The 216,578-nt window shown below is 36.7% G+C and overlaps 30 protein-coding genes, 3 long non-coding RNA genes and 1 pseudogene across 66 annotated transcripts; 20 read left to right on the top strand and 14 right to left on the bottom strand.

Moving 5' to 3' along the window:
• Positions 1–1,911: 1,911 nt before the first annotated feature.
• Positions 1,912–5,220, bottom strand: LOC113724963 (probable serine/threonine-protein kinase At1g01540). The gene is made up of 8 exons (XM_027247888.2): positions 5,113–5,220; positions 3,653–3,956; positions 3,459–3,560; positions 3,250–3,372; positions 2,971–3,141; positions 2,716–2,845; positions 2,428–2,637; positions 1,912–2,343 (listed from the first exon to the last, which is right to left on the bottom strand). Exons 2-8 carry the CDS (start codon positions 3,952–3,954, stop codon positions 2,275–2,277), a joined length of 1,107 nt encoding a protein of 368 aa, XP_027103689.1. The 5' UTR covers positions 3,955–3,956; positions 5,113–5,220; the 3' UTR covers positions 1,912–2,274.
• Positions 5,137–12,223, bottom strand: LOC113724968 (glutaminyl-peptide cyclotransferase-like). Of its 2 annotated transcripts, none has more exons than XM_027247893.2 (11): positions 11,622–12,223; positions 11,069–11,125; positions 10,375–10,410; positions 8,968–9,032; positions 8,480–8,543; positions 7,606–7,723; positions 6,505–6,602; positions 6,141–6,211; positions 5,984–6,024; positions 5,861–5,915; positions 5,137–5,459 (listed from the first exon to the last, which is right to left on the bottom strand). In XM_027247893.2, exons 1-10 carry the CDS (start codon positions 11,901–11,903, stop codon positions 5,908–5,910), a joined length of 840 nt encoding a protein of 279 aa, XP_027103694.2. In that variant the 5' UTR covers positions 11,904–12,223; the 3' UTR covers positions 5,137–5,459; positions 5,861–5,907. The 2 variants fall into 2 exon arrangements, with proteins under 2 accessions (XP_027103694.2, XP_027103693.2); XM_027247892.2 differs by having other exon boundaries at positions 5,997–6,024; positions 11,622–12,222.
• Positions 12,224–16,326: 4,103 nt separating this feature from the next.
• LOC113724957 (heat shock protein 83) lies at positions 16,327–19,441 on the top strand. Its single transcript, XM_027247877.2, has 3 exons — positions 16,327–16,831; positions 17,175–17,455; positions 17,601–19,441. Exons 1-3 carry the CDS (start codon positions 16,552–16,554, stop codon positions 19,155–19,157), a joined length of 2,118 nt encoding a protein of 705 aa, XP_027103678.1. The 5' UTR covers positions 16,327–16,551; the 3' UTR covers positions 19,158–19,441.
• Positions 19,442–22,213: 2,772 nt separating this feature from the next.
• Positions 22,214–24,493, bottom strand: LOC113724970 (small ribosomal subunit protein eS10z-like). The gene is made up of 4 exons (XM_027247895.2): positions 24,353–24,493; positions 23,877–24,205; positions 23,645–23,780; positions 22,214–22,456 (listed from the first exon to the last, which is right to left on the bottom strand). The coding sequence occupies exons 1-4, from the start codon at positions 24,353–24,355 to the stop codon at positions 22,379–22,381; spliced, it is 546 nt and encodes a 181-aa protein (XP_027103696.1). The 5' UTR covers positions 24,356–24,493; the 3' UTR covers positions 22,214–22,378.
• Positions 24,494–27,835: 3,342 nt separating this feature from the next.
• LOC140029730 (uncharacterized) lies at positions 27,836–33,441 on the top strand. The gene is made up of 7 exons (XM_072073375.1): positions 27,836–28,151; positions 28,491–28,595; positions 28,888–29,024; positions 29,781–29,935; positions 30,205–30,600; positions 31,028–32,252; positions 32,807–33,441. The coding sequence occupies exons 1-7, from the start codon at positions 28,078–28,080 to the stop codon at positions 32,947–32,949; spliced, it is 2,235 nt and encodes a 744-aa protein (XP_071929476.1). The 5' UTR covers positions 27,836–28,077; the 3' UTR covers positions 32,950–33,441.
• Positions 33,442–34,083: 642 nt separating this feature from the next.
• Positions 34,084–38,255, bottom strand: LOC113724965 (protein REVEILLE 6-like). The gene is made up of 9 exons (XM_027247890.2): positions 37,872–38,255; positions 37,406–37,463; positions 36,571–36,694; positions 36,286–36,462; positions 36,074–36,202; positions 35,309–35,418; positions 34,996–35,055; positions 34,479–34,618; positions 34,084–34,374 (listed from the first exon to the last, which is right to left on the bottom strand). Exons 1-8 carry the CDS (start codon positions 38,117–38,119, stop codon positions 34,514–34,516), a joined length of 1,011 nt encoding a protein of 336 aa, XP_027103691.1. The 5' UTR covers positions 38,120–38,255; the 3' UTR covers positions 34,084–34,374; positions 34,479–34,513.
• A 2,283-nt stretch (positions 38,256–40,538) lies between these two features.
• Positions 40,539–42,009, top strand: LOC113724971 (uncharacterized). Its single transcript, XM_027247896.2, has 3 exons — positions 40,539–40,753; positions 41,084–41,159; positions 41,315–42,009. The coding sequence occupies exons 1-3, from the start codon at positions 40,748–40,750 to the stop codon at positions 41,743–41,745; spliced, it is 513 nt and encodes a 170-aa protein (XP_027103697.1). The 5' UTR covers positions 40,539–40,747; the 3' UTR covers positions 41,746–42,009.
• Positions 42,010–53,199: 11,190 nt separating this feature from the next.
• On the bottom strand, positions 53,200–57,151 carry LOC113724967 (DUF21 domain-containing protein At5g52790-like). The gene is made up of 11 exons (XM_027247891.2): positions 56,968–57,151; positions 56,804–56,880; positions 56,630–56,713; positions 56,434–56,547; positions 55,966–56,052; positions 55,671–55,810; positions 55,503–55,590; positions 55,105–55,178; positions 54,763–54,947; positions 54,040–54,266; positions 53,200–53,244 (listed from the first exon to the last, which is right to left on the bottom strand). The coding sequence occupies exons 1-11, from the start codon at positions 57,146–57,148 to the stop codon at positions 53,200–53,202; spliced, it is 1,302 nt and encodes a 433-aa protein (XP_027103692.2). The 5' UTR covers positions 57,149–57,151.
• Positions 57,152–59,414: 2,263 nt separating this feature from the next.
• Positions 59,415–67,007, top strand: LOC113724960 (uncharacterized). 2 transcript variants are annotated; one of them, XM_027247880.2, is made up of 14 exons: positions 59,415–59,627; positions 60,240–60,391; positions 60,709–60,872; positions 60,949–61,095; positions 61,204–61,255; positions 61,614–61,788; positions 62,866–62,948; positions 63,357–63,569; positions 64,247–64,363; positions 64,572–64,728; positions 65,271–65,378; positions 65,654–65,719; positions 65,789–66,003; positions 66,482–67,007. In XM_027247880.2, exons 1-14 carry the CDS (start codon positions 59,570–59,572, stop codon positions 66,569–66,571), a joined length of 1,797 nt encoding a protein of 598 aa, XP_027103681.1. In that variant the 5' UTR covers positions 59,415–59,569; the 3' UTR covers positions 66,572–67,007. The 2 variants fall into 2 exon arrangements, with proteins under 2 accessions (XP_027103681.1, XP_071929477.1); XM_072073376.1 differs by having other exon boundaries at positions 66,479–67,007.
• Positions 67,008–67,954: 947 nt separating this feature from the next.
• On the top strand, positions 67,955–74,435 carry LOC113731553 (uncharacterized). Of its 14 annotated transcripts, none has more exons than XM_072073370.1 (8): positions 67,955–68,262; positions 68,379–68,449; positions 68,592–68,783; positions 69,247–69,342; positions 69,764–69,834; positions 69,985–70,057; positions 73,017–73,118; positions 73,936–74,435. In XM_072073370.1, the coding sequence occupies exons 3-7, from the start codon at positions 68,744–68,746 to the stop codon at positions 73,076–73,078; spliced, it is 342 nt and encodes a 113-aa protein (XP_071929471.1). In that variant the 5' UTR covers positions 67,955–68,262; positions 68,379–68,449; positions 68,592–68,743; the 3' UTR covers positions 73,079–73,118; positions 73,936–74,435. The 14 variants fall into 14 exon arrangements, 4 of the variants coding, with proteins under 4 accessions (XP_071929471.1, XP_071929474.1, XP_071929472.1 ...); XR_011833577.1 differs by lacking the exons at positions 67,955–68,262; positions 73,936–74,435 and adding exons at positions 68,900–68,970; positions 71,674–71,797 and having other exon boundaries at positions 68,269–68,449; positions 73,017–73,073; XR_011833589.1 differs by lacking the exons at positions 67,955–68,262; positions 73,936–74,435 and adding exons at positions 68,900–68,970; positions 71,674–71,797 and having other exon boundaries at positions 68,269–68,449; positions 69,959–70,057; positions 73,017–73,073.
• A 912-nt stretch (positions 74,436–75,347) lies between these two features.
• LOC113724964 (protein SAR DEFICIENT 4-like) lies at positions 75,348–76,610 on the top strand. The gene has a single exon (XM_027247889.2). It carries the CDS (start codon positions 75,411–75,413, stop codon positions 76,503–76,505), a length of 1,095 nt encoding a protein of 364 aa, XP_027103690.1. The 5' UTR covers positions 75,348–75,410; the 3' UTR covers positions 76,506–76,610.
• Positions 76,611–76,835: 225 nt separating this feature from the next.
• LOC113724961 (uncharacterized protein At3g49140) lies at positions 76,836–81,267 on the bottom strand. 2 transcript variants are annotated; one of them, XM_027247882.2, is made up of 10 exons: positions 80,894–81,266; positions 80,531–80,783; positions 80,315–80,417; positions 80,123–80,190; positions 79,502–79,663; positions 79,281–79,409; positions 78,841–79,182; positions 78,435–78,587; positions 77,982–78,077; positions 76,836–77,368 (listed from the first exon to the last, which is right to left on the bottom strand). In XM_027247882.2, the coding sequence occupies exons 1-10, from the start codon at positions 80,998–81,000 to the stop codon at positions 77,264–77,266; spliced, it is 1,518 nt and encodes a 505-aa protein (XP_027103683.1). In that variant the 5' UTR covers positions 81,001–81,266; the 3' UTR covers positions 76,836–77,263. The 2 variants fall into 2 exon arrangements, with proteins under 2 accessions (XP_027103683.1, XP_071929470.1); XM_072073369.1 differs by lacking the exons at positions 80,123–80,190; positions 80,315–80,417 and having other exon boundaries at positions 80,894–81,267.
• A 713-nt stretch (positions 81,268–81,980) lies between these two features.
• LOC113724959 (dnaJ protein ERDJ2A-like) lies at positions 81,981–87,446 on the bottom strand. 2 transcript variants are annotated; one of them, XM_027247878.2, is made up of 11 exons: positions 86,885–87,446; positions 86,103–86,307; positions 85,898–85,993; positions 85,601–85,721; positions 85,373–85,479; positions 85,001–85,218; positions 84,354–84,531; positions 84,121–84,240; positions 83,722–83,808; positions 83,472–83,576; positions 81,981–83,075 (listed from the first exon to the last, which is right to left on the bottom strand). In XM_027247878.2, exons 2-11 carry the CDS (start codon positions 86,286–86,288, stop codon positions 82,218–82,220), a joined length of 2,076 nt encoding a protein of 691 aa, XP_027103679.1. In that variant the 5' UTR covers positions 86,289–86,307; positions 86,885–87,446; the 3' UTR covers positions 81,981–82,217. The 2 variants fall into 2 exon arrangements, with proteins under 2 accessions (XP_027103679.1, XP_027103680.1); XM_027247879.2 differs by having other exon boundaries at positions 81,981–83,072.
• On the top strand, positions 83,807–84,342 carry LOC140029704 (uncharacterized). Its single transcript, XR_011833624.1, has 2 exons — positions 83,807–83,996; positions 84,106–84,342. It is a non-coding gene; the product is annotated as an uncharacterized lncRNA (long non-coding RNA).
• Positions 87,447–89,523: 2,077 nt separating the features above from the next.
• LOC113724962 (uncharacterized) lies at positions 89,524–96,811 on the top strand. Of its 5 annotated transcripts, none has more exons than XM_027247887.2 (10): positions 89,929–90,069; positions 90,844–90,938; positions 91,099–91,147; positions 91,305–91,384; positions 94,139–94,180; positions 94,307–94,434; positions 94,798–94,978; positions 95,334–95,512; positions 95,914–96,144; positions 96,233–96,811. In XM_027247887.2, the coding sequence occupies exons 2-10, from the start codon at positions 90,897–90,899 to the stop codon at positions 96,522–96,524; spliced, it is 1,224 nt and encodes a 407-aa protein (XP_027103688.2). In that variant the 5' UTR covers positions 89,929–90,069; positions 90,844–90,896; the 3' UTR covers positions 96,525–96,811. The 5 variants fall into 5 exon arrangements, with proteins under 5 accessions (XP_027103685.2, XP_027103688.2, XP_027103686.2 ...); XM_027247885.2 differs by having other exon boundaries at positions 89,931–90,069; positions 90,190–90,938; XM_027247884.2 differs by lacking the exon at positions 91,099–91,147 and having other exon boundaries at positions 89,524–90,069.
• Positions 92,084–94,086, bottom strand: LOC140035797 (probable leucine-rich repeat receptor-like protein kinase IMK3; annotated as a pseudogene).
• A 3,368-nt stretch (positions 96,812–100,179) lies between the features above and the next one.
• On the bottom strand, positions 100,180–102,169 carry LOC140029922 (uncharacterized). Its single transcript, XR_011833840.1, has 2 exons — positions 102,030–102,169; positions 100,180–101,913 (listed from the first exon to the last, which is right to left on the bottom strand). It is a non-coding gene; the product is annotated as an uncharacterized lncRNA (long non-coding RNA).
• LOC113724956 (WRKY transcription factor 22) lies at positions 100,993–103,122 on the top strand. The gene is made up of 3 exons (XM_027247876.2): positions 100,993–101,492; positions 101,740–101,853; positions 102,009–103,122. The coding sequence occupies exons 1-3, from the start codon at positions 100,993–100,995 to the stop codon at positions 102,571–102,573; spliced, it is 1,179 nt and encodes a 392-aa protein (XP_027103677.1). The 3' UTR covers positions 102,574–103,122.
• Positions 103,123–104,981: 1,859 nt separating this feature from the next.
• LOC113724955 (probable NADH dehydrogenase [ubiquinone] 1 alpha subcomplex subunit 5, mitochondrial) lies at positions 104,982–107,493 on the top strand. Its single transcript, XM_027247875.2, has 2 exons — positions 104,982–105,521; positions 106,862–107,493. Exons 1-2 carry the CDS (start codon positions 105,203–105,205, stop codon positions 107,077–107,079), a joined length of 537 nt encoding a protein of 178 aa, XP_027103676.1. The 5' UTR covers positions 104,982–105,202; the 3' UTR covers positions 107,080–107,493.
• Positions 107,494–108,506: 1,013 nt separating this feature from the next.
• LOC113724954 (pentatricopeptide repeat-containing protein At5g52850, chloroplastic) lies at positions 108,507–112,492 on the bottom strand. Of its 3 annotated transcripts, none has more exons than XM_027247874.2 (3): positions 112,315–112,492; positions 109,588–111,937; positions 108,507–109,497 (listed from the first exon to the last, which is right to left on the bottom strand). In XM_027247874.2, exon 2 carries the CDS (start codon positions 111,826–111,828, stop codon positions 109,708–109,710), a length of 2,121 nt encoding a protein of 706 aa, XP_027103675.1. In that variant the 5' UTR covers positions 111,829–111,937; positions 112,315–112,492; the 3' UTR covers positions 108,507–109,497; positions 109,588–109,707. The 3 variants fall into 3 exon arrangements, with proteins under 3 accessions (XP_027103675.1, XP_071929468.1, XP_071929467.1); XM_072073367.1 differs by lacking the exon at positions 112,315–112,492 and having other exon boundaries at positions 108,507–109,267; positions 109,337–109,497; positions 109,588–112,251; XM_072073366.1 differs by lacking the exon at positions 112,315–112,492 and having other exon boundaries at positions 109,588–112,251.
• Positions 112,493–114,732: 2,240 nt separating this feature from the next.
• On the top strand, positions 114,733–119,465 carry LOC113724953 (protein SGT1 homolog). Of its 2 annotated transcripts, XM_027247873.2 has the most exons (10): positions 114,733–115,104; positions 115,686–115,755; positions 116,091–116,215; positions 117,037–117,178; positions 117,542–117,638; positions 117,747–117,812; positions 118,217–118,355; positions 118,664–118,740; positions 118,852–118,956; positions 119,177–119,465. In XM_027247873.2, exons 1-10 carry the CDS (start codon positions 114,942–114,944, stop codon positions 119,282–119,284), a joined length of 1,092 nt encoding a protein of 363 aa, XP_027103674.1. In that variant the 5' UTR covers positions 114,733–114,941; the 3' UTR covers positions 119,285–119,465. The 2 variants fall into 2 exon arrangements, with proteins under 2 accessions (XP_027103674.1, XP_071929466.1); XM_072073365.1 differs by lacking the exons at positions 117,542–117,638; positions 117,747–117,812 and having other exon boundaries at positions 114,806–115,104; positions 118,237–118,355.
• A 4,503-nt stretch (positions 119,466–123,968) lies between these two features.
• LOC113724951 (uncharacterized) lies at positions 123,969–126,856 on the top strand. 6 transcript variants are annotated; one of them, XM_027247871.2, is made up of 5 exons: positions 123,993–124,397; positions 125,090–125,204; positions 125,403–125,521; positions 126,404–126,492; positions 126,637–126,856. In XM_027247871.2, exons 1-4 carry the CDS (start codon positions 124,174–124,176, stop codon positions 126,450–126,452), a joined length of 507 nt encoding a protein of 168 aa, XP_027103672.1. In that variant the 5' UTR covers positions 123,993–124,173; the 3' UTR covers positions 126,453–126,492; positions 126,637–126,856. The 6 variants fall into 6 exon arrangements, with proteins under 6 accessions (XP_027103671.1, XP_027103672.1, XP_027103673.1 ...); XM_027247872.2 differs by having other exon boundaries at positions 126,621–126,856; XM_027247869.2 differs by having other exon boundaries at positions 126,401–126,492; positions 126,621–126,856.
• Positions 126,857–131,144: 4,288 nt separating this feature from the next.
• LOC113724950 (UDP-glycosyltransferase 88B1-like) lies at positions 131,145–132,981 on the top strand. Its single transcript, XM_027247866.2, has one exon. It carries the CDS (start codon positions 131,365–131,367, stop codon positions 132,814–132,816), a length of 1,452 nt encoding a protein of 483 aa, XP_027103667.2. The 5' UTR covers positions 131,145–131,364; the 3' UTR covers positions 132,817–132,981.
• A 1,910-nt stretch (positions 132,982–134,891) lies between these two features.
• LOC113724949 (uncharacterized) lies at positions 134,892–138,067 on the top strand. The gene is made up of 3 exons (XR_011833287.1): positions 134,892–135,751; positions 136,266–136,997; positions 137,834–138,067. It is a non-coding gene; the product is annotated as an uncharacterized lncRNA (long non-coding RNA).
• An 8,979-nt stretch (positions 138,068–147,046) lies between these two features.
• LOC113724948 (UDP-glycosyltransferase 88B1-like) lies at positions 147,047–148,790 on the top strand. The gene has a single exon (XM_027247865.2). It carries the CDS (start codon positions 147,156–147,158, stop codon positions 148,605–148,607), a length of 1,452 nt encoding a protein of 483 aa, XP_027103666.1. The 5' UTR covers positions 147,047–147,155; the 3' UTR covers positions 148,608–148,790.
• A 6,313-nt stretch (positions 148,791–155,103) lies between these two features.
• On the bottom strand, positions 155,104–157,142 carry LOC113724947 (ABC transporter G family member 8). Its single transcript, XM_027247864.2, has one exon. The coding sequence runs from the start codon at positions 157,012–157,014 to the stop codon at positions 155,233–155,235; it is 1,782 nt and encodes a 593-aa protein (XP_027103665.1). The 5' UTR covers positions 157,015–157,142; the 3' UTR covers positions 155,104–155,232.
• A 2,834-nt stretch (positions 157,143–159,976) lies between these two features.
• LOC113728278 (late embryogenesis abundant protein At1g64065-like) lies at positions 159,977–160,591 on the top strand. The gene has a single exon (XM_027259773.2). It carries the CDS (start codon positions 159,977–159,979, stop codon positions 160,589–160,591), a length of 615 nt encoding a protein of 204 aa, XP_027115574.2.
• A 4,872-nt stretch (positions 160,592–165,463) lies between these two features.
• Positions 165,464–166,114, top strand: LOC113728277 (late embryogenesis abundant protein At1g64065). The gene has a single exon (XM_027252829.1). It carries the CDS (start codon positions 165,464–165,466, stop codon positions 166,112–166,114), a length of 651 nt encoding a protein of 216 aa, XP_027108630.1.
• A 2,409-nt stretch (positions 166,115–168,523) lies between these two features.
• LOC113728276 (late embryogenesis abundant protein At1g64065-like) lies at positions 168,524–169,186 on the top strand. Its single transcript, XM_027252828.1, has one exon. The coding sequence runs from the start codon at positions 168,524–168,526 to the stop codon at positions 169,184–169,186; it is 663 nt and encodes a 220-aa protein (XP_027108629.1).
• A 3,499-nt stretch (positions 169,187–172,685) lies between these two features.
• Positions 172,686–173,336, top strand: LOC113721377 (late embryogenesis abundant protein At1g64065-like). The gene has a single exon (XM_072077340.1). The coding sequence runs from the start codon at positions 172,686–172,688 to the stop codon at positions 173,334–173,336; it is 651 nt and encodes a 216-aa protein (XP_071933441.1).
• A 4,787-nt stretch (positions 173,337–178,123) lies between these two features.
• On the bottom strand, positions 178,124–180,139 carry LOC113724945 (membrane-associated kinase regulator 5-like). The gene is made up of 2 exons (XM_027247863.2): positions 178,917–180,139; positions 178,124–178,809 (listed from the first exon to the last, which is right to left on the bottom strand). Exons 1-2 carry the CDS (start codon positions 179,944–179,946, stop codon positions 178,796–178,798), a joined length of 1,044 nt encoding a protein of 347 aa, XP_027103664.1. The 5' UTR covers positions 179,947–180,139; the 3' UTR covers positions 178,124–178,795.
• An 11,605-nt stretch (positions 180,140–191,744) lies between these two features.
• LOC113724944 (reticulon-like protein B2) lies at positions 191,745–194,751 on the top strand. Its single transcript, XM_027247862.2, has 5 exons — positions 191,745–192,407; positions 193,362–193,542; positions 193,625–193,766; positions 193,969–194,038; positions 194,147–194,751. Exons 1-5 carry the CDS (start codon positions 192,200–192,202, stop codon positions 194,314–194,316), a joined length of 771 nt encoding a protein of 256 aa, XP_027103663.1. The 5' UTR covers positions 191,745–192,199; the 3' UTR covers positions 194,317–194,751.
• A 1,026-nt stretch (positions 194,752–195,777) lies between these two features.
• Positions 195,778–200,008, bottom strand: LOC113724943 (F-box protein At5g52880). 5 transcript variants are annotated; one of them, XM_072073363.1, is made up of 7 exons: positions 199,660–200,008; positions 198,951–199,527; positions 198,042–198,196; positions 197,422–197,509; positions 197,147–197,286; positions 196,628–196,773; positions 195,778–196,058 (listed from the first exon to the last, which is right to left on the bottom strand). In XM_072073363.1, the coding sequence occupies exons 2-7, from the start codon at positions 199,139–199,141 to the stop codon at positions 196,026–196,028; spliced, it is 753 nt and encodes a 250-aa protein (XP_071929464.1). In that variant the 5' UTR covers positions 199,142–199,527; positions 199,660–200,008; the 3' UTR covers positions 195,778–196,025. The 5 variants fall into 5 exon arrangements, with proteins under 5 accessions (XP_071929464.1, XP_071929463.1, XP_027103661.1 ...); XM_072073362.1 differs by having other exon boundaries at positions 195,778–196,095; positions 199,660–200,002; XM_027247860.2 differs by having other exon boundaries at positions 195,778–196,095; positions 198,951–199,516; positions 199,660–200,002.
• Positions 200,009–200,547: 539 nt separating this feature from the next.
• Positions 200,548–208,469, bottom strand: LOC113724942 (uncharacterized). Its single transcript, XM_027247858.2, has 16 exons — positions 207,722–208,469; positions 207,074–207,195; positions 206,873–206,961; positions 206,737–206,772; positions 206,446–206,539; positions 205,611–205,653; positions 205,416–205,516; positions 204,910–204,974; positions 204,228–204,724; positions 204,064–204,148; positions 203,842–203,967; positions 202,935–203,503; positions 202,523–202,658; positions 202,373–202,441; positions 202,132–202,263; positions 200,548–201,314 (listed from the first exon to the last, which is right to left on the bottom strand). Exons 1-16 carry the CDS (start codon positions 207,964–207,966, stop codon positions 201,201–201,203), a joined length of 2,523 nt encoding a protein of 840 aa, XP_027103659.2. The 5' UTR covers positions 207,967–208,469; the 3' UTR covers positions 200,548–201,200.
• Between the last annotated feature and the right edge of the window lie 8,109 nt (positions 208,470–216,578).

Below are 216,578 nucleotides of genomic sequence, written 5' to 3'. Positions count from 1 at the left end.
TTTTAGATTTATCATATTATCATTTTGCCATCCATCACTTTTTTTTTACTAAACATTATTTCATGTAAATTTATTAAAATATGAATATATAATAGTCATTATATAATTAAAATATATAATATATAAACAATATAAATACTTGATTAAACTCGTCCAGTACTCGAATATTTATTTCTGATACTCAAATTCAACTCATTACATGTAACAAGCCGCTCGAATTTGAATTCAAACTTGGTCAAACCGAGTTTGATGCAAACTTTTGATCAAGTCGCTCGCAAGCTACTCTCGAGCATCTTGGCTTGATGGCACCCTAATCCCACCCAGGCAGACATCCATAAAAAAAAAAAAAAAAAAGTTTCACTGTTCCTCACGTATGAGTGCTGTGCATGCTTCTTTCCCTACAAAACTCGTTTTAGCGTTAGTATCCTATTTTCGAAATAGCGGTTCCAACCTTGGCCTTTTAACGTATGAAAACTACAGTCAGCCTCTACTGCTATCATGGTGGGGAGCATGCACATATGAATCTTTCTGTTCAGGGTCGCAAAAAATTATCTTTTTTTGGTGCTCGAAAATGGTGGGTTACTCAACTAAGCAAGTGTTAGTAATAAACATCTTTTTTTTTTTTTTGAGAAAGTTAAGCATGGTTTAATTTGACGAACGATGAGGAATGCACTTCAAGGCCGTACCCCTTGTGTTGGTAGTTGCTTGTCAAGTAGTAGTAAGATCTTGGCTTGTGCAGGAATACATGCATTCACTTATTGGTGACGTATGCATGCTGAATTGAGGGATGGGGGTTGCCAAGACCATGCCTTCCACAGTAAATTATGGTGTCTAATTCCACTATATAGATAGATATGACGATGCATGGAACCTCATTTTCACCAAGTGGCTAGCTTACCATACGGGAAAATATGAGAGCTGCAGCCATGAGTAAAGGTGGAAGGAAGGTACGGGGGTGGACCTGTTTGGCTCTGGAAGCGAGCAGCGCATCGAAGCTTCAACTTCCTCGCCACCTATTACCAGCTTCGTTTAATTTTAAGTCTTCTATGGCTGGTCTTTTCAGGATCGCTAAAAGCTATCAGTGCCTAGCTATACTTTGAGGATCGCTAAGGCATTAGTGCCTTTGTTGTGCAGAATATTTATTTTAACACATGAGATGAGAGTACTTGGTTGGCCACGACCAGCAGAAGGTTGAATAGGGTGCAGTTTACTAAGACGGCTCAGAAGGATATTCTTTTCTGTAAAACATTTTCCTTTCTTATATAAATCTAGATTATTTCATTTGATTTCTGTATATATAGTGGATGACTTATTGCTGTTTACTACGGCTGCGATGGCATATGGAATATCATTTGGAGACAGCAACTGACTATCAGAATTCTTACCCGTTATAGCCTGATAGTGCTGAAGTTATACTTGCCAGGGAGATATCTCATGATATTCTGGACGATGGGCTGAAGAATCAAAGCCATGAAGTCTCATCCTCTCTGTAGGTTGAGTTTTGAGGAGCCGGGGAATAAAAAACCCCCTCCTGGACGAGGCATCACATACAGCTTAATTTGTTGAGCGAATCATCGACCGAAATATAATGTTTGCTTTTAGAATGATTGGTGCTTTGCTGCTTATGTTGAAACCATGGTAATCATATCACTATATGCTGAAACCCTTTCTGAAGTAGAATGCCAAGAATGTTAAGGATGCAGCAAATCAACTATATTCTGAATAAAAGGCGGCGATCCCTCACTCGAACTTTCCAGAAATGAAGTAAGGTGAGGCTGGCCGTTGGCATTGCGAGTGTTCATCCAGATATATGGAACAGAAAGCACATTGAAACAAGAGGGGTACTCTCTGCAATCTTGGATTCGGTAGTAATTGCAATTGGCTTCGGACATAAATAACATGGGAAATCTGTTAAAAAAAGCTGGCTGAGATGAAATATTGAAATTAATCGGATGTGCCAGAGTACACGAGTGGAGCTGAACTGCCTAATTTTACAAGCCGTGTTAGGACTGAGAAATTGGTCTGTAACTGAACAAAATTTGCTGACCATATTTGTCAATTTCAGAAACTATTCCAACTGATTACAAGTTCATCAAAAGACCATATGATGTTTAAACCCTCTACATCTCGCTTCCCCGATGATGATAAAAAAAAAAAAGGAGGAGGAATAGAAACTGGGCATTTTCTCTTTAAATACAAATGCAAACTTTTACTTCACGTCCAGGTAGGAACAGACTTGCCTGTGTTTCTCGTTTGTATCTAGAGATAAATGAACTAAGTTGATGTTTGATGATCTTCTTTGAAAGATCTACGACGAGAACTGACCCTTTTGACCACAAGTTCCTGCATCGACCAAAAAAAATTATATACGAAAGGGGAAGAAGAACACAAAACGATACAAATAATTCTTCACACGCATGCTCTTACATCTGCGAGTAGCAAGTCCCGTGGCTCGAGCATGTGGATCACATTGCCCATATTAGGCCTCTTGTCAGCATCTGGGTCAACACATCGGAGTGCTAGAAGAAGAATGCGTTTCAATTCCTTCACAGAAGGCATTTCAGGCAAACTGGGATCAACAACCCGATCAAACTTTTGTTCTGAAACCATTAGTTTTATCCAGTCGATTAAGCATTCCTGCAAAATGAAAGTCCGCATTAGGACATTCCTGCCTGCACTAAGAAAAATAAGACGAAAAGATTCTTAGAAGAGAACCTCTATTTCAGTAACGCTGTACTGCACTGAAGTTTTCCCTGATACAATCTCCATTACAAGTATCCCAAAGCTGTAAACATCGCTTTTCACGTCCAGAATACAGGTGCTGGCACATTCGGGTGCAATATAACTATATTGAAGCAAGGCATCTAGGTTAGCAAAGCTTTACAAGTATACAGAAATAGCACAAGTCCTTCCGTAATCAGAGTAATTGTCCCCAAATGCAACTAGTGCAGCTTATTAGACATAGCTAACCCGGACATTCCCATCGGGAGAGCAGTGGCATGACTCCACTCCAGACCAAAAAACTTGGAGATTCCAAAATCAGATATCTTAGGATTCCATTGCTTGTCAAGCAATATATTGCTTGATTTTAAGTGTCGATGCGTAATTCCAGGTTCAGAGTCCTCGTGCAGGTAGGCTAACCTGCACAAGTTATTTTAAAAAGAAAAAAAAAATTAGAAGAAAAAAACAATTGATCATGCAGAATAAACTTAAGTATAAGCCTCTCATTTCAGGGGGAAAACAGTGCACCCTTTTGCAATTCCTTCAATGATACTCATTCTGATTTCCCATGTAAGACGGCTAACTTTACTTGTGCTCTCATGAAGCCATTGGTTAAGATTGCCATTGTCCACATACTCGTACACAACCATCCTGATTATTCAAACAAAACAGGCAGAATCACTGTACTTTACAAACTTCTTCGTTTTCCAATAAAGGAATGATAATTAGGCACGCACCTAAACATTCCCTCTGTGCAATATCCCAATAATTTCACCAAGTTCTTGTGTCTGAGACACCACATTGCCTCCACCCCTGCCACAAAATCCTTTAATGCGCCCCTGCTAGCACATTAGCTAATCAAAACAAGTATCAAAGAGCATCGCACTCCCAGTATTTATCTATTCCGTACGAAATACTGCGTGCCTCGTACCTATTGACAAGCAATTTCTTGATTGCGACTCGAGTATGATCAAACAGGACTCCACGATAAACAACTCCGTAGTCTCCACTTCCAACAATATTTTCATCAGCAAAACCATTCGTTGCTGCTTCAATCTCATTGAAGGTATATTCTTTGCCCGGCCTTATATCCAGAGCCATTGACGGGCACTCAGTTTTGTTCCCGTTACTCGTCACTAAAACCCCGCTAGCCACAGTAGAGCAACGTCCGTCGGGGTTGCCAATGCTCATTTCTACATCCCATCCATTACGCGACAAGAGCCTCTTATTCATGGCTGGAGAAGACGTATTTTGAGAAGTTTTAAAATTCTTGGAGATGATAGTCCTTTTAACAATGCATTTATCCCGCCCCCGGCGGCGGAAAATGAAGATCAAGCATATGAAGATGGACAGAGCAAAAAGCATGGCTATAGAGATGCAGATTATAATTGCAACCCATAATTTAACTCCGAAAAACGAAGTTGGCTTGGAGAGTTTGTAATTGACAGACGGGATAATGAAAGACATTATGGTGATTTGATGAAATGTTCAGTTATCCATTATTCCGAAAATTAGGACGTCCACTCTTAGAAGGCTTTTGTTACTGTCACTCTATGGTCAGGGAAGACTCTTAGATAAGGTATGTAAATTCAAATTTAAAGAAACTAACCGAAGCACCTTATAAGGCGGGAATCATCAATCATGAGTTATCCAATTACACAGAAAGTGTTTTAACAGATCGACATCATCAGATAAAGAAGAATGGCAATACTATTTTAAAAAAAAAATTTATTTGCATTGAGGATTTTGTTTTTAAAACCTAAAACTTTTCATCTTTCCTTGGAAAAAGGGGAGTATTAATGTAGATTCTCGGGTACTAATACAGTATATTTCAAAATTTATACTTGCTCTAATATCCTTAACAGCATACTTCAAAAATCTATTAAATGGCTTTTCTCTCATGAATTTATTTTTTAGCGGACACTTCGATTTTAGTTTAATTCTTGAGAAAAGTGGTTACGGGTTTATTACTTTTTATGGACATAAACACGCGAGAATGCTGGGTATCTTATGCCCTCTTAATGAATTCGAGGTTTTTGCTGTAAAACGACTTTACCGACTTACAATTTCAGTGAAAATACCAAAAAAGGATGAAATCTCTGGCCGATTTTGCAGGTTTTATACCCCCCCTTTTTCTAAACGTGTGCGGAAGAGAAGAAATTTTTAAAATTATTTTTTGAAAAATTCTCGAAAGCCCAAAAGAAATATTAAATTAACCTAAAAGGCATTATATTTTTCCTTTTAACTTATTATAGTTTCTTTATTATTTCTTCTGAGTTGGGCCCCGAGTTTGTACAAAATCCAAATATTTTACTTAGCAGCCTTCTTCAGTTCTTCTATATATAGAACATCAAGCTTTACCACCAAAATTAACCAAGTTTATGGAGTTACCAGGATTGTCCACTGACTCCACTCTGAAGAAAGACCTGAATTAGTCGCTTCTCTATGCTTTTGCTGAATAATTGGACAAATAAATTACTGCCAAGTATGGTACAGCAGTATCACCTACAAAATACGCCTCCCATATTCTTTTATACTGCCCACAAAATTCAGGGCCAATTTTTTTTTTTTTTTAGCCGCCACAGAGATGCCTACCTTCAAAGAGGCATATAAGTTCCCAATGCTCGGTCAAAAATGGATTGCCCTTGGTATGCAGATCTTCTCAACGTCTCCATTAAAGGGTGTTTGAATGGGGTGCAGCTTGATCTCATACAGCTTTGGCCACAGCTTTCCAGTCACTGCAAATAACACATTCAGATTCTTTTGGAAGTCCTTGCACTGCTCAATGACAGCCTTAGGAGAAGCACAACGATTCAAGACAGCAAAGAGTGCAACTCTAAAAAAGAAAAAGGGGCAACTCTGCTAAGAATAGTTCAAATCCCAAATGGCAAAAGTATTCACAACTCATGGTGACATCCGTGCATATTTTATAGCACCATCCATTCTTCAAATATTATTGCCAGACTCCACTGTGTAAATTCCCCAGTAACAACAAAGCTGGAAATGGCTGCTAATATCCAAACATCACAGGTTTTACATGCCAGTATTTATTCGCTCGGCTTGGATTAACCTAGACTGAACTAAGCTGCTGCTGTATAACACATCAACGAGTAGTATTGATAAAAATGAAAGGACTCACCAAAAAGACGGTTTTTGTCTTTATCCCAAGCTATGCCGTTTAAAACATCAATTCCCTGCAAGAAGGTGGAAAAGTAAAACTTTACCGTAGGTACAGAAGATGCAATTCATTGAAAGTACGCACATAAAATGCCCACCGTGAACCCAGCAGCTAGTAACCCTTCCCTGCAATCAAAGCAAAAATAAATATCAATCCTCGCACAAGTTTTTGGAGGAAGGACTCATTATCTGAAAAGACAGCATTATTAGGATTTTAAATAGTAAAAGACCAAAATCAGAACCTCAAATTATGGAGAAGGACCCATCCTAGCATAGTACCATCATCATGCGAGATTCTAGCAATACAGTCAGTCTGCAAAGTGCAAAATAAGGTAAGTCTATATACTGTATTAAGAATAAGAATACGCTACAGTATCTCGTGTAGCTGTAATCCATTCAGTTAACAAAGTAAAACAAAGATAGACTTCTAAGTTCTAAAGGTACAACAATTTGACAATGCGCTTCATCATCTATTGACAAAATAAGCAAATTGACCAGCCCAACCTCCCTTGTAAGTGTAAAGTGCTAAAGGTCAGTGGCACCAACATCAAAATAAGTCTCACATACTCAAGCGAAAAATAGCCAAGCAGAAATGGAGGACTTTACCTGCCAAACATTTGCCCAAACTTCACCGTTTACATACTCTAATTCATTGAGATAGCGTACTTCATGTCCTTTATACTTCACAATGTGTTTACTAATAACTGCATATATGAGAAAATTTAAGTCAAGTATGACAAACCAAATCAAACAAATAAAGACCACAATTCAGAAGATAAGTGTTGCAATAGCAACATACCAGATTATGTATGTGGCAAGATATAATACAAGGATCACCAAAAGAAATCTAAGGGTCCGTTTGTTTCGGGTGAAAATGTTTTCCAGGAAAATATTTTCCTAATTTCCCGTGTCTGGTTGCACAAAAGTTACTGAAAACATTTTCGTATGTAAAATATTTTCACTCATCTTATGGAAAACAATTTCCCTTCCAAACTAATTGAAATTGTTTTCCGAAATGCATGCATCCCGCCTGTAGTATATTTCAAACTTACTGAAAACATCTTGTAGTATGTTCTTTTTTTTTTTTAGTGTAAACAGGAGAACTCGAACCCAAGACCTCTTCCTTACACTCCCTCCCCCGTAGCGTCCAACCAAACCCAACCCTCCCCCTAATATATTCAAAATAAAAAAAAAAAAAAAACCTCATCCTGCTCATCCTATGTTAGTAATTAATTATGTATAATAGGGACATTCTTTTTTAGAAAAACTTTCAGCAGTGAGAGTGCAAGATATATGTCACAATAAACATTGCATGTGATTGATGTTTGACACTAAATGGCCAGCAATTTGTTTATTGCTTAAGGAGATATTTTTTATTCATATATACATTTCTCCAAGATTTTTTAAAGTTAAACAATGAGATAAATTTTCTTATTTTGCATGGAAAGAAGTATGTAGTTATAATATGTAGAAAGTAAAGATAGAGATAAAAGTGAAAATATTTCAAAAGTTAAACAAACACCAGAAAAATGAAGTAAGAAAATATTTTCAATAAGCTAACCAAACACCTGAAAATGATGAAAGGGAAATGATTTTCATGGAAAATTACTTCCACGGAAAATTTTTTCCCAAGGAAAACATTTTACTTCCAACCAAACAGACCCTAAAAGAAGATGAAATTTACTTGGACTTTCATATGACAGAGACCTTTCATGGTTTGAGGATCCATCTGATACAAGGTTGATGATCCATCGCTCCCAAACAAAATTTTTCCATCAGTAGCCAATCCCCAACCATCTTGCATTTGATGGGTAAACTCCTCAAACTGTGTAGACCATTTCAGAAGTGAAAAACCACAAAAAAGCTGTCAAATACACAAAGAAGATGCACCAATCTAATGTTTGGCAATTCTAAAGGTTGTATGCAAGAGAGCACATGGATTATCGAACACATAAACAATTATATGCAAGATCACAAAGTTTTCATTTCCACTTGTGTCCAAATCAAAATTAGTTAGCAAGATTTATTTCTTCATCTTGAATTTTTAAAAGGGCCTAAGCAGTATTCATCGATTTGAAAGTCAAGTAAAATCAGACTATGATGTCTGTCCTGTCCGGACAGCATGAAGAAACATGGCAACTGACAGCTGGAAAACAGAAAACTATATACTGAATGTGGACAATTACATTGAGCATGGTTCCATGCCATGAACATGATTACTGTATCAAACAAATTTATCAACATCGATGAGCATAACTATATTGACGATTGAAAACAAGAAAAAGCTGGTTTCTTCATTTCTAAACCACTATTTTTTCTCAGAAGAAACCCTACCAAGAGTCCACACCTCATAACTGTTATGGGCGGCCCTAGTTTCCAGACCACAGAAGTCAATGAAGATCAAATGCCACAAATTTAGCAACTGGAAACCGAAAATTCTCAAAAATACAGCCATCAGTTTTAACACTCAAGGTGAGACTGTCATATAGAAGTTATGAATGCTCTAAAATCTTGCTGCGAATAGATGTGAAACAAATTTCAGTAAAAATGTTACTCAAAAAGAAAAAAGTGAAGTACAAACTTTGCTTAAATCATTCCGGTCATAAATGAAACCAATATTCCGCAACCAAGTAACTTGAAACAACCTACAAAAGTAAGATTACTGCATCAGTACTGAGGACTAGTTTGATTATTCAATTTACTAAAATCAGGGGGGTAAATGTTCAGGAAGAAAAGTAACGAACAAAAGAAAACTTATAGGAACAAGGTTACTAAGTCTGCTGTAAGTTGGAAAAACTATAAGAAAAACCAAACCCTTAAATGCTTAAAAGTTCAAGCAGTAACTTACATTCATTTCAATAAAAGGAGAAGGGAAGAAAGAATTTCAGTTGATCAACTGTGTCAAAATTCTTCAATTAGTGCCACGTATGGAACTATTGCTTTTGCTAGATCAAGTTTTCACAGTTTACCAAGTTTCTAACTATGTAGAAAAATGGAAACTCCTTTTACTATTTACTAATAAATGCAAAGCGCACAGACACTCTGAACAGATTAGATCTTAACCCAAACCTTTCTCCAAGAAGAGTCAAACCTTCTCCAAAATAACTTCTCTTCATTTTCTGAATAGCTTGAACCTGTGAAAACCAGAGATGGTAGCTTATCACTTCAAAACAAAGTATCTGACATATCAATCTGTTTACCAACCTCTGTCTTTACACCTGAAAGCTTACGACATTTTTGTGACCCAAACATACCATACAAGGAGTACATATTGATGGCAAAAACTTGGGTAGCCTCGGTCTATGGGCCCATCCGTAGACTGAGCGGTGTAGAACTCGCCATATCCTCATAGAATATTAAATATAAGAATTACAAATTCTGTTCCTTGTTTTCTCAACTATGGTTAAATTCTTCTGCTGGTTTCCCTTATACCCTTTAGTCAGCTGCTTTCCCCAACCACCTCCCAAGTCCCGATAGAAAACCCTATCATTCCTCCTCACATTCTGCAATGGCAAGGAGGATAACGCCCCACCTTCTCCCCTCAAATGCAGCCAAATCTGGCAGCAGGAAGAAGAAGAAATGGAGCAAGGTAAAGAAAAAAGGAGAACTTGATAATAATCATTTAGTTCCATTTTTACCGACCATCTGAGGATTAGCGGCCCACTTGCAAGGATTAGTGGCTAACTTGCAAAGAAGGCCAATAGGAAATTGAAGGCCAAAGGTACAATGTCTCAACTGATGCAAGCCAGCAGACATACAGAGAGCTACCAACACTTACAAAGTGTTCCTTCACCTTTCTTAAAAGAATTAAATTTTTTTTTCTGTCATAGACTTGTGTGTCTTTGAATTAGTTTTAATTTTGCATTCTATAGCAATGAGGCATTATTGACTACATACTGAAGGATCTGATCGCTTCTCAGATTTTGTCAAGTTCATTGTTCATAAACTGTTTGTCAAAAGTCCCCAAAGAAAAAAAAGAAAAGAAAAGAGAGATATAACAGATGCGAAAAAATTTACTTACAAGCATGGAAGTGGGTTATACTTGAAACATAAGACTTGGAGAAAAAACTGTCTACAGGCTTTGGAGCTTATCCATTCTCGAAAGAGAAAAAGATAGTAATTGATGACTTCATAATTTGAATTTGGAGGATCCAGCTCAAACTTCATTTACCTCCATATGTTCTTTCTTTTCTTTTCGTTCGTTTTTTGTTCAGAGCCCAAACAAAAAGTAGTATAAGGAAAGAAAATCAATAAACCCCAGTTAGAAAGAGTAATGTGGCCACTTAACAGCCAAGTGTCCATATGTGGGTCCGTAGACCGGGTTCACACAAGTTTTTGCCCATATTTATAAGATGATAAACACTAAAACAAAAATAAAGCAAGCTTTTTCCCCCACCCCTGAAATGGATGTTTGTAAAGTACGAAAACATATTTCCACAACCAACCAGATACTGTAAAGCTGAATAAGAGAAATACCTTTCCACTCCGAAGAGCCACTTTCCGCACAGATGACTGTGGAAGAAACAAGAACATTAATATGCATTTGCAATTAATTTACTATTAAAAGACAAATCAAGACGAATAGTCTATACAGCAAGAAATTGAAAAAAGGGAACTAATTTCAGCTGTTTTGACCAATTTTTTTTTTAAAAAAAAAATCTGAAACCATTGTTAATCTTCAGGTTACTCAATGTCAAGATACTGCAAGGTTCAATTGAAATTCCCACTATTGCAGTAGTATTGTGTCTGCAATAGATTTAATCATCCATGTCGCTTGATTTAGCACTCTGGGCACAAAATTTTGAGGCTCTTCTACAAATTCGCAGTCAAAAGAGACAGGAAAAGTATATTTCCAAGATACCATTTCTAAAAATAGTATTATGACAGTTTCAGAACCACTATAACAATATTTCATAAAAATCACAAAAAGAATAAGAATGAATTGCACATTGGTGGTCACCAGACTCAGGTGTGAAGCATCATTTTCACACAAAAGGTCTTTCTCTGGATCAGCAACCCCATTCCTCCTCTATATATGTGCCTCTCTGTGTGTGGGTGCGTTATGTGGAGAGAGAGAGAGGGAGAGGAGAGGAGGGGGACATGAGACTACGATGGCTAATGTTTGTCCAGAATTAACGAGTTGAAAAAACTAATGCAAACAAGAACTCACATTTCCGTAAAGGCCAGTTGATTCAAACAACGTATCATCTTCTGCATACAAAAGGCCCTGAAAGCAACTAAAATAGCATTAATAACAGTAGCACAGTTAATAGCTACTGACAGAAAAACTCTCTTCATTTAGTTGGAAAGAGTTTTCAATCATGTCCAAGATCGTTACTCCAGTCAAAGTTGTAAACAATAAAGCAATGTTGATTCAACAAGCTCAGATTCCAATTAGCAAGCCTAAAACTCGTATGTAGTAATATATTAGCCTAGTGATCCTACCAGTTTTTGCACTATATCTATAGGAACATGGAAGTTGTGCACTAAAAAGAGTTTCGCACTTCATCTTCCTCCATAAATATTTCTATTCACCTAGTGATCCACGTCACCAATTGTCAAAAAGAGTCTATTGAAATAAATTGAACAACGAGTCAAAATTACAGCGAAAATCGTCTAAGTTTTAGATAAAATGATAGCCTACAATTAATTCCATAAAAAAAGATATATAATATAGAGAAGGACGAAATAATTGCGAATCGATAACTGTTGAGAGATTGAACCTGAGTGAAGGCGCCGGGGTCATGAGGAAATTCGTTGACCACTTCGACAGTGTGAAGATGGCTGGATTGAAGTTTTGATTGAAAGGCGGTGGAAGATATCGATGTACGGCTCACCGTTAGTAACACGCCCCAAGCCACAGCAACTGTAGTCAACAGAATGATCTTTCTCCTGTGTTTGAGACGAAAAGACATGGAAGGAGAGGCCACCGACAAGTGCTGCTGGCGCTTCAAATTCGAATTCGATCTCTTGTTAGACTTCTTCCTCGCCGATACATTCGCCATCAACTCCTGTTCATATTTCGACACAGAATTGCCAGATTTCAAATGTTGATTTAGAGATGATCACCGTAGGACTGTTGCCAAGCGATGATGGCATCGATAGAAGATAAAAGAAGTGAGGAAAAAAGGAAACGCAGAGTCCTCCGCAATTGCGACGGCCAATTTCGATTTTGCCAACTGAAGTCTAGTGTGATGGTCTAACGGCTCAACGTGCAATTACGGTTTAACGGAGTTCTAGTGTAAAAACCAGTTGACCATTTGACAGGGAAAGCAGTCTGCCGCTGCGTCTCACTGAAATTTGGATTGTCAATATGGTCCAGCCTGGTCATCTGGGCCTGCTAAAACCTATAGCCCAGCTTTGAGCTTTCTAATTATTGGGTTATTTTGTCCCGCAACGGATCTTCTGTCCCACGCTCTGTGCCACTCTCTGTCCCATTTTTTATTATATTGCTATTTCTCCTGCATAAGCATCATGTTTTAGTTCTTTTTTGTTTCCTTAAGATCCAATAACTATTAATTGAGTAATACATAAAATTTAACAAGCTCAAAAAATCAAAATGCATAAAAAACGAGATTTTTTATGAATTTTCTGCTATATTTTTTAATTTTCTATTATATATTACTTTTTTGAAACTGCTGTATTTATTTTTTACTTAATTAATAGTTATTGGATCTTAAGGAAACAAAAAAGAACTAAAACATGATATTTATGCAGGAGAAATAGTAATATAATAAAAAATGGGACAGAGAGTGGCACAGAGTATGGGACAGAAGATCCGTTGCGATTTTGTCCCCTCAAATTATACAAGAAATTTCACTTCAGTCTTCAAATTTTAGAGTGGGACATTTAAATTCCTCAACTATAAAAACTTAGGCTCCATTTAGATTAGCATTTTTGGGATTTTTTTGAAATATTTTACTAAAATAATGTATACGAAAAAAATGTTCTTTGCAGTATTTTTGGGATATACTTTAGAATTTTTTAAACTTTAAAAATTTTTAGGATAATTTTTAAAAATTAACACTCCACCCACCACCACCACCATCCCCCTTTTGCCTTCTCTTCTTTTCTCCTCCTCTCTCTTTTTCCTCCTTCACTTACTCCCTCCTCCTCCTCCCTCCTTCTTAACCCAACTCCCCTTTCTCACCATGTCCCGCCCCTCCCGATCTAGCCTTGTGAATACCAGATTGCGGCCCTTGATCGCAACCAAATGCCTCAATTTGGTTGAGGCTAGAAGGGAGGAGGTGGGGTATGGCGGAAAATATGAGAGGAAGAGGAAAGAGAGATAGGAGGAAAAGAGAGGGAGAGGAAATAGGAGATAAGAGAGGAAGTAGGAAGATGGTGGGTAGGAGTGATAGTGATAGATGGAAAAAAATATGGTATAGATTTTATTTTTTTAATTTTTTTTGAATATTTAAAGTTATTTTTGATATATTGTATGGATGTAATGTTTTTTAAGTTGTTTTTTGTTTATGTATTATTGTAGTATTATATATGAAAAACTTGTTTTTAAAAAAACGGGGAATGCAAACAGAAAATTAATTTTGGGCAATAAAAGGGATAAATCATAAACGCCAACTAGAGAAAAATGAGCCAGAGCTTAGGTATGCTCCAACTAGCGTACTAGTGTTTTCAGCCCATTTAACAATATTGGGTCTGTTCGCAAGGTGTGTTTCTTGAGTATTTATATAAATTTTTACTCTAGTGTAAAAAATATAAAAAAAAAACTTTTTTGTATTTAAGATTTTAAAAATTTTGAAAAACTTGTTTCCCCTTTTCTTTTTCTTCTTGTTTCTTCTTCCTACTCACACCACATTTGCTCTTTTTCCACTATCTCTCCCCACTGCAGTCTTTCTCTTCCTTTCCCTTTTTTCTTGCAGGAAAGGGAGAAAGAGAGAGCAGTGTGAAAAGAGAGGGGAAGAGAGAGAGCGTGGCAAGGAAAAATGGATGAGAGAGAGAGAGAGAGAAAAAATGGGTAGGAAGATAGCAATGCCACCAACATTTAAGGAGATGTTGATAGAGGTGTCGGCATGGTAAAATGGGAAAAGAGGCAAAAAAAAGGCAAAAAAAAAAAAATTTTTATGAGATATCTATAGACCCTTGAATTTCAGCATGCAGTAGCATATAATCCTCTCTCAGGATGGCAATGAGGGCGGGGGAACGCGGAGGGCTATTGGGGCGAGGATGGGGTGAGGGCGGGGAGAAATTTTCCCCTCCCCCGGTTTAAAAATGGGGCGAGGGCCCCGCCACTCGTTTAAAAAAAATAAAGATATATATATGTACATCATTATATATATAATATTTAATTTAATTAGATATAAATTTATAATAATTATATTATTAGCTATATGTATCATTTAATGTATATTAGTTTATATAATATAATTGATATTATCAATTATATTACTAATTGTACATGTCTATTAAAAAAATTATTAATTATTTATACTAAATTTATTAATACATTTATATTAAATACCTAACCACACTTAATACAATAACGCTTTTTCTGAAAAAAAATACAATAATTATTTAGTGATTGTATTTGTATCAAAAGTAAAATTTTGATTATTTTAGTTATATTTGTTTTATCATATTAGATTGTATTCAAATAACTTTTATTTAATTATTTTATGAGTTTTAATTGTGAAGTTATAATGAATAATAATTTGGTGATATATTGATATTTTAGTACTTGATTATTTGCTAAAAATTAATTATAATGAAATTATATAACAAATTATTTTTAACCCCACAGATATCCCCGCCATGGAAGCCTAGGGCAGGGGATGGGGCGGGAGCGGGGGCGGGGGGAATTAATAGGCAACAGGGCAGGGGGTGGGGGAGAGGTCCCCCGCCCCATTGCCACCCTTAATCCTCTCCTATGATAGGAACACACTAAAAAATTGTTAAAATTCAATTTTGATGTTAAAATGCGGAGTGTGTTCAATTTTTTCAATAATATCCACACATGCATCATACATGATAGATGGGATAAAATTTAGCTATGTTAGATACCCATTATGAGAATCTATTATATAAAAAAAAAAGAATATTGGGTTTGATTGTTTATAGTTTCTTATTGTATATACTACTAGACACACTTCAACGTAGTCAAAAATAGTATGAACATGTTGCGCACTTAAAAAGAAATTTCTCATTAATGCATAAAATGTTTTCTAATGTTTTTCACTTCATAAATTTTCTTCAATATGTCCATTTGAATTAGTTGTTTTTGGGAGTGTTTTTGAAAAATTTTACTGTAGCAGAGTTTTTATAGTATATTTTAGAAAATATTTTGAGATATTTAAAAATAGAAGAGTTTTTAGAATATATTTTGAGATTTTTTTAAACATAAAAAAAAATTTAGACTACTTTTTAAAAATTTTGATAGTATTTGAAAAACTCTTGAATCCAAACAGAGCCATATTGTCTTTTGATTTATTTTTTTAAATTGGGTTGACCTGGACTGAAAATGAGTTCGGCAAGGCTATGCTCAGAAAGCGTGATTGACAAACCTTGTTTTGGTTCTTCACTCAAAAAATAAAAAAAAAAAGAAATAAAACCTTTTTTCCAGAGACTTTTTTTGATAAAAACATATCAAATTTTCATTAATTTTCCAACACTCTAACCCTTTCGTAACTCTCTTGCTGCACTTTGAAAGTTACAAATTAAATAAGACAACCAATCAACCATTTAGCTCACGCTTTAATCCGTCCCACAAATTACAGGCAAACAGAAAACTATATAAAAAAAAAAAAAAATCCCAAATCAAAGGTGTGGCATGGGCCGACCATACCAGAGAATTCCAGAATTCTCCTCCACAGATGGTGGATCCACTTGCCCAAACGTGGAAATTCCTTGCTCCAATCAAAGAAATTCCTTCCTCTGCTCCTGCCCAATAAATAATACTTGTAGTACTCTAATGTAGGCCTTGTTTGACAAGTAAATTTTTGGCTTAATTTATTTGCTATAAATATTTTAAAAACTTTAATCATAGTAATTTAAAAAAAAAAATTACAAAAAGTTTAAACTATACGGTTCACAATATTTAAAAATTTATATATTTAAAAAATTTGTTTTATATTTTTGCAGTAAGTTATAGTAAAATTTTAGACAAATATTTAAAAAACTCGTCAAACAAGGCAAGAAAGAAGGAAAAGAAAAAGGAAAACAAATGGAAAGATACTAAGAAGCAGTCCCTCAAATTTCCAAACAAAAATTTAAAAAAAAAAGGAAATTTCCAAGAAGATAATTTGTTTGTTAATAATTTATTAGTAGTAAAATTCTTTTCTTTTTAAGTAGTAGTTAGTAGCCAGCTGTAATCAAAGAAATCTGGAGGGGCGTAGAAGGGTCGAGAAGCGAAAAACTTGCGCGCATCGCCGTTTGAAACAAAACTTGGCTCGTACTCCATCAGCAATTCTCACAAATAGCAGTAACAGAAGGTCCTAGAAGGCTACAACTTCCTCCCCCATCCCATCCCATCTCTATATAATCTTCCTCCAACCTTCTCTCGGGTCGCTCAGGATTCCTAAAAGTTCTCCGTCTTTCGAAAAAGAGAAAGCAAGAAGCTCTTCTTCTTAGCTCTCCGATTTTCTGTTCAAACTTTCTGATTTTTCGGTAGGCAACGAAGTATTGTTTGAGTAAGCAATGGCGGATGTGCAGATGGGTGAAGCCGAGACTTTTGCATTCCAGGCTGAGATCAACCAGCTTTTGAGCTTGATCATCAATACTTTCTACAGCAACAAGGAGATATTCCTTCGAGAGTTGATCAGCAATGCCTCCGATGCCTTGGACAAGATCCGCTTCGAGAGCTTGACTGACAAGAGCAAGCTTGATGCCCAACCGGAGCTCTTCATCCGGCTGGTGCCAGATAAGGTCAACAAAACTCTCTCCATCATCGACAGCGGCGTTGGCATGACCAAAGCAGGTAATTTATTTTGCATCCCTCTCTCTCTCTCTCTCTCTCAAAAGTATTAGTCGGATTATTTTTCCACAAAATTATCGCTTTTAATTTTGATGATTTTAAATCGAATGCAATATACGTCGGCATTTATTTGGTCGGAACTTGATATTTTGTTTAAACATGCACGAACAGTTGGTCATTGGTCTGGAGTTAGAATCACAGAAAGAACTTCATTTAAAAATTTAGAAAATTGTAATTTTGGGAGTATAAGAGAGAAGAAAATGTGAATGTTGGTAGTGAGATTGACATGCGTGATGTATTTTTCTGGTTTTATCTCTGACTGTGTTTCAATTTTCCCAATGAGCAGATTTGGTGAACAATTTGGGGACAATTGCAAGGTCTGGTACAAAGGAGTTTATGGAGGCGTTGCAGGCAGGGGCTGATGTGAGCATGATTGGACAATTTGGTGTTGGTTTCTATTCTGCATACCTTGTTGCAGAGAAAGTCATTGTTACCACCAAGCACAATGATGACGAGCAGTACATCTGGGAATCACAAGCCGGTGGCTCCTTCACTGTTACGAGGGATACCTCTGGTGAGCAACTTGGCAGAGGAACCAAGATCACCCTCTTCCTCAAGGACGACCAGGTAGCCGGTTCTTTTTCCATAAATTAATTAACGTTATTGAGTTTAATGAACAAATTAGCAAGCGCATTGAGTAGGTAGCCTAACTTGACCGTCCATTTAGTTTATCTCACCCTTAACCCGTAATTTCTGTCCTTGCATCATGCAGTTGGAATACCTAGAGGAAAGGAGAATTAAGGACCTTGTGAAGAAGCACTCAGAATTCATTAGTTATCCAATTTACCTCTGGACTGAGAAAACAATTGAGAAGGAAATCAGTGACGATGAGGAGGATGAGCCCAAGAAAGAAGAGGAAGGCGACGTGGAGGATGTTGACGAGGACAAGGAGGAGACGAAGGATAAGAAGAAGAAGAAGATCAAGGAAGTCTCTCATGAGTGGCAGCTTATCAACAAACAGAAGCCCATCTGGTTGCGCAAGCCAGAGGAGATTACCAAGGATGAATATGCCTCTTTCTACAAGAGCTTGACCAATGATTGGGAGGATCACCTTGCAGTCAAGCACTTCTCTGTGGAAGGCCAGCTTGAATTCAAAGCTATTCTCTTTGTTCCGAAGAGGGCTCCATTTGATCTCTTTGACAGCCGCAAAAAGCCCAACAACATCAAGCTGTATGTGAGAAGGGTATTCATTATGGACAACTGCGAGGAACTCATTCCTGAGTACCTGAGCTTCGTCAAGGGAGTGGTTGATTCTGATGACTTGCCACTTAACATCTCCCGTGAGATGTTGCAGCAGAACAAGATTCTCAAGGTCATTAGGAAGAATCTTGTTAAGAAATGCATTGAGATGTTCAATGAGATTGCTGAGAACAAAGAGGACTACAACAAGTTCTATGAAGCTTTCTCAAAGAACCTTAAATTGGGCATCCACGAGGACAGCCAGAACAGGGCTAAATTGGCTGATCTGCTACGGTACTACTCAACCAAGAGCGGTGACGAGCTGACAAGTCTCAAGGATTACGTGACCAGGATGAAGGAGGGCCAGAAGGATATCTACTACATCACCGGTGAAAGCAAGAAAGCCGTTGAGAATTCTCCCTTCCTGGAACGACTCAAGAAGAAGGGCTATGAGGTGCTGTTCATGGTGGATACAATTGATGAGTATGCTGTCGGACAGTTGAAGGAATATGATGGCAAGAAGCTGGTCTCTGCTACCAAGGAGGGCCTGAAACTAGATGATGACAGTGAAGAGGAGAACAAGAAAAAGGAGGAAAAGAAGAAGTCCTTTGAGGATCTTTGCAAGGTCATCAAGGACATTCTTGGAGACAAGGTTGAGAAGGTGGTGGTGTCGGACAGAATAGTCGACTCTCCATGCTGTTTGGTGACTGGCGAGTATGGATGGACGGCAAACATGGAAAGGATCATGAAGGCCCAGGCCCTGAGAGACACAAGCATGAGCTCCTACATGTCTAGCAAGAAGACCATGGAGATAAACCCTGACAACGGCATTATGGAGGAGCTGAGGAAGAGAGCCGAGGCTGACAAGAATGACAAGTCAGTCAAGGATCTTGTGCTGTTGCTCTTTGAGACAGCTCTTCTGACGTCGGGCTTCAGTTTGGATGATCCCAATACATTTGCCGCAAGAATCCATAGGATGTTAAAATTGGGGCTTAGCATTGAGGAGAGTGATGATGCCGGTGATGATGCTGACATGCCAGCACTGGAGGAAGACGGGGACGAGGAAAGCAAGATGGAGGAGGTTGATTGACTTGGCACAGACGGGGGCACTTCAATTTTTTGTTCAAAGGGAACCATATGGGAAGTTTTTAGTTCACTCCGAGAGGACCCAGTGAAAGCTCGTTTGTCCACTGCCGGTGATTTTTTTTTTTTTTTTTTTTTTTTTTGGGGTAGCAATCTGATCTTGTCTTTTGGGTCTTTTCTTTCTTTCTTTCTTTTTTTTCCCTAAAACAAGGTGTATGGTACAGAACTTAACATTATTACTTTTGTATGTGGTCAGACATTAATGCAGCTTATAGTCTTCTGGGTCCTCAACCTTGGCCTCTTTTTAAGTACTGATGCCAGTTGGTATCAAGATTTTATCTTTCTCGCCTTGTACTAAGATGGCTGGATTTCCGGTGCGCGCTTCCGTTGTACTCCCTCTCTTTTTTTATAACTGACGTTTAAGATTTTACACACTAATTAAGAAAAATTTTTCATTGTTTAAATCTATACACTACTTTCCTTTTGTATCCTCATTAATTATCCAATTCACTTATATTTTCTCTCATTAGAGTATTAAATGGTGCTGTTTTACTAGGCCAAAAGCAAATAGAGAAGTAATAATTACTAGGAGTAGTAATTAAGAGCCCTGTATTGATAAAAAGAGATAAAAGGGTAAAATTATGAAAAAATAATTAATGCTGCATGGGGATAATACAACGACAGATAAAAGTACTTAAGAGCAAATTTCTTAAACGTCAATTATAAAAAAAGGGAGGGAGTACATATAGCGCGCTGGTCGTTCGCCGGAATTTCGTTCGAGTGAGTTAAAAAGAAAGAGAAAAAAAAAAAAAAAAACTGGCAACTAACTTCTACAATTAGGTCTTAAACTGAATCGTAGGCATGTTTGCATGCCCTCATACGACAAACTTGTATCATTTGGTATCCTTAACAGATTTAGTATCTAACGTTATAATATTTAAATACATTTGGTATCCTTAACAGATTTTTTAAAATTCATATGAAAAAAATTACGTGCCATCACGTTTGACAATGAAATTGTAAAGTTGTTTTCATACTAATACCTAATTGAAGGATTTTCAAATTGTTGCTTCAAGCTTTTCATGTGAAAGTAAATTTCACAAAAATTGTTTTTTTTTTTCAATTTCATGGTTGAATCCATAAAGGCTCAATTGAAATAAGTGTCTTAAAGCTTTTTTTTTTTTTTTTTTTAATAAGAGGGCATGGAGAGGAGAGAGGAGTTTTGAGCATTACGCATTTTCTTAGGATACGTTATTTTGCTCTTAAACGAGTGACCCATGTTTCTATTAGTCTTCAAACTAGTCACCAAGATAATAGTTTTTTTTTTTTTTTGAATTTTTAAAAAATTTTCGTTTGTCAATTTTTTTTGTGAGTATTTTAAAATTTCATGTTGAGCATGTGATAGCAAATAAATTTTTTCAATTAAAATTTGCAAAAATCTAAGTGTACCAAAAGTATATCAATATTGTAAGATTGAATACTAAATTTCCTTTAGTCCAAAATTTGGGTACCAAAATCAATCATTTTACCCAAAACGAAAAGTGACATTAAATTTACAAATACATCCTTTAATGGCTTTGCATTGTTTGGTTTGCAATTTATCATCCTAAACAAGTTAAATAATCAAAACTAGCTTTCCGTTCTTCCTCTCAAGGGAACAAATAGGAGGGAAGAAAAACAGCTCCTCGTACCATTTCTTCCACCAACCCGTAAGAAGCTCTCGTCACTTTCATCCTCGTAACACATACTGGCATCGATTTTCATCACGTGCAACACAAAGATTGCTTGTTTATCGGACTGATTTATCCGATAACTCCCGTACTTGTTCTAATTGTGTGAGTGTGTTTGCTTCTTACTGTTTTGGTAAAAAACACAAAGATTGCAAGGTTCATAAGGCGCTCGTGTCAAATACATACTCATAATGTTCACAAATACATACTCCTAATGTTCACATAATGCGTAGGGATGGCAACGGGCCCCCGCCCCCCGCTCCGCCTTGCCCCGCTTCCCCCGCGGGGGCAACCGCGGAGTTAATATAATTTTATTATAATTAAATTTTAATAAATAATCAAGTACTAAAATATCAACACATCACCAAATTATTATTCATTGTAATTTTACAATTAAAACTCATAAAAACAATCAAACAGAAATTATTTGAATACAATCCAATATGATGAAATAAATATAATTAAAATGATCAAATTTTCACTTTTAGTACAAATACAATCACTAATTCATTATTGTGTTTTTGCTTTTTTTTGAAAAAAAAAATGTTATTCTATTAAGCGTAATTAGAAATTTAGTATAAATGTATTAATAAATTTAGTATAACTAATTAATAAATTCTATTAGTAGATATGTATAATTATTCATATAATTGATAATATCAATTATATTACATAAACTAATATATATTATATAATACATCTAACTAATAATATCATTATCATTAACTTATAACTAATTAACTTACATATTATATATAATTATATATATATATATATTTTTTTTTGTTTTGCGGGTGGCGGGGCGGGGCGGGAAATGGAGCGGGGGTATACTCCCCTGCCCCTCGCCCCGTTTCTAAGCGGGGGGAAAAAATTCCCCCACACCCCTGCCCCAACCCCCGCCTTGAGAGCCCCTGATGGAGGCACCCGCCCCCATTGCCATCCCTAATAATGGGCTTCTGTGCCAGTCATCTATGTCCGCTTGTGCGCATACAAGACGATAATTCAAAACAGAATTTTGCATTCATTTCATCCTTTGAAAGTGGTTTACCCACGGGCAGCAGCATAATGGCACCCTGACAATTCCAAAATGGCTCCTTGGGGTGATTTATGGTGCATCAATATGAAAATACATATAAATATGTCAAGCCCCCTTGGTACTTCCCAACCGACACAGATGGAAGATTGAGGTTAAGTAGTTCTCACCGAAACATCTCAAATCCACCAACATCACAATGCTCCCAAACAAGAAAAAACATGTTTATCATCAGTAACAAGAAGCACCAGCGTATAATCCATTAAACCCAGAAAAAGGTGCCACCACAAACGAGACTGATTTAACAGAAATATTTTTAAGAAATTCCTTAGATTGATTTGAAGATCTAGAGCAACCAAAACTGTAGATAGAGTCTCAATCAACTACGTATCTCAACATGCATAACTTTCAACTGCAACATCTGAGAGCCTAAATTGCAAATAGCATAATTAGCAAAACATGAATCTAAGAGAAGCTTGAACTTGGTGGTGCTGAACCATAACCTCCAGATCCACGCCCAAAGCCAGGCCTTCCACCAGAACCCTGCAAATTGGAGCAGTCAATTATATGTGGGAAAATTTCTTCTTCGCCAAACTAGGACATTCGTTTTACATGCATCTCAACAAAAACAAGACCCAGAAAACAATAGAGCCTTATGAATTTCAGAAAAAACCAGAAGCAGAACCAAATTGCACAGCAATTTGCAACAGGGGTGTGGATGGTTGATTCTAAGAAACAGCTTAGAAAACAAACTATTGATTCATTAGTTACAGCACATAGATAGCTTATAGATTTGGTTAAAGTGCTTAATTATGGTTCACATACACACACAGTCACACACCAACTCATTTATAAACTACATACACCAGAAGGTCCACAGTGATAAAATGACGAGAGCCGAACTTAGTTCTGGAGACATTCAGATCGACTGAAGTGGTGAGGTAGCAAAAGATAACAGAACTGACTTGCAGATTAACAACAAACAGAAATCATGTGAAATGTGGATGAAGCAGGGACATATAAATGAAATACCCTGTATAGTTGCAGCAGGGACATATAAATGAAATACCCTGTATAGTTGCAGCAGGGACATATAAATGAAATACCCTTCAACAGAAGTACCAAAGATTTTCCAAACATGGTTGAGATGCATTACAGGAAAAAAAGAATGCAAATAATAGCAAGCAGATGGAAGGCACAGGTAAAAGTACTCCAATCGAATGACTTTACTCTCAACATTGTCATATAAACATTTTTACACGCTAAAGACTTTCAAAAAAGATCCACGTATGCCAAAAAGAAATAAAAGGTTTCAAGTACCTTTACCAAGCCATTAGAAATCAATCATTTGCTAAATAACTCTTAAAGCATGCAAATGCCATGTTTTTGTACGTTCAGGGTTAAACCATAAAGCAAAGAAAGATATGTTTAATCTGTATTGCGCTTACTATAGCTATCAATGACTATAGTTATCAATTCTCATTCAAAAATCCACCTCCAAATACAAATAAAATCCAGTCCACCGACATTAGACTGCAACGTACTTTAAACAAGTATCAATAAACTAATAGGAATTTCGTTTGAAAAAAGGTGATGCATATGGAATTTCCCATTGCGATTTTCATATCTGAGAATTATCAGACCGAACTTAAAATTGCAGAACATAACAGCACCAAAAACACATCCGCAAAATATACTTGTGGAAGAGAACAGCAAGTTAAGTTAACTAACCCTGAAAGCAGGCTGGTAATCGGCAGGAGCTCCACCTTTCTCACCACCAAACTCACCAGGAGGTCCACGGGGACCAGCACGATATCCCTCCCTGTCACCAAATCTGGGCCTATCCCCATCAAACCTTGGTGGTCCGCTGTAAAATCCAACACCAATTCCCAAAACTAACAATTAACAAATAATCCAATCTTCACCAAAATTATTCAACAATAAAAATTTTGTATATCATTACCGAGGGCGGTCGCCAGGAGGTCCACCCATAGGACGACCAAGGGGCTTGGCGGACTTCTTAAGAGTAGCGGGAACAATTTCAGAGGGAAGATTGAGGTAAGTCCTCAGGAACTCGATGCCGTCGTTCGTAAGATACCAGTAGTAATGCATCCAAGCGAAAGTTTCCCGAACGTATTCCTTGGACTTGAAGCTCTGCATCAGCTTAATCACCTGCAAGTTAGGGACATCGATCTCGGGATGCTTCGCCAAATTAAAATCTTTCTTCGCATAGCAAACTCCCTCTTGGAACAGGTACTTGGAGATCTCTCTCCTGTTCTTCTCTGGAATTATCTGTTTTTTTTAACAACCCAAACAAACAAAATACAAAATATTATTCCATAAAAGTACTATTTCTGATTCATGAATAAATTGATACACAAAACGAGAAGCTATGCATCAACACACGAGGTAATTGGGGAGGAGAAGCAAGAAGGTTACCATAGCTGCTGTTGAGAATTGGGAAGATGGAGGAGAAGGAGGACGACAACGACGGAGAGAGAGGCACAGAGAGAGCAAAATGAACACTAGGCGGCCTCCGGTGACCCGATTGTGCAGCAGCTCAATGAGGCCTCAAACCCTAACGATGGAGGGTTTTTATATGGGATAATTTCAGAAACCTCCCTGACGTTTCTGACAATTTCATTTTCCTTCCCTGATGTTTATAATATTTCACTAACTCCCCTGACAGCATTGTGAGACCAATTGCTTACATCATATAGGATGAATTTAATCATATACCCTAGGATATTGTGCTGTATCGAAAATTAACATTTGATAATTAAGTAATTAGGTCACTAAATAATTGTTAGTAACTAATTAATTAAAATAATTGTTAAATTTTTTTTAATGATGAACAGTATTTTGTAATTATAAAATGGTACCAATTGATATACCAAATATTTGTTCACCTTAAGAAAATAATACACCAAATAGTAATTTTTCCCTTTTTTTTTGCTGTAAAAAAATCTTCACAACTGCTTTTCGATTATACTTGCAATATTTGTTCTTGGTGCTAAATGATATGATGAATTTCATAATTTCTCCTCATAGGTTGACAAGGCCATAGTTTTTCCACCTAAGTCACTATTTTTCCCCTTCAAATTTTGCTTCTTCTAGTGAAAATGAGATCTATCTTAATGTTTCTTGTTGTCTTTATATGCAAACCGGCAAAGAGATGAAAAAATTGCTATTGTAATCCAATGCAGTAGCTATTGGTTCAACTTTGTAGAGAAAATCAGTTGCTAGTTATTCCATAATTCTTTGCTGTTTGTATTTACCATCCCTTATTTTTATTAACATGTTTTTTATTTTTTACAATACAACTTGTACACAAGTATAAAGAGCATTTGTGGAATAAAAGTTTATCTCTTTCCTGAAAGTACTTTTTTAATAGCATTTTTTTTTATTTGGACTGATTTTATTATCAAAATCGTAACCTCATGGGAGATTGGTACAATTTTACAAATTTCAGGAGATTAGTGAAATTGTTGAAAACCCCAAGGGAGGTTTTGAAATTGTCCCTTTTTATATTTTAGGTCTTCACGGAATTTGGGCGGGCTTGTTGATGGGGCAGAACCCTGATGACGAGAATCGTTTTGGATTGATGCCAGTTAGTAAGTGGGGAGCTCATATTGGGTTGGGCTGCTCGTTTTAGCAAAAACTGTACTGGCTCATCAATGCGGCTTCTTTTTATTTGGGGCCATGCCATTTGACTTGTGCCTAAGGTTCTAAAATCTAACCCGTTCATTGAGCCCCCAAAAAAAAAAAAAAAAAAAAAAAAAAAAACCAGTCAGGAGTCATTAATTCAATCATTGGATTAAATGAAATTAATTTGTGACATTGCAAATACATCATAAATAATTAACACCTTACTTTATTATTATATAGTCCTCTAAAATGACCTTTATATCTACATATAGAGAGTAAATAAGAAACATGAAATTATATGAGACATATAAAAATGGTTTTGTTTATAAAAATAATGAAATTGAACAAGAAATTTTAAAAAGTTTTGTTACTAAGAAACACGAAACTAAACTTAAAAACGATTTTGTTAATTGGAAACATCAAATTATATAAGAGGTTTGGTATTTCAAAATCATTTAGAGCTAAAAAATAATTCTAGGAAATAAAATATAAAAAATATAGTAATGCATAAAGATGGGATAGATTGAAAACTTAAAAGAATTGAAAAAGTTAAATATTAAAAAAAAAAACCATAGTACTATTTTTTTTCTTTCGAAGCACAAAAAGCTTACGTCAATTTTTACAAACCTAAACCCCGAGTCAATTTTTACAAGCCCAAATGTGTCATTAGATGTTCCTTTCATGAATGCATTAAATGTCCTCACAACTAGACCATGCGACCACTTGACTGCATTGAAGAACCGAACTGGTGTCATATAAACCGAAACTATAGAACGGTTCACTGGTCCGATCTGTCGGATTAATTGGTTCTAAAATTAAAAGCGATCCTTTAACCCTTCCGACTCTGAAGCTCAACTCTGCGTGGAAAAGCAGCCCGATGGACGGTCTAACCCGCTTGACCTGACGCGGAAAAGCAGACCAGCCTACATTTTAAAGCCATGCCTGTACACTTTAAAATAGAGAAATTTTATGTGATCCCAACTACTTCCGTTCCATTGAAAATGCCATATTTTTCATTTTGAAATGTTTCAAAATATTTATCATGTTGAAGAAGCTAAAGCACATTTTAGGCTCTATTTTTAATATAGGTCTTATTTCTAATCATATGCATGTTACCATTCAAATTAAAATTTTAAGTTTATGGGGATAAAATTGGAAAGAGAAATACAAATATCACAATTAAATCACTATTTTTAAAAGGTTGCATTTCCAAAACATTACTAAATAATTGGGACGGAGGGAGTATAAGATAAATATTGTAGTATTAACAATTTTTATTATCTCTAGGACCAGGAAATAGCATACTGTAGGAGCGGTAAAAGTTTTTTTTTTTTGTCGTAACGGTAAAATTTGTATAATCTAATCTAGCTTATTAAAGGGGAAAGGAGAGGGGAACTAGATGTGAATAGAGACTCCATCGAAAAAAATCAATTAAGGCTGTCATATGAAATGGCAAGCCTAATCTATTAGAGAGCGGAGGGGACTTGATGTGAATAGAAATTCCATCGAAAAAAGTCAATTAACCCTGCCACATGAAATGGCAATTGGTGGGAGGTAAGATTGAACCCTTAACCTCCCACCTCACCAAGATTGGTGGTGGCTGATGATTACCAGGCCAAAGGCCTAGTGGCTGTAGGAGCGGTAAAACTTGAAACATGAAATTACCATTTAGTCCAAATTGGAAGTTTTCCGGGGAGGCAAATCTACTGCAAGTAGGAGTTTTGCTTGGTCACCACGAAACCCTGTGGTGAACACAAATTTGGCGCGCTTTCCGTTTCTTCAGTGTAAAAATAAACCACATTAGGACTTAGGTGGAGGTGCAAACCGCAAAGCAAGCAGGAGTCGTAGTTAGTTAATGAATGATGACGATTGACAGGTGGCAGCAGTAGCCCTTGTCGTTTTCTTGGGTGCTTCTTACGCTGCTGCTGCTGCTGGTGCATGCCCCGTGATTAGTTACATAATAATCACGCACTTTTAAATCATAGTGATAGCTCACAACTATTAACCGCCATTTCCTTCTAAATTTCCGGTACCGGTACCGGTACCGGTACCGGACTGACCTATATATGTATATAGATACAACCATGCATTTCTTCCCGATTCCAGATATCTCAGCTCATTATGTCTCTACTGCAACTCGATAAGCACTTTCTCATTCCCAGTTTTTAGCATTAAAAAAAAGAAAAGAAAAGAGATATTAAGAGATTAACATTTTCTTTTGCTAATTTCGAGATTCAATAGCGTGATTCTTGCTGTAAATAAATCTGTACAGTTTGGAATAGACTCCATAGATCACTCATTTGCCAAATCCCAGAGTACGACGATCACCATTGTTGAGCAAAGCTGGCTGGTTTTGGCGTGAAAAATGCAAAAGCTAAAGCTATTAGTTACTGCCTTTGATGAATGAATGATGCTATTCTAGATTACGTGCTGCTGAAGCTTTGGATATCATTCTGAACCAAGTCGTAGTTGCAGACTTGTAAGAAGCTTGAATATTTTCTGCGCATTTTAGGGGAATGAGTGTAGAAATTCACGGCGGAGCCTCAGCGGAGCCGCTCCAGTTTGGGGGCATTACAAAACAGATTTTTGAGTAATGTGCTTCATTTCTTTCTTCTCTCCTCTTTTCGATTTAATCCTTTTTCTCGTGATCCGCGTACAGCATTTTACCGTTTCCCGTAAATAACTCGTCTTTGTAAGCTGTACTAGCATGCCAGTTTATTATCCAGAATATATATATATATATATATATATATATATATATATATATATATATATATATTACAGTAGTCTCTCCCTCTGTCTGCAGGATATTTCTTGTTATCATTGTTAATGGAAACCAGTATAGCAAATCCTTAAGTTTTTCTTATTATGCTAAAGGATGTAATCTCATCTCATGGAGTTATGATTCTTGATGGTTGCCATGGTGCAGACGGTCTAGGACTAAATACACAAGGGCATTTCTTTTATCATTGGCTGAATTGGATGTTTGTAAAGAACTGCCAAGTGGACTTCAACTTGAACCGTTACTTTTACGGTAAGCCTCAACTTTTCTTGCTAGTCTTGGTGACATTACTCCACAATGGCACATTATCCTTTCCCTCTGAAATCCAATTGTATGCCTTCGTTGTTTTTATCAACTGAATTTTACTGTTCAGTAAGGAATTACGCTAATAATTTCTCTTCTGCTTTTCAAGTTTCAACCGAACGTGAAAAGCAATCACTCTTTTCATATTATCTTTTTAATCAATTACAAAGAGTTTCCTAGCTGCTTATATTGATAGATCATTCCGTGAATGTGGATTAATTTTTCTTCTGTGATTGGATAGTCAATTGAAGGATGCACCTAGCAGTACACCTGAATCATGGAGGATACCAGGTGCTCTGTCAATCAATAGTTCCGGCAACAGTAAAGGTGGTTCGCTGCAATCCATCAAACAGGATACCTCTGGCAATAATCTTTCAGGTTTACAGCAATTCTTTTTCCCCTTTTTGTCGAGAACTATGTAATGTAAAGAAAAGAAAAGAAAATGTCCTACTGTTCCTAAGGTGGTGAGTTAGTTTTAGACAGGATTTCTTTTGATGGGCCGTATCCAGCGAGTGTACTGAGTAGACTGATTTTACAGAACAATTTAAAATTATCGACGGAAAATAATAGAATGTTAAACATGAGCCCTAGAGTTAATGACTCACTACTTATTTTAGTGAAACAATAGACATCACAGCATGCATCTCGACCTTTGCTTATCCTTATTGTGCTTTGCACTTTCTGACACTAAAGGTTGGATAGGTTCACCAGCATCCTTGTGGCTGGGAAACGTGAATTTAATATTTTTCTATCATTTTACTAAGACAACGTGCACTTAGAACATTACAACTTTATCCATAAGATAGTCATCAGGAAACTCATTTCCCTTCATTCTATTCCACAAATTGCTTTCAGTAATTTCCATTGTACAGTAAGGCTCATTTGAGGTTGGTTACTTTCTAGCTTCCTGCAAATTAATATATAGCTGTCTCTTGTTTAGTTTGGAACACCAGATATCCTCATTGAGAGAGCATGCTGTGTGTGGCTTCACGCTTTTGAAAAGTCTTTTTATTTTCCATTTTAAGGACAAAAAGAGAACTAGTGTTATGTCGACAACTTCGTGTTTGTATATTAAAGTCTGAACAGGGTGTGGGCATTATAATCTCCTTGCTTAAGCATTATATTGGAATGCAGATTTCAGGAGACAACGTGATCTTCTGCAGTGTCCACCAAAAGCACGTGGATGTGAAGCTGGGATTTTGTCTCAAAATATACAAGAGACCCCAAATGAAGACATTTACCAGCTTCGCAAAAGTGAGAACCCCTACCGCCCACCACACTGTCATAAGGTCAGGTCAATTTCTCTGAAACTTCATTTACAAATTCAGTCATCTCTCATTTACTTACCTTCAAGTCACCCGTTGAACAATTCCCATTTTTGGAAAAGATGAACTGCAATTCTAACAAATGGAACCTTGTTGAAAAGTACATGTTTTCCTTGATTCCTCAGTAAATCTTCATACAATCTTGATGGTTACTATGTTTGAACTGTATGAATCACAATGCACTCATGTTATTGTCTACTCTTATTGACATAAACAGTTACATTTGACTGCAGACAGGTAGTAACAATTTTGAAGCTAAATCTACTTCTCAAGAGATACACTCCACTAGTCAAAACGAAACACTCCCAAAAGTGCGAACAATATCCAGTGATGAAGACCACAATATCAAAATTTTTAGTGCTCCCCTTTCTAGCAGTAACTCTGTGGACCTAAATTTGGCTAAGGACACTTCTAGTGACTCTGTTAATGTTGCTACACCATCACAGAGTTGTAATTCTTTAGAAGCTTTCATTGCTTATGAAGCTGAAAATGGAGAGTTTGATTCTCATAAAAAAATTATCAGTATGAATAGCAGAGAATCTAGTGGGGTGCATTGCAGAATGACCATGAGGGAACATGTTGGAAACTCTTCCAAAGTTGACAACAGCTGCTCATCCAATGTTATTGAGGTATTCATCTTCATTCTGTGGACTGTTGTTCTTGCCCTTTTGTTTTTCTATTTGATTCTTCTGAAGGCAATGCATTGCTTCATGCACAACTTTTCTTACTTTACATGGTGTATTTGTCATTCTTTTTAAACTTCATATATATAGTTTGTTGCTTAAAAGTTGATACCTGCACACTGAAAGTACTTTATGTTAGATCTACAGAAGCTACACAGAAGCGGGGGAGGGATTCGGTTATTCGGGGAAGGGAGTGTAAGTGAGAGAGGCCTCGGGTCTGAGCCATCCCACTTACACTAAAAAAAAATTACTATCACTTTATTTTTTTTAAAAAAGAAAGCTACACAGAAGGTACTCAAATATTACAACTTTCTAGACAAAAATTAAATAGAAAATGATGGTATAACTTAGGTCATTTTCATGCTTATTTCAGAATGCAATGCCGCAACATCCAGCTGCATGTTTGGGTTCTGGAATAAGACACATGGGAAATCTGTGTGCAAGCACAATTGAGAGACTAGGTTGCATGCCTAAGAATGCAAGTGAGAGCAACTCTGTGATATCAGAAATGACAAAGGATCATGAGAGTACTTCTGATTTGGAACCAAATGAGGTGTGTTCAACCAGATTATCAAATTCAGGCCAAATAAGATCAGTTGATTGGGTTACAAGTACAGATTTAACAGAGCCTTGTGAATTATCATTTCTGCATGCTTATGATGTCATCACTTCAAGTTCCAGTGATTCTATTCTCACCAGACCTCACCAGAAAAGCACTGTGGCAGGCGATGTTTTAGAGGAGCCTGAGTTGTATGAAATGGATGCAAATGAATCTAGTTTTGAAGATTTTTGGTCTGAAATATTGGCAACTATTCAGTTTGAACAGGAGATGGATCTCAATACTGTCGCTGAGTATGGTCAAACAGCTGACTCTGAAGTTCAGATGTGTTTGCCTGATGATAGCACTTTGATCTCGATTGCTTACTCATCATGTTGTAAACTCTCAAAGGGAATCAACTCTGAAGATAGTGCAGATTCTGCCGATGACATCCATTTGCCTGATGAGAACAATTTAATTTCAATGGATGATCTGATTGCACCTCATTGTTTGAGGTTGATAGGTGATCAAAACTCAGTCGAAGGCACCATTTTGTGGTCCAATCCAACAGATAAAGTTGCAAAGGAACATGAAGGTCTGGATATTGCTTGCGAAGTAAAGAGTTCTGCTCTCGAAGACTCAACACTCAATCCATTTCAAGATGTAAAAACCTCATTGACACCTCAGGAATTTCCGTCTCAGCAGTCTTACCTGCAGAACCCTTTTAATGGTATTAATGCTGAAATTCCATCTTTGCACCCTTTGGATTCTCAGAAAGCTCAGATGGGATTCCAAATGTCATTGATGAATCCAATGGCGCTGCACCCTTATTCTCCATTGAACTGCCATTCTTGCACTGATATGCATCAGCGGTATTCTGTATTACATCAGCCATCTGTTCTTCCTCAACAATATCACGAGCTACAGATAAATGTGGCACCTATTGATCCACCACCTATTGCAGAAGTAGCTTGTTATAATTGGGGATTGGACAGGATACAGATTTCTCCACTGGCATATCAACAAACTACTTATCCAGACTTCCCACTGCCCGATTTAGGTAAGAAACTTTTCTTTTCTGATCAAAATGCAGTTTTGTGTTGAGTTCGTACTGTGTCTCGGGTTTTTCATTTTTTTGCAGTTTGCGGTTTGTAGATGAGGAACTAATATGGTTTACAGTCTGCAATTAGCTTTTCTTTAGGAATCTTGTATAGTATCAAAAGGTAATACAACCCGAAGATAATTGGATATGTGCTACCCACGTCAAATAGTTTATTCGATATGACTACAATTAGGATTTCGAAATAGCATCTTCCCAATGCATGAAGCTAGTGGATTATTTATGATAGTTGGGAGCACTGTCTGCTTGCTTAATGTTACCATGCTGAAACGGAGCCATGGTCAGTTTTCCTACCATCATATCTGCGTTTTGTGCCGAGACTCGTCTTTGCTGAACATGTAACTGGAAGTCTGTGTTGTGAAATGCTCGGGACAATTGCATGCTTTCTATATTTATCTGACTCTGCAATATGCAAATACTCAAGACAGTAGCGGTTGTATGCTTATAATGCTACTAAAGACTTGTTCCTTCCCTTTTGTTTCCTTTATTCCCAGCGCCGTTTTTAGATCCATCTGGGTTGGGAAGGTTCAATCGTCAATCTGCATTGCACAGGTTCATTGACATGGGAAGAGGATCAAGGCATACGCGTAAGTCTGCTTCAGCCTGGGATATAAAGAAGCCTCCAAGAAAACATTAGACATCAGTTTTTCTTCTTCTCCTTAGTTAATGATCACTTGGTGAGGCTGACCAAGTTTAAGCAGTACCAGCAATCTCATCACCAAGCATGTCTTGTTAGGAGTTGGATCTTTTCATTTTTAGAGACATGTCTCATGTTGCATGGTCTGAAAGCACGCACGTGGTCTGAGTTGAACCATAACTGTTGAAATTCCGAATTGTGGACGTCATTACTGCTTAAGACTTGAGCCACATTTGTGAACAATGGAATTTTGATGACAACGTTTTTATAGTAAATTGAGAAGAGGGAAGAAGTTTGTAGCCTCACCTCTGGGTTTCACTCTTACCCGTGCAATTTGTGATGACAAAAATGCTCTCGAAGGAGAATCTAAATTTCACAGGTGTTTGGCTTCGATTGGGATGACCAAAGATACAGGGTCACCTTACATGCTCTTGCTGAGATTTTGCTTTTCCGTTGCGTTCTTGTTTATTCCCCAATTAAATATAAACTTCAAACGGGACACCAGCGAGCCCAACTGCATTTCTGTTTTATACCATTCCCCCCAGCAAGAAGGCAAATACTACTTTCATACGAGTACAATAGAAAATTAGTGGATACTAGGGATAAATATGTCTACTACTTTGACGTTACTGCCACTACGAGGAAGAAGCAATCTCTCCAAAACAGTAATTGAGGTCTTGAACGCATACATGCCTCCATGTATTATCGAGCAATAGCTTAAGCGGAACGCCACAAAATGGTGAATTCCCCATGTGCTATGAGTTTTAAAAGGTGCGCTTTTTGCCGGGATTAAAACCGAGCAGTAGCTTCAAACGGGATTCCCCAAGGTGCCTCAGTGATGCTGCGAAAAAGCATACTACAGGACAGATCAAGAGAATTTAATGAATTCTGTCTGATAAGATTTGAAAGGAATGGATCCAGTGGAGTCGTTCTTGAAAAGTTCGACCCAACAAGACTTGTTGGGCGGGTGATTTCTCTACCTAAGAAAGATCGCTACTCTCCGCTATAACAAAGTGGCACGAATTTTTTTTTTTTTTTATATTTTATTAATGGCAAATGTACCATACACTTAGTGAGCAAGGGCTCAATATTTGAGCTACATAAAAGTGCACTGAGACCCTTAGGATCTAAGAATTCCTCATCAAAAGCCATATTTTGAGCAATAGATCAAGCATATCAGGAATTTAAACATGTAAGCTGTGGTTAATTTGGACAGCGTATGTGAGAATTTACACTGATGAATTTACAGTCAACAACATATACAGTTCCCGCAACACACTCTCTCTCTCTCTCACATATATTGCTCATTATCTACATAATACATGAAATGCCATAAAAAAGACTTACAACATCAAATATATCCAACAACCGATTGATGTTACCAATCTAAGATTATCCCTGGCCAGAATGAGAAGCTGCAAGTGCCTGGCATTAAACATATTTTAACAATGCTTGCTTCGACGTGACTTAAACAATTGCTAAGCAAAGTCTTTAAAATATAAACAAGAAAGCAAATTTATAAGCCTTACCCAAGTTGAGCAGCAAAATTTCTCTCCAAAACAAGTTACACATATTGACAGGTATCTTCACATTTATCCTGTACAGTGTCATTTTTATCATTCTCGTCCTCGTTCCCTGATTCCAGCTCACAGGATGAAATCAACCTCCTCTGAACCAACATTCAGAGATGAAGTCAGTAGACATAATCTTAAACTTTTCCAATGAGCGTCCACAGGCATTCTATTAGTTCTTCTCAGAGAGGTGCCAAGATATGACAAGTCTCATATTTGGTAGGAATAAAAGGAAATCTGTAAAACTTCCTACAAATACATAAAATGATAAAAATTGGGCACCCAATGGGAAAACAGGTCAAAGTGGAAAGGGGCATTGGAAACTTGTTTGGACATTAAGCCACCAAAGGACTTGATAGTAACAGAAATAGTTCCACAAATTTAAATAATATCCATCACCAATCAGCAGATTTTCAGCATCATTATGAGTAATCAAGATCTTGATTACTACACTCAAAACATAATTAACACTTACATGGTCCTCAAAATCTGGGCTGGTCAAATTGATCGATAAGTTTCTCATCAACAATAAGACCTATACGAGAGACCAGAAAAAGGAAGAGACATAATTTCAGATCCTTAGCTAAAAGCTAATGACGAAACAAGAAAAGCAAACAAATATTGATCTCATTTGCACAAGTTTGCATAGGCCACAGGAAAATAAACCATTTTCAACGTCAATATTGATCTGAAAGAACTATTTTCTACCACATAGTTCTCCAAAGCCCAGGAAAATAAACCAGCGTGTGCGCATGGAGTAAAACAATTGTAGAGATCATAAAGTGTACCGTTTCAACGTCAATAGGATCCATCCTCTTTAGTTTCTGCACGTGACCTGTCACACTTGGGTCAAAGATACTGCCTATGAAGCTGTATACTTCAGTAAAATCTGGTAAAACTGCATCAGAAATGAGAACAAAGGATCATCTTGGTGCAATTTAAAAAATAATTCATCAAGCCATCAAATGTACATGTAATAAGTATTTATTTCTTAATTCAATAAGAACAGGAGCAAGAAAATAACCATTAAAGGAAAGACTTCAGCAAGTTGAAAAAAAAATTCAGAAAATTAGCAAGGGTTACAAGTTTACTCAATAACATTCTTACACAGTATTAAATTACTTTATAGAAGGAAGAGAATTTCCTTAAGAATTCAAAACTTGTTTTAAACATGACTTAACCACCAAAAAAAAAAAAAAAGAGCAGACAAATTATGAGACTTGTTGGCCCAAACCTCAGAGTGATGCACCCTTGAATTAAACTGCCCCAAAACTGCAAAAAGCACCTTAAAAATACATTATTCTTATTTGTGGTTAATTAGTTTTGGGTGAAAAACAATTGCCCTTAAATAACCCCCAATAGATCAAGCAGAATTTGAGAGACATTCTACAAGATCTATTTTCAACCATATTGAAGAGTCAACATACTCGTTAACAACATCAAAGATGGATTTACAGTGATGTTTTATTCCCGTATTATTCACGTATTCAGCTTTCCTCATGGACTTGGCTTAAATGTTAACAAGCTAAATGTATGCAATAAATCACACTTGCCTCTTGGAGGTCCATGATTTCCTTGATTGATCTTTTCACCTGTCGGCTGTGTCTTCGAGTGTGGAGTGCTTTCATCACTGCTATAGCAGTAGTTATTGGCCATAAGCTGATGTCCCCATCTTAGATCGCCTGTAACACAGAAAAGCACCTTCAATGCTCACACAGAAGATATCTGCGCATGACTTCCAATTAGATCTATCAGCATAAGAAACCTTTTTCCCCAGGAGATAAGTTGCCAGCACCAATAGCATTCTCAGTCCAGCATGGCAAAGCTGCACCAGTGACAGTGTTTCCATGGAAATTCGAATAATCGGCTCTTGGCAAAATTCCATGTTCATGTGATGATGGTGAGTCTTGTAAAGAAGCTGAGACTTGAGGAAGAGCAGGAGCTGCCAATATGCAATAAGTGAGGAGCCATAATAGGCTAAAGTTAAGGACCATTATTTGCAGAATGAACTCACAACAAGAGATGACGCGAGAAATCATCCATTGCTTACCACTTTTTGAGGCTTTCTGAGGGTATGGATGAGCAGCTTTCCTTTTTGGTCGAGGTGGAGGCAAATGTTCATTAGCCCCACTTTTTTGAACCTTAAGGAAATACTTTTGAGCATGACTACGTATCTGCACAAGTAAACCTCCACCTTAACCACCCCACTTTTAGGTACACGTCATGCCTAAGATTTGATTACAGAAGATCATAGTGCCAAAAGAAAGCACATTCAATTTCAACATTAAAAAGGTGTTGCGTGCATATAAAGAGACTTTGAATAACTAATTGTGCAGATGAAATCCAGAAATGACCGCTGAGAGGAATACTTATACACTATCAAGAAATACATACAAGAAAAAAGATATTTAACAGCAGAAATGCTGAGTAGAAAATTTTAAACATCAGAGGCAGATACACTTTAACACTACTAAGCTGAATCTAACAAACTGCAACAGCAGATTCAATTATTGGCAGAGTATCAAAATTGAACACATTCTTTAACTTGATAAGAGAACTCAAATTCTTCTTGCAATAGAGATAAATGCATGTGGCAGTGTAATTAAAACTCCTGCAATTGTAACCATGAAAATAAAAGTTCCCAGTATACACAATGGATACTCACTTTTTCAGTATTTTGCAAATAAAATAAACTAAAAGAACTAGCAAAACCAATTTGACGTATTTTCTTTACATGCTGACAAAAAAAATTGTATTGAGGGGAATAGATAGTGAACTGAACAAAGGGCAACATGAGTAAATGAACACAAAAGTATTGAGTAGTGCATTTCAATCATGGAAAGAACATAAGATTTACTGAAGGTTGCTTGATGCAGTAAAATTACCTGAATAACAGTCTTCGATCCAACAAATGCTTCAATCTTTTTCCAATCACGGTCAAACCTACATATCATACAAACAAGTAAACAATTAACAAGTTACACGTATTGAAGCATGTAAGTAATTATTAAATAACGAGGGATGCCCCTAATATCCAGCTAAATTGTGACAAAATTAGCTAATGAAACAAGGACGAACTACAGGCACATAATGAAGTATACGAAGGACCTTCTACTGATTATTATAGAATTAAAGACTGGCAGTCAGCGACTACAATTCAACTTCAAACTAAACAATTATAACCCTAGGGAACTCATTCAAATTTCCGATTCAATCGCCGCAAGACATTACCCATTTGTGAGGGATAGTTTAAAACCTCCAAACAGTCCCGCCAAAACCCTAAATTGAAGAACTCCAAAGGCGCTAATTCAACAAAAGATGCAATATATTTGAAAGCGAAGCGAGACTCACAATTGGAGTGCTTCGAGGAACTTGTCGTGCTCGGGTTCCGTCCAGCTCTCCCTTGACTTGGTAATGGTGTAGGGTTTTCGGACCTTCTTGCTCGGGTCCTCGGAAGACAACGAAGTGGTGCTGGCCGTCGAAGCCGTGGCAACGGCGACAGAGGCGGGTGTGTTGGCGAATGAGCCAAGGTTGGGCAGGGCCATGCCCATAGGATCCAAGTAGAAATCTTCGGGCGGGTTCGGGTTCAAAGACACCATGTACTGTGACCGCGAGCAGTTGCTACCCTTGCGTGTGTAGTCTTTGTTTGGGTTATCATCATGTCCCTTTTTGTGGATGGTTCGGGTTCTGCTTTTCTGTTAAGGTGGTCTGGTCAGCCAGCGTGTACCGTTTTTTCAATTTCCTTTAAATTGTTGTAAATGAGGTCATCCCAAACCAAAAAAAACGAATGTGTTGTTTTCAACGAGGCTAATTACACTTTTCACTTTGCATGAGAAGCACGAGCACAAGGACTGTGAACAAGTCCAATAAAATGAACGCTCTAATGTTCGAGTGAGTTCGTTGATTTTAATAAACTTAATATTATGTTTTAATTTGATTTATTTATTTGTCGAGTGAATTTAAACAGATTCTTTACCGAATCAACCTCAGTTAGCTTGAATTTTTTATGTTTAAATGTTAGTAATGCTACACAAGCTAAATTTGAGTCGGATTTAAAAGTTTGACCGAATTAAAAGATATTTATGCTTGGATTAATTAGTTGACAAAAGTGAACTTGATATAGGTTTCAAAAAAATTAATTTGATTTATCTTTCGACCCCGGACCCATGCAAATATATATATATACCATACCTTATCTCCATTGGCCAATCATCAAATAACGTAAGATAGTCCTCATGGCTTTAAAAATTTACTTTTCGATTGATATATTAATTGATTGACACAGGTTGCTGTTTTATTTTTGAGTGAAAAAAACCAAACTTACGTTAGCACTTCGATCCGTTGTCTTAATAAATAATCAAAAGCAAGATCAGGCCTGAACTGAGTCTATTGGAGTTAAAAGTAGGGCAAAATCGAAAGAACCCCTTAAATTTTGTTCCATCAACACGTTGGTCCCCTCTTATTTGAATTTGATCAGTCTTCCTCTTTTTCTTTCTATTTTTTTCCCCGATGCAATACAAGGGGTCTATTGGCTCTTACAATTTGACTTTTATTGGCTTATTGAAAGCCTTTTAAAACAGCTATTTTGGTCGCTTGCAATCCATCACCTACTCTATATTAGGGAGAGGGGTGATCAAGCCCTTACGATCTATCGCCTCGATAGGAATTGTTACGATTACAGTTCCAAAACTTGCAACTTTTTATTTCGATTGCTCTCAATTATGGTTCCGATCACTTCTCGTTACATTTGATCACTTTTGGTTGCCAAAATTGATTTCAACAAAATGTAGCAATAAATTTAGAATAAGGGAGTGCTAAAAGAATAAATAAATGTAAAAGAAAAATAAGACGCTTATTGTATTAATAGTTGACAAGGTAAAGAAAAGTAATGCAAATCTCATGCAAAAAATACCTTACATTTATTGAACGTTTTAAATAAAATGACATATACATAAATTTCTCGTTGAAATTGGAACGCAAAAGGAGAAATGGCTTAATGTACCAATATAGTTGGATAGGGATGGTTGGAGTCAGTCTAAATGCGTCAAGTCCAATGTCAATTTTAATGAACCTAAACCGAATCTTCAAAATTATCGAAGTTGGTTCTAATTTTGGTTTTGACAAATCGTGGTTCCGGTTCCGGTTCAAACATATCAGCACCAGAAAGATCATCTATTGATGTTAGATCGTCCTCGTGGTTTTAAAAAGTTTACTTTCGGATAGAGATGCCAATTGATTGACACAGCTCGCTGTTTCCTCACCACAAAAAAAGAAAAAAAAAAAAAAAAGCGTTATCACGTAACCCTCGCCGTCCAAAATAGTTTAAAGCAAGAACCGGCCCTATTCTCTTTAGAGTTAAAAAAATATATATTTATTTATATATGTGTGTGTGTGTGTGTGTGTGAGAGGAGGGGCAGCAACCGTCCGAAAGGTTCCTGGCTGATCAAAAATAATTGTATATCGTTTCACGTCGCGGTGGAATTTATAAAATTTTATTCTATAATTATATATTGTTAAAAATAAATTATATCGTGTGCATATAATATTATATTTTGTGCATTTTGCACAAATTTGTTCAGACCGATTTTCGTTGGAGCAGTAGTAACAAAAAATAATCCTAATTAATAACACGACGCGCGGTGGTCCGCCGGTTAGTTCCGGGAAAATGCACCATATGGTGGCAGCCCCGCGAAAAACGATGTCGCTTTTTTCAGCACAATTGGCTTTGTCTGAGGTATGAGACTGTGAGTCGCATGACGTAGTGCTTGAAAAATACGCTCAACTTTACGGCTTTACCCTTCCTCTCTCTCTGTTGGGAGACAATCTTGACTAAGATTAGCAAACAGCAGAGCCACCTTGACTCGTACTTTGACTCGGGGGCCTCGCACTCCTTTATTTTCAGGGCCATTAGCAGCAATCCATCCGCACCCGCGACTTTTCTAGTCGTCGGTTCTACGTTACTCGTGGCAGTGGTCTGGTCTGGTGCTATAAATTGGGTTCAAGACTTGGAAGGCAGCTGAAGCGGGACAAAACACCGCCCAAAATAAACTCGTCTCTCTCTCTCTCTCTCTCTCTCTCTCTTTCCTTTTCCCTTTCTCGTCTTCGTTTCTCTCTTATTTTCCTTGGATTTCTCTATCCACGGGCTACAAAAGCTGAATATTCCCTTCCTCTGTCTCGCTTAATTTAAGCCTCCAACTGCAGCTCTCCCCCAGCTTTGCCCAGAGAAAATGAAGGTTAGGCAGCTCTCTCGTCATAAATCCGTTTCCCGTTGAGCTTGACTACTCGTTCTTAATCATATTTGGGTGCTTACCCGTTTCATAATCGCAATAGTAGTACGGTAGCATATTATTTTCTGGTGCTTCTTTTAGCGGTAATAGTAGTAGTATTAACATGAAAAGATTTTTTCTGATTCTTGAACAAAAACCAGCGTACGCTTAAAAAGTTGTGTACCTTTTTGCAATATATATATTTTTTCTTTTTTGCTTTTAGCCTCACGAGTTGTCTTGAATCCCTCTATAAACTGTTTAAGCTAATTCGTGTTTCTCATCCTGGCTTTATGACAGAAAGTGGTGTTGAAAGTGGAATTTCATGATGACAAAGTGAAACAAAAAGTCATGCAAAAGGTGTCTGGCCTCGTAGGTATGTGTACATATTGTGCAAGCTGTCCTTTGATTCCTTTCATTCTAGTACCACTACTAGATTACAATGAAAGGGTCCATCCATATATCCCCCAAAAAAAACACAAAAGATTTCATCAAAACTGGATTAATTTGGTCCAAACTAATCTTACACAGGGATTGAGTCAGTTGCAATAGAAAGCAAGGACAAGAAACTGACTGTAGTCGGTGACATTGATCCGGTCGGCATAGTTTCCAAATTAAGGAAGCTCTGTCACACTGAAATAGTGTCTGTTGGACCAGCAAAAGAGCCGGAGAAGAAGAAGGACGAGTCACAAAAGAAAGATGACCCCAAAAAGGGAGGGGACGAAAAGAAGGGAGGAGGAGGTGGTGGTGGAGATAACAAGAAGAACGAATCAAAAGGTGATGCCGTGAAAGCCTACCCGGCACTTCCCCCGCCGCCATCTTTTCAGCAACATTACCTACCGGCCTATCACCAAAACTACCAGCCACCGATGCCGTATCAGTACCATCATTACCCGCCAACAGCGCCGGCATACTACGCCAGGAGTGCGGAGGAGGATCCAAATTCTTGCGTCATATGCTAACTTCCAAGGATTAGATGAACTTCTTCGTCTTGAACCATGCAAGTATCTCCCATTAGACGCCGGCAATGCCAGTTTCGTCTTTTATATATATTTTTTTAATTTTTGGGTGTCAATCCTAAGGATAATTATTGTTAGTACGCAGTGGTGTTTGAGAAGTCAAGAAGAGAGGGGGGCTGTTTTGTACAATGTACAGTAGGCGATGCTTTCAATGATGATCTAGTTGTTAATAATTTTTTAGTTGAATGCCGTGTTGGCTTTGGTTTATTTCTTTATTTATTTGTTGTTGGTTTTGGTTGATTGTGGGATATTTTGTATATTCATCTTCCATGGTTCCATATCATCCATGCAAAGGACAATTCTGTCGATTCTCGTACAATGGACAACCATACAAATCGAAATGTTTCGCTATATGCTAGTGCTAGAAGAGTATTCAAATTTGTCCGCCCGTTTGGCAAGTAGGAGTATTATGCACAACTTTTTCAACTACGGACCCCACTCAGGAATTTTAGTCCTACGCGACCAAACAAAGCCGGTGGCACTTCGTTTTCCACGAAATGAACAACCATGGAAAGGTGATATCATCATGAAGAATGAATGACTGCCTCTCGAAACATTCTCTATTCAGTCTAGTGTTGCCGTCAAAGCTTGGGCTACTAGTCTATGGTTACATTTCAAACACGGTTAGGTTGTGTTTGGATTGCATTTTCCATGATTTTTCATGAAAAAATTATTGTAGCGATTTGATGTATGTGAGGAAAAAAGATAATAGAAAAATGTGATCACGGAAAATAACGTAATTTTCCGATGAAAAGTTGCAATCCAAGCAAGGCCTTAATTTACGAATAAATCTCTTCTTTAAACAAAAAAAATCTCTCTTTAGACTGTAAATTTTGAAATTCAATCTAGGACGTCAAGTGGGTCAATGGGTTCCTCTAACCCAGACGGGCTTCCATTTAATTTTTTACACAACTCGATTGAATGTCCCCTTCTTTTTAGGCCTTGTTTGCTGTTGTAGTACTTTTAGTTATTAAAAATACTTTTAAAATGCTTGATAAATATCATTTCATAAAATTAGAGGTAGAGTTTTTTATGTAAAAAATACTTTTAATAAAAACTCAAAATTAGTACTTTTAGAGTAACTTTTGTGATTTAAAAAATAAAATATCAAATTTAATCATTTTATCCTATATTATGCACAAAATAAAGAGATAAACACTTTTAATAAATTTTAAATTACACATTACCTAATACAATAAATACTTATTAAACTATGACCCCGTTTGGCAAGTGAGTTTTTTATGTGTTTGTCTAAAATTTTACTGTAATTTACTGTAGAAGTTGTAGACAAAAATTGTAAGATGAAAATTTTTTTTTCCTTTTCTTTTTCTTTTTTCTTTTCTTTCTTCCCTTCCTCTTCCCTTCCCCATTCCCTCTCCCGAAAAACCTGCCAAATGAAGCAGCAAAAGAGATTTTTTTTTTTTTTTGCTTTTTCTCTCTCCCCCTCTCCTGTCCGCCACCCCTCCCTCTCCCTCCCCCGCCATCCCTCTTCTCCCTCTTCCCTTCTCCCCTCTCCCCTTCCCTCTCTCCCTTTCGTCGCCCACCAACTCTCCGTCCCTCCTGCCAAATGAAGTAGTAACAGAAACTTTTTTTTTCTTTTTTTGGCAATTTTTCCTCTCCCTCTCCTCCCCTCCCATCTCTTTCCCTCGTTGGACAAAGTAGCAACAGATTTTTTTTTTTTTTTTTACAATTTTCCCTCTCCCTCCCCCTTGCCTGGTGCAATCTAGTCTCGCGACCAAATCAACTAGAGAGGAAGAGGGATGGTGATGGGGGAGAAAAGAGGGAAAGAGAGAGGGAAAAAGGAAAAAAAGGGAGGACCAGATTGGGCAAAAGGGGAGGATGGCGGGGGAGAGGGGAAAGGGAAAATTGCAAAAAAGAAAAAAAAACTGGCACTGGAAGAGGTAATCGGCGCCGAAATTGGTGGCGAATGTGGTGGCCAGCAACGAAGGTGATAGTGAGTTGGAGTGGGGGAGGAAGTAGAAGAAAATGGGAAAGGAATTTTTTTTTTGTGTGTGTTTTGGGTATTTTGAAGTGTGTAGGTAAAAAATTTTAAAAAGTTTTTTAGGTTATTATAACTAAAGTTGGTAAAAAGCTGGTAGGAGGCAAATTTGGATAAAAACCTATTTGCCAAACAGGTCATATGTCTCCAAATAATATATTTAAAAGTACTTAAACAGTTAATAAATATTTTTATTAAAATCTCAACTCATAAAGTATTTTTCAATAAACTACTGCAACTCCAAACGGCTCTTAGCATAGAACTACGTAGGTGATTCAAAAACAATGTTGAATTTCAACAAAAATTTTAAATGTTTGGCTCCTTTTTTGCCCTTTATCATTTTTCTTAATCTGTGGCAAAAAAAAAAAAACATTTGAAAGAGGAGCAGTATTAGCAGTGGAACGGGCAAGTTCATGACAAGTATGTACTCAGGGATAAATTCCTGGAAACCCCCCCGCCCCTCTAGCGTTGTGCAAACTCAGGCCCCGGATGCACAGCTCCATGTGCAATCGCTCGTGAATTTAAAACTATTTCAACCATTCAACTGTAGCAGGTCGGAGGAAAAATGGTCCCTATGTAGTTCCGTAACCATTTGTCCGTTCGCAAGACCAGTTACGCTTGCAAGTTAGTGCTGGATTTTACTTTGGGAAAATGAGACAAATCGCCCCTCGCATATTGCGTATGATAAAATTCAGTTCTTCAGAATGAAAATGATCAATTTTAATCCCTAATATGATAAAAAAGTGATCGATTTTGGTCCTTCGACGTATTTTCATGTCATTTTTAATCGGAATGAGTTGGAGATCCACAACGTGTTCCAGATTTTAAGGGTAAAATTGATAAATCAAGTAGTGGGTTGACTGCAAATGTAAAGGACCCACCTCCATATGCTCCCATTAACTTCCAAAAGCACAGCCACCTTCAATTGAATCATCCCACCTCCATCCCCTGCCATAATCCTCCTCCGTGCGTGTAGTCCCATCTTTGCTCCCATAGCTACAAGGATCCTGCAAATCCATCCACCTATATACATCCCCACCACATACATCATCTGGAAGCTTCTCCTGGTCGATCAAACAAGCCGCGCCTCTTCCCCTATAACCCCTACCCACACCATCCACCGGCTAACTCAATAGTATTCACAACCGACCCATTTAAAAAACTACCATTACCGTAGTGGCGCCGAAGGTGAGTAGTCCAGGTGAAACAAGAATAATCGAAGTCGCCGGAATCATCATCTAAGTCAAAATCGGCGTCACCCCCTACTGACCTGGACTAAAGTACCATAACCGTAGCTCGGAATCAAAAGCAAACCTATTGTCAGTATCACTACTCATTGCTCAACAAATTTCAAGAAACAACTTATCTTATAATAGGCGCAGCCAGAGAACCTTTTTCCTACATTGTCAAAGATCCATGAAGTTTTCAGCCTTGTAAGTACACCACAATCACAGTTTGGGGTTGACATGGATTCTCCATATTTGCTCTGTCATTTTGTCGATGAAAGTTGGATTCCTAAAGTGAAGAAGAAGACCTACTTCAGAGAAGAAATTGGTCCTTTACATTAGCAGTCAACGCACCATTTGGGTTGTCAATTTTACCCTTAAAAATTGGAACGCACAGTGGGTCCCTAACTCATTCCGATTAAAAATGGCCTGAAAATGCGTTGGAGGTCCAAAACCGATCACTTTTAATATGTTAGGAACTAAAATCGATCAATTTTATTTTGAGGGACTGAATTTTATCATACGCAATATGTGAGGGACGGTTTGTCTAATTTTCCCAAAACTTATTCAGGAGGCTCTAGCTGGAGAAGCATTCGATTCTTCAAGACAGAGCCGGCGACGGAACGAATTACGGAGTACTACTACTACTACTGCTCGTGCGTCGGAGGCGGCCTTTGTTGTTTTTAACGAACTTCGCTGTTCTTATGCTAGGTAACCAATTTAACACAGAAAGAAAAAAGGAAAGATTGATTAGGATATTTTTTGTAGGTAAGTAGAGTCCAAAGTCCGTGGCGCTCGGGAAAGTCTTACCGTTGGGCAGCCCTTCAAGTCATTAAGATTTGGGTCAAAAGGCTTTTAGATTTGAGACCACTTAATAAAGGGGGCAATTATTTCACAAGTTGAGAGAATTCGTATGAATGAATCCTAGATGTATTAATTAAAGGGATAATATCAGAAACCTCTCTTGAGATTTCTCTTAATATTACTTACCTGCTTTAGTAAATATAAAAAGACTATATTAACTCTCACTCGGCATATAATTCATAACATATCAAATAAATGGAGGTCAAAAATTGAAAAAAAAAAAGAAACTAAAGTAGCTTTCTTCTTTTTCCTTTTCTCCATCATTCTTCCTTACTCATATTTTTTGGACGACTATGTGATATTTTATTTATAAATTATAATAAATTAAATTTTATTTATTTTTTACTTTTTGTGATTGTGATAAAGTGGAGTATGATTTATTTGCTTATTTTGAGTTGATTTTATAATGATTGGTACAGTTAATGGTTTAATCAAGGGTTGAGAAGTTGTTGGAAAAAAAATATAAATTCATAAGAAATCGATTTTGAACATAAAGAATTACATTGATGTAAGTGTATTTCTTTTCAATTATTTTTTTTATTTTTCAAATTTATATTTTATATGGGGTATATTATTGCCATGCGGTAGTACTGCAAGAGATTATTTTTTGTAGGTGATGATTTTCTTGAAATGAATAAAGTGGTTTAGAAATAATTTTACTTAGTAAGTGAAAGGGTAGTTTAGGATTTTTAAAAATTTTGTTACACAAATAACAAAAATAAGAGAGATAAGTGATAGTTTAAAAATTTTAGAATAGGCAAGTGATATTAAGAGAAATCTCTAGGGACGTTTCTGATATTATCCCTTAATTCAAATGCAAAGACAAGTACTCGCGGACAGTAATAGAGAATCTTTCCGTCAGCATTATTGTCAAGAATCAAACGGAGGAATGAAGTCAAAAATTTTATTTACTAGTGGAAAGAATTAAGGGGAAGTGATCATCAAACATTGAAAAAATGTTGCGTCATCGGTCATCGTCCCACAATTCCTCTCGTCAAAATGATGGGACTGGGCGTTTCAGGAAAAAAAAGCATGCCACTAGTACTAGTTGATGGAAATATCAAAGAAGGGGAAAAGGAGTGGTAGGGCACCTGATGGTCAGACGGACCGGAAATGTTGCCGAGAAGAAAAAATGATACTCCGCAAAAGCAATGCTGGGCCTGCATATTTTGATATCTGGACCAAATTATACTCCATGTCCTTTTCAAGTTTTATCTTTTCAATTTGTTCACTCGCTTCTAATAGTTTCGTATGGGGTTTGACGATTGCGCCAGCAAGCAGGAATCGTTTCGCATTTTTTAATACAGCGCCATTCGAGACAGATGGACGATAGTGATAAAAATTAAGCTTCCTTTGGATTTGACGAATTGGAGGGAGGGAGATGCGAACAAACAGATGACTAGTAGAAGGGATATGGTTTTTTTTTTTTTTTGTCATTTTCACTGCTATTAAAATTGATTTTCTAGGAGAGGATTGAAAGGTAAGAGGCTGAATGTCCTGTTCTTTTACCTAACTTTAAGTTTACTGCCTAATTCCTTTGAGACACTTGTTATTATTTCCTTTTTCTTTTCCCCTCAAAGCATTATATATGCAGAGACATACGCACTTCTATTTTCCCAAATGATACAAAAGAAAACCATTTTTCTTTCATTTCTTCTCAATCGGGTTAATATCTTTTCCTTTCTTCTTCTTCTTCGTAAAACCAGGAGAAATTCAGATTCAACAAAAATTAAAGAAGCTACAGGTGTTCCAGGGAGACAGACGCTAAAAGGGATAAGACCATTAGCAATAATATTACCACATGATTGAAATAGTCATTTGATTGAAACTTCTTTGAACCTAGAAAGAAGGATCCAATAATCAGACAAACGAAAAACACAGCTAATAAAAGTTTAAAGTATGATTATCAACAACATCAACACAATCAACTTGAATTTACAGTGACTAACAACCAGAGGTCGACCAAATTTTGGAGGATGGTTTGATTGTTATATGAGAACATAAAGCAAAGAAACAGTTGTGATTACAGCTGCAACCTTGTGGATCATATGGAGGAATTGGAACCAAATATTTTTTGAAGATAAAGCTAGAGAAGTTGGGCAAATTGGGGAACATGCTAGAGTTTTCATGAAGGAGTATTGGAGCATACGCACAAAAGATGGGGCATGTGATGCGACAGCCGAGAGTACGATCCAAACTGAGTAACTGAGTGGCAACGAGCTGAGCGAACTATGGATGAGCGGACTGGTGCTAGCCGGATGGCATGAACTGACCTACAAGAGAGTGAACAGCAGGGCTAGTTCCCCATTGTGACTTCAACGATCAAATCAGTAATAGCTAAGGGTAAAGCAACAGTATTGATTGTTGTAGATGACGTGCCTTTTATTGTTTTGTGATGCTATATTTTTAGGGTTTTAGGTAGTAGTTTCCTTATAAGATTATGAGTCTTATTAGAAACGGATTTTTCTTAGGGTTCCGTCTGCTGGTTCTAAAAGGTTTGGGAGCCGCGACTTGCTAGGCCCATCTAGCTCAGAGGTGGTGACCTTGCCCGAACTGGCACCTCACCTGTCCGAGCTGATCCGGTCGAGCTGACAAGTCATCATGTCCGAACGGACACGTGACTCTGGTGGATTGGTTCCACTACAGCACGCATCTATTAGAATCATGGCAAATGGGTAGCACCAGGAGAAAACTTGTTAAAAAGCAATGTGGATGGAGCCTTCATGGAGGACGGAGCTGGAACGGGACTATTGTTAGCTAGTTTTGAATATGTCAGAATTAGTCACGGGAGTACGGCCAATAATATTCCTGCCCACATTACATTTATTATGTCAAAAATGTCATAGAATTTGGTTTGTGGACTTTCCCAAGACTATCGTTGATGCTGTAACCATAGGTTCATCATGAAAGAAAGTAGGCTTGTCAACGGGTTGGATCTGGGTCGAAATTCATTATTTCAGACCCGGCACACTATATCGGATCCGGACCCGACCCGTTTATCCGACGGATCTTTTACTTTATGTTCCGGATCCGAGTCTACCTGAAAAAAACTAACAAAATTTATAATTCTTAAAAAAATGAGAAAAAAACATATATTTATAAACTAATTTCTAACTAATACAAAAAAAATCAAATAAGAAAAGAAATCAAATTAACCATACTCAAATATATCACTCTAATCAAATTATATTGATTAGGATCCGGGTCCAATTATATTGATTACTCAAATACATCATCTTAATCAAATTATATTAATAAATATATATTTTTTAAATTATTAATCTATTTATATCCGGATTCAGGTCCAATACGGGTCGGAATACTATATTCCATATCCGACCCGTTTTTACTTGACAAAATGGATCCGGATCCGAGTCCGGGTAACGAAACTAAATCCCTACCCATATCCGGATAAATTTTACGGATCCGATTCGGGTCCGGATCCGGAACCGTTTACAGCCCTAAATGAAAGCCTACAAATGTTCTTCCAAAAAAAAAAAAAAAAACAGATGTCGACCAAATCCTCCACGTCACAATCCTAAAGCCTCTTATCAGGCTTCCACGCCAACTTTTCCATGCTTATCAAGAGCTGAAAAACAGTAGGTCGGTTTAAAAACCATCATAATTTGGGGGAAAAATTGTAAATATTTTATTTTGCTTGCATAAAAAATATAATTTTTAATTATCTTATTATTTTAAGTACATTACATCACAAAAAATGTTATAAAATTATTAAAAAAAAATTTCTAAATAATCTGCTATTCAAATAATTTTTATCTCCTATAGTGCTAAGTCTGAACCAAGTTTTGCCTGAGGTAGGCGTAGAGTTGTAAGCTCATCCATGAATCACGTGACATGGTAAGTGCCTGTTTGATAACATAAAAAAGTGTTGAAACTGAATTCATTCAAACATTCAGATGTTGTGGGTGTTTGATAAATTAAAATTCACCTGCTGAACTTATTAAGTGGTGCTGAATTTGTATGTATTTTTTTCAGCACAAGAATCGTAGCTGAATGCTTAATTTGATAAGAATCAAGAGATTTACTTCAACTACTTTATCTTATCTACCAAATATATCCCTATTTGTTAATTACATTCAAAATTATTATCTAATTAAACAACCTAATATTCCCTATTCAAAATCCTTATCTAATTAGTCAAAACGACCTGATATTCTCTATTCAAATTTTTTTTTAACAATAGTATTTTTTTTGCAGTAATTTTCATCCACAAACATTTTTATTTTGATATATATTTTTTTGTGCAGATAAATATTATTTATGTGATGCAGCTTATCCACACACACGTGGGTTTATGACACCATATCGAAATATTAGATATTGGTTGTCTGATTTTCGAAATGCTTCTCGTCCAAGATCAAAAGAAGAACGCTTTAACCAAGCACATGCAAGATTGAGAAATGTAATTGAACGTGCTTTTGGAGTATTAAAAGCTTGTTTTCTCATTCTCAAAATGATGAAACCATACCATTTTCTCACACAAAGAAACATTGTCATTGTATGCATTGTTCTTCACAATCATTGTCATTTTCATACCTAACAATTTTAAGTTAATTAAATCATAAGTTCTATTTTCTTTTTGGATTAAAAGATAGAAGGACAAAATTGTACAATTTAGCTTATTAAGCATTAAGTTATGAATATTTATCAAACACTATAAATAGGTTCAGCATTAAGATTCAGACATTCATATATCTCTTTTCAGTGCTTCAAATTCAGCAAATTAATTATTTTAGTATTCAGCATTCAGAATTCAGAATTCAGTGTTATCAAACGGAGCCTAAGTACCCATATCAGTTATTTTGGATTGGCCTTTCAAACCAAAAAAAAAAAAAAAGGGAAAAAGTTGTTTTTGGACTGGTCAAGTAAGGTCCAGAGTAACTTCCTTAAAATTGACGCTCACAATGTGTCAAACTGCGAAAATAGAGGAGTGATACGCAACTTGTGCTTAAGGCAAACTCGCCCAGTCCATGGCAAAGAAGGAAAAGGCCCAGCCAACAAATGAAAATCGGAGGCCCAGTTAACAGGTTTCCGTGACTTGCCACCCGGTTCTTCGTCTGTCTGCTAGGTTAGGGGAACACATTTAATCTGCATTTCAATTTTCAATGGTGCTTTATTTGTTAAGGGTACACTCATGGCTGCAATTTACTGGGGTAATTTTCACTCGCAAATTCTACACATTCCTGATTTTGCGGGCTCATGTTAAATGGATATGATTTTATATTGCTTAAAGAAATAGTACGGTCAAGGATCAGTTCCTTTTGCCACATATATGGATAATCCAATCTGTTTACTCACATGAAACGATTTTATGTTCTTATAACATTCATTGACGAAGAATACACCAATCAGTAATCCTAGATTGATTAATAGAGATAACAGTGATGTGCAATCCTTTCATGCCGATCACTCCTCTTCTTCTTCTTCTTCTTTCCATATTTCCACCCAATTCTTCTGAGCTTCTTCGAAACCAAGAAACGAGCCCTCTCTCTGTGCATCCCAACTCGTGGACAGAGTCCCGTAAGCTATCCCCAGTGCCGAAGCGCCAAAGGTGAGGAATGTCGTCAAGAAAGGTAACCAAATGGGCACATCCCACAAGTTCTGCTCCTTCATTATGCTGAAAACTTGCAGCAAGGCAACCCCGGTGACCAAAGGAACACCAACATAAAACAAGATTCTGAACATTATCCTCTCCCACACAGCCTCCGGTATCTTGTCATCATCATCATCATCCTCGCCATTTTTTCCTCCGTAGCTTTTTGCTGCAGCATGCTCTCTATCTTTTTGCTGCAGCATATTAGCTGGTGCCCTGTTGAAGCCCTTTGCTTCTGCATGTAGCCTCCAACTTTTTAGCTGAAAAGTTGCGTGGTTCAAAGTTTTGCTGTGGAGGATTGGGTTTCTTTGATTCCATGATGCTGTTCTTGGACAGTGGAGAGGCAGTGGTTCAGCACCAATGAGAATTTTATTCATGACTTCCCAGCTTGCTGGTCGATGTTTCTCACCCACTCTCTTTTATCTTCTCCTTTTTGTCGAGAAACTTGCTTATCCAAACAGATGAAAGGCAAAAATTTTTTTTTTTTGGGGTGTTGGGGGGGGGGGGGGGGTTGGATTTTCGTTTGAGGTCATTAGTATCTGTTATAGGAAGGAAGATATTTTTTGTCCAAATGAATGAGAGGCAATGCTTTTGTCCTAGTCGGCTTGTCGGTAGCGTTTGCCTTAAATATTCTTTTCAGTTTCATATGCAGTCAGTCATTTCACGCTTTCGTTTGAGGTTATTAGTATCTGTAATGGGAAGATATTTTTGTCAAATTTTGTCGGCATTAGCTCAAGGACCATCCCTAATTAGTCTAAACAGAAATACACGAAGGTAGTAAAATTTTAGGTCTCTTTTGATCTCCTGCCTTCAACTCGCAAGCAGCAAAATTAGGGTGTATGGACATAATTAAATAACTTGTAACTGCATGGTCCAATTGGATTCCAATTTTGGCTTAATCTTGAAACATGCTTCCTCCTTCAAAATTATAATATCTGAACCAAGATTTAGATCAGCCGTAGCAATATCTTTCCCCAGAATTAGTAGGCCGTAGGCTGGTAATAACTAACAGTAACTGATGTGCCCGCAGAGACCTGGAGGGTTTATGAAAAATTCCCTGCAGGCCTTAACCTCTCGTACGAGTTTCTTGACACCTGTTAAGACATGAATAAGCCTGTAACAGCAGAATTTTCAAAAATTCCTCCATTTTTTCAGAGAAAGAGAAGGCGGGGGCAAAAAAGCCATCCTAATTTCCTCAATATTGGTTACAAAAACAAGAGAGCTCAAGAGGGAGGATGGAGACAACGGGAAGGATGAAGAGGAGATTATGGATTTATAATGTTGATGTTGCAGGGTAAAATCTTTTTCTACTCAAGAAATAAAGGTAAGCTTTTGAATTTGACATACCTGCTGGGAAGATGGTGAGCTGCGAACGGGGAACAAAGAACCTGATTGTGAAGGAGAACCCAAAATCGATCTTCCCGGAGAAGCATATAGTACAGGTCTTACAACTGGAGATGGAACATATGGTAAGACTGGTGAGCGCAGCATGGGAGTGTTATAATACGAAGAAAAAGGAGATGAAGCTGGAGTTCTCCACTGAATTCGAGTGACTGAAGCTGTTGTAGGAGACGAAGGTGTTCTCTTCCAAGGTAGAGAACTCATTCTGGTTCCGCAGATAAACCTCAAATCATCCGTCTGTGTAATTGTAAAACAGATGACAAAACCTCAAGAACAATCAAAATTAGAATCACTTACTTGTTATGGACATTCAAATCAGTTTCGTCCAAAATTTCTTCCTGGAAAACAGCAAAGTTAAAGATATGTCACTTGTGAAAGCAATGATCCTTCGGAGTCCAAATTTCAGATTCTCAGGATACAAGTTAATGAGCTGAGATACAAAATGACACTGCTACTATGTATTTCCTGATAAAAAAAAAAAACTTCAAATCTCCTAGCAACCTCAAAAATTGCTGATTAGTTTAATCATTCACGTTGAATCAAAAAGTGCGCACCAAAATGTGATTAAACTATATACAAGAATATCAGAAGGAAAAGCAAAAATCGTTTTCTGATGCACAAGATATAAAGAAGGTATTTTTTGTGCGGCAGTTATGGCATATTTCCATAAGCTGATGGAGATGAGCTTTTCTTCCAATAAGGAATGAAACATAGCCAATCTTAAAAAAGGGTCAAACACACAGTTGTTCTGTAGACAAGAATCAACGGAACTTGATCTCTGCTGTCATATGCATAGGTGAGACCGAAGCTGGAAAAGAACCTGATCTGTTCATCAATTTTGTTGAAATCCATACAGCAAGTGGTACTCTATGACATTATACATATGATATTGGTAAGTTCCGCTTATTCAGCAAAACATATCAGTTGAAGGAAGATCTTGAAACATTTCTTCCATTCCACCGATGTTCACTAACAGTTGTATCAAAATGAGACATGCTAGCTTCATATAGAAAGCAGTTGTACGCTCATTAGCGGCATCTGGAATCACATTTATGATGGAAATGCAAGGAAAATTATAGAGGAAATGAGGAGAAAATGAGGAGAAAATATAAAATTTGAATTGAAATAGTTACCTGGAGGAGTTCCTCCATCACATCCCCCATAGTTATAATGCCAATTACTTCCTCATCTAGATATTTAGTTTTGAGGGTTTCCAAACTATCTTCCTCCCATTTATTAGATGCCTGAAACGCATCCTCTTGTTTCCTTGTATTCTCAACAAGAAGAATTCCAGCCTCATTATCACTACAATATGCCGAGGTAATGGAGAGGTCCACTTGACCAAATAAATGATTAGTTCCTAAGAAATAAAGAAAGACGAAGTCGGATTAATACATTGTTCTGAGTCTGGTCAGGAGACTTGAACAAAACCCACGATGGGGATTCCAACCTTAACCAAAGAGTTTTAAGCAAATTAGTCTAGAACCTTCCTCTTTATGTTGACAACAAGTACTACCATGTATTCTGCTGTTTCTAATCAGGGTTTTAGAAAGGCAATTGTAGATTTATAAACATTTCAAGGCATGAAAATATTTCAATGGCTGGATGCTAATTACAGGATTTACTACACAACTCTGGCCAGGAAATAAAAGACTTTAAATGTGCACAAAATTACGGACAAAAGTTTCATGCTATCGCATGTTGAGACTAGGAGAAGACTTGTGACACATTTTCAGGAATGCAACATGATGCGTCAGAATTAGTTCTTCAAGAAGAGTGTACACAAGAGTAAATTTTGTGCAAGCGAACCAAAGTAGACGACAGTCAAGCTATGCCAAGCTGCTTCTATTTTGTACCTTTAACATCTGTTGCCGCAGGTTCCGAGTTTGAATCTATTTGCATTCTCATAAACTTAGGCGACTCTTTGGTCTGTTCTTCTGTTTCTTTTCCATCTCTCGGAGACTTGACAACAACAGCCATGTGGCTGTGACCCTTTTGAAATAATTTCAGCACATCATACAAAGGCCAATCGTCATAAACCCTGACATTGAGCATATATGACTTTTCTAAGAACGTATCAAAGAAAAATATCATAATTAGAAGATCCCAAGACACTGGAAAAGCTAATAAGTAGCCTCTAAAAAGAGCTACTCCCAAACCATTGCGTCAAGATTTTGTTCACCAAAAAATAGTCGTACCTGGGAATTCTGCTTAAATTTATACTTCTCAGTGGAACTTTGTCTTCAGGATTGCAGAATATCAGGTTTTTCACCTAAAAAGAGGAAAATGACGCTAAAACCACAAAGCCTAAATGTAATTTGGATGACACCCTCTGGTGACTTGTTAATCATTAACATGGAAGAAGAGCAAGTATAGAATTCTAATACTAATAAATTCATCGATCAGGGTGGTTCAGAATAAACAGGTAGTAGTTTCTATAAGAAGCCCATAGAAGTAGCAAGAGATGCTAATAATAATGAGCACTCAATGATGCACAGGAAAGCAATGCATATAGGATCACAAGAAAGGCATCAAATGCTGCACTCAAACAATAAATAATCAAGCCAAGAGACAATTACACCTTGAGATTAGTTACCAAAACAAGGCCGATAACATTTTTGGGATCTTCTGAATGAATTGGAATCCGGCTATGTCCCTTGCTCATTATTAGTCTCATTGTATGCCTGAAAAATGAAAACCGACCTTAATACCACGATGGAACATTGACTCATAGGACACTAAAGAGCTGAGAGAGGTTCACTACATGTCAAGGATTGAATTTATATCAAGGGAAAAAGTTTTAGATATGGGTGTCATTGCATCTTTAGCAGTCTTTTCAGTCATGTCCAAAGCGCCATTAATGATAGTAGTTTCGTCATCAGTCAGCTCTCCACCTTTCCCTGCCTGGAAAGTAATGCAAATCTATCAGGACCATTGACACATTTATCCAAAATCAACTCAAGAATTTTCCCAAAATCAACTCAAGAATTTTCCAGCAGAAATGAAGAAAGCCATGCTCCGGTACAATCAAAGAATTGATATTCAGACAAAAGTTTCACCTTCACTGACAGCAAATCCACCAACGTCTTTAGCTGTGCTCGCCTTAGGAGTGCAGCATGGCCCTTCCCAAGGAGCCAATCCAGCAACTGCCAAATTTAAAGTCAAAACACATGATTGGAGTCCCTATCACAGTAGGTTCACTGGGAGTTTAGATAGAATAATGGAGTTCATGCCTAGAACCTCAAGTTTACATTTATTTTCTTTCTTTAGAAGTATGCTACTGTAGAAGAAGCTGTAAATTTCCTGGCAAAATTTTTTCTTTTTGAGGTGACTTTATTGATGGACCTGGTACAGAGTCGTGAACCGATGAGATATGCCGTATTACTAGCTTTTTCACATTCACTTCAAGAGTTTCAGTAACTGATATCAGCAAGCCGATGTCATTAAAATGAGCGGTTAAACGAAGCAAGAAAACTTGAATACTAGATAGTTCTTTCAGAAAAGCATTCCCAAACTTTTACCATTACCTTGCTGACTGGGTATGACACAGGAAATACAACCAGCAAGAGGAACCGGACGAAGAAAACAAATTTTGCACTTAAACTTAATCCATGTCGCGAGCAGACAGCTTGAGGAATAACCTACAAATAAGAGATACACGTGCAACAAACAAAATAATGACAAACTTTGACAACTAGACTGCCATTGAAAAGTATAGTATACCTCAGTGAAGGCTAGTACGAACGTGACGGACACAATAATAGCAGCCCAGAAAGGAAGGATTTGATCCAGGAAAATTGGGAGCGCCTAATTCCGACACAAGGTAATGACATTAGTAGAGAATACAAATGAGCAAAATGAAAAGAGGTGAAAAACGTTGTACGCAATGAAACCTACCTCGAGAGCAAGTGATTTTGCAATGAGAAGGGTACACAAGTGCAAATATTCGTTCTTAACGATAGGCAAAATCCTTGCTGTAGAGAGAAAAAGGAAAGAGGTATAAACGATCAGTAACTAGAAGTTTGGCAATATTTCAGAAGAACATGGAAAATGTGCGTCACCAGCATTTTTTTTCTCATGAGGCAAACCGGCTTTCATGAGGACTTCAAGATCAACTTGATTATATGAGAAGAGACCGAGACTAAGACCAGATGTAAGACCAGCAAATGTGACAAGGACCAAACATAGCGTTAGATACACCCAAAACTTTGGTTCACAACATGGTATGTCATCCTCCCTCATTGTGTTGGATAGCAGGTAATATAGGCTGTAAAAAAATTGCCAATGTTGTTGTAACAATTTAAAAGGACACGAGCCTTCAACAAGCTGGCGGTTGAAGTAACCAGAAGACTTTTCAACTTGAAAGAAAATGAAAATGAGAGCAACTTCAGAAGAAGAAAGGCAGAGAGTGATACACTAGGTTGTGAGGATTATTTCTACTACACCAACCTTCACATAAATGACACCTTTAGATGCCATTGCCAGTGTTGTGGTAACAATATAAAAAGGACATGAGCCTTTCACAAGCTGGCAGTTGAAGTGACCAGGAGACTTTTCAACTTAGAAGAATATAAATGAGAACAACTCTAAAGAGGATATGCAGAGTGATACACTAGGTTGTAAGGATTGTTTGTACTAGACCAACCTTCACATAAATGACACCTTTAGATGCCATTGCCAATGTTGTGGTAACAATATAAAAGGACATGAGCCTTTCACAAGCTGGAAGCTGAAATGACCAACTTTTTATAGACTCCGAAGGAAAAATTAACAGCAACAGCACTTGTAGAAAACTTACGTTAAATGTGGATAGAATTTTCAGTCCTTTACATGTAATGGCTCTAGCATAAAACTTCAGGAACAAACTTCTAGATTATGAAGGACAATTGAACTGCAGGAATTATTTAGGCGAATATCTTTCAGCCGATTTACGTAGCGAATTATGGGGCCAGACATATGGAGATGCTTTCCAGAAGGCAATGCACCATATACGTTATCCCTATATACAACCTGCCCCAGATTATGCGTTGAGAAGGTCACAGCATAACAGGGGACGGCAACCAGTGCAGCTTCTGTTCTGTTCAACTATTATATAGAAACCATTCTAGATTCTGATTCTGAAAACCTAAAAGATACTAATTTATTCCAAAAAGCGATGAATGCATGGAGCAGTTGAGGATGAAAAGTCTACTCGCAGTCCAACGCCCGTGGACTCTCGAAAGTTGGTGCAAGAGCAGCCAAGTAATGTAAGAAAAGAAAAGAAAAAAAAAAGAAGATAAAATGCTTACATATGACATATCATATATATACATATAACTAAATTATGACTCTCCCTTGTATCTATATACTTTACCTATTTTATCTTATCCATCATCTTTTGTATTTATTTACTTTTCTTTAATTAATTTTATATTTTAAAAAATATGACATCTGAAAATATATTTTAATGAGTATCCGTAGAGCACCCGTTAGATAGACCAAAAATTAAAACAAGAACTTGCGGTGACACACCTTAGTCCTGAAAGTTGGACACCCAACAAATCTAGTTATTCAATACTTTCAGCACTTAATTTTTAATTTCAAGATTCAAATTTTAGATTTCAATTTTATCAAAGGAGTTTATTTTTTTAATTTTTGGGTTGAGTAACCACGTCCCCTATTTGTTGTTTTAGGGCTAGTTTGATAATAATGAATTTCAAAATCTGAATTCTGAAATTTGAAATTAAGTGCTGAAAGTATTAAATTACTAAATTGAATAAAATAAGTTTGTTTGATGACTAACTGCATCATAATACTAAATTGAAATATCACATAAATATTATGCTTTTATCTTTAAAAAATTGTCTTTATTTATGTATTTAGAGAGAAATAAGTGTGTGTTTGTGTTAGAGATAGGAAATAAATAAAATAATTTAGACGCGGTGTTTAAATGTACACATCTGGTTGTGACAACGTACATTTGCACGCATGTGTATACCAAAACAAATGTGTACTTTGTGCGGGAGGATGTATAAGAGTATGTGAGAGTTAATAGTATGTATAATCAATCCAAAAAATTTTCACTTGAAAGTTTGTACACAGATTAAAAAGTGTTTAATACATTAGGTGGTAAGGCATTCCTAAATTCAAAATGCTCTGAATGAATAAATCTTCAGCATTAGGTGGAGTTATCAAACAAGCCCTTAGTGAATTATTCCCTCCCCCCCTAACAAAAACCGAAACCGCCATTTTGAGTGGAATTATCAAGTCGTGAGCGTCTGTTAGCCCTAATTGCAAATTACCAAGAAAACCATCACAGCCTTCACTCGTAAATGCGGAAATGCACTAATAATCTGATACTTAAGCCGCTAATGATTGTCACTATTGGGCTCATCCCAGTCAAGCGCGGGCCCAAGTTCTTTGTGTTCTACAGCCCAACCAAGTCCCGTAGTGAACATGGAAGCCCGCTGCTCCAATTATGGCAAATCCTGCTACCGCGACAGCCAGTTCCACTCGCATCGCCATGGAGGAAACGACAGCGTGAGCATCTGCTGTGGAAGTTTGAAAATGCATTCCTCCCGCCAATTCCGGAATCAGAATAGCAAGTCGACCGGCGCTGATACTCGCAGACGTTAATGAGAGTCAAGGGCGGAGGGGAGGATCGAGAACTGGTGTGGTCTATCAATGGAGGATGATGTAGATCGACTCTTCCAATGCTTCAAATGCGGCGTCTCTCCTCCTCGTATGGTCTATGCTCTCGGTCCTCTCCCCCCTTCAATTACACTTTATTTTTAGTAGTAGTGACTCCAACAAGTTGAAATTTTGATTGTACGATTTTGACATTACAGCGATTATTTGGAATTCCTCGTTGATATATTTAGCATGCGTACTTTGCTCAACTTATTCGATTTTCTTGTTCCCATTGGCCTGTGCGGCTTTGGGCTTTGTTTTTTACGGAAAGAGTTGCAGCACTTCAGATTTACCTACTCATTATGATTCTTGCTTTGCCTTGTGCACCTTAGACAGCATCTATAACTGATCTCGTCAGCTAGAATGCTTTGCAACAATGCAAGGGATTTTTTTTTTTTTTTTTTTTTTTGGTTATATGAAAAAAAACTCCTAAAAACCTTCTTTTCCTCGGTTTAGCTAAACCTTAAAATGGAGAAGTACAAAGGAAAAATTGTGAGAAATGAAACGACATTTATGCATTCCAATGTTATCGACTATTTGCGCAGGCTGGCTCTACTGTTATGTCTTTTACAGATTTATTGTAGCTTAACTGAGTTTGGCTAGATTGTACAAAGTGATAACAGGTGAAAACGAATTTCACATCTTTTTACTGTTTATGACTCAGAATCTGCTTTTAGACAAAGGAAGAAACGAAAGCACAGTGTGAAGCCAAATGATTCAGCTCAAGCAGCATCCACCTCCCGTAGCATAACATCTTCCAGCCCAGCAGGGGAAAGTCATCGAGATTCACCGGAAACCCAGCCCTCTATCCAGAATGTACTAGTGATTTTATGCTCCTGTGTTTTTAGCACTATACTTTTTTTTTTCATCATCCACATTGTTCATATTGACCGAACTTTGTTTCATACAACTGGGATGAATGGGTTCAGAAAAAGGCGGGCTCTTACAGATATCTTCTCGTAATTTAGTTGCAAGTGCACTGTCATCCAAACTTGATGAGACACTATCTGGATTAATAGGCTTAAAATAGACAAGCTGTTAAGTACTATGCCTGTTATGCATGCTGCTCATGCTTCCCTGCATTGGATTCCAGTTGCTTAGGCTATTTCTTGATCACTCTATTTCTTCTTCAGCCTTTTCCATCAGCGGCCATTACAACAAACTTGAACACCAAGAAGCAATTTTCCCCAATTGTCTTCTATGGCTCTCCGCATGGGGTTCCTCCAAAGAGACCAGCTCGTTTGCTGCGATTGTTACATGAAATTCGTGTTGATCTCTCTGAAAAGAATAAGTTGAGGTAGCAATTGCAATTTGGAATGCTTTTGCTAATCAAGTTTGAATTTTTGAATGACTTTGGTTTAATATTCATTCAGGGAGGACATCTGGGCTACTTTCCCAAGGCAGGATGAAGCAATTAAATATGCCACAGAGCATCGTAAATCTCATGTTTTTTGTTACCAGGATCATGCGAATGGCCAGAGAAGATATCTTGTTTCAACTTACCAGGAGTTTTGGAAAAGGTGACCTTGTTCACTATTTTCTTTTCTAAACTTTGGCCCAATTATTATAACTGATGATAAATGGAATATTCTTTTTTAATTATTGCTCATATTAATAATTTTTTTCAGGTACAAGCAGATGAACCCAAAGTTTCGCCACCACTATGAAGTGATTCAGGAGGTAAATATCTTTTACCGTTTGCCTTAATTAAAAGCATAGGCAAGTTACGCTTACCCAATTAGTAAACACTTGATGGTTAGCGTGCATGCTTTTATTGAATGTGGCTTATGTGAGTTTGTTGTCTGTTTTTCATAATGTTGAAAATTTTAAAGGTCACTGAATTGTGTGATAAGTTTTTTCGCTTCTTTGATTAAATGTCGTACGTTCTAAATCTATTTGATGTGATGGCAGCAAAGTATTTAGTTGTATCAGGTAACCAGAAGAAATTCCTTTTTTCTATTTTATATCCCTCTCTCCCAAATAAGATGTTTTATCCTTGGGTCGTAAATGACACTTTTCATCTAACAACATCGTACAGGGATTACCATGTCATCTCTATTTTGATTTGGAATTCAGTAAGAGAGAAAATGTGCAAAAGAATGGAGATGAAATGGTCGATCTCCTTCTATCCATTGTATTTGATGCCCTACATGAGAATTACAGTATTGATACAAGCCATGACTGCATTGTAGAACTGGATTCATCCACTGAAGGTAAAGCATTTATTAAATGCCTCACTCGAAATTGGTCAAGAAGCTAAACATTTATTCATTGGCTTCTGATTGTCTGTTTTACATTCGATGGCTCATTATATTTGCATTTTGTGTTTCTCCAAGTTTGAGTGTGACATGTGTCGTTGAGCATTTGTAATCATAACTCTTCCCGTTCAAGTGTGCCTATATTTATTTCCAAATAATCTGGGGAAATGGCTCAGTACCTGGTATTAACTTCAAGTTGCATGGTTACAGGTCGTTGACATGTTTTCTCATTTCTCATATTATCCAAAAGCAAGTTAAAAATTCCTTTGGCAATTTTATGGAAGGAACATCAGACAATATTAGATTTGTGATTCACTGTCATATGGTCCACAATTAACCATATCTTACTCTCAAATATAGCATTTAGCCCATTGTCTTAAAAAGCAATTGAAGACAGCTTTGGGCCCTGGTGGGAGGACAAATTTTGCTTTCTGCTTTTATCAGCTGACACGATGGATGTTATTTAGCATTATTTGATATCTGTATCTCTGTGTTTTATGGTGATACTCGTTCAAAATTTCATATCATCTCCTATTGACTTTGGATGCGTCACAGTCTCTTAAACTTTGTATTCTCACACTGCTTTTTATGTATAACTGAAGTGCGTTAACATTATACATTTGTACATGCTCATATTTGTGCAAACATCAACACTTTATGAGGCAAAAGTACAATGTTTCATTTACTGATTTTGCTGCATAAGAAAGAATCTGTCAAGCAAATAAGAGATTGACTGACTTTACCAAAAAAGTTGGTAACTTAATGGGCAATATGTTTTGGACCTCATTTGGTTATAGTTTTAGGGGATAAGTGTATGTTTTAACAGTTGATATATTTGTAAGTTTGGTAGTGTCTCAGCGAAGGTTACTACATTTATTTATGAATTTGAAGGCACTGAATCGAATAAAATTCCTATGCAGTTTTGTGTATACGTTTAATTATGGAGAGACTGGTAGTTGGGAGATGATATTTGCTAATGCATTGAATTCAGTTTTTTAAGAAGGTTCTTTTGATTATGTTGTTTGCTGGCAGAAAAGTTTTCTCGTCATTTAATTGTCCGACTACCCAAGACTGCTTTTAAGGACAACTCACATGCTGGTGCATTTGTTGCTGAGGTATGTTATATATCAGGAGCAGATTGATGGTTTAACTTTTATACAATTTCTAAGGTGAGTCAGTGACTCATTAAGTATACAGTCAACATTATTGTAACTTGTTTGGGGCAAACGTGGTGAAGAGAAACTTGTTTGGTTGTGCAGTGTTGGGCTTGGTTCACATTAATGTATTGTTATTATATGTTTAAAATTTTTAATCAGATATGGTGCTCGAGTGGGTATGTCATGCAATTTCTGCAGCTCATATTTCATCTTTGTGTCATATTACTTTTCTATTGGGACATTTATTCTATGGTGCTTCATTTGTCAAGTTCAATTGCATTCTCTCCCATGGACTCTTCCTTCCCCTTCCCTGCTAAAAAAAATAAAAACTCTCGTTGTAACTTCTTTTAGATTTCCATGAATTAGGTCTGTTCACATATTCATAAATCAAGGGAGACAGAAGAAAGATTTAAGAATCTGTTTGTGTCAAAAGATTCAAGTGAAACCAATTGTCAGTGCCAGCTTTTTGTGGATAATGCTGTGTATTCAAGAAACCGCTGCTTTCGCCTACCTCTATCATCTAAAGCCGGCAAGAGTTCTGTGCTTCTACCTAGTGGGCGGTTTAAATGTAAGGACATGGTATGGAACTTCTTTATATGAAATTGCAGATAATTTGTTATGTCCTTTGCTTGGATGCTTGGAAGAGCAACTCAGATCTTTCTTTTGGTTTAAATATTTATCTTAAATTGTTTATTGAATTATTGAATTTGGATATGTTTTCATCTTGTGTAAGTGTCTCTAGATGATTTACTATGAAGGCAGAACAGCTTTGTGACCACACTTTTGTGATTTAGTAGATCATGGATGATTCAATGTATGCTTCCCCTCTTGTTATGTATTTTTTGGTTTAACGGATAAAATCAAATGGTTTATATCTTTGTTCAGTTCTGCATATTATTCTTCTCTTAATGCTGGAAAATAGCAGATGCCTCAAATGCATGTGCCAGTGCTACTGTATCTTGCACTCGACAATTCCCAAGTGGTATAGAATGGATTTATGCAAATGTTCAGTAACCATCTTTGATCTATAGTCTATTAGTATTAACTCCATAACAGGCTACTGAAATTTGTAACTGACCATTTGGGATTCATAAGAGATATAATGTTAGTGGCAGGACTTCAGGCCATGACATTTTTATAATTGATTCTGAAAATACACAAATTTATATTAACAGTATTTTTCTCATCCAGTATTGCAAGAAAGATCTGTGAGCATGTCAAAACTACGTGTAATGTGACCTTTCATTCTATGGCAGAGTGAAGAAGAAGTGTTTATGGCATCCTTGATTTGCAGCATGGATGATGATTGTGAGAAGCTTTTGATTTGCAAGATGGACACAGATTGTGTGAAGTCTCTGTGCTTTGATTCAGAGGTAATGTTGAACTACTCTATTTGGGGGAACTTGATCTTGTAGTCTTTGGTTTGTGTTTAGTGATTTATGTGTATGCCTCAGTCAGTTATATTTCTAATGATCGTTTGCAGAATTATAATTTCCAGATTCTTTCCATGTTAATGATGGCTGTCATGATTTGGAGGCTTACTATTGTGTAAATCAGTGATATAGATTCCTTTTATTGCAGACTGCCAATAAGTTTGATAAGCATTCTACTTTAGCTCAAGAGTTTGATTGGAATGCTTGCACAATTGATGCTTCAAGAACCTATATGATGGGGAAATCACCATTCCCATCTTTGGATGTTTTCATTGAAGATGTTGCCTCCATTGGAAATATATCAGGTAATACTGTGTTTAGTTAATTTTTCAATATCATGCTTCCACCCCAATGCGAATGAACTCTTTCAGTCTAAATTTCAAAATGTTCTACAATATATGAACGACCAAGTATTTTCTAGTCGGTAATTCAAAGAAAACTGTAGTTTGGCTGAAACAGCACTGCTTGAAGTATTGTGTTGAATGCCAGGACATTTGATGAGATCTTTATTTATTTATTGAAAATATGCTTTTATTTTTTGTAATCTGTATTTTATAAGTTGAAAAAATGAACCAGCAAATTGGGTATTGACTTTTCTCCTTTCTTGTCCTCTTTGGTCTTGGAATCATCTTGTTTTTTATCTCCAACTTCACACAAGTCAGCGCTCCTTGACAATGTGATTGTGCACTATCCTCTGTGCGTGTATGTTTACATGTGCGGGTGTGCGTCCATAAGCAGATATGTACATTTGGGAACTCATTCGATTGTGTTCGTATCATGGTTCTCTGGATTGCTATACTCTTCATATATTTGTTAAGTTTCCGTTCTTGTTGTTTCCTGTTCCTAGGGAAGATTCGGAGTTGGTACTGGTTTTCAGAATATGGATTGATGATATATAGCATGTCAAGAAATAGATATTGTGAACGGATTGGCAGACAACATAAAAGCAACCATGGTAACGTTTTTTCTTTCTCCATCATTCTTTCCTAATTCTGTTCTGTTGAGCTGGAATTATGACCCTTGGAAGAAATCTGGCAATAGTAGCCGCAACATAGTATCGATTTAGCCTTATTAGTTGGTGGGAAGCCTCTCTAAACCCACTCCTGGTCAAGATAGTCTATCCTGTCTGGCTTTCTTCCATGGTCCTTTTCTTTGTGAGAGTTGAAAGTAAAATGAGACTGTATATGCATTATGAAGTTCTTAATACGATCTTCTCCAACTTGTGTTCAGTAATGTACGTTGTTGATATTAGAAGGGGCAATTATTATCAGAAGTGTCATGATCCTGATTGCAGAGGTAACTGTAACAATCTATTAACTATTGGACATGAAAGGACAAAATTTTCTGAGTTAAATTAGTTTACAGGATATCGATCTCCTCTACGTCCAGTTCCAAATGGTGTTATTCCGGATCCTGCAGTTTTCCTCCACCTGTCAGGACAAACTGAGGTTCCAGTAGATACAGCATCAACAACTGATCAAAGTCTAATGGATAGCTGCAAGAAAGAGTGGTGGACTGAAGCCATAAGACTTGCAGACCAGGTTGAAAGCATACAGAGAACACTGGATCTAACTGGCATGGTTAGGACTTTCAGCTTTCCCAGTGGTGCTTCTTATTTGCCTCCTGCAGAATTCATGTGTTTCTCGCATCTTTTATTTCTTGAATGCTGTTACTATGTTGCATGAGAGTCGGTCATTCCCCTTTTCTCTTCTAGTTTAAGATCTGTTAGCTGTGATTTATCTCATTTAAGAAAGTCATAATGCCAAATATATTTAGTGTGGACTAATCAAATGAGTAAGAACTTTGCCAGCATTTGTGATGCTGAACTTCTGAATTGAGGGTCACAAAACAAATGCTTTTGAGAGCATTTATAAGGAGCCTAGAGACATGTATTCATGAAGGGTATCAACATTTAAAGAATGCCTATGGTTGGGACTGAGTTGCATGCACGCCTAGGACAGGAGACTTTCCTTCTAAAAGTGAGAATATCACAGCGCCTTGTCATTTATCTCTTACCGGACTGACTGGGATCATTATTTTCGCTTGTTAAATTAGCAGGCCGAAAAGTGGGAAGAAGATGATGACTGGTGGAGGGCTGTTGAAAGGACAGCATCCCAGACAGAATCGAAGTACTCTAGCCAAGCATGACTACCATTGCAAAAGTGTTCAGTTCATATTGCCTCGGGCCAAGTTTGACCATCTCCTGAAAGAAAGACGAAAGCCAAAGCAGAAAGACAGATGATTGATTCAAGGGAGTGTCTGACTAAATTAACGTGGTTTCCATCCACAGTGTATGCGATCTTGTTAACAGGATATCAATAGCTTCATGATTCAACCCTTATTACATGATGGCTCATCAACATGATCCCAACGGGACAGGGATGGATGCTCAAGCATTTCTTTTTGCATGTTCCAATCAGTGAAAACTTGTATATATGAGGTAGAAATCTGAATGATATTAATAATTTTAGTAAGCTCAAGAGGCTTATAACCCACCCAGTGTATTATTTGCCACCGCAGTTTTTGTCACATGTATCGTCTTTGCCCTGTTTCAATAAAGCCCTTGATACTCATTCCGGGTAAAGTGGCTATGGTGTTACGGCCTACGACGTCGTACCAATTGGGTTACCACGAATGCCTGGCTTAGTGCTATAAAAGTTCGAAGAAGAAGCTTGGGGGAAAAAAAAATCACTGCGGATTCTTCATGTCCTTTTTCTGGCAACTGCCTCTTGGTTTACCGGGCAATAGGAAAAGTTTAAAGAGTCCTTTCTTGATGACTAATTTAACGCTAGTGGCCTCTTGGTCTTTAATCTTGAAATGTAAAAAGAACGATCTCATAAATCTTCTGCCTAGTAGGAGTGTTAAAACAAACAAAAAAAAAAAAAAAACCGAAGTAGGTAACCAAGAAAACTGAATTTTGTTCAAATTGAAAAATAGTTAGATTACCTTAAACTACTTCAAAAATTAGGTTAGGGTATGATTTTCAATTTTTAAAAGCCACCGTTACTCGAACCTAACTGCATATAACTGGTACCAAATCTCGACCATAATTATTTAGTGATTTGCTAATAATTTAATTTACAATTCCCATGCCATTATATATTTTATTTTTCACGACTTATTAAATTTTTATATTTAATCGTATCTTTCATTTATTTTTTTTGTTTCCTACATTTGTTGTAACTAATTTCATTTATTCTACTACTCTAATTTTTTTTTGTCTTTCTTCAAAATTTCTTTTTTGTATCTCATAAATTCTGTCTACTTCAACAATCTACTTTTTTATTTTTAATTTTTTAGAGTTTACATGTTTAGTTGTGAAGCAGTATGTTATCCTTAATAGAAAATGAATTAATAGTTTTTAAGAAGTAGAGAAAACGGAAAACAAATGTTTGAAATATTCTATATTTTAATTATCTATTATTCTTTGATTTTCTATTTTGCGCCGGTAGTTTTTTAAAGTTATAGGATTAAATACTTTTATTAATTTAGAGCTTACAGGTTGATGAGAGAGAGAGAGAGAAAGAGAGAGAGAGAGGAGAACTGTTCTATATTTTTTTAAGAATATGGGCCAATTACAAATAGAGAAGAAAAGAAAACCAGAAAGAAGATTGACAATGTCAAGGTCAACGGTCAAGTCCATCTTTTTTTCTCATCACTAACCTCTTATCAACATAAGTAGATAAAGTGCGAACGCCCTTCAGCCAGAGTTTCGTCGTCCTCTCACGTGCCGCGCATGTGGATTGAAAACATTGTGTTCTTCGCGCACCGCGCGCCTCTTCTCCTCTGACGGTATCCCATGTGCCTCCTGCTGCGTTGTCTGCCGCGCTGCCTATCTGGTAAATTTGTTTCTCTGTCCGGGACTATCACATGGCTCTTCTTACCGCTACCGTCTCTCTCTCTCTCCTTCTTTTGGACAATGCTGCTTCTAAGCCTGCTTCACTGCCCTGCTCAGATATCCGGTTCTCTTCATTCGTTGCTTAAACTGTGGCTTTGGGGTTTGCTCTTCTCTTCTCTTCTTCCGTGGTGAGCTTTCTTCCTTTTCCTTTTCCTTTTCCTTTTCCTTTTTTCCCTTTTCCCGTTTCCTTTTCCGTTTCGGTGAGATGCAGCTTTGCCGTGAACTTTCTACCTGATCCTGAGCTTGAGTTTTTTTCCCCCCTTCTCGCAGCCGCACAAGGCCCGTGTGGCCATCAACATAAGTAGATAAAGTGCGAACGCCCTTCAGCCAGAGTTTCGTCGTCCTCTCACGTGCCGCGCATGTGGATTGAAAACATTGTGTTCTTCGCGCACTGCGCGCCTCTTCTCCTCTGACGGTATCCCATGTGCCTCCTGCTGCGTTGTCTGCCGCGCTGCCTATCTGGTAAACTTGTTTCTCTGTCCGGGACTATCACATGGCTCTTCTTACCGCTACCGTCTCTCTCTCTCTCCTTCTTTTGGACAATGCTGCTTCTAAGCCTGCTTCACTGCCCTGCTCAGATATCCGGTTCTCTTCATTCGTTGCTTAAACTGTGGCTTTGGGGTTTGCTCTTCTCTTCTCTTCTTCCGTGGTGAGCTTTCTTCCTTTTCCTTTTCCTTTTCCTTTTCCTTTTTTCCCTTTTCCCGTTTCCTTTTCCGTTTCGGTGAGATGCAGCTTTGCCGTGAACTTTCTACCTGATCCTGAGCTTGAGTTTTTTTTCCCCCCTTCTCGCAGCCGCACAAGGCCCGTGTGGCCAGACATTGGCCGTTCATTTCCCACCCTTTGCCGTGAGCTTTCTACTTGGTCCTGAGCTTGAGACTCATGTTTTTTCCTTTTTCTTTTTTTGGTTTTTCTCCCCTTCTTGCAGCCGCACAAGGCCCGTATAGCCAGACATCGGCCAATTCTAGGTTTCAGTGGTCGAGATCAGCTGCCGCCCGTTCGCTTCTCTTCCTCCTCCTCCGTTGTAAGTCTTCTTGATCTTCCTTTACGATTAGTTGCGGTTTTCTGTGCGAGTTTTCTTTTTTTTTTCTTTGATTTTTTTTTTGTCTTCTTTAGTTTTTGGATCCTTTAGGTCCTCTAGATTTACTATTTTGCTCGCCGGAAAGTTGCAAACTTTAGTAAAGCCAGTTATGTGGTTGTGTTTTTTTTTTCCTCATTTTTTCCTTATTTTATCTTATGTTATGTTATGTTATCTTATCTTGTGTTGCTTGATTTGAGAATATTTTCTTGCAAGGTATGCTCCGGCTCCCGGAAAGTTGCAAACTTTAGTAAAGCCAGTTATGTGGTTGTGTGTTTTTTTTTCCTCATTTTTTCCTTATTTTATCTTATGTTATGTTATCTTATCTTATCTTGTGTTGCTTGATTTGAGAATATTTTCTTGCAAGGTATGCTCCGGCTCGTGTATTTGGGAGACTTGGGTTCTGTTCTCTTACTGGTTCTAGCTACGTGTGCATTTGTGAGCATTTTGAATCGTCCTATTGCCTCGTGTCTGAGTGGTTTCGGCAAATGAACTGCCAATGTCTGCTATATAGCTTATGTTCACCACTGATGCGAGCCATCTTCTTATCTTACTCTTTCAGTGATTCTTGGAACTGTTTCCTTACAGGCCAAGGAGTTGCCGTCTTTTACCTTTTTCCCCATCCCGAACGCAGGCCTTCTGTTTTTTCTCTCGAACCAAGGTACGATCTTGCCCCTCCTGGTTGTTCCAGGGTTGTTCCAGTGTCTGGTGCGTTTTGTCATGTGATGCTTTTTGTCTGTGGAGTGTTGCACTTTTTCCCTCCCCTTCTGGTCCCCCACCTTTTGCTATATTGTCTTGTGCTCCAGAAAATAAAAGGGAACTGTCCCTTGACCAAAAAAATAAACCCTTCTGTTTTTTGTTCCTCTTCTCTGTTCTTGGTCTGTTGCTGATGCCTGTCTCTACATAATTTGGTTTTCTTTTCATCATCATTTAGACAAATTTTGAATTTTTGTTGTTGCTTGGTAAAGTTTCTGCCTTTTTGGGATTATTTTTTGAATTGGTGCATTGGAGGGAACCCTTTTTTTTTGGCCCCTTTTGCTATTATGGTCTGTGAAACTTTATTGCCCCTTTTTTGCCCCTCGTTTATTGCAATGTCGCCAACCATTGGATGGTCAAGGCCTATATTTCTGAGATTCTTTGATAATGTGCCTATAACATCGTGATGTTTACATTTTAAAAAAATCCGAATATTTCAATAGTTCATGGTTGATTAACTTGATTAACCAAATTAGTTTGTTTCTATCCGTATTGGAGAACTGCTTTTCTCTTTTAGCTGAAATTAGTTTTAAACTTGCATGTCCTTTTTTCCGGTTCTTCTCTTTTTTGTGTTGCCGTCTGTTCCAATTCTTACACCTAGGGATCTGCTCCTTTACAGTGGTTTTACCTCGTGCATTTAAATTTTTTCCCCTAGCTTTAGATAATTAGGTTTTTTTTCACTTAGAGAAATTTTGTTGTTTTTGGTTGTTGTTTGATCATTTTCTGCCTTTTTGGATTTTGGTTAAATCGATGAATTGGAGGGGAATCTGCTTCCCTTTTGACCTTTTTGCTATCGTGCTCTGTGATACTTTATTGGTTTTTTCTTTTTTGCCTATCTATAGATAATCTGTTTCTTTTTTCATCATCATCGTCATCGTTTGCAGCAAATTTTGATGCTTTTGGTTCCTGTCTACTTGGTCAAGGTTGGGGCTTTTGTCTTTTTAGGATTTTTTGTTTAATTGATGCATTGGAGGGAAATGTGCTTTTCTTTTTGCTTTTTTGCTATCATGGTCTGTCACACTTAACTGGCTTTTTTTCCCCTACCTCTTGATATTTTTTTTCCCTACACTCGGAGAAATTTTGATGCTTTTTTGTTGTTGTTCGATAAAGTTTTTGTCTTTTTTGGATTTCAGTTTAATTGATGAATTAGAGGGAGAACTGCCTTTCTTTTGCCCCTTTAGCTATCATGCTCTCTGATACTTTATTGGTTTTTTTTTAGTTAATAAAAAACTCGCTTACTGCGATGTCGTTGGCCATTGGACGATTATGAGCTGTATTTCTGAGATTGCCTGATGATGTGGCTATAACATCATGCTGTCTTATGCTTCTAATACAGTTATATGAACTTTACATTGGCGCAACTTTATGCATGTTTTTTCCGTTGCTCCTCTTTTGTTCGTTCTAAAGTATTTCCCTTTTCTTTTGGTCATGTTATACATTCGACCTCTGCTGCTCTTAAGCGCGCTTATAGAATTGAATTCTCTCAGGTTCTGAACCTGTTTTCCCTTTTTTTTTTTCTAGCTACCCATGGAGCCTCTGCGTGTGTCTGAGATCCATAGTTCCCTTCCTCGGTGGACCTCTGTGATCCAGGTCATAGAGGCGTCTCATACTAAAACTACCCGTGCAGGCCATCCCAAAAGTTGTGGTATTGTTGCTCCTTTGGCCTTTGAGTAATTATGGTCTTAAATTTTATAACACTGATTTTTCATGGCTCTATTTGAAAGCCGCTTAAAACCCCTTAAAGATGCTGCTTTGCAAACGTTGTTCATTGGACTGGTGTACGTTTGAAGTACTTAGCAAGATGTGAAAGAATCCATCTTTTCTATGAAGTGCGCTTGATTTTCTTTAACTCTGTATGTTTGTGTCTGCCTAAGCACTGAAAAAAGGAAATATATGGTACCTTGGTTTCTTTAAGTATGTCTTCAATTGTGGCAAATTAAATGCTGTAGGTTCTTTGGGCTACAGGCTTGGGTTTTGCAAGTCTCAGAAAGAAGTTTTGTACTTCTACAATTTTGCTTAAAAATTGGAAATTTATGTATTCCATTAATCTTATTTATCTAATTTTGCTTCTATCTTGTTGTCAATATAGAGAACATCAGGTCTTATGAGACAAATAATGACTTTATATTTTCATTCTCTTGGTGGCGGTGGTTTTTTTTTTTTTTTTTGGTTAGATCTGGTTTTACCCTCTTGATCTGTAAAGAAAATTTTTTTTGGTCCGTGTCTCTTGCAATTCCTATATGCTTTTGACTTTTTGATTTGTAAAGTTGTCGAATGCTCACCTGCATTTATAAAGCAGACTCTCCAAAATTTTTCGGTGATTATAGAATGCAGTAAGGGTATTTCTGCATTGGTGATTAATATGCTTGTTTATTATGTAATGTGATGTATTAAGCTTGAGGAGATGACTTGGATCTTTTGGAATAGCAGAGATTTAGAAAGCCGCCTTAGGAATTCTATTGTGATACTTGATAGTGGATTAAATTTCGGTATAATGTTTTTGCATTTTCTAAATTTGACTAAATTCTAGCAAGCAGGGGTTGATTTCTTGTTTATTTTCCTGCATATTTTATTTTTGCCTGTGATGCTTAATGCAAGTAATGCTATTATCCTATGTATAATCAGCTTACAATCCACAAAGAATTGCTTCTGAGTTTCTTATGAATTTATGATGATTAGGACATAGAAATAAATGTTTTTTGCTTCTTATAAGTAAACCTTAAAATGGTGGGATGTGCTTCTAACTAGAGAAGGAAGCCACTAGGTGATGGAGGCAATCTGCGTAACTTTTGTCGTTACCATTGATATGTGTTTCGATTTTTCACGTTGATATATTATTTTATTCTGATATTCCACATGTGCAGGTACAGGTCTAATTTTGATTCAAATGATTGGAGCACACAGTTGGCAAGGACTTAAAATTTAAAACTGGTTATGATTCAGAGGTGCAATTTGGGTGGACATCTCTTTGGGCAAGTGTTCTATTTTTTTTGCATTAATTTCCTTGTCTTCAGCTGCTAAGTGTTATGCATTAACTTAACATGTAACATCTATTCTAATTATCAGAATGTTGACTCGAAGTACAATTACTTATGTAAAACGTCAGGTTAATGTTCAATTTGAACCCAATTAGTTGGCTTACTCAGAACCTCAGAGATAGACTACCGCACAAAACAAATTGTACTTGTGCTTTTTTCCTATCTGGTGAGACTGTGAGCATGGGTTTCATGAAATATTTTCCTATTCCATTCCATTGAGAACAATGTGTTAATCTATTAATCAGTAAGGCATAAGATAGTCATTGGCACTTATCTTCTATTCTAATCTTCTGTATTAGATTTGTGTATAATACTTGTTAGACAGCCCAAAGAACAAATATGAAAAAGCTTAAAAAGAATAAATGAATTCAACTTGAAATAGATGTTCTATTTCAACTGATGAGATCAGTAGCATAATTTTGAGTGTGTTATAAAAATTAGCTCCTGCAGACTGCAAGATGCCATATCATGCCATTACTTTTTCTGTTTTCACTAATAGCCACTGTTCAAGGAGCTGCATGAGTTTCATTTACTAAACTCCCTGTTGCTTTATTGATGTATGAGATACATGATACACCTATTAGGAGCGACCCAAGAATGTTTAGGTTGTCTTCTGCTTCCTTCTGCATCATTGATCAACATCCTGGTTTCTAATAGTGAAATTTTTGTACACATCATCATGACATTGTTACTTTATATCCCATTATCTTGAAAGCAAGCTGATCTTTGCTTCCACGAATTTTACCTGCAGGTTGGTAACAGGATTATCAGGATGAGGATTCATGTTTGCGTAGAGCATGTTTAGCCTTCTCGATGCAACGAGGAAATCAAGTATAGAATCAGGAGAAATGATGAATTGAAGGCTGCAGCAAAGGCAAGAGGTGAGGTCATCAGTACCAAGAGGCAACCTGAAGGCCCCAAACCTGGTTTCGTGGTAGAAGGTGCAACTTTAGAGACTGTAACCCCAATTCCATATGATGTGGTCAATGATCTCAAAGGGGTTACTAAGTTCATACTGTGTTGGAGTTCTCTCCGTTTGTTTATCGCTTAAACAATTAAAGACTTGAAAATCTGTTTTTCCCCTCATAGACTTCAAATTAGTGCAGATTTGGTATTTTTTGCAATATTAGTAGGGCCACTGGCCATTCAGTTTTGTGTTTAGTGAAAGTAATGTTGACAAAATGATGATGTGGTACTTGTTTCCAACAATTTTTGTTTACGTGCAATGTCAATTTTGTTGCCGGACTTGAGTGTGTTTTCTGCACGGGATATGTCGTAGCTTCTGTGGATGAGCAATTTGGAAGTTCTTTGGTATAACAATGTGGTTTACAAGCATTATTTTTGTCTTTATAGAGTATTTTCTGAAACAAAGTACTTTGTACAAATATGGATGGTATATAATCTCCACAAGAATGAGTCAGTTGAAAGGCTGCCTGGGTTTTCTACTGGGAAAGAAGAGAGACCAAAGAAATGGCTATTGTGTCGGACGTAGATACTACAGTTTTGATTAATTCGACCCATAGGCTTGATGAGTACATGTAATTTTAAACAGTACAATAAGTAGAGAGTACTTCCCCTCGTGCTCTCATTTCCTCTGTTGCCACTCCTGTTGCTGGTGATGGTGCAGGTGCAGGTGTTGGCGGTGATTCCGAGTGAATATGATAGCCCATACGCTCGATATGGGTAAGTCCACAATCAGCATAGCATGGAAAAAGCTCTACTCCTTTCAATTTCATAGAAAACGCTCAACTGAACAATTAACCACGCACAATTAAGCACATTTGGTCGAGACATTCCTAATATTTAGTTACATTGTCTGATGAACTATGCTATCTCAAATATGAATTTTAGGTGTTTGGTATCCCATTCTCGTGTATTCACTAACTAGAAGCAACAAACAAATTTGATAGTGAATGTTTGAAGTGTTTCTTGGATAACTTTGATGTCCTTTTTTTTCTTTTTTAATTCCTTTTTTTCTTTTTTAACTAATAATTAATTATTGTGATTTCTTTTGCAAATAGTTTCCATATGCAAAACAAATTATTGAATAGACATAACTCCATAGACTACATGTTTAAAGATCCATTCATTTTAGATTTTACTAATAATCGGTATATTTTTTCTACATAAATTACAATTTCTATACTTGATATATTTTGCTTTTTGCTCTATACAAAACTCGGCAGGGCATTTTACATTTCCATCGCACGAAGTGCGTTTATGCCTCCTAGTATCTTCTCAATTCGCCTGCCACTTCTCAATTCGCCAACCATTTCCATGGCTGCCAAGCAATATCAAGTTGATCTCACCTCAACCATCACGCCGCCGATCTACATCTCGACACAGACCCTTCATTCCCTTCTCACCCACAAATCCCTCATCACCCACCTTCAGTCCGCCCTCCCCACCGTTTCCGCCACCATCCAATCCCCAGTTCGCCAAGCTCACCAAACAAGCCCTTTCTCCTCTCTCCTCCTCATGCCGTCCTGGTCTCTCTCCCCTGCTCTTCCTTACATCGGAGTCAAGCTTGTCACCTTCCACCCCAACAACTCCACCCTCAACTTACGCGGAGTTCACGCAAGTTATGTGCTCTTCCACTCCCTCACCGGCCAAACCTTGGCTTCCATCGATGCCACTGAACTAACCGTTTACCGCACTTCTTGCGTTTCTGCTTTAGCTTCACAATACTTATCCAGAAAAGACTCGGAGACCTTTGTGATGATAGGTGCTGGTTCTTTAGCACCCCATTTGATCAAAGCTCATTTGACTGTAAGGCCAAGTCTTAAGAGAGTGATAATATGGAACAGAAGCTTCGAAAAAGCGAAAACTTTGGTTGAGAAGTTGAACGGTGAAGGTCGACTTGAAGGGGTCTGTCTCGAGGCGAGTAACGCGTCCTTGGAGGAGGTGGTGAGGCTAGGAGATATAGTGAGCTGTGCCACGAGTTCGGAGACGCCATTGGTGAAAGGAGTGGAGTTGAAGGTTGGAGCCCATTTGGATTTGGTGGGATCGTTTCAGCATTCTATGAGGGAGTGCGATGATGAGGCCATAAGGAGGGGGAGAGTGTTCATCGATAATGAGGCAGCCCTGGTGGAGGCTGGGGAGTTGGTGGGTGCATTCCAGAGGGGGGTGATCACAAGGGATGATATTGTGGGGGACTTGGTGGAGTTGATCAACGGAGAGAAGGAAATTGGGAGGAGGGATTCCGAGGAGATTACAGTGTTCAAATCAGTTGGTTCTGCCGTTGTGGATCTTCTCAGTGCACAGCTGGTGTATGAGACTCGCATCAACAATCAAAACTCCTCCCTCCATGTATGATTTTCACCATTCTGCAATGGAGAGTCTTCCGTAGACAAATAATGAGCAATATGTATCCTTACCCAACAATAATAACTATGAAGAAACTGGTGTTAAGAATTGTCATTTCATCTGCAAATTAACATAATCGTATCCTTGCTTACCGAGCAATTGGGCGCATTCTTCAACATTAGCACATACCAAAGAGGCTAAGGCTCTGGCGCTGTTTTCTAACTGCAACTATTAGTATCAGCTTCATTATTGGCTGAGCGTTTCAGGATCTTTTTTCTCTTTCATCCCTTGGTAACTTTCTTCTCAGTTAAGATGTCACGCATTCATTAGACTGGAAACTTTTTGTAAGGCAAAAATTTGGACCCCCTGATTTCATTCATGTAACATGGTACAGAAAATCCTTTCTTACCAGTTGGATCTCATGCCCAGAAAACATGATACCATTCAGTTTTCCAATTGGAATACATCTTCACTACTATTTGCTACATCCAACACTGAGTCCTGCTTTTAGATGTGAAAAAAACTTTTTCCAGCTTCTAACATACATAGATTTCTCTAGAACAGAGCAGAACAATCAGCCTAAACAATACAATCAGGAACAGAAGTTGCAGTACACTCTTCATGTTAGAAGCAAAGCAACAACGGACTGGTTACCATTATTACTAGCACGCGACAAAATAAAATAAGCTGAATCTGAGCAGCAAATCTTCTACGTGTTATATACAATTCCGATCAACAGAGGCACAAGTTAGAATGCAACTGAATCCTTATAATTCAGTCTGGTGAGCTTCTTTCTTCTGTTGGAGCTTGTGGTTGGCCCTCGGAAACAGCAGGTGATTGAGTTGCCTTTCAGCACTATATTCAGAGGAGGCCTGCAAATACCAAGATATTCCAATAGAGAGATTATAATATTTTTAAAGGAAGAATCTTGTCAAGAGGCACCCAGCATTTTGTATTCATTTGAATGGCAATTTGGCGCAAGAATAACTTGATGGTCAAGAACATAAATGTGCTACTTCCAAAAAGGCATGCGAAGAAACTACGTTGGTAGCACGGGAAATAGAAGGTAAAAGAAAGACAATGACCTAAAAAAATGATTCTAACTGTTTTCTTTTTCATACATGTTTCATGAGATTACACTGTAAAATGGTATGCTAAGGAGATCTAACAGAAACATAACAAATTATTAACAACAATCCTATATGCATCCAAATAGCCCAACTGTGACACAAAGAATTTATGATTCTAAATAGTTTTTAATTCTTTTTATCCAAGCAATGGAAGCTGGTAGTATCTCAGTTCTTTATTCTTGCCATAGAGCATCATACAAAAGGGCCAATCACATGTGGGTAACATGACACCCAATTGCCAGAATAAACTTGTACAAAAGGCGCAATCAAGTTTGGACAAGCTAAATTATGTTGAAAGATACGAGGAAAAAAAAAACAAATATCCAAGGTAATTTACCAAAGATTAACATTATACCCTTTTGTTAAATGCAAATCGCAGTGTTTGAACTTGTGTTCCAGAGCAAACTCTCAAGTCAAAACCAATGCTATCTACACCAATGAGAGCAACCTCCTGTACATATTGGATTAAAAACTCTTCTGAGAAGAATTTCAAAGAAAAAGAAACATGACAATGAGATAATTTGTCTTCTTCAAATAAATCTCAACTTCGTGCCATAAGCAATTAAGTTAGTTTGGTAGCTGAGGTGAGAAAATTGATACATGCATCTTTTCTGTTGCATAGAATTCATGACAACTTAAGCGGTCAACCGAGTAATTTATTTCTTTCAGGAAAACCACCAGTTAATTGTAAAATATCCTGGTCTTCCACAACTCTTTTGCTAATTGTGCACATACTTTTTTCTTTTTTTCATTTTATTTTTTGGGTTGGGGTGTTGTGTGGAGATAGCGAAGATGTTTTATCTGTTACCTCCACTTGAATACCCTTGCATCTCCAACAAAGTGATTTAAGAGCTTGTGTAGTCTTTTCTCCACCAGCTTTCAGACGACTGATGATTTTGGCAGCCGAATGTGCAATTGCATCAGGTCTTGCTCTCCTAAAGTCTTCTATTTCAACAAAATTCTGTGAAACAAATGGAAAATTACACATTCTTCTTATCTTAATCAGGAGGATCCTGAAGGCAGTTGACATGGTCTTGAGAAATGTATGTGCATGTCTTTCAAGAGTTAAGGCCAACATTCAAGTTGCCAGATACAAGTTTAATAAACCAAGCCCAGTGATTATTGGCTCCAAGGTAGATTAGACTGTGTCAACACCAAACAGAATACATACAAATCCTTAGTCAAGAAAAAAGAATATAAGAACAAAAACTTACTTGGTTTCCATGCGCTGAAATTAGCTGGATTTTCACCATCTCTAGTTTGTAAAACGAAGTTCCATTTCCTGGAGTTTCATCACTCTCCAATTCCTCAACCCTATTGATCCCTTCCTGAGCTGATCCATGTTCATGTTTGTGACCATTAATTTGAATAATCTCATTTTCTTTATGCCCTTCCATTTTGGTAATCTGATCAGTATTATCCTCAATAATTTGATTGTCAGTAATGTGTTTCTGGATCACAGCATGTTCTTCAACAAATGCAGGTCTTAGAAGGCCTTGAATAGCAAGGCCAGCAGGTGGCTGGTCCATAAAATCTATGGGATCATCTGATGCAGCCTGGCAATGAGAACAGGATGACTTGAAACTACCATTTTATCAAATCAGAAGGAAATGAAATAGCTCATTTTTCAAATCTAATTCGTGAGACAAGTTACCTCAGATAACTTTTTAGCAAAATACATTGGATGAGAAGAGCGCATGGTCTCCAATTTAGCCCAGTCTCCAAGTGATCCATCAGAATCCTCATCCTGATCTTCATCATTGTCAATTATGGCAACCCAGTCCTGCAGACAAGCATTGAAACTAAGAGTAATAGGCAGTCTAGCAACTGGTGACTTTGAAATGGCCAATGATTAAGGAAAGAACAAGTAGCTACCTTCTCATAACCGTTGTCATCCTCACCCTCGTCTTCGCCATCTTCATCATCAACATCACTATCTTCATCGTCAAATTCATCAATGCCAAAGTCAATTTCTGATTGACCAAGTAACTCAATCTCACTGAGCATTTCTGCAGTGTCTAACCCAATAATGACTTGCTGCATCATGTGAAAGATGAATGGTTTCAAGTTTAGAAGCACCAAGGAAATAACGAAAGGACATTGTCATCCATGCATTTTAATGTCAGGGAGTTCCATCCTTCATCTAGATTTTCTTTTGACACAAAGAAAGTATGGTTGCTGGCATAGTAGCTACTGTCAACTTTACGAGATGGATTACAAACTTGGCTTGTATTCTGCAAGACAATCAGTATCCTCTCACTTTCTTAAATGATCTCTATACATCTAACAAATTTGAGTATCGTCTGAGGCATAATTTCAGCTCCACATTAATCTTGCATGATGCACAGGTATAGCCATTTAAATAATCATGATATAGCATACACGCCATCTCCTCCACAAGTATCACTACTGAATAAAAACATACAAGTTGAGCAGAAATTAAATTGCATATCACGTATACTAGAAGAAAGAGGCCTACTTATCTACATTACACACCACGAGGTTGTCATCGCTCGACAGAGTTTGCAGAATGTCTTCATCATGCTTTACTTGAAAGTAAATATCTGGTTAACAGCCAAGAGCGAGCCAACAAAGTTTCAATGAATCGACTAGGCTATCAAAGAAAAAGATAAACAGCTATGCATACTAGAATTGAAGAACAACAAGAGAAGAGATAGACCATCCTACTTCCATGCTCATCAGTCACGTAAGGCATATCCGGCCAGAAAATATTCTCATGGACTTGTTCATTAACTAAACTCGAAAACATAAGGGTGGCTTTGCTGTTTACCTGTGACAAAATTCACCAGCAACATCAGCTGAGAACTTCCGCAAGTCCTCCGCAAGAAAATGCATGTATCTATCGGCGGCACCACTAGAAAGAATAAAGATGAAGGGGTGTACCTCAATCAAGGTCCTAGTGGTTTCAGCAGGGGTAAGCCTAGCCTCCCCATTTGCATTCAGCTCTGACTCCGCAATTTCCTCAAACGGATGATATCTCAGGGGCTTGGCATTCTGTTTCACGGGCCCTGAACCAGAACCAGAACCAGAACAATTGGGCTGCTCTTTTGCGGACGCTCGAATCCCATTTCGTCTGGAGGCGCAGCTGCTTGAGTTTCCCGGGCATGAATGATCCCTCAATTTGCTGTACTTGTTCCTGCAAAACCCAAATTTGCACGGTAGTGCAAGGATAAGATAAGGGGTGAAAAAGATTCGTGAAACTTGGTAGTACATAAATTTAATAAATTCTTTGCTTTCTTATTATACCGGGAGATGAAAAAGGTAGCCGAGTGAGGAAGGCGACGAGGAATGATGGGATCGAAGCTACGGCGGGAGAGAAGGACGGCCGCGGCGGGGGGTTCGAGCATCAGCATGTTTTTCGAGGCGGTAAAGAAAAGAGTCAAAGAATTGGAATTTGCCCAAACCAACCAATGGTATTAGAAAGCAGTCAATTTCAGTCAGTCAGCTAGCCGTAACGTAAATATTGGAGTCAGAGAGCAGAAATGCTACTCAAGAATAAAAGAAAGAAAGAAAGAAGAAAAATGGTGGTTGGGGCAGCGGAAATGCTTCATAGTTTTCTGTAGAGATTGGGCCGCGGGAGTGTGGTTCTCTTTTTTTTCCTCCCTCTTGTTTCTGTTATATGATGATGATGAAGATGATGATGATTGGGCAACGTCCCGAACTTTATTATTATTATTATTTTTTTTCCCTTTCTCATTTAATTTAACCCAAAATAAACCCCAAGTAGCAGTCGCACTGTGGTCTCTGTCCCCGCCAACAAACGGACGCATTCGGACAGTGAATTGCGTCCTTTCATATTTGTCAAAATTTATTTGATTGTTGAATCATTACAATATTTTTTTTAAAAAAATAATTTATCTCAAATAATCTACCATTCATCAATAAACACATCGATTAACTGTTATGAAATTGTCAAAACAGGGTGGGATGCGAAATGATGATGAATGATCTGGACAGATTCGGAACCCATCTGCAAAAAGATCTGGACCGAATAAGAAGAATATTCACAATAGATGCCCAGCCAGCCATTGGAGAATACCCACTCAGTTGGCGGCCAGTTTCATTTTTTAAGTTCAGATTTATCCACCATCGGACATTGCATTCGCTACTATTATTAGTTGCTGCTCCCATTCTGCCAACATAGGCATGCTCCCTCCTCCTTCACTCTTCACCCCCCCCCCCCCACCGACCCAAAAAAAAAACAGAAAACTCTTCTCAGAGCAAGCACGAACACGAGTCCTAAAGAATGCATCAAATGTTGTTGTTGTTCTCCATCTCTCAGCTAAACTCAACTACACCGAAGCTCTCATCAACAGACAACAGACAACATGGATGATTTGGTAAATTACACTAAAAGCAGCAGCAGACAAAGGAGAGAAAGCAAAATCCCACATGCAACTAAATCTATCCAGCAAAAATTTTCAATATCTTCTGTGAGGTTGACAACTAACATAATTCGTCGTTCTAGCATCATACTGTAAAATTAGGGAGGTGCTCCCCTTTGACCACATGCCATCGTATCACCTCAGAGATTGGAACTTCCAACTTTGCACTTTCTCATCTGTCTGTATTACCTGCCCTTCTTGCGAGCAGGGCCTTTATTGGACCACCCCTTCTTTTTATCCTCCCTGCCCTTTCCTACTGCAGGGCCTTTCACAAAGTTTTTTTTACTTGTGTTGGGTTTTTCATCTTCATCTTCACTGTACTCGCTCTCATAATCCTCACCTTTCTCTTCTTCAATCTCCTCTCCGTCTTCACTGAGATCCTCCGGAATGGGTTCTTCCTCCATCACTTGACCCCTTCGAGTCATACTTCTGCTCCGTTTTGAGACTTTCACCTTCAAGCTCGTTGTCTTATCACAACCTATCCAGGAATCACAAAGCAAATAACAAGTCAAGTTGTAATTTCCTTCAGCTGGAGCTAGAAACTTGCCCATGATGACTCGGGAACCACTCCTAACTCTATCAACAGCTTCTATCACTGCGGCACCAGTCTCATCGCCAGCTGCCCCCAGGACTTCCATTTTCTCCCGAACTGCTTGTGAAGCGGCAATTACTGCTGCAGCTTCATCCATAAAATTGACCTTCTGTGAAAACCACACATTCTTGGCATTGGCGTCTGCAAGCAAAAGCCAGAAATTTTCTTCCTTGTGGAATGGATAGGATGGGGCATGTGGGACGGCCTTGATCAAACCATTAGCACCATTAGCACGTTTTAAAGTCACCCAAGCCTGTACCGTCACAATGTCACCTTCTTGTATACACTCCTCACCCTCGGTCTCACAAGTAACTTCAACTGTTGGACAAGGCATCAACCCCAGCACCTTCTCCACATCTTGGATTTCAGCAGCAGAGAAGCCAGCTACCTCAGAAAGCAACTCAAGACGTTCTTTAAGACTCATTCCCTGAAGCTCCTGAAATCCTACCTTCTGCCATTAAATGAAGATCAAGGATCAAACAACATCAACCAATCCAGGAAATGTTGAGTTGCACACCAGAATTCCCAACTAACCCAATAATTGTGATTATATGAGCAAAAGCAAGGATCACCACCACAATTCCCAACTACCCCAATAATTGTAATAATGCGCAAAAGCAAGCAAGGACCATCATTAGGTGCCCCTCGTTGGCACAGAAGTACATGCATGCCCAGTTAGCAAGAAATTCAGATATTCAGTTTCCAGGGAAATTTAGCATTCTCTCTTGAACTCATTTTCAAAGATGAAACCGCCAAAATGACTTGAAGCATCTCAAGAAACTAATTGCTGCAGGTTACCAATGAAACTGGGGAATGGAGTAACTCGGTACGTAAAGGTTCAGCATACCTTGCGAGCTAATTTTTCTGCAACGGCTTCGCTGAAGTGTGGAAGTTGTAGAAAAGAAGCAATACCATCGGTGGATGAGACCCTCCTTGCACTAAGACGAACAGCCTGCATCAGATCCCATTGTATATAAATCAAGTTCACATACTATTCAGACATCTCCCTTCTTGAACTATTTACTATTTGAGAGAGTTGACAAGCTCTTTGATGTTTAAAACATCAAAATTTGATACCACCTGATTAAACACATCACCTGAACAATGCACTGTGAAAGCTCAATAACTCCAGTGGCAGGTCTTAGCCACCCATGCCCCATGGCATTTCGAGGTATAAGAGCCATCTGCACACAGTATGTAAACATTCTATAAGATGTTATAAGCAGAATGGCACCTCATTTAAATGATTATGATGATCTACTTTGAGTATAGATACCTATCAGCAGAAGGAAAGCATAAATTTTGGGTTAAACCTATAAAGCAATGTCTTTCCCTTTGCCAGCCTCGTTGCCCAAAATTTTAAAAAAGCAGGGTCAGTGATTTCATTACAAACATTTTGCAGTTGAAATTAGCATCAAGATATAGACATATGTGGAAGCGAGGTGTCTTTGTTTTTTACATGTATGTTTGTATGAATGCAGAGGCAGAGAATTTACCTTCATCAGCTCTTCAAGAAGGCGAGGTGCCAATTGCAGCACAAAGTTGAGGTCACACTGCAAATCTGGGGTCAACACTGTTTTTTCCCGAGTTAAATGGGCTTGCAACAACAATGCTGTCTGAGACCATAAATAGAGAAAAAAAGGCCCAAAATAAGAAAGTAGAAGTTGCGCATAATTTGAAAAATGACCATAGTAAAAGGGCTATATCATTCACTTCCATCTTTCATTACCTTAATTACTGCTGGGTGCTGCTTCCAAAATTTTGCCTCCTCCTGTTTCCCATTCTTTTGATCCAGGCTCAATTCATTTCTTACTATTGTAAAGAGTTTCTGAATTGGATCTTCGTCAGTCCTTCGGACTGGAAGACTTTTGTACTCCTCAGCCTCAATGAAGATGTCCACAACTTTCCTAAAAAATTTTTGCAGTATAGAAGGTAAGATGTCAGAGAGACCATACGTGTGTGCAAAAATAACAGTATATAAACCAAACAACAGAAACAACATTATCACAAAATGCCGAAGAGGTGGCTAAATTTTGCAATGCATGGTACTGTTTGAAGAAAATATTCAGCAAATGAGATTAACAAGTACCACTCTTCAAAATTTAGGGACTACATCCTTTGCAGAAATTGAAACACTAAAATTCAGATAAAAGTTTTTGCAAAGTCAACTTGTCAAAATGGGCCAGCAACAATAGTTAGAGATAGGTAATCCACTATATGACAGTGAACAAGGATTGCAAAGTATTCAATGGATTGGAACAAAATCCCCTCAAAAGCAATAACGAAGATGAATTGACAGAACAAATACCTGTATTGTTCGTTTATATTTATCTTATTTAGAAACAAAAATTATCCACTCAAAAGCAAAAATTATACCTCAAAGACAGAGACAGTTTCATCGACTGAAAATAGGTGACTAGTGTTTCACGTTTGACATAATTTCCAGTATATTTTGATGATCTTGCTAGATATACAACAGCCATCACCAATGGCAATAGTATTACAACCCCAACAATTGAAAGCAACAAAATCCCACCAGATTCGCCATTGTTATTTAGCAGAAACTGAGGAAGAGCTATCCCAATTTGGAATCCCTACAGCACAAGACCATTGTGTCACAATTCAAAGTGCCAAAAACAGAAGAGTTATAGCATTTTCAACTGTAAGAGGCATTCCTAATTTTCTGATCCCTTCAGAATGCAACCAGATGAACAAGAACAGTAGCTTGTGGAATAAAGTACAACAAACCTGTCTTCCATCTGGATGTCCATATTTCTCAAAATTTTCACGGGAAATAGGATCCGTCAGAGCCTGATAAGCCTTGGATATGTACTCAACAAAATACTTATGAGCATCTGGAAGTAAAAATCATAAAAATGACATATACAATAAGTACGGCTTATAGATGAGAAATGCTCAAATCTTCATCATTCACTAGATAACACACGCAAAGTAAATAGACTGAACACCCTCAACCTGGATCAGGGTTTTTATCCGGGTGATATTGAATTGAAAGCCTACGATAAGCCTTCTTAATCTGTGAGTCAGAAGCTCCGGGCACTAGTCCAAGAATTCCAAATGGCTCAAAAACTTGAATCTGAGAGAGATAGGGCAACAACCAACAAAGATATGACATTTCACTCTGGTACAGGATACAATCACGTAGAGAAAGTATAGAGCTATCATAGAAAGTATTTGCACAACTATTCAGGACAAACTTTTTAGGAAATAGAGTTTGCATATCAACATGACTGAGACCTGATCATTAATTACCTCGCGGCTCATATTCTTGATGTAGAAAACAAGGATTCCCATGAAGAACCAGAGCATAATTATCATCAAGTTATGGCATGTCAAGAAGTTTGATGTCTGCAGGGGAAAAAAATCAAAAGCATTACCAGTACTCAGAACGTGACCATATCCCTGACCAACATATCCATATAATAGCACATAACCAATCAACTGATGACTGGCGTACCTGACTAGAAATTGATTTGCGGTACTTTCCTGACCGGAAGCAGTCTGAACAATCACAATGGATGCTCCTTGTTTTCTTTGAGGCAGGACGGAATAACTTCAGTATTGTATAAGGTACCAAAGGCAGGGCAATCGTGGCCAATATGAAAATCGGAAACAGTGCACCAGTTTCATCAGAGGCTGCCATAGTTAACTTTGTACCGTCTCTACAATGAAAAATAAGCAGTGCAGCTGACTTAAAGTGGCAAAAGTAAGCAAAAATTGAAAACATGCCAGTAAAACCTTGAGAAAAAGACAAAAAGTACAAAATCGCTCAAGGAACCTTTTTTAACACTGGGTCCCCGTAACTAAGAAATGCGAAGTTCTTCCAAATGCAGTCAATTAAATAACAAGGAAAACGGCAAGTACAGTGGTAGACATGGGTGCAATCCTAAATATGACTCAGAATTTACACACCGAATCAAGGAAAGTTACTGCAGTGAACTATGAGAAAGAACTTGCTGAACCCAACAGAAAAAATCAGGGGCGAAATCAATGCAACATAGCAATCATACACTTCTGTAAAACCCATAAAAGAGACAAACTTTACACGTCAATCAGGATCACAGGCATGATTTATTTTGACCTATAGAGATCATTACCAGCCTCGAAAACAATGGGAAAAAGAAGATGAAATGAGAGATGGTCAACGCGATTTGTTTCAGAAGCTAGTCAATTCGATAAGCTGATACAAGAACAGACGCGTATACGAGTTATCAAGAAAACGAGAGCAGGTTGAATTACCAACAACAAACTGGAAGCGGATATGGGAAGATCCGATTTTCTGCACCAATCTGACGTTGCCGTGTGGGCGCTTGCGGGGGTTTTGTCAGTACTCAGTTGTACTCAATGGAGGCAAACGACAATGGTGGTTCTCTTTCGTTTCGCAAGTACTACTGCTCTGCAATTCTGCTTTGCCCCCTTCAATTTTCCTTCGCCATTCTACTCATTGTCAAAGCTGTCAACCCCCTAACGTAATACTACTATCATCTTCGACAGCATTTATTGCTATTTACCACTTATCAGGTAAACGGGAACTAACGTTTATTACCAAATCTCCTCAATTTTTGGTAGGTTAGCCGGTTAGTGTCAGCACTCATCAGCAACTCAGCCGTCGGCTCTAAGAGTTAGGAGCCGTCCTATTTGTCTTGGGTAAATGGCCAATACATTCCTAAACTTTTTACTAATGTCAATGTGGATTTGTTTCCTATTTTTTATTCTTAACCATTTGATATGTCAACTTATTTTCCGAATTTAATTAAGACACTCTGCAGCGACTCCTAATTTAACAATTAAATAGGGATATTTTGGATTCCTCTCTGTATCATTCTTCGCTGCCGCTACCTATCTCCTCCTACTTTCAAAATCAAAGAAGAAGAAGAAGAAGAAGGCGTTAGATGGGGGCCACAGAGATTAATGGTGGACAGAGGAGATAATTTAATGTTCTCAAAATGGCTCTGCTTAATTGTTACATTATGAGTCAAAATACTTTTAGGTGGTGGTGTCACCACAGAAGAAGGTCTTAATTAGATAAAAAAAAAAATTAAGTTCAAGAATTGGTTTGAAAAAAAAGTTACGGACTAAATCAACATTAGTAAAAAAGTTTAGGGATGATTATGACCATTTATCCTATTTGTCTCCTACTAGTGTTTTTTATGCTTCTTTTTGTATTTTGAATTGAAAAACATAAACTAGAAAGGAAATAAAAGAAAAAATATGTAGTAATAATTGTGTCAAAGCACAAATCCTAATAAAGTTGTGAGAATAGGAAGGAAAAGAAGTTATTTAGCATAGAGAACATAATAAAAAAAGACGGCTAAAATTATACATGATTATAGTAACGATTATCATCATAGTTTTCGAACTTTCGATTTTGAAATTATATTTAAACACTTGTTGTTATAAAATTGATTATAAAAAATGATAATAAATATAAAAAAATAAGAATTATATTATCATGCGGAAGAGAAAAAATTAATACAACATTTATGAAAAATACCTAATTGTTAATTAAATTTGATTGGTCTTGGACTTAAATCAATTATTTGATCTAGGTTTACTAATGGAACGGAACAATGAGTTGTGGACCAAAATTGGGGCTACTAGTGTTGAGTGTTTATTGAATTCTAAATTGATCAAATAAATTTAAATAGCAAGTATTTTTTTAAAAATGGTTTGAATTGGTTCTAAACTGTCGACACCTTCGGTTGCAATAGTCATGATTATCATTCTAATTTTGATTTGGATAAAATACAAAAAAATCATCTGTAGTAAGTTTAATACATAGAAAAGCTCTCAATGGTTTCAAATATACAACACGACACCCCCGTACTTTGAATTAAATTGTAAAGGTGACGGAATCTGTTAAACTTAACGGAAATGACTTATTGGAATCTAAAAAAAAATTATACCTAATTTTTAACAAATATACTTGTTTTACCCCTTAACTCTCAATTCTCTCTATCTAGAGATAAAACAAATGTTTTTTTTAAGCTATCTTTTACTTAATTATATCATGTCATTTTTGTCATTTCATCAAATTTCGTTAAATTTAATGGATTCCGTCACATTTACAATTTAGTTTGAAGTACAGGGTGTCATGTTGTATACTTTGAAACAACGGGGAGCTTTTCTATATGTTAGGTTTACCACAAGAGATTTTTTTTTATTTTTTACCCTTTTGATTTTCAAATTTTGGTTTTGATTCCCTTCACAAACAACCCGTCCAATTTACATTCGATTATAGTTCAAACCCAAACCGTGACCACCTTAGTTAAATACTAGCGTGTTAATGTTAGATCTATGTCTTAATTTGAGCACTTTGCACGCCAAAAGGGCTTTTTGGGTTTTTTATTCAAATTTGCAGGACTATTTGAGGTGCAACGGATCTTCTGTGCCACTCTCTGTCTCACTTTTTATTATATTGCTATTTCTCCTTTATAAACATCATATTTTAGTTCTTTTTTATTTCCTTAAGATCCAATAACTATTAATTCAGTAATACACAAAATTTAACAAACTAAAAAAATCAAAATGCATAAAAAATGAGATTTTTTATATATTTTCTACTATATTTTTTAATTTTCTATTATATATATATTTTTGAAACTGTTGTATTTATTTTTTTATTGAATTAATAATTACTGGATCTTAAGGAAACAAAAAAGAAATAAAACATGATATTTATGTAAAAAAAATAATAATATAATAAAGAGTGAGACATAGAGTGACACAGGTTGTGAGACAGAAGATCCGTCGTATATTTGAGGTCTTAATTTTGGTTTTTGAGCGCTTTGCATGCGAAAGGGGTTTTTTGGGCTTTTGCATCAAATTTGCAGGATTATTTGAGGTTTTTTATTTAATTTTATTTTATACAAATATTTTGCCTGGGAATATGGGGAAAAAAGGATGGAACAATCGGAATATGAAATCCTGAGGAGTCTTCTCGACGCTTGATGGCCTCTGCAGCTGCGGTTGCTACTGACCCTCATCCTCACCATCACCCGAATATCTTCAACAACTTGTCTCGATTCCTTGATACCGTCCCCAACAATCTCTCCACTTTCCTCACCCCACAAAGCTCACCGCCTTATTCCTCCCCCTCCAAATTCCTCCTCCCTCTACCCGTCCCCAACTCCAGTCGCCTACCACTGTTATCTCCCGCTCGCTTATAGTGATTTCCCCTTCGACTCGTCGACTACTCAGCGGCCTAATTCGCCGCTATCTTCTCCACCGGCCGTCAAGAACATGTCTTCTAAGTCCGGCGGTCACGGAGGTTTTCCTTCCACCGTGAGAATTTCCGGCCTCACATCTACTAAAGACAGCTCTGGGCCGGCATTTGTGGGCCAAGTCTTCAGCATGTGCGACCTTTCTGGGACAGGTCTGATGGCTGTGTCTACCCATTTTGACGTACCTTTCCTATCCAAAAGGTATCACCTGTTACATAAAAATCCTACTTTGTAATATAACAGCATTCTCATTTGTTCACGGGCCGCAGATGAGTTATATTCTTTGTTTGCTGAGAGAGTCCCTTTTTTTTTTTGCATCAGAGATGATAATTCATCAAGAAGGCTTGCTTTAGGTTTCTCGAAGCTTTTATTGACTTAGGTCTAATGCCTGGAACATCTTTAATTACAGATTCAATTTCCCTCCAGTTGTATTGGTTGTTTGATTTGTGGGGCCTATTTACCAAGGATTTAGAAACATGCTGATTTTGGTTTTGTTTCGGGTTCAAGTTCATTTTGAATCAAGTGTATGTTATCTTAACATCTAGTAGCCGAGGAATCTAGAAAGAAGAAATTAACATGGAATGAATCTAGCGGATTAAAAAGGTACATAGCTATAGTAAGAGTACAAATAAAGCTTGCAGCTTTTGTGTACTATGGCCTTCAAAAATGAGAATATGAACTTTCAGAGTTTCATAAACTGCATATGAAAAAGCTAGTTTTTCAAGCACTTGCCTCCAAAATAGACAAAAATGCAACAAAGACAGCCAGGGACCAGTCCTTTGTGAGATCTTCAGAACCCTTTTGGAACTAGTTACTGATGTGACATTTGAAGAGAAGGTTTGAGGAGAAGGTTGGATCAGTCTAGTCAGGACATGCTGTAATTGATGAGAAGCTATGATCCAAACCATGTAATTTCTGCCTTGCTGAGACATGCCTATGTTGTCCTTGTTTTGAATGACTTTCTGTATTCCATAGGACTCCCCAGTGGCTTAAGAAGATGTTTGCAGCCGTTACCAAGACTGAAAGGAATGGCCCTGTGTTCCGCTTTTTCATGGACCTTGGAGATGCAGGTTAATTTTTACGATTAAAGACATGCATAACTTTCAGTTTTAAACATATTTGAGGTTGTATATAAACTGTATCATTTGAAAGCAAACTGTTAAATATAGGCTAAGAACAGGTATTTGATTGGTAGATGGCTTTTTATGCTCTTTTAGCTTGTTTTTACAGGTCATATCCTCTTTGATTGGTTGGACTTATATCCTTTTCTATCTCAGAGGTTGTTTGATGCTTTTTTTAATATAAAAAATGAATTTCATTGTCCACACACTTTCTTTGTTTTCTTCTTCCACGGCTGCTGTTATTCTAATAAACATCAATTTTAACATACCTTGTTATAGAGAGAATTACTCATATTCTAATTTATTCTGCTTCAGTTTCTTATGTTAAACGGCTGAATATTCCCAGTGGTGTCGTTGGTGCATGTCGCCTTGATATAGCATATGAGCATTTCAAGGTACTGGCTTGCTGATCTTGAGGGACATATCTGAATTTTATTTCTTGCAGCTGATCATTATGCATATGGAGTGGCTGGTTATCTAGAGTGGTAAATATTATGTTTCTTCTGGATGGGCAAAGTTTAGGATGTTCAAGAAGGAAGAGGGACATTGTATATAATTTTTACAATTTGGAAGGTTTTCTTATAAGAAGAAAGTGATAGAAAGTTACTTGGAAAGGGTGTAAGATGTTTTTACGATAATTTTGGTCATAAAAGAGCAATTACAAGTTGCAATATCATGGAACTATGAATACTAGGATTCTGAGTCGTGGATCCTTGTCAACCCTCTGAGGCTTGATTTTGGAGCTTAGAGAAACCTAATTTTCAATGGTAATTCTAAAGGAAGTAAGGATCAGAGCAGAGAATTTCTTCTTCATTTTGTTTCAAGTAATGTTTCAAGTATCATCTTCATATTTTGGCAGCAAAGTATTTTCTAAGACTTGTCTATTACAGATTAATGTTGTAGCTAATTCATTGTTAAAGTTTCTTATGGTGGTAGTAGACAAAAGGGTAAAATACACGGAACCCCCCTATGGTTTCGTGAAAAGACACATTACCCCCCTATCGTTTAGAAACATACACATAAACACCCTAAACTTCATAACTAAAGTGGAAATAGACCTATAACCGGCTGAACGACCTACTGATGATGGGTATGTGAGATTCTTTTGAAAAGATCTTGAGTTTCATTCCCAAGCTACCCTTCAGTTGCTATATTGAAGTGACATATCAGGGGAGAAGAGATTTGAAGCTATCAAAGAGTGAAAGGAAAGAGGGAGAAGATCTAAGGAGAAGCTTTCACCTTTCGGACCTAAATAATAAGCCCTCATCGCTAAAAGGTTTGGATGCCTGATCTTCCCCAGTATATTAACCTCAGTTTCAAATTCCCTTTGTCCTTTTGTAATCTTCTCTCTCAATCTCTTCACTGCAGCAACACTGCCATCCTCCAATGTTGCCTTATATACTGTTCCATAAGTGCTCTTACCCACGATCTCTGCTGTGGCACACAACAGATCATCTGCTGTAAAAACCTTGGGTCCATCAAAGTGGACAATCTTTCCTCCTGCTTCTCCAGCTGCTTCAACTTCACCTGCAGTTGGAGGAGTGCCTTTTTCTCCGGAGATGAGGAGAGCCCCAGCTGCTATGATGTTTCTTTGCCGGAGATTCTGGTGGAGTTGATGGGCCCGGAGAGGGTGGTATTGGACATTGGGTTAATGCACTGTATCCGCATAGCTCAAGATTGCCCACGAAGGCACTTGCATTGAACTTTTGAGCAAGCTTAGTTGGAACAGGACCGGACAGATTGTTGTAAGACACATTAAAGGAACTAAGATTAGGTAAATCACCTATAGATGCTGGAATCTCTCCACTAAACTTGTTTTGAGATAAATCAACTTGTGTCAGGAAAGAAATGTTCCCAACTGTTGCTGGAATAGGACCAGCAAATTTGTTATTTCTCAAGTTGAGAACAGATAGTTTCTGTAGTTTGTTTACAGCTGCAGGAATTTGGTGGTCAAGATGGCTGCTTTCCAAGTTCAAAACTACAAGGTTTGATAAATTGGAAAGAGCGGCAGGTAAGCTCCCATTGAGTGCATTATATGAGAAATCAAGTGTTCTAAGCCTAGATAGTCTTCCAATTTCATTGGGTATCAATCCAGCCATGTTGTTATGACTGAGTGAAATCTCTTGGAGCTCACTTAAGTTGCCAAGAGAAGCTGGAATTGTCCCAGAAACTGATTTGTGACCAAGTGTCAGGGACTGAAGTTGATAGAGGCCTTCACATTTCCACCCCAAGAGTCAGGAATGGAACCAGAGAGATTGTTGTGCTCTAGAACAAGAAAAATCAGCGATTGCAATTGAGTAAGGCTGGTGGGAATTGAACCGGACAAAGAGTTGTAGCTAAAATTAAGTCTAAAGAGCCTGGTTGAATTGGCAAGAGTAGCTGGAATAGTTCCAGAGAGGGAGTTGTTACAGAAATCTAGTGATTGAAGAAGGGGACTCAAACCAAGTGTAGGAGGGATTGAACCAGAAAACCGATTATTGAATAATTGAACACCTCTGAGGTTAGGCAAAAGCCCCAACGAGGAAGGAATTGCACCACCAATTGCATTATCGTGGAGGCTAAGCTTTCTGAGAGCTTGAAGCTGCCCAATTTTTTCAGTTACTCGACCACCTAGACCTTTCCAGGGAAGCTGGATTACAATTACTAGTCGCCAAGCACATTTAATCCCGGCCAGCCACCTGAACAAGCTACAAGACCACTGTCGTTCCAGCTTCTCAGGAACCCTTTAGGATCAACCAATTCATGTCCGAAAGGCAGCCACGCCGTTTTCAACTCAGATTCATGATATTTCAGCAACAATTTAGTATACAAATCCCTTGTTTTAGGGTTTTTTTTTCTTACACAGGATGAACGACAGAGAGTCAGTTCTTGATTCTCTCTCCGTTTCTATTATAAATGAGGGTATTTTGGGTATTCGACCTGCAGCTGGTAACTCAGCTGGTTAAGAAGTCAATTTCCACTTTAGTTATGAAGTTTAGGGTGTTTATGTGTATGTTTCTAAACGATAGGGGGGTAATGTGTCTTTTTGCGAAACGATAGGGGGGTTCCGTGTATTTTACCCTAGACAAAATCGTATGGAGTAATTTACCTTTTTCATGACAAGTGTTTTTTCAAAGAATAACTAAAAGTTCTTTCCATGTGCTATGCAGGAAAGGCCACACTTATTCCAATTTGTCCCAAATGAGAAACAGGTTACATGACACTTTCTGCTCTTCTGCAGAAAAATATACTGCTGCGATAAAAATCAATATGATACAGAAATACCTGAATGATAATAGACATTTTATCCTCTGCTACATCATCTTGCGGTCATGCAGGTCAAGGAAGCAAATAAACTCCTTAAGATGATGCCACAAAATGGGGGAAAGAAAAAGGTTGAAGGAGTGCCTGTTTTCAGTGCTCAAAACTTAGATATTGCTATAGCCACTACTGATGGTATAAAATGGTTAGTTTGACCTCTTGCATGTGTGACTTGGTTCGGGCAATTATTGTTAGCTGGATTGCATCTTCATTGTTCTGATAAAAACATGCTTTGTACCCTAACCTCCTACTAAATATGATTTTTGAATTTAAATTTCTGTTATGAGATGGTTTTTTCTCCCCTTCAATATCTGTTTCAGATGTGGAATTCCTCTTTTGGTATGTCATGTTTGTCAGTCTCCTAGCAGTGGTGTGTGGTCTTGTTATGAGTTCTCCATTTATCATCTAGATATGCTAGCTATCTGGCTCATCATGGATTTCATTGCTATATGTTGGCGTAACTATGTTTTGTACCTGACAGGTTCACTTAATTTTGCCTTTGCACTAGGTACACACCATACTTCTTTGACAAAAGTACACTGGACAACATTCTTGAAGAATCTGTCGATCAGCATTTCCATTCATTGATCCAAACTCGGAACATGCAGCGAAGACGGGAGATTGTTGATGACAACTTGGCGGCAGAAGTAGTTGAAGAGATGGGAGATAGCATGTGGGAACCTCCCGAGGTACAAATTTGTAAACTGATTTTACTCAGTTATTACAATAAAATTGATGGTACCTGAGATGCAAACCATTTGAGGAGGCTATTTTCCCCATTTGTTTTATGTTCAAGGGAGCTTGGCATGATTAAAAAGGAAGCTTTTAACTGTTTGGCTGGAGCGCAAACTTGCTAGGTAGAGAGAGCCACAGATGGGAAGAATTTTTTTTTTTTTTATGCTATGTTTGCAGCAATGGGCATTCACACGATATATCACTTAACTAAGTGCTTGATTGATGAAGCACTTGAAAAAAACATAAAACTTGACTGTGTGAAGAGTACATTTGCTTACACCCAGAAGCCCATGTATTGCTTCTTGACAGGTTCAGGAAGTGATTGACGAAATGGGCAATCCTGGGATTCCTTTCAGTGTCATATCCAAGGCTGCTGAAATTCAGCTTCTTCATGCTGTCGACAAGGTATTTCTTGGAAATAGATGGCTGCGGAAAGCAACTGGAATCCAACCAAAATTTCCTTATATAGTTGACTCATTTGAGAAAAGGTACTGTGATACTGAAAGATTTAATTTCTGACATAAGCTTGTTTCGTCCCTTAAAACAATATTGAGAGAATCTCTGTTCACTATCTTTTTTGAGTTGATCACATTGTGCTGTTTGCTGAAAAAATTGACCATGGACTTGGATGAGTTTAGTTTATGGTTTCAACTTTATTGGAAAATTTGGAGGAAAAAATTTCTCACTGATGTTTTTCCAGTCTACAAAATTGTGCATATCTTAATGTTGGTGTAATGAAGAGCTCATTGTGACAGTGACACGTTCTTATCCTGTTCTTGTAACTTGGATGATCGTTTGCAATCATAACTCTTTTCCTTCCTTTATTGCCTTGTGAGATCAAAATTCCTTGGAATTTCGGCTATCTTTTACACAATCTATTTGATTGCAGGAGTACCGCTTCTTTCTTGAGAGCAAGCAAATATTCCAACCTCATTGAAGACTGTAATTTAGGAAACAGTAGCATGTCGCTTCAGTGCCTTGACAAGTCAGAGGATCATATGAAAGATAACATCTCTGCTGAGCAGGAAAAAAAGCTGGACTCTCAACTTCCATTCCATGATTGGTTGGCTCTTCCATGGTTGAAGGAACGGCAGAAGCTCCCAACATTAGAAGATAAAAAGTGCTGTCCTGTTGATGCTCTTGGAAAAATGTCCAATCCATTTCATAATTAATGCTGTTAAACTAATTAATTTTTTTTGGTCCTGCAGAGAGAAGATTGCTACTGAGTCTAGGAGACAACAACTACAGTCGTCTCCTCTTCTTCCGAAGATTACTATGGTTGGTATCTCAGCAGGAGAGGCAGGGCAGATGAACAAGGCCACATTAAAAAAGACAATGGAGGATCTAACAAAAGAATTAGAAAGGATGGATCCGTCAAATCAGGCAGGAACTGTTAGTAACGAACTTAAAATCGAAGAGAGAGATCCTCTTTTTGTGGCAAATATTGGTGATTATGTAAAAGCAGGTTCAGCTAGATTGATTAGGAGAGAAGCCAACTAGACACATTACCAGTTTTGTATCTTTGTTGCACTTAGCTTGTGTAGTTGTTCCAGGCACCGGGAAGATGTAAATTAGTGGGGCAATTCATGTTTGTATGGTACTAGTGGATGATGTGCTGTGTTTGTGATGGTTAGAACTGGCAGCATTGGGTTATTAGTCTTACAATAAGCGCCAAGAATAGCAGTTTCATACGGGTAGAAAGCACAGTATTTCTGAGCCTTGTGACTTTTTGTTGTAGCTGATGATCTGAAAGTTTTGGCAGCAGTGATGAGAGTTTCTTGTGGGCATTTCTTGGGCATGTGATAATAATACTCTGGATCTGTTACTAGTAGTGTCCTTTTGAAGTCATGTTTACCTCGTTCGTTCGAACAGATGAGAATGGGGAATTTGCATCGACATAAGTTATGTACAATAGATTGAGTTCAATGAAAAAGGAAATCTTTTCAGCAATTTGAGAGGTGTTACTCCGTTGCAAATGGATGATGGACTTCAAAGTTCAAGTCAAGGCTGTCGTCCTCATCAAACTTTCGATGGACTTGGCTTGGCTGAGGAGTCAGACAACGAAATTCGGTAGAATAGAAGATAAGGATTTGGTTTGAGCCATTCACTTGTGTGTGTGCACGAATATTTCCCTATCCGGTAACAGCGACCGTAGAAACAATTGCGTACGAACCAACGCCAGAAAAGTCAGTGATCGGACTTCTTACTATCCATCTATCTATCAGGTTTAGAATTATTGACTATTTAAAATTCTCTTTACTATTTATTATCAAGTTTAGAATTCTAATATGATAATTAAGGATGAAAAGAAAAGGGATGAAAAGAAGGAGCGCGAGTAACAAAAAAAAAAAAAATAGTTCGAAATCTTGATCTAATTCCGTTAAGTGGGAGGAGAAAAGAAAAGAAAAAAAGCGCCAATGTTAACATCAAATCAACTCGTTTTAAACAATCATGAACAAGACAGAAAAAAGAATAGTCGATTCTTCTGGCTTCTGCATCTGCTATAGCTAAGCTGCAAGCTGTGGTGGTTGTTGTACTTGTACCTCAAAATTTTGTCCTATTCACCATTGTAGATTTCCGTGGTGCGTCGCGATTCTCCAAACCATTCTGTGCCACCCACCACCACACAGTGTATCACCAAGTGCTGTGCTGTCAAGCTGGTTGACCAATTCCCCCTCGAATAGATATGGAACAGAAAAAAAGTGAGGAATCACCAAAGAGGAAGTGGCCGTCTTTTCTTTTATTCGGCCAAACCCACCACCAATGGTGACTGACACCAAGTTAAAAACACCCTCCGGCTCCACGAAGGGCACGGCAACTACAACCAAGCCTCTAAAGTCGATGGCCTAACTTTTCTGGGAGATGCATTAATCGGAAATAGCTGATTCACTCTCAAGCACTTTTGCAAGCACTTTTGCTTTTTCCTTCCCTCCCCTTTCTTTGAACCTGGAAAAAGATCCCGTAAAGCAACATGCTGATGTAGACGCTGAACACAGGCACCAAAGAATGCCAGTTAGTTCGACTTAATTTTCTTCGACTTGCTGTTCATTAAAGTATCCCATTCATCAACGACGATACCTGTAGTTATTCATCGTGTCCCTATTACACATGATATCTCTATGATTACATTACACCCAAGTTTCTGTTCAACGTTTGCCAAACTGTAATCATCATTGATCCTGAAACGATCGATCATACCATCTTTTTAAGTGAGTATTTAGTGGAAGAAGGCCAGCAATCCAAATTAAGCATCCTCTTTTTAAGTGAGTATTTGTTTTGAACTGAAGAGAATTTCCATTGAACACTTCTTGACTGATTATATATGGCTGGTACGGCGGTCCAGTAGTTGGATACTTCCTTCCTCGGTTTGATTAAAATTGCAGTTCTTTTGTTGATCCGCATGTACGTCTTGGATTAAGTTATCCTATTCAACCCCAAGTATCCCTCTTTAACTCTCACCCCCCCGCCCCCCCACCCTTAATTCTAAAGAATTTTTTTGTGGTAATAAACACCATCCATCGGTTAACCAAATCTCAGTATCTTATATCCCAATGCATCACCAAAAAAGAGCTGGAGTCCCTCTTTGAACTGTAAGCCAGGGATTCGAACCCTATTTGCAGTGAAAAAAGTCTAAAGAATATGTCAGAACACTCCTTTGATTTACTATGTTCTTATTATGTCTGTTAGCCTCTTATATATAGCTTCTTTAAGCTCCCCTCCCCCTAAATTAGGGTAGATTAGATTATAGAAATGTTATTGTTATTGTGTAAAAAAAGAGAGAGATAGAGATCCCCATGCATGCTTGAATTCCCTTGAAATGGTTTCCACTTTCCCTTTTTCTTGTGTTGAGATAGACTAGATTGCTAGTGTTACTGGCTTGCTTTATTACGTCAACATTCCTATGCCAGGTACCAGCAAAGCCGAATCTGCGAGCCATGCCCTTTCGTTCTTTCTGTAGTAGCTGCTATTTGTTTCCCTTCTGCTAGAAATTGACCCCTCTTAGGATCTACCACCACCGGTTACAAGATTACCATATCTTTGGCTTTAGCATTTGATTTTGGTTGAACCAGGACCATCTGAGATGCGAACCCTCTAACAAAGTAGAGGATCAAAACAGCATCTTTAGAATAGAGTAAGCCTCTGGCAGCTCTATGGGTCTTGACTACATCGAGGGGAACAAGGGCTATGAAAGAAAAACCAACATAATCGATCTTTCAGCATCTTCAAACCGACGTAACGAAAATCAAAAGAGGTCTGTCAAATGCCCCATTTTCTTTTGTTTTGCTTTTGGATTATGTCATATGTTTTTCTTGTTTGCCGTAGGATGCCCATAAATTCTAACTTTTCTCATTAATTTAAACTTTAGTCTGTACAATTAACAAATAATTGTACGTATGCACAGGCCATTACATTGCTTTTCCATCTTAACCAAGGATATTTGCATCGATAGGCCTGCCTGCGCTAAGCAATTCCTAGTCGGAACGAATGGTTATGTGCTTGTGTTTTCAGACTTCGGCTTGCCCTTTTACTATTTTTTTTTTTTTTTTTTGTGTTTTAACCACTCCAAAATTCTTTTGGACGCGGACCATATTCCTTGAGAGCCAGCAAATTCTGGAAGGGATCATGATGGCATGACGCAAGTCATAGAAAATTGGAATCTTTCCTCCACTGTTTCGCGAAAAGTGGCCATCACAGTGGGAGCATTTGCCAACTTGGGGTTGAACTGGGGAGGGTGTAAAAGTTTCTCCAAACATATCATTGGAGGTTTTTGGAGGCTGGAGCTCTATTTTCACAATGATATATATATGGTAGTATAACAAATATACGACTGCAGAAGTTAAGCTCAAAAATTTGGTACACAATTCGGCTAAAAGTTGCATGATGCACAATTCTATTGTTGCACAAGAAAAGTAGATCAATTAATCACTGTGCTTTGCTCAATGGCTACCACCAAAGCCTGTAAGATTTGACGGGGCGGGAGATCAATGACTCAAAATTTGTCCCACCATCTATCACTATATGTGATCTGTCACTTTAAATGATTCCAGACGGACGGTGGTGATGGTTTTTTCTTGGTTTCTTCAGGCCTCCCTTCTCATAGTATAGAATAAATATATGTCTATCGTGTCTCAAAAAAAAAAAAAAGAAAGAAAAGTAGATCAATTGAAATTTTATACCCAGAACGAAATATTCTTACAACAATAAGGTCTATACGTCTCAAACATTATTATTCCCACACAATCGATAAATTTGCACGCTTGGAAGATTAAAAGCGCAAAGTCCTGTGCAGGTTGAAGTTGTACCTGCCTAGGCCAGGAGTATGGCATTAGGACACGCCTTATCAACTCCCAGCCCCCCACTTTGACGTTGCTGCAAAGTCAATCTCAGAAGCTCAAGGCATATCTTATTCCATATCAAAGATGCCAAAGCGCTGACTCCGGAACCACTTTGCTTCTCTCCATCGACAGACAGAGACAATGTGGAAAATCTTTATATTCCTCTTCGGGTATAAATAGACAGAGAGATACCAGTGGCAACAAAAGAATCAAGGTCAGAGCCTGTCTCTGTATCTTTTGCTTCTCTTCACCCCACTCCTCCATTCTAATAGGCTCCCCCTGCATTTGCATTATTGATTATACTACAAGATTAAAAATCTCTTCCAAAAGTCAGCGCCGTCCTCCTCGGGCCCCCTCTGATTTTTCCACCTTTTGTCTCCCATCTCCAATTTGCAAAATGCTACAGTACGCTAGTGGACAGGACAACACTGATGATTTTTAGCATTAAGGAAAAAGGGGAAAAAATAAAGCCTGTGCCCGTGCCCGTGCCCGTGCCCGTGCCTGTGCCCCTTTGTCTGTTTGTAGTTTTTTTTGGACTCTGAAGCCAAGCGTAAGCAGAGTGGTGGGATTGGAGAACTGGAGGTGTGTGCACTAAGTAGTGTATATCCCGGCCCTGATGAATCGTTCAACATATGGCTGATGACTGGGACTTGTATGCGGTGGTGAGGAGCTGCTTCAACGCCGCTGCTACATCAACAGCCTCCTCATCCACTACGACTGACGCCGCCATAGCCCCTGTTGAGAACAGCAGCCTGCCATCGGGGGAGACGTCGTTGTCGGCGTCATTCCTAGCTTCCCCTTCATTTCAAAGTGGCCACACTTCATCTGATTTTCCGGGCTTTGCAAATCACACGAGGGACTCCTTTCGGGGACTCGAAGAAATTTACAAGGAACCGTACGAGGATATAGTACAATCTTTCGTCGACCTTAATTCACACGCTCAGCACATCCAAGCAATCCAAGGCCCTGGATGCACAGCAGATCAGACACCTCAACAGCAACGGATATATGGACAACCACAGCAGCTGATGCAGCAACCGCAAAGATATTCACACCTCAGCCGTGAGATGTTTGTTGGTGCTTCCCTTTCTTTTCCATCTACAAGTCCTCAGCCCGAAAGGCCGCGAAGAAGGTAAGCGAGCATTTACTAGAAAACTCCAGGAATACTCACTATTTTTGGATCTTCCAACCCAGATCGAGTCGAAATAACAACTAAATCAAGTTGTACGTCATAGAATAGAATTAATGTGGCTCAGCTTTTGAATATTATTATACAATTCCAATCAACGATAGAGAAGAATCGAAACTAGCATAGAATCTTGACACCATATTTTTAAGTGTTTCAAGAAATGCAAATTAATAGCATCTTCCTAACACAGGAAAAACCAGCAGGCCAAGAGGATTCAACAAATGACACAAGAAGAATTATCAGCTGATTCATGGGCCTGGAGAAAATACGGTCAAAAGCCAATTAAAGATTCCCCGTATCCAAGGTTTTTTCTCTTTGATCACCCATTCCGGCTATATCCCAATTATTTGGTCATCACATTGAACTGTTGCAAGGAAAAGTTCCGTCACATTAATTTTAACTTTCCGGATAATTGAGCAATGACACTAGATAGTTTTGTTGGAATAAAAAATCAATCAGAAACTACTACAGATGTAGCACCTCGAAAGGATGTACAGCGAGGAAACAAGTGGAGCGATGCCCTGCGGATCCTAGCATGTACGTGGTCTCATACAGCGGGGAACACTCGCACCCCCGTCCTACGCACCGGAGCTCCCTCGCTGGTACTACCCGCAGCAAAGTACCTCCCGCTGCCGCTGCCGCCGCCAGGCCCCCCACCACCACCACCGCTACTACTACTTCCACCACTAATATCCATAACATTGCCTCCTCATCAATAGCTTCTTGTTCTTCATCATCTCCAGCCTCTGCTTCCAGTTTCTCTCCAACCGCCACGCCCATAACAGAAGGCGACAGTGGCGTAGACGAAAATGTGGATCAAGAGACTGCAGATAACGAAAACAACAACAGCTACGGCGCAGAATTATTATTGTCAGGGGAGGAGGAGGTAGAGGGGTGGGCGGATGATGGTGATGACGATGATGAAAATGATGGCGATGGGAACGGGGATGATGATATTCTCATTCCTAACTATGCTCTCGTGAATGATGATCGTTTCTTCAAGGGCTTGCATTTTAAGAACTAAAGTCTGAAGTGGTAGCCTGGTGATAACTCGCAGTCGTACGTGACGTGGTAGTGAAGATTTTGTTCTCATCGCCTGCTGCGACGGCTGCTTAGTAGTTGGCCCGGGAACTTCGAGACATTTGGACTTGGACATCCGCAAGCTGTTGCTTGCTCAGTGGCCGGCTGCCCAATTAATGAGGTGATCCTGAAAGAAATAAAACTGTGTTTATCCTCCACCCAACTTTCTTGTTTTCTTTTAGCCTGTGATTCCTTTGGATTTGTGACTTCAGCTTTGTCAAAGTATTAGCAGCTTATAAAGATCAGTCGGTCGTGTGCTTGTTGGGTGAAGTTTTGTATAGAATAAAAGGTGCCCAGCCACGAGCCAACCATCCCATGGAGTCAAATTTTGAGTCTGTCCTGGAATTCCTAAAAGAGACGATTCTATCTTTCATCATCGTTGAGGAGCTCATGGGACAAACATTCCCCGCAATTTCACCTGGAAAATAGATTTAATTGGTCTTTCTTTCATTTGACTGTTTCGGGACCTTATAAAATGACTGGTTATTTTTCATTTGCGTTACGCATCAAATAGTTGACCACTATTACATAATGCAAGGCCCGCTTGCTTCCGACAGAATTTGTAAGTGAAAGGAGATATCGAATGATAAAAAGGGAAAAAAGAAACTGAAAAGGTCACGAGATTCATTTTGTAAATTTGTGCCGAATATTTTAATCCAACTTCATCTTTAGCCCAATATATTAGCAGATTGGATTGGAAATGAATCTACCATATAATACAATGCAAAGGTTAATGAACAAACATGTCATTCATTTCTTGCTATTAGAGCTTAAAGACGAACAAACTATTCGATCCGATAAAAGCTCGTTAGAACTTGATTTATCAACTAGTCAAATCAAACTTGAATAACGTTTTATGTTTGATAACCTTTAAATTCAATAAAAAAAAAATCGTTTAAACTCGATCTTGTAAAAATAAAATAAAATTTTAAATTCGTTAAAATAATCAAATATGTTTGAATACTGATGTATTCAGTTTTATTAGGAACTGATATATGTTGTTGTTAGCTACACGAGGAAAGTCAAGAAAAAAAGCGGAGATACGGGTGCTTTTAAGATTTAATGGACTCGGCTTAGTCTTGTATGAATGATAGTAGTTTTGTCTTCATTATGAGGTGGAAGAAAGTCAACTTTCGCTCTTTCAGCGCAAACAATACACGTCACTTAGAGACGCGCACGCCTGAAACCGATTCCCACACTCTATTTTCTCATCATCTGTTCTTAGGGACAATTAGAGTCGTTAATCACAATTTAATTATGTTAATTTCTTTAAATCTGTTCATCGATAATTCATCCATTAATTTTGAATTGATCTAAATGAGTATTCAATTAAATTCATTTAATTGGGTGGATAATAGATTGATTCAATCCATCTTTTTGGCATTTCATTCTTCCCCACTAAATAAGGCAACTAGACTTCGTAGGCTATCGACCTCTCGCACATTGAATATGTATAGTTTTGTCTAGTCCTGTTTGCACAAATTAAGTTGGAATCTAGAAAATCTTGGTATTTCCATTGAATATTGCCCTTAAATCTTGGTTTCGACCAAGATGAGGTGTCTGGGAGGTAATGCGTTATGCGTTTTCTGATGAGAAACAGTGGACTCAGTCAAAGGGAAGACGATTGTAAACAGTTCCCAGCTCTACCCAGATGACGTCACTGTCCCTCACGACCCTGAAGAATCTTGCCATGTCCCTCGTGTTGGCCATTTTATTTTTGCTCTTCGAAACGCACCGTATCGATCAATCGAATTTCGAATGCCCCCGCTGCAGTAGGGATGATCGACACGTGTCCCCCGCCAGGTGGGCCCCACACGCGACACGTGACAGAGGGACGGGACGATAAATGCGGAGCATTCCTTGCTCGGCACGCCCATTCCAGTGAGATTGGTCGCCAAAGACACTAAGGGTGAGTATGATAAAACTGAAATATGTAATTCGAATTGTGAATCTATTACGTTATTAAATTGTTAAATATTAAATCTGGTACATTTGAGTATGCGTTAACAAGTGAATAGTTTATTACTTATTATTTTTTATAATAAATTTTGTCTGAAAAATTTAGTATTACTTAATTAATCCAGATGTTCAGTTTTTGTTATCAAACATATCTGAATATGTTAAGATCTGAATCCATTAAATTTAAACGTTGAATTGAATTATCAAATAGGACCAATTAATGAAAGTTAAAAGGGAAAAATTAGCACCGCTCCTTTAAACTTAAAAAATTGATTATCTCGAACAGTGAGCATACACATGGCGAACATCGTGCTAGGACACTTGTTTAAAAACCCCATATGTGCCTTCGAGATATCCCCAAAAGCAGGCCGAACATTGGATGTGAGCCTCTGAATGAATACAGTATCCAGCCTCCTGGGTGCTGGACCATAATCCAAAATGGCCCAATGAGTAACTCGCACCGTTTACTGGAAAAGTAAAGGGAACCCATTCGGAGTGTAGCTTGGTAATCTTCAGACTTCAGCTCTGACTTCCATTCCAATACTGAGTGAGCAAGCGAGCCACAGAACGATCTGCCCATCGAGTCAACTTGTCCAGAGAAAGAGCGAGTCAGAATGTTTCTGCGGAGGGTGGCTCGGCCGTTAATGATGATGGCGAAGGTGAAGGAGACGACGGGGATCGTAGGGCTAGATGTTGTGCCAAATGCTAGGGAGGTTTTAATCAGTCTGTATAGCAAAACCCTAGAGGAGATCAAGGCCGTCCCCGAGGATGAAGGATATCGTAAGGCTGTGGAAAGCTTCACCCGCCACCGGCTCAAGGTGTGCCGGGAGGAAGAGGACTGGGAATCGATCGAGAAGCGTCTGGGTTGCGGCCAGGTCGAAGAGCTTATTGAAGAGGCTAAGGATGAACTCAAGCTCATCGGCCACATGATCGGTATCCGCATTCTACATTTCATTTTTTTTTTCAAATAATTAAGAATGATTTTCTAGTCGCTTCCGTTGTTTATTATTATTATTATTATTTTAAATGCGTGGCATTTTCCCTGCATCTGCCGTGAAATTTTTTTTTTTTTTAAAGTGATCAAATAAAATTTTCTGGTTGGTTTAATTGCTCTTGAGAAAGTTTGTGGACTGCTTGTAGGGGAGGGAGGGGGAAAATGGTGTTGCTTTGGGAAATAGTGGATGTTCTACAGTTAAGTGTATGCTTTCTTACTGCTTGGTCTTCTATCCTTTTTTTTTTTTTTTTGAGGATATAGAACGAGCTTTTGAGAAGATGACATTGTACGGTTTCAAAAAAAGCTTAAGTTTGCATCTTCTTTGCTATAAGTTTTCGAAGACTTGGACTGACATTGGAAGCTTTCATCCTATTCTGTTGTGAATCTATAGACATTTTAGTTTTGGGGATGATGAGGGCAGTGGAGCTAGAGAGAGAGTTGTTAACTATTCTTGTGCACTGACCACTGATTATTATTATTATTATTATTATTTTTTTTTTTTTACTTCTTTGAAAGGACTTGGGAGTTTTCCGGGGAGTGGTCAGAGCATAAAATAGAACTTTGGGTTTTGATAGGTGAATGGTTATCTTAGGAGTAGGGTAGTGGTAATTGTTTGATGAGTTGGTATTAGTAATTTTTTTTAACAATCTGTTTTCTAATTGATTATGAGAATCTGGATTGCAATTTGCTTTCTTATCTGATTTCTCGGCAGCTGTGAAGAACCTCAAGGTTCCTTCATATGGCTAGTTTGAGGTCAGAAGAAACCAAGCACCCTAGTTTAATAGAATTGAGCGAGCAAACTATTAAGTAGTAATGTCTTATTGAGTGAGTCAAGAAGTAAAAGCTCTCGTCATCTCTTCTTCTATTTTGCTCCTTTTCAAATGTTAAACAGTGAAAAATTGACGTGAACTAATTGCAAATTGATCTGTGACTTGGGAGTGCATGATCTAGTCAACAAAAGAAGTATTTTGCTGGTCTTGGTTGATCAGCTTCATGGCTATTGTCTATATTTGTCTTGTTGTATTGGTGGTTATGTATTTAAATTTTCAAACCACATTTGACAAACGTAGATGTTCTAAATGTCGAGAGGATGTAATGCTTTTTCTACTCTGATATTGTCACTCCAGAGTCGTTATCTTTACTAATCTTGATGCCAATTCCAAGTTTATACTGGTTCAAATGGCTTGAAACTGGAGCCATCTAATTTTGGAGGAAGTCTCCAGTTAAATATTGCCAATTTGATGTTTTGGTCACTTGGGTGTCTTTGTTTCAAGTGCAGAGTGGAAACCATGGGGTATCCCAGATGATTATGAATGTGAAGTTATCGAAAATGATGCTCCAGTTCCAAAGCATATACCCTTGCATCGACCTGGTCCTCTTCCTGAAGAGTTTTATAGGACGCTTGAGGCCGTTTCTACCAACACTTTGGAAGATGCTGTTTCACGCTCAAAGAAAGATGAGCCTGCAATTGCATCTGGCGAGCAGCAATCTAAGTAGCACTCCACAGCTTCTTCTTTTGGCTTGTTCTTCTTTTTGCCGAGCCACATCAAGTTTATTACTGATCGGTGCCCTCTTGTTTTTTGTAATTTCACAAAAACAGTTCTGTTCAGATCGGAGTTTATCTGTGGGATTAAAGATTGAACCACTAGTTAATAATCGGAAGTTGAGTGGCTTTTACCAAATTTGACCGCAGCTATCCGCATTCTGGTTTAACTGAACAACTTAGGGTAGTATGCCCATTTCACCCATGTCCCAAGGCGCCATTATTTCTTATTGTTTCTCATTTGAGTTCTTGCTGTTGGTTGGCTATCATGTAGTTAAACTGTTGCTGTCAGCTTAATTGACCCTTCCCTTGAATCACTATGAAGTTGAGGGGGTTCCTTGTTAATATATGTATTATATTTATGTGCTGACCCTGCTCAAGTTTGGGATCCGTTTGACCTTCGTTGCCCCTTCACATGAACAATATCAGAGTTAGAAAGTGGACCATATATATTACCTTTTCAGTTAAACTGGTGGTCATCAAAGTTAGATTGAATGTTGATTGTCCCCAGTTTTCTGTTTAAATCCTTTAAACCGGTGTTTCTGTTTGCTATTACTTCCCTTGCAAAAACTGTTGCAGTATATGGTTGTGTAGCTGATGATCAAGAACAGTTTACTTCTTTCTGTTTGTTCACGTTCTTTTGTAAGTTCTTCGCAGGAATATTCTAAAGCGTAAATAGAACTTGCCGACCGCCTGGGGCTTTCCTACATGACCTACAATCCAACAGATAAACTTGAATGAATTGAATTGGCATGAATGAACTTGGGGGCTGACTACTGAGTACCTTAATAACTTGGGGCCTTTCCAATGGGCGCAAATTTTGGTAGTTGTTCATTACAATGTAAACAAAGAGCTTGAAACTGTGCTTGGATGTGTAGCGTCGCTCAACTCAATTAGCATGTCTATCAATTTGAATGAGTTTATTTAAAAAAAAAAAAAAAAAAACAGCAACTGAGAGTGATAAATACAAATATAGGAATTTCTAAATTCAAAGAGGTGTAACATCGTCAACATGAGAATTTCTAAAATTAAGAAGTTCAATTTAGAAACCTGTTCATGTGTAATGATCAAGCTTCGGTCAACCCTGTTTTAGCAGTCAACTTTCAACCCACTATTTTGTTGTTGTTAACATTTGCAGCTTGGTCAACTCCATCCCCAGGCCTCGGGGTTATGGTCCAAACTAACTACAAAATCCGTCGGCGCTGATGATATCATTCTTGACGATGCCCTCGGAGGATCCAGACCCGAACCAGTGGACAGAGGTTGGATGAACCAATTTGAAGCAAGGATTTTTAGAACATTTTATAAGTAGCTTTGTTGGCCAAGATTCAACAACGCTCCATGGCGTGTAGATGTCACAATGACCGATGTGCTCTTGAAGTGCAAAGGGATGGGATGCCTATGCGGTAAACTTTATTCATTTTGGGACCGTTTGAATTGTGAATTTGGATGTAGGAAAATATTCCAAATTGAATGCATTATTTACAGGAGAATTTAGAATTTACAAAAATATTGGGGTAGGAAATGAACACATTCAGGGGCAAAGAAGCCTTCCACCGTTTCAGCTGCGCTGCTTCAGTCTCTGGCGCTTTTCGCCTTTCCTGCATGGCGATAGCAATAATTGCCAACACAACTTCTGTATCACACACGCATCCACCAAATATTGAGGCACTCAAATTCTAGCCCTTTCCTTAGTCTACACCTAGCTGTTCTGTCGTTGTCAGGCAACAATGGCCGCCGGCCATTTTTTCCCTGATTTGTACATGCTCACAGAACAGTAGGCTACAAGAAAATACATCTTAAACGAGAAAGGTCTAAGATTGAGAATGGTAATGACATCTATATGGAAGAATTTGAAATCGAGAAATTTTAAACTCCCAAAATCCCTCTGAATTTTATGTTGGATTTCAAGTCCAGAATTCCAGATACCTATTGGGAAACCAGATATATAAAGGATTTGGATAAGAATCTCAAACCCAAATCGACCATATCCCTCAATCCAAAGTAAATGAAAAACGAGTTGTTGCCATTGGTCCGAAAGCCGAAATTTCTGCTAGCTAACATTCCTTCACCTCCTCACTGTAGTTGACTAGTTGTCAAAGAATCTCCTCCAGCTAGTACAGTTTTTTAAACAGAGAAACTCTGAAAAATGACAATAGAGACGGTTATATGAACTTGAATCTACAAAAAAAAAGAAAAAAAGTTACTTGCCAGTTAGAATGTATCTTTTCAGCATGGCATGAAGCAAAAACATCTTTCTATCTGAATTCTGAAAGCAGCTCGGTCACAATTGGTTCATTTCCTTATCTTGCTCATACCCCATCCAGTCAGCTTTACGGGGACCTTCACCTCATTAACACTGAAGCTGGTGCCTGTCGAGGAAACTATAATATCAACATGTGTTGCCTTCTTCGCAACAAATCATGATAAGTATAGACATATTGTCTGGGATGCTTACAAACCTGTTGTAAAGAAGACCACATGCCATTTCCAATCCGAGACTCTGAGATTAGGATTCTCATGAGCTTTAGTATGAATACCATTTTAGCTCTACATTCTGTATGCTATGTTCAGGTATCATGTTAAGATGGTACATCTCCAGCAATTAATAGTGGGACCTTGTTGCTTTTCTCCATCCAGCTATTACTATAATCTTTCTGTATTATGCCTCTCTCTTTCATCATGCCGCAGGTTTTCTCTCTTAGGTCAGATTTGCCGGAGTTTTCGTACATGTCTGCAAGAAGCAAATAAAATGCTGGATTACAAGGTTCAAGTTCAAGACCTCGACTTGCCATTTCTTCACCAAGGGGTACATCTGAATGTATTTTGCAGGCATTCAACATTGTTTTGTAGATCAATGCATCAGGCCTGAAAGGCATTGTCTCTATTATAGCCATTGCCTCCTGCATCCTGCCAGCTCTGCCTAGTAGGTCAACTAAACAAACGTAATGCTCTAATTCTGGGACTGCATCATTTGCTTCTCTAGTAGAATGAAAATATTCTAAAGCCATATCAACCAAACCACAACGTCTGCAAGCAGATAGAACCGCCAATATTGTTGTGGAATCAGGTCTAACTCCTGCTAACTTCATGTCTTCAAAAGTGGAGAGAGCAGAGGAGACATGACCGCTAACTGCTAGGCTGAAAATCAAGCTGTTCCATGAGACTACGTCTGGCTGACAAGCTTCATCAAAGGCTCTCTTTACATCATGCATGCACCCACATTTGCCATAAAAAGCAATCAAACCATTTGAGACTGAGGTCCAGCCACTGAAGCCAGATTTAATAGCATAACAATGAAGTTGCTTCCCCTGTGGTATTGCACCTAGGCTGGCTGATGCTGACAAGACAGTGGACAGGGTAAACCCATCCATCTCAATGTTATCTTCTTGCATGTAACTGATCACTTCCAAAGCCATTTCAAAAAGTCCTAATTGGTTAAGTTTGCTCGCTATGCTTGTATATGTGATAACATCTCTATGATGCATTTCACCTATTATACGCCATGCATCATCAACCATATGGAGTCCAGCATAGGCACCAACAAGAGCATTCGCCACAACTATATCATGGCCAATGTTCATTTTGATTATGTATCCATGAAATCTTCTTGTATGATTTGCAGATTTCATCATTCCACAAGCCTGAAGGATACTGGACAAGGTAAAAGAATTTGGCATTATCCCTGCAAACTGCATCTTTTCAAATGCTTGAAAAGCCTCGTATCCAAGACCATGTTCAACAAAGCCAGAAATCAAGGAAGTCCAAGAGATGATGTTTGGTGACCTTATTTGTTCAAATACTTTAAAAGCGTCGATTATTCCACCAGAACATTTCAAATACATATCAATGAGTGCATTTCCAACAGAAACATTATTTTCCAAGCCAATCTCAATAACCCTTGAGTGAAATTGTATCCCCAGTTGCAATGTCAGAGCTAATGAGCAGCCATTCAAGACTACAGCATATGTATAACTATTTGGAGTGATCCCATGGGCCATCATCTGCTCTATTGCATCAACAGCCTCCTTGATCTCCAAGTTATGGCAAAAGCCACTCAATAGTGTCGTGCATAGAACTGTATCTTGCTCAAGAGTTTGCTTTGAGACCTTCATAGCATCTTCCATTCTCTTACATCTTGCATACATGTCAGTAAGAGCTGTCTTCAAAACTAAATTCAGCCGAATGCCCAAGACTAACATCCTGGCGTGGATTAATCTCCCAGAATTTAAACAAGTAAGACCACCACATGCGCTCAAAATTTTTGCATACGTGTATTCATTTGGTTGAATTTCTCGTTTGATCATGCATATGAAAAGTCTCAGCGCAGTAATCCAGCTCCCCTCTTGGACAAATGAAGAGATCATAGTCGTCCAAGAAACAGTGTCACCATTCCGCATATTCATGAATATCTTATGTGCTGCTTCTTTGTTATCACATTTAGAGTACAAATCAATCAAACTGCTAGTTAAAACAGGATTTGAATCAAAACCACTCTTTATTGCACATGCCTGGACTTTAGTTCCTTGGTTACGATCCCGAAGAGCTGAGCAGGCCCTGATCACAATCGAAAGTGTATACTCATTTGGGCATTCCCCAGAAGACTTCATCAAATCATACAGCTCAAGAGCTTCCTCGTAGCAACCATCTTTGACATAAGCAGACAACAATCCAGACCAGGACACAACATCCTTGCATGGCATTTCCTCAAAGAAGTGGCGTGCATGATCAACTCCATGGCATTTTGAATACAGAGCGAGCAAGTTATTGCTGATCCATAAATTATCTTGAAAACCCGCTTTGATAATTGGGCTGTGGACACAAATGCCCTCTTTCAGTAATTGTTTATTGCAATATGATACAATCTTTGAGCAGGTTTCTTCGAAATTGTGTGGTCCTGTCCTGTGTGAAAGCCTCAAGGCATTTCGCCATGACATATTGTAAAACTTTTCAAAACAAATTTGAATGGCTTAAAAAGGAAGTAAATTAATTAAGACCGTTTGAATTACTGATTTTTAAAAATTTTATAAAAAAAAATATATTATAATATATGTAAATTAAAAAAATAATTAAAAAATATATCAAAAAACCCTTTTAAAAAAATTACAATCCAAACGCACACAGCCAGGCGTGTACTATTCACATGCCAAATGAGGAAGCAGCTAAGAAGTCTGAAAGAAGATGCTTACCGGTTGACGCTTCTAGCCTTCAAGTAAACGTGCCTTCTATTTTCCAGAAGATTAATAGTAAAAACTAAAAAGATGCCGTTCCCTTATCACACGATGAACGAGTTGCACATTCGATTGGCAAACGCGGAGCTTGGAAAACTCGTTAGATGGCCACTAATGCCTTGTTTAGACTGCAAGTTTTGGCACAAAAATTTTTTCATATATTTCTTAATTATAATTTTTATCTTATATACACCACGTGATGATTACCACATATCTTTCCTATAAAAATTCTGAGAACTTGCAATCCAAAGGGCCTTAAATTTTCTTTATTTACTAAGGCCTTGTTTGGATTGTTGTTTTCTGTCGAAAATTTATGTTATTTTCCGTAATCACATTTCCCTATTATCTTTTTTTTCTCACATACATCAAATCGCTACAGTATTTTTTCCATGAAAAATACAATCCAAACACAACCTAAAGTTTTCATGTACCATGAAGTGGTTTTGCAAATTACCCTTTTTTTTTTTGGGCAAAGATTATGTGAATGTGACGACCCATTTGTAAAGAATAAAGCAGCTTTTAAATAACTAACGTATTTGAATGTATTAATGTGAAAACGATTATTTCATTCATAGACTAGTACCTCACGATTTTATGTAGGTTATTAATTAGTTTTCATCACAACTAATTACTCGTACACTTTCTTCTTCACTATACTTCATATGTTTTTTACACTTAATGATGATTTACGGATCAAGATAAATCTTTTTTTAATGTGCATATGCATCAAGTGTGTATCAATGATTAGATAGCATTAGGCTTCTTATAAAACCATAAGTTGGGGTGTTCAAGAACAAACTAGAAAAGTGGCTAGCCAAGATTATCGAATTGGTCCAAATTGAAAAACATGCTAACTACCTACAAAATTAATATATATATATATATATATATATATGGTAATTGTCCTCAAATTTGAAAATGATCAGATTTTTCTCCTTTTGATAAGTGGAAGGTTTCAAAACCTCCTACTTATAATCCTTCGCACCTTATCATTCACATCAATCCTCTCCCAAAATGATTAAATTACTTGAACCTATCCTTAAAAAAAAAAAAAAAAAGAAATGTTACGACTATGGTTTATTTTTTTTTAACCGCAATTCCTACATATGTACAGGGTTAGTTAGGGTAACCCGTATGCAAATCTCAGAACTTAACGATCTATTCATTTACAAGTAAATAAATTAAGAGACTCATCATATGTTTATATATATATATTGCAACTTTTTTACTTAACCAGTTAATTCTAACTCGTTCTCACCGTAGAACGAGTTAATAGTTTTCTAAAACGGATGAAGACAAAAAAATAAAATAAATGTTCGAAATATTTAGCATTTTAATTGTCTTTTGATCATGTACTTTGTTGGTGGACTTTTATAACTGTGAGATTGACTGCTCCTTTATACTTTGGATATATATGAGTTGTACAATCGTTTTCTTTATCAGTTGAACAGGTTAGCCCATATTCCATGCCGGGTTAACTTAGTTGAATAGGCGGGTTAGTAAACGAAATGAAATTTTATTGGATCAAAATATGCAACTAGGTCTGTGAAATTACACAATTGTATTGATGTCGATCCCCTAATATTCCAAACGGATCGGGCTTGTCCGTTTATAATAATAATGTTCAACAACTAATGGACAGCCTTTTTCCATAAACAATTGACGTGTCTATCGGAAGATAGAATAAAAATCAAAGGAAAAAGCTATGGGAGTGGGAGGTGCTGCCGAATCCCTCCTGCATGTATACCACTCTTACCACGCAAATTATTGGGGATTCACATTCACAAGAGGGTTCCCCGGTCTTTTCCCACAACCTTCGCAAATAATTGGATTTCACAAGAGGGTATCCCGGTCTTTTCCCACAACGTTCGCAATTTGCAGTGGTATAGTACTAGTAAAAATACTTTTAACAACGTAAATAAAAAAATTTTAAAAAAACCCGTAAAATATTATAGAGTTTTTTTGAAGGAATACTCTGTTACATTCGGTATTCACTTAATTTACTATATACATATACATATATATATATATATATATACTAACAATTATTATGATCAATTGGATTTATATACTGTATTATAGAATTTTTTGAACGGATGTCTTATCACATTTATATACTATATTATAGAATTTTTTGAATGAATGTCCTATCACATTTAGTATTCAGTTAATTTATTTTATATATATAAATATATTAACAATTTTTATGATCAATTGAATTTATATATATATTTTTTATTTAATGTTACTTATGCTTCCTTATATTTATTTAATTTTTTAAATTATGTAATATTTTTAAAAATATCACATCTAAAATATTATGTTAATTAACGAGCTTCCCATATATATATATACCCGTTAAACAAACCGAATACTAGTCTATTAGTCATTGAAATAAAGCATCGGCGGTATCTTGGTAGCGGTAGCATATGTATTTTTATTAGTGATTGAAGTCAAGCATCGGCGGTGTTCCAGTAGAGTGATAAAGCCCTGTGCGCTTTCCCCTTTCTAGAGCCTTCTATTTTTATCTATTTGCGAGACTGTTCCTGTCCTGTCCTGTCCTGCTCTCTTCTGAGAAGCGAACCATGGCATCGTCGGATCTGGAGACCAGGGCTAAAGAAGCCTTCATAGACGACCACTTCGAGCTGGCCGTTGACCTCTATTCTCAAGCCATCTCCGTTAGCCCTACGAACGCTGAGCTCTTTGCTGATCGCGCTCAAGCCAACATCAAACTCAACAACTTCACCGGTATTTTATTCTTCCGATGAAATCCTTTTTTTTTTTTTGGTTGTATATTTTTAGGAGCGACGAAATCCTTATTTAAATTCAACATACAGTATTCCTATTTAGCTTGCTATACAGTATTCCTATTTTTGGGATCTATTCGACGAATCTATTGTTGCTTAACTACATGTTGCATATGTATGAAGGTTGCTTGCTTCAAAAGTTCAACCATCTTTTTTGCACGCTTTTTTTCTTGTTTTAATGTCTAAGATTTAGTTAAATGTCTGACATATAGTTTTGCCTTCTCACTTGACTTTTTTGCGACTTTTCTTGTTGATCGAATATCACTTCATTAAACTGTTCACACCACGGTAGACAGATTTTATTATTTACTTTTATTCGTCTACTCTAGAAAATTTAATTTTTTTTTTCTTGTTTGGAATTATTAATGCTCCTTGAGTTGATAAAGGACGAACCAACTCACTAACATGAAAGGTTTTTGTATTTTGCCTTGTATGGATGTTATGGAGGAGTGCTGGTTCAGATATATTGGTTGAGTTGTATTTTGTGTGCCCTAATACATGAATATTGATTCCCATGAGCAGAAGCTGTTGCCGATGCGAACAAGGCCATTGAATTGGATCCTTCTATGCCCAAAGCATATTTCCGGAAAGGGTGAGTATTTTGGTGCATCCTCTTACTTTACTGATATTCTTGGCATTGTTGCTGTTTGCGCCCAGGACTTGTTTTGTTCTCTCTGTATTTTTTAAAATTTCTTTCTTTTCACTTGAGACTTGCCTCCCTTTTTATGCGGTTATCCATGCTGAAAACTTTGTCCAGCTTCCACACGGAGATTATCTTGTGGCTTCCCTTATCGGGCCATTAGAAAATCAGTTGGCTACACATGTTAATTTATGGCACTGAATGAATTTCAAGTGTATACAACTGTCCAACTGCACTTCATTATGATTATCCTCATGAATGACTAGTAGCATTTATTTTCCTTACAGTCTCGCCTGCATCAAGCTTGAGGAATACCAGACTGCCAAGACAGCTTTGGAAGTGGGTGCTTCTTTAGCACCTGGTGACTCAAGATTCAATAATTTGATTAAAGAATGTGACCAGCGCATTGCAGGTACAACTCTTCCGTTTGGCATAGATTTTAATAGCATAATGGTAATGTCATTGTACATGACTTGTTTTTAAATTATTGGTGCCTTGTGCTCGTAGATCAATTCACATTGTGGGGATACCGGTTTCTCCTTCACAACTATGTAGCTTAATTTGACAGCTTTGCTGTTTGACATGATTGTAGTAGGATAATAGTAATGTCATTGTCCATGACTTGTTTTTAAGATTATGGACGCTTCTTGCTCATAGATCAATTTTGCGGTGGGGAAACTGGTTTCTCCTCCTTGACCACATACCTTTATTTGAAATTTATGGAATATCATGATGGTATATATCTTTTTCAAAAGAGACTTCCCCATGATATGAAGTTGAATGCCAGGGTTAATAAGCTGAGTCATTATAGAATACAAAAAAGGGTTGTCTAGGAGCATGCTTGAAAGAAAAGAATTAAAACTCCCACTATTTGTGCATGTATGTACATCTGCATACGTTGTATCAGCTCAATGACCTCATATGAGTCCATCGGAAGCTGAAAAGGCTGCCAACTGCCAAGCTCTGAAGAGAACCACTGATTTTGTTTGGCTGGGATTTTGATAGTTGGGTGTGAGTTGCACCTTTCATGCAGTCGAATGGAGCTTCTTTTGATGTCTGTCAAATGTTGCCTTTTTTTTTTCCAAAAAAAAAAAAAATTGTATGTATATCTTTATGTGCTTATCTCTGAAATTTTAAAGCTGTGGCTTACATGCAAAATAGCTTCTATTACATTCTAGGTAATCTTTATGTAACTTAATTTGTTTTCTGATTTTGGTTCCTTTTCAATTTAAGAGGAAAATGGAGTGTTGCCAAACAAATCACCAGAGGCCCCAATAGTTGTTGATACAACTGCTGCAATTCCGAAGGTTGCTGAGCCAGCCATCAGTATATCCAACCAGACTACCAGTTTGTCATCTGCCAAGCCAAAATACAGGTTATTGCAACTTATATCTCCCTTTTCTCTTCCATATGACATCCTCTAAGACTCGATACAACCTGTTGCAACATTGGAATGTTTACCATAGCCATGGTTGGTCAGATCTCATAACCTGGCCAATGGTTCCTCTATGAGGCAAGCCAATAAAGTATTAAGAAGTCTGTCATTAGCAGTGTTACTTCGATGTTGATTGACCATTTAGCTAATTGTTGGAAAGTTTTTTATTATACGTGCTGATAGATTCGTAATACCACCTTTTGTCGGCATGCCATTTTCTAGAGCCTTAACAGTTTGAATTGATTAAGATTCAAGTTTCTGATGATTAATTGGATACTTATGCTTAAAAATTATGTGTTGCAGGCATGAATATTATCAAAAACCAGAGCAAGTTGTTGTAACTATATTTGCAAAGGGTATACCAGCAAAAAATGTTTCAGTGGACTTTGGTGAACAAATAGTATGTTCATTCTTTCCGTTGATATCTATAGATTCTTAAACATGGTTCACACCATTTGATGTTCTTAAGATGGTTTGGCTTTCCTTTTTCCTTTTTGTTGCTTTTCAGCTTAGTGTCACTATTGATGTGCCTGGTGAAGATACATATACTTTTCAACCACGATTGTTTGGAAAGGTAAAATGTTAACTTGATATTATAGTTCTGGCAGAGAGATATCTGCTCTCTCGTGTCTCATAACACTTAACTGTCATATGGTAGCTGGAACTATCCTTTGGTCAATTGGCATGTTGAAACATCAGGAGACTGAGTTTTGTATGAACTAGTGAATGCATCATGGGTAAAAATATTTGCAACATGTGTCTGATTAGGAATTATTAATGATAAAAACCTGAGTTTACTATAAATCATCATTAGACTTTTAAAGCAGTGAAACTCTGCTTTTCATTCCTGCTATTAATTTATGCATGGCCAGTGGGTCTTTGTAAATCGTGTTCTTTTTTTTATGATGTCAGAAAATTATGTTTTTACATTAACTTTCTAATTTTTTGTGGACTTTGGTGTTGTCTTCATATAAACAGATAATTCCTGCAAATTGCAGATATGAAGTTCTGTCCACGAAAATTGAAATCTGCCTTGCAAAAGCTGAAGCTGTACACTGGGTGTCTCTCGAGTATAGCAGGGATAATGTGGCTTTGCAGAGGATAAATGTTTCATCAGGTAGGTTTAGTTGCACGAGTTTTTGGCTAGCCTGGAAATAATTGCTGTGCACTGGTAGATTGTCTGAAAATGCACCAGTAGGCCTGGTTAAGAAGTTTGTTTGGAAATTAAAAGTGGAACAGAAACTGGTTTTTGTGTGCTGTCTATGTTGGTTCTTTTTTCATGAAGTCAATGTCCATGTGATCAGGTATATATGGCTTTCTTACAGTTACTCAAACTTGAGATGCATTTATTCTCCCAAGATGTTACAGAGAGAAGATATTGGTCACAGTTGATAAGCTTTACCGTCGTACCTTTGCATTTTGCAGGAAGTCAAAGACCCACTTACCCATCCTCGAGAGCAACAAAAGATTGGGATAAGCTTGAAGCTCAAATGAAAAAGGAGGTATGCATGTTATCTCTGCTATTTCTATTGGTCTTTTCTTTTGCATTGAGGTGAAACGTGTAGCACATGCTAGGAAGTGTTTTGGCTGATTCACTCTGTTTACATCTTCAGGAAAAAGATGAAAAACTAGATGGTGATGCAGCTCTTAACAAATTTTTCAGAGACATATACAAAGATGCTGATGAGGACACTAGAAGAGCCATGATGAAATCTTTTGTAAGACTCTTATCTCCATTTCCTAAGAATTTCTGATGGTCCTTTCCTGGTTGCCATTTTATAACTTTCTTTTGTAGCTGTTCTATTTGAACAACAATTATCATTGAAACTTGGAAAGATTTTCTGCCCATGCTGAATGGGTCCTCTCAATTCAGGTTCCCCGTGTGTTTGCATGTAACTTTTTGACGGGTTGGGAGTAATATATTGTCTGGTGTAACAGGTTGAGTCAAATGGGACAGTTTTATCAACGAACTGGAAAGAAGTTGGTGCAAAGAAGGTTGAAGGAAGCCCTCCAGATGGCATGGAGATGAAAAAATGGGAATATTGATTTTCTTGGTGTCTTGTGACATATTTCTGTCTTTTCCTAGTTCAAATGCTTTGGTGTTCAGGACTTCTAATTTTGGTCCAGTCTGAATGAATGTTTTTATTTCTCGTCTTTTGTTCCCCGCTGTCATGACTTTGACTTTATTAACTTGCAAATATAAATTGAGCGATGGTGTTTGTGAAAATTTTGTTCTTTTTATGGCCGTTACTGTTGCGATTAGATTGCTAATGCTTCTTAAATTTTTTCTGTGTGCGAGTTTCCTTAGCCCATGAAGCAGTTATAGCTGAGGGTTACTAAACTGTCCAGGAATTCTGGCCATTGAATGGATTTTACTACTTCATTTCTGGGTTTTCGGTGAAAGATAAAAAAAAAGGTTCGCAATAAATTGATGGTGGGAACGAAATGCAATTGATAAATGGACAAGGTCCGCCAAGACTACCCTCAGTTCATAATGTAGGGTACTCAGAAAAGCACACAAAGGAAGTGGGGAAAGGTTACCGGCCCCTAGTGGGTGAACCCTGCTCACTGGGGTTTAATCTTCCTACAATTTAGCTCTTTCCTGCATAAAATTTTTAAGTTCGTATTAATCTCTTTTCCTCTAAAAAAATGATTATAACACGCGTGTTCGCAATTGCACGCGGTCTACGATCGTGTATGAATTATTCTTCCCTGAGGTGTTGGGTGTACAATTTTTTTTTTGGGCACTGATATGTACCAATACATATTAACCTTTAGTTTAGATTTTAAATTCTTTTTTTACACGTGTCATATATTCAAATCTGATTATGTTAAAACAAAAAAAGTCTACATTGATGGTATGGGAAAATTTAATCCTTCTTAGAATGACTAAGCTACACAATTTTATTGTTAATAAAAAACTAATTGATTTTTAAGAAAGACGATACTTCCATTTTTCTTTTTGTAAGTTTCCAAAAATAGAAGGAAAAATATGTTCAATTACTAGTATTTTCAACTAGATTGACTTAGATCATAGTTATTAAACCCAACTCGGAGCTCAATCCAGAGAGGTGATCGAGTCACCGATTCAACCGTGAGCTGCATAATAGCTATATTATAATATATATTTTTAATTATAAAAACAATATAATTTTTATGTTGGTGGTTAGATGGCAGCTTAATTGATGATTTTTTTTTTCCAATTCACCGATTGAAGCGTCGGATCATTGACAAGTCAATAAGTTTGATTAACAACCCAATTCGATCCTATAACCCGTTCACCAAGTTGATCAGTTTAACCGTTGAGGCAGGTTAGGCTTTATAACTATGTCATTTGAACATATTGATAAGTTAGAGTGTTTATAAAAATAGTAATAATTATCTATGGACCATATATAAAAAGGGGGAGATTAAACTAAAATCTATCACTTTGTGATATTTCTAAATTACTTTTTATAACTAATTGTTCACTAGCTCCCTCTGTCTCTCTTTTGATTACACCCACTGCCAAACAATTATCTATTTACATTTTGCATAGTTTATTTTGGTGAATTTTTCACCATACGTATTAAAAATATATAAAATTGCCTCATAAGAATGATTTTAACAAATATTTATATAAATTTTTTGTTAGTTGTGCACACGAGAAGTGTGCCTCGAACACCAGTAATTGTGAATACAACTAGTCGTAGTTGTTGTTGTTGTAATGTTGTTGTTGAATCAGCTAACACTAGTCAAGCCAATTTGTTGGGTCATGGTGCTTGGCAGAAAGGCGTGGGAATTAAAGATTTTGGCTACAGGGTATGGCCATGTGGGTATGAGATTTTTGGAATGGAAAATGGTCAATTCCGTCCCCATACTTTTTTATAGTGTCAATTCAGTCCTTATATAATTTTTTTGGCCAATTTGATACTTATACTTATTTTGTGGTACCAATTGAGGAACGCTGCAGCGATGCCACCACGTAAATTCGATTAACTTACTAATTGAACAACTAAACAGGGGTATTTCGGACACTTCACTGCTGGGTTGAACCGTTCTTCCAAGTTCCAACTTCGAAAGGCAGCAAGAAGGATAAAAAAAGAAGCAAAAGACAGTAACTCTTCCATCACTCTCCCCAGTCAATTATTCTCCCCATAGCCTGTAACCATCGTCTTCTTCAATCCTTTTATTTATTTCCAAATAATCTCCGCAACCCATTAAAGAAGGGGTGGTTTGGAAGTTGCCAGAGGAAACCATAAGAGGGAGGAAAAAAGGGAAAATACAAAAAGAAGTCCCAAAAATTGCTGCACAGAAACGAACTTCAATTCCTCAAGGTGGTGAGGAGCATTCTGTCCCACATTCCAGCCGACCGCGGCGTAAACAATCGCGTAGGATTGGAGGTGATCAAGCGATGAAGATAGCAGCTGATCAAGAACCGCAGCTGCGGCAGCTGCAGCAGCAGCCAGTTCAAGAAGTTGAAGATCCACCACCACCTCAGGCCCCTGATGATTAGGAACCAGTTTAGTCGAATCCAGATGAAGGTAGCTAAATGGGCGTCGAATTCGAAATCCATATTGTTAGCATTGATTTTTGGATTGGTTTTCGATGCTAGTTATATGTGCAGTAGTAAAGAGTTGATTTTGACTAATTTGATTGTTGAATTTGTCAAACTTTTTCAGATTCTGGTGAAAGTGGTACTGACTAGGGATGGCAATGGGGACGGGTGCCCGCCCCGCGGGGGGCTCACGGGGCGGGGGTTGGGGCGGGGCGGGGGGGAATTTTTTCCCCCCGCTTAGAAACGGGGCGGGGGGCGGGGGTATACTCCCCCGTCCCATCCCCCGCCCCGCCACCCGCAAAATATATATATATATATATATATGACTATATATTATATGTAAGTTAATTAGTTATAAACTTATGATAATGATATTATTAGTTAGATGTATTATATAATGTATATTAGTTTATGTAATATAATTGATATTATCAATTATATGAATAATTATACATGTCTACTAATAGAATTTATTAATTAGTTATACTAAATTTACTAATACATTTATACTAAATTTCTAATTACACTTAATAGAATAACACTTTTTTCTCAAAAAAAAAAAGCACAAACACAATGATGAATTAGTAATTGCATTTGTACTAAAAGTGAAAATTTGACTATTTTAGTTATATTTATTTCATCATATTGGATTGTATTCAAATAACTTCTGTTTGATTGTTTTTATGGGTTTCAATTGTAAAATTACAATGAATAATAATTTGATGATGTGTTGATATTTTAGTACTTGATTATTTATTAAAATTTAATTATAATAAAATTATATAATAAAATTTTATTAACCCCGTGGGTGCCCCCGCGGGTGAAGCGGGGCAAGGCGGGACGGGGCGGGGGGAGTGGGAGGCGGGGGACGGGGCGGGGGACGGGGGAGGGGTCCCCCGCCCCAACCCCACCCCGTTGCCATCCCTAGTACTGACCTGTGAGGAAGATTAGGGTCTTTTGTTACGATTCGAATGCTACTGATACTGATTCATCAGATGATGAAACGGTGATTGAAAAGAAGCCTAAGAGATTTCTTAGGGAGGTTATTCTCCCTATTGTGAAGTTAAAAAGGCAACATGGTTAGCCTGTGGCTATGGCTGTTGCACAGAAAGCTAAAAATTCCTGTCAAGAGAGCAATAATGCAGAGAAAAACAACCCTAAAAAGAAGACTGGTTTAACTAAATTGTAGAGTTAACCTCAATCAAGGCCTTCCTCTTCCAAATACAAAGGTCTCAGGCAGAGGAAATGGGGAAAATGGGTTGTAGAAATTCGCAACCCGTTTAAGGGAAAGAGGATCTGGTTGGGTAATTATTTTATAAAGGGAGCTTCAAGAGCCTATGAAGCGAAATGACTTGAATTTGAAGCTAGGGCCATGGTTGATCAAATTGCGTCTGAGAAGAATATAATAATCAGTCTAGCTCAATGGCGGTTTCCCAGCCACATAATCAAAATGACATTCCTTCTTGTGTATTTGAGGACTCTGCTGAAAGCCTAGTCTTGCGTACGTCACCAACATCTGTCCTTGAGTTGGAGTGAGACGGATCTGCTACTCCGGCTATGGCTTCTGTGGATGGTGATAAGCAAGATGAAGAAGAAAAGGTGACAAATGAAGAAGCAGTGAAGTGTCCGAAATACCCCTGCTTAGTTGTTCAATTAGTAGGTTAATCGAATTTACGTGGTGGCGCCGCCGCAGCGTTCCTTAATTGGTACCGCAAAATAAGTATAGGTATCAAATTGGCCAAAAAAATTATATATAGACTGAATTGACACGATAAAAAAGTATAAGGACGAAATTGGTCATTTTCCCTTTTTGGAAAGAAATTTATTAAAGATTCATCAAAACTCTGTAGCCTGTACCCGCATGGATTGGGAGGTTTTCATTCTCTCCGCCAAAAGAAAAATAGAAAAGAGGGGAATGAGGATCGGTAGGTTTTCAGGAACCATGATTCCAAAATTTAATCCCAAATTTGGAAAACAAAACATAAAAAAGTTTAGCAGTAGTAAAACTTTGGATAGAGTATTATTTGAAATATTATTTGGAATAATTACTGTAGCACTTTTTGTGATGTGATGTATGTGAGATAAAAAGTTGATTGGAAATATAAAAAGGTGGATTAGGAAATGTGTTTATGATGCAAGCGAAATATTATTTGAAATAATATGTGTATCCAAACACTCCCTTTGTTACTGCTAGTAGCCTAGTAGCCCTACCGCCGCCTCTCCAGTCTAGCCAGCCAGCCAGCAAGCCAAGCCAAGCCAAGCCAAGCCATTGTCCACTACCCTTCCCCGGCCCCTAGCTGTCGCTGCTCATCCTTGTTCCTCCCATTCCCCTGTTGCTCATCTCCACAAGTATCTCCCGAGGATAAAAGCAAAAAAAAAAAAAAGCATCTCCCAAAGCATGCAATTTTTCGGAGGATCCGAGATCAGTCCATCGCCGCCGGTCCCGACGGCAGCGGGGAATAACGCCCACATGCTATACGTGTTCAACAGGAATGGAGTATGTCTGCTGTACAGGGAATGGAATCGGCCACTTAAGACTCTCAGCCCCCAGCAGGATCACAAGCTCATGTTCGGTCTCCTCTTCTCTCTTAAATCCTTGACTGCCAAAATGGATCCAACTAGGTCCGTTTTCTCCTTCTTTCGATCAAATAATTTTGGAATTAATTTTTCGTTTCTAATAATTACACGACCTTTTTCTTTTGTTATTCCACTTGACGTTTGATTCAACTTGCGTAATGGTTAATTCCAATTCCCCCCCCCCCCCCAAGTTGTCTGATAATCAATTTGGCCTCCATAACGTGCATTAGCATTACAATTTTTCTTTTCTAGCTTTTTAATTCCCAAAAAGATGACCCATTTCTCCAACCAGACTGTCAGGCCATTGTCAAGGCAGTTTAATACGAGGTTCATGCCTAAGGAGAAAGATAATAATCTGCCTCATGATCACAAGTACTTTGATAGGCATTTCTAAAGTTTGGGTATTCTTTTGTAATCGTGTTAGTCTTTTGAAAAAAGAAGGGTGATTGAAGAGTATACTGGTGGTAAAACATATGTACATTTGTTGATGTATATAAAGAAGTTCATGAGTCAATATATGTGCACCTTAAATGACCACCCACAGTAGCTGCTTGATGGTGTGATGTGAGAATTTTTACCAGAAAGGATTGGCCATTTTTTGGTCAAATTGAAAGTAATCCTGAAGACTAGTTTTGCATCTCATTATTGTCCTGGTCTAAAAATGTTTCTCAATCATATCTTTGAAGACATGCTAATAAGAGTGACTTTCTTACATTATTGTTTGATCTCTTTGGCAGCGCTGATAAAGGAAATCTTGGAGTGCCACAATTACCTGGACAGGGATGTTCGTTCCACAGCTTCCGCACTAATACTTACAAACTTAGTTTCATGGAGAGTCCATCTGGGATTAAGGTCTGTCCAGATGATTGCATGAGTATATATGCTTGCATTCATATAGATGGCTATGTAGCAAGAGTATCAAGACCTTTATCTGTTGTCTGACTATCACTTGCTGGCAGTTAGCATAACTTTTTTCCATGTCAAGTTGAAAAACTCTCTCTTGTTAACATTAAAAATCTCTTATTCCCCATGTATTCATTGGTTTTACAGATCATCCTGGTAACTCATCCTAGGACAGGTGATTTAAGGGAATCCCTCAAGTACATATACAACTTGTATGTCGAGTATGTTGTCAAGAATCCACTGTACTCACCCGGAAATCCAATTAGGTAAGTCGCAGGGTGTCATTCAGTACTTAACACAGAATGATTAATTGGCTGATATATGTGCATTGTCAATTCTTTCCTGACTTATACCGGTTTTTGTTTAATTCTTTGGCTGCAAATGTGTAGGTCTGTGTGCATCTGGTGATGCAAAACTAGTTTAAATTTTGTTTTGTTAACTTTTTAGATCTTAAATAGGTCTATGTGTTTCATGCGTGGAAATTTTTGTCCCATTACTTATATGGGGTTCGACCTGCACATCTAAGTTGTGATTTGAACTTAAACAGTGGATGTTAAACGCGATGTCTCATAAATCTGCTGCTCTTTCTTCAAACTTCACTTTTGTTGTTTGTTTGAATCAAATAGGGTCTTTTATAGTTTTTGGAAAGACACATACAAAGGTTTTAATGTAGTTAAAAGCCAGAGAATGATGGACTGCTGAAGGAAAGTCTCTCTAGTACCTAGTTTAGTGAGTATTTAAAGGAATTAACTGCTTCCATAAGCTGCCTGATATTTGGCCGTTGTTGACATCTCTTCTACTTTCTTGTGAAACCTTTCCACCTATTTCCTTGGGAAGATATTTATTTTAAAATCTCATCGAATAGATTTTTTCCTTTTCTTTCTGAAAAAAACCTTTTGCACCTTTTCTTTTCCTATTTTTTGTGAGATGTAGTGACATGTAATAAGGCTGCATGATGGCTTCATGCATGTATTCTGATGATGCGTCTTATGCATGTTTCCTGCACGTGATGGATGTGTTCATAGGTCAGAACAATGATCTCTGTTCATTACACTTGGAGGCAAATATATAATTTTCGGTTTCTGTTTTCTGGCAAAAAAAAAATGGTTGCTAAACTAATTTTCTTCTTCATTTTTCTTGGGCAGAAGTGATCTATTTAATTCAACTCTTGATCAGTATGTTAGGGGCCTTGGATGATATCAATGTATTGCTAGACAAGCCTCTGATGTACGCGAAGGTATTTTGGGCTGACTTTATTTCGTCTGTCTTGTATCAGTTGTGTTCTAGGAAAATGAATATCTTCTACTTAATTAACTTAAAGATGTAAAATGCTGATATATGACTAAACTTTAGCTTTGCTGAAAGATTCATGATGCTACAGGGGATCTTTCCGTTGCTTCATATCCAGTTGCACTCTCATTCATTGGTGTTAACTCTGAAATGATAGAAGCCATTTTGTTGGTAGATGTTGCTTCATATTGATAGCATATGTAAACAGGAACAGTTGAGTCATATACTGCTAAGGTGTTTGCTGGTAGTCAATCATGTAATGCATATCTTTTACAAGACGTTAATTAAAAAAAAAGAGGAATTATATTGTTTGTTTCAACTAAAAAACCCTTAATGCTTTTTTTTATTTATTGATTCCCTTTCGTATCATAGCTTACTTTTGGTACACGGATTACTCTGATCCTATGGATCTCGGCTTGTTTGCCTTGGGTCTATCTCTTTTTGTTTTTTTTGTCAGCAACGGTGCATTTGTATAACTTATTCTATCCTAATCTAAGGGGGAAGGGAAGCCTAAGGAGACTGTGGTAGGGGCTAATGAGTATACAGATCCAACTAGATCAAGAGAGTACTTTGGCACAATTCTTAGATTTTTTTCGCTGCAGGTGACATTTGAACTCTCATCTACAGCCCAAAAAGGGGCTTAAGCCCCTCCCTGTAGCCACTGAGTCACTGGCCCAGTGGTTCCTCGGGTCCATCTCATTTGGTGGCCTTTGGAAAGAGAAAGCCCATTAATTAATATCCAAGTCAACTTGGACTTAGAGAAAAGAAAAGCGAGTCCTTGTCTTTAGAAATCTCTATCAATTTTTTGAGTTGGGGGAAATTAGAAAGAGGTGTCGGCATGTTGTACGATAATTGAAAGGGATATTATCAGAAACCTCCCCAGAGGTTTCTCTTAATATTATTTAGTACCCTTGAAGTTTTAAAAATATCACTTATTTCCCCTAATAATTGCAAAATGATTGCATTAATTCTCATTTGATACATAATTCACATATCAAATAAATGGAACTTGAAAAATTAAAAGAAAAAATACATGTCACTTTCTTATCTTTTCCCTTTTTTCTAATATCCTCTCTTATTCATTTTTTCTAGATAATTATGGAATTTTGAATTTTTAAATTATAGTAAATTGAATTTTGTTTATTTTTTTCATTTTATGATTGTGATAGAGTTGAGTATAATTTCTTTGTTTAATTTGAGTTATTTTAAAAAAAATGATTTAATACAACTTAAAAGTTTGAACCATAGATTGAGAAGAGGTTAAGAAAAAAAATAATGTTCATAAAAAAATGATTTTGAATGTACATAGTTGAATTGATACTAGCACATTTCTTTACAAATATCATTTTTGTTTTTCAAATTTATATTTTTATGGACTATAAATTTGTGATGTGGTGGTCCTACTAGAGATTTGTTTTCAGATGGTGGTTTTCCTTGGAGCAACACAAAGTGATTTAGGAGTGTTTTGTTTATCAAAATGAGTAAAATTATAGTTCAGGGTTTTTAAAATTTTGTTTCACAAATAATAAAAGTAAGAGAAATAAGTGATGTTTTAAAAATTTTAGAAATATTCCCTGTAATAGTTGCCGTGGTTTTCTGCTGAATAGTCTGGGGTTTTGCTTTTGGTTATTAGGAGCTCTACGTGCACTAATTATGAACATTTTGTAGGCTTTGGAATCTATCTATGGTATTTTTCCTGTTTTCTTTGTTAGGGAAACTTTGGGTTTGAATTTTTAGTGCTAATTTATATAGATATGCCCATGCATATAATTTGAATATTTTGGTGATTTTTTTTTACTTAAGGGCTTTTAGAAAATAAGGTTGCATTTGAAAATCAAAATAATAAAAAGTGCCCTCTCAACCTTTATCCCCAACCATAATGAGGTTACTTCCAAGGCAGACATGATTTAACAGCAAATTTCTTGAAATATTGATTAAAAAAAAAGGTCAAAAAAAGAATGTCTTGTAAAGGTGTTTTTCTTGTTAGATCGAATCTATTCAAGTAATTGATAAAAAGTTATATGGCCGCCATGTCCAATGAACAAGGTGGGCAACATTTCTATACTTTTAATCTAAAACAGCTTGCTCCGTCCAATGTACAGGACGGTTGGTTATTTATTGGGCAAATTACTAGGGTAACAACTTGATTTTTTTAAGTGGTTAGGATTTGATCACTTAACATTTAATAATACATTTTTATCTACTGAACTATTAAGTGTGTAAATTTTGTGCTATTTCATTTGATCCAACCACTAACTCTGCCCGATCTAAAGATCTGCACAATTTATTAGATATACTATTAATAGTTAGATTTGTTAAAATTAATAGTGGAGTCAGACGGAATAGTCCAAAATTTATAATTTTGATAGTGTAGTGGATAAAAATATGCTATTAATAGTTAAGTGGTCAAAAATCGTCTATTCAAAAAGTTTGGTAACTATCCAAATAATTTACTCTTATTTATTTTACGGTCCTTGGACCAATTTATAAATAAAGAATATATTTATTTTTTTAAGTGATCACCGTATCCAATGGACATGACGGGCTGGTTATTTATCTTAAGTTCTCTGGACCAATTTATAAATAAGGAAATTTTCTCTTTTCTAAAAGTGGTTGCCGGGTCCAGCCTCCTTTTCTTGAGTAAACTGCTCAGTCAAACTGATCGTTATACTCGCTTGTTTCTCCCAAACTCTCTCTTATAGTGGCAAAAACATTTAAAACCCTTCAACAACCTTTTCACCCTTCATTCTCCGTATGCAATTTAAAGTTAATTAAAGCAAACCAAAAACAGAAGACACATAGCCCATTTTGTTGCACCTAAGAGTGCATAACGAGTCGGATAGTGTCTTTTAACTACTATAGTAAAATAAATTAATAATTTTGGGATCTTACAAATTCTATTAATTTAAAATGTATTAATTAATCAATAAATTAATAATTTATTAATTTGTTGAGTGTACTTACAATCCAAAGAAACACTCATTTTATCACCTAAAGCTTTATTTGATAAAAATGAATTAATTTATTAATAAAAGAAGGTTAAAAGTTTAATTAATACAAAACTGAGGATAAGATTTAGGTAAACTTAAAATTTAAGAAAAATAATAGACTCATTTTTTTATAAAAAAATATGAAATGTAATTTTGGTGAATTATTAATTTATGTTATGAATAGGACCAAAAGGTTAGTTGAAGTTTTTTTTTTTTTTAAAAAAAAATATTATCTTATCATTTCATCAAACTTATTAATTTAGCTTGTTATTCCAAGTCGAGATGAAAAATTCCTTAGTGTTGAATCTGTTACTTCTCTGTTATCAAATCCTTGATCTAGTGACTCAAGTTGAAGTATCAAGAATTAGAGGTCTTGGATTCAAGTCCCTTGCACCTTCTCATGATTTTAAAAATATTTCCTATTGTAAGATAATTACCATATTGTATGCAAGCGTTGAATCCTAATTACTCTATCTCTATATAATCTCTAATTTTTATAGCTTTCTGTTAATTATATTTCAAGTTTAGACCTTTGTTTTCTCCAGGTAGGAAAAAAATTGAAAATCATTACAAACTTTCTTGCTCGTAAGAAAGTATAGTATTAGAATTGTGTCACAACTATTTTCCTTTATCTAAATGTAAATCGAATTTGTATTTACTAATATATGATTAAACCTAATTGTGCAATAACTTAAAATCTGCATGACTTGTTATGTGATTTTCAAAAGAACTCGACAGCAGCACCGGAAAAGATTTTTCTTAGCTTGGGAATGAAATAAAAAGTTGTTTCCAGCGCTATCATGTATTCTGATCATATTATTATTAGTTCGCTCAAAAGGCCAAAAACAAAAAAAAAAAACCTTATTTATAAATTGGTCCCTGCTACAAAGTAGATAACGGGCCAGCATATTCAGTATTTTAGATTAAAAAAATAAAAAAAAAATTGCCAGTCGGGGATTCAACGGGCATATAACAAGAAAAGCACCTCTACAGGATCATATTTTTCTAACCTACCTTTTGTTTTTCTTTAATCAAAATATTCCAAGAAATTTACCCTTCATCAACAGACTATTTAAGAAAAGTGTGTTTGCTGGACATACTTTTAGTTAAATCAAATAGAAACCTTTCTGAGATTCCATTGAGACGAGATTTGAGGAGTTCTGAGGCAAATTTCTTTGCAGGCGGATTTTTTGTTAGATATTATTATTGTATCTTACGGACTACTGAAGGCAGTTTAAGGTTACAAGAGAAAATAACAATGACGTATGTGCTTCTGTAAGCTTTTATAAACCAGTAGCATTCGCACGGCAAGAGGGGCCAAGGGAAAAGGGCAAAAAACGAAAGATCGACGGTATATGACAGAAACGGTGACTCGACTTTCGCTCAAAGCCAAGTTGATGTTGCCTACGGGGACTTGACAAAGAACGGTCAGTTGATTGCATTTATTGGCTATGGAAAGTCGAAGGGAGTTTTTTTTTTTTTTTTTTTTTTTTAGCAACGATATATTTGTATAACCTATTCTATCCTAATTTAGGGAGAGGGGAGCCCAAGGAGATTATGAAAGGGGCTAATGGGTATACAGACCCAACTAGATCAAAGAAGTACTATAACACAACCCTTAGATTTTTTTCGCTACCCTCGCCAACAGTCCAAGGAGGAACTTAAGTCCCTCCCTCGTGGACACTGAGCCAAATGGCCCAATGGTTAAGTAGAAGGGAGTTACTCTCTGTTTATTTGGAACTTGGAAATTTGAGGCTCTCAATTGGCTCAAAGAGTTGCGTAGTTTTTGTGGAAATTGGGTGTAAGAACACAGAGAGAGAGAGAGAGAGATGGGGAGTAATCGTACTATAGTTCTGTATCCATCTCCAGGCATGGGTCACCTGGTTTCCATGGTGGAGCTGGGTAAGTTCACTCTCAACCACCACCCTGGATTGGCTATTACTGTTCTCGTAGTGAACCCGCCATACAACACTGCAGCCTCCACTGCTGCTTACATGAATCGCATTTCTGCCACCACCCCTTCCATCTCTTTCCACCACCTGCCCTCTCCGCCTCTTGACCCTGACTCTTACCCCTCCATAGAAGCTCTCCACTTCGAGCTCCTTCGACTCAGCAACCCTCATGTTCGCCAAGCTCTGCACTCCATCTCCTTGACAGCTGGAATTTCTGCATTTATCATCGACTTCTTTTGCACTTGTGCCCTCTCTGTTGCTACCAACCTTGGAATCCCGACTTATTACTTCTTCACTTCTGGCGCTAATGGTCTCGCTCTCTTCCTTTACTTACCCACGCTCCACCAATCAACAAACAAAAGCTATAAAGACCTGGACGAACTTCTACATCTTCCTGATTTACTTCCAATACCACCACGAGACATGCCAGTTCCTTTGCTGGAAAGAACGTCTCCTGAGTATGCATTTTTCTTAGATGTTGCGACGCAATTGGCAAAATCGTCCGGGATCCTAGTCAACACGTTCGAATCGCTCGAACCTAGCATCTTGAAATCAATCGCTGATGGAAAGTATGTTCCGGATGGCCCCACTCCGCCTGTTTTCAGCTTAGGACCTCTGATTGCATCAGACAACGGGAAAGGTGGAGGTGCAGCAGGTGGAACGGGAGGAGGTGTGCATGAATGTTTGAAATGGCTGGATATGCAACCAAGTGGAAGCGTTGTATTCTTGTGCTTTGGGAGCGTGGGTCAATTTCCAGCTGAGCAACTGAAAGAGATAGCCATCGGGTTGGAGAGGAGCGAGCAAAAGTTCCTGTGGGTGGTGCGCAGTCCGCCTTCTGAGGACAAAACCAACCGCTTTCAAACTCCACCCGCCCCAGATCTGGATTTGTTGCTGCCCCACGGGTTTTTGGACCGGACAAAGGGTAGGGGTTTCGTGGCGAGTTCTTGGGCACCGCAGGTGGATGTGTTGAATCATGGGTCGGTGGGTGGGTTTGTGACCCACTGCGGGTGGAACTCAGTGTTGGAAGCAGTCTGTGCGGGTGTGCCTATGGTGGGGTGGCCACTTTATGCTGAGCAGAAGCTGAATAGGCTGTTCTTAGTTGAGGAGATGAAGTTGGCCTTACCAATGGATGAAAGTACGGAAGGTGGGTTCGTGAAAGCGGCTGAAATAGAGAAGCGAGTTAGGGGGTTGATGGATTCGGAGGAAGGAAAGGTGATCAGGGAAAGAGCCCAGGCAAAGAAGGAGGAAGCAAAGCAAGCAGTGGCTGATGGGGGCTCATCCACTGTGGCATTGGCCAAATTGGTAGGATCCTGGAGGAAGCTGGAGTAAGCTGGGAATTAGCCGCATTTTCTTGCACCAGTCTCACTGCAATAATAAACTAATGAACCCTATGGATGGATAGATTTTGTGCGTTTAATTTGTTACTGGAAGGATTTATTGTTATTTAAATGTCAACAAATATATTATGAGTATAACATATGATAGTATATGCTATTGTTCAGTCTATGAGGGGAGTTGACAGAGAGTTTTTAATCCGAAATAGTAGAATCTGAGTTTAAGGTTTTGAGGCTTTCCTCTGAATCCTCGAAAACGTGAAGTCGCGATGTTTTCCCAACTGAGTTCTGTCGATAACTCGGTGCAATATTGCAGTGAGTGTTTGAGAGCAGCGTCATCATGGGAACAAGTGTTGCACTCACTCATGTCTCCGATTTGGATGGTCCTATTAGGTATGTTGACTTGAGGACTGATAATTCTTCGTCTTTGTTGCACGCATGTGATGGTGGGATGTTAGCGTGCGAATTCAAGTGGAACAGCGGAAAGGGGAACCATGGTGTTTTTTTTTTTTTTTTTTTTTTTGGGTCAAATATCAACTTCAATATATAGGGGGATCAGATTTTTGTGGCTGGTGCGGAGTCTATGTAGTGCTATGCTATGTATTTTGGACGTATTAATGTTGAAAAGACGTTCCCTTTCGAAAGGGGTCTGGGTCTAACTAAGTAGGCGGTCAAAAGTTCCCGGGTCCACCAGTTGACTTTTTAATCAGACCGGACCTTGACCAACGAAACAAGGAAACAACTCAAACAAGTAGAGCGGCTTTGATTAAGTCCTTGGAACACCCTCAAGAGTTGCCGGCTTTTGAGGACTGTTCTGGGATTAGATTTATGATTTGACAAAAAAACAACAATAATGTTGAGAGAAGACAGTCAGCTTATCACGGGGAGTGAGGGTCCGAATAGTTACGGGCGAAAAGATTCGCGCCGAAGGGCAGGCTCCTTTGTGGAGGTTGATTATCCCACATCGGGGTTGGGGTTGGGTTTGGGTTAGGTTATAAGTCCTTGGGACACACTCAAGAGTTGCCGACTTTTGAGAACCGTTCTGGGATTAGATTTATGATTTGACAAAAAAAAGTAGAGCGGCTTTGATTTATGTATTTATTTATTTATTTTTGTCAAAAGGATAATTTCATTCATTGTAAACTAAATTTACATGTGCGCTGGAAAAGCTGTACATCTAGTGTTGAATAGCATTGATGAGAATTTCATTTCTCATCCAAAATAAAATGTCTGAGACATAAGAGTTTAATCTTTTATTATTTCCTATATTTTCTTCATTGATCAAGCAAAAAGAACACATGCGAAACAACTACTTTTTATATGTAGCGCGGCTTTGATTGGATTGAAAATTTTTTAAAAAAATTGCTACACTCAAAATCTTCAACCACTTTTTTACTTTACATATATCAAATCGTTATAATAATTTTATTATAAAAAATTTTAAAAAAATACAATCCAAACAAAAAAGTATCTACTCCAACCAGAAGTTTCCCAAACGCGAATATCTGCTGTCGTTCGTAACCCACCCTAGCTCCTCCACCAAACAACCAGTGCCGCTACCAACAGGTTCGTCCACCGCCACCCCAATTTCATCGTCTTTGCTGCCACTTCTCCATTGCTGTAATTTGTTGGGAAAATCATAAACAGTCCTGATTTTGCTTTATATATATATATATATATTCTTGATTAAAAAGGACATGCAACTTGTTAATTTGAGTACAAAGTTATGATTAGGTGATTTGGTGGCATCCGAAACCGTCTGACTTGCATGTGAAGATGATGCACCTTTTGAATACCTTTTATTTCTAAGGGATAATTTCAGATACCTCCCCTGAGGTTTCTGACAGTTTCACTCCCCTCCCCTGTGGTTTCTGAAATTCCACAAACCTCCCTTGTCAGATTAGTAGGTCCCATTTCTTACATCATTGGTGTCAAAAAGACTTAAATACCCTCACAAGTTTGCTAATATTTCGTGATTATCTCAAAAAATTTAGTTAAGTTAGTTATAAACACAATTAATGTAATTAACAATAAATTAGAGTAACAGAGAGCACGTGTGTGATACGTTTATGTAGGAATGGTGGAAAAAGAGAAAGAGAAAGAGAAAGCGAAGGAGAATGGTGAAGTGACGACGGTGACGGAATCGACGGCTAGGGAATTAGAGGAGCTGCCGAAGACAATTGTCCTGCGGCTGGTGAAAGATAAGCTCTCTCAGCTCTCTGCCGAGTCTGAATCTCCGTTTTCCGCGAAGCCCTGCAGGCCTTCTCTAAAAGTGGTCGCATCTTCATCCACTACCTCACCGCAGTTGCAAATGATATATGCAAGGAGTCGAATAGGCAGATAATAAATGCCGAGGATGTTTTCAAGGCGCTTGAGGAGATAGATTTTCCAGAGTTTGTTCAGTCTCTCAGGGCCTTTCTTGAAGAATTTCGCCAAAGGAATGCCTCTCAGACATTTTTTTTTGGCTCAGACATTTTTTTTTGGCTTAGTTTTGGTTTTCCTGAAATCTTTCATTGGGCCTATAGCCCTTTCCTTCTATTGACATTGAACAAAGCGTGCATTCATTGTTACAAACCACAAATTTATTTTAATGTTGGGGTTGAGCAGCTTTTTTTTTTTTAATCTTTGATCAGCTCTTGTACTAGTTCTGAACTGGAAACAAGATTTACACACTAGTGTCTTGTGCGCAGCTTTTGACAGATTTGGTGAACCTGTCGACAGATGTGGTCCTATTGAAGTAGTAGTAGTAAATTAGTTTCAGTGAATCACTTTTTTGCCATAAGCTTTGTTCATTCAGTTGTTAATTTCTATATCTGCTGATGATATCAGGAATATTAATTCTTGGTTGTGGGAGGCATATCCAGCCAGTAAGTCCTGACCTTCGGCAATTTATTCGGTCTATGGGCATGAATCTTGAAGCAATTGATTCGGTAAGTGTACTGCTTTGATTTTCTTACAGATGGTAAATTACTGTTTGTAAACTTGTTCTGGTTTCATAGTAAATGCAGATGGATTTAATCAATGATTGATAAAGATTATACAATCAGGCTTAATGCAAACTCATTATAACTCATGAATTTCTTCAAACGTTCATTCATACAACCAGCACCCTTCTAGATTTCATGTGTTTATATCTACATCTTTTAACAAGATTCTATCTGGATGTTTTGCTTGCATTCTACAGTGCCTTCCAGTATGAGTTTTGTGCTTTCTTGATGTCTTAATATCTGTAACATGCATAGCAGTGCTGTCTGTGGACATAGAGATTTGGCTCATACCTTGATGACTTAGCCTTTTGTGTATCTCAATCTACTTGAACCGGCAGTAGTTTATTCTTAGACAGCAAATTTTGGTGAAGCATTTTTTGTCGATTTTTGCTTCTCTTCTGCACTTGTGTTGGCCTGGCATAAGTTTTTCTAGTTTCTTATTTTCCTCATATTGCAGAGAAATGCTGCATCAACATATAATATTTTGAATGAAGAAGGAATGATTGTGGCTGCTGCGCTTCTTCCTTATGGGGTGGAGGAGTAGGACAATCAAATGGTGATAAGAAATCGTGGAAAGTTGGGCCACATAGATCTACTAATTGCTCTGTTATGCTTGGCAAAGTGAAGGATATTAAGGCGTCTTCGGCTGAAATACTCTCTGAACTCCTTGTTACTGCTCTTGATTGTTTGCATCCCAAAGAAGACAACTTTCTGGTTCAATCAACAGGTTTTTATGCAATTTCAGGAGATTTTCATTTTTAGACATTGAGATAGCTAATAAGCATATTGGTGATGAAGTTGAAGTTAAGGTGGATGGAATGACTAAATCTTCAAATTATGACTCAGAAGGAACAAATGGAAAGGATTCAGTTGAACACAATTCATCCAGTGCCAAGCCTAAGAAGAGACGTACAAAGAAGGAAGATGAACTGACTGCCAGAAAGAGCCGTTGCCTTCCATTTTGTTCACTACTGACGTTCACACCTCAATGAATGCATTGGTCTCACTTACATCCCCTCAAGTTTCATTCTTCTTGAATTCCCTCCTTTTTCTTCACATCAGATTAGCTTTCTAACCCAAGATAATGAGGGCATTTGTGGTATACACTTGTTTCTCTCTCCAGCTACTGATTTTTTATTGTTTTCATTTTTAAATTGGGTCTATTTTGACATTGCCTATTTAGTTTTAGGTAGAGGTGGCAAATCAACCCACTTAACTAAATTTATCCATACCCGTCCATGAATAGATGGGTATGGGTATCTTAAATTTTTGCATATGGGTATAAATGAGTTACCCAATAATACCCATTTAATAAATGGGTATTATTGGGTAACCCATCAAACCCAATTAACCCATTTAAAATTCTCTTCCCCCCAAGTCTCTTTTTTTCCCCTACCTTTTTTTTCTTCAAATTTTTCATTTTGTCATGATGTTAACATTATTATTATTATTATTTTTTTTTTATTGATTTTATCTTATTATTTTATTTTTTCTTAGTTTGTTAACTTGCTCATTTTTTAGCATTACCAATTTATGATAAATTTTAGCCTATTTTCTTATCTTTATAAAATGAAAATTTATATTTATATATGAAAAAAATGTTAGGGGTTCAAAATTTTTGGATTAAGTTTTTATATTAATTTTTATAGTACTTAATTCAAATTTTTATATTCGTATTATTCAATTATTAAATAATAGGTAATTTTGTGACATAGAGTATAAATGAAAAAAATTGGTAATTAAGTTTATTGAATATTATAAGTAAATATTTAAAACTAATGATGGGTACAAAGAGTGGTATAAATTGATAACTTAGTTTGCAAAAATGAATTTAAATGAGTTTACAAAAAGTTAAAATAAATGAGTTATAAATGGGTAATTGAGTTACCCAATTCATTTTTTGACTTACCCATTTATACCCATCTAATTAAATGGGTATAAATGAGTTGACTCACTTATACCCATTACCCATTTTACCCAACCCAAACCCGCCCAAGTCACCCATTTTGACACCTCTAGTTTTAGGGGAGGTTTGTGGAATTTCAGAAACCACAGGGGAGGGGAGTGAAACTGTTAGAAACCTCAGGGGAGGTATCTGAAATTATCCCTATTTCTAATCTCATAGGTTATATGACAAAACATACCAATTTACTTGTTTTTTATACCTTTTTTTTGGGTTAAGTCAAGATTTATTAGGACAATCAACTAATGCAAAATTTGTTTTCTGGGATCAATAATTAAGCCTAATGCTTTTAAACATTTTGGTTAGGCCTTTTTGCTACTCGTTGGCGTCAAGTGATTGCTGATTAGTCTTGTTGATTGGTGAATTTTGGGATCTTGGCTATTTTTACAAGAAAAATAATGGGTATATATATATATATATATATATATATATATATGTGTGTGTGTGTGTGTGTGTGTGTGACATATATATGATGTTATTCGATTCAACTTCAGATCAAATTCGATCAAACCTATTGACCCTTAATCCTAAACTCGGTTGAGTCTCCGACTCCGAAAACATAGTTTTTTTTTTTTTTTGGGTAATAGCAATACATGAAGTTAAGACAGTTGATAATTTGGCCCCCATCTAATTATTTACAGCTTTCAAATTGATTTTGTTGTCCTTTTGGATAATACTACTAACTCAAATCGAATTAGAAAATCACTCGTATATGTTCATTAATCTAGTGCTTGTACTTATCGAAGGAAGTAATTTCTTGAATAAAATGAGAAAGTAAACAGAAAAGTTTGACATGAATGATAAATAAATAAATAAATAACGCAACGCAGTTCATTCATCAAGGTACAAGTCACCGTAGTTGGATCATGAATGCCGCAAAGTTGAAGAAGGCTCTTCTAGTTTCGATACATGACGAGCGATTGTTTTTGGGCTGGAAAAATCACAGTCACGCATTTGCAAAAAATGGGCCAAATTTAGAGAATGGGCTTTTCTTAGGTGGTCGGGCATGTGTCAACGTTTATTCCATTATGTGATATCTTTTGCTATGGACCACAAACATGCATAGCTTTGATTCCGAGTTCTTCACATTCCCGACGCAAATTCTTCTCCACGTTGTTACTAAATGGACGCTAAAAGAAGATGAAAACAGATATTTTGGTCCAGTCCGAATGAATGTTCCCTGCTGTCATGACCTTGACTTTACCTTGCAAATATAAATTGAGCGATGATACTTCCATTTTTCTTTTTGTAAGTTTCAAAAAATAGAAGGAAAAAGAATGCTCAATTACTATAGCATTTTCAAATAGATTGACTTAGGACCATAGTTATTAAACCCCGTTAAGAGCTCAATCCGAAAGGTGGTCGAGCTCTGGGTTGCATAATAGTTATATTATGTAATATTATAATATATTTTAAATTATAAATACAACATAATTTTTGTATTGGTGGTTAGTCGGCAACTTAATTGACGATTTTTTTTTTCGATTGACCAATTGAAACGTCGGATCATTGACGGGTCAATAGGTTTGATTAACAATCCAAATCGATCCTATGATCCGTTCACCGAGTTGACCAGTTTAACTGTTGAGGCAGGTCAAGTTTTATAACTATGGCATTTGAACATATTGGTAAGTTAGAGTGTTTATAAAAACAGTAATAATTATCTATGTACCATATACAAAAAAGAGGAGGTTTTTTTTTGTGTAAACTAAAATCTGTCACTTTGTGATATTTCTAAATTAGTACTTTTTATAACTAACTATCCACTAGCTCCCTCTTTCTCTTTTTTTGATTACTACCCACTATCAAACAACTATCTATTTACATTTCGCATAGTTTATTTTCGTGAATTTTTCACCGTAGGTATTACAAAAAATATAAAATTGCCTCATAAGAATGACTTTAACAAATATTTAAAAAATTTTATATAATTTTTTTGTTAGTTGTGCAGGCAACAAGTGTGCCTTAAACATTAGTGATTGTGAATAAAACTAGTAGTAGTAGTAGCAGTTGTTGTTGTTGTTGTTGTTGAGGACTCCAGGAAAACAAAATATAGAGGGGTTGAGATTTGAATCAATTAACCACTAGTCAAGCAAAAGGCATGGAAATTAAGGGCCTATTTGGCATCCTAGTTTTTTACCAAGTTTTTTAGCTACTAGTTTTTTAACAATTTTTGCTACAGGAATCTTAAAAAACTTTTCAAAGTTTTTTACCTACACACTTCAAAAATCTATACACAAAAAATTTCTCAAAAACTTTTTTTCCTCCCTCACCCAACCCACCACACCAGACATCACCTCCACCACCTCTCCCAGCGCCGATCACCTATTCCGGCGCTGCCGGTAACCTCAAAATTTTTTTTTGAATTTTTGAGTCCCTCACCCTCAAAAATTTATTATATATATTATATATTTATATATTTATTTAAACATATTATAAATATTTCATTTTATTTAAACATATTATAAATATTTTATTTTATTTAAAATATATTTTTATATATTTATATAAATATTATATACCATATAAATTAATATTAACATAAATATGTAATTATACATTTATATAAATATTATATATTATATATTTAATATATATAATACATATTATATATATTACACATTTATGTATATATATTTATGTATATTTATATACAATTATATTATGTATTATGTATAACATAATACATTTATACATAATATTAACACACAATATTAATTATACATTTATACATAATACTAATACATTTATACATTTATATTAATTATATTAATACATTTATACATAATATTATATATTTATAATATATTAATTTATATATTTATATAATATTCATTTATAATAATATACAATTATTACATTTGTAAATATATTTATACTATGTATTATATATAATATAATACATTTATATATTTTTATATAACTATATAAATATATTTATTTATAAATGTATTATAAATGCATAAATATATATAAATATTTAAACAATAAAAATTATAAATTATAAACAATATTCATTATACATTTATACATAATATTAATACATTTATACATTTATATTAATTATATTAATACAGTTATATATAATCATCATATATATTTATAAATTATAATTTATACATTTATATAATATTCATTTATAATATATACATTTATATTAATTATACATTTATAAATATATGTATATTATGTATTATATATAATATAATACATTTATATATTTTTATATAAATATATAAATATATTTATTTATAAATATTTATAAATGTATTATAAATGCATATAAATATTTAAACAATAAAAATTATAAATTATAAACAATATTAATTATACATTTATACATATATTTATAAATGTATAAATATATAATTAATATAAATGTATAAATTATAAATGAATATTATATAAATGTATAAATTATAATTTATACATTTATATAATATTCATTTATAATTTATACATTTATATTAATTATATATTTATACATTTATAAATATATGTATATTACCTATTATATATAATATAATACATTTATATATTTTTATATAAATATATTTATTTCTAAATATTATAAATGTATTATAAATGCATAAATGTTTAAGAATATAAAAATTATAAAATACTCAAAAATATGTTTTAAAAATACCTCTAAAAATAATTCAAAAAACGTCTACAGTAACATTTCAAAAACTTCTACAAAAAAGTTTTTCACCTTACAAAAACTTCTACAGTGCACTACAGTAAAGTTTTAGACAAACTTCCAAAAAATTCAAGTTCCAAACAGGCCCTAAGTTTTGGCAACAGGGTATGGCCACGTGGGTATGAGATTTTTGGAAAGATTCATCAAAACTCTGTAGGCTGTACCCGCATAGATTGGGAGGTTTTCAGCTCTCCATCAAAAGAAAAAACAGCAAAGGGAGGAATGATGATTGGTAGGTTTTCAGGAACCATGATTCCCAAATTTATCCCAAACTTGAAAAGCAAAACATAAAAAATGTTTAGCAGTAGTAAAATTTACTGCCAGTAGCCTAATAGCCCGATCCCCTCCGCTCCTCTCTAACCAGCCAGCCAGCCAGCAAGCCAAGCCAAGCCAAGCCATTGTCCACTACCCTTCCCGGTCCCTAGCTGTCGCTGCTCATCCTCGTTCCTCCCATCCCCCTGTTGCTCAACTCCACAAGTATATATTTTTTCGTTTCTAATAATTACACGACCTTTTTCTTTTGTTATTGCACTTGACGCTTGATTCAACTTACGTATTGGTTAATCCCAATTCCCCCCCCCCCCCAAGTTGTCTGATAATCAACTTGGCCTCCATAACGTGCATTAGCATTACAATTTTTCTTTTCTAGCTTTTTAATTCCGAAAAAGATGATCCATTTCTCCAACCAGACTGTCAGGCCATTGTCAAGGCAGTTTAATACGAGGTTCATGCCCAAGGAGAAAGATAATAATCTGCCTCATGATCACAAGTACTTTGATAGGCATTACTAAAGTTTGGGCATTCTTTTGTAATCGTGTAAAAAACAAGAGTGATTGATGAGCATAGTGGTGGTAAACACATGCGCATTTGTTGATGTATATAAAGAAGTTTTGTTGATGTATATAAAGAAGTTCATGAGTCAATACATGTGCACCTTAAATGACCACCCATAGTAGCAGCTTGATGGTCTGATGTGAGAATTTTTACCAGAAAGGATTGGCCATTTTTTGGTCGAATTGAAAGTAATCCTGAAGACTAGTTTTGCATCTCATTATTGTCCTGGTATAAAAATGTTTCTTAATCATATCTTTGAAGACATACTAATAAGAGTTACTTTCTTACATTATTGTTTGATCTCTTTGGCAGCGTTGACAAAGGAAATCTTGGAGTCCCACAATTACCTGGACAGGGATGTTCGTTTCACAGCTTCCGCACTAATACCTACTAACTTTCCATCTGGGATTAAGGTCTGTCCAGATGATTGCATGAGTATATATGCTTGCATTCATATAGATGGCTATGTAGCAAGAGTATCAAGACATTTATCTGTTGTCTGACTATCACTTGCTGGCAGTTAGCATAGCTTTTTTCCATGACAAGTTGAAAAACTCTCTCTTGTGAACATGAAAAATCTCTTCTTCCCCATGTATTTATTGGTTTTACAGGTCATCCTGGTAACTCATCCTAGGACAGGTGATTGAAGGGAATCCCCCGAGCACATATACAACTTGTATGTCGAGTATGTTGTCAAGAATCGACTGTATTCACCAGGAAATCCAATTAGGTAAGTCGCAGGGTGTCATTCAGTACTTAACATAGTATCATTAATTGGCTGATATATATGCATTGTCAATTCTTTTGTGACTTGTACCGATTATTGTTTAATTCTTTGGCAGCAAATCTGTAGGTCTGTGTGCGTCTCGTGATGCAACGAGTTTAAATTTTGTTTTGTTAACTTTTTAGATCTGCTGCTTTTTCTTCAAACTTCACTTTTGTCTCGTAAATCTGCTGCTCTTTCTTCAAAGTTCAAACTTCACTTTTGTGGTTTGTTTGACTCAAATAGGTCTTTTATAGTTTTTGGAAAGACACGTACAAAGGTTTTAGGTGGCGTTTGGTTCGCACATCGGAGTCGGATTCGAATTTGGAATCGGATATCCTGGGTTTGGAATAAAGTCATTCATTCCAATACATCTGTTTGGTTCAAGTACCTGGAATGTGTATCATTACTATAGTTGATGTTTGGTTCGTTGGCTCTTTCGGAATGGAATATAATAAATATATTATAAATCACATCGTAAATGATAGTCATTGGTTCTTTGTAAATGGGATATAAGAAATTTTCACTAATTAAATATATTAGTATAAAAATATTAGTAAATTTAGTATAACTAATTAATAATTTCTATTAGTAAACATGTATAATTATTAGTATAATTGATAATATAAATTTTATTACATAAATTAATATACATTATATAATACATATGTTAATTATACAAATGTTATAATATAAATATATAATTATAATTATATAATATATAAAAATATTAATTATACTGATATTTTATATAAAAATATAATATATATTACATATTAAATATAGTTATTATTATATATTATTATATTTAAAATAATAATAATAATAATTATATAACTTATTAATATTATATACATGTATATATTATAATTATATGCACATATAATATACATTTATAACTATACATATATATTATAAATATATTATTATATAATATTAATAAATTTATAATATATATTATATAAATATAATTATATTTAACTAAATAATTATAATATATAATATATAATATAATAATATAATAATATCATTATTATAAGTTTGTAACTAATTAAATTAAATATTATATAATTAATTATAATTATACAAATGTTATAATATAAATATATAATTATAATTATATAATATATAAATATTAATTGTACTAATATTTTATATAAATATAATGCACATTAATATTAAATATAGTTATTATTATATATTAATATATTTAAAATAATATAATTATTATTATATAATTTATTAATATTATATACATGTATATATTATAATTATATGCACATACAATATACATTTATAAATATACGTATATATTATAAATATATTATTATATAATATTAATAAATGTATAATATATATTATATAAATATAATTATATTTAACTAAATAATTATAATATATATTTATATAATATACTAATATTATAATAAAATATTATAATTATAATATATCATATATATGTATATATTATAATTATAATATATATTTATATAATATACTAATATTATAATAAAATATTATAATTATAATATATCATATATATATGTATATATTATAATATAAATATAAATATATAATATATATAATTTATATAAATATTAATTATACTAAATATTATGCAATTATAAGATTTTAGAATCACACTTGAGTTTTGGACAAAACCCACCAACTTACTAAAGAATGGTGAAATGCTAAATTTTAACTATCATTCCAAAATTTCAATTCCGATAGTAGTGAACCAAACATAAATCATGGGGTTTATTCCAATTCTCCATTCCGAAACCCTATTTTCCAAACGCCACCTTAATGTAGTTAAAACCAGAGAATGATGGAATGCTGAAGGAATGTCTCTCTAGTACCTAGTTTAGTGAGTATTTAAAGGAATTAACTGCTTCCATAAGCTGCCTGATATTTTGCTGTTGTTGACATCTCTTCTACTTTCTTGTGAAACCTTTCCACCTATTTCCTTGGGAAGATATTTATTTGAGCAAATTACCAGGGTAACTACTAGATTTTTAAATAGTCAAGATTTGATCACTTAACAATTAATAATATATTTTTACCCATTGAAATATTAAGTGTGTAAATGTTGTGCTGTTTCATTTGATTCAACTGTTAATTCTGTCCGATCTAAAAATTCACATAACTTATTAGATATACTATTAATATTTGGATTTGTCAAAATTAATGGTGGAATCAGATAGAATGATTCAAAATTTATATTTTTAATAGTTTAGTGTGTAAAAATATACTATTAATAGTTAAGTGACTAAAACTCAACTATTATTTAAAAAGTTTAGTGACTATCCAAATAATTTGCTTTTATTTATTTTAAGGTCAATGGACCAATTTATAAATGAAGAATATTTTTTTTAAAGTGATAACCGTGTCCAATGGACATGACGGGCTTGTTATTTATTTTAAGGTTCTGGACCAATTTATAAATAAGGGAATTTTCTCTTTTCTAAAAGTGGTCGCCGTGTCCAGCCTCCTTTTTTTTTTTTTTTTTTTTTGAGCAAACTGAATCTCGCTTGTTTCTCCCAAACTCTTATAGTGGCAAACCTTTAAAACCCTTCAACAACGTTTTCAGCCTTCATTCTCCGTATGCAATTTAAAGTTAATTAAAGCAAACCAAAAACAGAAGCTACATAGTCCATTTTGTTGCGCCTCGCTTTCTAGTCTCCAATTTGCTACTTGATTGACTCTATATGCATAAGCTACCATTTTTCTATGCATGATACCAACTTAATTTATACCATTTACTACATTTTATAGCCAATCGGTATACCTCTTTCGACCTATAAAAACAAACTTGCTCACGACAGACGCCCAAGAGTTCATAACGAGTCGGATAGTATCTTTTAACTACTACAGTAAAATCTGTATAAATTAATAATTTTGGGACCTTGCAAATTCTATTAATTTAAAAAGTATTATTAATTAATCAATAAATTATTAATTTATTAATTTGTTGAGTGTACTTACAAATCCAAAGAAATACTCATTTAATCAGCTAAAGCTTTATTTTATTTTATAAAAAATGAATCAATTTATTAATAAAAGAAGGTTAAAAGTTTAATGAATATAAAACTAAGGATGAAATGTAATTTTGATGAACCTTATTTATAAAAAATTTCACTGAGGTTTCTGACAATTTCACTGAGCTCCTTCGAAATTTAAAAAACTGTACATACCTCCCTTGATTTAATAGTGTTAGTAACAAAATCATAAAATAATATTGATTTAATCAAATTTTTAAATGAATACCCAAAAATGCACTTGTGTAATAAGTTTTAAATTACTTCTCTATAGAATTATAAGATTATCTAATGTAATTATAAGGAAAAGGTGCCAAATTTTTCATGTCCATACCTACTATTTAATAAACAATTATAATAATAATTTATCACTATGATAGAATACTTTTGATGGTATTTTATTATGAATTTATATTATAATATAGAAAATAAAATATTAAAATAATTGATTCAGAGTTTATGAATTTTTTGAGTAGTAGAATTATCATAATTTAGTAGTGATTTTGGACAATTTTTTTTGATTTATTGTTAATTTTAATACCAAAAAATAAAAAACAAAGATTAGCAAAAAACATTGGATTATATATAAAGTTAACTCATAAAAAAATCATTAGTTCGACATTTGATCACAATAGAAACTAGAGATAATAGTAGTAATTTTATAATTTTATTGGCAAAAAAATAAAATAAAAAGGAAAAAGAATGAAAAATAAGTTTAAATTCATTCTAAGTATAAGCATATCAAACAAGGAAATTTAAGGGTAGTATTGTCATTTTAAATAACAAGAGAGATATGTGTAATTTTTCAAACCTTAATAGAGCTATGTGAAATTGTCATAAACCTCAGGGGAGGTTTCTGAAATTATCCCTTGATTTTGCCTACGGTAACTTGACAAAGCATAGTCAGTTGATTGCATTTATTGGCTATGGAAAGTTGAAGGAAGTTACTCTCTATTTATTTGGAACTTGGAATTTTGAGGCTCTCAATTGGCTCAAAGAGTCGCGTAGCATTGTGGAAATTGGGTGTACGAACAAATAGAGATAGAGAGATGGCGAGTAATCGTACTATAGTTCTGTATCCATCTCCAGGCATGGGTCACCTGGTTTCCATGGTGGAGCTGGGTAAGTTCACTCTCAACCACCACCCTGGATTGGCTGTTACTATTCTCGTGGTGAACCCGCCATACAACACTGCAGCCTCCACTGCTGCTTACATGAATCGCATTTCTGCCACCACCCCTTCCATCACTTTCCACCACCTGCCCTCTCCGCCTCTTGACCCTGACTCTTACCCCTCCATAGAAGCTCTCCACTTCGAGCTCCTTCGACTCAGCAACCCTCATGTTCACCAAGCTCTGCACTCCATCTCCTTGACAGCTGGAATCTCTGCATTCATCATCGACTTCTTTTGCACTTGTGCCCTCTCTGTTGCGACCAACCTTGGAATCCCGACTTATTACTTCTTCACTTCTGGCGCTAATTGTCTCGCTCTCCTCCTTTACTTACGCACGCTCCACCAATCAACAAACAAAAGCTATAAAGACCTGGGCGAACTTTTACATGTTCCTGATTTACCTCCAATACCACCACGAGACATGCCAGTTCCTTTGCTGGAAAGAACGTCTCCTGAGTATGCATTTTTCTTAGATGCTGCGACGCAATTGGCAAATTCGTCGGGGATCCTAGTCAACACGTTCGAATCGCTCGAACCTAACATCTTGAAATCAATCGCTGATGGAAAGTATGTTCCGGATGGCCCCACTCCGCCTGTTTTCAGCTTAGGACCTCTGATTGCATCAGACAACGGGAAAGGTGGAGGTGCAGCAGGTGAAACAGGAGGAGGTGTGCATGAATGTTTGAAATGGCTGGACATGCAACCAAGTCAAAGCGTTGTATTCTTGTGCTTTGGGAGCTTGGGTCGATTTCCAGCTGAGCAACTGAAAGAGATAGCCATCGGGTTGGAGAGGAGCGAGCAAAAGTTCCTGTGGGTGGTGCGCAGTCCACCTTCTGAGGACAAAACCAGCCGCTTTCAAACTCCACCCGCCCCAGGTCTGGATTTGTTGCTTCCCCACGGGTTTTTGGACCGGACAAAGGATAGGGGTTTCATGGTGAGTTCTTGGGCACCGCAGGTGGATGTGTTGAATCATGGGTCGGTGGGTGGGTTTGTGACCCACTGCGGGTGGAACTCAGTGTTGGAAGCAGTCCGTGCGGGTGTGCCTATGGTGGGGTGGCCACTTTATGCTGAGCAGAAGCTGAATAAGCTGTTCTTAGTTGAGGAGATGAAGTTGGCCTTACCAATGGATGAAAGTACGGAAGGTGGGTTCGTGAAAGCGGCTGAAATCGAGAAGCGAGTTAGGGGGTTGATGGATTCGGAAGAAGCAAAGGTGATCAGGCAAAGAGCCCAGGCAAAGAAAGAGGAAGCAAAGCAAGCAATGGCTGATGGGGGCTCATCCACTGTGGCATTGGCCAAATTGGTAGAATCCTGGAGGAAGCTGGAGTAAGCTGGGAATTAGCCGCATTTTCTTGCACCAGTCTCACTGCAATAATAAACTAATAAACCCTATGAATGGGTTTATTTGTGCAAACACTCCAGCTATATTTGTTACTGGAAGGATTTATTGTTATATAAATGTCAACAAATATATTTTGAGTATAACATATGACAGTATGTTTAGTTTATGAAACTTCAAATTGTCACAAGAAAGTTCGGGTGTCAATGAATTAATTGAAGACGGAAAGGGGCTGTTGCATTTGCATACTTGCACAGACAGAACCAATTTTATCGAAGGGAACCGGAACACAAAACCAGTTTGGACCCTCATCAAACGGCAAACCCCTCGAGAGGAGAGTTGACACGGAATTTTAATCCGAAATAATGAAGCACTAGTAGAATCTGAGTTAAGGTTTTGAGGCTTTCCTCGGAACCCTCAAAAACGTATTATGTCGCTCTGTTAATTCTTTGGATTTTTTCCCAAATGAGTGTTTGACAGCAGCGTCATCATGGAAACAAGTGTTGCACTCGCCCATGTCTCGGATTTGGCTAGTCCTATAAGTCAAACTTGCGGCTGACCCTTGCTAGGAGCAGTTGCCGCAAGTCTCCCAGGCATGCATCTCAAACCGGGTCGGGTCTTCAGGTCAGATTCATTATTTATTTATTTATGCATTTTTTTTTCTTACATAGTAGAAGTGGGAAGGAAGAAAGAGGAAAGGGTTTGAAAATTGAACCATGAATTAATTTTATAATAATTTTATAGAAGAAGTGCTGGTATGTTTACTTGAGGATCAAGGACTGAATGTTCTTGGGTCTTTGTTGTACACATGTGATGGTCAGTATGGTAGCGTGCAAATGCAGGTGGAACAGCGGAAAGGGGAATCAGATTTTAGTGGGGGGTGCGGAGTCTATGCAGTACTATGTATTTTGGACGTATTCATGTTGAAAAGACGTTACACCTTGTAAAAGGGGTCCGGGTTTCTAACTAGGACCAATAGGCGGGCCGAAGTTCCCGGGTCCACCAGTTGACTTTGTAAACCATAACAGACCTTGACCGATAAATCAAGCAAACAAGTAGGGCGGCTTTGATTGGATTGGAAGTCTTCTTTAAAAAATTGCTACATTATTTTTTCGTGATCAAAATTTCCACCCATCATTTTATTTTATATATATATATATATCTATATCAAATTTTTATAGTAATTTTTCTATAAAAAATCTATAAAAATTCAATCCAAACAAAGCAGTATCTACCCAAGCAGAAGTTTCCCAAATGCGAATATCTGCGGTCGTTCCTAACTAACCCTAGCTTCTCCACCAAATCACCACTGCCGCTACCAACAGGGTCATCCACCGCCGCCGGATTTCGTCATTTTTGCTGCCACTTCTCCTTTGGTGTAATTTGTTCTGAAGATCATAAAGAGTCCTGATTTTGCTTTTTTTTTTTTCTTGATTAAAAAGGACATGCAACTTGTTAATTTTGGTTAGTCCTTTTTGCTACTCGTTGGCGCCAAGTGATTGCTGATTATTCTTGTTGATTGGTGAATTTTGGGTTCTTGGTTATTTTTACAAGAAAAGGAATGGGTATATATTTATATATATACATGTATATAGGCATGTCAACGGTTTGGGTCTAGATCCGGACCCGAACCGGATCTATGAATTTTTTGCGGATACGGGTAGAGATTTAATTCCCTTATCCGGACTCGGATCCGGATCCGTTTTGTCAAACAAAAAAACGGGTCGGATACAGAATATAGTATTCCGGTCCATATTAGACCCAGATCCGGATATAAATGGATTAATAATTTAAAATATATATATTTATCAATATAATTAGATTAGGGTGATGTATTTGAGTAAAATCAATTTGATTTCTTTTTTTATTTGGTTTTTTTTTGTATTAGTTAGAAATTAGTTTGCAAATATATATTTTTTTGCCATTTTTATTAGAAATTGTAAATTCTGATAATTTTTTCCGGTAGGCCCGACTCGGATTCGAGACCCGTCGGATCCGGATCCGGAACATAGAGTAGAAGATCCGTCGGATAAACGGGTCGAATCCGGGTCCGATATGATCGCCGGGTCCGAGTCCGGAATACTGAATTTCGACCCAAACTCGACCCGTTGACAGGCCTACATGTATATATGACATATTTATGATATTATTCGATTCGACTCTATGTCAAATTCGATCCAATCTATTAACCTTTAATCCTAAATTCGATTGAGTCGATATCTGATCAAGTCCGAAATCATATATATATATATTTTTGGGTAACAGCAAGACATGAAGTTAAGACAGTTGAATTTGGTTCCCATCTGATGCAATTCCAGATGCCGCCGCTAACTCCAACACCGTCATATGAGCTGTGTTCAGCTATTTTAAGTTGAATGTTGGGCCTTTGTGGGGTACTACTAATTGGTAGACACAAACACAGGCAAATTAATTATTTACAGCTTTCAAATCGATTTTGTTGTCCTTTTGGATAATAGTAATACTACTAACTCAAATCGAATTAGAAAATCACTCATAGGCGTTCATTAATCTAGTGCTTGTACTTATCGAAGGAAGTAATTTCTTGAATAAAATGAGAAAGTAAACAGAAAAGTTTCACATGAATGAAGAATAAGAGATTATTATCACTTTATCCCCTTAAACTATAGAGCTGCTAAACATGTTAAGAAATTTTGGACAAAAATACCCTTTTATTCTGTAGCATTATTACACTGTTATTATCACTTTATTCCTTTAAATAATAGTGATATAATTGATTTAATTCATAACATTATTTTTTTGAAATTTTACTTCATCGGTAATCTAACTACTATAGTAAAAAATTTTAAATATATTTACCCTTATATATAATTAAAAATAAAAAATTTAGAATGATTATTCTTTTTTTTTCACTTTAAGAGATCAAAAAATAGAAAAATAAAAGGATTTTCTTAAAAAAAAATTTCACACTTATTAATACTATAAAAAGAAAAGGAGACAGGAAAGAAGGAGACAGAAAATTAGATTTTGCAAAGAAAAAAAAGTCTAACATTATCATATTAATTTAAGGTTGTTGGGATTATGATTGCAATCTGGTGGTAAATAGTAAAGTGAAATAATTTTAAAATAATAAAAGTATTTAATTCTTTCTTATTTGGATATTCTAAAAAAAGAATTGAGCTCTCTCTCTCCCCTTCTCCCTCCCCCTTCCGACCTTTCTATTTTTTTTAAAATAATAATAAGTTTGCTAGAAAAAAATTAATATTTTGACTTTTTTTCTTGATACTAGAGAGGAGAAGAGCCACTCTAAATTTTTTATTGTTTTTGTTATACAAAAAAAGAGGGTACTTTTTTTTAAAAGTTTTTAAACTAGCTAAGTTGGTTTAATAGTGGGATAAATTGCCTAAAAAATAACTCTATGGGGTAAATTGATATTGAGATTATAGTATATGGGGGTAAAATGATAATAACTTTAAGGGCTAAACTTGTCTTTTTTACGTTAATTAACAAACTCCGTTAAATTTGACCGTTAGTCTTAGGGGTAAAGTGACTAAAAGATAATGTTAAGGAAAAAATTGATAGTGACACCAAACGTTAACGGGGTAAAGTGATAATAACCAATAAATAAATAAATAAATAAATAACGTAACGCAGTTCGTCCATCAAGGTACAGGTCACCGTAGTTGGATCATGAATGCCGCAAAGTTGACGAAGGTTCATCTAACTTACGGCCTCGGTTGGTTTCGGTTCATAACCAGTTTGTTTTTGGGCTGGAAAAATCACACAGTCATGGATTTGAAAAAATGGGCCAAATTTAGACAATGGGCTTTTCTCAGGTGGTCGGGCATGTGTCAAAGGTTATTCCATTGTGTGATATCTTTTGCTTTGGACCAGAAACAAGTATAGCTTTGATTCCTGATGCAAATTCTTCTCCACGTTGTTACTAAATGGACGCCAAAAGCAGATGAAAACAGATATTTTGGTCCAGTATTATTAATGAATGTTCCCCGCTGTCATGACTTTGACTTTGACCTGCAAATATAAATTGAGCGATGGTGTTTGTGAAAATTTTGTTCTTTTTTATGGCTTGCAAGTATTAATAGATTAGTAAGAAGTAAATAGAGGTGGCAAATCAACCCACCTAACTAAATTTACCCATACCCGCCTATGAATAGATGGGTATGGGTATTTTAAATTTTTGTATATGGGTATAAATGGGTTACCTAATAATACCCATTTAATAAATGGGTATTATTGGGTAACCCATCAAACCCAATTAACCCATTTAGAATTCTCTTCCCCCCAAGTCTTTTCTTTTCCCCACCTTTTTTTTTTCAAAATTTTCATTTTGTCATGATGTCAACAACTTTTGTTTCATTATTATTATTATTATTATTTGTTGGTTTTATCTTATTATTTTATTTTCTTTTAGTTTGTTAACTTGCTCATTTTTTAGCATTACCAATTTATGATAAATTTTAGCATATTTTCTTATCTTTATAAAATGAAATTTTAAATTTATATATGAAAAAAATGTTAGGGGTTCAAAATTTTTGGATTAAGTTTTTATATTAATTTTTATAGTACTCAGTTCAAATTTTTATATTCTTATTATTCAATTATTAAATAATAGGTAATTTTGTGACATAGAGTATAAATGAAAAAAAAATTGGTAATTAAGTTTATTGAACATTATAAGTAAATATTTAAAACTAATGATGGGTACAAAGAGTGGTATAAATTGCTAACTTAGTTTGCAAAAATGAATTTAAATGAATTTACAAAAATTTAAAATAAATGAGTTATAAATGGGTAATTGGATTACCCAATTCATTTTTTGACTTATCCATTTATACCCATCTAATTAAATGGGTATAAATGAGTTGACTCACTTATACCCATTACCCATTTTACCCAACCCAAACCCACCCAAGTCACCCATTTTGACACCTCTAGAAGTAAAGGATAAATCATGGATGGATAGATTAGCGAGAAGTAAAGGATAAATGTTGGAACATCCGCCCATTACACAAAACTTGTCTAATGCATCTTACCTCTTCGTGTGGATGTCGGGTTATTGCACAGAGTAGGATTTTTTTAGTGCATATTATTGAATAGCGGTTACGGATTTACTTGTCAACAGAAATGTGAAAGCATTGTGAATAATATGCCTTGCTAAATGTGAGAGCTGCTTACAAAATTTACAACTTCCTTCTTTCTTTATTTTGAAGGCATAAACCATCAAAGGGTGGGTGGAGTCACAAATAGAATTCTCAATCTTATTTGCTGTAGAAAAAAAAGAGCAAAGACAAGAAGGGAAGGGAGTAAAAGTTGTATGCTATAGTTGTAGGTACTCACCACTCGGTCACAGCTTGCAATTATCAAGAAATCACGAAAGAGTTCACGTGTTGGGGAGAAAAAGACGAACCCGTGAAGAAACACTGGTTAGAATCACCAGTAGGGATGCAAACAAAAATTCAGCAGTTAAATTATGTATTTAGTGTTCAATCTTCACCATCTGCATCATCAATGATCAAACAAACGGCCCCGCCTCCCCCCATTCAGCAAATAACGACGAGAGCCTCGTATTGTTCGTATTGCTTGGTATCATCTGTGCAGCAACAGCCCGTGACTTTGCTCATGGGTGGATATATTGCTGATGAGATCCCAACTTCTTATTCTCTTCATTTATTCAATTCACTACTGCTCAAAATTCTTGTCTTGTTGCCGCGTCAGCCTTCACTGCAACTCAATTGATAGTTAATTTGGGACTTCTAGGTTGAGAATTATTAGCCCAGAATGGATCGTGATGCAACTTTTTCGAGTAGTCTTTTTGTTTTCGGAACAAATATATAGAACAAGAATCCTAACTTGTCTCTCCTTATCTCTTTTTTCCTAAGCAAAATATTGAAATAAACTTCATTGGTTTAGAGATCATCAAGCACAGAAGTCGTTGCGAAGAAGGGGACCTGCTCCTCCCACACTGACTGAAAAATAGTTTCATTAAAATACAACGAGCAGGTTTGCGTGTTATTTATTCATTTCTTAAAACAATACTCACAGGATCTGGGTCCAGTTAATGCCCTTCAACTGGTAGCATAGATGGCCCCGAGTAAGTACATGTATAAAATATATAACATAAAAAAAGAAAAAACTTCATGGAAATATGTACGGTTTTGGATGTAATCTTCAGGCTTACACATCAGGTGATGAGAAGTGAAAGTTGTAATTGTGTAAAAGAGTGCCCAAAATTGATGCGCACCATCAATTATTCCAAAGAAATTATTGGTACAGTGTAGTTCCTCTTTTTCAACAAATTGGACTAAACCGGCCCGGTCAAAAACGCGGTTACATATGGTTCTAGCTTTTAGCAGGAGCAAAGAATCACATTAGACGCTCATTAGTTTACCTAATATAAGAAAACCAAGCGAAGAAATTAAGAAAAGAAGTGTGTTTTCTTGATCTATGATGGTTTCTGATTAACTAAATACGTAGTTAACAGGGCCAATTGCTAAAATCATAGACTCCATGGAACAGGTACTGTAATGATCAAAACCACTTGTGCACAAACATGCTGATTACAAACTGTGAAGATGTTTTCATCACCTAAATAATACACGTGACCACCAGAATTCTTTCATTTCTTGGACCTGGAAACCCTTCTGAGTAAAACAATCAAACAAAGTAGCCGATAAAAAGCAAAGAACCCAATCAAGATGTAAACGTTTGTCCATCGCTGCCTTTCATGGAGCCCTCTTTTATCCAGCACATCACGTCCTGTGACCATGCATGTCTTGTTTTCATCGTACCATATCAGGCATCTTGATATCAGACAAGAGTACTCGTTGATCAGCAGTGCATCAAGGGCATACTTGTACATGGAAAAGTAATGCATGCCCAGCCAGAATTTGGGCAGGCTATCTTTAGAGATAAAGTAGCCGGAAAAGAGGAAAAACCCGGCGAGAAGCACCGTCACCAGTGATGTTCCGGAGAGATAATTCGGCGTCACGGAGCTTAAAAAGAGAACAAAAGAGTTGGCCATCAGAACTATGACCCAAATGACTAAGACAAAGTATGCGAAAGCTTGCCACGTAGCACAAAGCCCCACCAAGAAATAAACCGAAATCGAGTACACAATAGCTATGGCAAGCAGGTAGGGCAGGAAGACTAGCGTGTTGGCCACAAGGTAGGATGACAACCTGTAAACCCCACTGGAAGTTTCTCTTAGGAGAATAGGCCTTTCGTTGATGAAGATCGGAAGAGTTTCAGTTGTGGAGGAGAGAAGGAACGTGAGAGTGAAGGCAAAGAGTCCTAATCTCTTCTCGATACCGGCCTTATCGAACCCTATGTTGACATAGATTGTTCCCAAAACAAGACCAACCCCTAGAGCTTGAAACGTGTTAGTCACCAGAAGCTGTTTCGTCCTGAAAATGATCTTCCAAAATCTCTGATACAGAACGACTATTTCGTGCACTCTTGAGCTCCTATATCGGACGACCTCGACGTTATAATTAGAAGGTGACGGAGGAAGCATTGGCTGATCTGTGTCGGCGGGTTTAGCGTTCTTATGGAGCTGATGCAAAATTTCCATGGCATACTCCAGCGCATTCAACTGTGGCGGGACGGTGAACCCATTGGACAGCAAAAAGGCTTCGAGCGAAGAGAGCGTACCCTGGTGCACGACTGTTCCTTTTGATAATAAGAGGATGTTATCGATGGTAGAGAGAATCTTGGAACTGGGTTGGTGAATGGATAAGATCACAGTGCGGTGACGCGAGTCGGTGATTGATCTGAGGGTCTGCATTACTTTGAAAGCTGAGTTACTATCAAGCCCGGATGTTGGTTCGTCCAGGAGTAAGACGGCAGGGTCGTGGAGGAGGCAAAGGCCTATGGAAACCCGTCGACGTTCTCCGCCCGATAGACCGTGAGCTAACCGGGTGTGGGCCAGGTGAGTTAGCCTCAGCTCCGCCATGAGGGACTCCACAATTGTCGGAATTTCGCATGTTGGTGGGTTGAGGAGGCGAGCAGCGAAGGCGAAAGTCTCGGAGACGGTGAGCTCAGGCAGGCATGCATCGTGCTGAGGGACGTAAGCCGAAAGCTTTCTGTAGGCGGAAGGGTTGAGTGGCTTTGAATTTAGAAGGAGAGTGCCGCCGGTAGGACATGTTCGGGTGGCTAAAATGTCAAGCAGGGTGGATTTTCCAGCGCCGCTTGGCCCAACAATTGCAAGGATTTGGGATGGATATGCGGAAAGAGACACGTCTCGTAATATGTAAGTTGGCGGAGAAGAAACGCAGGGTTTGAAGAGGACGGCGGCTGGTGGGATATTGCTGGATGCGGTGCTTTTGGCGTAGGAAATTGAGGAAGCCGTGAGCTTGTAAGTTCTGAGAGGCGGGGAGGGAACTAGGGTTTCTACTTCCATAGCTAGAGATTGTGTAGAAGTCGGAAGTAATGAAGAGAGGAAAGTCTAGATGTGGTAGGATGAGAGATGGGGAGTCTTCCCTGCATTACTCTGGTATATTATTAGTAGTATGGAGTTACTAAAGCTGAACTTCAGATTTCTAATTACCACCATTTTAAAAGGCAAAACAACATACCGATACAAGTACAGGTTGATACAATCTGATTGGATTGAAGTTTGTATTCATACAGCATGGCCGGACGTACTTTTTTTTCATGAGCTATCCCAAAAAGGTGTCGAGGGAACAGTGCTTAAAATCCTAAGATTTTTTGTTCCCCAAAAAATAACAATCCAAAAAAGTCTTCAAAGTGAACAGCAAGCAGAAAACCACTGGGCCAATGGCTCAGTGGCCACCGGGGAGGTCCTTGGACTGTTGGTGAGAGTTCAAACTTCATCAGTAATGAAAAAAATCTAAGGATTGTGCTATAGCACTCCCTTGGTCTAATTGGGTCTGTATACCCACTAGCCCCTACAACAGTCTCCTTAGACTCTCCCTCCCCTTAGATTAGGATAGAGTAGGTTATATAAATGTATCGTTGCTGACAAAAAAAAAAAAAAAGAACAGCAAGCAGAAACAAGTCTTCATGTGACCATATTCAAATAATTTTGGGTTGGATCATGGATGGTTTTTCTTGCAACAAAAAATTTTTTTTTATTTTATTTCTAAGGATTGCAGTAACATCACAAATACTATAATGTTGAAGTTACAAGTGTATATAAAATAAAACTCTGTCAATTCTCACTTTTTATTGCTTAGGATTTCAGATTAACAAAACTGCTTAAAAATCAACAAGAGTAAAAGTGCAACGAGGTAAAATAACCATAAAATTTGGAAAACCAATAGCCCGAGAGTAGCCTGTGAGTCGCTTTTTTTTTAATTTATTATTTATTTATTTTCTTGAATTCTGATGCAATAAGGATTAAAAAGTCAGGAAGCTCAGCTCCTCCGGTGTATGCAATATTTATCTTTCTCCCTGCCCTCCATGTTCTTTCTCCCAGAAAAAATGGTACTAGCACAAAAAAAGGAATCCAATATTATCTTAGCCTGGCCACAAGTCTAAAATTTAATCCCGCTCCGCTTTTTTTGTAATGATATTAGTACTTTTTTTTTTTTTTTTATCATATAGGTTAATAAATAAAAATTACATCATAAAAAATGATGATGAGGATGACATTATAAAAAGAAAAAAAAAAAGATTGAGTACATTTAACATTTGCATGAAGGGATTGGGCTGCGTACTGCCATTCCATACACATCAGCCCACTAAGCAAGTACCGGTGAACGAACAAACGATCATAACGAATTCAATCGGCCCAACATCGTTTCTTCAATCCTTCTAATTCGCTCTATTTCTTCCCTTCTCTCTCTCTCTCTCTCTCTCTCTCATTCATATATTTTGTTTCTAAGATTTTCTTTCTTTGTTCACCTTTTGTTCTTATATATTGCCAGTTATTAATCGGAAATTTGCTCCCTCTGAGGTTGCAAGGGAGCATGGCTTTCCAAGGAATTTTTTTTTTTACGGTAAAAGATCAGAAAAAGAAGGAAGAATTTGAGTAGCAAAATGCAAAAAATTATCCAAAAAACAGAGACAAAGGCAAAAGCCTGGAGGAACGTCGGAAAGACCTGGCGCAACTTGCGGCGGCTCTGCTCCAAGGATTCTTGCTCCAACCCTCAATCCTCTTTTAAATACCAACATCATACGCTGGCATTAAAAGTGGACTTTTCCATCATTAAATCTGGCAAAAATCTTTCCTGCAACCTGCAAAAACAAAGTATACACTAATAAGAATATATATATATATATACACACACACATGTAACATGTGTAAAATTTAAAAGTTAAATTTAAATTGAGACACTCATGCTTGCTGGCATTTACTTGCAGCATGCATCATATTATAGATCCCGTTTGGCAAGTGAGTTTTTTAGATATTTGTCTAAAATTTTACTGTAACTTACTGTAAAAATTTTTAAAATTTTTTTTGAAGTGTGCCTTTTTTTTGAATATTTTGAAGTGTATAGTTTAAAAATTGTAAAAAAATTTTTGAGATTATTGTAATTAAAGTTTTTAAAAAACTTGTAGCAGACAAATTTGGCAAAAAACTTGCCTGCCAAACAAGGCTGTAATTCGTGGATTGTTATTTATTTTATAAAAAAGTTTTTTCTTTTAGTGCTTCAAGCATCAAGGATTAAAGACGACAATTTTTTTCAAATTCACCAAGAAGAGGGAGTACGCACCATCCAGTGTGATTTAAAGACCCGGGCCTTTTGTTTTAAGGTGGTTCCTCATTTCCGCGGGCCGGGCCAGCCATCCACAATTTTTTCGATATTTATTATATGTATGTTACTCGTGACATTCTTCAATTAAATTAAAAAAAAAAAATTATTACTCGCGGCATGAACCCCATAATATAGAGTAACTTAATGACTCCTCGGATGCATTACCGTCAGATGCTTCTATTAAGTCAAAAGTCAAAAGCCGGAGACAATAGTGACATATACTAGAAAACTTCACGCGCTGGGCTCAAGCCTCACTCCTTAGGCTGAAGCAAAATCCCAAAAAGCAAACGTCCCATTCAATTCTTAACCGAGATGATAGGTACTCCACTAATTTCCCAGTCTCAACCTGAATCAGAATGTGAAGTCATCAAATGCAGGCGGCTGAGATATACGACCCATTCCTCCTTACATCTCACCGTCACGCTAATTCAAGCTCAAGTGCTCCTCAGCATCCCACCATTTGCCTATATATACATACATGCATACAACTCAGGTATATATCTTCCCAGTACTCACGAATAGTATAATCCATAGCAATTCTAGCACAATATTGATCAGTTTTTTCAGCCTGAAATCTCCGCTAAATTGTTTCCCGAGCAGCTGTGCTGTTAAGTGCATTAGGAATTAGAGATACGCTACACAATGCCTTCATCACCTTATACTGGTCATGCAAACCAAGCCAAGCACGACATCGAGTCCAGCGAGCTGCGCAAGAAGAAGCGCATGAAATGTTTGGCTTACGTTGCTGCCTTTGCCGTGTTTCAAACAGCCGTCATATTGATTTTTGTGCTCACCATTATGAAAGTAAGAACTCCTAAGTTCCGGGTGCGGTCCGCCGATTTCGATGAGTCCTTCCAAGTTGGGAACCTCTCAACCCCTTCCTTCAGTTTCAGGATGGATGCTGAACTGGGAGTCAAGAATGCCAATTTTGGAAACTACAAGTTCCAAAATAGTAGCATTTTTTTCTTATACGGTGACACCGGGGTCGGGGAAGCCGCTTTCAGCAAGTCAAAAGCCGGGTGGCGATCCACCAAGAAGTTTCATGTTTCGGTGGACCTGTCGTCAAAGAGTTTGCCTAGCAACTCACAACTGGGAAATGATCTGAGGTCTGGGGTATTGAACTTACGCAGCCAGTCCAGGTTGGATGGAAAGGTGGAGCTGTTGTTCATCTTCAAGAAGAAGAAATCCGTAAACATGGATTGCACCCTCACCATTGGTGTGGCAGAGAAACAAGTTCGACAAATTAGCTGCAAGTGACGACAGATATTGAAGCTTCCTCCGTTGTTGCGAATTTATTGGGTATACTGATTAGTAGTTTTGTGTATACGATGAAGCGGAATTCCTCCGCTTCCAATGGTTTTCCATGCACACTAGTATAGTATTGAATTCACTCTTCTGTACTGTAATTCTTTTTTTTTTTTCCCATCTATCATGATGATGATCATGTAGTTGTGAATTATATATATATATATATATATATATATATATATATATTTTTTTTTTTTTTTTGGGGTTTCTACATGGACGTTAAAGATTTTGTATCCATTTCAATTTGAGCTTTCCTCTATCAGCAATCAATTAATTAACTCTGCAGAAGGATGGGATTACTAAAGTGGTACTTCCTAGATTCCAATTATGAGGAAAAAATGAAATGATCAACGACAGATGTGGGTGGGATTTGATTAACTTGTAAAAACTACCTCGCGCCGGGGGTCAGCATCCTAGAGAAATTTCCAAAATGATGATGAAATTTAAAAAATTTCTGCAAAGGAGACATTTTGAGTATGGAATTCTGTCCAAGGGTCTTTGCATTCAACAAATGCGAACTCTTGAGCTCGCATTTGTTGAATGCGAAGTCACTTAAAATTTTTGATCCACAAAATCCAAAAAAAAGAGAGAGAGAAGAGCCCGACCTCGCATTTGACAAATGCGAGGTCACATTTCTCAGTTTCTGCACTACTAGTTATGCTTACTTTTCTGCACTACCGGTTATGCTATTGTTATCTTTTCTGCGCTACTAGGTCATTTTTTGAACTAGTTTTTCCCGGTGTCTGAAGCAATATTTTAAAAAGCTACTACTTAGCTAGCTACACTAACTTTCACTGGTCCGAGATGGTCATTTTCCTTTTTCTAGCTTTCTGCTGTTGAAACAGCAGATGCAATTCCTAGTGATGCAGCAGGGCTGATGCATTTCCAGTAGACAACGGAAGGAACAATAACAAATTAGAGAAACACACAGTTATGACAGCAAATCATGAACAACACCTATCTCAAGCACGTCGACGTTTTCAAGCTTTCCAGCGACTACTTTTCCGGAGATGGAGTGAGTTTTTGCAGCCATTGGGAAAAAATCTGGAACTCCTTCAAATGTTTGAAAGCTGATGCTAAAATGCTATGTTTGTAGCGGTTTGACTCTTGGTATTGGCCTCAATTTCGTCTTCGTTTTGGTGTTCCCAAATCGAAATCGCGTTAGGGATTTAGAATGTTAGAGCTGCTCTGTTTTGAACATTCACCGGCTATTTGGGAAGATAGCTCACAAAGCTCACATTTTACAATTGCGAGCTTTGTGGTTTTTTTTTTTTGGCCAAAGACACTTCTGAAAGCACTAACCTCGCATTTGTCAAATGCGAAGTCCTTGAACTCGCATTTCACAAATGCGAAGATTCCAGTCTTAGAGTTAGCTTCAAAAATAACCTCTCTTGTAGAACAATTTTTTTTTTTCATAGTAACTTAAGAATTTACTCATGTATGTTGGTATTCCACTCCAATGCATCTGATCTGTGCTGATCGATCAAACTTGAAGGCCTCAAGCAAGGAATAGATGCATACCATAAGCTGCTTCATCGGTCGTTTGCTGAAGCCTCAAGCAAGGAATACATAATCAGTCGTCAATGAAAAACGCTCAGCTCACCTTCCTCTGTGTGGCCTACAGTTTCAAACAAATTAGCAATTGGCAGCGATACAAGCGGGTGTCAAATGTCTTTTTATTTTCTTACTTTATTGGTGTGTGTGTCTTATGTACTACTACTTCCTTCAAGGTTGGGTAAAATTCTGGGCGAGTTGAGACGTAAATTTAAGCTCTTTATCTTAAAGTTCTTGACGCTTCAGGCCGTATTTTGGGATTGGTTTAATTTCTGCGAAATGTGAATCGCAACCTCAGTGGCACTCTTGTGATAACGTTTTCCACCAAAATCATTACTTCCTCAAGTAACTGATAAGCCCAACACCCACTCCCGCCCCTCCCCAAAAAGAGAAAGTCCTCTTCCAGAAGCCTTTAACGGGTGGATTAGAAGCTCCTTCTGTGCAGTCAACCATGCAATCCTCATCCAACCAAAGTGTAAAATGGGATGTTATAACGCGCTTCATCCCCCGTGAGTTTTCACGCGTACTACTGCTACTTTTCTAATCTAAAAGTCATGTTTGAGAAGTGTTGCTTCTTCACCGGGTGGTTCTTCCCTCTACTAATAGCCCAGAAAATTCCAAATTGACCATGAAAAATCTATAAAAAAAAAAAAAAAAAAAACAGTTTGATGTTTTTGAAAGAGTGTATCTATAAAATGCGACTCTAAATCACGATATTATCAAATGTTAGAATTTTCCTCATTTAAATTGGTGGTGAGGAGCATTTTCCACAACAATTGAATCGCGCTGCGCCATCTTCAGCGACTTTCTCCACCTTAATGGCCCTAGAAGTCGCTTTATCCTCCGTTACTTCAAACAAGTTGCAGCAATTGTTTGATTAAGTTAAGCAATCCATCAACATGTTAGGTGATGGCGACATTCAAATGACTAGCGGACCAAATAAGTATACACAAAATTTTATCTTCGTGTTTGTTAACTACTCCGCAGTTACCCGTTGTCCGTTGATGAGGAGTATGGAAGGCGAAACGAGTTCAGCGTTTAATCTCATTTTTCCTCCACCCTGAAGGTTTGAAAGTTTCCTCAAAATTACATAGAAAAGGTCTGAATTTTGCACGTCACTTCATTTATTTTATTATTATTATTATTTTTGTTAAAGAGCACGCCGTTTTATTGAAATTTTTTTTTTATCAATCGATCTTTTTACTCTTTCTTTATCCTAATCTAACCACGGAAGAGGCTCAACTAAATCTACAGAAATCGATGGTGATAGAACCCTCGACTCCAAGCCTTAAAAAGCATGATGGTGGCCATCAGCTGGTGGTTGCTTTATTGAAACTCATTGGCTGCAAGATAGAGAAGAGAAACTAGAGAGTTTGTGCTGATGACTGTCGAGTGAATGGTGGTGGGTTGGGTCAATGTGGAGGCTAGAAGAACATAAGGTCGTTAGTTCACCACGAATGAGCAGCTAGGTCCACTAGCATGTAAATTTATTTGTTGCAAAACAGTCCACCTCACTTGACCAGAGACCTTTTCCAAATTAAGGTCTTTTACTGTTTTACGAGTTGATATTCTTTTCCATTTCACAATACACAGTCACGCAGCTATATTACAAAACAGTACAAAATTATAGGTGTATTTGGATTTGCATCCTTAATTATGGGGGTGTTAGGTGTAGCTAGCAGGGAAACATTCACCTGTTTCGCATACCAAAATACTGAAGATTGCGTTGAAAACTTTACAAATAACTGTAATAAAGGCCCTTGTTTGGATTGCTGTTTTCCGTCAAAAAATTACGTCATTTTTCGTGATCACATTTTCCTATTACTTTTTTTTCTCGCATACATCAAATCGCTACAGTAATTTTTCTATGGAAAATTATGAAAAATACAATCTAAACACAACCTTACTATTAGTCTTTAATTGGAATTTATAGATCCCTGAATAATCTTTGGTGCACAAGGGAGCAAAGTTTTGCCACAAATGTTTTTCTTTTATCACATATTTAGTCAAGTTACTTAACGAAGCCGAATTAGAATCCAATTTCAATATCAAAGTACAGATTAATCAACCGAACAGAAAAAAAAAAAAAAAATTCTGAAGAGCGAACCTGGCCAACATCGATTGTAAATCAACTAAAGTTCTGGTCTTTGATGCTATGTTGATTCGCTTCAAGTTCAACACATTCAGTAAAAACTTCTTCCGTGCAGGTAGAAATGGTTTTAGAGACCTGAGGAATTAATTACTGAGTGAAATCAGAACACAAGTGACTAAAATTTAGACAACTCTATTAGCTGATAGCACTCAAGATATGAATACTACTGATTCAATTTTGCTGTGTAAAAAGCCAGTTAAATGGTAAAAAAAAAAAAAAGAAATGAAGCCCACTAACACAAAATCCAGCTAGTTTGGTTTAGATCTGTATCAGTTACTTATTTAGTGTGCGCGCTATATATACAAGTTGTTGTAAGGTTTGTTTTTGACATAAACGAATCAAGCTGGTTAAAATTAAAAGAGAGGACAAATATATATATATATATATATATATTTTTTTTTTTTTACCGTTTTAGTACACTCTACAAGGTCGCTTACAAGAAGAATCGCTGCACCTTCTAGAAGTGGTTTTTCTTTACATCGCAAAATAGTTGTTTAAAATATATCTCACCTACCTCATTCAATACGAGAGGATCAAGTTATCTTATGAAGTATTAAGTGTACACATCAGAAAATGTATGCATGCATCTTCGTTTGTTTGTTTGTTTCCATAGGGCTGTCACATTTCAGTTGCTGTGACGACCTTAATTGTCACAAGATCATTTCCTAGTAGAAAGCTTCTGCTAACAATTAATAGATCAGGATGCCAGACTTTATTGACACGGTATCCTAAAATCAGATAGACAAAGTCAAGATTGATAGTAAGCCGCCAAACGCGTTATTCTAAAGCTTAAAAAACAAAAGAAATCCATACATTGGTGCAACACATTTCCAGCAAGATTCTTTTGTTGATATAATACCCCAGTCTCCACTTGCAATTTCCCCGAGTCTGGTATCCAACTCCTGCCCCCACTATATATGCATTTGTCCGCTGCCCATTTTTTCCATCTCCAACATTCATTCCAATCTTTTCTTGTACTCGGGAGTCAGAACTGAGAACAAGTAGCAAAACCAAGCAGAAAGCAGAAAAGGGTGGGGAGAGACATATAGGGTTCCAACATCACCTTATAAATCTTCTTCTCTAGAATCAATCGTACTACTCGAACATCATCAGCAATGGTGGACGGAGAGCAGCATGCCACATATCCGTTGGCTCCCGCAAACGGTTATAGCCGTAGCCATGAACCGGAGTCAGACTCAGACGATTCCCGGGAGCTCCGTCAGAAGAAGCGCATGAAATATTTGCTGTACTTTGTTGCATTTGTGATATTTCAAACTGGTGTCATTGTCGTTTTCACATTAACCATCATGAAAGTGAGAACTCCAAAGTTTCGGGTGCAGTCCGCCACATTTGACAATTTCAACGTGGGAACGCCAACAAACCCGGCATTTGATTTGAGCATGAATGCCAGAGTCAGTATCAAGAACGCAAACTTTGGAACATTCAAGTACCAAAATACCACAATGAACTTCTTTTATAGAGGGAACCCTGTTGGGCAGGCAGCTATTCCCAAGTCAAGTGTGGGATGGAGATCTAACAAGAAGATTAACGTTGCGGTGAAACTTAGCTCCGCTAACTTACCAACGCCGAATTCTCAATTGGGAACTGATCTGAGTACTAGACTTTTGCCGCTTACCAGCCAGGCTGAGTTGAAGGGCAAAGTGGCTCTCACATTCATATTCAAGAAGAAGAAAGCAACACAGATGAATTGCTCCATGGAAGTTGCGGTTGCAAGTCAACAGCTTGCGAATATAGTATGCGAGTGATAAATTAATATACTCTTCTTCTAAATAGTTTTGGCCTGAAATTAAGTTTACTAAGTTTGCACCTTTTTTTTTGGGAGGACTATATTGTTGATATGTATCAATTTTTGCTCCCATTTTATGTTGGTTCTGTACTAATTTGGATTATGTTTACTTCCCGAGTGTATTGAAATTCTTTTGGTTGTGATTACTTCTTGGAGTCGTTGCCTTTTATCTGTATATCTACGACAATTTAATATAATTTGGAAACTGTCTTATGTAGTTGATTGACTTTTGAATTTTGATTGAGGATAGGTCAAAGTGACCAAGCCTCGTCCGATGACCAAATGTGCACATCTTTTTTCATGGTAATATCTCCTCGCGTAGTTGGACTTTGATAAGAGCAAAGTAAAAGAAAAAGAAAATGGCTAAAATTCATGTTCAAAGCTACTAGTTTAATGCCTCAACGAGAGCATGACAATTGATAACACGAAAGTAAAACCAATCAACTTGGAAAGCTTAAATAGAAGAAAATATTGATAGCATCGCTTATGTTGGTCCCGTGTATTGGCTACCAAGGGATGGTGAGTCACCAGGATCCACAGTTTGAGGAGGAGAATGTAAACTCCTAAATAGTCCTTTTTTTTTCGATACAATAATTTTTCTGTTTTACTCCTATTCCTACTTTATACTAAGGGAAAGGGGCAGAGTCAAATAGACCAACAGAGAATCCGCAAGGCACTGAACCACCGCTACACCAAACAAGTGCCTTTGCACCTGCGGGTGAAACTTTCAGAAAATCTTGGAGATGAATGCGAGTGAAGAGATCTACACCCAAGAAAAGACTCTCTCCGGTGACCAACTACTCTAAAGATAATTGGTTTAAACTCCTAAATAGTCAAATAGTAGAAAATTGCTCTAAATAGCCAAGAAGTAGAAAATTGCTCCATCGGACCGACACCATCTAGATTCTAGAATGTAGGTATACAATAAGAGTGACGGAGGCACTGTGACTAATTGGAAAAGGTTCATAGGTATTTTTTTTTTTTTGTTGAGGATAGGAGATTATTTGAAATATTATTTCAAATAATTATTGTATGACTCTTTGTAATGTGATATATGTAAGATAAAAAAGTGATCAGAAAGATAAAAATGTGTGTTGAAAAATATATTTGTGATATAAAGAAATAATTTTTTGACGAATAATTCTTATCCAAATACATCTATGATTTCTCCCAAACCCCAAGACTTCGATAATTTACAATGAACTCGTTTTATGATTTCGTGTTATGATGTAACAACTTTTCATCCACACCATATTTTTTTGTATGTGTAATTTTTTTGACCACATTGCGCTTGACAGAGAGTGGGTTGATCTTTTGACAATTAAACACATGCGAAACGAACAAAAAATGAACTCGTAATATTTGATTCGATGAGGAAAGGCATTGCAAATACGTTACCTCCAGGAAGAGGTCTGCAGTTGAGATGAATTTCGTGGGAAAAAGCCCCCAAAAAAGTATGATGAATTATTGTGACAACGTCGTCTCAAAACTTTGAGTTCTTTCTTGGATTTTTCACCATATCTCCGCCCATTTAAGAAATTCAAAAAGGAGAAAAGAAAAGAGGATTGACCACCTCTCCAAAAAAGATAATTCTTTTTCCTGGAGAATGAAGGAAGGTTAGGATAACTTTGGGAAAATTTGTGCTAGTGCTTGGCTGACTTGAGTTACCATGAAGAAATTATAGGGAAACTCATCAAGAAAATATCCAATATTGCCTTGTACTAGCTTGTACCACACTCTATAGCCTACGGTAACAGTCTCAAATTGCCAGTCTTTACTCAGGAGATGAATCATGAATGAGCAGCAAAGTTACGCGCCAAAAGACCAAACATCCCTAGTAGTAGGTGTTCTTCGTAGTTGCAGGGGAGACTATAAATTGCAAGTCAAAACTTAAACAACAAAACTAAAAACGCGTTCGTTTTTTTTGAACTATCTCCAACATAACACATGTATGTACTACTACTGGTACGCTAGAAATTTGAAAGAGACCTTCATTCATTCATATACAGCATCCTCCGTCTTCCCTTCCAGAAGCCCGACTGGACTGATGATGTTCCCATAGCAGTGCTCTCTTTGTCGGACTTTAGATCACTAAATATTGCGCAAGTAAGTCGTACTTGGAGTACTAGAATTCGTATCACCTGGCCCCACACATAATTTATGGTTCCACTGCGAATCACGAGTCATGCAAGTCCCTCCCTAGCGCGTATGTGTGTGTGTATATATATACACACAATCTCCACCCTCGATTACCAGCATATTTGTTATTCATCCGTTACAGGGCGGGCGCTATCAAACAGCACCGCATAGCATATAATATACTCGATACTGATTTCCTCTGATTTCTTAGTGACGAAGCCTCAAAATGATGGCAGGAAAAGAGAACCAATCCCCACATCCACTGGTTCCGGGACCAGCCAACGGAACATACGTGAGAACCGGCGATGACGAGGCAGGAAGGGGAGGCTCCAGAGAGCTCCGTCGCCAGAAGCGGAAAAAGTATTTACTTTACTTCGTTGCCTTCGTCATCTTCCAAACCGGCGTTATCTTGATCTTCACAATGACGATCATGAAGGTCCGAACTCCGAGGTTCCGCGTCCGGTCCGCCACGTTCGACGCTTTCAACGTAAGCAGACAACCACCGAATAACCGTACATTCAATATAAGCATGAACGCTCAAGTTGGCGTCAAGAATGCAAATTTCGGCAGATACAAGTACCAGGGCACCACCATGACCTTTTTATACAGAGGCAGCCAAGTTGGGGAGGGCGTTATTCAGAAATCAAGCGTTGGATGGAGATCCACCAAGAAGTTTAACGTTGCCGTCCAACTCACTTCTGATAACTTTACATCAGATTCACAACTGGCAGCTGATTTGAACGCCAACATTTTGCGACTTACCAGCCAGGCTGAATTGAAGGGCAAAGTGGCGCTCACCTTTATATTTAACAAGAAGAAGAGCGCCAAAATGAATTGCACCATGGATGTCTTCCTCACCACCGAACAGCTGGCCAACATCTCATGCGACTGAGTGAGATACATACGCTAGCTCCACTATCTTCATCTTCCTGATGATCAAAATTCACATATATACTCTACTCTACTTCATGAGTTATATAGGTCGTGTCGTGTGGATATGGTCAGGTCCCCCTGCTTGCTTCCTAAGTAGTAGTATTTAATTTTTGCTGTTATTAACTTCAGTTCTTTCTTTCCATGTATTATTTCGGTACTGTACTATGTTGGTTAGTGTTCTACACAGGACGTGTTCCTTTTACTAATAATCAATGTGCCGCGCGGGTATTTGATTTTGTTTGGTTTGCTTTTCTTGGCGCCTTCAAATGTTCTCAATCGCTAGTCATGAATGATAACCCTAATTAAGATTTTCTTGATTGTTTATTGAGCAATCGATTATTTGTTATTTTATCAGAAGTATTAATTTTTAATAATATAAGAAGAAGCATGAAGGAACGTTGACGAAATGCTTTTTTTTTTTCTTTATCACTTCAATTCTTAATTTAACATAAAAGAAGGTCGAAGTAATTCTTTATTATTATTATTATTTTCCTTCAATGTAATTTTCGACGTGGACCTGCACTTCACTCTCAGTGTCTACTGGCCACTGGGACGTTATCCTTAACCGCGAAAATTCAAAGGTACCATAATTAAGTCAAGGTTTCAAGTGTCGTACGCGATTGGAAGTTGCAGACCGCAGGGCCAAAGTCTTCTTCAGCGGGTCAGCACCGCTTAGATATAAATTTACTTGGAAACACATATTAACCCCTACACCTACCTGCACCTGCAACAACTTAGTAGTAGTAACAGGTAATAATACAATATTCCCTCCGTCCCACTTTGATAGTCTCGTATTTCTTTTTTATCTGTCCCAAATTGTAGTCCACTTTCCAATTGAAGAATATAGTTGTATTTTAAATTTCATAAAATATCTTTATTCAATGTAAGTAGTTGTTACTATAAACTTACCCCATTTAATGAGAGTTGATTCTTTTTTTACCATCAATTCAAGTTCTCATAAAGTTGTACCATATTTAATGTGAGGGTATTTTAGAAAAATAACAATCTAAATTTACTTTTCCAACAAAGTTAATTATTTTTTCTTAAACTGTGTGAAAAAAAAAACAAAATTATCAAAGTGGGACGGAGGGAATACAATACATGGTACAAGCAATCCTTTAAGTTAGTAAGTAGTAATATATATGTTTCCTGGCCCGTGTGTATTACGAAAAGAAATTAACTTTGAAACAACAAGTTGACCTTCCCAAAATGGGAGGGGAGTGTGGCCCGGCCCGGAACAAAGTGGACAATCACAAAGCGGCAAAAGGTTAAAAAGACGATCAGGTTGTAAATTGCTGCCTGTGAAAAAGTTTGGCTTCAAAGTGTTACTAACAAGTATATTTTGAGGGCCAAAGTGAGATAACTCCAAATGTATGCTGCATTTTATGCTGGTCAAGATATCTTATGGGCTGTGGCAGTGACGAGAATCAAAAGCCAAAATAGTCAATAAGTAAAAAAATGATCAAAGTCGAAAGAAACGTTCGATACGAAGTTTTCTTGCGAATTACCCCATCCATCACCGTCTTGGCTTGACAATTGTAAAAGCCCCTCTCCTTGTTTTTTGTTTCACTTATCAAGTTCATCAGTAGTCAATAAGTAATTAGTCCAATGTATTTTTAAAATGTTTGTATATATACCGTTATTCTTGACGCAGGTTATCTCCATCATTGTATTTATGTGTCGTACGGTGGACTTAAATGCTGAATAATCAAAGTCACTAAAAGTTGAGTCCTGCACTCTACAAAAAATAGAAGTCTGAATTAATTAATAACACATTAGGTAATAGGCTATTAATAACTTAGCATAAACATTTTAGATCCATGATCTCAGTCCAAAAAATTATTCAACCAAAAGTTGTGTTGATGTATTCTATTTATATATATAAAAAAAAAAAAGCCCCGAGTCCCTAGCACATAGTTGTCTATTACGGGGGAAAGAGAGAAGGGTCTGTATGAAGAAAAAGTTGAAAAAGCCAAAAGCAAATTTGAGAATGAAATAAGAGCTCTAAATGGCATCATAGCTTTCATATAAAAGAGTGGATGAAAAAAGTGGAAGCTTTGGAAGAAACGTACGGAAAGAAAGGACCGTAGAGATATATAACCACAAAAAAACAAATTTGCGATGGGTTAACTTGGCATGCAACTCGGGGTAGGCGCGGGTCGAGTACCCATCCCGTCCATTATTTTACTGACCCGATTCACATCTTACTAGTCAATCATTTTTTTATTTTTACCTGTTCTGTATATCAGAGGGTATCCACTGAAATAGAATTGAATCACCGGGGTATCCGCTCCACCCTACTTATCATTTAATTTTTTTAAAAAAATAATTTATGTTAATTTAATTTTATATTTTATACATTCATCTAAGATTTAATAAAGATTTTTTTCTCAAAAAAAGTTTCCTACTAAGAAACAAGCATGCGAAGAAGATACAAGAAAAAAAAATATTAAAAGAATTCAAAATCAATAAAAGTTTAAAATAAGCAGCACGTGTTTTTAAATATATGTTCCACATTAATTAAACTCTTTTTTATAAAATATAAGATCATGATCTCTACAAATGAATCTTATAAATAAACTATAGCCTCTCATATTTGTAATGTAATTTGTACAATAAAATTGCTTATTTAGTTCTAAAAATATTATTTATAATAGTATGTGTATAAAAATAAATAAATATATATATGTGTGTGTGAGGCAGATCAGATACTTGCAAATTTTTAATTGTGTAACCCTAACTCGCACTTGCACCCGCATCTTAGCAGGTATTTAATTCTCTTTTGACCCGATCAAATAATACAGATCGAGTATCCCAATTTTTGGATATGTCGAATTTTCGGGTTTGCGGCCAACCCCTATATGCAACGAGTCCGCCATCATGGCATCGCGTTTACATGTTAGTAAGATTAATTAAAATTAAAATAAAATTGCTAATTCGGGCTATTTCCTGTATGAAAGAAAAACGAAAATGTCAACAACTGCAGCAAATCTCTTGCTTTAGAAGGAAATTAGAATTCCTGCACTTTTACGATGTATCCAGAGCACTGCATGGTTGAACCATCGAAGCATCCAAATATTCTTAGTGGGCTCGGCTGTGGGCAAATTTACGCTGCAAAAACAAAAAATATCAAAGATACAATAAAGTCAAAAAAACTATGGAATATAAGTCATACGCGGATGGAACCATCTAAAGATGTAAAAAAAAGTTTCAAAACCCGCCTTCATCACTCCTTCCCTTGTTACTTGTTAGTTCCCCTTCATCAACTAACTGAGCTTCCAGGAATCCATGCCATAAATATACACCATTCGCTTCCAAGAAGACTCGTATTGCATGGCACTTATTTATAGGGTGCGCAGTTGCCCATTGCTCAAACAATCTCCATCTCTCCAATATTGATTAATTTCCTAATCTTTACAATATATATATCAGGAGTATCATAAATAAAAATTTTAAAAATGGCCGCGAACCGTTCCCCAGCTCCATTGGTTGCAGCCAACAGCACTCGTCCTAGAAGCAACATTGAGGAGGCAGCAGTGGAAGACTACTCAGGAGAGCTCCGTCGCAAGAAGCGCATCAAGTATCTGCTTTACGCTGTTGCTTTCGTGATATTCCAAACTGGTATCATAGTCCTCTTTACTCAAACCATCATGAAAATCAGAACTCCCAGGTTTCGCATGGTCTCCGCCACATTCGACAACTTCACTGTCGGGACCCCATCCAGCCCTTCCTTTGATCTCAACATGAATGCTCAACTTGGTGTCAAGAACACAAATTTTGGTAATTTCAGGTACCCAAGCACCACCATGTACTTGTACTACCGAGGTTCTCAAGTTGGGGAGGCCCTCATTCCCAAGGCAAACGTGGGATGGAGAACCACCAGGAAGTTTGGCGTTGTCGTCAAGCTTAGCTCAGCAAATTTGACATCAAATTCCCAAGTACTGGCAGATGATATAAACGCTGGCGTTTTGCCAATTACCAGCCAGTCTGATTTGAGGGGCAAAGTACGGTTAACCTTCATATTCAAAAAGAAGAAATCCAGCAAAATGAACTGCACCATGGATGTTTTTACTGCAACTCAACAGCTTTCCAACATCTCATGCAAATAATAAATGAATGTTATCTTTTCCTTTGGTGTTGGAGCGAGGTTAGCCCTGAATGATGATCAAATTTGCATACTCGACCTGTATTAGGGAACACTGATATCATATATGGTCCTACTCCTATATATGTATCTAACGTCTCATCAGGTCATGTTAGTATAATCCGTTCGCTTGCTTGTTATCTATTGTGTTTTCCGAAGCTTTTATCTTGTGGGCTTTGTTTTGTTAATGAATGCTCTCTCTACGCATGCTTGTGATTCTATTATTATTGGTATTGTCCCTATTTGATTTTTTTTTTCTTCTGTTATTAACTCGAGTCTATGGTTTACTTGGATAAGAAGCTGTGACAGAGGAAAAATAAGGACTGGATAAGATGTTGTGATGAAGGAAAAGAAGAATCGACCACAAAATAAGAAAGCAGAACGCTTTTGCAGACTCGAACAAGAGAAACTAATGGCTAACGTCGGGAGGCTGAAATTTGCTTTTGAAAGCATACGGTTCAGTCCAAATTGCAGGCAGCTCTGCTCCTTGTCAACTGACGAGGGCTTCCTTTCCAATGATTATTGTTGAGGAATAAGAGTTGAGGAGCGTACGCCATGAGCCCAACTACATTCAGCCCAAGGGCCGAGTTGGGAGTCACTTGGTAGGACAAAGAACTATCCTTCCCATCAAACCAAAGCCTTCAATCGACAAAAATAGAAGCAGAAAAACCATTGAAACCCGAACAAAGATCCTAGTTTTGGACCAATTTAAAAAAAGTACGGTTGTGTTTGGATTACAGTTTTACGGAGTTTTTTTTATAGAAAATGTACTATAACGACTTGATATAATTAAGAAATATAATCACAAAAACGTAGAGATTTTTTTATCAAATAATCCCTTTTCAAAATCTCAGAACCCTCCCAGTTTAACTTCAAACCCATCTACCCAAAAAAAAAAAAAAAAAAAAATCCCCCATCTTTCATTCGCTTAAAAAACAGGTTTATTATTTTTTATTTTGCCCCTTTCTGTTGAAAAATTCAAGTAACTCCATCGTTCATAGGCACGTGTTGATCGCGCGAGGGAATCAGGTTCACCGAACGCAGTCGCATTCGAAAAATTTGTTTCCTTTTGTGCGACTTTGTTGTAGAAATAATTATAGATCGCTCATAATGTCTAATGGTAATGGTTAGACACAGGAATAGAGGAGACAAAGTATCGGCAGCAAGAGGGACATAACTGTATCTATCGTCCATGGATATAGGATTCTGTCGACGGCTTGCTTTTTTGGTCTGTCCTGATTCATGGTATGATAACTGGATTCCTTCGGTATCTCCTATAATTTATTTAAATTTAAAAAAAAAAAAACAGCCAAACAATTGTGCCAATAATTGTTTGTGTCTTCGAGGATCTTGATATATTATGTACCCGACTATTAATCGTGTGGCTTGGTCGCACTGTCTTGATCTGATATACATAACAAGGTTCAAGGTTGACATCTCATAATCCAAAGAAAATTTGTTACGTTTTCTACGAATATATTTTTCAATCACCTTTTTACCTCACATATATCAAATCGTTACAATAATTTTTCTACAAAAAAAAATCTAAAAAAATACAATCCAAACACAGCCTTTATCATTAACATTTCGTGTTAAATAATTTCGATTTTGAAAAAGAAAATAAATGAGAACTTTTCAACAAATACAAAAATCAGAATTTGGTGCTCTAAATAAGCAAAGAATCAAGATTTCTATTCTACGCCATTTCTCATCTTAGAAACATCATATCTTGTTTGGATTGCATTTTTCTGAATTTTTTTTTATAAAAAAATTACTGTAACGATTTGATAAATGTGAGATAAAAAGGTGATTAAAAAATTACTGTACAAACACCATCCTTCATTGCTTTGTACTCCGCGTCTTATTCTCGTTTGGTTTTTGCATTATCTGAAAAAACAAATAGGAGTGCATACTTAACTGTGGAAAAACATTCATTAAGGGGGGAAATGTTAGCCGGTAGCGGACTCGCAAAACAGTGGAAGACATAATCTAGGCGCCCGGTAAGCCTAAGGAGATCAACCAAGGGATCAGAGCAGATCAAAGACCCCTTTAGCGGTATGAGGAATGGTGCCGGAGGCCCTAAACTTTAGCGGTATCCGATGCGTTGGTTGGTGCATGAATGACTGCTGGTTTCAATACTGTAAGCCTTTGTCCCTAATCATTTGCCAGATGAATAGCTTGTCTTAGGGTTAACCCCCCATTGAACCGAATCTCCTTTGGGATATTTGTGTTCAGCTTTCTGCTGTTCTTCAAACATCACCATGTAAATGTATCAGAACATGGAGAACCGAGCCACCTCCCATTGGATGAAGGGCCAATCTTCAGTCAGCATAATCGAGTCTTTTTTCCTTGTTTTTTGCCCTTTTCTTTCCCCTTGCAAGAGGCATTGCCCGGTGACTTAGGAATGGCAAGACACCCGCTCCCCCAGCCCAGCTTGCATCCGCGGGGAAAAGAAGTGCATTATTATTTAAAGATATATAATTAGCAAAAAGCGTAATTAATATTTTAATATAAATGTACTAATCAATAATTTGTATTAATATAAATAAATAATTATTCACAGAATTAACAATATTAATTATATTACATATACATAATAGAGGAAAAAATCTGGGGAGCCCTTAAACTATTATCGTTGTTAACTTTTGGCCCCTCATCTAAAATTTGTTTCCGATTGATCCTTAAACAATTAAAAATGCATACTTTGAAGACTTCCGATGACTTTGAGCACAAATCTGACCGGAATTAAAGGAGAATTGAAGATGAAAAGAAACCTCTCCTCTCTCGCCATCAAATCGTCCTCCCCGTCACAATCGATCTCTTATGTTCTCTTCTCTCTGTGAAGAGAAAAATTTTAAAAATTAAGAACCAATCTGTTCCCTCGATTTTGCTCAAATTATTCACCAATAAAGTTTATCTTTTGGCCCAAAAATCAGGCTGAAAGTTGATAAAAATGGCGTCTTCATCAGCAACAGCAGCAACCCAATTTTAGAACCCATTTTTGCATTATAAAACTCCATTTTTATAAACCTCAATTCTACAGGTCTTTGAGTGTAGTGAATGAAAAGGTTGTTGGGATTGATTTGAGGACAACGAATTCAGCAGTGGCTGCCATGGAAGGAGGGAAGCCTACTATAGTTACTAATGTTGAAGGGCAAAGAACGATGCCTTCTGTGGTGGCCTATACCAAAAACGGGGATAGATGGGCAGATTGCAAAAACGGGGATAGATTCTTCCGCAATTTTCGATGAATTTAAGCACAAATCTGCAAAACATAAACAGACAAAAATGACCTTTAATTCCTAGCTGCCTACATAAGTTTTCCATTGCACAAAAAATCAAATGGTTCCTTGAAGCATCACCCTTCTCATATCAACCATCTGTTCTTCCACTACATGACCGGTCAATAACATGGGATTTTCTGCCAACATATGCAGCAATGCCGGCTTCTTCTCCATCAATGATACAGATACGTGGATTTCCCTGAACTGTTGTACATGCATGTGGGCTTTGTGGCATGAGAGATGACATTTTTGTCGTCAAAAAAAAATTTTTTTTTTTTGCTCTGTTACGTCTAGAAGATTAAGAAAAATGAAAGTAACTTATTAACCAAAGATTCGCAATTTTTGGGATTCATCAACTCATTGAAATGTTTTGATGAGGAATACTTCCTTAAGAGATTTTTTTATCGTTCAATTATTGCTTATTATAACTAGATCAATTCATTTCAACGGCTTTAAGATGCTTTTTTATTTTGTCCCGCAAGGGATATATCAATTCTTACCAGACAATCTGACCTCATTAGGTTTGTGCATTTTTTGGTGCAAATATCAGGATGTATGGTTCAAAGTTACTGAGCAAACATTGAGTGTGTTTGGATTGTAAGTTATTTGAAATATTTTTACTGTAACACTTTTTGTGATGTGATGTATGTGAGATAAAAAGGTAATTGGGAAGATAAAAAGGTGTATTGGAAATTGTAATGGTGATGTCAGCAAATATATTTGGCCAAATAATTGGCTGTCCAAACACACTCATTTTTTATCAAGGAAACCTCATGTTTTTTTAATGTTCTAGCTTTATAGATACTTGGATTTAGAGAAACTACCACAGATTCTGTAATCTTCAATTTGATGTAATAGTATTCATAGTTATATTTATATTGCATAGTTATATTTATTGTTTTTTGCACAAGTGACATATTAGAACGTCTTCTTATTCTTATAATGTGTAATTGATTTGTGTTGTTATAAGATCTTTAATCAAATATTTTATGCCTTAAATTTTTATTATAACTATACTGCATATTTATGAAATAGACATACTTTTATAATTTAAAAAATTAATATTTGATATTTTAAAATATCATATATTTAAATGGATGAAAATTATTTTGAACATAACATATTAAAATAATTTTGTTAGAAAAAATTTTGGACTCTCCAAGGAAAAAATCGTGGGTCGGGCATCGTCTCCATCGATCCCCTATCAGTTGCAGCATCTGGATTCATAGAAATGCATCACAGGAGTGCAGTCCACAACGTCAGCCGGCATTCTAATTGAAAACATTTGCCCGTCGAAATGCATTCCTTGCACGAGCAGCAAGTAGTAAATGTGGGGCACGAAAGTACCCAGTCATCATTTTTAAAACTTGGCTTGCATCCGATGTTGAGAAATATTACAGAAGAAGAAATTAAAAAAAAAAAAAAAAAACTTACACAGGAAGAGGAAAAGGTGTTTTAAGAGTGAATAAAATGAAAGCGTGAAGTTATATCACCATTCCATTCCATTCCATGATGGCAGATGGAAGTAGTAAAATGATGTCCTTCGAAAACAAGCGTCTGAATTTAGCTTTACACCGAAGACGTTTCCAGTTTCTATTTACGGACATCAGTAGTGGCTTCGCTTTACACAATGGTCAAGAGTCAAGACAAGCCCCCAATAAATATAACCCAAAAAAAAAAAAAGAGAAAAAGAACTCGGCACTTCAGCAACTACTCACTCACTACAGTACTGGTGGAGTAAAAACTTTTTACTGTGCAATGTACTTACTGGGGATACACACAGTGCCCACACCGCGACCCCCGTTCCCCTCCCAATATCCTCTCATTTCATTTCATTGGCTAATGCTTGCGTCAATTGAACGTCACGTCGGACCTCCTCAACTTGCATGGCAATTTTCTCTTCTTTTTTTGTTCTTTCTTTCTTTTAGCAATTAGCAATCGTCACATTTTCCCGCTATTTCTCGCCTTCTTTCAAAATACTTGCTACTACCATTCTAGTAGCAGTACCACCCCATTCCGCTTTACTTGCTCACAAGAAAGAGACTAGGAGTACTGTAGTAGTATATCCGAAATGCTGCTGCACCACCTGTTCCGTTGTTCACTGGATAAATTCGTTGATTTCCCCTGACATAAGCGCAATTCACCCCGAACATTCTGCCACCCAAAAAAATAATAAATAAATTATATACAGTACTAGTATCTTTTTTTTTTCTGGGGAGTCACGTTGAATTTTTTCTTTGTTTTTTTTTTTTTTGGGGTACCTTTAGCTGGTGAGTTGTACGATCTCTTGCAATGAAGAATAGCACTTTGGATTCCGTCATTGTGCAGCAACAGCGAATCATCTCTCCTGTTGGCCGGCGACGCCGTCATGCCTGCCGTCGACGACGCAGCCGATCGACTCCTCCCCAGGTGCTTGCTCACTGCTCTAAAGCCTCCTCCGCCGCGATCTACCCCTCGCCTCGATTCCCCCGCAGGAGATGACATCGGAGAAACCCTCGATGACTGATGTTCCCAAGGGAACCTCATTTTGTCGCTGTACCGCTTCGAAGCTCTGATGTACAGCGGCCTGATCAGCTTCAAGTACATTGGGACGTCTTTGGGCATCGGCTTGGAGGAGTCGTCTATGGAAAAATCAAAGGTGCGCTCCCGCTGCAACTTACTTCTCAAGCTGTTGTCTCGGGAGAACAATGATCCGATCGGAACTTGTTCTACTTTGTACTTGACGGCGGCCAAACGCTTGCTCTCTCGATTAGTATTCTGTGCTGGTTTATGGAACTGACGACGTTTGGGTTCCGAAGAAGCTGGGTTAGATTGGGGCTCGTCTGATTTAGACTTCCTAAAGCCTAGCAACAAGACTCTGAACTTGGGTGCGGATTTCAGCAATGAGATTGGAGAGTGAGGCTTGGAGTTGGGGTCGACTACGTCCACTGGAAAGACTTTCGACTTCAGGGGAGACTCCAGCTCTATTAAGCTGTGAATGCTGCCCTCGCGGCGGTCGCCTTTGGAAGAATCGTGGGGGAGAATGCAGTTAGCGTCGTTTGCTATTATTGCTTGCTTATTGTAGCAATCGGGAGCTGTGAAGACCAAATCGAAGAAAGAATCTGATTGTGAATCTCGGTCGTCGTTGTCGCTGATGTCGTCGTACTCGTCGCTCTCTTCCTGATCATCAGTCTCGGGGGCACGATTCCGGACGTCCACGTTAGTCTTCTTGTTGCTGCTCAAGGAATCGACGTCGGAGTTGGGGTCAGTCCCGGCGCTACGCCGGAACTTGAGTAAGCTAAACGGTTCCATGGTCGAAGGATAAGGACAGCACAACGATGGTCACTACTACTTGGGTGGTAGTTTTTAGTCTGTTGAGAATTCTTGCGGGGGGACGGAACTTCTTTCCATTATATATACTAACTTAACTAATACTAGTAGTAGGGAAGTAAAGAGAGAGAGGGAAATTGATTTCGTGAGGGACATAATTGCAGCTGGAATGGAGGAGTGGAAAGGGGCGACTCAGTCTACTTTAATTGCCTTAGGCTCTGACAAAATTAAAAATAGAGCGGGCAGCGGGCAGTGGGCAGTCGTGGTTGGTGTTTCGTGAAAGCAGAGAGAATTTTTTTTTTGTTCTCTCTCTCTCTCTCTCAGGAACGGAGAGAGAACAGAAAAGGGTCTTTCATGCTACTATAATTGGCGCAACGGATTTTCTGTCTCACTCTGTGTCATTTTTTATCTTATTTTTTATTATATTATTATTTTTCCTTCATAAATATTATATTTTAATTTTTTTTATTTTCTTAAGATTCAATAAATATTAATTCAGTAAAAAATAAATACAATAGTTTCAAAAAAATAATATATAATAGAAAATTAAAAAATACAGCAGAAAATGCATAAAAGATTTCATTTTTTATGCATTTTGATTTTTTGAGTTTGTTAAATTTTGTGTATTATGGAATTAATAGTTATTGGATCTTAAGAAAACAAAAAAGAACTAAAACATGATGTTTATGAAGAAAAAATAGCAATATACTCCCTCCCTTTTTTTATAACTGACGTTTAAGGTTTTGCACACCAATTAAGAAAAGTTTTTCATTGTTTAAATCTATACACTACTTTCCTTTTGTACCCTCATTAATTGTCCAATTCACTCATGTTTTCTCTCACTAGAGTATTAAATGACGCTGTTTTACTAGACAAAAAACAATGCAAACTAACTCCCACCAATTATGAAAAGAGAGATAAAGGGGTAAAATTATGAAAAAATAATTAATGCTGCATGGGGATAATAAAACGACAGATAAAAGTACTTAAGAGTAAATTTCTTAAACGTCAGTTATAAAAAAAGGAAGGAAGTAATAAAAAGTGGGACAGATAATAACACAGAATATGAATATGGGACAGAAGATTCGTTGTGTGTAACCGGTGCTGAGATGAATGGAGAGATTTTTTTTTTTACAAAAATATCTTGGGGATTGGGCTGAGGTAAAGGACTATCATGTGAGACGCAGGAGGAAAGGAAAGTTGATAATAGAGAGAGTGTAGCATCCGTAAGGAAGGAGGGGAGTACTGCAACTGCAAATGATACTGAGGCAGGAATAATAGGTTCAGAGGCAGAGGGAGGGTTACGTTGCAAATGGTACAAAATACAGACTGACCACTGCTGCACAGGCTCTCTCACACTTTTGATTTGAATTGGGGCCGGCCTCACACCGCTCAAACGCCCCTTGCACTCACTTTTCCTGCTTGTCCAAGCTAACTCTTTTTTTTTTTTTTTACTTTTTCTGGGGCAAATCAATTCTTGGTTACGTCTAAATAATAAGCGAGTTGGTTACTTCCTAAGCGACTTGGCTACTAGCAAAGTACAATTGTGCAAGTTTAGTTGCAAGTCAAGAGTCCAAAGAATGTGCACTTGTATAGTTTAGAGCTAAGATTCTGTTCCTTTAGACCAGTTGGGCCTTATCTTCATATAAGTTGCGGTGAGAGAGTAAGAGTAAAAATTGATGATTAATTAAAAAAAAATACTCTAGAGAGGAAAAAAAATACTCTTATGTTAATACTCCCAACTGTAAATGCTCAATGTTTTATCATTATATATATATATATATTTTTTTTTTGAAAATATTATTTACGCTTCCATTTTTTATTATTCACACTCCCACTATTATTACAATCATATAATTTTTATTTATTAGATTATTTGATAAAATATATAATGAGAATGCAAATAACCAAAAAAATTGGATTGGAGTGCAATTTCTCCTTTTCCCCCCCTACTATCATCGTGTTGTGTTATTTGGTCTTGCTTTTAAAAATCATTCATGGCCGATGATCATTAAAGTAAAGAAACTACGACGACTGCCCTTGCCCGTCGTCCGACTGCTTCCAAGACCCTCTCCTCTCCATTTTGCTGATCTTTCTCCCGAGACGAAGGCCTTGCTTGGATTGAAGGTTTTCGTCGGAAAATATTATCGTTTTTCGTGATCACATTTTCCTATCACTTTTTTCCCTCACATATATCAAATCGCTACAGTAATTTTTCCATAAAAAATGACGAAAAATGCAATCCAAACACAACCGAAGATTGTCTTCTAGTTCTAGCTATCATCACTTTAGCAATAAATTACCAAAAGCAACAGAAGAACATATACTAGTTATGATGGTTAAAAGTTCATAAATGACCATAAAAATCTCACAAACAAATTTCTTCCCTTTTTTTAAGGGGGGTACGACCTAATAAATCAGTTCATTCGTTAAGATTCTGAAGAAAGAGTGCCATAAATAATAATCTTATCAAGTTCACTTGATTTCTTTAAAGTAATTAATACTACTGACTATCAATTGCAGAAATGACAACCAAGGGCATAATAATAATAATACATGTTATTGAGCTAAAATACCTTTTTTTTAAAAAAAAAAAAAAATTTTCTTTGTGGGTAACTGAGCTAAAATACTTCAAAACGACGTGTAATTATGCATAGAATACGTCGAAAGAGAACCATCAATCGCGCAATGGGTCCTAAGCCAATCCATGAAGGATTTGCTGGGCGTACTTGAAGGGCGACGAGAAACTTCCAAAAAGAAAAGACTTGGAAAGATGAACATGCGAGGCCTTTCGTTTTCTTTTGAGACGGGGGGAGGAGGTCAAGTCTTTGTTATGAGAGGGGGAATGTTTGCTTTTTTCCAGCCTTTGCTAATAAGTCTGCCGAGTCAGGCATCGGGTTCTTTTCAAAACGCTGTCATTGGTTGCAGATGTGGGCACGCTTCTTCTTCTTCTTCTTGGGACCGACTCTTTTGCGTTTTTTAAAGGAGTTCAGAGTCTTCAGACTTGAGAGCCTTCAGACACATTCCATTCGAAGCCTTAAAGGTTTGACTTGCAGGTTTCAACGGACCTGATTTGATAATCAAAAATTACTTGCAGTGTCTTCTTGAAATCCAAAAAGCTTTTCAAAAAGAGAAAAATATATATCAAAAGAGTAATTTTATGCAACTCCTGTATAATAAAGTCCCAGACAGACAGCGCCAGAGAAGCAAAAGGAGAAAAAAAGAAATAAAGTCGCGCTGGGAAGGAGATCCTACCTTGCTAACGCCTAATCCCCCCGCCAGGGGGGAGAAGGTCATCTTCCTTTGAATCTACCACTGCTTACTTTGTGTTGTGACTGCCTCTAGCTGCTGCCATACGTAAACCACAGTAATTACAGAATACAGACCTTATTTATTTACTACTGTCACCTTTGTGCTTGCGTGTGCCAGATTTTAAAGCGTGTCTTAAAGATAATAGAGAGTCTCAAAACCAGGAACGGAATATATAATTATAGCCCTTGACCATCAATACAGTAGTTTAAAATTTAAAGCAATGGGAAAAAAAAGTAGGTTGTCAAGTACGTGAAAGAAAGAGATAATTGAACAAAGTTCTTTAGAAAAAATGTATATATATTTCAAAAATTTCCAAAAAATGACCGGTCAAAGCAAACTTCCTTGCTCAATTCAACTTTTCACATGTCTTCACAATACTACTATTTAGTTGATGGGGAAATTAATCAGGTGATTACGAGATTCTTTAGTTGATTTTAAAACTCTCCATATTTCGGTCCTGTTTGGATTTTTATTTTTAGGATTTTTTTGCAAGAAAATATACTGTAGCGATTTAATATATATATGTGAGATAAAAAATTGATTGAAAAATGTGTTAACGAAAAACGTAACAAATTTTGTTTTTTGAAAAATTGCTTTCCACCCATGTAAGGTTTGGAGTTTTACTACCTTAAACAAAGAGAGGTTGGAACTGGGAACTTGAAAGAGGAGAGGGGGGGGGGGGGTAGCTTTAGCCATTTTGGTTTTGTGTTTGCTTTTTTAGGAGGAGCTTGGAAGAAGGTACTTAAAGTTAATCAGTAACGTGTATTCAGCTTATAAGTTACAATGTGTACACTTAAAACACCGTACGTTTATCATTAGACTAGAGAAAACTTTACAAGTCGGAAGATGATAATATTATTGGTAACCAACTTGAACTAACTTTCAACCTACTTCTTCCCAAAACATTAAAACAGTGAAAAAGTCTTAGACCTGAACGGAAATAATTTTCTAATTTTTTCGTGGTCCTTTTCTTCCTCCCGAAACGTCGCCTTCCCCAACACTCTACTCAGTTCCTTGTGCAGCAAACACATACACTAGTTTTCATGTGGTTTGAGTGGTCACGGATACCAAATTTGTTTGGATTGCTTGTTTCCGTCGGAAAATATTATCGTTTTCCGTGATCACATTTTTTCCTCACATATATCAAATCGCTACAGTAATTTTTTCATGAAAAATGACAGAAAATGCAATCCAAACACAATCTATGGTCTGTTTGGATTAGCTGTTTTTGGGGTTGTTTTTAAAAAACAGCACTGTAGCATTTCGTTTTTCAAATACAAATCCGTTTGGATTAGTTGTTTTTGGAGTTGTTTTTCAAAAATTATATAAAAAACTTTTACTGTAGATGTTTTATGGATTATTTTTAGATGTATTTTTAAAACATATTTTCGAGTATTTTTATAATTTTATAACAATATATAATTATACATTTATAAATATTTATAAATAAATAAATTTATATAAAAATATATAAATATATAAATGTATTATATTATATATAATACATAATATAAATATATTTATAAATGTATAAATTATAAATGAATATTATATAAATGTATAAATTATAAATTATAATTTTTATATTTTTATATTTATATACATTGATGCATTTATAATACATTTATTAATATTTATAAATAAATTTATTTAAATATTTATAAATAAATATATTTGTACTTTTATAAATAAATATATTCATATATTTATATATAAATGTATTATATTATATATAATACATAATATAAATATATTTATAAATGTTTAAATGTATATTACTATAAATATATAAATTATAAATGAATATTATATAAATGTATATTATAATTTATAATTTATAATTTTTATGTTTTTATATTTATATACATTTATGCATTTATAATACAATTATAAATATTTATAAATGAATATATTTATATATTATTCTAAATAAGTAAGTGTATTATATTTATAAATAAATTTATATATTATATATAAATAAATAAGTGTATTATATTTATTTATTATATATTATATTTATAAATAAATATATAAATGTATTATAAGTGTATTATATTATATATAACACATAATATAAATATATTTGTAAATGTATAAATGTATATTATTATAAATGTGTATAAATTATAAATGAATATTATATAAATGTATATTATAATTTATAATTTATAATTTATAATTTTTATGTTTTTATATTTATATACATTTATGCATTTATAATACAATTATAAATATTTATAAATAAATATATTTATATATTATGTATAAATAAATAAGTATATTATATTTATAAATAAATTTATATATTATATATAAATAAATTTATATATTATATATAAATAAATAAGTGTATTATATTTATTTATTATATATTATATTTATAAATAAATATATAAATGTATTATAAGTGTATTATATTATATATAATACATAATATAAATATATTTATAAATATATAAATGTATATTATTATAAATGTGTATAAATTATAAATGAATATTATATAAATGTATAAATTAATATATTATAAATATATATTAATACTATGTATAAATGTATTGATGTAATAAATATAAATGTATACATTTATTAATATTATGTATAAATGTGTAATTAATATTATGTATATTAATATAAATGTATAAATGTATTATATTATATATAATACATAATATAAATGTATATTATAAATATACATAAATATATATGTTATGTTTAAATGTACATTTATATAAATGTTCAATATATATAATATATATTATGTATATATTAAATATATATAATATATAACATTTATATAAATGTATAATAACATATTTATAATATATATAATTTATACAATATATAATATTTATATAAATATATAAAAATATATTTTATATAAAGTAAAATATTTATAATATGTATAAATAAATATATTTAAATTAATATAATATATATATATATCCTATACATAATTGAAATATATAAGTTGAAATTAACATATTAAATATGTATTTGGAGTTGTTTTTCATATATTGTTTGGATATTGGTGTTTTTGAAGTTGTTTTTGAAATACACATTTACTGTAGCATTTGGATTGTGAAAAACAGTTTTTCAAAAACAGACCCAAAAACAAGAATCCAAATGGACCCCTAAGTTTTCATGTAACAACTTAAATACGCCTTGGTAGAAAAATATGCATCACCTGGTAAAATTGTGTACGCCCTACAGGCTTAGGAAGTAGAAACTCCGCGGAGAAAATCGAAAAAAATCAATGAAGACAGCCCACATAGGGTGACAAATTTGGCGGGTCCTCCCATGCACGTAAGACAAATTTATAGTAGTATTGAACAAGGACCAACGTAAAAGAAATAAAGACACACCACAATCAAACAAAAGCCCTTCCGATGTATATGTAGTCCCCGATTTGAATTTAGTGGTCTTGGTTGGCTCCTGAGACGAAATTCAAATGGAAATGGATCATGTCTTGCGGGAATAAATTCTGAGAGTAATGTAGTAATGTATTGAGTTTTTATTGACGACAGAAAAGCCGCTTTGTTTTATTCTTTTGAATTCCAATTTTTAAGCAATCATTCATTCCACTTGATGTTGGATTGACTTGAGTGCTTTCTCATCTTTTGTTCCTTCAAATTTGAAAGGTCCTAATCTCTGAATTTTGGTGCTTCTGGAAAATCACATACTGATTATATAATATAATTATGTTAGTGGGTTATAAATTCTGATTACGGATAATCAATTTTTTGGTATTTTTGTTTTAGATTATATATTTTTTATAGCCAAAGAAAAAAAGAGCTAAATTTCATAATTTAGCAAAGAATAATTTTTACTTATTCTGATTGTACTACTTTATAATCACTTTCCATAATCTGACTTTGACAAAATCTTAAGCAAATGAGAACGAGCACTTTGTATGGGTCGAAGAGTACGAGTTGAGGTTTCAATCTTTTTTATTCTATTTATAAAAATTTTATCAGGGAGGGATAGGAATTTAAGAAGCGATGAGAGAGAAGATGGATTTGAATCTAGTATTTCTAATTTTTAGTTTCAATCACGTGTGATTGCAATGCCAAATTGTGTATGAATTATAAAACTGTGTCTACAACCCAAAAAAAAAAGATATACATATAAATTTTTTTTTTTGAAAAGGGTTATCAAAATTTAAAATTTCGACAAGTAATACCATAACTTGATTGAATTATTTATTCTTATGCTTCCTCTCTCTTTAATGATATCATTTTTGTGACAAAATTCATATAATTTTCTATCCATACAAATGAGCTTTAATTGTTACACTGATAGATTTATCAATATTATTGAAAACTGAATATTTATTGATGTAGAAAACAAAATGCTAGATCTTTTGTCCTTAATTAAGTACGAATACATAACTAGGTTTTATGGTCATTATAAAATAATTTAAAAAAAGAATATCTATAAAAAAAGGAATATCTGTCAATTTTTTGACATGTGGTATAATATTTGATAAAAACTACTGTATAATAGTAAAAAAACATAAAGAAGTTTTTTTTAAAAAAAATTTACTATGATGTTTAACATTAGAATACATCAATTTTTTAAAATTAATATAAATAAACATATAGAATCATTATTAATTTCTTTATTCAAATTATTTATACTTACACAAGTTCATAATAATAATAATAATAATAAAAGACCGTACCAAGGCATGCACAAAATGCTTGTTAAAGTCAAAGACAGCTATATGTATAAACCCGAGAGATCCAATGCTGGTAGTCCATGCATGCATGTCCACAATGAACCGCCTATCGTTTGCAATTCGGTAACAATTGGGCTTAAACTAATGAGGGTAAAGAATGGATCCGAGCCCACTGGATTTCATTGGAAAAATCGGTACTTTAATACAATAGTTTCTCCGCCACCAAGGACTGGATAAGGATAATTTTTTTGGGCCCTGAATCCTGATGTATGAGGACTTTTAGGCAAGCGATTTACATGGACCATATCAGACTGGAATGGTCTAGCCTAGCTATGGACGGAAACTTGACCAATTTAATACTACTAAGCGACCTTTGACACTCTTCCAAAGCATATTTTTTTTTTTTTCTTTCTTGTTGGTATGATATATTCTACTCTACATCTATTTCTACTATAAATTAAGCCCTTGACCTCGAAAGCATATTTTATATCTATTCCTACTTTGAATAAATTCTAGGGATAATTCAGAAACATCCCTCGAGGTTTCTGACAATTTCACTGAATTCTCATAAGGTTTGGAAAATTAAACTTACCTCCATTGATTTGATAATTTTAGTAACAAAATCTTAAAATAATATTGACCTGGACAATTTTTTAAATCAATACCCCAAAATGTCCTTGTAGAATGAGTTATATTTAGTATAATTATAAGGAAAATGTGCTAATTTTTTTATGTTCATACCTACTATTTGATAAACAACTATAATAATAATTTTATTACTATGATATGATATTTTTTATGGTGTTTTATTATGAATTTGGATTTATAAGATAGAAAATAAAATGTTGAAATAATTTATTTAGAGTTTATAAATTTTTGGACTAATGGGATTATCATAATTTAGTAGTGTTTTTAGACAATTTATTTTTGATACCAAAAAATAGAAAACAAAGATTAGCAAAAACATTGGATTACATATAAAACTAACTCGTCAAAAAAATAACTAGTTCGACATTTGGTCAAAAAAAATTACATTTTTTTAGAGATAGTTCTACAGTTTTATTGGCAAAAAATTTTAAAAAAGGAATAAGAAGGAAAAAGAATGACAAAATAAGTTTAAAACTCGTTCTAAATATAATCATACCAAATAAGAAAATTTCATTAAAATATGTAAGAGTAAAATTATCATTTTAAATGACAAGGGAGGTATGTGCAATTTTTCAAATATCAGGAGAGCTAAGTGAAATTGCTAGAAACTTCAGGGGAGGTTTCTGATATTATCCCTAAATTCTATTCCAAAGCATATTCTCGGAAATGTTCCCTGTGGCTAGTGCACAAAAATGTGGATATACCCGAATAAAATTGTGGGATATGCCTTCTTTTTGTTTTCCAAGCCACTGAGTATTCCATTCGGAAGTTCTTCGTGCTTCTGGGTAAAGAAACTGTCTTGGCAATGGCTCCAGCAATAGTTAGCATCCGGTTTTCTGCGGTAATTTCTATACTCTTACTTTTCTTGATCTTCTTTTCAGGAATGAAATTTACATGTACAGAGGCACAATCTTTTTTTTTTTTTTTTTTTGTTTTTGTTTGGGGGGGGGGGGGGGGGGGATGGGACAAATAGAGGCACGTGTGTATAGTAAATTGATTATAATTGGCCTGTACTGTGGGTAAATTGAATTAGTAACTATTGAGAATGCTTTAGGTTACTCTGCCTGCTAAAGGATGATCAGATACCACGCTTTGCAGATAACAAATGTTTGGTTTTTTTTTTTTTTTTTTACCCCCTTCTTTTAAAGATAGCAAATGCTTGAATTAATTGTCGGTTGTATTTCCCGTAGAATATAATATCTGAGGAGCATAAAAGAAAAGATATGAGTTCTTTATTCCATGTTGAATGGGAGTTTAGATGGAAAAAATGATTAATTTTGGATTCATTGGGTACTATTATTTTGCTCTTTACCATGTTATGGATGAAATTAGCATATTGATAAAGTTTACAAGGTATAAGCCAAACTTTTATTCCTTTCCTTTCCATTCCAAATTTGGAGCCCAATTCATCTCTCTTTTCTTTTCTTTCCAATTAAAACTCCTAAACGAGGAAAATTCAGGATTTTTTTCCTCTTATATTTCCTAAACCGCAGCTGTTCTACTTTGTGCCTAACTGGTTGCACCATATAAGCATCCTTGGGATGAAGGTTGCTCCCAGTAAAACAGCTGATATGGGCCGGGTTTCATATTTAACATTACTATCTAATTTCTAAAATTTAAAGATTACAACTTTCTCTTTCAACACTCAATTGGAAGACCAAGGGTTGAAAATCATCTTCATTCTTGATACCATGAAAACTCTTTTTTTTTTTTTTTTTTTTTTTCTAACTTTGGATGACCCCAAAATTAATAGTGGAAACCCCAAAAAGGAATTGTTGGTTGTAGAACAAATTATACGTAATCTACACTTCATATTTTATAAATCTCAACACTTTAAGAATGATTTAATTCAATTTAGTTACATAAAGTGGTTAAGGAAAATATTAAGAAAATATATGTGCAGAACAATTGGAAGATGGTGAAGACTAGGGCTGCAAACGAATCGAGCCGCTCGCGAGCGGCTCAAGTCAAGCTCGAGTCGAGCTCGAGCCAGCTCGAGTCAAACTCGAGCTCGAACTCGAGCTCAGAATATTAACCTCGTTAGCTCGCGAGCTTGAGTATATATATTTATATATATTTTTTATTTTTATTTAATAATAAAATTACGTATATTGTATATAAATATATTTTAATTTTTTATTTTCATAGTGAAATTACCTATATATCCTTAATATTTTATTATTTATTCAGAAAAAAATATAATTTTTTTATTTTTTTAAAAATAAAATAATTTTTTTTTTATTTTTTTCGAGCTCGAGCTCGAAAATTGCCAGCTCGTCCAGCTCGAGCTCGAGCTCGAGCTTGGTAAAATTTAATCGAGGCTCGGCTCGATTAGCTCAAAACTCGACTCGACTCGGCTCGTTTGCAGCCCTAGTGAAGACATCCGTGTGTTAGTTTTATTAGTAGTAAAAATGTAGCGATAAAAATTCCAGTATCAAATAGTAATTTTATGTTTTTTTTTCCTCATTATAGTTTAATAGTTTCAACTTCTTATTCATCAAGATAATTACTTGTAATTTTCAGACAGACGGAAAATGGAATTGAACTTTAGATGAATGATCCTTCCCAAAAAAAAAAACTTCAGACGAATGATGTCCATATTTTTTTTTGGGTTTTCTACTGTTAATCCCAATCTTGAGGCCCAAATGCTTTGCAAATCGGTCCACCCCTCCTCATTGTCCTGCTTCCGCAGAACTGCAAGTTTGATTTGGGCCTCGCAAAATTCTGACACGGTTGGATGGATACTACCCTGCGTAAACCAATGGCTCGGAGCATACACGTCCCGACAAACCGCACTTTGACGCCGTTTGACAATTTACTTCTATGCATTTAATTTCTTTTTAAAGACTACCGTGCTTTCTTTTTTAAAAAAAAATATTTCGTCGCTTTTTAAAGACAATTTTCTTTTTTTTATATATATATAATATTGTCAAGAAACAAGTTTCACATGATTGCAATATAATATCTAATTTAATGATTGTGTCTTTTTTAAGTTTAAAATAATTGTTACATAAATATATTTAACATCTCAATAACTGCAATATGAATTATCGATAAGTATAAAATAATTCAAATCTATTAATACAAACAAATATTAAAAATATATAATAATTGTTGTTCCTGTGTACTGGTTGCTAAAGTTGTGTTTATTTTATTATATTAATAAATCAACCGAGTTCTGTTCAAAAAATATATATAAGCCGCATAAAAAATACTACGATTTGAGTTTGGACCTTTTATATAAAAAAAAAAAAAACCCAATAGAGGATGAAAGTACACACAAGAAAAAAGTCGGGTTAAAAAGGCCGTTGTGCTCCACACCTAACGTCGTTAAAAAGGCCGTTCCGATCTTCATCGATTAACGATATTTTCCGAACCACCAGGTTCGTTTCAAAACCCGAACCTCAGGCTCGGAGATTTTCCCATTTTTAGCCCCCCCGAAATATCACACAACCGGATATTCAAAAGCAGATCAAAAGCCGGAAAACCGCAGTCTCACTGAAAAGAGCACACAGCCCTGCGGGAGGGCAAAAGGCACTGATCGAGAGATCTCCACACCGGCGACTACAGCAGAATCGGTGATCCATCGAAGCAATGGCCGAACATGCTGGTGAACACGATTCAGTAGTCGAAACTGTGAAGGAGAAGATCACTGAGAAATTTCACAGTCACGATTCTTCCTCCTCAGATTCCGATGACGATAGTAAGGATAAGAAGCCGCCGTCCAAAGATATCAAGGCCAAGATCTATCGCCTCTTCGGCCGTGAGAAGCCCGTTCATAAGGTCCTAGGCGGCGGTAAACGTACGGAATTATCCTATTCATCTTATAACTCTCTAAATTTTTGTATCTACACATTTAATTACGTGAATTTGAGAATTGGGTTTAAATAAGAGAGAGGACGTGCCCAGGGTTTGGGCATACCTGGTTTTATTGGATCGTTCAAATCTACATAGTTTTTCCCTACATTGGCCCACGATTTACTGTATCTTATTTTATGCGTATAATACTGCTAATTATCTTGGTTGATTGAGAATCGCCGATTTTCAGATGATTAAGAGCTATGTCGTGGTTTTGTTCTTATTGTAAAATACCGCTCCAATTTGTTCGATTTAATGCTTTGTGCGAAGACTTATGACTAGCACCAATTTTTATCGTCATTTGGCTTATGCTCATATCCTGCATCATTTTTGTTTTGAAAATCTGCAAACAAATTCCTGGATCAGATTGTTCTTATCAACTTTAAAGTTTCAATTGGTGCAAATGCAATCTTACAGATTCAAATTTGAATTACAAGAATGCCTGATGAGTGAAAATAGGATGATAGATCTATGTTTGCGACCCTCTTCATACATTATAGATGACATAATGAGATGTTATCGTGCGTCAATAGCATTCTCCTTTGTTTATACAGCTTGCATGTAGTCCACCTGCAAATGTGTTTTTATTTAGAGTTTTACATTTTAAGCATATAGACTGTGGAAGGGCTTTTTTCTTAGCCCACATAGGTCATTACATGATTTCGATATCAAGCATTTGAAGGTGGTTCATTGCTTCATGCAAGAAAAAAGAAGTGGTAATAGCATTTTGTTGCAATGTGGTTGATTATTTCGGGTGGAACTTTTTCCCCCTGCTTTCTATTTTTTGTTCTTTTTTCTCATGTTGTAGCTTCTCTTCTGCATGTATTTCAAATGTTTATATGCAAAAGCACAATCATGTTCTCATAGATTCTGACGTGGGAATATTCTTATCTGACAGCCGCTGATGTTTTCCTTTGGAGGGATAAGAAGATTTCTGCTAGTGTGCTCGGTGTTGTGACAGCAATTTGGGTGCTTTTTGAATTGCTTGAATACTACTTGCTCACTCTAGTTTGCCACATTCTGATTCTTGCACTAGCAGTCCTGTTTCTTTGGTCAAATGCTTCCACCTTCATTAACAAGTATGTTTGTAGACATTTGTGGTACTTTCTACTGTTTCTATTTGGGTTTGTCAGAGAATTAACTTGATCTTTCACTTATTAGGTCACCACCACAATTTCCAGAAGTCATTCTTCCTGAAGACATAGTTCTGGGTGTGGCTTCTGCTCTTAGAATTGAAGTCAATAGAGCACTTGCTGCCCTACGTGAAATTGCATCTGGGAGAGATTTGAAAAAATTCCTTGCAGTATGTTATCTTCCATTGTTTGTGTTTTAACTAATATCTGGATTCATTAGTGTTAGGACTGAATTTGACTCCCACAGAACCAAACCTTGGAACAAATTGGAGGGAGAAGATTCATTTTAATGGGGATGGAAATTTAGGCCCTCCACCAACCGGAGTGCAATATTATAAATCTTTTTGCTGAATGGAACCTTTTGTGTTTCAGGTGATTGCTGGCTTGTGGGTATTTTCAATTCTTGGGAGTTGCTGCAATTTCCTGACCTTGTTTTACATATGTAAGTAATAGTTTCTTAAGTAGCACTTCATTTACACTACTTGTCTGTCTGGTTTTGTTATTTACTTGTTGTTCTGATCCGGTTCTGTTTCCCTTTTGTTCAAAACAGCATTCATTCTGCTGCACACAGTGCCCGTCCTCTATGAGAAATATGAGGATCAAGTTGATTCCTTTGCTGAGAAAGCTGAGGCAGAGATCAAGAAGCAGTATGCTGTTTTCAACGCCAAGGTATTGAGCAAAATTCCAAGAGGTCCCCTGAAAGACAAAAAGTTTGTCTAGACATGTTGAGGTGGTGAATGGTGATGCCATCCAATTGAAGTGTTTCTCTACATGTTGTTGTGACCTGTTACAATCTTTAGAGCAGATGCTTACGCGCTCTTAATAGTTCGAAAGAATATGGTATGGTTGGTAGTTGAGTTCTAATATTGTTTTGACACAGCCGTTTCCATGGATTGTTCGCTGTGCATGCTGAGAGTAAATTATGTTTTAAATCGGTTCCCCTTTTAGATAGTTTTTTTTTTTCTGTTGCTTTATTATACTTGGACAAATGAGTGGCGAAGTTTTGATCTGTGCTCATCTTGGGTTCCCTTCCGAAATGAACCACTTAAATCTCTTCGCTACCGTTTGGATGTTCTTGTATTTTGTGACATGGGCCGGGGCCCATGTTTCTTTTCTGGAAGATGTTTTGAAAAATAGCCTTGTTTTGCCTTTCTATTGTGAATTCCCGCCATTTCCAAAATATTTTACAATTAAAAAAACTGAATTAATTTTTTATGCACATTGATGGTATGTGTATTATTTAATATAAATTTTACATGTGTGTTATATATTAGTAAAATGTACATACTGATAGTGTGTATAAATTAACTTAAAAATTTTTTTAGGTTTTTCATTTTATTGCTGTCGTTCAAATGCGGTAGCGTCTGTTGATGTACTGGTGCAAGTGGCTGACTCTATCGGAAGACAGTTTCGCTGGGCCTTTGGTTTGACAAAAATGGCCTTTAAGCAAACGGAATGCCTGCTCGATTTTGGCGTGAAAAACAAAAGAGAGCTGGCTGGGGATGGCATTAGGATAATAAGCGAATGAAAGTTCGAACCATATCCAAGCCGAGAGACAGAGAGAGACCATTTTAGAAGAGAAACGTTCTACTCTGTTCTTAGGATGGTATGCATTTCGTTTCAAATAACTGTAGCCTTCGCGGATGCAACGCAGAACCTATCATTTTTCCAATGGTAAATTTCGACTGACATTGGACCTGTCAGGGGAACGCTTACAGGGTAGGTCAGGGAAGGCTAAACGTCAAAGCGAGGTTTGCAATTCTGCTTATGCCTTCTGAAATTCTTTTGTCTACTCTCAAGTTTCAACTACCGTACCATATCAACAAAAGAAGTTACAAAATCATTTATGACTTGGCTAACTCCTTTCCTGTACACAAATATTCGCCACTCAATAAATGTTTCTCCTAGAATTTTAAGATGCAAATTCAAAGTGGCTTTCACAATTGCATTCTGCGTTCGAAATGCTTGCGCATTTACGTTTGAGGAAAGTCGTCTTTGGGTGCCGAAGGAACTTAAAAAGCTGAAATTGTACACTGAAGGGTCTCGAGTTATTGAGCAATTTCTTCACATTTGAAGTGTGTTTACGATGGAATAATTATCAAAGGGGATTCGGATAAGTGAGACCAGGGGTGAAGCGGATAGTTGAAAGCATCAAGAACCAAGCTGATAGAGTACAGAGGATGAAGGAACTGAGAGGTCATGCATTACTAATCAGATGCACCACAATCTGATAATGTTCCATTTACAGAACCAATATAGCAACGAAGGTCCTAGTGTGAAGGTACGAATGGGATTCAGAATTTAATTATTCACCATTCTGTTGTCAAAAAATATACATTCACCTTCTATTATGTCTGTACTGCCATGCCACAGAAGAGGTTGGCCGATTTACTTGGCATACGCCCACATCTTAAGAACACACAGGTCATCTATATCACCATCACTACTGTCTGAAGAAGATTCTGATGGAAGAGAATCGTACAATACGTAGTCAACAATCTGCATTTTACAAAACCTCTCCAACTTAAGCAAAATATCTTGTACATCGGAGGGTAATGACATTTAGTAATGCTCATAAACAAATAGAGTTATCGCATAGAATCATAACCTTTTTTGGGAAAAACTAATTTTTCTACGGTATCATCTCTAAAAATACCTAATAAATGCACCAAAAACAACTCTAATACACCTAACAAACATGCCCAAAAATAACCCCAAAAAAGCGCAAAACACACACTAACATGCACGCATCTTCACCCGTTCTCTAGATTGGAGGAGAGGGCTGGTAGCCGGTAGGGAGGGTTGACACAGTGGGAGGGGAAAACTAAATTTTAAAAATTCCCCAAAAATTTTGAAACTTTAAAAACACCCCCAAAACATATCACATAAATAAAGTTTTTCACAATGTAGATCTACAGTAAAGCTTCGAAGCTCCAAAAACACCCAATCCATAGGGGCCCTTAAGTTTTACAACATGCTATGGTGGGTGACAGTCAAACAACACGGAGCAAACTTAGGCATCTATAATTACCTGAGCCATTGAAACTGGAATAACTTTGGGATTTGTGCAATCTCGTCCAATATGTGTATTATAACATCTAGTGTCGGTGAGCCACACTATTGAACTACAGTGCCAACAGTAGCCCCTGTATGGTGCAACTTTCTTCGACGATACTTCTGAAATGAAAAACATGGTTGTGACTTCTAAAGAGAAAATGCATATAGGAAAACCAACTGGGAAACAAAAACAGTGCTGTAAAACATGCCCTTCACGATCACACTGCACACCCGTATGTGGGGGGACTGCTGGAACAGGCTCGTACAACACCTTGGAACTCATGAAAGAGTATATTCATTGTGATTGTGAGCAATGCCAATAATTGTTGGAACCAAATAACACAGATCATAATTCACCAGAGGACATTAGAGATAAAATACTTCAAGCCTAACTAGGATTTCAATTACTTTCAAGCACCTTAAAATTCTCTTCTTGTCAAACAAAACATGAGCCAGAACATCGTTCTCCTTTTTACAAAAAGTTCAGACCTACCTTGATACACTCTCTTGAAGTTTTCTCTGATACAGATGTCACTTCCAGTTACTGTATCAGTGTATTTATCAGAACCACCAAAGAAGTTGACATACAGTGACTCCCATAGATGGTTGTCACCTGCTGCAGAACTCCATGACCTGCAAATTGACCATACCGCGGAGTAACTGTCAAATGATGGATCATAACTGAAATCATGTGTAACATCAAATACCAAATATGTGAACCTAAGTTCTTGGTCACAAAGAAAATGTTACGGCCTAAAGGGAAAGTACCTGCAGACCATTGCAGCTGAAACTAAAGACTGCAAATCTAAGTAACTGAAGACATGTATAAGGATATCTTCAGGAAACTGGCATGGGCCTGAAACAGCACCACAAAATTAGTAACATGGCAAACCAATATGAGCCAATAAAAGAATTTGCAAGATTTATATAACCATCGGCTACTAAGCAAAAATTTGGTGTGATTGGATGTCTACAATGGAAGATCCTACCTATTTTAGCGTAGGATGTCCAAGAAGCACAAATAATTTATTTATTTATTTATTTTTACCTACAGGTCACTTTTCTGCCACTTTCCTCAACTACACATTGACACAGCATTCAACACAGGTATACGAGCCTATGATGAACAAGCAACGAGAGTCTTGCAGGAAAACAAGGTACAAGTACATGGTTGTACAATATCTCAGCAACGAGATGCATGTCATTAACTTGTTATTCAGGTCAGTGATGGAATTATGTTCACTAGCTGGACAAAATTCCAGGCATCTTTGAAAAAATGAACACGACAACAATTAATAACAAATTTCAAGATTGTTTTCTTTCTCAAGAAAAAGATTCACCATGTTTATGTTTCTCACACAACACAGTATATTCTCAGTTAAAAATACCTTCTTCCTCTTGCTGGGCCTTATTACGCCTCTTAGAAGATACGATGGCATGTTTGAATTCTGTGACTGCCAACACCTTCTTTTGTTTTGGAAGAGTAGACTCGGCATTCTGGAGGAGGAGATTAGCTGCTGAGATGGCATTTTGCGACTGTACCCTATAGTTTAAACAAATTATTCACATAAGAAATGTTGCTCTTCAATCCTAAGTACTAATTCATGTGCAGCAAGGGAACTCCCAGATCAACCTAACTGCGGGTAAGAGGGCTTGATTATGTCTTGGTAGTTCACACAAAAATATTACCATGACAAACAATGATCACTAAACTCCTCTGTACTTGCTATAAATCAGCGTCCAATTCAAGGCCATCCCTCTGTTTTTGCTTTTTCATTTTTGAAAATGCAACACGATGATTCTACGAGATAGTTTTTGACTTGTGCAAAATTGCATTGGAAATAGTTTTTGACTTTTGCAAAATTGCATTGGAAAGTTATCAAATACTGCCACCCAGAAATCCATGTAACAGCTACTATCTTATTGTGCACAGCAATATGATAAGCCATTAGCCTCTAACTTCTCTCTTGACACCTGCTCAGAATGAAAATGCTACTGTAGAAAAATATTTTAAAAAAAAGCCACAAACTTTCATCCTTAGTGCCTATATTGAGAACGGGTGATTTTAATTTCTCCGAGTTTCAGCCAAATATGCAGTGACATCACCTTCAGAATCAAAATTTGAAAAAGGGCCCAATTTATATCTGGTACAAGTAGCAATCAATTCAAATCACTAACAAAACCAAAACAGAATCTGGAATAGCAAAAGCACAAAAGAAGAGACGAAAACTGAGTTGAATGTTCCAGTAGGTAATGGGGAAACAAAAGGTAATAATAGTGCAAGGAGATTTAATTACTGTGGGAGGAGGCGGAAGGCATCGAGGGTGTCCTGGAAGAGCAAAGATTGCAGATTTTTTGGGGCTTTAGAGTAGGCTTTTCTGAGGATAAATGCCAGCTCCTTGCAGGCCAATGGGTAACGAGAGCAGCTTTGATTTGTTAAGGACTCGTGTAGCTTAAGTTCTTCATATCTTTCTTTCGGACATCCCATTTGATCTTGAGAAATTCAGTAATCCCAAAGCCAAAAACAAAAACCCAACAAAATTAAGCGATCAATATCAAACACCGAGCTGCCCTACAATTTTGTCAAGCGAAGCAGACGAAAGCCATCCCACACCGACTCTTGAACAGCTGTCTAATTTCTCAGAATCGTCCTTTCGGGGAAATTTTAAAGAATTCCGACACCGATGTTACTCTTTTCCTACCTTGCCCCCTTCCCGAAGGTTGAATTGCACCAATCAATCCATCCTTGTGCTATTGAAAAAATTCCCAATCCAGTGCATGTAAGTCGGCGCTCGGCGGCAGTCCAATTTGTACAGTTGATGCGATCCTGTGCACCCGTCATTATTCTCTATCACTTTGATTCCTAAAATACCCCTGGTCAAACATATAATAGTACAGTAATACAAATAACACCAGACAAAACGAAAACTTCATCTTCTTGTTCGGGCGAAATCCCTCATTCTTCTATTGAGAAACTGGAAGAACTGAAAATAAAAATTCAATTACCAGTAACCAAGAGTTGCCAAAGACTGATTAATGTGACTTGAACATCCCGAAGAATTCAGTCATTTCGATAGGATCAAAGTCATCTGTGACTTGCCATTGGGGCCAGACATCTCCAGTAAAAAAGAGAAAAACGTCTTAGACGGCAAACAACCCTTGGGAGAAATTCATAGGATGTAGAAATTACAAGGTGATGTTTATTCAAGAATTTCTTGTTGGGTTTTAAATTTCAGGAGGAGAGATTAACAAAAAGCTTAGAAATTTTAGATGGGTGCTTGTGAATTAGTAGTGCTATTTCAGTGGATTGATGCCAAGACATGCCAGTAAGTCAAAGGGTTCGCGAGAAATGCCGTACATAGGTCGAGAGAAAATGCTGATGCTGAAATACGCGAGGAGAACGAAATGCTGAAGACAAATTTGACGAGGCATAGACTTGGTGGCACGTAACAAACAATTGCCAATTTGGAATAAGATTTGCAAAGTGCTAAGGGCCAAAGAGAGGAAATTGGAGGTATAGTTAATTTGGTCACTTTGCAGAAATCAAGCGAGACGGATCACTTACAAAATTGGACTGCCCGACCCAATTGCATTTGATTGGAAAATTTTCAAAGCACAAGGGTGGTTGGTTTCGATGTGATTGAATCTTTAGCAAGGCAATGCGAGTAATCTTTTTTTTTTTTTGGATAAAAAGCAGATTTCATTGACAAATTGTTGGAAGTCGTCCGGTGCTATTTGATCTACATCACTAGAAATTATACATCTATTTATAGAAATTCTTGCAGTGGCGGAGCTAGAAATATTGGTCAGTGACCAGTAATAGCCTCCTGAAGGCTAAAACACCACTCTTATCAGATCAAACACCAATAATCCTATCCATCTTGAATTTCACGCTTCACATAAAACCAATCATATATTCGTATAATGCTGGTGATTCAAGAATCCGATAAAATAAAAAAGAGTTTATCCTTTGTACATGAGAAGTATGACGCTTTCCTACTGATTTTGCTTGGAGTTAATGCAAAAAGAATACTACCAAAATGCAACAGTAAATTTACACGACGAATGGACTATCCGCTTTTCATCGAATCTATCACAGTCGAGTCAACAAAATAAACAGACTAACAAATGCGCATACCCTTCCCCAACCCCCCCCCCCCCCCCTCTTTCCCCCCAAATCACCAAAAAACCACGTCTCAAGCCTACAAAAAAACCACACAAGAACATCTTCAACAGCCTCCACTCCGAAGAGCTAACGTGGTTCAGCCAATATCGAACATAGTTGTTAGCATTTCTTCTTTTCTCCTCTTTCAAGAGTGGGTTTCAAAAGGGCAACCGAAATGCTTGGAGAATTTTGTGACCATTCAAATTCTTCTGGGGCGATCAAGAGTTATTCATTGCGGCGGTGACAGCTTTCACCACTTCCATGCTGCGCTATTCTGGGACAATGGGGTTTCCTGGTTCCCCAGCCTTCTGCTGATTCAGAGTATCACCAAACAGGAAAGGATTTAAGTAACAAGCGTCTGTATATGCAGGCAGCCAGTGACCTAAAGGAAGTAAGACAACTGTTGCTTCTTCCTTGAACCTCCTTCACCATATAGATCATTCCATTGCTTCAGCTCAGCCATGATAGAACCCTCGGAAGCAAAACTGGCAGCAACCTGCAATTGCAAAATATCCTCAAGAGGTTTTACATGACAAAAAAAAAATTTTGCGTAATACTGTGAAAAAAAAGGTCACATGCTCAAAAGAGAAGGAAAAAAAAATGTGAAAAATGGAAACAAAAAACGAGTAGCGTTGACATATTGCTGCCAAACTAGATTCCTACTACTGTTACTGGAAGTCAAGATGATCAAGGGACAGGAATGCCTCAGTCCTACCAAATTTGGCAAATTAAAGTGATACGAAGGACATGCTCTTTGAGAAGAAAATGGTACACAGTTACCAGGGAAAACAAAAGATGAAGCTGGCTCATGAGTCCTATTTTTTTGCTTTCGCGTGTCAGGACTTTTAAGTAGGTCCTTTAATAGTTGTGAATAAGTAAGAATTGTATTTTACAAGATCATGGGAGGAACATCGGATGGCCACATCTTCACCTCATCGCAGAATACCTCCAGACTCGTCCGTGTGGTTTGAGTAGATTTCCCGTATCCTCAGAGTTCCCCTAGAGTACTATTTCCCATTTCAGGGCACCACACATTTTATAAATGACCCAAGGATAACTCAAAATGCAGTCATATAGTATGCTAAAACTCCCAATCTACTTGGCATGGGGACATGAAAGAAACACTCGGCTAAACCTATCTTTGGGAACTATTTAACTACTCATCTTCCTACACAAGAATGCAAAACTATCAGAAGAAAAGAGAGGAGAAACTTTTGCACATTGGAGAACAAATGGACACAAATTTTTCACAGCAGATATGGTTTAAAAAACAAACTTGCTCCATATGACAAGATGAAAGCTAGTACTATTACCTGATTCTTGGCCTGTCTTATGTCTCCCATGTTTAAGGGCCTCAGAGCAATAACGCTTTCTTCTTTTGCTTCCTCATTTCTGTCATCAGCATCTTCAGAGCTCTGCCCTTCTTCAGCTCTCTGTTTTTTCTCCTACACAGGGAAAGAAGGAAAAAGAAAATCAACATAAACATTAAGAAAAAAAAAAACTAGCCAAACTGTATCTTAGGAAGCGAAGTGCAAGAACTTTGCATAAGAATACCATATCCTTCTTTCTCTCCTGTTGAATCAGCTCTCTCACTGGTCGATAAGCCGCAGTAATGCACAAATTCTGCTTTCAGGAGAAAATGAAAAGCTCGTATAAGATTACAAAAATTTGCAATCCAGAAACTTCATACGTGCCAAAACAAACCTTGAGATCACTTCCACTATATCCTTCAGTCATGGCTGCAAGCTCCTTAAAATCTAGGTCTTCTACCTTCTCCTTTGACAGAAGAGTTCTCAAGATCATTTCTCTGCTCTCCACAGAAGGAAGACCAACCATGATCCTGTAAAGCAGAAACCGAGTAAAATCCAGAACCAGATACACAAAAACGCGTCATGAATTGCTCAAATATATGAAACGAGAAGTTACAACTCAGTCTTCATTCTTCACAACGAGAACTGGTGGTAAACAACACACAACATATAACATAAACCAAAACAATTTCTCATCTTGCTTTCACTTTCATGGACAACAACATTCCAGATGAAGTTAGTAGTGATAGAATCAGCTTTGACATTTGACAACGTGAAATCCAAAAAAGGTGTAACTATGAATATACCTGCGTTCAAACCGCCTAATTATTGCTTCATCAAGATCAAATGGCCTGTTAGTTGCTGCCAGAACAAGAATTCTTTCACCAGGCTTAGTCAATAGGCCATCCCAATGGCTCATGAACTCATTCTTAATCTTCCGCATAGCCTCATGTTCCCCAACTCTGGTTCTCTGGCCAAGCATGCTATCAACCTCATCCACAAAAATGATGGTAGGAGAAACCTTTGCTGCAAGTGTGAAAAGAGCTCTGACATTTTTTTCGTCTTCACCAAACCATTTTGAAGTAATTGTTGACATTGATACATTTATGAAACTTGCTCCAGCTTCATTCGCAATGGCCTTTGCCAGCATTGTCTTTCCAGTACCAGGAGGCCCAAAGAGCAATATGCCTCTACAAGGCTTTAGAAGACCCCCTTGGAAGAGGTCTGGTCTTCGGAGAGGAAGCATCACAAGCTCTTGAAGTGATTCTTTAATCTCATCCAGAGCACCAATGTCTGCAAATGTCACGCCAATCTCGTTTGCAGGAATAACCTCAGGCCTTATACGTTTCTCAAATTCATTGTCTGGAGGCACATCCTGTAGTTTAAAGTACACAAGAAGTTTCAATAAGAGAAAATGAATGAAAGAGTAGTTTGTGGATTGAACACTAGGCATAAAGTTCATGTTAAACTGTCTGAAATTGCTATTTATGCCTCTAACTTCTCTGCTGTGTGATATTAATTTAGCGTGAAGTGATGCATTCTCTGACCAGAAAACATCACCTAAGGTTGAAACCTAGCCCATTTTCCAACAAACTTGAAATTTATGGAAGAGAAGTATAGAAGACATGGAGAAACATATAGGAGCAGCATCCAACATGAACTGGTGGCATTGTCTCCCTTTTCAAGGATCTAATACCACACGATTAGACTTACAGGAGCTTTCGGTGCAGGTGGATTTTCACCATCCTTCTTTGGAACTGATTTTTCAGTCTCAGTTTTGTTTTCGGATGTGGGGTTTGGTTCAGACTTCAAGCCAACATTCTCCTCCCCTTCAGGACCCTATCATTGATGAGAAAAAGAACTATTAACCTTGTCAATATTTACATTCTTGGAACACTTCCTGAGTAAATATCTGATATCAAGACGCAAACTGACCTTGGAAGATTCAGCGCTTGCCTCCAGCTTGATAGTGTCTTTACCACCTTTTCCCTCCTGGAAGATACTCAAGCCATGGGACAAACTGTACCAGAGCGTGTAAGCATCAGAAACAGGATGTGTAAATCTAAACAAAACCAAGTACGCCATAGTTTACTGGGTACCTCTTAGATGATATAAGAAGCTTCCCATTGCGATATTCTGGATCCTTGTTATTCATCAGATGATAAGATATTGCAGAAACCACAATTTCCTCTATATAATTACTTAGAATCACTGTATCTGCTTGGCAGATTGATCCTAGATCATCACACACAAGATCATTTGCTTCAAGTACCTCAGCAATATGATTTTTATTATCCTGAATCTGGATTTTTTTCATGTCCTCCTCCAATTGAGCTTTCCAGCTCACAAGATGAGTCTCGTCTTCAGGAGGTCTAATCTCAATATCATAGGGAAATAAAAGACTGATTCTCTCATCCACATCACCACAATCATCTTCAGGATCCAACATGCGGGAACCAAGTACCACGATTGATCCTGTTAATTTCTTTAACATTCTGTCAAACAATTTGCATAATCTGGAGGACTGGAGAAGAAGCCTTTCGACATCCCTGATGTATAGAATGATGCAGCTACTTTTAGAGACTGAAACCAAGACCTGCAATATTAAAAATCTTCTTTTCAGCACACTAAGAATTCTAGTACCAGCATTTCACAATTACTTAGAATATATTATCAAATCAGAAGATTAAAGAGCCAGAATAGTAGTAGAATGCAACAAGCAACAGAACCAACGTTTTGTTGGTAGTAGGCAAAGAATTGACTTTGAACAATAAGATTTACCTTGTGCAGTGACTGTAAGAAAATCTTTTCATCAAAACACCAGCTGGTGATGCGCTTGGGAGGAGCTAAAAATAATAATAGAAAAATCAATCACATAAAAGGTTTTCAATATGGAAATTATCTACCAGAAAGAGCATTCTATTCTCTCAAACCAGTTAAAAAGCAAGAGAAGAGATGCAGCAATTTCAGTCCTCCTTTTCAAAGTTTCCATCCAGACAATAATCCAGATAAGAAAAAAAACTGGAAAAAAAGGAATACATGATATACTTGATAGAATTCCCCAGTATCAACAAAAGATTAAATGCAACATCATCAGAGATTGAAGTAGAGAGAATAGCAACTCCAGAAAAATGCTGAATTAAGGAAGACATGTTTAGAAAAGAAAATGCGGGAAAAGTTTAGTCAATTGGGTGAAGAAATTGGTCAGTCCATCAAATATCAAAATGTTTTTTCCTTTTCTTTTCTGTAGTCTCCTTTACTGCTAAAGTTGAAAGCTCCATGTTTACCTGAATTTGAAGATGATGACTGGGAGCTAATGCTACTCATATCTGAAGAGACAGAGGAATTTCTGCGATGCTTTAGAGAATGGTTTACTCCTTCTGTGTGCCTATAAAACATGGTCAATATGTAAGTAGTGGATATAAACCTAATTGGTCTTATCTTTAATGAGCAAGCAAAAGACAAGAGAAGTGTTACTCTACCTTAATTTACTGTCAAAGCCACTGCTTTGCCTAGCTAATGTACCTGTAATAATCAGTATTTGGATTCTTTAAGAAGCTCATGAAAGATGTATGCAAGACCATGCATATAAAACTTTAAGGAACAAAAACCAAACAGATTCCCAACACGTAGCCTCCAACTTCAAGTTCCATAAGATCCACAAGATGGCAAATATTAAACAGCCTTAAGTTGAGGAACAATAAGTGACTAGTATTTAAAGCCCATCTTTGCTAACTCTAACTCTTTCCAAATAAATTTTTCCTGACCAACATAAAATGAGGAAGAGCAGCACAAATAGCATACGCAATGAAGTGTGCCACCGTGAAAAACCACCATGAACAGTTCACGGCACATTATGTATACCATTTTGTATGATTTTAAACCAATTGTCATGTTTTGCAGACATTCATATTCTTAGCAATGCGTTCAAGCCCTGCAGGGCATGTTGGTGCCCTCTTTCATCTCAAAGATGAAGGAACCAAGATCATCGTTCACTTTAATGAATAGAGGAAGCAAACTATATCCCTTCTTTGTCTGAGCCCACAAAATGGAAGCAAATAAACAGCCAGTTTACGCTATAAGATAATCACTTTTACTGAAAAGTTGAGTTACTCCTGTACCAATATTCTTTATCACTATTGTAGGGAAAGAATTACTTAATAAAACACCATTTAAATGAATAAATATAGAAAATTTTTAACATGAAAATAAAATCTATGGCAATAACACTGAAAGAGAAGAAGCATTCAGAAACCAAAAGAAGGCTATCACAGCATAGCATGCAAGAGCCTTAATTTAAATGCTTCCCTTTCATACCTCGATTATCAACACTATTTGCAATGATTGAGAAGGAGCCAAGCAAACTGGACATCTTTTCCAATGTCAACTCTGAGATTGACCTCTTGAACGACTAAAAAGGAAACAATGTTAATGAGGAAAAGTGATCCAAATGAAATAACTTCTTATTAGGGACAGGAAAAAAATTGAAAAAACAAAAGGATGGTGCCTACAAGTCCCGCAAACAAGACTTAACCTAGAATACCACTGAATGCTATTGAAACAAAGAAATCCATGCATCAGGTTCTCAGCATATACAAAGTTACGTACCGGTTCTCTTTTTGCAGTACCATACTTGCTCTGCATCTGCAAAAATTGACCCAGATTTAAGATAGTAATGATAATAATAATAATATAAGACTGGGAAAGCTATATGCATTAGGAAATGCCTTTCCCACACGTTCACCTTCAAAGAAAAATCAGTAATATCCAGCAGAAGCAACTTCGCATCAAAGTGATGAGCCAGGGCCTTGGCAAGCATTTGCTGGTATAGTTCTGGAAAGGCATAATACAAAAAGTGAAGAAGCAGATATGTAGACACCTTCAGGTGGAACAGTTAGCAGAAAAATACATAATTTTACTGCATCAAATGTAGTGTGTACTGTACCAGCAGGTCCAGAAAGTAGTATGGCCCTACTAGCAGGAGAAAGATTTCTGGTGTGCTTAATCGCATCTAAGTGCCTTAGATGAACATAGGCCGCACTTGTGAGTAACACCCGTGTACGTTCACTGCCAAGGCATCAAACATCGAAAGGTGGTGATTGAGAGCATACAATACAACTGAAAGGGAGAGCTAATTTACTTAATAATCTGGTTCAGATTAGTAATCGAGGAGTTACGATCATAAATGGATGTTCGAAAACTAAGCAGAGAGTTAGTTCATCGAAGCATAAGAAGAGTAACCATATGGGTGATCCATCACGGCACTTGTTATTAAGAGCAAAACATGAAATGTAGCATCTAGAAAATAGCCAAAAAAGAAAAGAAATCTCCTCATCTGGTAGCAAATAAAACTTCAAAATGCGCAACTATAAACATTATTAGTACAATATTTGCATCTATGGCATAGTATACACGTCGGTCTCAGTAAAGTTGTTGGTTATATTACTTTTACCGCCATTCCTTTGAAAAAAACGGAAGGAGGAAAAAGAAAAAATCCATAGAAAGTTTTATTTAAGGAAAAGAGAAGAAAAGAAAAAACAGAAAGAGGGGAAAGGAAAATCTTGCAAAGCGGGGTCGAAGTGAAGAATTGAACCTGAGGTAATAAGGGAAGTCATCAAAGGAGACCTGGGAGTCTTTGCCGGGAATAATGAGCCTGAGAAGCTCGAGCTGAATTTGGTCGCCGGTAATGCCATCGGGCGCCGCCGTGGCCCAAGCATTATTGTCAGAGTAATTATTGATCCCACTCCATCTGCTAACAGTTTGTCCTGACACCAAACCAAGCCCCACACCAACCCCCACCCCTAATGCCGATAATAATATGTGCTTCTTCTGTTCCATCCTCTATCTTCTTCCACTTCCTCCTCCCACTACCATTCAATCATCAATATATTCATACACCAAAATTTCAAATGATTACAGAGTACTAATACATTCAATTGATCACCTTCTCTTATTTCCTTTTTCTCTTGTGATTCTTATTGCCTTTTTTTTTTTTTTTTTTTTTTTCCTTTTTTGAAGAAAAAAGAATCTCAGTTGAAGATCAAGGACAAGAATCAACAGAGGCAATGAATGCGATCCGTAGAAGAATCGGTTTGTTGTTTGAGGGCAATATAATGCGAGTGCTTGTGATAAGAATCCCTCCCTCTATATATTTACACACACACACATATATATATAGAGAGAGAGAGAGAGGGAGAGAGAACGGGGGCTTGGAAGGGGAGGGGAGGTTTAACTTTTACATAACTTTTAAATGGACAATGACAGGTAATATGAAAAAAAAGATGTTTTTTCCTGCTAAGAAAGAAAAGAAAGAGTTGAGGGAGGAGGAGGAGGGGATGACCGATAAATAATACACTAGTTCCAGACTCCTACTCCTAATAATGAATGGTTTAATTGGCAAGTTGGGGGGCTACGGGCTACAGTACAAAGACGAAGAGAACGAGAAATGCGTATATCCCCGAATGATTATTACGAGACTTGAGACGACGACATTGGTCCATTCTTTCTTTCTTCATTCATTGGACAGTCAAAAAATTAAAAATTATACGACTTGGAGAGTAGCATTTGACAGTACTCAACTCGACAGTTGACGGGACAGGTAAGCTACAAAAAGGCTCCGACGGCCCAACGGCCAACAACTTGTTCCTTCCCGCTGTCCGCAGCTGTTTTTTTTTTTTTTTAATTTTATTTTAATGGTTGTGAGGAGTATGCCATCGGTATTAATAATTTTTTTAACCAGTATCCAAGACATCTAAAATATATTTATTGTACACTTTTATATTTATGTAATATATAACTTTGTGGATTAACATAATTATTATTTATAAAAACTTCAACACTTGTCCAAAAAAATTTAACCGAATCCTATTATCAATTGCCATTTAAAATCCATCCTTCCTCTATCATCAACTTTTTTGTCTTGTAAGAGCAGCAAAACACTTGATGGTTCAAAATTTAGCACAACATTTCATCGATTCAAATATTAAAAATATATGTGCCATCAGACAAGTTAGCCACCACATAGATTGAACTCTTGATTTTCCATCAATGTATTACGTGCACAGTGTATTCGTCTAGTCCGATGATGATTCGGTACTCGTCGATCCTTTGAGTCCAGTTAAATCACTCCCTTGAAGTAGGTTCGTGCAGGAGAAGTTTAGATTAGATTACCTTAGACGTGCCATTATGCAAAAAAAAATAAAATAAAATTTGAGTCACCAAATCTGTGACGTCAAATCTACCCAAGTTTTCGCCAGAGTATATACAAGCGGACTACTGCGGCCATGCCTCAGGCTTTGCTGCTTGGCGGCCCGTTGCAACTTTTCAACCTCGGCTGCAGAATGTGTATCAGACCGCCGCCACCACCACCACCGCCCCTTATTTTTTTTTTTTCAATAATACTTGCCATAAAACCTTAAGAGTTAAGAATGGCTATTTTGACTAATTTGAGTCAAAGCACTGCTTAACATTTCTGCTAATTACTTTTGGGCGTCGTGACTTTCCGTGGACGGTCCCAAAGGCGTTACTTGCACATGTTTGCTTCTTTTCTTTCCCATTTCAACGTCCTCTATTGATGATGCTATGCTTTCCACGCCATTGCCTCCTTCTAGTTGTTCTGCGGCCAGTTAACGTGCCGTCAAAGAAAGTCGGCTAGGCTAGCCGCCTTTCAAATTCTCCAGAGCCCAGACTGCCAAATACCAGTAAGCCACAACACATAGTTGGAAATTTTCATGCATCTCCGGACCTACCCACTAGCCTTGCCTAATAATTAAGATCATTAAAGCGTAGTGGTGACCACAAGAAGAAGGCCGGTGGTTTTCTAATACTTACTTGAAAGATACAAATTAAAGAAAGCTGAAACTGTAGGAGGGGTGCAAATAAGGGGAGACCCACGTATTGATATGGTATCAACGAAGCTCTCAAAAAGTAGCCCTCAAAAAGTGGCCGTACATGATGACTTGGAATGTGAAAGGAATTGAACCCTTTGGCTTTTGGACGAGAGGAAAAAGGCAAGGGGTCTTGTATATATTTGGAAAGGATCAATTGCTGAAACGACGGAGAGAAATCCTCGTCAGCAAGCTGATCTTTTCCAGATCAGCATCACATGCAGGCTTGGATATTAATTGTCAGTGCAGCAGCACGCTTTGTGATTGACACGCAATTCCACTATATCATACGCTGTTTTAATTTTGGCAACTATTATACTACAGTTTTGAGCAACTCTTTTAGCTTCATGAAAATAATTAGTAAGGTGCACGAGGCCAAAAACAATGGAGTAATAATTACTCCCATTTTGTGGTCCTATATATTGTCGTCTTTTCATTACTTTTTCCTTCTTTTTTGGTGGAATTGGATTGGCTTGGAAATGGAAACAACAAACTAGCTTCTTTGCCAAAGGCGGACATTCTTTCACTTCGGTTGTCTCAGTCTCTAATTTTTTTTTTTTTTCCGTTCTTGCTCATCCTAATCTGAACTTGTGAATCAAAACAAAAGGTATAGGGCCATAGGCTGCTGAGCCCTTGAACAACTAAGAAACCAATTAACTATATAGACCCTCGAAAATTTTACACAAATTTTTATTTTTTAAAAATTTTTTGAAATCGAGAAAAGGCACTAGTCGTCGTCAAAATAAAAGTGCGATGATAGCATGAGTGTTACACATTTAGGTGTAACAAAAGATCCGCATTTAGGGGATCAGAAGAAGTCGATGACACCAACTAGGAGTGTTTCGTGAATCGAACCGCTCGCGAGCTGATCGTGAGCGGATCGAATACGAGCTCGAGCTAATTAAGTCGATATCGATCTCGAGCTCAAACTTAAAAACATTAAACTCGTTGGCTCGCGAGCTCAATTATATATATATATTTTTTTATTTTTTATTTTAATAGTAAAATTACATATATATATCCATAATATTTTATTATTTATTAAAAATTTATTATTTTATTCATTTTTTAAAATAAATAATTATTTTTTAATTTTTTAAGCTCGAGCTCGACTCGAATTTGACTCGAGCTCGATATTTTGAGCTCGTCGAGCTCGAGCTCGAGTTTCACAAAATTAACTCGAGCTCGGCTCGATTAGTCAAAACTCGACTCGAGTTCGACTCGTTTGCACCCCTAACACCAACATAACATAAGTTTGTGGTGCAGTGCACTACAATTGTTTTATTTCATTAGACGCTCTCTTTTTCCGAATGCTAATTGTTGTTTTACTCAGGATTGTCATGTACCATTTTGCTAGCCTAATAGTAGTATCAACGCTATTCGTGCAAAGTGACAAATAATACTCTTTCCGTCCCACTTCGATAGTCTTGTTTCTTTTTTCACACAGTTTAACAAAAAGTAGTTAATTTTATTGGAAAAGTAAATTAAGATTGCTATTTTCCTAAAATACCCTCACATTAAATAGAATATAATTTTATGGGAACTTGAATTGATGGTAAAAAAAGAAGCAACTCTCATTAAATGGGGTAGGTTTATAGTAACGACACCTTACATTAAATAAGAGTATTTTAGGAAAATTAAAATACAACTATATTTTTCAATTGAAAAGTGGATTACAATTTGGGACAGACGAAAAAGAAAAACATGACTATTAAAACATGGAACGTAGGGAGTATAGACTGCTAACTAATAATTGTCTTGCAAAGTGACAAATCAGAAGGACACATAATAATAATTAATAATAATGCACAAATAAATCAGACAAACAACGAGGAGAGAAATCTCAAGTCCATCCCCACATGCAATGCAATTCAGGCAAATGTGCGGTTGCGCCACCACTCGACATGATATTTTTTAAGAATTTTGCTATAGTATCGTCGCTCGTCGTGGCGTGTGCTTTTACTATTAGAGAATATCAACTTTATCCTTAAAAGATACTTATTGATTTTTCATTTTTAGCATTTATTCCTTGACTTTCTGTACTAATTTCTTGCTTTCCAACGGTGTTTAGCGCAGGTTCTACTGAATTTCGCGTGGGATAGACATGGGCGGAAATACATGTAATTTGTGTGCTTTGATGATGATGCAGTTGTTGAGTGTCAAACCAACCTTTTGAGAATGAAATGAGCAGGAACTTTGCCGGCCGACCAAGAAAAAGAAAAGAACCGGTGCATGAAAGCTTAGTAAAGGCACCACATGCAACATTTTATTTTCTCAAGCTCTCTAACTAATGGCGGTTGCTTTCCAGTTTGCAATTAAAGTGATCGGTCAAAAATCAATTTCATAACCTCAAAAGTATCTTTTAAGGTGATAGGTCGCATTAACATCTTCCGTTAACAACCAAAAGATTACAACTTCACTGAGCTCCTTTTGAGGTTTTAAGAATTACACTTACTTCTCTTAATTTGACACTTTTAATAATCAAACCTTATATTTGATCAAAAATTTAAATGAATACCCTAAAAAAATTATAAGCTGACAAAATAATTGTAAAGTATTTAACACAACTATAATAAAATATGTGTCAAGTTTTTAATACCCATATTTGTTGTTTGATAAACACTCATGACAATAGTTGTATTACTATAATGGACTGCTTTTCGTGACCGATGCTTTATTGGGGATACATATTCTTTGTAATTAAGTTGGACAAAAAAGTATCATCATAATTCTTTCTTGTTACTGTCAGTATAAGAAAGATTTATCTACGAATAATACAGAACTTTCCTATTATATCACCGTATAATTTCCGAGAAAAAAAAAACATTTAAGACATGTACCCCTGATAAATAATGGTGCATAGCACATTTGTATATTGACAGCAGTGTCTTGTTTAAAATTTCAAACTCAACAAACAAAATATTAGAGTTTAATTGAGGGGTAACAATGAAAAGAATTGTTTCGGTACATAACGTGATTTGGTTGAATTTCAATTTTATTTAAAACTATCTGCAAAGCTCATCATAACATATGAAAAAAAAAAAAATGATGGAGAGAATAAGTATGTGACAGTCAAAATGTCTCATTAGAAAAGTTAATGCCATTAGCAAGATCTTAGAGAGCTTTATGGATGTAATCTTCTTAAGTAGTTTGTCTTTTTCAACGTTGAAAAGTGGCAACCTGTCAATCTGACAACAAGGGTTCTTCAGGAAAGGTAAGATCAAATTCAACCCGTAGGCGCCCCTGAGATCATGTGGCTGCGATGATGATCAAGGCTAAAGAGCAATTCATTCCGGTACTCATTAATCAAGCAATACCTGAACTTGGTGGCAAGTAAGTATTACTTTTGGGGGGATGCCGACCGGCACTGAGATTGCAAATTGCCCATAGCGACAAGTACAGAAAAAAGGTAATAATAGTGGGTATTAGAGATCTGTCCATTCAAGTGGGTCAAAAACTTGAAAGTGAAGCAACAACATGTTAAACTAATAAGACAACACCAAAAAGTTATCAGAGCTAGTATGAGAAACATTGGCGGAAAAACTTAAAAGAGGTAGGAATGAAATCCCATAAAGTTGCATCGTGCATGAAACCCACAAACGAATAAGTGTTCCTTTTTCCAATATGTTGTGTGGGGTTTGTCAACATAAACTTGTTGGGAAATTTCTTACTGCTGTAAGAAAAGGAAAAGGGGAAGAGAGTAGGGATGTTCTAGTCACAATTACTTGTTAAGAAGAAGAAGAAGAAGAAGAAGAAGAAGAAGCGATGAGGGATTGATCAGTCTCGTGGTTGAACAATTTACCTGATTTAAGTTGAATTTAGATGATTGAGAGAGTTCAACTTGTCCAGTTCCGTCCAAAAGCTGAATAAATGGAAAGCGTCAATTACAAAGAGTCCCTTTCCATTGCACAGTAACAAATTGCTTGTGCATTATTAACATAATTATCTAATGAACGAAGAGAGTCGATCGTATTTGGTTCTTAAATCTTGCTGCCATTCGCTTATTAGTTTCTCCCGGGAGATCATGAGATAAGAAGAGTAACTGCTACTAGTAATTTTTTTTTTTTTTTTTTTGTTTCAACGCAGGAAGTATCCCAGCTTTTACAGGACTAATTTTCCTGTGCCTGTGCACCCTATCTCTCAAAAATACACAAACGATGAAAAGATGACTCGAACACGCGATTTCGAGATCTAACTAGACTACTCCGAAATCATTCGAGCCAACCCCAAGGAGCAACTGCTAGTAGTATTTGGTTTCAACGAAATTTGGGTTGGTTTTGTAGGAGTCTCGTCGCTCGTGGTGGGTGTTAGGGAGCACCAAAGCCGCGAAAAGAATAGTGGATTGGGGTCAAACTGTGATGTGAATGGGTTGGCCCTTTTCTGATCTAGCTCTAGTTCAACACAGGCCCAGTCTTAATTTCAACAATCGGATAGGCTGGTCTATGCCATCCAGTCCAGGGTTTTTTTTTTTTTTTTTTCCGAAAACGATAGATATCCAGTCCAGGGTTTCATCCATACATAAAACTGAAAAATTACGGAGTAGTCAAGAGTAATTTGACGGTTATGATTCTTACCATTGAATTTCTCTCCGTTGGTGCCTTATTCTCAATTGTTTCTTGTCGTGTAAAAATGATTTTGGAACGCCAGAGTTTTAAAAAAAGTACCAATTAGATACTCCTTTTTTAAGCTTTTTTGTGCTAAAAAAAAAATCAAAATTAGGATTGAAAAAAAAAAGTTAAGAACACAATAAAATAGCTTTTTCAAATCATAATCTAAATTTATGTCTCCAGAATCAATTGAAAACAAGTAAATACGAAGGGGACAACTTGGTCCAGGCCTTCTTCATTAGGAACAAGTAAAATACGCACAGGATGGGGGGAGGGGTTGAGATCCTCTACGTTACTTTTCTCTCCATTTATTTGTCTATTTCTTATACATCTACACGCACACGATTAAAATTTTCACAATAAGCTGTTTATGTCAATAATTTTATTTTCACAAGTAGATCAACATACCTAAAAATCAAGCTCATTTAGGAATTTTTTGTCATTCAATTTGCACAAAACATTTTGACGGTGCAAAATGGGGTAAAATTATGACAAAAATTGTAAAGTTTGATCCAATAGTGAAATCTATTCAATTTAATTTGAATTTTTGTATGTACTTTAAACAATAGAAGAAATATAACTTGGATGATTTTGATTTTCAAAAACTAATATTACAATTATGTTTATTTAGGTGTAACGAAGAGGAAATTTTCTGGGAGAAGAGCCCAACCCAAATCCGGGGCATGGTATTGTAGCATCGTCGGGTACAAATTGTCTTCTGCACAATGACGAAAAGTTGAATGAGCCTTTTTTTTTTTTTTTTTTGTTTTGTTTGGGTGATTAATCAAATCCCTCCGACAGAAGACACCACGATTCATGTGTGATATGTTTGGGGTTCAAATGGGAGTGTTTTTTCTATTCGAAGTTTTGTCTGCATGTCCTCCGTTCCAAATAAACTGTCCTCCTCCCTTCACTGCTCCGCCCGCTTCCAAGATACAATTAATTATTCTCTGCTAGAATGCATCGTCGCATATCTAACAAATCCTACTTGTGACTCCACTCCTTAATCTAGCTTCCATCTGAAACTTCCTTCCAAGGGCTTTAAATCAATTGCTAATTACTCAGCCTGTCAACATTAATTAAGTTGCAATGTTACTGGCTAGCTTTTTACCCATTCACATTTCAGCTCAAGGATTTTGTGCAGCGCACGGGCGGTAATCTACAAGACTATCTGGCACAGGCACTATATTTGAAATTCAACTTTTACACACATGTCATGATGAATCAAACGGTGATAGTGTATACACTGTCAGTGCATGTAAGATTTACTATAGATTAATCATTCCTATACTGACAGTGTATATACTATCTATCTGCGTTGGATGAATGACAACTATGTAAAATTTGAATTTGAAATTCAACTTGAATTTTTATGATGCATGATTGAAAGTACTTGGGTCGACATTATTGGATGGTGAAGACGTGAGTAGCCTGAGATGATGATATGATGATTCTAATAATTAGGACGTTGCTTTCACACAAAATTTATGTTCTTTTGCTGGGCGCTCAATTTTCAGAAACCAAGCCAAGCCATGATGATGCATATAGCAGTGTTGGTGGCCATATTCCATTGAAGAGAAACAATTAATGCCATGTTTGTAAGTGACCATCAAGCAAGAGAAATACTCCTCCTACTAGCAAAAATTAGTTGCTTGTTGAGTTTCGGTCCCCCCCCCCCCCCCCCCCCCCCCCCCAAAAAAAAATCTTAAATGGACGTAGGTCGCCAACTTGCAACAAGAAAAGGCATGAGAACATGCACATGACTTGGGTGGCTGCGGTGGTGGTGGTGGTGCTGCTGCTGCTTCTACATGTATAGAGATATAGACGGACAAAGACTGGAAAAAAAACCAACAAAACATGAGACAGAGAAGTGGAAATAATCACAAGAAAGTAACTGTCAAAAGTTTGGCAAGACGTAGGAGCATATTTTGTCCATGTCCCCTCCTCTCATGGACAC

The sequence above is a fragment of the Coffea arabica genome, chromosome 2c (assembly GCF_036785885.1).
Source record: "Coffea arabica cultivar ET-39 chromosome 2c, Coffea Arabica ET-39 HiFi, whole genome shotgun sequence".
NCBI classification, from domain to species: Eukaryota; Viridiplantae; Streptophyta; class Magnoliopsida; order Gentianales; family Rubiaceae; genus Coffea; species Coffea arabica.
This window is presented reverse-complemented; position numbering and strand designations above follow the sequence as displayed.

Excerpts from the sequence above, each read along its gene's own strand:
- LOC113724963 (XM_027247888.2), bottom strand. The coding sequence starts at position 3,954 with ATGAATAAGAGGCTCTTGTCGCGTAATGGATGGGATGTAGAAATGAGC. Across the intron at positions 3,373-3,458 it reads TGCACAGAGGGAATGTTTAG|GATGGTTGTGTACGAGTATG; the intron begins GTGCGTGCCTAA and ends TTGAATAATCAG. Across the intron at positions 2,344-2,427 it reads GGGACTTGCTACTCGCAGAT|GAACTTGTGGTCAAAAGGGT; the intron begins GTAAGAGCATGC and ends TGGTCGATGCAG.
- LOC113724968 (XM_027247892.2), bottom strand. The coding sequence starts at position 11,903 with ATGGCGAATGTATCGGCGAGGAAGAAGTCTAACAAGAGATCGAATTCG. Across the intron at positions 7,724-8,479 it reads ACCGGAATGATTTAAGCAAA|TTTGAGGAGTTTACCCATCA; the intron begins GTTTGTACTTCA and ends TGGTCTACACAG. Across the intron at positions 6,025-6,140 it reads GTCCTTCTCCATAATTTGAG|GGAAGGGTTACTAGCTGCTG; the intron begins GTTCTGATTTTG and ends CTTTGATTGCAG.
- LOC113724957 (XM_027247877.2), top strand. The coding sequence starts at position 16,552 with ATGGCGGATGTGCAGATGGGTGAAGCCGAGACTTTTGCATTCCAGGCT. Across the intron at positions 16,832-17,174 it reads CGTTGGCATGACCAAAGCAG|ATTTGGTGAACAATTTGGGG; the intron begins GTAATTTATTTT and ends CCCAATGAGCAG. Across the intron at positions 17,456-17,600 it reads TCTTCCTCAAGGACGACCAG|TTGGAATACCTAGAGGAAAG; the intron begins GTAGCCGGTTCT and ends TGCATCATGCAG.
- LOC113724970 (XM_027247895.2), bottom strand. Across the intron at positions 23,781-23,876 it reads CCTCCTGGCGACCGCCCTCG|CGGACCACCAAGGTTTGATG; the intron begins GTAATGATATAC and ends TGGATTTTACAG. Across the intron at positions 22,457-23,644 it reads ATTACCAGCCTGCTTTCAGG|GGTTCTGGTGGAAGGCCTGG; the intron begins GTTAGTTAACTT and ends TCCAATTTGCAG.
- LOC140029730 (XM_072073375.1), top strand. The coding sequence starts at position 28,078 with ATGAGTGTAGAAATTCACGGCGGAGCCTCAGCGGAGCCGCTCCAGTTT. Across the intron at positions 29,936-30,204 it reads GCCCACCACACTGTCATAAG|ACAGGTAGTAACAATTTTGA; the intron begins GTCAGGTCAATT and ends ATTTGACTGCAG. Across the intron at positions 30,601-31,027 it reads GCTCATCCAATGTTATTGAG|AATGCAATGCCGCAACATCC; the intron begins GTATTCATCTTC and ends TGCTTATTTCAG.
- LOC113724965 (XM_027247890.2), bottom strand. The coding sequence starts at position 38,119 with ATGGTGTCTTTGAACCCGAACCCGCCCGAAGATTTCTACTTGGATCCT. Across the intron at positions 36,203-36,285 it reads CTTATCTCCTGGGGAAAAAG|GCGATCTAAGATGGGGACAT; the intron begins GTTTCTTATGCT and ends TCTGTGTTACAG. Across the intron at positions 35,419-36,073 it reads AAATCATGGACCTCCAAGAG|TTTTACCAGATTTTACTGAA; the intron begins GCAAGTGTGATT and ends TTTCTGATGCAG.
- LOC113724971 (XM_027247896.2), top strand. Across the intron at positions 41,160-41,314 it reads AAAGGTGTCTGGCCTCGTAG|GGATTGAGTCAGTTGCAATA; the intron begins GTATGTGTACAT and ends AATCTTACACAG.
- LOC113724967 (XM_027247891.2), bottom strand. The coding sequence starts at position 57,148 with ATGAGGGAGGATGACATACCATGTTGTGAACCAAAGTTTTGGGTGTAT. Across the intron at positions 56,548-56,629 it reads TCGTACTAGCCTTCACTGAG|GTTATTCCTCAAGCTGTCTG; the intron begins GTATACTATACT and ends TCTTATTTGTAG. Across the intron at positions 55,591-55,670 it reads ATAAATTCAATCCTTGACAT|GCATACAATGAGACTAATAA; the intron begins GTAGTGAACCTC and ends TTCATTTTTCAG.
- LOC113724960 (XM_072073376.1), top strand. The coding sequence starts at position 59,570 with ATGGAGGATGATGTAGATCGACTCTTCCAATGCTTCAAATGCGGCGTC. Across the intron at positions 61,256-61,613 it reads ACTATGAAGTGATTCAGGAG|GGATTACCATGTCATCTCTA; the intron begins GTAAATATCTTT and ends AACATCGTACAG. Across the intron at positions 65,379-65,653 it reads ACAACATAAAAGCAACCATG|TAATGTACGTTGTTGATATT; the intron begins GTAACGTTTTTT and ends ACTTGTGTTCAG.
- LOC113731553 (XM_072073370.1), top strand. The coding sequence starts at position 68,744 with ATGTGCCTCCTGCTGCGTTGTCTGCCGCGCTGCCTATCTG. Across the intron at positions 68,784-69,246 it reads TCTGCCGCGCTGCCTATCTG|CCGCACAAGGCCCGTATAGC; the intron begins GTAAACTTGTTT and ends CCCTTCTTGCAG. Across the intron at positions 69,835-69,984 it reads TTCTAGCTACGTGTGCATTT|GCCAAGGAGTTGCCGTCTTT; the intron begins GTGAGCATTTTG and ends GTTTCCTTACAG.
- LOC113724964 (XM_027247889.2), top strand. The coding sequence starts at position 75,411 with ATGCCTCCTAGTATCTTCTCAATTCGCCTGCCACTTCTCAATTCGCCA.
- LOC113724961 (XM_027247882.2), bottom strand. The coding sequence starts at position 81,000 with ATGCTGATGCTCGAACCCCCCGCCGCGGCCGTCCTTCTCTCCCGCCGT. Across the intron at positions 80,191-80,314 it reads CGTGACTGATGAGCATGGAA|ATATTTACTTTCAAGTAAAG; the intron begins GTAGGATGGTCT and ends GCTGTTAACCAG. Across the intron at positions 78,588-78,840 it reads TTTCAGCGCATGGAAACCAA|AATTTTGTTGAAATAGAAGA; the intron begins GTAAGTTTTTGT and ends TTTGTTTCACAG.
- LOC113724959 (XM_027247878.2), bottom strand. The coding sequence starts at position 86,288 with ATGGCAGCCTCTGATGAAACTGGTGCACTGTTTCCGATTTTCATATTG. Across the intron at positions 85,219-85,372 it reads GACATCCAGATGGAAGACAG|GGATTCCAAATTGGGATAGC; the intron begins GTTTGTTGTACT and ends CTTGTGCTGTAG. Across the intron at positions 84,241-84,353 it reads AGCACCCAGCAGTAATTAAG|ACAGCATTGTTGTTGCAAGC; the intron begins GTAATGAAAGAT and ends TTATGGTCTCAG.
- LOC113724962 (XM_027247884.2), top strand. The coding sequence starts at position 89,888 with ATGTCTTCTAAGTCCGGCGGTCACGGAGGTTTTCCTTCCACCGTGAGA. Across the intron at positions 90,070-90,843 it reads GTACCTTTCCTATCCAAAAG|GACTCCCCAGTGGCTTAAGA; the intron begins GTATCACCTGTT and ends TGTATTCCATAG. Across the intron at positions 91,385-94,138 it reads TAGCATATGAGCATTTCAAG|GAAAGGCCACACTTATTCCA; the intron begins GTACTGGCTTGC and ends TGTGCTATGCAG.
- LOC113724956 (XM_027247876.2), top strand. The coding sequence starts at position 100,993 with ATGGCTGATGACTGGGACTTGTATGCGGTGGTGAGGAGCTGCTTCAAC. Across the intron at positions 101,493-101,739 it reads CCCGAAAGGCCGCGAAGAAG|GAAAAACCAGCAGGCCAAGA; the intron begins GTAAGCGAGCAT and ends TTCCTAACACAG. Across the intron at positions 101,854-102,008 it reads AAAGATTCCCCGTATCCAAG|AAACTACTACAGATGTAGCA; the intron begins GTTTTTTCTCTT and ends AAAATCAATCAG.
- LOC113724955 (XM_027247875.2), top strand. The coding sequence starts at position 105,203 with ATGTTTCTGCGGAGGGTGGCTCGGCCGTTAATGATGATGGCGAAGGTG. Across the intron at positions 105,522-106,861 it reads GCTCATCGGCCACATGATCG|AGTGGAAACCATGGGGTATC; the intron begins GTATCCGCATTC and ends TTTCAAGTGCAG.
- LOC113724954 (XM_072073366.1), bottom strand. The coding sequence starts at position 112,062 with ATGTCATGGCGAAATGCCTTGAGGCTTTCACACAGGACAGGACCACAC.
- LOC113724953 (XM_027247873.2), top strand. The coding sequence starts at position 114,942 with ATGGCATCGTCGGATCTGGAGACCAGGGCTAAAGAAGCCTTCATAGAC. Across the intron at positions 115,105-115,685 it reads CAAACTCAACAACTTCACCG|AAGCTGTTGCCGATGCGAAC; the intron begins GTATTTTATTCT and ends TCCCATGAGCAG. Across the intron at positions 117,813-118,216 it reads AACCACGATTGTTTGGAAAG|ATAATTCCTGCAAATTGCAG; the intron begins GTAAAATGTTAA and ends TCATATAAACAG.
- LOC113724951 (XM_027247869.2), top strand. The coding sequence starts at position 124,174 with ATGCAATTTTTCGGAGGATCCGAGATCAGTCCATCGCCGCCGGTCCCG. Across the intron at positions 125,205-125,402 it reads AGAGTCCATCTGGGATTAAG|ATCATCCTGGTAACTCATCC; the intron begins GTCTGTCCAGAT and ends TTGGTTTTACAG. Across the intron at positions 125,522-126,400 it reads TCACCCGGAAATCCAATTAG|AAGTGATCTATTTAATTCAA; the intron begins GTAAGTCGCAGG and ends TTTCTTGGGCAG.
- LOC113724950 (XM_027247866.2), top strand. The coding sequence starts at position 131,365 with ATGGGGAGTAATCGTACTATAGTTCTGTATCCATCTCCAGGCATGGGT.
- LOC113724948 (XM_027247865.2), top strand. The coding sequence starts at position 147,156 with ATGGCGAGTAATCGTACTATAGTTCTGTATCCATCTCCAGGCATGGGT.
- LOC113724947 (XM_027247864.2), bottom strand. The coding sequence starts at position 157,014 with ATGGAAGTAGAAACCCTAGTTCCCTCCCCGCCTCTCAGAACTTACAAG.
- LOC113728278 (XM_027259773.2), top strand. The coding sequence starts at position 159,977 with ATGCCTTCATCACCTTATACTGGTCATGCAAACCAAGCCAAGCACGAC.
- LOC113728277 (XM_027252829.1), top strand. The coding sequence starts at position 165,464 with ATGGTGGACGGAGAGCAGCATGCCACATATCCGTTGGCTCCCGCAAAC.
- LOC113728276 (XM_027252828.1), top strand. The coding sequence starts at position 168,524 with ATGGCAGGAAAAGAGAACCAATCCCCACATCCACTGGTTCCGGGACCA.
- LOC113721377 (XM_072077340.1), top strand. The coding sequence starts at position 172,686 with ATGGCCGCGAACCGTTCCCCAGCTCCATTGGTTGCAGCCAACAGCACT.
- LOC113724945 (XM_027247863.2), bottom strand. The coding sequence starts at position 179,946 with ATGGAACCGTTTAGCTTACTCAAGTTCCGGCGTAGCGCCGGGACTGAC.
- LOC113724944 (XM_027247862.2), top strand. The coding sequence starts at position 192,200 with ATGGCCGAACATGCTGGTGAACACGATTCAGTAGTCGAAACTGTGAAG. Across the intron at positions 193,767-193,968 it reads ATTTGAAAAAATTCCTTGCA|GTGATTGCTGGCTTGTGGGT; the intron begins GTATGTTATCTT and ends TTTGTGTTTCAG. Across the intron at positions 194,039-194,146 it reads CCTGACCTTGTTTTACATAT|CATTCATTCTGCTGCACACA; the intron begins GTAAGTAATAGT and ends TGTTCAAAACAG.
- LOC113724943 (XM_027247859.2), bottom strand. The coding sequence starts at position 199,141 with ATGGGATGTCCGAAAGAAAGATATGAAGAACTTAAGCTACACGAGTCC. Across the intron at positions 198,197-198,950 it reads GCCTTCCGCCTCCTCCCACA|GGTACAGTCGCAAAATGCCA; the intron begins GTAATTAAATCT and ends TTTAAACTATAG. Across the intron at positions 196,096-196,627 it reads TTCCAGTTTCAATGGCTCAG|ATTGTTGACTACGTATTGTA; the intron begins GTAATTATAGAT and ends TGTAAAATGCAG.
- LOC113724942 (XM_027247858.2), bottom strand. The coding sequence starts at position 207,966 with ATGGAACAGAAGAAGCACATATTATTATCGGCATTAGGGGTGGGGGTT. Across the intron at positions 206,962-207,073 it reads ACTACTTTCTGGACCTGCTG|AACTATACCAGCAAATGCTT; the intron begins GTACAGTACACA and ends ATGCCTTTCCAG. Across the intron at positions 206,773-206,872 it reads TTACTGATTTTTCTTTGAAG|ATGCAGAGCAAGTATGGTAC; the intron begins GTGAACGTGTGG and ends CAATTTTTGCAG.